This window comes from Eptesicus fuscus, chromosome 5 (genome assembly GCF_027574615.1).
Source record: "Eptesicus fuscus isolate TK198812 chromosome 5, DD_ASM_mEF_20220401, whole genome shotgun sequence".
Taxonomy (NCBI): Eukaryota; Metazoa; Chordata; class Mammalia; order Chiroptera; family Vespertilionidae; genus Eptesicus; species Eptesicus fuscus.
Window position 1 is genome coordinate 74,334,422 of NC_072477.1, and position 286,082 is coordinate 74,620,503.

At 43.9% G+C, this 286,082-nt stretch overlaps 15 protein-coding genes, 1 long non-coding RNA gene and 3 other non-coding genes across 28 annotated transcripts in view; 7 read left to right on the top strand and 12 right to left on the bottom strand.

The window, feature by feature from the left end:
- Positions 1–2,157: 2,157 nt before the first annotated feature.
- On the top strand, positions 2,158–3,126 carry LOC103303517 (olfactory receptor 11G2). The gene has a single exon (XM_028137653.2). It carries the CDS (start codon positions 2,170–2,172, stop codon positions 3,124–3,126), a length of 957 nt encoding a protein of 318 aa, XP_027993454.1. The 5' UTR covers positions 2,158–2,169.
- A 12,639-nt stretch (positions 3,127–15,765) lies between these two features.
- Positions 15,766–16,747, top strand: LOC103303496 (olfactory receptor 11H4). Its single transcript, XM_008160493.2, is given in 2 exon segments — positions 15,766–16,547; positions 16,549–16,747. Coding segments are annotated over 2 exon segments (972 nt in total). The 5' UTR covers positions 15,766–15,774.
- A 12,076-nt stretch (positions 16,748–28,823) lies between these two features.
- On the bottom strand, positions 28,824–50,447 carry TTC5 (tetratricopeptide repeat domain 5). 3 transcript variants are annotated; one of them, XM_008160494.3, is made up of 10 exons: positions 50,343–50,447; positions 48,642–48,774; positions 47,284–47,495; positions 45,325–45,475; positions 43,245–43,336; positions 41,037–41,093; positions 40,351–40,497; positions 39,958–40,172; positions 38,100–38,244; positions 28,824–29,441 (listed from the first exon to the last, which is right to left on the bottom strand). In XM_008160494.3, the coding sequence occupies exons 1-10, from the start codon at positions 50,445–50,447 to the stop codon at positions 29,322–29,324; spliced, it is 1,377 nt and encodes a 458-aa protein (XP_008158716.3). In that variant the 3' UTR covers positions 28,824–29,321. The 3 variants fall into 3 exon arrangements, with proteins under 3 accessions (XP_008158716.3, XP_054572366.1, XP_054572367.1); XM_054716391.1 differs by lacking the exon at positions 48,642–48,774 and having other exon boundaries at positions 50,343–50,399; XM_054716392.1 differs by lacking the exon at positions 38,100–38,244 and having other exon boundaries at positions 29,340–29,441; positions 50,343–50,405.
- Positions 50,448–52,974: 2,527 nt separating this feature from the next.
- On the bottom strand, positions 52,975–62,353 carry CCNB1IP1 (cyclin B1 interacting protein 1). The gene is made up of 3 exons (XM_008160495.3): positions 62,048–62,353; positions 54,037–54,370; positions 52,975–53,177 (listed from the first exon to the last, which is right to left on the bottom strand). Exons 1-3 carry the CDS (start codon positions 62,342–62,344, stop codon positions 52,975–52,977), a joined length of 834 nt encoding a protein of 277 aa, XP_008158717.2. The 5' UTR covers positions 62,345–62,353.
- Positions 62,354–70,246: 7,893 nt separating this feature from the next.
- Positions 70,247–96,533, bottom strand: LOC114229264 (uncharacterized). Of its 2 annotated transcripts, XR_008556153.1 has the most exons (7): positions 96,465–96,533; positions 84,818–84,934; positions 79,142–79,268; positions 76,165–76,335; positions 73,573–73,649; positions 72,193–72,320; positions 70,247–70,434 (listed from the first exon to the last, which is right to left on the bottom strand). It is a non-coding gene; the product is annotated as an uncharacterized LOC114229264 (long non-coding RNA). The 2 variants fall into 2 exon arrangements; XR_003615359.2 differs by lacking the exons at positions 79,142–79,268; positions 84,818–84,934 and having other exon boundaries at positions 96,465–96,528.
- LOC114229266 (small nucleolar RNA SNORA79) lies at positions 70,706–70,852 on the bottom strand. Its single transcript, XR_003615361.2, has one exon. It is a non-coding gene; the product is annotated as a small nucleolar RNA SNORA79 (small nucleolar RNA).
- LOC114229267 (small nucleolar RNA SNORD126) lies at positions 73,308–73,384 on the bottom strand. The gene has a single exon (XR_003615362.1). It is a non-coding gene; the product is annotated as a small nucleolar RNA SNORD126 (small nucleolar RNA).
- LOC129147106 (dual specificity protein phosphatase 14) lies at positions 93,488–94,913 on the bottom strand. Its single transcript, XM_054716397.1, has one exon. It carries the CDS (start codon positions 94,684–94,686, stop codon positions 94,090–94,092), a length of 597 nt encoding a protein of 198 aa, XP_054572372.1. The 5' UTR covers positions 94,687–94,913; the 3' UTR covers positions 93,488–94,089.
- Positions 96,534–96,565: 32 nt separating the features above from the next.
- On the top strand, positions 96,566–107,359 carry PARP2 (poly(ADP-ribose) polymerase 2). Its single transcript, XM_008160497.3, has 16 exons — positions 96,566–96,706; positions 98,087–98,227; positions 98,753–98,823; positions 99,591–99,641; positions 101,527–101,623; positions 102,059–102,134; positions 102,736–102,838; positions 103,576–103,738; positions 103,999–104,137; positions 104,953–105,016; positions 105,097–105,231; positions 105,507–105,634; positions 105,789–105,888; positions 106,530–106,628; positions 106,848–106,972; positions 107,091–107,359. Exons 1-16 carry the CDS (start codon positions 96,655–96,657, stop codon positions 107,248–107,250), a joined length of 1,704 nt encoding a protein of 567 aa, XP_008158719.2. The 5' UTR covers positions 96,566–96,654; the 3' UTR covers positions 107,251–107,359.
- LOC103303510 (40S ribosomal protein S20-like) lies at positions 97,398–97,779 on the bottom strand. Its single transcript, XM_008160508.3, is given in 3 exon segments — positions 97,398–97,546; positions 97,549–97,566; positions 97,569–97,779. Coding segments are annotated over 3 exon segments (378 nt in total).
- Positions 107,360–109,477: 2,118 nt separating the features above from the next.
- TEP1 (telomerase associated protein 1) lies at positions 109,478–152,320 on the bottom strand. Its single transcript, XM_054716399.1, has 55 exons — positions 152,248–152,320; positions 147,166–147,665; positions 145,227–145,409; positions 144,792–144,926; positions 143,649–143,810; positions 142,856–143,017; positions 142,472–142,546; positions 140,289–140,413; positions 139,917–140,074; positions 136,787–136,896; positions 136,005–136,095; positions 135,607–135,793; positions 131,675–131,843; positions 131,026–131,184; positions 130,764–130,841; positions 129,888–130,018; positions 129,473–129,532; positions 128,450–128,608; positions 127,349–127,525; positions 127,028–127,148; positions 126,325–126,449; positions 125,909–126,022; positions 125,698–125,815; positions 125,346–125,540; positions 125,050–125,225; positions 124,794–124,950; positions 124,506–124,685; positions 123,955–124,047; positions 123,516–123,648; positions 123,210–123,360; positions 122,866–122,999; positions 122,578–122,666; positions 122,201–122,315; positions 121,533–121,773; positions 121,211–121,334; positions 120,207–120,331; positions 119,998–120,097; positions 119,639–119,794; positions 119,285–119,497; positions 118,896–119,049; positions 118,589–118,801; positions 117,839–117,999; positions 117,531–117,644; positions 116,124–116,231; positions 115,628–115,760; positions 115,449–115,525; positions 115,212–115,344; positions 114,940–115,076; positions 114,663–114,787; positions 113,405–113,551; positions 113,158–113,254; positions 110,498–110,603; positions 110,186–110,391; positions 109,963–110,067; positions 109,478–109,740 (listed from the first exon to the last, which is right to left on the bottom strand). The coding sequence occupies exons 2-55, from the start codon at positions 147,640–147,642 to the stop codon at positions 109,618–109,620; spliced, it is 7,797 nt and encodes a 2,598-aa protein (XP_054572374.1). The 5' UTR covers positions 147,643–147,665; positions 152,248–152,320; the 3' UTR covers positions 109,478–109,617.
- Positions 152,321–152,754: 434 nt separating this feature from the next.
- On the top strand, positions 152,755–152,861 carry LOC114229265 (U6 spliceosomal RNA). Its single transcript, XR_003615360.2, has one exon. It is a non-coding gene; the product is annotated as a U6 spliceosomal RNA (small nuclear RNA).
- Positions 152,862–168,377: 15,516 nt separating this feature from the next.
- Positions 168,378–175,244, bottom strand: KLHL33 (kelch like family member 33). Its single transcript, XM_054716390.1, has 4 exons — positions 174,491–175,244; positions 169,332–170,256; positions 169,055–169,222; positions 168,378–168,937 (listed from the first exon to the last, which is right to left on the bottom strand). Exons 1-4 carry the CDS (start codon positions 175,242–175,244, stop codon positions 168,385–168,387), a joined length of 2,400 nt encoding a protein of 799 aa, XP_054572365.1. The 3' UTR covers positions 168,378–168,384.
- A 13,541-nt stretch (positions 175,245–188,785) lies between these two features.
- Positions 188,786–198,027, bottom strand: OSGEP (O-sialoglycoprotein endopeptidase). Of its 4 annotated transcripts, none has more exons than XM_054716394.1 (11): positions 197,823–198,027; positions 194,491–194,610; positions 194,149–194,324; positions 192,211–192,306; positions 192,033–192,082; positions 191,816–191,894; positions 189,787–189,852; positions 189,613–189,703; positions 189,311–189,386; positions 189,119–189,217; positions 188,786–188,970 (listed from the first exon to the last, which is right to left on the bottom strand). In XM_054716394.1, exons 1-11 carry the CDS (start codon positions 197,953–197,955, stop codon positions 188,931–188,933), a joined length of 1,026 nt encoding a protein of 341 aa, XP_054572369.1. In that variant the 5' UTR covers positions 197,956–198,027; the 3' UTR covers positions 188,786–188,930. The 4 variants fall into 4 exon arrangements, with proteins under 4 accessions (XP_054572369.1, XP_054572368.1, XP_054572370.1 ...); XM_054716393.1 differs by having other exon boundaries at positions 191,801–191,894; XM_054716395.1 differs by having other exon boundaries at positions 191,801–191,894; positions 197,512–197,896.
- A 115-nt stretch (positions 198,028–198,142) lies between these two features.
- On the top strand, positions 198,143–200,835 carry APEX1 (apurinic/apyrimidinic endodeoxyribonuclease 1). Of its 3 annotated transcripts, none has more exons than XM_028137648.2 (5): positions 198,143–198,233; positions 198,517–198,636; positions 198,847–199,040; positions 199,694–199,886; positions 200,067–200,835. In XM_028137648.2, exons 2-5 carry the CDS (start codon positions 198,579–198,581, stop codon positions 200,582–200,584), a joined length of 963 nt encoding a protein of 320 aa, XP_027993449.1. In that variant the 5' UTR covers positions 198,143–198,233; positions 198,517–198,578; the 3' UTR covers positions 200,585–200,835. The 3 variants fall into 3 exon arrangements, with proteins under 3 accessions (XP_027993449.1, XP_027993450.1, XP_054572371.1); XM_028137649.2 differs by having other exon boundaries at positions 198,215–198,299; XM_054716396.1 differs by lacking the exon at positions 198,143–198,233 and adding an exon at positions 198,347–198,390.
- Positions 200,836–200,916: 81 nt separating this feature from the next.
- Positions 200,917–205,125, bottom strand: PIP4P1 (phosphatidylinositol-4,5-bisphosphate 4-phosphatase 1). 2 transcript variants are annotated; one of them, XM_008160502.3, is made up of 7 exons: positions 204,489–205,125; positions 203,950–204,140; positions 203,424–203,530; positions 202,871–202,976; positions 202,625–202,677; positions 202,431–202,521; positions 200,917–201,753 (listed from the first exon to the last, which is right to left on the bottom strand). In XM_008160502.3, the coding sequence occupies exons 1-7, from the start codon at positions 204,628–204,630 to the stop codon at positions 201,610–201,612; spliced, it is 834 nt and encodes a 277-aa protein (XP_008158724.1). In that variant the 5' UTR covers positions 204,631–205,125; the 3' UTR covers positions 200,917–201,609. The 2 variants fall into 2 exon arrangements, with proteins under 2 accessions (XP_008158724.1, XP_008158723.1); XM_008160501.3 differs by having other exon boundaries at positions 204,468–205,125.
- A 16,430-nt stretch (positions 205,126–221,555) lies between these two features.
- PNP (purine nucleoside phosphorylase) lies at positions 221,556–228,937 on the top strand. The gene is made up of 6 exons (XM_008160517.3): positions 221,556–221,641; positions 223,385–223,554; positions 226,490–226,593; positions 227,014–227,189; positions 227,311–227,501; positions 227,937–228,937. Exons 1-6 carry the CDS (start codon positions 221,631–221,633, stop codon positions 228,152–228,154), a joined length of 870 nt encoding a protein of 289 aa, XP_008158739.2. The 5' UTR covers positions 221,556–221,630; the 3' UTR covers positions 228,155–228,937.
- A 36,750-nt stretch (positions 228,938–265,687) lies between these two features.
- RNASE10 (ribonuclease A family member 10 (inactive)) lies at positions 265,688–267,958 on the top strand. The gene is made up of 2 exons (XM_008160518.3): positions 265,688–265,778; positions 266,941–267,958. Exon 2 carries the CDS (start codon positions 266,946–266,948, stop codon positions 267,591–267,593), a length of 648 nt encoding a protein of 215 aa, XP_008158740.2. The 5' UTR covers positions 265,688–265,778; positions 266,941–266,945; the 3' UTR covers positions 267,594–267,958.
- An 8,533-nt stretch (positions 267,959–276,491) lies between these two features.
- The window catches only part of LOC129149043 (prothymosin alpha-like), a 10,245-nt gene continuing 654 nt past the window's right edge, over positions 276,492–286,082 (bottom strand). Inside the window, exon 2 of the mRNA XM_054715637.1 lies at positions 276,492–276,802. Within this exon, the coding sequence (XP_054571612.1) occupies positions 276,492–276,802 (311 nt within the window). The remainder of the gene's footprint in view (positions 276,803–286,082) is intronic.

Consider the following 286,082-nt stretch of genomic DNA (forward strand, 5'->3'; position numbering starts at 1 on the left):
GCCATTCCTGTATTCTAGAATACCTCCCTGATTTCTTAAACAGCTTTGTAAGACTTTCTGACAGAGTTGTTCTGAGAGGGAACGGCTTTACTCAAAAGTCTAACACTATCATTTGTTTGGGGTTGGTTTTGTTTTGTTTTGTTTTTTCATTTTTAAGGCACACTCTGCTGCTGTGTGGAAATGGAGGGTAGAGAGGTAAGTAGAGGCGAGGAGCTCTGTTAGGATGCTTCTGTAGAAGTCCAAGGAAGAAAGGGTGATAATTTGAACTTGGGAGATGACAGTGAAGACAAAGAGAAGAGGATTGTATGTCATATTTTTTAGAAACAAAAGCATCTTGCTGGTGAGTTGGATGTGAGGGGTAAAAGAAAGGAAGACATGTAACATTAAAATAGACTAGAGCAGGAAAATAAGTCCTTGAATATTAACTAAACTATTCAAAGTGCTAAAAAATATTTTGAGATGATGGACAAAGTGATTATCACACAAAATAACCATTTAGAAACACCCTGCAGAGCACTTTGATTAAAGATGCCCCAACCAGCCCTCACTGCTTTGGCTCAGTGAATAGAATGTCGGCCTGCAGACTGAAGGGTCCCAGAGTCAATTACAGTCAAGGGGACATGCCCAGGTTGCTGGCTTGATTCCCAGTATGGACAATGCAGGAGGCAGCTAATCAATGACTCTCTCTCATTATTGATGTTTCTATCTCTCTCTCCCTCTCCCTTCCTCTTTGAAATAAAAAATATATATATTCTTTTAAGAAAGAAAGATGCCCAACCACAATTAGTAACAAATTATTTTGACCTATTGAAGACTAAATGACTTTCATCTGAGTTGGTGGTAAACCTATAGGCCTAAAAGGGACTTTTTTTAACATTGTGGAATTTAAAGTCCATAAGTGACCATCACATGTTATAGCAAATTTTCTTTTGAGTCACTCCTACAATTCATTAGCAGTTGATGTATTCTTATGGCCCCAACATTGTTAACAGCCCCATTCAAAAAATGGGGCATTTGGTAAAATGGTTGCCTCAGAAAAGATCATATTCTGAATATTTTTGTCCAGAATGAGACTAATGTAAAATAATGGAAATATTTATTAAATATTTTATGTCTGGTTTAAGTTCACTTTCAAAAATGATGACTATTTGGTATCTGAAACTTAATCTCAGTCCATAGTCAGATATCCTTAAAATGGAAAAAAAAAAAAAAGGAAAGGGCATTTAGAAAGTGTAAATTTATGGTACAAGAACCAAAACCAGTTCATCCCACAGCTAAGCCACTAAAAGATCCAAGGCAATATAAGTTAATACATAGACTAGCAGGATCATGGTAAATTTTTTTGGCCACATGAGTCACCCATGTCATAGAAATATAAAACTAGATCTGGCTCAGAGAGGGAAGTTTTTGTACATATTTTATAAGTTCCAAAATATTATTCATTTTGCTGGTCCCCTGTCACACATTTTCTTGCTCTCCAAAAACAAACAAAAAAGTACATTATAGTCAACTAGCTCTCCCTTGGTACCTTCTGCCATTTATCCAGGGAGGTCTTACTGTTTTTGACTATTCCAAAGAGACCACTGGCAGACTCCTTGGGTAACTATGCCAACACTTGAAATTAACTTATTACTGATTAATTGATGTTATATTCGAGATAATGGAAAATAAGTTATTTTTCATGTTTCTATTTACAGATGCTATAATAGCCAAAACCAAGTCTAGATGCAGAATTATTTAACAAAGGTTGGGGTGGGGATTTTTTACTCAGAAAAACATAAAGTCATTATGCAAATGTATAACTATCCAAAGTCATTCTGCCTTGAGGTGCTCCCAAGAAGTGATTAGGAGAGAGAGCAAAAAATTTAAAATTTTCTCTTCTTTACAAGTTTCCTGCTACATGTATCTTAACATTAGATCCATAACATCAGGTTTCACAGTTTATATGGAATTTTCAGCATCATATTTCCAACCTAGATAATCAGAGACCTATTTCAGCCAGACCAGATTAGTGCTAGTCTACCCTGGATAAACCAGGACAGTATTTCAGGTTTAGAAAAAAATAGTAACTATTGACACATAAGTGTTTATCGCATTCCCCATGGTGGTGTCATGTATGTATATCCAGTCATTCAATGATTTGACGGTCTTTTCACAGCTCACAAACCCATGAAAATTTTCAACAACTCCAGCACCATCACTGGCTTCATCCTCCTGGGCTTCCCTGGCCCCAGGGAGGGGCAGGTCCTCCTCTTTGTGCTCTTCTTTGTTGTCTTCCTCCTGACTCTCATGGGCAATGGTTCGATCATCTGTGCTGTGCACTGGGACCAGAGACTCCACACCCCCATGTACATCCTGCTCGCCAACTTCTCATTCCTGGAGATCTGGTATGTCACCTCCACTGTCCCCAACATGTTGGCTAACTTCCTCTCTGACACCAAGGTCATCTCCTTCTCTGGGTGCTTTCTCCAGTTCTATTTTTTCTTCTCCTTGGGTTCTACAGAATGCTTTTTCTTGGCTGTTATGGCATTCGATCGATACCTTGCCATCTGCCAGCCTCTACGCTACCCAACCATTATGACTGGACGTCTCTGCACCAATCTTGTGGTCAGCTGCTGGGTGCTTGGCTTCCTCTGGTTCTTGGTTCCCATCACAGTTATTTCCCAAATGTCCTTCTGTGGCTCCAGGGTCATTGACCACTTCCTGTGTGACCCAGGTCCTCTGTTGGCCCTCACCTGTACCAGATACCCTGCAATAGAGTTAACTAGCTCCACCTTAAGTTCTCTGCTCTTATTTATTCCCTTTATTTGTATCATGGTGTCCTATTCTCTGGTTCTACAAGCTGTGTTGAGGGTTCCCTCAGCAGCTGGACGAAGAAAGGCTTTCTCCACCTGTGGATCCCATCTGGCTGTGGTTTCTCTTTTCTATGGCTCAGTGATGGTCATGTATATAAGCCCAACATCAGAACATAAAGCTGGAATGCAGAAGATAATGACTTTACTTTATTCTGTAGTTACTCCACTCATTAACCCTGTAATATATAGCTTGAGGAACAAAGATATGAAAAATGCGATAAAGAAATTATTTGGGATAGAAACAGAGGCATGGATACATGAAACAGTCTGACAGCTGTCAGAGGGAAGGTTGGGAGGACTGAATGAAAGAAGATGAAGGGATTAGTCAAAGAACATATATGCATAACCCATGGACACAGACAACAGTGAGGTGATGTCAAGAGGGAAGGGGGGACTAGATTGAAGGGATTAAAGGGGAGGAATGGGGACATCTGTAATAGTGTCAATAATAAAAATAAAGAAAAAGAAATTATTGGGGACATAAAAGTAAGAGTCTTGATTTAAAATATTTGGGGGGGACATAATCTGTTTTTAATTTCTTGATTAAAAAAGACTAACTGGCCCTGACTGGTTTTGCTCAGTGGATAGAGCTGTCAGCCTGCGGACTGAAGGGTCCCAGGTTTAATTCCAGTCAAGGGCATGTACCTTGGTTGCGGGCACATCCCCAGTAGGGAGTGTGCAGGAGGCAGCTGATCAATGTATCTCTCTCATTGATGTTTCTAACTCTCTATCCCTCTCCCTTCCTCTCTGTAAAAAATCAATAAAATATATTTTTAAAATAAATAAATAAAAAAGACTAACTGACATCACTCAGAAAATTGTTCATTGCTCTGGGAAATAAGCACATGATGCAGTGTGCAGATGATGTTTTGTTGAGTTATACACTTGAAACCCATATGGCTTTGTGAACTGATGTCACTCCAATAAATTCAATAAAAAGAAAGAAAAAATTTAATAAGAAACTTTTTAAAAAGAAAATTGTTCATGTTTTTTTGTGTGTGTGTTTTTTTTTTATTTCCTAGAATTTATAGGGCTATAAAGATGTACTCCATCTCCCTAATTTTACAAATGATAGAACATATATTGAAAAACTGAGTTGAGTTTGTTTGGAAAATATAATTAAAAACAAATCTCCTGCCAGCCCAGAAAAACCTCTCCACATAGATAGAAAAGAATAAAATAGTTTTATTATTAAATAAGCATGAAAGCAATGGAATATGTACATCACAGGCAATCTACTAAGAGACGGCAAAGACAGAAAGAAAGCTAATCCTTTTATATAGTCAGGCAAATACATCCATTACATACATGGTCTCAAGATAAACAATAACTGGTCCTCGAAAGACTTGACTGCATCATTTATCACACAGAGTTAATCCTAGGTTCACCGGGTAATTGGCTCATACAAAGGAAAAATAAACACATCTGAATGGACAGAAGGTAGTTTTGCAACTTGGAAGTTAGGGCACCAAAGTTAGACTCCTACCCTCCATAGAAACTGGGACACTGGGTGCTGCTACCTACCTTGATGATTACATTTCAAAGTGACTTGCCAGGTCCACCTTAACAAAGACATTCTGAAGTCATAAAGCTGGCAAGAGGTTTTTTTTTTTTAGCTTTTTCATGTATTTCAAAGATTTACATATATTTCAAAGATAGAGAAAGAACTTAATTACACGTTTTCTTGAGTATGTTCTAAAAATTAAATAAATAAATAAAAGGAGAGAAGAAAGTCTCTTCCCTTGTTTTCAACAGAGATAACTTTTTATGTGTATTTGCCCTTACAAATTACACAAGGTTACAACCCTAAGGCAAAACCTATTACTTTTTTAACAACATTAAATTGTCTTTTCTAGCTGAGCTTATAGCATTGTCCTTGAGAACATCTGGTGTCCTTGAGAACATCTGTCATGGTAGCATCAATTATAAACAAAAGATAAATATGCATAGTATGGATAAATATCTTCAGATCAATAATGAAAATAACACCCAGCCGGCATGGATCAGTGGTTGAGTGTTGACCTATGAACCAGGAGGTCACCATTCGATTCCCCGTCAGGGCACATGCCTGAATTGTGAGCTCAATTCCCAGTAGGGGGCGTGCAGAAGAAAGCCCATCCACGATTCTCTCTCATCATTGATGTTTCTATCTTTCTCTCCCTCTTCCTTCCTCTCTAAAATCAATGAAAATACATTTTTTAAATAATAATAATGAAAATAACATCAGCACAATAGGAAAGGTGCCAAATATATGAAAAAAGACATTCTATTTCATTCAGAATTAGAGAAAACAAAGAAAACTATAATACATCTACCTATTTTCCCTAAAAATTTATAAAGATCACAAATGGTGTTGTGAAAAAACAGAAATCTAATTCTTTGCTCATAGGGCATAAATTGGTACAATATTTATGGAGGACATTTTGCCTAAAACCATGAACATTTAAAGGGCATTCCCTTTGACTTAGCAATTCCACTCCTAAATATTTGTTTGAGTAATATTCTCACACATAAGAATAATGGTGTGTGTACAAGAATATTAACTACTGTTTTTAATAACAAAATATTGAAACAATCTAAATTTCCATTAATTAATAACTGATTAAGTAAATTATTGTATATCCATAGATTGGAATATACTATATCACTGTTAAAAATGAAGATCTGGTCTAGCCAGTGTGGTTCAGCAGTAGAGCATTTACCCAGGAACCAAAAGGTCGCTGGTTCGACTTGGTTTGATTCCTGGTCAGGGCATATGCCCAGGTTGTGGGCTCCATCCCCAGTAAGGGGTGTGTAGGAGGTGGCTGATCAGTGATTCTCTCTCATCATTGATGTTTCTATCTCTTTCTCCCTCTCCCTTCTCTCTTTAAGAATCAATAAAAACATTCTTTTAAAACAAAGATCTATACATGTCTGTTGATATAAAAATATCCTCGAAGTGTACTGTAAATGAAAAGCAAGATAAAAGAGATCTGGATCTTGGGCTATCATTCTTTCATGTGAAGAAAAATTAGGTAGATATGTTTATGTTTATAAATACATTGTATGCTTCTTAAATAAGAAAAAAACTAGTAACTGAATGCTTTTGAGAAAGAGAATTGGGTATCTGGAGACAGAGAGGGAAGGAGGCATTTTCATTTTATACGCCTTTATATTTTTAAAATTTCATTCTATATGCATGTATCACTATTAAACATACATTTAAACAACATGTACTATTTACATTAAAAAAATAATTTTTAAGTATTTCACTATAAAATTCGAACCAGGGAGGTATTTCTTCATAATTCTTTGATACTTTGGGAAACTAGAAAGAGGACTAATTGTTGATGGAAAATGAAAAAGAACAAAACTGATAACCTCTGGGTATCATCTCTCTAAAATTCTTTGGTTCTGTTGGAACAAAGTAGTTAATGTCTTCCTCCTATGAGAGTAAATAAAGTATAAAAATTGAAAGTAGCCTTTTCTTTTTTTAAATCTTCACCCAAGGATATTTTTCCATTGATTTTTAGAGAGAGTGGAAGAGAGAGGGAAAGACAGAGAGAAATATCTGTCATTCCCTCTCTCAAAATGAGAGAAACATATCAATTGTGTTGCTTCCCGCATGAGCCCCAACCAGAACCCGGGACTCTTCAGTTCCCAGGCTGACACTCTTATCTACTGAACCAAACCGGCTTGGGTGAAAATGGCCATTTTTTTCATAATTATTGTATCAATTTCCTCCTCTGTCATTTTTTTCATGTAAACAGTTGAACACATTTAATATGCTAGGCACTGAGCTAGAATGTAGATACATAGTAAATGCTGATTAACTAGCTGCTAATGGATTTCTGAAAGTTGCATGCTCAGTTGGGCAGAAACCACAAAAGATTTGCTGTGGTTTAAGAGCTGATTCTAAAAGTGACCTTGAGGCACTAAAAACAAAAGCTCCTAATCTGTTTTTTATGCCAAATATGTTTTTATATGATAATAAAGTGACAAACTCAGTGTTCTAACGTAGTTTTCTAAAAGTCAAATCACTCCTTCAAGAACATGTAAAAGCATCAGAATTCTACAAAAAAAAGTACATTTCTACTTTAAAAATATCTTTGACATTGGAAAATAAAACTGGCTGCTGTGCAACATAAGTGAGTTGCAGAATGGAGTAAGAAACTCTGAATCCAAACTGTCAAATATTCATCAGAGTCTACTCAAAAGTTTTTGTTTATTTGTTTGTTTTTATAAGGAAAATAAAATACTTTCAGGTATTACCCAGAACTTATTGGTGAACAATAAACTGAGTGGCTCTGCTAATTTACTTAGGATAAAGAAAAACAGAAAATTTGCCCATAATCTAATATTTTTCAGCTATCATAACCAATAGAAAGGAGATAGCAGAATTAGGTAAAGCAAAAATGTTTTTTAGTTTCTCCTAAAAAGTGTGTGTAAGGGGGGGGGGGGGAGGAGGAAATATGAAGACTATGTATAGATGACATATTTAGAGACATGCTTTTTTTTTTAATCTTTATTGTTCAGATTATTACAGATGTCCCTCTTCCTTCCCCCCCATAGCTCCCCTCCACCCAGTTCCCACTCCACCCGAGGCCCTCGACACCCCGCTGTCCCCGTCCATAGGAACTGCATACATGTATATAAGATCTTTATCTAATCTCTTCCCGCAGCACCCCATAGCCCTTTTCCCCTGAGAATTGTCAGTCTGCTCCATTTCCATGCCCCTGATTCTATTACATTCCCCAGTTTATTCTGTTCATCAGATTTTTTTATTCACTTGATTTTTAGATTCACTTGTTGATAGATATGTATTTGTTTTCACTTTGTTGTTCATAATTTTTTATCATTCCCTTTTTCCTCTTCTTAAAGAATACCCTTCAGCATTTCATATAATATTGATTTGGTTGTGATGAACTCCTTTAGCTTTTTCTTGTCTGTGAAGCTCTTTATCTGACCTTCGATTCTAAATGATAGCTTTGCTGTGTAGTGTAATCTTGGTTGTAGGTTCTTGCTATTCATCACTTTGAATATTTCTTGCCACTCCCTTCTGGCCTGCATAGTTTCTGTTGAGAAATCAGCTGACAGTCGTATGGGCATTCCCTTGTAGGTAACTAACTGTTTTTCTCTTGCTGCTTTCAAGATTCTCTCTTTGTCTTTTGCCCTTGGCATTTTAATTATGATGTGTCTTGGTGTGGTCTTCTTTGGATTCCTTTTTTTTGGGGTTCTCTGTGCTTCCTGGACTTGTAAGTCTATTTCTTTTCACCAGGTAGGGGAAGTTTTCTGTCATTGTTTCTTCAAATATCTTGCTCCCTCTCTTCTTCTGGCACCCCCATAATTCAGATGTTGGTATGCTTGAAGTTGTCCCAGAGGTTCCTTACACTATCTTCATATTTTTGGATTCTTTTTTCTTTTTGCTCTCCCAGTTGGGTGTTTTTTGCTTCTTCATATTTCAAATCTTTGACTTGACTCTTGGGATCCTCTAGTCTACTGTTGATTTTTCTGTCTGTATATTATTCTTTATTTCAGTCAGTGTATGCTTAATTTATGAATGGTCCTTTTTCACTTTTTTCTGGCATTCTCACTAAGATCCTTGAAGGTCTCACTAAGTTCCTCAGAGGTTTCTAGAAGATTCTTGAGGAACATTATAACTGTGGTTTTGAACTCTATATCCAGTAGTTTGCTTTCTTCCATTTCTTTCATTTGTGACATGTTTTTTTGTCTCCACATTTTGGCTGCTTCCCTGGGTTTGTTTCTATGTATTGGGTAGAGCTGTTAAGTCTCCTTGAGTTGATAGAGTGGCCTTATATAGTAGGTGTCCTATAGGGCCCAGTGGCTTAGCCTCCCCAATCACCTGAGGTAGACACCCTTTGTGGGCTGTGTGCACAGTCTTGTTGTAGTTGAGCCTTGATTGCTGTTGGTGTCACTGGGAGGAATTAACCTCCAGGCCAATTAGCTGTGGGGACCAACTGCAACTACTGTAGGAGAGCTGCTGTGCAGGAGACAGCCTTATGAAGCAGGACTTGCTCCAGTGGGGCTTTGGTGCTCACTGAGTCTGTCTCTTGAGTGTGTCACTTATGGATGCGAAGAGTTGTAATCTGGTATGGTTTCACACTGACCACTGGGTACACTGGCTCTTGGGTCTCCATGGAGGTGCAAAGTCAGCCACTGCCTGGGGCCACCCAGCAGGAGCTACAGAGAGAGCTGCAGATTCCTCCTCTTTGTATCAGGTTTTGAAGTGCCCAGATGAGGCCTAGCTGTGAAGCAAGGCAGGCTGATGCTGGTGCCGGTCTTGAGCCTTTTATTGATAGGTTTGGGGCTCACTGACCCAGCAGCTGCTTGTTTAACAGGTTTTTAGCCTGAGAAAGGACCGGTCATTCATATGTAAAAGCTGTTGCCCATAGCTTGGTTGGGGTTGTAAATTGGATGGGGTGGGGTCTCAGGGAATCACCAGGGTGGAGCAAACAGGTCTGCCCTGCAACCAGGGAGGTCCCAACATGAGAACAATGACCACTGCAAGCACCTCCATCCAGAAGAAAGCCACCCCTGCGTATCTGCCCCGATACCAGACAGTCCAGCTTCTCCTCTTATGTGTCTGGGTCCCCCAAAACCTTGCCCTGCACTGGAGCTCAGAGGAAGTGAGAGCTTGTAAATTCAGTTTGCAGTTCTAGCCATTTAAGAAGAGCAGCTGGGTCTCCAGCATCCTCTGTGTCACTCAGCCCCAATCCATGCTGGTTTTTACAGCCCGTAGTTCTTACTGCCCATAGAGACTTCTTTTCCCAGTTCTGAGATCCTGGGCTGGGTGTCTGGTGTGGGGCTGGTACCCCTTGCTCCTCCGGGCAGCCTCCACAGAGGTGATCTCCCTCCCAATTAAAAAAGCTGCACATGTGAGTGCTAAACCAGCCCATTCCGTGCCTCACACCTCCTACCAGTCTCAATGTGCTTTCTTCTTTACTTCTCTAGTTGTAGTACTTCCATTCAGCCAGCTTTCCAGCAGTTCTGGATGATGGTTTTTCTGTATTTTAGTTGTAATTTTGATGTGGTTGTGGGAGGCAATGAGTACAGGCATTTGCCTACACCACCATCTTGGTTCTCCTCAAGCCTTATATTTTATGGGAGGTGCTCAGCAACTGCAGATCAATAAAAATATTTACTCAGGATTTGCGTTAGTAACTTGGGCTAGTTCTCCTTAAACTCCCTCCTAGGCCTTGAATAAAAGTCCATCCTGTTATTAAAGTGTCTTTACTAATTCAACTACCTGAATCTGCAGATGAAGAAAATAAGAATTTGAAATCAGGAATGATTTGCTGAGGATAATAACTTTAATGGTAAAAATTAATAATAATTTTCTATCTACCACCCTTTTTACTAGCCCAGGAAACCTGGGGAGAAAACTCCATGACATTGGATTTGGCAATGATTTCTTGAATGTGACACAGAAAGCACAGGCAACAGCCCACCCAGTGTGCCTCAGTGGTTGAGCATTGACCAATGAACCAGGAGGTCACGGTTCAATTCTGGTCGGGACACATGCCTGGGTTTCAGTAGGAGGTGTGCAGGAGGTAGCCAATCAATGCTTCTAGTTCTCTCTCTCTCTCTCTCTCTCTCTCTCTCTCTCTCTCTCTCTCTCTCCTCTCCCTCCCTTCCTCTCTCCAAAATCAATAAAAACATATTTTTGAAAACAGAAAAAAATAGGTACATTGGAGTACACCAGAATTGAAAACGTCTGTGCATCAAAGGACATTATGAACAGAATGAAACTGTGGGAGAAAATACTTGCAAATCATATACCTGGATATTCAGAATACAGTGGTAGACAAAAGTAGGCTTATAGTTGTAATATAATAATTAATAAGTAATAATAATACAAGAATGAACTCTCTTCATTTACTCACAACTGTAAACCTATTTTTGCCTACCTCTGTATATAAAGAACTTTTATAACTCAATAAAAAAAGAACACATCTTTTTTTTTAATAAGGCAAAAAACTTCTCCAAAGATGTACAAATGGCCAATAAGCACATGAAAAGATGCTCAGCATCAATAGTCATTAGGAAAATACAAATCAAAACTATGATGAGTTACCATTTCACACCTATTAGAATAGTTATTATCAATTTTTTTTAAGTGAGAAAGAATCTAAGGCCATACCACCCTGAACATGTCCTATTTCTTCTGATCTCAGAAGCTAAGCAAGGTCTAATCGTCTTAGTACTTGGATGAGAGACCACCTGGGAATCCCGGGTACTGTAGGCTTTGCCCTAGCCAGTTTGGTTCAGTGGATAAAGCATTGGCCCATGGACTGAAGGGTTCCAGGTTCAATTTCTGTTCTTGAAAAATAATTAAACATAGGAAGAATTACCATATGATCCAGTAATTTCAGTTCTAGGTATATACTCAAACCAACTAAATGTAGGTAATCAAATAGATATTTGTACATCCATGTTCATAGCAGTGTTGTTTACAATAGCCAAAAGGTGGAAGCAACCTGTGTTGCTAATCCAATAGATAAATGGATTAAAAAATACTATATACACAAACAATAGAATATTTGTATGTTTTTTAACTTTTCTTTAATTCTTTTCATCATCATTTATCCCCCCAAACCTACTTCCACTTCCACTCACCTGCTTCCTCCCTGCAATCACCACACTGTTTGTGTCAATGAGCTCTTTCTCTTTTTTTTTTTTCCTATCTGCTCAATCCCTCCACCCTTCCTTACCCCTCCCCAGCTGTCAGCCTGCTCTCTATGAGTCTGTCTCTATTTTGCTTGTTCATTCAGTTTGATGGCCATTAGATATATGGAAAGATGCTCAATGTCAATAGTCATCACAGAAATGCAAATTAAGACCACAATAAGATATCACCTCATACCTGTCAGAATGGCTACCATCAATGAATCAATAAACAAGTGTTGACGAGGATGTGGAGAAAGGGAGCCCTCTTGCACTGTTGGTGGTAATGCAGATTGGTACAGCCACTGTGGAAAGCCATATGGAGTTACCTCAAAAAGTTAAAAATGAAACTGCCTTATGACTCAGTGATTCCACTTCTATAAATTTATCTGAAGAAACCCAAAACACTAATTTGAAAGAGTAGATGTACCCCAATGTTCATGGCAACATTATTTATAATAGCCAAGATTTGGGAGCAGCCCAAGTGTCCATCAGTAGTTGAGTGGATAAAAATGTTGTGGTACATTTACACAATATAGTACTCCTCAAGTCATAAAAGAGAAGGAAATGTTACCCTTTGTGGCAGCTTGGATGGACCTGGAGAACATGCTAAGTGAAATAAGCCAGTCAGAGAGAAAAAAAACATCTGATTTCATTCATATGTAGAATTGAATGAGCTAACAATGAATATTATTCAGCCTTTAAAAGGAAGGAAATTCTGACACATGCTACAATATCAGTGAACCTTAAAGAGATTATACTAGGTGAAATAAGCCAATTACAAAAGGACAAATTTTATGTGATTCTAGTTATATGAGGTATCTAAAGCAGTAAATTTTAGAGACAGAAAGTAGCAGTGATTGCCAAGGGTTGGGGTAGAGTGGATTTTGTTTTCTTTACTCTGGCCACCCCTAGGAACTGCATGAGCCCCAAAGATTGGAGAGAGGCTGCACTCCAGGGGACACTTAAAGAAGCCACTGAGATCACTTGGGGAGAGACATGGAGTTTTAGAAAAATCCCTGAGAGGAAACATAGATTAAACCACTGCTTCACATGTTAAATGTCTCAGCAAACTCCTAGAACACAAGCATCTGGAGCCTCCAGAAATGAAGGAAGTCCAATGAACCACAGAGAGTGCCCTCAGCTGGACTTCTCATCATTGGAGCCAGTGAAAAGGAGATGCCTTTATGTTCAGCACCTCTGCGCCCATGACTCTCTCCAAGATGGCCAACAAATCCATCACTGTATGTAGGAGAAAAAGGACTAATTGTCCACATTACAACCACTGCTGTGATACAGTGCAGAGTGCCTTTTACTTTATAAAATCTGGTTAGTCATTGTTCCTCTACAGTGGGTTAGTGTAAACGTTCCATATGTGAATACAGGACACTTAATGTTCATTGGGTGAAAAGTCATGCACCCTCTGTGAAGCCTGTCTGTAAAATGAGTAGTTAAAATAGATCATCTGCACCATTTTTCCCAACTTCTATGATTTTGTTTATTAGGGACCATCTTTCTGAAAATAATCTCACTTCCCAGGAATAATCAGGTGGTATACTCTTCTCTCAGACTACCTGAGAAGACAGTATACCAAGTGAGGGAGATTTGGAAGAAGACTATGTAATCAAGTTATTATTCTTGAGGTGGGTAGACTGGTGAATTGATTGATTGATTGATTGATTGATTTCTTTTATTGGAAAGGAGAGTATAAAAGAGCTGGTCCCCTAGGATTGTAGCTCATATGATAATTTATGAATCCCAAAAACATAAGAAACAGTATGTTTATGGCATAAAATGGTGAACATTCCATTCTAATACCCTAACTATTCCCAGCAAGTAACTTTGGAGGCTTTGGAGGGTAGAGTTGTGCTTGATAGGGTCATTTTATTCTATCAATGGTTTTATTCTAAAATGAAAATTGATTACTCTTTTCCACTAAGCTCCTCACCCTTTGAACATCTCATTACTTATCTACACTTTCACCAACGGCTACAAGAAAAATAATGTTGCTAGCAATAAACCTTATATGGACTGGTGGTAGAAAAGACAAAATGAGGTATGAAGTTGACCGTGTATAATGGAGAGTGTCCTGCACTGTTATTCACAGTAAGCAGACAAAGTCCATTTTTTCAGAAAGAAGAACAGGAAGCACAGATCTCATGAATCTGCTTCCTGGTTTAAATCTATGAGCTGGACTTAGTTCATGACTTACAGAAAAGTGGTTTGTTTATGCTTCATAAATAACAGTTTGAGAATCATATATTGAGCACCTTATTCAGTGAAGGTGGCTTTTAAAAATGTAAAAATGCCTTTGGCCCTGGCCAGTTTGGCTCAATGGGTAGAGTGTCAGCCTGCAGACTGAAGAGTCCCATTTTCAATTCTGGTCAGGGGCACGTACCTCGGTTGCAGGCTCCTCCCCAGCCCGGACCCTGGTCGGGGCTCTGCAGGAGGCAACCAATTGATGTGTCTCTCTCACATCAATATTTCTCTCTGTCTTTCCCTCTCTCTTCCACTCTCTCTAAAAAAAATCAATGGAAAAAAATATCCTCGGGTGAGGATTTTTTTTAAAATGCCTTTAAATTCAACGTTGATTGGAAAACTGTACTTTAGAATTTGGATGCTAAAATCTCCTTTTTTATTATTGTTTTTATCCTCACCCAAAGATATGTTCTTCATTGATTCTAGAGAGAGAAGAAGGGAGAGGGAGAGAGAAACATTGATGATGTGAGAGAGAAACATAGAACAGTTGCTTCTTACATGTGCCTAGACCAGGGATCAAACCTGAAATCTAGGTAAGTGCTCTGACTGGGAATGGAAACCATGACCCTTAGGTGCACAGGACTTCTCTCCAACCAACTGAGCCATACTGGCCAAGGCTCAACCCTCCCTTTTTTTTATGCTTCTTAAAAACCACCAACAGGGGACTAGTGATACTGTATTGAAGTTCAAATCTCAGTTTCTTCTCTGTTCTTTGCCTTTCAAATTTCTTTATCTTCCATTTTTGACAAAGTTATGACTGATGACCTTAAATATATAAGGCAAGAGATCTGAATTTAAAAAGAAAACTCAATATTGAAACTACTATTTTTAAGACTAATAATCAATGCCTTTTTAATATTAATCAAGTGCAAGATTACTCTGTTGATAAAACACAAAGATTTGTACTTTTTGTTTAACTCTTAAATATAAATTCTTAAATATTACAGAAAAGTATCCACCTGTCTAAATATTTGAAAATGTCCTCTCTTCCCTTTCATAGAACAAAATTAATTTTACAAGATAAAACTGCAGATAAAACCCCATTTGATCTCTGATCCTTTTGTTTTTATCACCTAAAAATACTTACAATATGAACTAAACCTTTGTATTGAAAGCACCATTTTCTTTATTTTATCTAGATAAGATCTTAAGATGAAAAGTAAGACAGTTCATTTTGTATAGTATGTGTAAAAACATGAAGATAAACATTTGCAAATAATATTCTCATTCATCCTCTAGAGCAAAGGTATTTTATATGTTGGGTCTTTAGTACATTTTTTTAGGTATCACTCAACTGGTTAGAGTGATATTTTAAAAGAAAATCTTTGAAGTAAAATTTAAGAACATCCTTGAGTCTTGAGTGTAGTGACATCTGTAACAATTAATTCAGTTGATTAGACTATTCTGAAAAGCCAGTGTCTTGGAGTAAGTTTTATATCCCTGTGCAATTCAACTAATTCTGTTTGGTTGCCAAGGATTTAATCCACAATTACACCAGCTGCCCTCAAAATATATCCCCCTTTTTTTTAACAATGTAAGCTGAATAAAAAAGTGGATGAATTTGTGCATAAAGACCTTTAATAACCTTTAGAAAAACAAACTCAAATCTGAAAATGTCTTCTTAAGGATCAAAGCAAAAATGAAATGAATTTGTCTGGTTGTACTACTGGTGTGGAAAATTACTGCTGCATTTGAATTCTAGAAAACTAATACTGATATTTAGAACCACAATCATTTCAAAATAAGGAGATTTAGTCCCATCTGGTCTCAAAATATCTCATATACAGAGTGTCCCCAAAAAATGTACATATACTCTAACAGCTGGTAGCTCAATTTTGAAAATGAAATGTATTTTAATAAACACTGCCTCAATAATTATTCAAAGTGTGTGCATACATTTTTGGGGACACCCTATATTTTTCTTGTAGAGTTTAAGTACCCTTCTCAATAAAGTCCTTGAGATGTGTAGGAAGCAAGTCAACTTGGGTTTACACTCATGTCTTTCTTCTTCATAGATTTAAGACCCATGAACAGGTCAGCATCACACCTTGTGACTGAGTTTGTTCTCCTGGGATTCCCTGGTTGCTGGGAGATACAGATTTTCCTCTTCTCACTGTTTTTGGTGATTTATGTCCTGACCTTGCTGGGGAATGGAGCCATTATCTGTGCAGTGAGATGGGACCCACGACTACACACACCCATGTACTTTCTGCTGGGAAACTTTGCCTTCCTTGAGATCTGGTATGTTTCTTCCACTGTTCCTAACCTGTTAACCAACATTCTCTCCAAAACCAAGGCCATCTCATTTTCCGGCTGCTTCCTCCAGTTCTATTTCTTCTTTTCCCTCGGCACAACAGAATGTCTTTTTCTGGCAATAATGGCTTATGATCGGTACCTGGCCATCTGCCACCCACTGCACTACCCCACCATCATGACTGGGAAATTCTGTGGAATGCTGGTGTCTCTATGCTGGATCATCGGATTCCTTGGCTACCCAATCCCCATTTTCTTCATCTCCCAACTCCCCTTCTGTGCATCCAATATCATTGATCACTTTCTGTGTGACATGGACCCACTGATGGCTCTATCCTGTGCTCCAGCTCCCATTACTGAATTTATTTTCTATACTCAGAGCTCCCTTGTCCTCTTTTTCACTATTATGTATATTCTTCGATCCTATACTCTGTTGCTCAGAGCTGTTTTTCGGGTCCCTTCCGCAGCTGGTCGGAGAAAGGCCTTTTCCACGTGTGGTTCTCATTTAGCTGTGGTGTCTTTTCTATGGGACAGTCATGGTAATGTACGTGAGCCCTACATATGGCATCCCAACTTTGATGCAGAAGATCCTCACCCTGGTGTATTCAATAATGACTCCTCTCTTTAATCCCCTGATCTATAGTCTTCGCAATAAGGACATGAAGCTTGCTCTGAGAAATCTTCTACTCAGAATGAGAATTAGTCAAAATTCATGAGCCAAAAAAATGTGCCTTACTTCCAAGTTCTAATAAGTAATAAGGTGAAGATGTATACGTTCTTTCAATGGTCTCACTCTGAGTAGTTAGAAGCCATATATTTTTTCCTGGAAGTGTACCTAATTAAATACCTATGCTGACTACAAAAGCCTGAATTCACTGGACTGCAACATACAATGAAATCTTTTAAAGGATTTCCTTAATGAAATAATAAAGTGGGAATCCTATATGAGGGAAATTAGACTTCCCTGAAAGGTTTATTATCAGTTTTAGGACAAGTATAGGTTTCCCCGCTATCCAAAAGTAGAGCATCCCCATGAACCCTTTCTTAAGACTCTGCTATAAAGTGAAGAAGCAATTACCATTCATTTAAAGTGAAAATCTTCGAATTTCTTATAGTTAGTAAAAACAGGTACTAATGTAGTTATTTCATAAAAGCAAAGTAGCATAATGCAAACTTTTGAAGCATGGGAGATACTTGTAGTTAAATGTGCAGTGACTTTTTTTAAAGTTTTATTTAGGTACTAGAGGCCGGTGCACGAAATTCGTGCACTGGGGAGGGTGTCCCTCAGCCCAGCTTGCACCCTCTCTAATATGGGACCCCTCCGGGGATGTCCAACTGCAGGATTAGGCCCTATTCCTAGAATAGGGCCTAATCCTGCAGTTGGACATCCTTCTCACAATCCGGGACTGCTGGCTCCTAACTGCTCACCTACCTGCCTGATTGCCCCCTAACTGCTTCCTTGCTGGCCTGATTGACCCTTAACTGCTCCTCTGCGGGCCTGATTGCCCCCAAATACCCTCCCCTGCTGGCCTGATCACTCCCAAGGCTTTTATTAGTATAGATATGACCCTGCACAGAAAATTTTTACTAACCCTGCTTTACAATAAGGGCTTGACGATTGAATCATTAGGACCAGACACCAAGATTTCCTTTCTTTGAATAGTGGAGGGAATACTTATCTTGTCTTTAAGTTGCCCAGAAATTAAAATGAGATAATGACTTAGAAAAGTATAAAAGCACCACATAAAGACAACTGTCTTTTTAATGAAGTGGCAAAATGAAAAACACTTTTTATTCTCCCCTTCCTTCCTTTACAGCTTTTATTTAAACTTTGAAATTTATAAAAATTTCACTCCAATTTTCATTTCTTTACATTCAAAATTATTTTGTATTGGTTTCAGGTTTTATATTAGTTACAGAATAGTGGTTAGACAATCATATACTTTACAAAGTGTTCCCCGATATTTCTAGTACCCACCTGGCATCATACCATCATTACAACACTACTGACTATATTCCCTATTTAAGTGACAATGGGTTTACAGGTTCCTTTCAGTCTTTCTTTTGTGTTTTTTTGTCCTTCCTTTTCTTTCTCACTTCTTCCCTCATTTTCTTTATATAGTATCTCAATTGGCCATCAAAGCTCAGTGAAGGCACTGGGACACGCTTCATCCATTTTACAGACCAGGAAACTGAGGCCAATTCCAGTTGGCTGTGGAACTTGACTCAGGAAGCCCTCAAAGCACACAGGAAGCCCTCAGAGCCATGCTCTTTGCGCTTCCTAAGGGGCAGCGGCCCAGCAAATAGAACAAACCTTCCAGTCAGGCTTCCGAGCCTCTTTCTCAAGCACCTCTTCATTGCGGATGCTCCACATTCTTTCCTCTCCCCCGATTCTTTACTGCCCCCCCTTCTCCGAAGCAGGTGGAAGGCTTCCCACTCACTGCCTAAGCATGCTCTGCTATGTGGCAGGGTGTAGCGAGCTTGCTTTTGAGTGAAGGCAGGAGCAGTAGTCACTGCCTCTGAAGTGTGAAGGCCGCCTGAGTGAGGCCCATTAGCACTGGGAGCTTCTCTGAATCACATCAGTCAGTCCAGTACCCTGCAGTGCAGCACCCCTCCACTGAGGTGGCTCCACCCCTCAACCCCCGCCTCAGGGGTGAGGGTCCTTGCCCCTCTGCCAGGAGTCCTTCCATGCCCCTTGATCCTGGCTGGGCCCACCCACATCTTGGGGGCACTGCAGAACCTCTGTCTCTCTGCAGATGAGGCACATCCCTGCCCTAGGTCTCCGCAAAGCTATGAATCTGTGGCCAGAGGCCTGGTCTGGGTCTCAGCAACCACATGCCTGCAATGTTCCCAGGGACCCTGGGAGGGGCTGTGCGAGTCCTGCCACGCCCCCTCCTCCCCCCCGGGTGGCGATGGCTGCCTGGATCCCCCCCGGAGCGCCTGGCTGGGCCCTGCCACGCCCCCCCGGGTGGCGATCGCCCCTGATCCCCCGGGAGTGCCTAGCTGGGCCCGGCCACGCCCCCCCAGGGTGGCGATCGCCGCCTGGGACCCCCAGAACTAAGAGGATTGGGCACCGCCATCTTGGTCTGCTCAACAGCCGGAAAGGCCACCCGGAGTCCCGCCCACAGGCTCTCACAGGCCCAATCATGGGCATAGCAGAGGTGCGGTCAATTTGCATGTTTCTCTATTATAAGGTAGGATAATTTATATACAAAACAACTGCACATGTTTAATGTATATTAAAGGTGCAGTGACTTTTAACTAGCCATGAAACCTTTCTATAATCTTTGACACTCGTTGCTAATCTAGAATCTTATTTAAACATACTTTCTCTCTATTAAGAGAGAAAAGAGAAAAAAAACTTATTTTGACCATAAGAAACTCAGTTGCCCTAGCTGCTTTGGCTCAGTGGATAGAGCATTGGCCTGAGAACTGAAGGGTCCCAGGTTCTATTCCAGTCAAGGGCACATGCCTGGGTTGTGGGCTCGATCCCCATTAGGGGGTGCATGGGAGGCAGCCAACAAATGATTCTCTCTCATCGATGTTTCTATCTCTCTCTCCCTCTCTCTTCCTCTCTGAAATCAACAAAAATATATTTTTTAAAAGAAACTCAACAAGTTTTCTTAGAGATATAGTTTCTTTGTAATAAGTTTAAAATAAAACTTGGATACATGCTAAATAATAATTTGTCGAAGTTGCTTTCAACACTTCTGTTATTACTCGTACCACAATGTAGTGTGATTTCTGTATTTACATGTACTTCCCCTGAGGGGAAATTGACCAGCACACAGAGAGGAAAGCAGCCCCTGGTGGTTGGGAACCGGCCTGGCATCATCAGTAGGCCTTGGTGCCCAGGAGCTCCTGGCACTCATAACCGGGCCGAGATGTAACACAAAAATAATATTGAATGTAAACTGTGATTGAAAAATAAAAATTTAAAAAGAATCTACAGACAAAAATAAATAAATAAATAACATCAGTGGTCGCCAGGGGCTGAAGGAAAAGGGAAGGATGAATAGGTGGAGTACAGAGGATTTTTAGGGCCATGAAACTGCCTGCACATGATAATGGTGGATACAAGTCATTATACATTTGTCAAACCCCACAGAATGTAAAACATCAAGAGTGAACCCTTATATAAACTATGGACTTTGGGTGATAATGTGTCAATGTGTGTTACTGGTTGTGACAAATGTACCACTGATGCAGGATGTTGATAATGTGAAGGCAGAGGTATATATAGGAACTCTCTATACTTCCCACTCAATTTTGCTGTGAACCTAAAACTGCTCTAAAAAATAAAGTCTATTTAAGGAATATTTTTTAATGTAACCTAATAATGATTATTGGCCAGAGCTATACAACTAGTGTTTACTTGGTCAGTGACAAACGAAAGCAGACAAAGTATGTTCTCCACAAGGCTTTCTGCTAATAGAGAAGCAATCTGTGGACCAATATATCGAGGCTCACATTACTCAAATGATAAGGTTTTCACCTTGCTTCTCCCATCATTCACTAGGTCCTTTTGGACACCTCAACCAGACATCATCTTCTCCCTCTCTGCTAACAGGAACAAAATGCGTCAGGCCAAACAGTAGTTGGCAAAGTCTAGAAGTTGGCACCATCCAGGTGCTTCTGTGAACGCAATGCCCAAAGGACCCCTATCCCCCAGGCCTAATTCGAAGACAAAGTTGTTTTAACAGATTAGAAAAGAAAGTTGAAGAAACAGAGTTGTGGCAGAAGAACCTGGGGTCCCCAGATGCCAGTTTAGGACTCTGCAGCAGCTCTGCCTTGGTTGATTAAAGCAAGTGTTTAAAGCCCCTGAGAACAAATTAGAAAAGGAAGTCAGGGTGAGGGAGGAAGAAATTATTCCAGCAACTACCAATTAAAAGTGAATGGATCCCACAGCACCAAGGGACCATGATGCAAACTGTTGCATCAGCCAAGTTCCAATACCAACTCCCTAAACATGAAGAGGGAGCAAAGAGGAGGGGTGAGGGAGGGTGGCAGAGGTGTCCCACATTCTGGCAAGCTCCCGCTTCTTATCCCAAGTGCTTACACACCTGACAATTAAAGTGCAAGTGGTATCTCTTGATTAGTCATTTAGAAAACCCAAGAACATGCCACGAGAGACAAGACCTGGGAAACACACCCAATAGAGTTAGGCTACTGACACAACAACTCTGCTACCAATTCAGAATTGCTCTTATCAAATCAGATCACGTGACTCATTGTCCTTTGCGAAGGACAATGCTACTTCCAAGGCTACCCTCCCCTCCACCCTGTACTTGTAAAATACCTGCTGATTTTCAAAGCATGTTCACAAGCACTACCTCAATGGTTGCCACAAAATCTCTGTGGGTTTTGTTGGGTATTATTATTTCCATCTAGGATTTTAAATAAGTTAATGCTGAAGTTCAAAGGATTTGCCTAAGATCACACAGGCAGTATTTTTGTATATTTTTAAGTGATATGCCACTATGCTTATATATATACACAGAATATCTCTGGAAGAAAAGAAAATGGAGTGGACACTAACTATAAGGGAATTAGGGGGTCAAAAGTTGAAATGTTCTTTTCACTGTTACTTTTTTTTTTGGTAACTTTTTTTTAAAATATATTTTTCTTGATTTCAGAGAGGAAGGGAGAGAGAGAGAGAGATAGAGAAACATCAATGATGAGAGAGAATCATTGATCAGCTGCCTCATGCAAGCCCCCTACTGGGGATCAAGCCTTCAACCCAGGCATGTTGCCCTTGACTGGAATCAATCCCAGGACCTTTCAGTCTGCAGGCCAATGCTCTACCCACTGAGCAAAACAGGCTAGGGCTTTTTTTATAACTTTTTTATTCTACACTATTGTATATACAACTTCCTGAAGTTAAATGAAAAAGGAAGTTATAATTAGGGAGCAGAAAACCACAATTCAATTCTCCTTCCTAATATAATGCTGCCTCCCATGTTGGGTAAGAGACCAGAGCAGTATTCTTTCTCCTGTATCTTCCCACTTATTCCCCATTCCATCACCTCCGCCCACATATACAAATGTTCTACGATAAATCTGAAAACCAAGTGATAGAGAAATTGAAAATGTGATTCTGATTTATGTGTTCTGATTTTTATATATTTATCTTAATAAATTTCATTTGAAATAGTGTTTTTGTTCATACACTTTAAGAGAATAGAAAAACAAGCTAACGCTACAGCATAAAGGATCAAGATTAGAAAGAAAAGGTCATAGGACCTGCCAGTACCAGAGACTGTGGTTTCCCAATGCTCACCAGGATGGCAAGCCGCTGATAGAGGGGAAAACTTCCTTTCCTGGGTATCGAGGGAGATTAATTGGCCTGATACAAAGAGACAGGTTCCCACAAGAAGAAAGGGGAGAGGATACATGACACAATGGGAAATGCAGCTGCACACATTTAGAGATAAAATATATCAAACTAGCCTGGCCGGTGTGGCTCACTGGTTGAGCATCGACCTATGAACCAGGAGGTCACGGTCGATTCCCAGTCAGGGCACATGCCTGGATTGCAGGCTCAATCCCCAGTGGCGGGGAGCTTGCAGGAGGCAACCGATCAATGATTCTCTCTCATCATTGATATTTTTGTCTCTCTCCATCTCCCTTCCTCTCTGAAATCAATAAATATATCTATAATAATAAAAGCATAATATGATAATTAGACCAGATGGCCAAACAGTGGAACGACCATCTGGACAATCTTCCAGCCGAAGCCAGGCCAAGAGCCAAGGCAGCCAGGACTGCAAGGGCCGAGCCCCTTGCACGAATTTCATGCATCAGGCCTCTAGTATGTATATAATCAATAAATATACACATCAAACCAAACTGAAGTTGCCTCTCAGGTCACTTTCAACACTTACACTCTATAGGTAGATCAGTAAATAAAGTGCTAACAGAATATAACACCAAGGGATAGTCATTAATGTGGACTAAAATGGGAGACTACCATGGGAACAGCATAAATATTCTTTTAAAGTTCATTCATTTGTTCCATATAACTTTATTGTGCACATGTGCCAGGTACCAAGCGAGGACTGAAGACCACAAAGATGAGGACCTTCAGTAAGCTCATAGCATAAGGAAACTGGCAGATATTTAAAAGACAATGTCATAGGTACTCTTAAACACAGATACGTTAAAATTTTCCTTAAGTATGCTCAGGAAGGACTTACAAAGGTGGTAACATTTGCCCAGCCAGTGTGGCTCAGTGGTTGAGCATCAACCCATGAACCAAGAGGTCCCTGGTTTGATCCCTGGTCAAGCTCCATTCCTGGTAGGGGACATGCAGGAGGCAGCCAATTGATGTCTCTCTCTTATCGATGTTTCTATCTTTCTATCCCTCTCCCTTCCTCTCTCTCTAAAATCAATAAAAAACATATCCCAAAAAAAAAGAGGTAACATTTGAGCAGATTCTCAGAGGACAATTAGGAGCTCTCCAGGAGTGAGAACATGTTTCAAGCAGAAAGAATCACATGTGCAATAGTACTGAGATATGAAAGAGCATGGAATTTTCCAGATATTAAAAATATTTTGGGGTTGTCATGCATTAGGATTATAAGGAGAAGAGGACAGAAATGAGGTCATATAGATAAGCAGATCAACACATGAAGGTCATGGCCCATGTGAAGGAGCGTCTTACTGAAATTATAGAATTGCTAAGTGTTCTTAAGGAAACAATATGTCATATCTGTGTTGGGGAGAAAAGAAAATGTTGGCAGCATTACCTACTTCTGAAACAGTGGAAAAGCACATTAGCATAATGAACAAGAGTAGAGCCTCTAGAGTTGGGATGCCTGGGTTCAAATTCCAGCTCTAATGACTCCAGCATAATTGAGTGTTGTCCTGCTTGTCTGCTTTATCTACACCCCATGTACAATATATGTTAGTTCATTTATCCTCACAACAATCCTACAAGGTAAGTAGTAATATTTACTCCATTTTAGAGATAGGGTCACAGAATCTCAGAGGTAAGGAACTTGCCCAGAGCCTTTGAATCAGAGTAACAGTTGAGATTTCAAATCCTGGCTCTGCTACTTACTAGCATATAAACTTTGACAATACTATTATTATGATCATTACTAGAGGTCCGGTGCACAAAATTCATTCACGGGTAGGGTTCCTAGGCCTTGCTGGTGATCAGGGCCAATCAGGGCCCTCCTTCCCCTGGCTGCCAGCTGGGGCCTTCCTTTGTTCCACTCCGCCCCCTGGTGGTCAGTACATGTCATAGAAAGTGGTTGAACTCCTGGTCAGTCGAACTCCCAAGGGGACAATTTGCATATTAGCCTTTTATTATATAGGATTATTAAAAGTGAAAAAATGGAGAAAAGCTGTAGGAATAGAAAAAAAATAAAAAGAATAACATTGTAACAGCCGGGCAAGAAATGCTAAACTATTGAACTAAGACAATATGAATGGAAAGAATAATAAATGAAGATCTATTTAAAAGATATGATCAACATATCCAATGACAGAGTGGATACTGAAAATGAAGAATTGTCAGAGGTGCCTTCCAAGATTTCTGGCTTGGATAACTGAATACATGTTGATGTCAGCTGCTGATATGGAGTAGTTGCTAGAGATGAATTCTATTTCAGACATGTTGGATTTACATAGTCTATGGCACATACTGCCTAGTAAGCTGGTATAAAAATAGCACTAGTGCTAAGCAAAAGATCTGAAAATATAGATTTAGGAAATTGGTACTTAGTTTGGTAATTGAACACAGAGTACGAATGAAATGGTCCAAGGAAACTATTTTGAAGAAAAAAAGCAGCAGGCCATGAGTAGAACTCCTAAGGCCACCATAATTTAAAGATAGGATGAGGAGTCTGGCCAACATGCACAGTGGTTAGGGCGTCAGCCTGCGCACCGGAGAGTCAAGTGTTCAAATCCTGGTCAAGGGCACATATCTAGGTTGCATATTTGGTCCCCATCCCTGGTCTGAGGCAACCAATTGGTGTCTCTCTCACATTAATGTTTCTCTCTTTCTCTTCCTTTCTCTTTCTCTCCCCCATCTCCCCCTCCCTTCTACTCTCTCTAAAGATCAATGGAAAAAATATGCTCACTCCTCAGGTGAGGGTTAGAAAGAAAAGATGGGATGAGGAAGAAGCGTCCATATAGGAAGCAAGATTCCAGATTCTGACTTCTTCACTAGGACTATGATCCTAACATGTCAGAAATAGTTTATGGTTTGTCATTTAGCTGAGTTCACTATGTTCATGGTACCCTCTCAGATTCAACACCCTGGCTTTCCCCACTTCAGTTCTTCCCCTAATCACTGTAACTAGACCTGTAGTCATGGAGTATTATCCTAGAACTTCGGTGTTGGATTTTTACTGTTTTGACCAGACAAACTGGAACTACATTTCCAAGAATCCTCTTCCCTGTATAGTCTAGTTAAGAGTTGGCCAAAAAGGAATGTTCACAAGACCTGGAAGGTGGAAATGAATCAGTAGCCATTAGTCTGAAGGTCATTGTGGTGAGAGGTGGTGACAGACAAGAGGTGCCAATATGGTCCAGCTTGTTCCCACTCTCCTCCACTCTGTCCTGCTCTTCTTTCCTGCTGACCTGGCTGACCAACCGTGGCTGCAGGCCCACTAGGCACTTGGCAGCAGACCCACCAAGGCACAGCCTCCCGGCCCTCCCTACAAGCTTTCCCTCTGTAGTCCCAAGCAGTGGTTGGTTTCTCATATTGACTGGCTGGTGGCTCCTGACTTCCTCCTAGACCTTCACTCCCTCAGCTCTTCTGACAATTGCATAAGGTTTAATTTGTATAATAAAGCCCTTATCCTATACTTCATAAAGATTCTGCTCCCCTGATTGAACCATGACTGATACATTCCATTCAGTTCCCTAATTCTGACCTCCATGCTTCATCCTATATAATAAAAGGCTAATATGCAAATCGACCAAACAGCAGAACGACCGGTCGCTATGGCTTGCACTGACCACCAGGGGGCAGATGCTCAACGCAGGAGCTGCCCCCTGGGGGTCAGTGCGTTCCCACTGGGGGAGTGCTGCTCAGCCAGAAGCTGGGCTCACAGCTGGCGAGCGCAGTGGCAGTGGTGGGAGCCTCTCCTGCCTCCACTGCAGCGCTAAGGATGTCTGACTGATGGCTTAATACAGTTTCTCAGTCTTGAATGTCCTCTTCTACATTTCACATCAAATTCATAAGTAACTAACAAACACTTTATTTTAAAATGTTCAACATCACAAAGGAATGCTAATTAAAAACAATGAAGTGTCAAGTTGCCTATCAGATATAAAAATAATATCCCAGCTCATGAACAGGCAATCCTTATAACAATTGGGAAGGAGAAAAAAAGGATATCATGAAGATAAAAATAAAAACTAATGAAATAGAAAAAAAAAACATACAAAAGATAAAGGTCAAAGTCAAGTTCTTTTAAGACTTTATAAGAGACAAACTGCTGAAAAGAAAAGAGATAAGGTTCAAATAAAGGGGAGCAGCCTGAGGTCCCACGGCCCAGTACCAGGGTGGATGGGGCACACCTTGAGGTCCCCTGTCAAGCCCCACGGTGGGGGGAGGGTGATCGTACAGCCTTAGGTCCCTGCTGATTGCTCGTTAAGGCTCGTTAAGGCTCGTTACAGAAACTCGGCCTCTGCTGTGGGTGCAGCCATCTTGTGTTATGGAAACCCCGTCTCTGCTGTGGGCGCCACCATCTTTGTGGCAGAGTGATGGTCAATTTGCATATTCCCTCTTTATTATTAAAACTATAAGACAATGTAGTACTGACATAGAAATAAACAGACCAGAATATATAAGGTCAGAGAACTCAGAAACAGCCCTACATATATATGGAAAGTTGGTTTAAGGCAGATTGGGCTTTAAAGATCAGTGGTTAAAGAATCAGGGATTAGAGCCTACAGATTTGCATTTCTAAGGAAGTTCCAGGTAGTGCTGATGCTCTAAGAACCATCACTATAAAAGGAACTCTTGGACTTACAAATCAGGACATGTACAGAATATTAATAACGTATTGCATTGATAGGAAAAAATATATATCATTTAACAGTAAGATGAATAAACTGGCATACAATGAGATATTATACAGCTATGAAAACAAATGAGGTCATGAAAAGGCACACAGGACTTCTAAGATACTAGTGATGTACTAGTTTTTAAGCCAGGTGGACATTTGCACAGGTATTCTAATTTCTCTTTAAACTGTACAGATGTATTTTGCATACTGATTTGTTCATATATTTCATCATAAAATCTTTCTAGTTGTGCTTCTACCATCTACTGGCCATTTTTTCTTTTGTTTGGCCCAACACAGAGTATGTCAAATCATCTCAGGACTTGAGTAGAAGGGGAACAGTTATTGAATCTCATCTCTGACTCTACTGGCATCCATCACCCCGGCAACACACCAGTTCCTTTCAACTGTTTCTCAATATATTTTACACCCCTCCTCAAGTTCCTCATCACTCTTCATGACTGTAATCCTCAAAATCAACATCCAGAACTGAACACAAGGCTCCACCTGTGGTCTGACCGTTTATTGAAAACTCTCTGGCCTGGCCGGTGTGACTCAGTGGTTGAGCATCGATCTATGAACCCAGGAGTTCAGGGTTCCATTCCATCAGGGCACATGCCCGGGTTGCGAGCTCAACCCCCAGTAGGGGGTGTGCAGGAGGCAGCCGATCAATGATTCTCTCTCATCATTGATGTTTCTCTCTCTTCCTCTCCCTTCCTTTCTGAAATTAATAAAAATTTATTTACATATATATATATATACTTATATGTGTGTGTGAAAAACAAAACAAAAAAATTCTCATTACCAGATTCATGGTGTAGTCTAAGAGTATTTTTTGTATTGATATCATACTGGTTATTCATGCTGACTTTACCTTATCTACTAAAAGTCCTAGTATTTTTTCATACATGATGTTAAAGATATACCTCTAAAATTGGCCTTTTGGACCAAAAGAATCGACTTCCAAATTTTATCCTAGATTCAGTCCTTGTATCTTCTTTAGATAGCTAGGTGCTTATTCTATCATCTATTATGAGGAGTCCTCTGTATTTTATTCTTTATAAATTGAATGAATTATTAATGATATCCAAGTCACTAATCAAAAGTTAAACAGGAATACAATAAAATTTTTTAAAAGAGTTGAAAAGGGTTGCAGGCTCGATCCCCAGTATGGGGCATGCAGGAGGCAGACAATCAATGATTCTCTCTCATCATTGATGTTTCTTTCTACCTCTCCCTTCCTCTCTGAAATCAATTAAAAAAATAAAAAAAAAGTTGAACAGGACTGGATCAAGGACAAAGACCTGAGCCATATTACTAAAAGTCTTTCTTCCAAGTTAAACTGTTTCCAGTAAAGTAACATTCAGTTGCCTATTAATCCTCCCTCACACTTTCCCATTTTTCCACAAGGATATTAAGACAAACTGTTATAAATGTATCACTGGCATATTAAAAAACTGAATACCTAGCTCTCTCTGGTCTTTCAGTCTAATAACACTATTGGAAGTGTGTGTCATCTTGGGCCATGCCAATGACCACCTCTAGGATGGCTGAATGGGGGAAACGAAGGACCTGGCTCCCAGAGACTTTGAGGAGCTGCCACTCCTGCTCTGGACTGCCTACTGTCAGAACACTTTTAACTGGAAGGGAACTAAACTCCTCTGTATACAGGGGGAAAGGGGTGAGGTGTTATTCTAATGTCCTGAAGTGAACCTAAAAACCAAGAATCCAAGCCTAGAGGGAATGAAGCAGGCCAAACAACACAGTATTATTTTTTTCCAAACAAATTTAATTCTTTTCCAGCCCCAAAGAAGGGGATAAATCTAAATTTTAAAAATAAAAATAAAAATTGCTCAAAAACCAAGCCATTACAAATTTAAGCCCCCTCCCTTAGCAATAAATACTGAAATGATATGTACACATGAGGCTCAGGAAGGAGGCAAGAACAGGAACTTTGGGGACTCTGTCCCATGGCAAGATCCCAACACTTCTACCAATTCCATGCTCTTTGCCTAAAACATAGAAGAGCAATGAAAGAGGCGGGAGAGATATACCAGGAGAAGGTGTGGCCCCAGAGAGAGCTAGAACATGATAACAGGAGAGAAAGAAAAGACACAAAGAGTCTTACAGGGCAGAGGAAGGAAAAGTTATCTAAAACATCCCCCCGTTCCGGCTGAGCCACTGGATGCGGCTGGTCCAGCTGACGAGTGCCCTTGAGCTTATCTCCGTGCCTCCGCTCCCTCTTCAGCATGCAGGGTAGGTGAGGTCATTCACACTGTGGCCGAGATGCCACTGTGGCAGCAGCTTGGCTGCTGGAGCCCTGAGGCTTCCCATTCACCACCAGCAGGAGGGGCGTCTCTACGCGGACACTGGAAAAGGAATAGTCCTAGAAAAGACAAACATACAGAGGTTCGTTATAGACCCTAAGGTGGAACAAATTCCAACACAGGGGATACACCACCTGTGACGATCTCCTCCTCTCTCCCCGCTTAGTATATGGCACCCTTTACCTCCATCTCACATTCAACAAAGCTGAGCTAACAAAGGAGATATACACTGAGTGGCCAGATTATTATGATCTTTGAATGCATAATAATCTGGCCACTCAGATTATTTATTGTATATCCTATATAATAAAAGGCTAATATGCAAATTGTCCCCTTGACCAGGAGTTCAACCAGCAGGCAGGCCGGCCAACCGCCCATGTCCCCTCCCCCTGGCCAGGCTGGCCAGACCCACCCATGCATGAATTCATGCACCGGGCCTCTAATACACACAGACACACACACACACACAAACACACACACACACACACACACACACACACACACACACACGGAGTGGCCAGTTTATTATGCATTCAGAGATCATAATAATCTGGCCACTCAGTGTAATTTTCCCAAAGTTTTTAACCTTCAGAAGGAAAACCGGGGGCAGGGAGGGTGCCAGTAGTGTCACTACAAGAATGAGACAATTCTGACTCAAAAAAAGACAGGTTCCTGGCACTGGCTAGCAAAAGGATGCCACCAGCTCTCACAGAATCTGCCCTTCCCACAGTGTTTGCTGACAATTATAACTAGATATACATAGTAGCCAGCCAGGTGGAAATGCTGCGAAACTCTCAGTTCAAGGGTTTGTAAGGCCCTAAATTAACCTGTCAGATATAAATTAAGTTACTTCTCCCTTTATATCAGGAGGAAGAGACAGAATGTGTGGTTTAGAAGTTCTCCTAATAACAGAAAAGAATCAGCTCATTTCATCAGTTCAAATGTACTTTAAAACCTGTTTTTAAAAGATCTTCATCCAAAAAAGATTGTTCCATTGTCGACGGTGAAGGAGGCTTGTTTAAGTCAAACTACAGAGGTAAATTAAAAAGTTCTCACAAATCAATTTTTAAATAATTTCCTAGCAGTACTATGGGCACATGACCAAAAAAAAGTCAATTTATAAAAGGTATATAAATAGGATAGCTCAGTTGGTTAGAGCGTCATCCCAATATGCCAAGGTTGCACATTCAATCCCTGGTCAGAGCACATACAGTATCAACCAATAAATGCATAATCAGTAGAACAACAAATCAATGTTTCTCTCTTTCTCTCTAAAAATCAATCAATAAATTTAAAAAATTTTAAATAAAAATAGTCAATAGAGGAGATGGACAAAAATGGCGACCGGCAGGAAGGTAGGGAGAGAGAGTGTGAGTGAGAAACCCATAGAGGAGAGTGTAGACGTCTGTGGTGTGTGTGTGTGTGTGTGTGTGTATGAGCTAGGGTCAGTTAGATTCTGCAGGTCTTCCAAGGGGCTGCCTAACCGGGCAGTCCTAGACGGCGGAGCCCTGCGCACAAAGCGGACACTTCTCGGCGGCTGGTGCGGACGCGGAGACCACGCCATCTTGAGAAACAGAGCTGCCTGAGACTAGGATCCTGGCTTCTGACACAAACCAGGACCCTGCAGCCACTGGGGACAGAGAACTGCTATCACAGCTTCAGACCAACAAACAACAAGAATCCAGACTTCCGGGCAGCAGATATCCGTGAGTCAAAGAGCCTATCCCCCTCCCCGCAGGCACGCGATAGCGCCATAGTAACTGAGAGACCCGCCCCTCGCCCAAGCTGCAGAGCGCCCACGCACGGACGCGCTCCCCTTTAGGGAATTTGGCGCGCGGGACAGAAGCACAGAAGCAGCTCCCCTTCGGGGAAAACTGACAGCACGCACAGAGGGCTCCCCTTCAGGGAATTTGGCTTGCGGGACACAGCTCCCCTTCGGGGAATCATAGAGCGCGCACAGAGGGGCTCCCCTTTGGGGAATTTGGCGCACAGGACGGACTCCGCCCCCCTTCGGGGAATCTGGGAGAGTGCACGGAGGCAGCTCCCCTTCAGGAATTTGAGAGTGTGCGAAGCCCTAGCTGGTTTGGCTCAGTAGAGAGAGCACACACAGGACGCAGCCCCACTTCAGGGAATTTGGCATGCTGGACATAGCTGCCTGGGATCCCTGACTCACAGCGCCTTCACACTAAGAGCCAGTGACCCCAACTGTTGGTGCATGCACACACAGGGACCCTGATTCTCAATGAGAAACTGCACGAGGCAACAGAGACTCTGACACTCAATTCTTGGTGCAGACACAGGGAAACTCTGACTCCTGGCACATGCTAAGGATCTCATTTTCGGCACATACCAACAGTGTGGTGCAGACAGGGCCCCTGATTCTAAGTGTGCACACGAGACCACACAGAACACTGGGGACACTGACCCTGGGCAAGTCTGGTTCCCACCAATCAAAGGCAGCCACACGTCCTAGTGTCAGAGCACTTCAGTGAAACTCAGGTGGAGCGAAGTCCCCACAGCACATGGCCCAGGTCCACGCAAATGGAAGCTTGAGCTTTCTGGTGATAGCCAGAATGGGGAAACGAAATAACTCACAGAGCAAAGAAAATGAGGAGTCGCCAAGAAAGGAAATTAGTGAAACTGAAGCTTGCAACATGACCGAAAAGAGTTCAGAGTAATGGTCATGGAATTTATACATCGGATGGATGAGAAAATCAACAACTTATGCAAGAATCAGGAAGAAATGAAAAGTGATATAGCTACAATCAAAAACACCATGGAAAGTTTCAACAGTAGACTAGAAGAAGCAGAGGACCGAATTACTGAGTTAGATCAGGTACAGAAACAAGCTCAATCTGAACAGCAATTGGAGAAAAAAATTAAAAAGCAGGAGGAAAGCCTAAGGGAGCTTCGGGACAACATGAAACGAAGTAACACGCGTATAATAGGGCTGCCAGAAGGACAAGAAGAGCAGCAGGGATTAGAAAATCTATTTGAAGAAATAATGACAGAAAACTTCCCAGATATTGGAAAAATAAAAGTTACACAAATACAGAGAGTCCCAAGCAGGAACAACCCCAAAAGACCCACACCAAGACATGTCATAATTTCAATGGCAAATATAAATGATAAAGAGAGAATCTTAAAGGTGGCAAGAGAGAGACAGAGAGTTACCTACAAAGGAACACCCATCAGATTGTCAAATGATTAATCAACAGAAACACAACAAGCTAGAAGAGAATGGAAGGAGGTATACAAAGTGTTGCAAAGCAAATGACTGAATCCAAGAATACTATATCCAGCAAGGCTATCAATCAAAATTGAAGGGGAAATCAGGTCATTCGAAGACAAAAAAAGGCTCAGGGAGTTTATCACCACCAAACCAGCAATGCAAGAAATGCTAAAGGGAATACTGTAAAAAGAAGAAATAAACAGGTAAGAAGGAATACAGACACAAAAATAGATATGACTACAAACAAATACCTGTCAGTAATAACTTTAAATGTAAATGGACTAAATGCTCCAATCAAAAGACATCGAGTGGCTGAATGGATAAAAAACATGACTCATATATATGCTGTCTACAAGAGACCCACCTCAGAACAAGAGACTCACACAGATTGAAAGTGAAGGGATAGAAAAATATCTTTCAGGCAAATGGAAATGAAAAAAAAGCTGGGGTAGCAATACTTATATCTGACAAAATAGACCTCAAACTAAATGCCATAACAAGAGATAAGGAAGGTCACTTCATAATACTAAAGGGAGAAATCCAACAAGAAGAAATAATTCTGGTAAACATATACGCACCCAATATAGGAGCACCCAAATACATAAAAAAACTCCTGGAGAATATCAAGGGAGAGATTAATAGCAATACAATCATAGTAGGAGACTTTAATACCCCACTATCACCATTGGACAAATCCTCTAAATAAAAAATCAGCAAAGAAACAGCAATCCTAAATGACTCACTAGACCAGATGGAATTAATTGACATCTTCAGATCATTTCACCCCAAAGCCACAGAATATACATTCTTCTCAAGTGCACATGGGTCATTTTCAAAGATAGACCATATGCTGAGTCACAGGCAAAGTCTCTTCAAATTCAAGAAGATAGAAATTATATCAAGCATCTTCTCAGATCACAGTGGCATAAAACTGGAAATCAACTACAATAAATACAATCCAAAGAAATCAAACACATGGAGACTAAACAGCATGCTATTAAACAAGGACTGGGTCACCAGAGAGATCAAGGAAGAAATAAAAAACATCATGGCAACAAATGACAATGAAAACACAACAATCCAAAATCTATGGGACACAGTGAAAGCAGTCTTGAGAGGGAAGTTCATAGCTCTACAAGCCTATTGCAAAAAACAAGAAACAATGGTAATAAATTACCTAACCCTACAACTCAAAGAGTTAGAAAAAGAGCAGCAAGAAAAGCCCAGTGTAACCAGAAGGAAGGAAGTAACAAAGATCAAAGTGGAGATAAACGACATAGAGACCAAAGAAACAATACAAAAGATCAACAAAACCAAGAGCTGGTTCTTTGAAAGGATAAACAAGATTGATGGACCTCTAGCCAGGCTCACCAAGAAGCAAAGAGAGAGGACCCAAATAAACAAAATCAGAAATGAAAGAGGTAAAATAACAACAGACCCCGCTGAGATACAAAGGAGCATTACAAAATACTATGAACAACTCTATTCCAACAAACTGGACAACCTGGAGGAAATCGACGTATTCCTAAAAAAATATAACCTTCCAAAAATCAATCAGGAAGAATCTAAACAGCTCAATAGGCCAGTAACTATAGATGAAATTGAAGCAGTCATCAAAAAGCTTCCGGCAAACAAAAGCCCGGGGCCTGACGGCTTCACAGGACAGTTTTACCAAACATTCAAGGGAGAACTAAAACCTATCCTCCTCAGACTATTCAAAAAAATTCAAGAGGAAGGAACACTTCCAAGCTCCTTCTATGAAGCCAGCATCACCTAATACCAAAACCAGATAAAGACAACACAATGAAAGACAATTACAGACCAATATCCCTCATGAACATAGATGCCAAAATCCTCAACAAAATTCTAGCAAATCGGCTCCAGCAATACATCAGAAAGATCATACACCATGACCAAGTAGGATTTATCCCAGGAATGCAAGGATGGTACAATATCCGCAAATCAATAAACGTGATACATCACATAAACAAATTGAGAGATAAAAATCACATAGTCATATCAATTGATGCAGAATAAGCATTTGACAAAATCCAACACCATTTTTTGATAAAAACTCTCAACAAGGTGGGAATAGAAGGCTCATACCTCAACATAATAAAAGCGATTTATGATAATCCCACAACAAACATCATACTCAATGGGCAAAAACTAAAAACATTTCCCCTAAGAACAGGAACAAGACAGGGATGCCCACTCTCACCACTCCTGTTTGACATAGTACTGGAAGTATTAGCCATTGCAATTAGACAAGAAGAATAAATAAAAGACATCCAAATGGGAAAAGAACAAGTAAAGCTGTCTTTATTTGCAGACAACATGATATTGTACATAAAAAATCCGAAAGACTCCGTCAAAAAACTAATAGATTTAATAAGTGAATTTGGCAATGTAGCAGGATACAAAATTAAAGCCAAGAAATCTATGGCCTTTCTATACACCAATAGTGAACTTACAGACAGAGAGACTAAAAAGGCAATCCCATTTACCATCGCACCAAAAAACTTAAGATACCTAGGAATAAACTTAACTAAGGAGGTAAAAGACCTATACGTGGAAAATTACAGGACACTGAAAAAAGAGATAGAGGAAGACGTAAACAGATGGAAAGAACATACCATGTTCATGGATTGGTAGAATCAACATCATTAAAATGTCCATACTACCCAAAGCAATCTATAGATTCAATGCACTCCCCATTAAAATACCAATGGCATATTTCACAGACCTTGAAAGAACTCTCCAAAAATTCATCTGGAATAAAAAAAGACCCCGAATAGCCACAGCAATCCTGAGAAAGAAGAATAAAGTAGGAGGGATCTCAATACCAGATTTCAAGCTGTATTACAAAGCCACTGTTCTCAAAACAGCCTGGTACTAGCACAAGAAGAGACATATAGATCAGTGGAATAGAATAGAGAATCCAGATATTGACCCAAACCACTATGCTCAATTAATATTTGACAAAGGAGGCATGAACATACAATGGAATCAAGACAGTCTCTTCAATAAATGGTGTTGGGAAAATTGGACAGATACATGCAAAAAAAATGAAGCTAGATCACCAACTTACACCATACACAAAAATAAACTCAAAATGGATACAGGACTTAAACATAAGATGGGAAACCATAAAAATACTAGAGCAATCCACAGGCAGCAAAATCTCAGACATATGCCAAAAGAACTTCTTCACCGATACTGTCCCTAGGGCAATGGAAGCTAAAGAGAAAATAAACAAATGGGACTACATCAAAATAAAAAGCTTTTTTACAGCAAAAGAAACTATCAACAAAACAACAAGAAAGCCCACTGTATGGGAGAACATATTTGCAAATGGTATCACTGATAAAGGTTTAATCTCCAACATCTACAGGCAGCTTATACAACTTAATAAAAGGAAGATAAATGATCCAATAAAAAAATGGGCAACGGACCTAAATAGAATCTTTTCAAAAGAAGACAGAAGGAAGGCCAAGAGACACATGAAAACATGCTCAACGTCACTAATTATCCGAGAGATGCAAATCAAAACAACAATACCATCTCACACCTGTCAGAATGGCTATCATCAACAAATCAACAAATGACAAGTGAGGCTTCTGAAAGGCCTGGTGCACCAGCGGACAGGTGCATTATTCAATCATGCACTGGGCCTCTAGTAATGAACATAAACTGATGAACAAAAACAGATCCAGAGAGAGAGAAGCATCGATCAGACAGTCAAACCTCAGAGGGAAGGTAGGGGAGGATGGGGGTAAGGGGGAGAGATCAACCAAAGGACTTGTATGCATGCATAGAAGCCTAACCAATGGACACAGACACCAGGGGGGTAAAGGCATGAGCAGGTGGCGGGGGGGGGGGGGGCGAAGAGGGGGGGAGGGGGGGATAAGGACACATATGTAATACCTTAATCAATAAAAAAAGAAAAAAATATTATAACAGTAAAAAAGTTGGAAATAATCTGGATCTGTGATCAGCAAATTTTTACTGTAAAGGGCCACATAATAAGTATCTTAGGCTCTGTACATTATGAGGTCTGTCACAGAACTATTCAACTCTGACACTAATGCAAAAGCAGCCACAGACAATAGTAAACAAATGAGTGTGACCTGTTTCAAAAAACTTTACTTATGAACACTGATATTTGAATTTCCTGTATCACAAATTCTTCTTCTTTTGATTTACAAATACAGAAGTTATTCTTAACTTAGAGGCCATACAAAAAACAGGCAGTGAGCCAGATATGGTCAATGGCACTGTATTAAATATTTTTATATCTGCCCATATCCATGATTAGGCCCACCCCTGACCTAAATGGTAAAAAAGTGGTTAAATACCTACTCTCAGGGAGTTTTTATGAGGATTAAATGAGCTAGTGCAGGAAATAAAACTTAGTACAGTGTCTAGCAGTCAGTTAAGTGTTCAGTAAATTTTAACTATCATCATCATCTTCATCACCATTTCTATGTGTCAATTTAGACCAATGTTGTAAAAGTTTAAAAACACAGGAAATGTTCACAAACATTTGCACATAATAGTCTATTCATGATTAAAGTTACACATATAAACATGTGTATATATATTTATCAAAAACAAAAGAACTGGAGGTATACACATCAAACTGTTAACAGTAATACCTCAGTGACAATATTTCAGTCCATTTTTTTTTAATTTGTTTTTGTTTTTTCTTTTTTTATTTTATCTTTATTGTTGAAAGTATTACAGTTGTCCCTTTTGTTTGTTTGTGTTTTTTCCCCATTAATCCCCTCCACCCCGAACCTGCCCCTTAGGCCTTCACCAGTCTATTGTCTGTGTCCATGGGTTATACATATAAGTTTCCCGATTAATCACTCCCATCCCACCCTCCCACCCCCACCTTCTAAAATTTATTTTGAGATAAGTGACTTATAACATTGTGTAAGTTTAAGGTACACAACATGTTGATTTGATAATTCATATTTTGTAGTATGATTACCATCCTGGTGTTAGCTAACACCTCTGTCAAGTCACATAATTATCATTTCTATTTTGTGGTGGGAACAATTAAGATCTAGTCTCTTAGCAACTTTAAAGTTTATACTACCATTTTTGTCAATAATCACTAGTGCTGTGCATTAGATCTCTAGGACTTATTTATCTACTATAAGTTGGTACCCTTAAACAACATCTCCCCAATTCAACTCGACAGTAACCACCGTTCTACTCTGTTTTCTACAAGTTCAGCTTTTTTAGACTCCACATATAAGTGATATCATACAGTATTTCTTTGCCTATTCAGTCCATTATTTTTCATTCTTTCTGTTTACCAGTAGTTTCCCTTTTTAGTAAAAATTACATGTATATGTTTACTAGTATATATATAATACCATACACACAAATGCATCCCTTTACATATTTTTAAGAGATAAACTTGGCCCCACTTTCAGAGCCTAGCATGTGAGAAAGAATCCTCACCATCACCCACCTTTCCCTTGTGCTGAATTCGGTGAAGCCGAAGGCTGGGCTCAGGGATGGCTACGGAGTCCCCGATGAGCACTCCCCAACTCTGCACCATGTTATACACCATCACTGCACAACAAGGGCCATCTGAATCCACCAGGCCAAATGTACTGCCCGGTTCAAATGAGTTAAGAGGAGAGGGGGGGAAAAAAAGTGGGCAAGAAAGAACAGAAACAGTGGTGTTTTTAAATACCAATAAAATAAACAAGTGATTTTTTAGTAACTTATCTAGAAAACTTATGATCGGTACCCTCATCCACTATGGACATCGGAGTCCTCATTTATCTTAGATAAATAATATCTTTAGAGAACATGCACATGACTCATCGATCTGTCACTTTGCCAAGAATTAGGACACATGCACACTGACACCATTTGACAATCCTATATAATAATCCTATATAATAAAAGACTAATATACAAATTGACCTAACGATGGAATGACTGGTCACTATGATGTGCACTGACCACCAGGGTGCAGATGCTCAACGCAGGAGCTTCCCCCTGGTGGTCAGTGCGCTCCCACAGGGGGGAGTGCTGCTCAGCCAGAAACCCTGAGCTCACGGCTGGCGAGTGCAGCAGTGGCAACGCTAAAGATGTCCGACTGCCAGTTTAGGAGCAGGCCTAAGCCGGCAGTCGGGCATACCCCGAGGGCTCCCGGACTGCAAGAGGGTGCAGGCAGGGCTGAGGGATCCCCCGAGTGTACGAATTTCATGCACCAGGCCTCTAGTTATTAATAATGAACTAGCTCAAAATGTTCATTACTAAACATTATTTCCTGGTCTATCAGTTTAACTACTACAACCTTTATCAAACTCTCTAACCATAACTGTCAATTTAGTTTAATTCCACAAACTTTTACTGAATATTATATGTCAAGCATTGTGCTTAGCAGTAAAACACCAATCCATCTATGTGAGCTAGCAGTCTAGCAGGAGTCAGACAGTTAAACCAACACCGACAGTACAACTGTGATAGGTGCTAGAGTAACTTTTCCCTTGTGACGAATTCAGTAAAGCCAATGGTTGGACATGGGAACTCAAGGAGAAATGTCGAAATCAAAAAGCAAGAAAGGTTTCCTTAAAAGGACTGAATCTTAAAGAAATGAAAAATAGCTGAGTCAAAACAGGAAAACAAATCCTCAATGATGAGGAAAAGAACAGAGACTGTTTGGGAAGGAACACAAGAGAACATCCTGGAAGTGAGTGAAGGACCAAGGAGCGAGCCCAGCCTGTGTGGCTCAGTGGTTGAGTGTCAACCTATAAACCAGGAGGTCATGGTTCCATTCCCGGTCAGGGCACATGCCCGTGTTGTGGGCTCAATTATTCCCTTGTGGGGCATGCAGGAGGCAGCTGATCAATGATTCTCTCTCATCATTGATGTTTCTATCTCTCCCTCCCTTCCTCTCTGAGATCAATAAAAGTATATTTTAAATTAAGAAAAAAAGACCAAGGAGCGATGGCACTGATAAAACCCTAATGTTTCAAGAGTTAAAAATTTTCTAAATGAACATTCTTAACTCATTTCCTCTGCTAGACTATAAGTACCCTTAGTTTGAGTCCTTTACATTTCTCTCTCTTTTTTTTTATTCTCTATAGCACATGTCAATAAACATCTGCTGAAACAGGGAAAAATGGATGGTACAGAATCTACAGAGATTGTCAGACATCGCCTAGACAATACCCGCTCGTGGGACAGCCAGAGAAGGGAAGCACAACTCACTGACCTGTGACCACTAATTGTCTTCCACTGTCAGAGAAAGGCCAGGAAGTGGCAGTACTAGTTCCGAGGATAAAGAAGAGGAAAGGCAAAGATAAACTCACAAGGGGACTTTCTCCTCTGTGGTGAGGCTGAACACCACCTTCCCCAGGACCACAGCACCACTGTTCACACCAGGCTGCAGTGCACTCAGCGGCTTGAGCTCCAGGGTCACCTTCTGCCCAGAGGCTGACTGATAGCGCCCATCACCACAAGGGCCTAGATGGGCTGGGCGCAAGCTTCCCAGCATGCTCTGCAACTTTTTGGTCTTCACCTTTCCCTACCAAGGAAGGGGAAATAGATTAGAAGCTAGGAACTAGTCACTCCCCTGGAGAGTCTAGTCCTTCCCTCCCACCTACCACTTCTATAGGATCACTACTACCAAAGCCTATTCTAGTTTTATTTTACTGACGTACAGCAGAATAAAGAAGTAGGATTCAGCCTTTAGACATCTTTACCTTGCTCTCAAGGAGGCTGGTTAATCTATTCAGGAATTCCAGGAGTTGTTGCTCTCGCTGTTGAGGTTCTGGCCAGGCAGGGTCCAGTATTGCAGCTCGAGAGAAGCCATCCAGGGCCTCCCCATAATTCTCTTCGTATTTATGTAACTGCATAAGAAGTAACCCAAAACCTCCCAATTATAAGTATTTTTAACACAAACTATGCTGGGGGGAAATAATGGCATAATGGATTAGAAACCTAATAAACTGTTTTCCTACCCAATTTTTTTTTCCTGTGCTACAATGAACATCCTGAAGAGATGGTAACACCTTAACATCCTTTTACCTGACCACGGTAATCACAACCCCAAAGATGGAGTCATTTCAAAGAACCCAACTTCCAAACTCTAAAATAGTTAGAGTTGGGTCATTCTATTTTTATAAGCATTTCAGAAGAGTCTTCTAAGCTGCCCCCTATTCCCTATGTACCCTTCCACACCCTCACCCCCTTCTCCTTTCCCCCCAGTGACGCCACCAGCTACTGAAGTTAAACGGAGCTAGTTCTTCCTAAAAATAATGTTACTGTTACTTTTCTCTTGCAGTCTGTACCCAAGCTTGTTCCTATGAATACTCAGTTATCCTCACAGGCTAAGACCTAAATTTATTTGACTTTCAGGTGACCTCCACCCCACAGCCACAGGTCTTACCGTTGCCCTGTTCAGATGGAGATCAGGATTGCTGGAGGCTGTCCTGTCAACCTTCTCCTACAGCCGGATAAAAAGATCATGAGTGGATCCTGTCTCAGTCTTACGGATGGCCATGCCCAGTATGTCCTAACCTCCTCTTCCTGAAAATATTCAAGTTTCTTCCTTGTCAAATGTTACCTATACCCACAATGATATATAGTCATTGTTTGTGTGGTACATTACACAGCCCCTGAAACCTCAGGATGCTAGGGGTTTTGCATGTGTGTGAAACTTTAAAAATGATTATAATTTATCTATACAATAGTATAAAGAGAGAAGAAATGTGTGAAAGCACTATCATAAAAAAATTTTCAATAGTGAGATGATGGTATAAATGAGGAAAGCCTACGAAAGAAATTATGTCAATTTAATGCTTTTCCTCTGCCCATAAGCCCAGCTCGAGACACAGGCAGAATCATGTTGTATGTCCCCTTAAAACACACATTGAAATTAAAATCTGATTCTCTAATATAAATAGATGGCCAGAAACCACATGACAGTGCAGACAAATGTGCTGTGAAGAAACTGCTGATGATGTTTATGGCTATGTTCATTTTGTTTTATTATTATTTTTTAATCCTCACCCAAGGATCTGTTTATTGATTTGAGAAAGAAACATAGACATGAGAGAGAAACCCTGATCAGTTGCCTTCTGTATACACTCTGACCAGGGATCAAACCTGCAATCTAGGTATGTGTCCTGACCAGGAATCGAATCTGCAACATTTTGGTGTAAGAGACAATGTTCCAACCAACTAAGCTACCCAGCCAGGGCTCATTTTATTTATTTTTATTTTTTAAACTCTATTCATTGCCTGGCACAATGCAAAAGCACAAACAGCAGGAATTAAAATTGTTTAAATGTTTGGTTCAAATATGTTTTAAAATGCAAGTTTGGGTGAAGAAATAAAGAGTTAAAAGTAACTCTTTAGCAGAAGCCAAATATAAAATTTTAAAGGAAGTACATACAACCATAAACATTATTCTTTAAAATATAAACATTAACCAAGTTAAGAAATTAGAGTGAAAAATAATTCCTCTGCCTGAAAGTTCCGATTGGAAAAAAAAAACAGTCCTTAACTTGCAAATATAAATATAAGGTAGCTGTATTCTTTACTCTGCCATACAGAGCAAAATAAGTAACGGCAAGTTAAAAAGCAATTCTGTGTCAAGAGAAACAAGAAAGCAAACGAGCCCTAGCCAGTTTGGCTCAGTGGATAGAGCGTCGGCCTTCGGATTGAAAGGCCCCGGGTTCAACTCCGGTCAAGGGCACATGCCCACATTGCAGGCTCGATCCCCATTGTGGGGCATGCAGAAAGCAGCTGATCGATGATTCTCTCATCATTGATGTTTCTATCTCTCCCAGCCTCTCTGAAAACAATAAAAATATATTAAAAAGGAAAAAAGAAAGCAAACGAAGAAAGGTGAGTATAAGGCCTAAATAAAAAGTGCTCAGAAGACCAATGTGAAGCTTTCAATAATGAGCAACCAGGCAGTCAAGGCCTGAAGAAACCCCAGTGCAGGTGGTTACTGATTAAACATGGCCTGAACGCCTAAGCAAAGCACAAGCTCTAGTGCAATAGTTCCTAGGAAGTGATGCTAAATGGGCTGTATGCTGTTTTCTATTCTAGCCTGTGGGAAATCCAAAGCCATAGTATGTAATGGTCAATGTGGGGATAGCACTTAATTTACACTTAAGATTTAGGTTTAATTTTTCTTAAAATACACACACACATTTAATAAGCATTATTTTGATACTAGAGGCCTGATGCACGAAATTCATGCAAGGGGCTCGGCCCTCGCAGCCCCGGCTTCGTCTGGAAGAACATCCAGTCTAATTAGCATATTATGCTTTTATTATTATAGATTTTTTTCCCATTTAAAAAAGATGAACATGTTGGCATGGGCTCTGTGATTTGGATACATGCCTATAAAAAGTCTAGACGGCTCAAGGAGCTATCTAGCACTAAGGCACCACACTGCAAGTGGTTACTAATACTCAGGGGATAAGCAGAAATGTCGCCTCTGCAGACACAGCTTTGCAACACCACACACGTCGGATGCCAGCAAACAGTGCCCATCCTACTTGCTAAAGAGCCACAAGGAAGACTGAACAGCACTCTTGCTTCTGTCTCTATTCATCTGGCCAGGGCGACCATAAATACTTACTGCTTGGGCATAGGCACTGAGGGCTTGCTGGGAGATCTTAGGGTTCTGGCCAGTATTGAAGTAAAGAGAAAGGTATGCATTCCCCAGAATATCTGGAAAAGAGACACAGGGTTTACATTATGCATGTGAGGAACGTGGAAGTCACCACTCCATCATAGTAAGAAAAAAGTTGAAGAAACAAAATAATCACAACTCTTCTTGGATTCACTACAGAGGGGACAACACCAGGCAAACCACTGCCCCCAAGACTGGAGCGACAGACAGGTGAATACAGGGAGCTGTGGTGTAAAGGAACAGAAGCTCACAAGCTGCCACAGGAAACAGTGCTGGAGTATGAGAACCTGAACTGATGAATTACTGGAGGCTCAGCATGCACAAGTCTGGGAGTTAAAAAATACAGGGGTCTCAGCCATAAGGGGAGCCCCACAATATTTTGAGATCCACCTCCAGGAGTTAACCAGATTCCCAGAAGTATCAGTGAAAAAAATCCCCTCATGCTTTTAGCAGAGGGATTGAAAAAGGAACATTCTGAAATATGTTAGAGCACTCTGTTCTTTTTTTTTTTTTTAATATATTTTATTGATTTTTTACAGAGAGAAAGGGAGAGGGATAGAGAGTTAGAAACATCAATGAGAGAAACATCGATCAGCTGCCTCCTGCACACTCCCAACCGGGTATGTGACCTCAACCAAGGTAAATGCCCTTGACCGGAATCGAACCTGGGACCCTTGAGTACGCAGGCCGACGCTCTATCCACTGAGCCAAACCGGTTACTAGGGCAAGCACTCTGTTCTTAACAAAAGTAAACACGGACGTCCCTCAAGAGAAACTAGTTAATCAGAATCTAACCGACCTGAAGAAGGGAAATACCCAATTCCATCCCACTCTAGCCATCCTGCCCCACCTAAGGGAAGAAAAAAAACTGAAACAGCGGTGGAGCATCTCAGAGCCAGCATTTAAGATATGATCTGTTTGCCCTAGCCAGTTTGGCTCAGTGGATAGAGTATCAGTCTGCGGACTGAAGGGTCCCAGGCTCGATTCTGGTCAAGGGTACATGCCCAGGATATGGGCTCAATCCCCAGTAGGGAGCATGCATGAGGCAGCCAATCAATGATTCTCTTTCATCATTGATGTTTCTAGCTCTCTCTCCCTCTCCCTTCCTCTCTGAAATCAATAAAAATACATTTTAAAAAAGAAAGATATGGCGCTAGCCAGTTTGGCTCAGTAGACAGAGTGCCAGCCTGCGGACCAAAGTGTCACAGGTTCAATTCCAGTCAAGGGCACGTACCTCTGATGCAGGCTGGCCCGGGTCCTGGTCAGGGCGCGTACAGGAGGCAACCAATCGATGTGTTTCTCTCACATCGATGTTTCTCTCCGTCTTCCCCTCCCTCTTTCACTCTCTCTAAAATCAATGGAAAAATATCCTCAGGTGAGGAAATAAATAAACAAACAAACAAATAAATAAAATCTCACAAAAGAAATATAATATTTAAAAAATAAAAAAGATACGACCTGTTTTGATCACCCTGAAAAGTCTATTAGAAAGCCTGGCACAGCCCTGCCAGAGTGGCTCAGTTGGTTGAGCATATCGACCTGAGCACTGAAGGGTTACCGGTTCAATTCCCAGACAGGGCACATAACCTGGGTTGTGGGTTTGATCCCCAGTTGGGGAGCATACTGAAGGCATCCGGCCGATCGATGTTTCTTTCTCTTTCTCTTTCTCTTTCTCTCTCTCTCTTCCTTTGACTCTCTAAGCATGTCAAGTGAGGATTTTTTTTAAAAAAGGCCTGACACAAACTACTGATGACACTATATTTAGTACACCCCAAATACCGCTGGGATAAAGAGGCAAACATAGACCTAAAGGAGAAAGGTGAACAGCCCTGCCTTGCTTATGTGGAAACATAAAACTCCTCTCTTGAATGAGAAGATTCAAGAGTTCGTAGAATAGTGGTTCAACAAAATACCTTTCGGGCTTCTTCAAAACAAAGATGCCCTGGCTTCACAGTTAGATGACTCTGGCTACAAGGTTGAGAACCACTGCTCTAGAAATTGGGTGGAGATATTTGAGAGCACTCACACCAGGAGCGGCCATCGTGGACATCCATCTGCACAGCCAATTTAGCCTGTCGGACACTGTCCATGACGTGGCGAGAATGCTCATCTCCAGAGTCAGTCCGCAGCTGGCGAAGCACCATGGACAGGTTTTGAAGGGAGACTTTGTTCTTGCACTGCAAATGGAGAAGACACATACTCAACCTTCCTGACTCTAGTTCCCCTTTCCAGATCTATTCTATCCCCATCTTCTTCTGAATCTGTTTTGTCATCAGGGGTTCTGGTCAAGATGGCAGCGTAAGTAAACACAGTACTCGTCGCTTCCCACCACCACATCAAAATTACAACTGCAATACAGAACTACCACCCTCCAAAACCACCTGAAATCTAGCTGAACGGAAGTCCTACAACTGGGAATCAAAGAAGAAGCACATCGAGACTTTGTAGCTCAAGCACATCATGGTAGGAGGGGCAGAAACTTGGGATGGAATCACAGAACCAGCTGTTCCACACACACATGTTGCAATTTAAAATCAGGAGAGATATCATGGCTGCGGAGGTTTCCTTGAGGAGTGAGGGGTCCCAGCCCCACACCAGCCAAGGGTTCCAGCGCTTGAAGAGAAGTCCCCACAACTTCTGGCTATAAAAAACAGTGGAGATTGTGGCTGAATGACAGGGAGGCTATAGGAGTCCCAGGCAGTTCTTCTTAAAGGGACTGCACATGGACTTACTCAGACTCACTCACTTCCTCTGAGCTCCAGCACTAGAGCAGCAGCTTGAAAGGAACCTGGGACATTTGGGGAGGGAACTAATTTGCCTAGAATCAGAGCAAGAGCTGGAGGGGCAGCTTTCTCCCAGACAGAAGTGCTGGCAGAGGCCAGTGTTCCTTTGTTGAACCCTCCCTCTGCACAGAGCCAATAGGCAGGTGCCAAATCTGAATCTCCATCAACCTGGCTCACACTTTTTGCCCTGCCATGGTGATTCCCTGGGACCCCTGCCCCTCCCTACTTGCAGGCTCATCCAAGCCATTTCCAGTGGCCTTTCATACAACTGGTCTCTCTTGCCTCATGCTTCAGTCTTTCTTGAAATCTCTCAAACAAGCAGCAGCTGGCCTCAGCATGCCCCGTACCTCTCCATAAGTGGCCCCAGGCCAAGCACTAGCGGAAGCACACTTTGGTTCACAGCTTGGCCTCTCCTGGGCACCTCCAAGCCCAACACAAGCAGCAGTCATCTGCAGATTGCTTTGTAGCTCATGCTGCGTGGCCCCAGGCAGGGCACAGGCAGTGGCTAACTTTGTACCTCCCAGGAGGCTCCAGAGCCAGTGTACCTGGTGGTCAGCTTCAACCACGCCAGATTACAACCCTACCACCTCCACGAGTGACACCCTCAAGGGGCAGACTTAGTGAGCACGAAAGCCCCACTGAAGCACGTTGGCTCCTGCACAGCAGCTCTTCCACTATAGTTGCAGCCAATCCTCGCAACTGACTGACCTGGGGTCAATCCCTCCCAGTGTCACCAACATCAATCAAGGCTCAACTACAATAGGACAGTGCACACAGCTCACACAAGGGCACACCTGGAGTGCCCAACTCAGGTGACTTGGGAGGCTGAGCCACTGGGCTCTAGAGGACACCTACCTCACAAGGCGATTCTACCAAGTCCAGGAGACATAGCAGATCTACCTAATACATAAATCTGTTTTGTCATCTTAATTCTTATTGCCATGTGTATCTTAGACCCACATCTATAAGGATCAACTTGGTTAACTTTTCATCTACCCCTGAACCTGACCCCATCATCTTCTTCCTTTTTCAGTCCCCTATCCTTGTTTTCCTCATTAAGGTCTGTTCCCCCTCCCTTCCTCCTTAATGATTCTTTTCTCCTAGTTCCAATATAGTTCTACCCTGGTATTCATATCCTAGGGAAATGCATAGAACCAAAGAAATCCCATCTGTGTTTTCTGAGTGGACAGTGGTCAGCTCACATGGGTGAGGGCTCCTGAGAAGCAGGTGTGGGCAGCTGCAACATCCCCTTTCTTCCAGTACACCTCCCCCAGCTGGTTCCAGGCTTCCACCAGCTTGGGCTCCAACTTCACAGCCTTTGACAAAAGCTCCTCAGCCTTAGGGCTATAGTCAGGAGTCACATTCAGTGCCTTCCCAGTTAGCATCAGAACCTGTGCTTTGCCCTGGACAGAACCTAGGAGAAAGAGAAAAAGATACAGGAAAGTGGAAAAACCCAGGCAGTCTTACAGATAAGGCCAGAACACTTTCTCTCAAGGAATAACCCCACATCAGATCTAGAAATAAAATATCTGAGGAAAATCTTTATGAACAAACCCCTTATTGAAAGCCTACCATAGGCAGAGAACTATGTTATATAATCAGGTAACAAAGAAAGCACTATCCCTACCTTTGAGGGGCTTATAATCTAGCGGAGAAGACAAAGCATATATGTGAAAAATTAAAAGAACAATGAAAAGGAGCATGTACTGCCTGGACGGTGTGGCTCAGAGATTGACCCATGAACCAAGGGATCACTGGTTGGATTCCCAGTCATTGCACATGCTCAGGTTGCAGGCTCCATTCCCAGTAGGGGGCATGCAGGAAGCAGCCGATTAATGATGTTTCTCTCTCTATCCCTCTCCGTTCTGTGCTCTCTCTCTCTCTAAAAAAAAAAAAAATCAGTCAAAACATGTGCATACAACCAATGAATGGGCTTTAAAAGGTAAAAAAGAAAAAAAGACCCTCCAGGTAGCCAGGTAGGAAAATGATGTAAACAAAAAAAGGCATGAAACATGTGGCATGTTCATGGGAGAATGCATGATCCAACCTGAATGAAACAAAAACTTCCTCTGTAAGTATGCAGTCAGAGATAAGGGTAGGGAAAAAATAGAGTCAGAAAATGGAGACTTAAATACCAGGTTAAGGGGTTTAGAGTTCAACCATTCAATAGTAGCAATCTTTGAAGACACTTAAGCAAAGAGGCAAACAAAAGGATAAAATTAAATGCTTTAAGTAATGCTTTAGAAAGATAATGGCCACAGTCATTAAGTAAGTTCATTTGGAAGTAAAAAAAAAAAAAAATTAGAGGCAGAAAGGTCAGTTAAGAAGATCACTGTAATAGTTCAAGCAACAATTATGTTGTTTTATTTCATGGCATTTACTATAATCAAACTTTAGGAAAATTAGAGGACTGAAAGGTTGCCATCCTGCAAGGGGTAATATTTTGTTGTGCCATGCTGTAGCAGCCACAAATAGGCTATCCCAGCGTACACAGAAAGAGAAAAACCCTATCACATGTCAGTGATGGGCAAGGGGTTGCATGCTCTTTTGGAACTCATACCCACTACTTCCTTCATCTGCTGCAGGGTTTTCTCCATCTCCTCCCGCACATCCTGTTGCTTCCTCCCAGCATCCTCAACACTGTGTGTATCGAAATAGCAGTCTCGAAATGAATAGAGTTGATCCACCAGTTCCTAGGAAGCACAAGGATGGTTCGATTATGTGGAGAGAACACCAGACAAGACTTAATTGAATGAATTAAAGAATAGTCCCTGTCGCTAACAAATAGTACTTATGTCCTATACTTAATTTAAAAGCCTACCCAGAACAAAGAGAATGGACCAGCACCCTGTGCATCCGTGCTTTTCAAATTTCATTGTGTATATTATTTCCAGGACCCGGCCTGCAGAGATTCTGATTTTAGTAATTTTAGCAAAACTCAAAATACTGCATTTTAACAAGCATTCTAGATGACTGTAATAAAAATGGTCCGTGAAACACACTTTGAAAACTACACTTTTCCCTTGTACCCTAAGATGTCTATAAGAATGAAATCAAAGCTTGCCACCATTCCCATGGATAGCAACATCACTATTCTTTTCTTCTCCTCTATTCCATATAATATATATATATATATATATATATATATATATATATACATATATATATATATATACACACACACACACACATATACACGCATACACACATACACACACACACACACACACACACACACACACACACACACTGAGTGGCCAGATTATGATCTCTGAACGCATAATAATCTGGCCACTCAGTGTGTGTGTGTGTGTGTGTGTGTGTGTGTGTGTGTGTGTGTGTGTGTAGAGAGAGAGAGAGAGAGACATCCATGCACACAAACATATACACACTAATAATATTTCAGCCAGTCATACTAGGAAATAAAGTTCAGTTAATCCGAATCGACTGGAAGTAAAGCTCACATTCTAAAAAGTGTTTATCATATAAATCTGCTCAAAAAACAACAACAAAATCTCACCAATGTTTAAATTTTTGCATGAGAGCCTTTAAGCAAGTTACAAGCCTGTCACAGGTCTAATGTTTAAATTACAAGCTGTTTTATAACACACAAAAACTGAGTTTCTGTGATTTAAGAAAAAAAATCTTGGGTCATTGAAAGAAAGATCAAGAGTCAAGTCAGCGAGTTAGCTCCTACCTACCTAGTACAAAACACAAGTCCTATTCAAAACTGCAGTCACTGTGGACTGGGTGGAGTCTGGTCCCCTCTGCATCAGATCCCAAAGAATAACAAAACCATTTAAGTACTAAAAGGAGTAACCAGGGCACTTGCGGTGCAAGCCATTACTGTGATTATTGCCAATTTCAAAGCAGAGAAGTGAGAAACGGCCTTTGTGGGGATCAAAACAGCTCCTGGAAATCTGCCATAACCATGTGTACGCTATTTGTTATGGGTGAATCGAGGAGGGGAAAAAAGCTTCATAAGAATAATGTGCAGGAATAAAATTAGGAGCAACAAATCCTCTTCCATACAGGACAGAAATTAAGTCAGGTCCGCGCCGCTGCCCTGGCCCGAGAGGCTCCCCTGGCCCGAGAGGCTCCCCTGGCCCGCGGCGACGGCACCTTGGGAAGTTGTTATAGTAACCACACCGACGCACGCGGCGTCCTGGAGGTGCCAAGCAATTCGCAGGTACTGCATCAACTGGGCTCCCTGCTTCTCCCGGATAACAAAAGCGCATTCAGGTTTTATCCTACAGCCCACCTGCAATTTCTGCAAGATCTGTTTGCCTTCTTCCTCTTCATCAGCCATCGTTTCCTGGACACTCTCGGCTACTCCGCCCCCAACTTTATAACCAGAGAGAGTCATACCTACGCTCATCATGGAGCCACAGCGACATCTAGGGCGCTGGAGGCTTGCCTGCACCTAAGTAGAGGAGCTGGTTTCCAAGGAAGGATATCTCTCCAAACCAACTTAACCCAATGCCTCAAGATCAAAGGAGATGCTCTCTAATCACGATACAGTTCATAAACTTCATTTCTAACATCCTAGAAACAATCTGTTCTCAGCTAATTGCATGTACTGTATATTTTCGTCTCATTTTTTCCTACTTATTTATGCCCAGATTATAATACCCCCAAAAAGAAGACAGGTTGAGTGTAGATGCCTGTGTTACAAATTTAAAATTTGAAGGAAATGTAGTACAACTTTACAGTGATTTTCTATGTATGAGGAATTTATCATTTTGAACATACTATCCTAATAAATCTACTACATTTGGGGTAGTATGAAAGCCATCACTAATATACTACTGCTAGAGGCCTGGTGCACAAAATTCAAGCACTCGGAGGTGGGGGGGTCCCTCAGCCAGGCCTGCGCCCTCTTACAGTTCGGGAGCCCTTGGGGGATGTCCAACTGACAGCTTAGGCCCGCTCCTTGCCAGCTGTAAGCCCTGCTCAGAGCTTCTGGCTGAGCGGCACTCCCCCTGTGGGAGCACACTGACCACCAGGAAGCAGCTCCTGCATTGAGCGTCTGCCCCCTGGTGGTCAGTGTGCATCATAGTGATTGGTCATTCCACCATTTGGTATATTTGCATATTGGCCTTTTATTATATAGGAGGATATTAGTGCACAAATAATGCTTATTGACAGACTATATATACAGGATACATAAGAAACAATGAATGTCTCTGAAGAAGGAAATAGGGGGACTGAGAATTGTTGGTAGGCAAAGAAAATTTCACTATGTACACTTTTGAATTTATTGTTATGTACATGTATTAGTTACTGAAAAATAAGCACAATCTTTCAATTAAAAAATTACTTACTTCCACATAGACTTTCTGAAAGAGACACAAGACACCTGCAACAATAACTGTTTCCAGAAAGGGGAAGCCAGTGGCTGGGAGACAGGTGCCTTTTCTGTACCTTTTGAGTTTATACCATGTGATTATATTCAACTTTTCAATAATAAGTAACTATTTTTAAAGTTGCATGTAATAGTCCTAACAAAGTTTCTCTTTACTTTTTAGTTTTAATTATAGCTTACCTGTACTCCAGATTGATTCTGTGAATCTACAGGAAGAAACAAAAGTTCAAGGCAGAGCTTGGTTGGCTTGGCTCAGTGATTGAGTGTGGACCCATGAACCAGGAGGTCATGGTTCAACTCCTGGTCAGGGCACATGCCTGGGTTGTGGACTTGATCCCTAGTGGGGGGCATGTAGGAGGCAGCTGATCAATGACTCTCTCGCATCCATGTTTCTCTCTCTCTCTCTCTTTATCTCTCTCTCTTCTCTCTTTCTCCCTCTTGCTCTTTAAAATCAATTTTAATTTTTTTAAATATTTAATTAATATAACCTCTTGAGATTAATATCATATTGTAAGTATTCTATGATAGAAGTGCATTACTAAATAAGTAAACCCAAATCCTAGCCGATTTGGCTCAGTGGATAGAATGTCAACCTCAGACTGAAGGGTCCCAGGTTTGATTCCAGTCAAGGGTACATGCCCAGGTTGCAGGCTCAATCCCCAGTAGGAGGAGTGCAAGAGGCAGCCAATCAATGATTCTCTCTCATCATTGATGTTTCTATCTTTCTCTCCCTCTCCCTTCTTCTCTGAAATCAATAAAAATATATTTAATAAAAAAATAATAAATAAACCCAAGACAACAGCTGACAAAACAGTAAAGAAGGAATAATTTTATTTTTAAATAAATGGCAAAAAACAACTTTACAAAATAACTTTAACAATGTAAATTATTTTTAAATAGAAATAAGAACTGATCATATGTACATCAAATTGTACTCTCATTCACTGAATGAGCACATACATTCCAAACAAGTTAATACAAGGGCAAATATATAAATATATAGGAATAAATGTATACACCCAAATAACAAACTACAGATATACATTACCATTTCCTGAGACATAAATCTTCTCATAAATATACTGGAAAATATAGCAAAATATCAATATAAAGGAACATACATATATGCATAAATACCAAACTCCAAAATGACATGTAGACATATAACATAGGTTCTTTTATACATATGCATAAACATATAGCTCAGTCAGAAACGCCCAGACAGAAACAAATTGTGATCTACAAAGCACCCTATAATATTATAACCTTCCTACTACTGGTAAAAACTTAACAGTTCACAATGAAATTGAGTTTAATAAAATGCTCATGCTTCAAATAATGAAAACAGAAAAAAGAACCAGACTCTAAAGCCACTCCTCATTGCTACTCAATATCTTAAAAATTGAATATGTGAAGACAACTTCAAAACTTAGTAGCAGAGGGAGGTTGGTGACTCCTATCTAGAATAAAGATTATTTGATAAAATGAAATCACTGGAAGTGAACAGAGAAACATTTTATAAAATGCATTAAATTCTTTTTACTTTAAAGGCCCTGCTAGAGACTTGCTGCTGCTCTAATTCACGACTTGGAGATGCAAAACTAAAAAAGTTGTTGCTGGGTTCAGGTGCTGTGGGAGAACCCATAAAAAATGGTCTGAACTGAAAATCTCCGTCTCCACCACCCTGGTTTTGAACTGGTGCACTGTCCAAAGGAAACTTGGATTTGTTCCCTAGGGGGGAAAGAAGGGGAAAAGTTAAGCATCTATTTACTTACAAATCTTTAAAACCAAAAAGACAAAAGTCATTCAATAAATATTTTAACAGCACTCAATTCATACAAGACAAATAAAATATAAACCTAATGTTAGATAGAAAAAGGACCATGATGGTCCCCAAGAAGGTATACTGTACCTTCTTCTGTGATGCAATTTCCAATTACAGCCATGACCTCATCACCAAAAGTAATTTGACACAATGAAATACATTTTTAGCCTTGGCTGGTGTGAGTCAGTTGGTTAAAACATTGTCCTGTGCACCAAAAGTTCATGGATTTGATTCCCGGAGGGCACATACCTAGATTGTGGGTTCAATCCCCACTCGTCAGGGCATTTATAGGAGGCAACTGATATCTCTCTCTCTCTCTCTCTCTCTCTCTCTCTCTCTCTCTCTCTCTCTCCTTCCCTCCCCCCTCCCTCTCTCTCTCTCTCTCCCTCCCTCCCCTCCCTCTCTCTCTCTCTCTCTCTAAAAATCAATTTACCAAATAATAAAAATAAATAAATAAATGGCAGCTAATATTATTATTACTGCAACTAAATAGCTTTTCATTTAAAGTAGCAATTTGTGAAATTTTATTTTGAAGAGATTTACTTTCTGTTCAAATTGAAGCTGTAACTTAAACATAAACAAATATAATAAATAAAAAATAAGAGATAAATGATATCCAGAATGAGACATGGATGAAGAATCTATAGCCTATCACCATTCTCGGCCTTTGGAGTCTCTACTGACTACTTGGAGCCATGCAGAACACAATGTGAAAAATCAGTGATTTAAAGAACAAATATTAGATAATTATATGTTCTTTCTTACCTAATGGGAAGCCAAAAATACCAGAATTGGAAATCATGGATGGTTCAAGGTTACCTTCTTGATTAGCAATAGTGATGTTTCGTAGCCTAAGGCTATCATAGAGGCCTTGGAGCTTTTGATACTGACGATTTCGCTCCATAAGTTTCTCAGAGATGTCACTGAACTTTTTCTTGTATTCTTCTAGCACTTTCTTCATTGAGGTGACCTCCCCTTTCATAGAGGTCAATTCTACATCCTTGCTCTGTATTTGCTGAGTATATATCTTCTCCATCTGCTTCAGATGGCCCTCAGCTTTGCTGAATTTGTATTCTTGATAGAGACGCTCCTGATGTACCTGTCCCAAGAGAGGAGAAAAAAAGATTTTTAAGGCAATAAATATAAAACTTACATATTGTAAAATTTTACAAATGCAAAAAGAAAAGAAAGATGCTTATCCTGGGGTATTATCAACATTTAGAACCATGTTAAAAAGTAATCAGGGTGGACAATAGGATGATTATTATAGAAAATAATATGTTATGTCACTAAATGCATAAACAAAATCTGGAGGAATACTATCACACCATTACCATTACACCAACAAAAGAAGTAACCATTTGTCTAACTTTTACAAATGACATGTAGTCCAAAACTTTTTAGGAAATATAATCCGCCCTAGCCTGTTTGACTCAGTGGATAGAGTGTTGGCCTGCAGACTGAAGGGTCCCAGGTTCGATTCAGGTCAAGGGCACATGCCTGGGTTGCAGGCTTGATCGCCAGTTGGGGGCGTGCGTACAGGAGGCAGCTGATGGGTTCTCTTTCATCACTGATGTTTCTATCTCTCTCTCTCCCTCTCCCTTCCTCTCTGAAATCAATAGAAATATATTTTTTAAAAGAAATATAATCCTATGTTTTAAGTAAATCATAGTACAAAGAACAGATTATAAGATAGCCCCGAATTATTCCTGCCTCTTGGTATTTATATTCCCTCCTTGAGTGTGTATTCGAGACCTGTGACTAAAACACAGAAAAAAATTACAAGATGTGGGGGGGGGGGATGAGGGCATGCGACAGGGGGTAGGGGAGGCTGGGAGAAGATCAATGGGGGGGAAAGGAGATATATGTACTACTATATGTAATAATTTAAACAATAAAATAAAAATAAAATTACAAGATGTCACTTCATGAGTACACTACATAAGAATATGAAATCTGTATTGTTAGCACACTCTCCCTTGTTGGCTTTGTGAAAGCATGCAGCCATGCTGGGAAGGCCAACAAGGCAAGTAACTGAGAGCAGACTCTGGCAATAGCCAGCAAAATACTTAGGTCACAATGAATCTACTCACAAAATTAAATCAAAATGGATCACAGACCTGAATGTAAAACATAAAACTATAAAATTGCTACAAGGTAACATAGGAGAAAATCTAAATGACCTTGGGTTTGGTGGTAACTTTTCATATACAACACCAAAGACAAAATGTATGAAAGAATTGATAAATTGGACTTCATTAAAATTAAAATTTTCTGCTCTGTGAAAGACAATGTCAAGAAAATAAAAGATAAGCCACGGACTAATCTATATATATAAAAGCCTAAGCGACCGAATGACTGGTTGACTGGTCACTATGAAGTGCACTGACCACCAGGGGCAGACACTCAACACAGGAGCTGCCTCCTGGTGGTCAGTGTACTCCCACAACCAACCTCTGGCAGGAGGCCAACCTCCCATGGCCCCTCACCTCCCTGGCCAGCCCAAATCAACCCTGATGGGGCAGGCCAGCCAACCTCCCATGGCCCCTTCCCCCAGCCAGGCAACCTCCCATGGCCCCACCCCCCAACAGGCCCCAATGGCCCAATTGGGACTGGGCAAGATGCCCCAATCGGCCCCAATCGCCAGCCAGGCCAAGGGATCCCACCCATGCACTAATTTGTGCACCAGGCCTTTAGTAGAAAATATTTGCAGCCAAGACCGGTTTGGCTCAGTGGATAGAGCATCGGCCTGCGGACTGAAAGGTCCCGGGTTCGATTCTGGTCAAGGGCATGTACCTTGGTTGCGGGCACATCCCCAGTGGGGGTTGTGCAGAAGGCAGCTGATCGATGTTTCTAACTCTCTGTCCCTCTCTCTTCCCCTCTGTGAAAAATCAATAAAATATATTTAAAAAAAAAAAGAAAATATTTGCAAAAGGCATATCTGGTAAAAGACTGTTATCCAAAATTGACAAAAAATTTTTAAAACTCAACAATAAGAGCACAAACAATCCAATTAAGCGGCACAGATGGCAAATAAGAAAATTAAAAGATACTACACATCATATGTCATCGGAGAAATGAAAATTAAAACAATGAGATAACACTACATACCTATTAGAATGGCCAAAATCCAGAATACTGACAACACCAAATGCTTATAAGGATATGGAGCCAAAGGAACTCTCATCCATTGCTAGTAGGAATGCAAAATGTTACAGCCACTTTGGAAGACAATTTGGCAGTTTCTTACAAAACTAAATCTACTCTTACCACACAATCCAACAATCATGTTCCTTGGTATTTATCCAAAGGAGTAGAAACTTAAGTCCTGTACAAAAATGTTTACAGGAGCTTTATTCATAATTACCAAAACTTGAAAGCAACCAAAATGTCCTTATGTAGATGAATGGATAAATAAACTATGGTGCAATGGAAAATTATTCAACACTAAAAAGAAATGAACTGTCATACTATAGCAAAGCATGGAAGAAACTTAAATGCATATTACTAAGCAAAAAAAGCTGATCTGAAAAGGCTACCAACTTCATGATTCCAGTTTTATGACAGTTTGGAAAAGGCAAAACTATGGAGACAGTAAAGAGATCAGTGGTTGAGGGTAAGAAGGGATGAACAGCCCTAGCCGATTTGGCTCAGTGGATAGACCGTCAGCCTTTGGACCAAAGGGTCCGAGGTTTGATTCTGGTCAGGGGCATGTACCTTGGTTGCAGGCTCCTCCCCAAGCCTGAGCCCTGGTCAGAGCTCATGCAGGAGGCAACCAATCCATGTGTTTCTCTCACATCCATGTTTCTCTCGGTGTTTCCCCTCTCTCTTCCACTCTCTCTAAAAACCAATGGAAAAATATCATTGGGCAAGGATTAACAACAACAAAAAAAAGAAAAGAAAAGAAGGGATGAATAGGTGGTACATGGAGGATTTTTAGGGCAGTGAATCTACTCTGTATGATACTATCATAGTGAGATACATGTCATTATATATTTGTTCTAACTCACAGAATGTATAACACAAAGAGAGAACCCTAATATAAATTATAAACTTTGGATGATAGTGATATGTCAATGTAGGCCAGGAAATATCTGAACCTTCTCTATTTCTCAATTTTGCTATGAACTGCTTAAAAAATAAAGTCCATTAAAAAAAAAAAAAAGTCCTGGCCAGGTGGCTCAGTTAATTGCAGTGTTGTCCCATACAGCAAAAAGTTGTAGGTTTGATTCCCCATCAGGTTCAGTTCCATCAAGGCACATACAGGAGGCAACCTAATGATATCTATGTCTCACAGAGATGTTTCTCTCTCTCTCTTTAATAATAATAAAAAAAAATACTTGGGTGAGGATTAAAAAAAAACAAATCTGAGACCCTCAGTCTAATAGTCCACTAGGAAATGACTATTGCCAACAACAACATGAGCTTAAAAACATCCTTCTGAATCAAGGTTCAGAGATTGCAGCCCCTTACCAACACCTTGATTGCAGCCTTGTGAAACACTGAGCAGAGTCCAAGACTGGACTCTTGATCCACAGAAACGAAGATGAGAAATGTGTGTTGTATTAATCCACTAAATTTGTTTAAGCTACTAAGTTTGTTACACAGGAAAGACAACTTACTACAACAACTTATTATACACAGAAACCAATTTTGGCTTATCTTTGGATTCACTATCCTTTAAATATTGACAGAAAGTGAAATATGAGTGCTCTTCTTTTCTTATAACCATTTTTAATTTGCCTATTCTATGTAGTTATATGTAACTCAACCAAGTCTGGGTTACTTTCCCTACTATGTGGTCTCACAGCACTCTGTACTTTTCTTATCATTGTAGGCATTAAAAATGTGTGTGTGTGTGTGTGTGTGTGTGTGTGTGTGTGTGTTTAATATATTTTTATTGGTTTCAGAGAGGAAGGGAGAGGGAGAGATAGAAACATCAATGATGAGAGAGGATCATTGATTGGTTGCCTCCTGCACACCCCCTACTAGGGATAGAGGCCGCAACCTGGGCATGTGCCCTTGACTGGAATTGAACCCAGCACCCTTCAGTCTGCAGGCCAATGCTCTATCCACTGAGCCAAACCAGCTAAGGCTAAAAATGTGTGTGTTTTTAAAGTTTAGCAACACTAAACTGTAGCATACTTGAAGCTCATATGTTTTGTTTATTATTGTCACCCAGCACCTAAAAAGGTGCATAAAATATGTTTCCTGGTATTCAAAAAATATGTTGAATGACTTAATAGGAAAAAAATTAATAAATGAAATAAAGAAAAATTCATTTCTGGCTACCTTACTAACTCATTCATTGGTTTCCTCCATATCTGAAATGATGAAAACAATATCACATGTACATGTTCAAACAATACTATCCCCAAAATAGGGATCTATTCATTCAGTCAATAATTATTTATTGAGACTTAAGACCAATAACTGTGATGGTCACTGAGGACCCAGAGATATACAGGAATCCAAACCTAACCTAAAGAACTCTCCCAACTAGAAAAGATGAACAGTATGTAACTACAATACAGTATTAATAATACAATAAAGGTAAGCATAAGATAACACAGGAGTAATCCTGGCTGGTGTGGCTCAGTTGGTTGGAGCAACTGCCAATGTTTCTCTCACATTAGTGTGTGTACGTGTGTGTGTGTGTGTCTGTGTGTGTGTGTGTGTGTGTCTCTCTCCCTTCCTCTCTCTCTAAAATCAGTAAACATATCCTCAGATTAGAATTTTTAAAAAATGATACAGGAGTACGTAAGAGGGACATCTTACCCAGAAAAATATAGCAAAAATATTTACTTGACATATGACAAATAAAAAAACCTTTGAAAAGCATTATTATAAGTGGGCTCAATCCCCAGAAGGGGGCATGCAGGAAGCAGCCGATAGATGTTTTACTCTCACATCAATGTTTGTCTCTCCCTCTGCCTTCCTCTCTCTATAAAGATCAATATTAAAAAAAATCTTTTTAAAAAAGCACATCTAATCTAATAATAGACAAATATGCAAATTGACTGCACCTTCGCTACACCTAAGCCATGCCCACCAGCCAAGCCACGCCCACCAGCCAATCAGGACGAGTATGCAAATTACCCCAACAAAGATGGCGGCTAATTTGCATATCAAGACAGCGTGGAAAGAAGCCAAGAGCTGCAGAAGGGAGTAAAGCTTCGAAGAAGCAAGCAAGCCGGGAGGGGGGGGAGGAGAAGGGAGGAGCGAAGTCAGGGCCGGGGGTGAACGGAAAAGCAGGCGGGCTGGCGGGAAGGCGGGGCGGGTGACAAGGGCGGAGCGGAGGCGGGGCCGGGGGCGAATGGAAAAGCAGGCGGGCTGGCGGGAAGGCGGGGCGGGCGACAAGGGCGGAGGGGAGGCGGTGTAGAGTGCAACAGGAAATCCTATTGCAGGATTTTTCCTGCAACGGGAACGCTAGTCCTATATAATAAAAGGCTAGTATGCAAATCGACCGAACAGCAGAACAACCAGTCGCTATGACATGCACTGACAACCAGGGAGCAGACGCTTAATGCAGGAGCTTCCCCCTGGTGGTCAGTGCGTTCCCACAGGGGGCTCACTGCTCAGCCAGAAGCCAGGCTCACGGTGGCGGGAGCCTCTCCCGCCTCCATGGCAGCGCTAAAGATTCCCAACTGACGGCTTGGGCCTGCTCCCTAAGCCATCAGTCAGACATCCCCCAAGGGCTCCTGAACTGCGAGAGGGTGCAGGCCGGGCTGAGGGCTCCCCCCCACACACGAGTGCACAGATTTTGTGCACTGCTCCTCTAGTGAAAGATATAAGAATATAAATCAAGGATATGATTGAAGTTCTCCACAGGAAGGTTTTTTTAAGAAGGCACCAAAGGCAGAAATCATAAAGGGAGTTATGGATGTGAATGTGATGACAAAAATTTGATAACCTAGAAAAATTATGACAGAATGCAATCATTATAATGATGATTACATAGCCCGGCCAGTGTGGCTCAGTGATTGAGCATCAACCTATCAACCTGGAGGTTATGTTTCAAATCCCGGTCAGGGCACATGCCTGGGTTGCAGGCTCAATCCCCACTGGGAGGCGAGCAGGAGGCAGTTGATCAATGATTCTCATCATTGATGTTTCTATCTCTCTCTCCCTCTCCCTTCCTCTCTGAAATCAATAAAAATATATTTTAAAACAAACAAAAATGATGATTACATAGAATACACAAAAATTTTCAACTTCACTATGTCAAAAAAATCAATGAAGACCCATAAAAGATAAGTGGAAAAAAACAGAAAATTTCTTGCAAGATCTGAGTTAAGTATATTCATAGAGAGAATTCTTTCAAAACAGTAGGGGGAAAATTACAGCAGCTAAAACAAACAAACTGAAAGGCAATTTACAAAAGAAAAATACATGAAAAATACAAGAAAATGTATCTATCTAAAAGTCACACAAGAAATGCATATTTAAAGATGCATGAGATTCTATTTTACCTACATCCAATTGGTAAGTCCAAAGTATGGAGAACCAAGGACCTTTATATACTTCTTAATAGAACACACTGATATAACTTAATTTGAGGGCCATTTAAAAATACTGCAATTTAGCCCAGCCGGTGTGACTCAGTGGTTGAGCATCGATCTAGGAGGTCACTGTTTGATTCCCGGTCAGGGTGCATTCCTGGGTTTCGGGCTCAACCCCCAGTGTGGGGCCCTGCAGGAGGCAGCCAATCAATGATTCTCTCTCATCATTGATGTTTCTATCTCTCTCTCCCTCTCCCTTCCTCTCTGAAATCAATAAAAATCTTTTTTAAGCCCTAGCCCATGGACTGAAGATCCCAGGTTAGATTCTGGTCAGGGGCATGTACTTTGGTTGCAGGCTCTATCCCTGGTCCTGGTTGGGGTGCATGCAGAAGGCAACCAATCGATGTGTCTCTCTGACATCGATGTTTCTCTGTTTCCCTTCCCTTCCACTCTCTCTAAAAATCAATGGAAAAATATCCTCGGGTGCCCGGCTGGTGTGGCTCAGTGGTTGAGCGTTGACCTATGAACCATGATCCCCAATGGGGAATGTGCAGGGGGCAGCCGATCAATGATTCTTTCTCATCATTAATGTTTCTAGCTCTCTCTCCCTCTCCCTACCTCTCTGAAATCAATAAAAATATTTTTTAAAAAGAAAAATATCACTGGGTGAGAATTAACAAAAAACAATATATATATATATTTTTTAAATACTGCAATTTAAAAAGCATTGAAATTGATTTATCTATCTTTAGGAATTTAATCTTAGCAAATAATTAAAGACATGAATTTGATGTTAATAATGCTCATCAAAGCATTTTTAATAGCTTGGAAATAAATTATGATACAATGTAACCATTAAAATTATAATTACATAATGCTTACTTTAAAAATATTTAATAAAATATTCATAATAGGCATAATATATCGTCGACTTTAACTGGCCACAAAAACAGTATGTGTGGCATTATCCTTTTTTTGTAAAGACAAAAACATATATTTATATATAAAATACATATTTATATACATAAAAGTAGTAATACACAAAATATCAGCAATAATTATCTCTGAGGGATGGAATTATGGTTTTTTAAATTTTTCTTTCTTTTGGATTTTCAAAAATAAACATATTACTTTTAAAGAAAAGAAATTATTAAAAAGCAAGTTTTCCATACATTCATAAAAAATAAGTACAAACACAAGTGAAGGAAAAACATTAGAAACTTCTACATATACCTCAAATCATACTCTCCAAAGAAACTAGCCTAAGCACTAACCTGGTATGTCCAGAAGGCCAGTGCTCGGGAGCTAATGTCCAACACAATCTCTGGTCGAAGTCCTGCCAGCACCATGGCTTTATATTCCTCTGATGGATTGAGTTCTGTACGGACAATATCTAGTTTTCCAGAAAGGGTACTGTTGCAAGCAGGGCAGATAGCTGGTGAACGACTAAACTCACCGCTGCCATGCTGATCACAGAAAATGTGAGAACAGGCAGTGACCCATGCATAACCAGAGAGTTTGATGCGACACTTTCGATAATTACAAAGCAGCATGTCGTCACACAAAGACATAATATATAGTGAGGTCCCAGATTCTGAAATGAATCCTAATAAGCAGTAAATAAAAAGGCCAAATAAATCAAATTGCAGTGAAAATGAAATAAATAACAAATAAAGAAACCATGTTTTAATTTTATAATAATGTACATTTATGTTTTTGCATTTATTACATTTAATAAATCGTGTTGATTTTAATCACTTAACCATATTAACTGTGCTCCTTTGTGCAAGCCATTACAAAGGCCTTGAAAAAAACATTTAATGAAAGTTAAGACACAGGTGGTTCCAAATTTTAGTAAAATAATATGTACATGGGGGGGGAAGTTTAGGAAAGTTTACTAAGTACAAATAAAAAATTAAATTAATGCTTTTTGTCATTCCTTAACACATAAACAAAAAATTCCAATTTATTACCTATTCTTAGTTTGCTAGGATATTTTAGTATCACTTCTCACACTTGGTAGATATAAAGGTCCAGGAACTGATTTCAGCCATTCTTTAGTGCAAAGTAGTTTAAGGTTTTTCATATATGCTGATTTCTCGGATTCTTTACTTACAGAGTAGTAGTAACCTGATAATATTAAATGGAAACTAACCTAATTCATCTAAATAATTGATCAATAAGAAGCAGGAAAAACTGTCTTAAGGCAGATATTTTTATCATGAGATCAACTTTCACCGGTTATTATAAATACTATTCAATGCTTTGCTTCTATTTAAAACATCTGTGAAACTAAATATACTCTTAAGTTACTTTTCAATATAGTGTTCACTCTTATTGGAATTTTGCTAACCCGCACAGGGCAGCAATCTTCTGGATATACTAAAATAGGTCATATATTGTAAAAATAATAATAATAGTGATACACCAATTAGACACCAAGAAAAAAATGTCCACATTTTCTCCAGTGACAAATTCTGTCAAGAAGGTTGCATCGGGCCCTTGCCCGTTTGGCTCAGTGGTTAGGGCGTGGCCACCCCACACCCCGCCCCCCACCCCCAAAGGTTCCCGGGTTGGATTCTGGTCCAGGGCACGTGCCTCCATTGCAGGCTCCATCCGGCCCGTCTGGGGCGTGGGGGAGGCAACCAATCTCTCTCACACCGATGTCTCTCTCCGTCTCTCCCCTCCCTTCCAGTCTCTCTAGTAATCAATGGGGAAAATATTAACAACAAAAAAGGTTGCATTGGTCACAGGGTCGACAAGGACACCCCGACACCTTTACCCTCAGGGGGAGTCTCCGGGGTTATGAGGCCTATTTTACCTCCGCGGGGTGATGGGCAGAGGGGAAGCAGAAGAGCTGGGGACAGTTTGGAAGCTGAGACCGTTCTCGAAGAGCGAGAGGTACAGGTAACACCAACTTTTCCACGAGATGGGGAAAGAGCCCATTTAGTGAGCTGTACAGTTATCAAGGGCCCAGTTTTTGAGATTTGGATTCACAGAAACATCACTCTGAAATTCTCCGCCTGCTTTCCGCGCTGCACACGGAAAATAATTCTAATTACATACCTCACCGGAGGCGACACAAGCAAAGAAAAAAGCGCGGGAAAACGCGGTTCTCTCCACCACACCAGCACAAGAAAGCATTCGTTGCGCGCGCGCGTCGCCACTACCTCTGAGAGCGCATGCGCAGCGTCGCCCGGAGCCTGCCGGGAGTTCCAGCCGCTCAGGATGCTGGGACCTGCCCGCTGTGACACCGGCTTGGGCCACGCACCCACCCGGCGTGCCTGTCTCAGGCGCTGCGGGGACGCGAATCCCACTGAGCCTGGGCTAGGTTTCCGACTTGGGAGCCCCACGTCATCCAGTGTCCTTTACTGCCCTCGACCAGCCAGGAGTCCCATCCTCGCTTACAAGGGGGTGACATTTGATGTCAGTCACCTGAGGGTAAGAGCAGAGGGGGCCAGTTGAGAAGCACGGGGCCGCCTCCGAGTACACACAGGTGTTTATCCAGGAAAAATATGGGGGGTGCCTACTGGGCAGCACAGGCTTTCTTAGTTTCAGAAAAAAATTCCCCAAAATCGTGATACCTAAAACTGGACAGCTATCATCTACGTATTGAGGTAGATTCTGCCATTTTATTTTTTTGTCCATCTTGAAATAGACGTATTTCCAGCTTTTACACATCCTCTATATACGGTAGACTTACATAGAATTTTCCTTGGTTGAGAGTCCACATTATGCAATTCATTACAACGCTTTATGAAGCAATAGGATCAGGCACCACAGGTGTTTTTTTTTTGTTTTGTTTTTTTTTAGGTGATCTGCCTGTGTACTCTCCTGGATCTGCTTGTGATTTTTAAAAAATGTATACCCGTTTGACCCTAATGTTTTTACCTATTACTTTCTTTTTCCTGCCAACTGTATGATTTTTTGCTCAATGTGTGTATTAGAATTCATATTAGAAATTAAGCTGGGGAGGGCTTGAGGGTTCCTCCTTATATAAGCCTTAACACTGTCTTTTGTAGCCACCTTTCCAGATGATGTGACTCCAGCATGAATCTGTAACACACAATCCAATGAATCAGCAACAAAATGGATACCAAGTCCTGCAAACCCTTTGTGGGTTGTGTATGTTACTAAACCTTTCTCCTTCAAACAAAAACCTATCCTAATTAAACAACTTCCTACTAGTTTTTTGTTTTGTTTTGTTTTGTTTTAAACTTGTTCACAGTAACTAGAAAGGCTCATCTTGGCCTTTGTATACATTTCCCAAAATGTCTATCTTCTGAGAATTTACAAAGGTAACTTAATACTAGTACAAACTGGATTTAAAAAAAAAAAAAATGTAGCCCTTAACTTCTATTTTGGCAATCTGAGCCTTTTGTGCATTTTCTGGATTTGACTATGCCAAATGTAGAAATAAGTACAAAAGGATAGTGTCACTTAAAGTTCTAAAACACAAAGCAATCAAATTCCACCAGCACAAGTACCTAACATTGTGATCCTAGCCATTACCTTTGTTCTACAATATCCCTTCCTACTTCATTAAGATCATCCCACAGATTTCCCAAACCTAGTGTCCCCTACACCATTTTGTTTCCAACTTCCAACCCATTTGGCTAAAAGCCTGTATGAGTTACTATATCTATTATTTCTCTCTGATACACACACACACACACACACACACACACACACACACACAGAGTGGCCATATTATTATGATCTCTGAACACATAATAATCTGGCCACTCAGTGTGTGTACATATATTTATATATTAGAGGCCTGGTGCATGAATTCGTGCATGGGTGGGGTCCGACCAGCCTGGGGAGAGGGGATATGGGCGGTTGGTTGGCCTGCCTGCTGGTCGAACTCCTGGTCAAGGGGACAATTTGCATATTAGCCTTTTATTATATAGGATATACACTGAGTGGCCAGGTTATTATGCGTTCAGAGATCATAATAATCTGGCCACTCAGTGTATATATAGTGTGGGAGCTACAAAGTCTTAATATTGCAGAAGTCGAGAACACCAAGAACTAAACTGGTTCTTGGTAGTATGTGTCCTGTTCTCACAGCATAGATAAACCCTCCCCTGGCTTATTTCTAGGATGCTCTGGAGATGAGACCACTGAAATCAAGGTTGAGATACAGAGACCCATTCACCAAGTTTTTAAAATAGTTTTTTATTATTAAATATCAAGCATATAAAAATATATGAATGACCATCACTCAGCTTTAATAAACCCAATCTTTTCTCATATTTGATATTTAAATGAACACATTATATACAATTTTCGGCACCCCTATGTACATCTCAACCCCATTTTCTTCCTACCTCTTCAGAGGTAAAACTCGATTTTGGTGTTTATCATTCTCATACATGTTTTTAGTATGTGTACACATCAGTCTTTGTTTTCATGATCTAAAATGACTATCTTATAGCACATTATCACTAGGCCATTTTAACTCGTTTTTGAAATGTAGTCAATATACAGTTTGTATTAATTTAACAGTTAAATATTACACATATACCACCATTTATCCATTTCCTAATGAACATAGGTTCCTAAGTTTTACAATAAAAAACAATATTGAAATGAACTTTCAGTACATGTCTTCTTGAGTACACAGGCCAAGAATTCCTATAGAATGTAATATGCAGAGACTGGGATAGTGTATAAGCATTTTCAAGAACTCTTGTTGTTGCCAAACCTTTCTCCAAAATATGAGTTAAATTTCTTTGCCACCAGCAAAGATGAGATCCTCTTGTTCCAGACCCATCAACAAGTGAAAGTGTCAGGCTTTTTGTTTCAATGTTTGCCCATCTGATGGCAGTGAAATGGTATCTCACTGTTTTAATTTGTAAATCTTTGATTACTAGTGAGATTAAACATCTTTTCAAGTGCCCTCATCAGTGACTTGCCCACTCATATTCTTTGATCATTTCCTTGATTTATGGTATATGGAATCCTTTGTCAGTTACATGGCACACAAAGATAAGTTTGAATTTTACTATACACAAATCAATCACTCCTTTGGTGCTTATATCTATCCCAGTGTTATATTCTTTTCTTTTCTAGAATTTTAAAGTTCGAACTTTATTCCATTTTTCCTAACATAGAGGAGTCTGGATAAACTGACAGCATAATTTGTGATTATATATCACCTATACCATTTAATTACATGTTGCTTTCACCTTTCAAAAATGCTAGTTACCATGAAATTTGATTTTGAATAGATATTCTAAGTACCTATCAGCTATATTATGATAGTACTTTTCCCTCATTATCATTGAATATTAGACTGTTAGCATCATCTACTCTATAAAGAACAGGCTTCATATTCCAACAGATTATTATAGTTGCATACCATTTATATGGTTCTAATATAAGCATGAGTATTAAATTATATTCCAAACCAGTGAAGTATAACCAAATTCCAATATTTGGATGTGCATTTTACACACTTTGCATGTACTCTACATTCTCATGGATATAAGTACAGTATATGGAGCAAAAAATTCCCTGTACTATAATTTAGCCAGTACAACTGAGAATATTTCAACATCTATATATATAAAAGGCTAAAATGCAAAGTGTCCCCTCGGGAGTTCGATCACTTGCTATGACATGTGCTGACCACCAGGGGGCAGCGCAGAACGAAGAAAGGCCCTGGCTGGCAGCCAGGGAAGGAAGGCCCCGATCAGCCCTAATCGCTGGCCAGACCTAGGGACCCTACCATGCACAAATTTCGTGCACCAGGCCTCTAGTTAAATATAAAGCAGAAATAATGACTTTTAAAAAAAACTTTATTTTTTTCCCATCATCATTTATCCTCTCTATGCCCTCTTCCACCTCCTCCCCCAAAATTAATGACTTTTTAACCATTTTTGACTGGTATGTGCAATTTAAACCAATGATAAATATCCAATAAGACTATAAAATGTTAGTAATAAAAGATTGTCTATTAAATACTAGAGGCTTGATGCACGAAATTCGTGCATGGGGGGGGGTGTCCCTCAGCCCAGCCTGCACCCTCTCCAATCTGGGTGCAGGATGCCTTGAAGGATGTCTGATTGTCCTCGGATATCCCTCACAATCCAGGACTGCTGGCTCCCAACCACTCGCCTGCCTGCCTGCCCCTAACCACTTCTGCCTGCCAACCCGATCACCCCCTAACCACTTACCTGGCAGCCTGATCGACGCCTAACTGTTCCCCTGCCAGCCCAATTGCCCCTAACTGCCCTCCCCTGCTGGCCTGGTCACCCCTAACTGTCCTACCCTGCAGGCCTGGTTGCCCCCAACTGTCCTCCCCTGCTGGCCCGTCACTTCTAACTTCCCTCCCTTGCCAGCCTGGTCTCCCCTAACTGCCCTCCCTTGCAGGCCTAGTCTCTTCCAACTGCCCTCCCCTGCAGGCCTGGTCCCCCCCTGCAAACCTGATCACCCCCAACTGCCCTCCCCTGCCAGCCATCTTGTGTCCACATGGGGATGGCCATCTTGTGTTGGAGTGATGGTCAATTTGCATATTACCTCTTTATTATATAGGATGGTGATGAAAGTGCTATACACATGGGTATAATTATTAGAATTCTCTGAGTTTTTATGTCCACAGAGTCCCTACTAATTCTATGGTCTGACTGTTATCTGGGATTTGTAATCTTATTCTGAATGTAGACATATGGGAGCAAGGCATGGGTGGCTTTCCATCCTGTTGGCACCTGAAAGGTACAGAACAGTTATGATTTTCAGATTGACAGTCTCTAGTCTTCTGGGTCAGAAGCACAGGTAGTTGGGAAGGACAAGTATTTTGCTGCCTATATTTTTAGGTAGTCCTTTTATTTCCCCATAAATTGAAGCCAGTGTATGTCATTTGCTGAAATCTGAATTGCTTTTCTAAACCTAGTCCTATCAGCCTTGCAATTGTTGTGAATCCCTACAAGATTATAGTGTTAGACTGGCTGATAGTTATATTTTTCTTTGTGGTTTGGGGTATTGGTATTTTTTCTGTCTTTGGGGATTTTAGTGAGAAGTTGAAAGGAACTGAGCCAGCTGCCAGAATGAACTGGAAATATTGCCTATTTATTGAAAAATAAATCCCGATAGTTCACCGATATGTTTTTTTTATATGTTTTAATTCATTATTAACCTTAAAAATAATAAGGCAAAATGAAAGGCCACAAGGCTTTTTAATTTGAAATCACAAAGAATATCTATTCAGGAAGATTGATTCAGGCAGAAACACAAATATTGTTCTAATTATGAGGTGAAGATAAGGAGCCTTTATGAGAAAGGGGAAAAATAATGATATGAATATAAGAAAGGAATTTCTTTAGATGCAAATATGCTGTTATTGTTTAGCTATATACGGTGGTGCTAATTCTAAAGAATGTCCTTAGTTTACAGAATATCTGCTTTCCAGTTAGCTTTGCAAGCAGTTGTTTTAAATCTAACGCTGGTTTGGCCCAGTCCAAAGTTATTTTTCCCACTTCAAACATTCCAAAGGTTCAAGGACTAAGACTTGCCAGGAGTTCCTCTGGATTGGCTGCCCTAGTTCTATTTTAAAATGGCTCCATTTGTGTCAGTTTTTCAAGATGAAACAATGTTAATTTTTGCATCAAAACTTTTATTTCTAAAAATGTTTCTATTGTTTAAAGACTAAGCACCTTTTCTTTATTACTTATCATAATTATGTTTCTTTACAGAAGCACTGCCACGGTATAATGTGAGCTGTGGTTTGAATTACTCATATACACTGAGTGGCCAGATTATTATGATCTCTGAACACATAATAATCTGGCCACTCAGTGTGTGTGTGTGTGTGTGTGTGTGTGTGTGTGTGTGTGTGTGTGTGAGGCCTGGTGCATGAATTCGTGCATGGGTGGGGTCTGGCCAGCCTGGCCAGGGGGAGGGGACATGGGCGGTTGGCTGGCCTTCCTGCTGGTCAAACTCCTGGTCAAGGGGACAATTTGCATATTAGCCTTTTATTATATAGGATCAGTAAGCTTTTGTATATCTATTCCTCACATATATAGTTTTCACAGCCATTCTTTATTGCCCCTTAAAGGATAAAAAAACATAATCAGATATTAAGTTTTAGGTCCTGGCTGGGTTAGAGGGTCATTCTGATATGCCAAGGTTATGGGTTTGTTACCCAGTCAGGGCACATACAAGAATCAACCAATGAATGCATATATAAGTGGAACAGCAAATCAATGTTTCTCTCTTTCCCCTTCCTCCCTCTCTAAAAATCACTAAGTAATTTTTATTTCAAAAAAAGAAAGATTTTTAAGTAGACTCACTGGTACCCAGAGAATTTAATGCACCTATATATACAATTTACATCAAAGTCAAAATTACGTCCCAGTTATTCTATTTAAATATCTTGCTGAAATCCCATTAAAATGGTTGCCATTTTCCAGGAATTAAAAAATAATAAAATTAATGGAAATTGATTCACTTCAAAATATTTTTTTGAGTATTTATTCTAGGCCAGGTGTTAAGGATAGGGAAGTTATCCTGCTTTCATGGAGTTTGCAATCTAGCAAAGTACCTAAGGATGATAAAAGAAATATATTACTCTTTCCTTTGTTTGCTGCCTCATGTTTTTAAGTTGATTCTATAAACCACTTTTGGTGAGAAGTCAGCTTCCATCTACACCTTCATACTGCAAAAGAAAAAATAATTTTTTATTATTTCCTTGAATATGTGAACAATCACTCAGTAGAAAACTGAGTAAACCATTTAAAAATGCATGACTACAGAATAGTATATTTCAGCAATTTACTAGAGCTCTTATATAGCCCCAGATCAGTGTCATTCAAATACTATTACAATTAAAAATTTCTCTATAGATTATATCCTCATGTTTTAAAATTAATTTAGTTTTTTTTAATCACAGGTAAATTTTTTTAATCCAACATTACCACCTGGTTTGTAATTGTTTGACTCCGCAAAAATCAGAAGGCACTAATGGACAGCCAACCCATCCCATGGTGCTCTGAGTGAAGACAAGTCAGCTTAGATATATGATGGACTAAAATCCCACTACTTAAGGCTGCAAGCAGTGAGAGGAACAGCCATCAGTTTATCTCCAACCATTTTTTATAAAATATATTTTATTGATTTTTTACAGAGAGGAAGGGAGAGGGATAGAGAGTCAGAAACATCGATGTGAGAGAAACATCGATCAGCTGCCTCCTGCACACCTCCCACTAGGGATGTGCCTGCAACCAAGGTACATGCCCTTGACCGTAATCGAACCTGGGACCCTTCAGTCTGCAAGCCAACGCTCTATCCACTGAGCCAGACCAGTTAGGGCTCTCTAACCATTTTAACAAACATTTTAATAAATGGTCTAAGAAGTATTTATTAAAAACATCAAGTGACTCTTATAGGAATCACTACCTCTAAATTTTTATAGTCAGCCAAGAACTCAACAAACCATTAAATATCAATTAGTCCAGTTAGATAGGTAAAATGAGGAACTTGATGATAAAATAAATTAGTGGCAAAAACAATTAACTAAAGAAAATGTTACTGGACCAATTATATAGGAATACACAGATTTTGCCTCTAATTCTAGAATTAAATTAGGCTTTAGGGTAAAAGATAATAAGGGATAGGCTAATTGGAAGATACAGATAAGCAGTGAACAAAGAATCTCCGACAACCTATTATGCAGATACTAGGGACCCAGTGCACGAATTTGTGCACCTTGAAAGGAACTGTGGGTCATGAGGCTGCAATGGGCACAGGAGTGAGTCTTGGCCCATCCTCTGCACTCCTGCCCAGCCCCTCTCACTGCAGCCCCAGTCCCCTGTCTCCCAGCAGCCCCGCTCCTGCCGCAGCAGCTCCCATGCAGCGCTGATGGCACCGGCCCCACTTGCACCGGCTTATGGTCAGCGCACGTCATAGCAACCGATTGTTCAGCCGTTCAGTCTACTAGTATTTGCATATTAGGGTTTTATATATATTGATAAGAAATTGCCAGGTAATGCAAAGTCTAAGATAAATGTACACATGGGCACTGAAAAAATATCTAGCATCTACTGAGCATTTATCATATGCTTAACAATGTTCTAAGCCCCATACCTATTATCTAATTTAATCTTCAAAGTCAAACACTATTCCTTTGAGACTGATACTAGGATTATCTTCTTCTAAGATATAAAGACAGACACTGAGATATTAAGAAACTTGACAAGGTTACATAGCTGGTTAAGTGATAGAGGAAGGGTCTGAACCTAGTCTGACTCCAGAACCCATATATAACTACTATACTATGCTACCTCTCAACATCTTTAATTGACTTTTTAAAAAAATTAAACTTGTAGCACCTTATCAGAACTAGCCTTGTCACGATGCTGAATTTTCAAAGATTCATATGTATGTCAAAACTTCTCAATTTCAGCATAATCCTTACCATAAAAGAAAAATGTTGTCGTCATCTATTGTATATCTAGAATTCATAGCATCCAAGAGTTTCAAGGCTGGGAAAGAAGTTTCTATAAAGAAACTCAGATCTAGTTTTGGTCTCCTGAAATTTCATTTCTGCAAAAGACATAGCCAAAAGCTAAAACAGTACTGTAAGAGCTGATGTTAGTTTGAATTATTTGTAGTTCCTATTTTTCACCCTTATGTGAACCCCCCTTTCCTTGCTGAAACATGCAGGCACAGGTAAAAAAATACAAGCCTGTCTTATATAGGTTGCTTAAAAGTAACTTTTTAAATTATATAGCACATAAATATAATAAAGTCAGAAAATACAGGTTAACAAGATCACCCATAGAACCCAATTCTAGAGACAATAATCCCTAGTATTTGAGTATATCCTTTCAGGTGATTTCTCAGTAAGTACATACAAATGTTCTAAGCAGGAAAGGATTATATGTATTGCTCTGTAACTTGTTTTTAACTTAATGTATTATAAATACCCTTCCATTTCAAGAAAGCTAAACCTGTACCATAACTTTTAAGTGACTGTATAATCTTGCATTATATGATCTTGACAAAATTGATTTAACCAACACATGGATTCTCTTAATCTTATAGACTAGTAAAATAGTGATTAGTTAAAAACTGCTAAGTGGTTGATGGAATTATATCAGTTACGAGTGCTTTTTCTCTACTGTTTGAATTTTTAGATTAAAAGTTCCTCTAAGATTTTTTTAAATTGATATTTTACAGAGAGAGGGAAGAAGAGGAAGAGAGAGAAACATCAATGTGAGAGGGAAACATTGATTGGCTGCTCCTGCACACCCCACACCTGGAATCGAGCCAGAGACCTGGGCATGTGCCCTGACCAGAATCGAACTGACAACCTTTCAGTGCAGGGGATGACATCCAACCAACTAATGAAAAATTCTTGACCTTATTTCTGTCTGTCTCAGAGAGGTTTTTTTGGTCAAAAGATCATATCACAATGAAGTATTGTAGTATCAAATTAATAAAGATTTAGGAATTACTTGGGATCATGGGATAGATCCCAGTAAGTATTCCAAGAATCAGAATTCAATTCCAGGTGTTTGCCCTAGCTTTAGTCTGCTCAGAGCATGTGTTTAATCAGGATAATCAGCTGAAACACGGACTTAACATGCATTTCATCATGGCAAACTGTAAATGACTGGTGAAGGGCAAACAAACACCAGCTCCTTGTCCCTAAACCAGGAAAACCCTGTTGAGGTTAGAACTAAGGCTTTTTCAACTACCAAATTTCAGCCACTAAGAACACTGAGCACCAAGACTTGCTGGGTGATTGGAAATCCAAATGAGGTAAAAATGAAGATTTTTCTTTCACACTTACCTCTGATGTCAGATGAATCCAGCTTCTATCTAGGATAAAGTTGAACTACAGGATCTATCAACTATCAGGCATCATCTCTAGAAAATTAAAAAATACACAAAGGTTACAATTACAAGATTTGAATGTACGCCAGCCTACTCCACTCCAAATCACACCCATACAGCATCAAGGAAAATTACATCAAGGAAAACTGCTCATTCTTTTACTCAAATCTCCATTCACTATTATAAATTGACCCATCTATTTGCAGGATGTCATCAAATGCTCAAACTCAGTATCAGATTAGGGCAAACTTCTATACCAGCTCTGCTTTTTGTATAAATTTAAAAGTTTGGGTAAAACTATACAATAAGTCTAACCATCCCCTGAAAGTTTATAACAGTCAACAGTCTCTCAATAAGAGAACAGGTATGCAAAACAAGAGCCGTGTGCTGGCTGAGAGCTTGGCAGTCATGGGAACAAATGCAGGGAGATGCAGTAAAAATGACATGGGTTACTGCCAGCTTCTCCACTCTGTGGGTGTGTGACTGCAGAACACATGTAACCAGTCATTAAATTTACAACACTCGCTTTTAAAAAAAATTTTTAAGGGAAGGAAAGCTAAGATTCAGGTAAATGAGAAGGTAATCCAAAATAGCTTTCCAAATCATGTTTCAATTTCATTTGAGCCAATATAGATTATATTTAGCCTTTACTATTGGTAAACTTTTTATCGCAGTAAACCTTCCCTTGACAAAGCAAAATTGAATTCCCATCACTTGGAGCCCAAGTTGGCCACAAGATGGCAATATAAGAAACTCATTTCCTCTTCCAGAGCTTTAGTGTAATCTGAATTTTCAGGGGAAGCATACTAGACAATAAGTTCATGGCTGCAGGCAACTTTCAGACTATTCTCTATTCTTCACATCATTTACTAACTAGAATATTTTTTCTCTTACATTTACTTTATTTAAAACTTATTAACTAAAAATATTACAAGTATATTTTTACCATGTTCCTTTTTATGCAGCAATGTAAAGATTTAAAACTTCCTAACCTCAAAGACAATCTAATTGAAGAGACAAGATTCATGAAAATTAATGTCTGTGGTAAGTACCAAATAAGTGGTAGAGACAATAAGAAATGTTAAGAATCATTGGGCAAGGAACACTTCATGAAGAAAAAGGTAGGTCTTGAATGAGCCTTAAAATTGCACTTAAAATAATACTGTATTATATATATGAGAGTTGCTGAGAGTAGTTCTCCATCACAAGAAAAAAGTTATAACTGGGTGTAGTGATGGATCCTAACCAGATTTATCGTGATGATCATTTTATTTTGCAATACATACAAATATCAAATCATGTTGTACACCTGAAACTAATGTCACTTATTCTCAATTTTTAAAAACTGCACTGTCCAGTATGTTATTCCACACAGCCATGAAAATTAAAATTAAGTTAAAAGACAAAATTCTTCAGTCAAGTCACTTTTTTTTTTTTTAGTCACTTTTTAATTGCTTAATATCCACATTTGGCTAATGGTTACCATATTGGACATTACAAATATAGAACATTTCTATCACAGAAAGTTCTGAACAGTAGTGCCTTGAAGGATCGGTATGACTAAAATAAGCTAATAAAACCATAGAAACCATTTTATCCAAACTTTACAACAACCCCATATTTATAAGAAAATTTTAGTCTCAGAGAAATTTAATAAATTTCCTAACACCACCCAGCTATTAAGAGCTAGGATTTAAATCCAGTTCTGTCAAAACTCCCTATTTTCACTTCAACATGAAATAAGCAAAGCTACAGAAGATGGTTTGCTTTAGAATGTAATCAGACATAATCAAAGTGTTATTTTACTTCTTTGTTGTCCTATAGTTAAAGACTTTATAATTATGTAAACTGTTTTCAGAACAGCAGCATTTGAGATTAGCTAAGGGAATGTAGACAGAAAGCAAGACATAAAGTCAGAGGTTTCCATAGCTTTAATGTCTACCTCAAAACTTCATGATCCAAATAGATCTTATAGGAGAATAATTATAGATTTACCGAGTATTTACTTAGTATAAAGTAAATACCCCATAAACAATCTATGACCCACTCATTTGGTTCCCTGTAAGAAGTGCTTCAAAGTACTGGAGCTCATGGCCAAAGGGTTCATTTTATATATGTGAACAGACACTTCATGAAGGCCTGATACAAACTAAAAATTGTTAATAATCAACTGATGCTTCTGTGTAATTATACTGCCACTCAATTTTACTCAGTGCCTACTGTGTGTCTAGCAATTTGGAATACTACAGTAACTCACAGAACTTCCTATCTTTTGAGGGGTTGTAAATAATTTTTGTTTTTGTATTATTGATGAGAGAAGGGAGAGAGAGAGAGAGCAAGTAACATTGATTGACTGTCTCTCACCCCGACTCGGGATGAGTTAGAAAACCTGGGCATGTGCCCTGACTGGGAATCCAACTAGAAACCTTTTGGTGTACAGGATGATACTCAACCAACTGAGCCACACCAGCCAGGGCCCTCCTATCTTTTTTTGTTAGAAAAGACATATATACATGGGACAGAGAACACTGAGAGTTGAAGTACCTACCTTTATGGTCCTATCAGCTTATAACCATTCCTGCTGAGAATGTCCAAATCCAAGTCTACTTGTTTAGGGGGTCTACAGCAGATGTAACAGGCTTTCAAATAACACTTCTGGGCTAGCACACAGAGTGCTGAAGACCCAGGTCTTTCTTCTCCAGTGGATCCCATTTTTAACCTGAAGCAAAGGAAAATAAATTGGTTGCTTGGCATAGTTCTCTTTTAGAGCTAGCTTTATAGGGCACTACTCTCAAAACAGACTCCAAAGTGTTTTGTTTTGTTTTAAATATATTTTTATTGATTTCAGAGAGGAAGGGTGAGGGAGAGAGATAAACATCAATGATAAGAATCACCAATTGGCTGATGCACGTCATACTGGGGATCTAGCCCGCAATGTCGGCATGTGCCCCCACCAGCAATCAAACCATGACCCTCCTGGTTCATAGTTCAGTGCTCAACCACTGAGCCATGCTAGCTGGGAAGACTGTTTTGTTCCCCATGCACTGTCAGCTAATTTAGCAAAGAACAGTGAATGTTATAACCTCTCAGTGCAGGAGGTATGCACTCAGAGCATATCTATATGTATAAAAGCCTAAGCGACCATCACAACCGAACAGACAACTGAACAGGCTGCGCGGGGCGACCAGGCCGGCAGGGGGGTTAGTGAGGGGTGACCAAATGACCGAGCAGCAGGCTGCGTGGGGCAATCAGGCCCATAGGGGGGACAGTTGGGGGTAACCAGGCTGGCAAAAGGGGGCAGTAAGGGGCAACCAGGCCAGCAGAGGAGGGCAGTGAGGGGTGACCAGGCCAGCGTGTGTGTGTGTGGGGGGGGGGCAGTTGAGGATGACTAGGCTGGCAGGGGGAAGTTGGGGGTGACCAGGCCAGCAGGGAGGGGGGGGGGGAGAAGTTAGCGGTGATCAGGCAGGCAGGCAGGCAGGTGAACAGTTAGAAGCCAGTGGTCCTGGATTGTGACCTAAACCAGCAGTCGGACATCCCCCAAGAGGTCCCGGATTGGAGAGATTGCAGGAAGGGCTGAGGGACCCTCCCCCAGCACAAATTTTGTGCACCGGGCCTCTAGTATGAAATAAAAGTGGTGAGATCAGAAACATCACTAACCATGCAGTTTATCCCAAGAGACCACCATTTCACCCAGTTCCATTGCTGGTGAAACAAATGAAAATATAGGACCTAGGGCTTTGGGTCAAAACAGCAAACAGGAATAATTTGAAATCAGGATGCAGGTGGAAGTAAAGACCTCCTCTGTTAACTTGCTATTTTATTTTCATCCTTTGCCTATCTTGAATATATATAAAGCACTTTTCAGATATTACCTTTTTGCAAGTACTCTGTCATCTCCATTTTACAAATAATGCAAGCAAGGTTAGACTAAATGATAGGCAACTTAGCTTAGTGGATGAGATAATGGATTTAAGTTGGACAGAACTGAATTTGAATCTTGGGTCCCCTACACATTTTCTGTGACCTTGGGCAAATCATGCAATTTCCCTAAGCCTCAGATCCGCACCCCCCGCCCTTTATTTTCTTTTTTAAATATATTTTTATTGATTTCAGAGGAGAGGGAGGGAGAGATAGAAACATCAATGATGAGAATCATCAATCGGCTGCCTCCTGCATATCCCCTACTGGAGATAGAGCCCACAACCGGGACATGTGCTCTGACCAGGAATCGAACCATAACCTCCTGGTTCATACTAGTACATTGATGCTCAACTGAGCCACACCAGCCAGGCCTCAGATTCCCTTTCTGTACAATGAGGACAACTACCACCTACCTCTTATAATTGTTGTGAAGAGTAAGTGAGGCAAAATATAATATAAAATTTTAATTTTGAATATGTTGTTTCTATTAACTGTCCAAACTCAACCACCTTAATGAATAGAAATGCAGTTATTCTGCCTAAAAATTTCACTTTTCGTAACAATCTTGAAGCCAAGAAAATCACTGATATGCTCCTAAGGTCCCTTCCAAATCCAAGATTTGGCATATTTTAAGAAAAAATTTACTTCTTCCTTTCCCTCATTCCCTACTTAACAGTGAAGATTCCGTGTAGTCTATATAAAATTACTGAACAAAAGCATACTTGAATTGGAAAGAAACTAATTTTTCTCCCAATCAGCAAAGCCTAACTGGAAAACTAGATGTTTCACAAGACATGATCTTAGCCTTCTCTCAAGACTTTAAAAATGTACTCACATTAAAACCATCAACATGGTGCTGCTTTTAATAGAAAATTCTTTATCACTCAAGATGTTTATGGTGTTGGTTTCTAGTCATTGCTATGTGCACAAAGTAAATATAACAGAAGGCATGCATGGAGTCCTTATAAACAAGTATATAGCAAAACCCAACTGAAATGTCTGATGTGACAACTGAGTTATGTATAAGGCTATTCAATTTGGAGGAAATAACATTGTAAGCTACTTAAATGTCCAATGATAAAAGATTAAATAAATGATGGTTATGCACATACATTCGATTACTCTGTAACCATTATAAAGAACGCAGTCACTCTATATTTAGTCATTTGGAAATCTTAAGTTGAAAAAGTAAGGTACATGGTGGTATATGCATACAGAAGAGGGGAGAGAAAGTACATATATCTGCATAAAATATCTCGGGAAGAAACTGCTAACACTGTTATTGGGGAGGGGAATAAACTGGCTTAGGACTGCATTGTATATACTTTGATCCTTTTGAATTTCGAACCATGTGAATGTATTACCTATTCAAAAAATAACATTAATTTAACAATGCTCGAGAATTATTAAAATTCCATACAGATGTCTTTCTTATACCTTTTGCCTGTAAGAATAACAAACACATACATTTTATTCAAAATAATGTATATTAAAGAGACAAATGGGAATCGGGTGAAATTATACTCAAAGACACTAGACAAAACATTTTATGAGAAAAAGATATACTAAAAAAAATGTATTGCTTACTTTTAAAAGTTACCTACCATTAATTATACACCAACTAATGCCTGGCCTTCATATATTTTGATCCTCAAAAGCTGAGCCTCAGACTGAGTAGTTCAGTTGGTTACATAGTGTCAGCTGGATACGTCAAGGTTGTGTGTTCAATCCCTAGTCAGGGCACATACAAGAATCAACCAATGAGTGCAACAAACAGCAACTGTGGTCTCTCTCCTTTCCTCTCTAAAATCAATTTTGAAAAATAAAATAAAATAAAAGCTGATCCTCACTGACTCACAAAGGTCACTGGAATGGTAAAGTGTGGCACGAATTTGATTTAAGCTTACATCAAGCTAGGCCCCTGATCTTTTTTAGTATATCCTAAGCTTTTTAGGGCACCCTCCCCACAGTGAGGACATTAAAATCGGGAGCTCTCTTGGAGCTCACTAAAATCATCTGACTTCAGGGTTTGCTGCTTAGTCTCACTAAAAAAACTGGAAGGCTCTGGGCAAAGACAACATCCACTGCAGCTCCCACAACCCAGTAAGGTCCTGGGCCCTGCAGACACAGAAGAATTAAAATGTACTGGTCTGAACTCCTCCCAAGATTCTACCCTCTCAGCCAGGGAGATAACATTCAAACCAGCACTAGGCTAATAGCAACACCTTTTTCTTCAAGTAAAAAGAATCCAAGTGTGTTCCAGGAACACGTGCACTGTGTGCATAAAGCCGAGTCTATTGTTCCTAGGTCACCAGTCTCGGGAAGGAAGACAGACCCAGGACTACAGAAGCCCACGTGGAAACAAGCCAGGCAGAGCATTTCACTGCCTTCCTCCCACCTCCACCAGCCCCACTGCATCGCCTTATGCCTCACACACACACTCTCCAATTCTGTCTTGAAATCAAGGCCTGCCACCGGGAAACGTGGCCCAAATGGAAGAGATATTCAAAACAATTAGGGGACAAAATTAAGAGCACACTTACCAGTCTTTCACCTACAGGAGAGAGAGAAAGTGGAGAGACAGGAAGTGGCTTTAAGAAGGGGCCTCAGAACCTGATTGGCTAATGAGTTAAAGGCAGATGCCCTCCTCTTCTACCTTAAAAGGTACTAAAATAACACAAACCCCTCCTTCACCAACTTATCTCTTAATGAACCAATAATGCTACCTTAATTGTTTTAGGGTGAACTTTTTAAACCAAGTTTCCTTTTGAGTTAATGTAGGTAGCACAAGCAAACACTGGCTAATTCAGGCTATTTATAAATATTCTTGTTTAGATGGGCCTACTGCAATCAATTTTCATTCCTTTAGAATCAGGGGTGGGGAACCTTTTTTCTGCCAAGGACCACTTGGATATTTATAACATCATTCGTGGGCCATACAAAATTATCAACTTAAAAATTAACCTGCGCCCTAACCGGTTTGGCTCAGTGGATAGAGCGTCGGCCTGCGGACTGAAGGGTCCCAGGTTCAATTCCGGTCAAGGGCATGTGCCTTGGTTGCGGGCACATCCCCAGTGGGGGGTTTGCAGGAGGCAGCTGATCGATGTTTCTGACTCTATCCCTCTCCCTTCCTCTGAGTAAAAAAAATTAATAAAAATATATTTTTATTTTTATTTATTTATTTTTTTTTAATTTCTTTATTGATTAAGGTATCACATATGTGTCCTCATCCCCCCATTCCCATCCCACCCCTAAAAATATATTTTTAAAAAATTAACCTGCTGTATTTGGCCAAACATTTCATTAACTCACCCCTTTTGGCAGGGCAGACCAAATGATTTCAGGGGGCCTTATGCGACTCAGAGGCCAGACGTTCCCCATCCCTACTTAGGATAATTTCCTATCCTTTGTGGAGTCAACATGGTTAATTTATGCATGGTTTCATTATAAACAGTCTAAGTCTGTTCACCTTAGAACTTACCTTCAGGGTAACATTTAAGTTAATAGGCTTAGTGGTTAAAACATGGGTGGTTAAAGGCCTAAGCTTTGAAATAAAATTTAGCTGTATTAGCAAACCTTGCTAAACTAACCCTTTCCGTTCTAGTTACTTTTTCATCATTTACTACCCCTAGTTCCTACACCTTAGACTTGTCAATTCTTTTTTTTAATTATTATTCTTTTAAATCCTCCTGCTAGGCTATTTTTCCATTGATTTTAGAGAGTGGAAGAGAGAGGGAAAGACAGAGAGAAACACTGATGTGAGAGAAATACATTGATTGGTTGCCTCCTGCACAAGCCCTGGCCAGGGCCCCCGGCAGGGAGGAGCCTGCAACCAAGATACGTGCCCTTGACCGGAATCAAACCCAGGACCCTTTGGTCTGCAGGCCTATACTCTATCCACTGAGCCAAATTGGCACAGGACTTGTTAATTCTTTACAAACTTATCATTGTCTAGAAGGCATAAAAGGTTCCTGTTCTAGACACTTCTTTGGATCTTCATTCTCTTGTGAAGTCTCCCACGTCCATGTAAAAATTCAATAAAATTTGCATGCTTTTCTCCTGTTAATCTGTCTTTGTCAGTTTAATTTTTAAGCCTAGCCAGGGACCCTAAAGGGGATGAGGAAAACTTTTTTCTACCTTATAGTAGCAAATGAAAACCTCTATTTCAGGGTGCTGCACACAGATATTCCAGGATACTTTCTAGCTGCACAATCTGGAATAAATTTCTTAAAATCTCTGAGACTCCATTTTCTCCTCTGTAGCATGGTGCCAGTAATAGCTATCGAGGACTTGTAAGAGCTTTAATACCAGTATCATAAATTGCGGACCAAAATTTGGATTTTTGCAGCTTGAGCTCTGAAGTTGCTTGCAGAGCATAACTTTGTCCTTTTGGGCTCCGGAACTGTCTGCAGAGCCTCCTATGCTGACTGTACTGTTTGTTAATAATACTCTCTGTACTATAATTGTGTGATCAAAGACAGCCTATTTATTCTACAGGCCTGGCTGAAACTAGGACTTGATAAATGCTTAATTATATATTGGTGCCGTTTCCCACCATTAGAAATAACGGCAGCCATTTTAATTCACATAAGGAAAACCATCTTGCAGACTCCATTTCACCACTATTACTGTTGTGCATCCTTATTAACCCCTATTTCTGCTTATTAACCCTGCCCTTTCCTAAAAGACAGTTATATGCACCATTTTGTGATTAGTTAGGCTAGTTAACCCCTAATTGCCTGCAGGCCTAACAAGCTATTTATAATTCTACCTTCTGTCACTGCCCCCCCTGATGGAGAACCCAAAAAATAAAAAAACTAAGGTTAAGTAAAGGAAGTGGTAATAGCAGTGGCCGACCCTTTCAAGAGACATGGACCGAGATGTATGGCTTTATAGAAAAAAATGGCAGATCATTTTGCGTTCTATGTACTGAAATGGTAGTAAGCAGAACGTGGAATATAAATAGACTTTTTGAAACTAATCATTCCCAGCTCTTGGAAAAAAGTGAGGATGAAAGGAAGGAATACATTTCCAGGCAGCTACACCTTTATAAGAGCCAAACTAATTCCATCCTTAAATTTATGAAAGGCTCTACAAATTTAACATCTGCAAGTTTGAGCATTGCTCACTCTATAGCTCAGCATGGAAAAGCTCTCAGTGAGGGAGAATTTATTAAAGAAACTCTCCTAAGATGTGTACCAGTTCTATTTCACGATATGCAGAATAAAGATGCAATTATTAAGAGAATATCTGAGTTACCACTCAGTAGAAATATCATAAAAGACCGAATAATGAGACTGAACACAAACGTACAACATCAATTAAAGAGAGACATAAGGAAGTGTAAATGTTTTTCGATCTCTCTTGATGAAACTACTGATGTCACATCGCATGCTCAGTTGGCCATTATTGGTCGATATTCTGATGGTCTCACAATGAGAGAAGAGTTGATAAAGTTAGTATCAGTGTCAACAAGTAAATCAGGAAGCGAAATATGTAAGGTTGTTATACAAACATTTCGTGACCTAAGCATTGATATCTCTAAAGTTGTGTCAGTGACTGCAGATGGGCACCAAATATGGTGGGGGGAAAAGTCGGATTTGTCAAATTGTTTACAGAAGCTATTGGACATCTGATTGTGCCTTTTCATTGTATTATCCATCAGGAGGCTTTATGTGCCAAGGCAGGATTCACTGACTTAAACGACTTAATGTCAGTTGTTACAAAAATAGTTAATTGAATAGCTGCTCACCCCCTTCACAAGTGAGAATTTTTGGCACTTTTACTGGAGGTTGATTCCACCTACAGTGGACTGCTGATGTACAATAATGTAAGATGGCTGAGCCGAGGCAAAGTTCTTGAGCGCTTTGTGGAGTGCTTTGAAGAAATTAAGGTATTGCTTGACAATAAGGATCTGGGAAACTTTCCTCAGCTTAATGATGATAAGTGGGTCAACACCCTGATGTTTTTTATAGATCTCTCTGTTCATATTAATGAACTGAACTTAAAGTTACAAGGATTTGGCAAAAGTATTGACGTTATGTTTGGATACATAAAAGCTTTTGAAAGTAAAGTTAAAATTTTCAAACGAGATGTAGAAACTAAAACATAAGTATTTTCCTCGAGTAACAAAGTATTTTGAGAAGGCCAGTGCAGCTGTACAAAATGAAATGGAACTCTTGCATATGAAGTACTAGCATGTTTTAGACTCATTACTTGACCAGTTTAGTGATAGATTTAGTCAATTTAGAAGTCTAGAACAGACCATGAAAATAATTAAGTATCCTGATGTAGTAGTCTACAGTAGTTTGGAATTAAATGGTTTCCAATGGATGCAAATTGATGATTTGGAGATGCAACTTGCAGAATTTCAAGACAGTATCTGGGCTCAGGTGTTTGTCGACTTGAGGTCAAAGCTTGAGAATCTGGAAAGGTGCCGCTTGGAGAATCAAGAGGAGTGCCACTACGAACAGGAAATTTGGAGTGCCTGGGACCGACTACCAGACACTTTTAGCACCCTGAAAAATATAGCAATGGCTTTACTCACAATTTTTCCCTCTACATACTTTTGTGAGGCCTTATTCTCAGTGTTAAATAATATCAAAACCAACAAAAGAAACAGATTGACAGATGAAGTTAGTAGCGCTTACTTGGGCCTGAAGTGTACAAAATACCAACCTTCAATTGAAAATTTAGCCAATGAAATTCAGCAACAAAAAAGTCACTAATAGGCAGGTTAGTTAGAGAATTCCCCCTCCCCCTCACTTATCTTAGTTCACGGCACCCAACACAAGCTAAATAATATCAAGACCAACAAAAGAAACCGACTGACAGATGAACAAAGAAGTCACTAAGCAGGTAAGTTAAATATTTAGTTTTTGGTTTATTAAATACAATTATATATAACAATTATACATTTATGTTATTTAAACTATAAATATCGCGAAATAATGTTTTTTCCTCAAAGTGACACACTACCCGAGTTATGCTCAGTTTTTTGGCGAAGTTTGACACACCAAGCTCAAAAGGTTGCCCATCACTGGTCTAGCTGCTAGCATAACGACTAATCTATAGTACATGCTCAATTCATATCCTTCTTCCTTCCTTGCTCATTACCCATTCTTGTGACTAGAGGAGATGCAAAAGTAAGTAAATGCTTGCATGAATTTACTTATACTATTCTATTTGTCTATACATCATACAATTCTTTCTGGATACAACTAAAGCAATGGAAATCAATTTTTGCTGTAAATCCCATATGGTTATAAACCTACACTTACCCATGCTGTTCTACTTTAGCACTAGCAAGGTTACTTTGCAAATTTTCTTCTCCAATGAAAGGTGCAGGGGATCATTTTGGAATTCCAGAAGGATGATTGTAGGGTTCTCTGAAATCACTGTGGGAAAACTACTTTATTTTTTTTTATTTTTTTTAAGGGAAAACTACTTTAGTTAACAGCTTTAAAATACCAAGATAACATATATAGACAGAGATTAACAGACCCTATGTGTTTTAAGGATTGAAAAGGAAGGCTGCCCAATCTCTAAAGTGGCTTCCTGGAGAGGGAAAGAAGAAAGACTGGATTGCAAATGCTGAAATTAGCTGACTCTACAAGCCTAGAGAGGGTATTAAAAACGTGGAGCCTTAAGTGGCTCTAAGTGGGACATTTTGGGCTGTGCTTAGCACTAAACAAGTGGGATCATCTGCCCTTAGAAAACCTTGCTGACCTATACATTCTACTTGAACAAGATGATCATTCCAGCACCATAAGCCAATGCAACCACACCATGTGACAGTGAGTGAAACAGACTCTGTGTTTTGAAATGTATTTGGGAGTCCATAGGCCTAAATATTCTTAGACAATTCAGGAGAAGAGAGAGGTGTGTTCTTAGTAAGGTGTTGGAAAACAACCATCTCCCCACCCTCCACACACATCCTGAATTTGTGGAAGAAATCATTTTGATTACATATTTATAGTTACCAAATGATATAACGATTATAGAGTGTCACAGATTTAGCCCATTAGCCCCAATTCTTGATGGTGCCATTATAAAGAAAAACAAAACAAAAGCAAAAGAAAGCAAAACTCCCACCTCAAAACACCATTCCAGAAACCCCTTTCATCCTCATTCTTTTTTTTTTTTTTTTTTTTTTTTTTTTTTTTTTAATTTCTTTATTGATTAAGGTGTCACATATTTGTCCTCATCCCCCCATTCCCATCCCACCCCTCTCCCCACGCATGCCCCAATCCCCTGTTGAACTTAACCGTTGGATAGGCTTATATGCATGCATACAGGTCCTTTGGTTGAACTCTCCCCCTCCCCCCACCCTCCCTCTACCCTCCCCTATCCTCCCTCTGAGGCCCGATAGTCCGATCGATGCCTCCTTGCTTCTGGTTCTGTTCTTGTTCCTCAGTCTATGTTGTTCATCATTTCCCCTAGATGAGCGAGATCATATGTCACTAGATATATACTAATAAGCACTGAATGTGAGACGAGCAATAATAGTTATGCTGACAGGCAAATGAATCAGTCTGTAGCGAGCTTCCCCCTGGACCAACAGTTCTTTTGAGACTCAATTTCAATGTCCAGTAGTTCCTTATGTGTACATGTCAGCACTGACCCCCCAGCTCTGGATGGTGGACAAATGGCGGTAACGGAGGTCCGACTCCCTCTGGTTTGGTCTCGGCCGAACCCAGGGGCACGGCGTCACCCGGACTAAGGGGCACGTGGCCTCACCCATACCCAAGGGGCGCGTGGTCTCACCCGGGCCTGGGACCCAGCCTCACCCGGATGGATCCAGGGGCACACGGCCTCACCCGGACCCAGGCTCTGGCTTCACCCGGACCCAGGGACACTTGGCCTCTCCCAGACCCAGGGCCACTTGGGCTCACCCGGGCCTAGGTGCATGAGGCCTCATCTGGTTCCAGGGACACATGGTCGCACCCGGACCCAGGGACGCTTGGCCTCTCCCAGACCCAGGGCCACTTGGGCTCACCCGGACCTAGGTGCACAAGGCCTCATCTGGATCCAGGGACACATGGTCGCACCCGGACCCAGGGACGCTTGGCCTCTCCCAGACCCAGGGCCACTTGGGCTCACCCGGGCCTAGGTGCACGAGGCCTCACCCGGATCCAGGGACACATGGTCGCACCCGGACACAGGGACGCTTGGCCTCTCCCAGACCCAGGGCCACTTGGGCTCACCCGGGCCTAGGTGCACGAGGCCTCATCTGGATCCAGGAACACATGGTCTCACCCAGACCCAGGGACGCTTGGCCTCTCCCAGACCCAGGGCCACTTGGGCTCACCCGGACCTAGGTGCACGAGGCCTCATCTGGATCCAGGGACACATGGTCGCACCCGGACCCAGGGACGCTTGGCCTCTCCCAGACCCAGGGCCACTTGGGCTCACCCGGACCTAGGTGCACGAGGCCTCATCTGGATCCAGGGACACATGGTCGCACCCGGACCCAGGGACGCTTGGCCTCTCCCAGACCCAGGGCCACTTGGGCTCACCCGGGCCTAGGTGCACGAGGCCTCACCCGGATCCAGGGACACATGGTCTCACCTGGACACAGGGACGCTTGGCCTCTCCCAGACCCAGGGCCACTTGGGCTCACCCGGACCTAGGTGCACGAGGCCTCATCTGGATCCAGGGACACATGGTCGCACCCGGACCCAGGGACGCTTGGCCTCTCCCAGACCCAGGGCCACTTGGGCTCACCCGGACCTAGGTGCACGAGGCCTCATCCGGATCCAGGGACACATGGTCGCACCCGGACCCAGGGACGCTTGGCCTCTCCCAGACCCAGGGCCACTTGGGCTCACCCGGGCCTAGGTGCACGAGGCCTCATCTGGATCCAGGGACACATGGTCTCACCCGGACCCAGGGACGCTTGGCCTCTCCCAGACCCAGGGCCACTTGGGCTCACCCGGGCCTAGGTGCACGAGGCCTCACCCGGATCCAGGGACACATGGTCTCACCCGGACACAGGGACGCTTGGCCTCTCCTAGACCCAGGGCCACTTGGGCTCACCCGGGCCTAGGTGCACGAGGCCTCACCCGGATCCAGGGACGCATGGTCTCACCCGGACCCAGGGACACTTGGCCTCTCCCAGACCCAGGGCCACTTGGGCTCACCCGGGCCTAGGTGCACGAGGCCTCATCCGGATCCAGGGACGCATGGTCTCACCCGGACCCAGGGACGCTTGGCCTCTCCCAGACCCAGGGCCACTTGGGCTCACCCGGGCCTAGGTGCACGAGGCCTCATCCGGATCCAGGGACACATGGTCGCACCCGGACCCAGGGACGCTTGGCCTCTCCCAGACCCAGGGCCACTTGGGCTCACCCGGGCCTAGGTGCACGAGGCCTCATCTGGATCCAGGGACACATGGTCTCACCCGGACCCAGGGACGCTTGGCCTCTCCCAGACCCAGGGCCACTTGGGCTCACCCGGGCCTAGGTGCACGAGGCCTCACCCGGATCCAGGGACACATGGTCTCACCCGGACACAGGGACGCTTGGCCTCTCCTAGACCCAGGGCCACTTGGGCTCACCCGGGCCTAGGTGCACGAGGCCTCACCCGGATCCAGGGACGCATGGTCTCACCCGGACCCAGGGACACTTGGCCTCTCCCAGACCCAGGGCCACTTGGGCTCACCCGGGCCTAGGTGCACGAGGCCTCATCCGGATCCAGGGACGCATGGTCTCACCCGGACCCAGGGACGCTTGGCCTCTCCCAGACCCAGGGCCACTTGGGCTCACCCGGGCCTAGGTGCACGAGGCCTCACCCGGATCCAGGGACACATGGTCTCACCCGGACCCAGGGACGCTTGGCCTCTCCCAGACCCAGGGCCACTTGGGCTCACCCGGGCCTAGGTGCACGAGGCCTCATCCGGATCCAGTGACGCATGGTCTCACCCGGACCCAGGGACGCTTGGCCTCTCCCAGACCCAGGGCCACTTGGGCTCACCCGGGCCTAGGTGCACGAGGCCTCACCCGGATCCAGGGACACATGGTCTCACCTGGACCCAGGGGCGCTTGGTCTTTTCCAGACCCAGGGGCACGTGGCCTCACCCGGGCCTAGGTGCTCGAGGCCTCACCCGGATCCAGGGACACATGGTCTCACCCGGACCCAGGGACGCTTGGCCTCTCCCAGACCCAGGGCCACTTGGGCTCACCCGGGCCTAGGTGCACGAGGCCTCATCTGGATCCAGGGACACATGGTCTCACCCGGACCCAGGGACGATTGGCCTCTCCCAGACCCAGGGCCACTTGGGCTCACCCGGGACTAGGTGCACGAGGCCTCACCCGTATCCAGGGACACATGGTCTCACCCGGACACAGGGACGCTTGGCCTCTCCCAGACCCAGGGCCACTTGGGCTCACCCGGGCCTAGGTGCACGAGGCCTCACCCGGATCCAGGGACACATGGTCTCACCCGGACCCAGGGACGCTTGGCCTCTCCCAGACCCAGGGCCACTTGGGCTCACCCGGGCCTAGGTTCACGAGGCCTCACCCGATCCAGGGACACATGGTCTCACCTGGACCCAGGGACGCTTGGCCTCTCCCAGACCCAGGGCCACTTGGGCTCACCCGGGCCTAGATGCGCGAGGCCTCAACTGGATCTATTGACCCCTGGCCTCACTCGGACCCAGGGGAGCGCGGCCTCCCCCAGACCCAGGGGCGCTTGGCACCTCCGCAAGATTCCCGCCTCTCCCCGCCGGCATCTGGGTCTCCCACGGGTCCCCAGAAGCTGGATTTCAGTGTGATGGAGAGCTAATCTCCCCTAGGTTTGGAACAAAAGCCCCTTTCCCCCGCCACCAACCAGACCCACGCGCCTCCACACCTCATCCCCTCCGATTTCGCTGGTTTCCTCTTCCCTCTTAGCTATAAATCTACCATTCAGCCATCTCTCCTGTAGTTCTGGATGGCAGAGGCTCTGTCCTCCATTCGTGCCCCTGAAATTGCTGTGCGCGGTGGAGTTCGCAGTTCCTTTGTTTAACTTAGCCGCCTTCTTGATTCTCCTCTGTCAAAATGGCTTAAAGGGCTTGAATGTAAGATGAGAACTCCTAAGAATCCTCCAAATCGGTGTTGGCGGCCTCCGGGGCCTCGAGGATCTCACTGCGCAGTTCGGCCAGGTCGGTGGCGCGGATGCGCCCCTCCTGCAGAAAGATGGTCTCTTCCTTCACAGAGAGCCGCTGCGCCGAGTCCGCGGCCGCCGCCACAGCAGCTGCTGCGGCGCCCACGAGCCCATGGCCCCGGCTGCGGTGCTGACTGAGAGGAGCAGCCGCCCGGTCTGGGGAGACGCGAGCAGCAGTCGCCACCCTCACTAGCCCATGTTCCAGTTGTATTTCCGAAACTGCCATGTGAGGCAACACATCAGCCTTTACCTCCGCCGTCATCTTTTTCGAATTCCCCAATTTGTTCTTCTTAATCCCTTGAATTCAGTCAACTCTACTGAGGTCTAGTGGCGCCGGGAGGTGCACGGAGAGGGCATCCGGGCCTCCGTCCGGTGTGTGGGGCGCGCGGCCCGCGGAACCAGGCGCGCGGGGGCCTCGCGGCGGGGATGGGCGCTGGGCGGCCGCCGGGCTCCGGGCGCCGCTGCCGCCGCGGCGTCCCCAGTGCCCCGGGCCGGGCGGCCTGCGGGGGCGGCGCAGTTGCGAAACTGAGTGAGTATCTACAGTTAAGTCTTGATTGTTGTTGGTGTCACTAGGAGGAATTGTCCTCCAGGCCAATTGTCCATGAGGACCCTCTTTGTCTATATAGGAAGAGTTGCTGTGCAGGAGACATGAGGCTCCTGTGTCTGTGTCCCTCTGTATTCCTTGCAAACACCTCTGAGAGAAACGCGCCCTGGAGTTTCGCCCGCTGCCTGGAACTGGGTTTCAATGTAGTTGGAACTGGGTCTCAGCGCAGTCTGGCGCCTTTGTCTCCTTCCCAGCAGGGCCATTCAGTGGCGCAGGCAACAGTCCCTCCTCTGCGCGCCCTCCCGTGTGCGCCTCTGGAGCCGCCGCTCCTCTGTGCCTCTGCCCCACAGGCCAAATTCATTCCCCCAGCATGTGCCTGGCTTCCCAGGGTTTCGCCCGGAACTGGGGTTCAGTGCAGTCAGAACTGGGGTTCAGCACGGTCCGGAGCCCTTGTCTCCTTCCCGCTAGGGCAGTTCAGTGGCGCAGGCAACAGTCCGTCCTTTGCGCCCTTTCCTGCGCGCGCCTCTGGAGCTCTGCCTTCCGCCGCTCCTCTGTGCCTGCGCCCCACAGCCCAGATTCATTCCCCCAGCCTGCGCCTGGCTTCCCAGGGTTTCGCCCGGAACGGGGTTCAGTGCAGTCGGAGCCGGCGCTCAGCGCAATCCGGAGCCTTTATCTCCTTCCTGCCAGTGAACGCCGGCCAGGCCGTCAGCCGCCCCTTCCTCTCCGGCTCCATCCTCCCCGCAGGCGCGCGTGCTCGTGTCTCCGTCCGTTTCTCCATACCTCAGGCTTTTGCGGCTCCCCCGACTGTCCCCGTGGCCTTCTCCTTCTCCCCAGCTGTGGGCATTTCAGTCCGCCAGCTTTCCTGTGGTTCTGGACGATGACCGTTCTGACCTCTAGTTGTATTTTTGAAATTGTTGTGCCCGGCTGCGGGTTAGGTGTTTAACCTATGGCGCCATCTTGGTTTCTCCTCATCCTCATTCTAATCACCTCCTATGACAGCTACTCTTCATCTCTGCTGGTCCTGCACTTATATATCTGTTCATCTCTTTTCCACTTCCATTCTTCCTTGGGGCTCATCTCATTGTATATAATCCCTGACCTTGAGATTCCTGGGACCAATTTTAGGCCCCTTTGCTTTAATCACAGTCCTTCTTCACCAGGCTTTTTGGCTAACTCCTTCTTTCTTCTCTGAACCTATAATTCCTTCCCCTTCCCATCTTTTCCCATCAGTACCTGTGCTGATATTTCGTTTCTTTCTTCCCCATTCATCAGGGACTGGGGATCTCCTGAAACCTGGCTACTATTTGCTTTCCTAAAGTTCAACAAATTTATGATGCCACAGCAATATGAGCAGTGCTGGTAAATCCATGGAAATGGTATCTTGTTTTAATGTGCTTTATAAATTACAAACACTCAAAAACTTTAAATACTTAATTACAATCACAAATTTAAAATATTGGATTTTTTTCTAATGATTTAAGCTCCTTAGAAAACATAGAAATATACTAATTACAAAGCTAAGCAGTAAAACTCACATTTACACTCCACAAATGGTGAATGAAAAAGGGGCTATACAATAAACCTGACAAGCTCATGGGACCACAAGGCAGGCCTGACAAGCTCAGTGACCAAAAGTAACCACACAGGATGGTCTGATTAAGTTCCTAACTGGGCAGGTCCTGGCAGGTAGTCGTCCTAGGCCTATAGCCTCCTAAACAAAGGGCACTCTTTACCTTAAGTGAGCTCTGTCCATGGTTCTTAAGCATCTAGGACAACAAACCTTTGGAATGTCACAGTACTTTTCTTTTCCTACCCGTCAAAGTCACAACCACAGGATTCAGACTCATGGCCACCAGAGCATAGGACCACAGAACTCCACACTATTATCTTGTTCCCTGCATACTCTCTCTATGTGCTTCGAATCTTAATTAACTATCCTGTACCCACCGATGTAAAAGATGTGTTTCTCCATTTTGCCTTTTATCCAGTCCTGTTATGCTTCCTCCCATCCCCTTAATCTACCACCAGTAGATTTCATGTACCTTCTCTATGTCTTATCCTTTTATTCAAATGTATAAAATAAGCTGCAAAACTGCCATTCTCCAGAGAATCTGAGATCTTGCTCCCTGGCATATGTCATCAGTTTACCTCCAATAAACGCATAAAAATTTTCTACAGGTTTCGATGTTACTCATGTCAACAAAATACTTTTGTTTAAATTTTTATTTCTTCTTTTTCCCTTTTCTTCTACCTCCTGTCTTCCTCGTGTTCCTTCTGCTCCTGCTATTTTTCCTAATTTTATTTTATGTATTATATGATTTCAGAAATTTTACTAGAAAATAGTTTTATACCTTTTGGAGACCCACATAAAAAAATAACTCATCTATTTATAGATTGCTTCAGCTGCCTGAAGTTGCATAATCTTATGTATGAACTAAATGATTATTTACCAGGACATGGGTGCTAGTTGCTTAGTCAGATATGATACAAAGCCATACAACTGGTCATTAGGAAGACTCCCTATTTTAAAGACCTATTTGTTTAATCTTGGCTTCATAAATTCCCACTTACCATAGGTTTTACTTTTTGAAACGTGAACACTTCCCCAGTAATAATGTACCTGTATTTTAGCTTAATAATCAATTTTCCTGTAATTTTAATATGTTGTTCTAGAGTACAGATAAAAGAGAAATTTAAATAAATCTTAGGAATATCACATCAAAATCAGTGATACCACTTAAAATGTTCACTTATTAGGATATGAAATCTTGATTGGCACAGTTAATTATTCTCTTTAGTTATACTTATTTTGATTAGTTTATCATTTTTGTTAATATTTTTAAATTTATTATGACTATTATAAGCATACAGAAAAACAGGAAAAAGAATATAATGAATATCTCTATGCCTATTACCTAAATCTAACAATTATTTATATTTTGCCATATTTGATTATTTTGACTGAAGTATTTTAAAGCAAATTCCATATATAATGACATTTTATCCCTAAATACTATAGCATTCATTAAAAAAAATATGTTTTTATTGATTTCAGAGAGAGGAAGGGAGAGGGAGAGATAGAAACATCAATAATGATAGAGAATAATTGATCTCAGCTGCCTCTCGAACACCCTCCACTGGGGATCAGCCCGAATCCCGGGCCTGTGCCACAGTGGGAATCGAACCATGACCTCCTGGTTCATGGGTGGATGCTCAACCACAGAGTCACACATGCATTTTTTTTTTTTTTTTTTTTTTTTTTTGTTAAGCAGACAGGTTTATTAAAAATAATATAGTCTGGGGCACATTGATTCCAAGAGGGTGTTTGCAGCAGATTTTGTTATAATTAACAGCTAAATAATAAAGGTGTTTTCTTTTTACCTTACAAAGTTACTAAATAATAAAGGGAAAAGGAAAGAGTAGGGCTAATCCAGTAGAGACTGAAGACAGGATCAATCTTCCCTAAGCACTTGTGTGGTCAGCAGTCTTAGGCAAAGCTTGTCTCTACAGGATTAGCTAGACAGGACCCAAAGTGATTTTTGCACTGAGCTTCTCTTGCACCTGTCATGCCAAAAGGCATGGGATTCAAGATAGAGCAGAACCAGCTTATTAAACTGTTCAAATTATTAAAAATGATTAAAAGCTAGTTAAAGATTTTCATAAACACTATTCCAAAATGTTAGTTTTAAAAATGTTACTAGCAATGTATGCATTCCCCTTATGTTCCTCCCCTCCTCCCTACCTCTTAAAATAAACTTGAACACTTCAGGGAGAACCAAAAAGTCAACCATTTGAAAAGAAAGGTGAAGAGGGGAGCAGATGCTGGTACTGCTTGAGGGGCTGCTGATGCAGGCTTTGCTGGCATTAAATCCCCCAGTAAGGCATCAGGTGTCGGGACTCTTTCTCATAAACATCTGGAACTATGCCATAAGGTGTCTGTACCATTTTAACTGTCGACTTCCCAAAAAGCTGGCGCTCGTAGTCTATCAGCTGCCTCCAGAAGCCTACATTGGGCCTGATCACAGGCCTCCGGGCTTTCACCCAGTTGTATGCCTCCAGCAGGCACACACTGTGGAATTTCATCAGGTAAGCAATGCAGAGAGTGGCTGAGCGGCTCACCCCTGCTGCACAGTGCACCAAGGTGGCCCCATGCTTCCTGCTTACACTATGGATCTTGTCGGCCACAGTGTCAAAGTATAGTCCAATGGGGGCATGAGGCATGTCAGCCAGAGGCACTTTAACATATTCAAATTGGGGCCAGTTGAAATTGGGTATCTCAATAGTAGCATTAACAATGCAGGTGATGCCACGAGCCTGGAGGAGATGCCGGTTGGAGGCCACACTGCCTCTGCCCAGGAAGAGAGAGGAGGTGATTTGAGCGATGCCTCCTATGTCTCCCTCAGCAATCATCCGAGGGGCCATGAGAGTCCGTGGTAGTGTGCTGTGACCTCTGGAGCTCATGAAGACACTGACAATCACACTTGCATCATTGGAAGCGAGACCAGAGCGTTTTGTTTTCCTCGACCAGGGAATCCGAAATTAGAGTCTCCTTCTTGGGAGGGGTCTGGTTACTCTGGAATCCTGGGTCTGGATCTGGCAAGTTATGAGAGAGCTGATCACAGTGGATATAAATTAGATCGGTTCCGACGGGTTCGCGGCGGACGCTCCGTCCTCCTGCGCGGCTCTCGGCTTCTCCACACATGCATTTTTAAATCTTAACTACAATGCCATTATCACATCTAATAAATAGTTCCCTAAAGTCATCTAATACTCAGTCCATACCTACATATCCTCATAGGTCTTTTATTGCTGGCTTGTTTAAACCAGCACCCAAATATCAAACGCTGTATTTGGTTGCTATGCCTCAAAAGTCTCTTTTAATCTAAAAAAGTGCCAACCTTATTATTTTTTTTCTTATAACAATAACTTATTGAGAGAGTCAGTTCTGTGGAATATGCATTTGCATTTTTATGCCACGTGAGTCTGAATATTTTTCCATGTGCTTGCTTAATATAATACAAACTGTTTATTCATACCTTTTGTCCACTTATCTACAGAGGTTTTGATTTTTCTTATGACTTTGAGACAGCTCTTTATATGTTAAGCATAGTTAATACAACTTTTAAAACACTGCAGCTTTCCTTTGGGTTTTGTCTCAAATTCTTTCATTTTCTTTTTAAAGAATAGTCAAATATGTTATTTTCCTCTGTTTTCTTGTATTGTCTAAATAAAACCTAAAAAAATTATCAATCACTTTGTTATGGCCTGAATTGTGCCCCCCCCCCGCACACACACACACACTGCATATGTTGAAGTTTTAACCCCCAGTACCTCTGAATGTAACTGTGTTTGGAGGCAATGACTTTAAAGAAGTAATTAAAGTGCAATAGGTCATGTAAGTGGGCCCTAATCCAATATCACTAGTGTCCTTACAAAAAGAGGAGACTAGGACACAGACTCACAGAAAGGGAAGAACATGCATGGGAAAATACAGGAAGAAGATAGCCATCTACCATCCAAGGAAAGAGATCTTGAAAAAAATCAACTCTGCTGACACCTTTATCTTGGATTTCTTCCTAGCCCGTAGGTAAAGGTAAGTGAGATGGCATACTTCTGTTGTTTGAGCCACCCACTTATTTATGACAGCCCTAGCAAACAAATACACTGTAACATTTAATAAGTCACTGAAATTTTTCTAAAGATCAATTTTCACAGATGTAAAATGAAGGATAATAACACCTACGCTATAGGGGTGTTGTGAGAATTAATATAGTAAGCATTAAATACTCTAGCTGTTATCCTCATGAAGATTAAATAACATTTCCCAAGCGAGCTTCCAACTGAGCACTCTGCAGCAAAAGAGGACGGGGGGAGAGTAGTCTGAATTGGGTTATGAGGCCCCCTTGCGGGGTGCCTCACCTCAGCCATTGAACTCACTTGGCTGGCCGTGAGTCTGTTCCAAGCTCCGCTTGAGGAGGCATCCGCCAGGCCCCTCCCGAGGGCGGGGTCCGTGGCATCTCCTGCCCAGTCTGTCCTCGCGCGGAGACCCGTTCTCTGGGAACTCACCTCCCCGCAGCTCAGGGAGGGCCCTGTTGGGGCCGCTCTTGGCCCTAGTCTCAGACCTTCCCAGGGGACATGGGTAGAGTGACGAGGTGCACTCAGCGCGTAGCCCCACCAATGAGCTTCCCTCCGCCCTGGGGAAAGGGGCGCCACACGGCGGATATATAAGGCCCCCTTACCTGAAGGCCTTTTACGGTTAGGGTGACTTCCCACAACACTTAGCGACATGCAAATTTAGACGGGCGTGCCTCCCCGTCCCTGTGGGCAACTTCTCTCCTGGACGCGCGCGCTCGCGCTGAGTGTTCCCGCCTTTTGACTCCAGCCGAGCGAATCCTGGGAGAGGGCAGATGACGTCAACAGTCAGGCTCCATGGCGGCGCGGCGGCGGCTGAGGGGGACTAGCGGCAGCAGTCGGGCGTCAGGTTCGGAGATCATTGTTGGGGGGCGGAATGCTGGGCGACGGGAAGTCGGGAACCGAACGGCGCCTCCTACTCTAGCCCCTCCCCCTTTCATCGCCCCTTCTCCCGCACTTGGCTGCCAAACTAGTTTTGGTAATAAACTTACAGGATTTCGGTTTTCAGAGCTTTTTTTTTATTATAGAATTGTGGACCTAACAAAGTGCCAGCTCTATTGGATATCTGTCTAATGTCATCCAACCAAAACACATTTAATTGTAAGATGCATTATTATTTTATGTAACAGTAAGAACGGAAAAACGCTTCCGGTTAAAACATGATTCATGGTTTATATGTCATCCATGATAAGATGCAAGTCTCAGAATTGATGAGATCTTTATTCTCTGTGTTACATATTCTTAAATGCATAGTCCCGTCCAGCAGGTTCGGTATTATTGTCATCCTGTGGATTTTGCATTTGGGGCAACTGATGAGATAACTTCTGCAAGGTTCCACAGCTGGGCTCAGCTCCACACAGACTCCAAAGCGCTTTACTAAACGCTATCTCATTCCACCACAGGTATTTTAATGATAGGTATTGGGGGTAACAAGTAAACAGAACCGATAAGCACGCCATGAGACGCATGCCTCAGCCTATGAACTCACAAGAGTCCCATGGCTCCCGTTTACTTTATTTATTTTTATTTTTTAACAACTGCTAGTCAATTATTAAAAAGGTTGATTTAAGCATCGGCAGTTGTGACTCAACCTTGACTCCTGGCTCATTACTGATGGCAGTAATCTGCTCAACAATCTCAGAAGGGCTGTGCAAGTCTATGAGTCCCCTGGGGATCCTCACCTGAAACCATCCCAAATCTTAGCGCCCTCCCACACGGAATTTTTCTTGTGATTCTCAAGAGTTTTGGTAGGCATCTCAACTGTCCTTTCACTTTGAGATTCTTTTCCTTTGCGCTTCTGATCAAGTCAGCACACACCTTCTCCAAAGACCTTACCTTGGGGCTGGTTAGAGTAATTCTAATTCCGTGAAGCACAGCCGCCTCTGGTTCCACGGGTGCCTTTCTGGAATCTTTAAAAGCCATGGCTGTGGTGGGGTTTCCTGACTGACTTGTTTGAGCGAATAGTGGTGAGTAAGGAGCAGGGGTGGGCAGGACGGAGCTCTCCTGCAGCTGCAAAGAGCCTTTTATTTTACTTTTTTATTTGGCCAGAAGAGCAATTTCGGAAGCGATTACTCAGACTGTTATCAACAGTTGTCATTATTTCTTTGTAACCTTACGAAACCATCCTAAACCATTTCCTTAAAAAGGCGGTGCTTTTTCAAAGTAGGATTATATTCACTGTACACTCATTCTTTGTTTTGCTTCTCTGTCTGCCCATTCTTGCCCTTAGCTTCTAAAGCATCAAATGAAACCGACAATACAGAAGACTCTCCTCCTGCCAAGAAAGCCCGAAGATGCCAGAGGCAGGAGGTGAAAAAAGAGCCTGTGCCTGGAGGAAAGGCTGATAAGGACAGAACAGAAGACAAGCAAGGTCAGCCTAGTGTGGTAGCCAGGGAGGACACGGGCCAGCAAGAGGTCTCTGGAAGGGGTAAACGGGGAGGATATTCTGTTCTTTGAACTCTCATTTCTCCAAGGCACAATAACTTTCTATCTTTTGGGTTTGCTATTTCTTAGAACCTTCAGTTTCATGATCTTTTTCTTAAAAAAATACATTTTATTGATTTTTTACATAGAAGAAGGGAGAGGGATAGAGAGTTAGAAACATCGATGAGAGAGAAACATTGATGAGCTGCCTCCTGCACACCCCCCACCGGGGATGTGCCCACAACCAGGATACATGCCCTTGACTGGCATCGAACCTGGGACCCTTCCGTCCGCAGGCCGACAATCTATCCGCTGAGCCAAACCGGTCTGGGCCAGTTTCATGATTTGAAACAGATTGAGGCTTGGGCAGATCAGGATTCCTTGGGAAGGACAAAGTTAGTTATGAAAACTTTCTTTCTAACCAGTTTGATTCCCATACAAGTAGACATAGTACATGTCCGTCTTTCCTCAGAGTCTGTGAAGACCTTGCTGTTAAAGGGCAAAGCTCCCGTGGACCCAGAGTGCACCCCGAAGGTGGGGAAGGTGAGAGACTCCTCAACCCATTGATTTCTCAGAGAGCAGTGTTCTGTTGTTTTTGGGATTCTCACTGGAACATTGCTAGTATTGATTTCACGAATCCTCACTAAAATATTACTAGTGATTCATTTTCTGCAAGGCTAAATGATGGGAATGGTGGTGTTAAGGATTAATAATCAGGTTATTAATAAGTCAACCTGGTTAACTTATGGGGCTGTCATCAGCTTTCCATACATCATTCTCTTTTTCAGTTAGAAAATTATATCATTATCAAGGGAAAAATGAGAAACTATGCCTTGGTATGGCATGAATTGCTGAGTATAGGTTTTCTTTAACTGAGAATCATTTGTATTGTATTTATGTAACTATAGAAAGGCACCATGTTTGCTTGTTTTTAAAGTATGTTTTTATTGATTTTAGAGAGGGGGAGGGAGAGGGATAGAGAGAGAGAAACATCGATCAACTGCCTCCTTCATACCCTCTACCAGGGATCTACGGGGGATCGAGCATGCAACCCCGGGCATGTGCCCTGACCGGGAATTGAATAAGTGACCTCTTGGTTCATGGGTCGATGCTCAACCACTGAGCCGCCCCGGTTTTTATTATAGGAATGACAGCTTATGTGTGAAAGAAGATACTTTTGCATTTCTTTCCCTGGAAGATGGGTGTTGGTAGTGCTGGAGAATGACCTTTTATGCCTTATGCCGTGTGCCTTATGCCTCACTTAGGATCTCATCAAGACTACAAATGTCAGTTTCTTCTTTTCTCTCTAGGCCCATATCTACTGTGAAGGGAATGATGTGTATGATGTCATGTTAAATCAGGTAAGGAGAGAAGCCATTCTATATATGGGAATTTCTTTTTGACAGTTATTGATGACAGTGTTCCAATGCCCAGATCATTAATTCTGGAGTCCCTTATGTTAGGCACATGCTCTTTAAAGTATGATAAAGTCTACCTGATAGCAGAGTCCTCAATAAGAAGCAGATTTTTAAAATATATATATTTTTATTGAATTCAGAGAAGAAGGGAGAGGGAGAGAGAAATAGAAACATCAATGGTGAGAGAGAATCATTGACCGGCTGTCTCCTGCACGCCCCCCACTGGGGACCGAGCCCACAACCCCGGCATGTGCCCTTGGCCAGAATCAAACCTGGGACCCTTCAGCCCACAGGCCGACGCTCTATCCACTGAGCCAAACCAGCTAGGGCAAGCAGATTTTTTTTGCAGATTTCTTGTCTTTTATTGAACCTATGAACTCTCTATTCATATCATTTTGCACATTTCCCGACAGGTTGATGGTCTTTTTCTTACTGGCTACAAGGAACTTTATGTAATATGAGAATAGTGTTTCAACTATAACAGCAATTTTCAACCTCTTTAACCTCCTGGCACATAAACTAATTACTAAAATTCAGTGGCACACCAAAAAATGTATTTTTGTCCACCTGACAAAAGAAATAGGTATTGATTTGATTCATTCACATTGGACAGCTATTGTGTTGGCTGTTGTCATAGTTTTATTTGGCAATCACAGGGAAAAGAAGTCAGTGCCCCTGACTGAATAGTCAAGTATTGCATGTTTTAAAAATTTGGGGGGACACATCATTTGAAAATCAGTGGTCTGTAATATAAATTGCCAATATGTTTTCCAAATTTGTCATTTGCCTTTTGATTTTCTTTCTGGTATACCTTTTGCCCTTATTGAAGTTTACATTTTTATGTTAAATTTATGAATTTTTTCTTATTAATAAATAATAAGAAAATAACTTTTCAATAATAATAATAACTTTTCCTCTTTGTTTAAATAATAACTTTTCCTCTTTGTTTATTTTTGTTGTTTTGAATAGATAATACATTTGCCTGGTTAAAATATATATCCTAATTATGTATCTTCACATTTGAACTTATACACCCATCATATATAATTTTAACGGCTACCTAGTAGTCCTTTGTTACTACTTCTTTTACATGAAATATGAGCAGATAGAAAAGATCTTACGGCTCCTTTTTGTTCTAACATCCTATGACTTGACAGTATGAATAGGTATAAAGTAGGAAGGCGCAGACACTTAACAAAGAAGAGTGCCTGGATAACCAGGACTCAACCTTATCACACAAACTACTATTCCTTATCATGGACTACTCCCGCTCTCCACTCTGAGTAAGTTACTTATTGTATACCTCTTTTAAGATTCTAGTCACAGTCTCTCTGAACATCTCCAAGTCATGCCAGGGACTGATGTGGCAGTGGTTTCTGCCTGTCCTCTACCCCTTCCTAACATTGTCCTGCTCTCAGCTCATTGTCAAATCACTGCAGTTGACGAAACAAACCTTAATTAAAGCTATTAAACAGTAAATTGTCTAAATAAGCATAATAGTTAAGGACCTTTGAGGCATCAAAATTGTCTTCATTTGAAAAACAATTATTGAGAATAGATTGGGAGCTGGAAAACACATTTGAGATTGGGTAGAAAGTTTGAGGAAGCTTCCAGGCTCCATTTTTAATTCCTAGAAATTCAAAGTTTAATGTAGAACCTAATCCTTCCTTAAATCTTCACTCTTACAGGAATCTGATTGCCTTGCCCCATGCTATTCTTTTCCTTATGGCAATTACTGGCACCTCTGTCCAAGGAAGAGTCATTGGTTTATGCTTCTTCTATTTGCAAGCCTGTTATTTTATGTTTCTATTTGCCTCACTCATCATAGACCAATCTCCAGTTCAACAACAACAAGTACTATCTGATCCAGCTGTTAGAAGATGATGCTCAGAGGAACTTCAGTGTTTGGATGAGATGGGGCCGAGGTAATGACTTAGGCATTTTCTGAATTGTCATTCAGAAAGCCAGAAGCAACTTAGTGAGTGGCCAAGGATCCTCTAAGCTTAAATTGGTGGGAGGGAGGTTCTGTAACTTGGGGCGGGGCTTAAGAGTCAGATTGTGCTTCCGGTAATTGGGCAGTGGCAGGCATTTTCAGTAGGAAGCTCTCATTGGTAAAACGGCGAGCAGCCTGTTGAGAGACAGAACTCATAGTGCTGCTCATGAACTATGGCAGTTAGTAGGAGGTAACTAATAGCAACAAGATATTTTTTCCAAAAAAAAAAGACATATTCCCTAAGCCCTTTCACTTTTTCCTGTCCATTTGTTAGAAGTTAACCAGACCCTAGAGAACTGGCTTGTTGCTATTAGAGAACTCTTCTTGGGTCAGGTTACCCATCTTCTATGTGGCATTTACTTTGCAGTTGGGAAAATGGGGCAGCACAACTTGGTGGCTTGTTCAGGGGACCTCAACAAGGCCAAGGAAATCTTCCAGAAGAAGTGAGTACTAAGAAATGAGTGTAAAAACATACCCTTCTTCTTCTTGGATGTATCTTCTTTAAGAATTTTATAAATGGGATTTGGCCTAAATGTTAATGTCTTTCCACTATAACACGCTGTGACTAGAACACCAAACTGCATCCTTAGTTAGTGATTACATCACCTGGAACCTTGAAATTGACTAAAAATAGAAGATCTAATATAACTTAGCACATGATCAACAATTTAGGAAATTTGGGAAAAGTGGTATGAGAATATACAGCTAGAGTTTAAAAAAATACTTTTCCTATGGATGGATGAAGAACTTTTCTGGAGTCTCTAGAAACGTTTCCTTCAGAGAAAGGGGTTGGATAGGGATCTTTTTGTCTTAAACTTCCAATGGCTTGTGTGGTGTTCCGGAGGCTTTGGGAAGCCCAAAGGTCCGTTTTCTCCCTTTTTATTTATTTTTTTGTTCCCTTTATAGCCAGAGCCTTACTGTTATTCAAGGCTTTAATTTAGAATCCAGATTTATGGAAAGTTGATGTGTAAAAGAGCTCTGTTGTGGGAAATAAAGTTTAGACCCTTATTTGTAAGATTTTTCTCACCATCTTGGACTCTACAGATTCCTTGACAAAACAAAAAACAATTGGGAGGATCGTGAGAAGTTTAAGAAGGTGCCTGGAAAATATGATATGGTACAAATGGACTATACCACCAATACTCAGGTAAACTGACTGCATGTTTAGGGGGAAAACTGTTTCCTCTTAACCAGGGTGAAGTCTAACAGAATGACTTAGATCAGGTCCTAGATCAGAATGGGCCAAAGTATCCTGAGTCTTGCTATTTCCTACCTAAGAAAAGATTACAGTTCCCTCATGGGTTACCTTCACTCATCTTTGTAATCTTCAAGGGACTATAGAATGAGGATAAATGTGCTTTTTTCTAGTCTCTATTATTGACTAAGTTGCTAAAAAATCTTAGGTCCTATTTCCAGAAGTTTAATGTTACGAATCAAGAGAGGAGTAATTAAAAGTCAAATGGATAAAACTACACTTAAAGTTGTATTCACTTCTGGTTTTACAGGGTGGAGCAAAAGTAGGTTTACAGTTATTTGCATGGAAAATAATACAATAATTAATAAATCAGGAACCAGGATGTTGAAAGCTGTCCTGGAGAAATCTTAGTCTTAAGATGAGAAGATTAAAGACAAAATAGGTGTCTTTACATACTGATTATATTATATTGTGTTTATTTGAGGCTTATTCTGAGTGTTTACCTATGGGAGGCAGAATAGGACTAGAAGGTGGAAGTCATATTGAGTACTCTACCTAGGTAATAATGGTATGGGCCTGTGTTCAAACAGAGGCAGATGTTCACCTGCCAGGAATATTGTACAGCCAGTCCTTGCAGAGAGCTTAAAATAGATCCTTTTAGATTTTTATTGTTTATATTTTGGCTGTAGAATGAAGAGGAAACAAAAAAGGAGGAATCTCTTAAATCCCCTTTGAAACCAGAGTCACAGCTAGATCTTCGTGTACAAGAGCTGATAAAGTTGATCTGTAATGTCCAGGCCATGGAAGAGATGATGATAGAAATGAAATATGATACCAAGAAAGCCCCACTTGGTAGGACTTCAGGTTCTATCCTACATTCTCTCTTCATATTTCCTAGTTCCTTTAATGGAATCTTTCTTTCATCACTATCATGATTGAAAACTTGCTGATATGAATGAAAAAAAAAGAGAGATTTGGGGTGAGGGGCAGTGTGGAGGGAGGAGGGTCTATTTTGAAAATTGAAAGGTGAGAGTCTGTGTTGGGCAGGGCATAAATGTAGTTTACAGGATAGGACTTTAGTTGTGGAGTCTGATCTCTTGCTGGGTCTGCAGGGAAGCTGACAGTGGCACAAATCAAGGCAGGTTACCAGTCTCTTAAGAAGATTGAGGACTGTATTCGGGCTGGCCAACAAGGACGAGCTCTCGTGGAAGCATGCAATGAATTCTACACCAGGATCCCACATGACTTTGGGTAAGGCCTGTGCTGTTACTTCACTTTGGAAGTCTTTCATTTCTAAGGACATGATCATCTTGAATAGATACAGAGCCAAAATGATTTATAGATAGCCTAACTAATCAGCTTACAAGTGTGGAATGCACTCTTCTGGCCTGATTACAACCATATTCTCTGACCAAGTGGAAGTTACCAACTCAAGCGAGAATGAGTTTAACTATCCAACCAACAAGTAACTATCCATCCACCTTCAGGCATATCACCCCCCTATTTTCTGTTCTTTAAGGCAACTATAACCACACACCATGTCTGTGAACTTAAATATTAGGTATATACATTCCTTTATCTTTGTTGATTCTATATTCTTGTGCTTATTTTATTCCTTCCATTGCTTTATTGAGCTCTGTGAGCTAGAAATAACCCTGAGTGGTCTACTGCTTCTAGACAGGACTATACCCAAAGTATTCCTTATTGATAGCCATATATCTTCTTTTTCTTTTGTTTTCTTTTCTTTTCTTTTTTTTAATATCTTTTTTTTAGAAAAGCATCCTGTAAAGAAGAATTTCAACTCTAGTCTCAAATGTCAAAATCTATATGTTTTATCCTACTCAGAGTATATACATCATATCTCTCTATATTTGGAAGTTAAAATATCTTTACGGATCTCTCTCTCTCTCTCTCTCTCTCTCTCTCTCTCTCTCTCTCTCTCCCTCCCTCAAGAGAAAAACCCCAGTTTTTTATATCTTTTTTCTAAATGGCCTATCTTTAGTCTGTTATTTTTAGTCATGTGCCACAGATCAGAGACTTATTATGGGTTATATCTCTATCCTTAGACTCCGTACTCCTCCATTAATCCGGACAGAGAAAGAACTGTCAGACAAAATACAACTACTAGAGGTGAGAGATGTGTGGATTGGCAAGTATTAAATCTCTTATCCCAGGTTCTTCCTATATTGATTCTAATCTCATCTTGTCAGGCTTTGGGAGACATTGAAATTGCCATTAAGCTGGTAAAGACCGAGCTGCAAAGCCCAGAGCATCCATTGGACCAACACTATAAAAAACTGCATTGTGCCTTGCACCCTTTAGACCATCAAAGTTATGAGTTCAAAGTAAGAAAAATGTTAATTTATGTTCATACCTTTAAAACCTACCCTTCCCCACCCCACTGTTTTCTGGCTACGTCTGGTTAAGAGCAGACTTTTGTATAGGACAGAATTTCTATTTGCTAGAAATTTGAGAAGGTAGAGCTCTTTCTCTTTCTGCCCTGTGAGACCATTTGGGAGCAGAAAGGTCTGTCAATTTATACCAGAGGCCCTGAAGTTCTCAGCTGAGTCTGGTCTATTATAGAGTCCACATTGGCCATTTCTTTCATTTTTTTTCACAGATAATTTCCCAGTACCTTCAATCTACCCATGCTCCCACACACAGTGACTATACCATGACCTTGCTGGATGTTTTTGAAGTAGAGAAGGAGGGTGAGAAAGAAGCCTTCAAAGAGGACCTTCATAACAGGTCTCAGTTTAGCTTTGGGTTTGGGAAGGTATTCCCTTGCCTGAAGTGCAGTTATGGAACTAAGGGAAGGATGGCACAGAGAGCTGTTGGCTTTATGTTTGCCTATGTTTGCAGGAGAGCACGAGAGACAACAATAATAATGGCTTTTCCTTAGGATGCTGCTATGGCATGGTTCCAGGCTGAGTAACTGGGTAGGAATCCTGAGCCATGGGCTTCAGATTGCCCCACCTGAGGCTCCCATCACAGGTTACATGGTGAGTGGAAACTGAACCTTAGAAGGAGGCACAAGGTAAAAGGATACAATAGTTTTCTCAGTCCTAGTCCTTTTTCCCCCTAGATCAGTGGTCGGCAAACTGCGGCTCGTGAGCCACGTGTGGCTCGCGAGCCGCGGTTTGCCGCTCTGTTGACTAATGAGTTTGCCGACCACTGCCCTAGATTATGATTAGTGGTGCCCTTTCCAAGCATTGAACCAGCTCACTTTTTTTTTTTTTTTTAATTTTAGAGAGAGGAAGGGAGAGAGAGACATTGATCAGTTGCCTCCCACACATGCCCCAACTGGGGATCAAACCCACAACCTGGATATGTGCCCTGACTGGGAATTGAACCCGCCACCTTTTGGTGTATGAGACAACACTCCAACTGAGCCACACAGGCCAGGGCCCAGCTCACTTTTTACTCTGTCCCTCTTTTTTTTAATTCCTAAATATATCCATCCTTTCCCCCCAGAAGCAGAGAGTCACCCATGCTAAGCTTCTCTGGAACATAACTGTGAGGGGAAATGGGAAAAGGTCTCTATTGTGTTTAAGGTTATAGAAACGCAGGGTTAGTGATGTGAGCCTCCCTTTTAACACCCTACGTTAAGCTGCTGACGTTGGCGTTTATTTATATATTTCAGTTTGGAAAAGGAATCTACTTTGCTGACATGTCTTCCAAGAGTGCCAATTACTGCTTCGCCTCTCGCCTAAAGGATGTTGGATTACTGCTCCTATCGGAGGTAGGGCAAGAACACCTCTATGATCTCTAGTGTATTATCCCTATTTTTCCAAAGAAAAATTTGACCACCGGAGAACTTGAGTGGGGAGCCAAGTACAATTTCCACTGCATTCGACTCCTCTGCTATAGGGGAAGAAAGTACTGGTGGGCTTTTCTGTTGGCTTCAGAGCCATCCAATCCTTGGTAGGAGGTGGGCGTTCAAAGATCTTTCGCTTTGTAGGTAGCTCTAGGTCAGTGTAATGAGCTACTGGAGGCCAACCCGGAAGCAGAAGGATTACTTCAAGGCAAACACAGCACCAAAGGACTGGGCAAGATGGCTCCCAGTCCTGCGAGCTTCGTCACCCTGTAAGTACTCGGAGCTTGGAGGACCAGAAAACTCCTTTTGGCTGGATAGGGCTCTACTTTCTCTGTTTCAACTTCTGAACCAGAGGCAAATGTTGACACGCTTTCCTCTATTTGGCAGGAACGGGAGTACAGTGCCCTTAGGACCAGCACATGACACAGGAATTCTGAATCCAGATGGTTATACCCTCAACTACAATGAATTTATTGTCTATAACTCCAACCAGGTCCGCATGCGATACCTTCTAAAGGTTAAATTTAATTTCCTGCAGCTGTGGTAACATTAATATTAAATAAACCAGAGAAGATATCTGCAAGCAAGGAAATAAACAATGTTGTACTTTTGAACCTTTTCTTATTTTATGGAATAAAAATAGTACAAATCTGTCACTGGCTTCTTTGGGCTTTACTTCTACAAGCACATATTTCTTCTGATGTTAGTGTGTCTTCATTTCCAGGACAGAAAGTATAATTCTTGGTATCTCACAGCTAGCTAGCTGCAGGTTACTCAGGATGATGGGGGTTGTTTTTTTCTTTTTCTTTTTTAAATTTTTTATTTAAGTATAGCTGACATACATACAACATTATATGAGTTTCAGATGTACAACATGGTTAGTCAACGTTTATATACCTTATGAAGTGATCACCATAATAAATCTAGTAACCATCTGAAACAAAATTACTATGATATTATTGACTATATTCCCTATTATATCCCTGTGGGATCCTGTTCTTACACAGCAGAATAGCTACTGTGCATTGAGGAATACTAATTGAAGCTATTACTTTTTGCCATTTAATTCAATTTTTCTGCAAACTGGAATTTGTTGGTTATTATTACAAGAAGAATAGAGGCAGCAAAGGCTGAATTGGTCCTTTTTTCCCAATCAGATCTTCTCACTTGCCTTTTCCCTGTTTATCAACTGCATACCAGGTCTCCCACCACTTTGTGTTTTAGGACTCAACAGATGTCCAGAATATAGAAACAATTCTTACAATTCAAAGATAAAGACAAATAATCCAAATAAAACCAAGGATTTGAATGGACATTTCCCCAAAGAAGAAATACAAATTCCAATAAGCATGTGAAAAGATGTTCAACATCATCGGATATTAGGGAAATGCAAATCAAAACCACAATGAGATACCACTTGACACCCACTAGAGGGCTATAATAATAAAGACTAATAACAATAACAAGTTGGTGAAGGTGTGGATGAATTGGAACCCTCATATATTACATGAGAATGTAAAATGGTGTAGCTGCTTTGAAGGATAGTTTGGCAGTGCCTCAGTTACCGCATGACATACCAATTCCACTCCTAGGTATATAACCAAGAGAATTGAAAAATGTCTACAGGGTGTTCCTTATGTCTTTATCCTCTGGGTGAGGGAGACCACGAGGCATGGGGAGAAGTAAGGTAAAGTCCCTCAGGTGATTTCTCCATGTAAAATCTGGAATTGGTGAAATAAAAACTAAATATCCCACTCAAGTCCCCAAATCTCATTTCTAGCCTAGAGTGCAGTTGTATTTCTCTGAAAGAACCATAATGGCTTATCACATACAAGTACTTGAATTCTTGGACACAGAAGACCCTTAACCCTGGTTTCACCCATAGAAAGAACAGATAACTTCTTCCATAGGACAGAATTACAGGAAAATAAGAAGGTTCTAGAACTTTTAAGAGGATCACACAGTCTCTGGTAAGTCCGTAAGTAAAAGACTACCCCTTTCAACTCATTTTAACCTTTGTGAACTTGAATTTGAAAAAGATACACTTTTGTGATCTCTTCCAAGAATGCAGATGATCCCGGCCGGTGTGGCTCAGTGGTTGAATGTCAACCTATGAACCAGGAGGTCACAGTTCGATTCCTGGTCAGGGCACATGCCCAGGTTGTGGGTTCGATCCCCAGTGTGGGGCATGCAGGAGGTGGCCAATCAATGATTCTCTCTCATCATTGATGTTTCTATCTCTCCCTCCCTCTCCCTTCCTCTCTGAAATCAATAAAAAATATATTATAATTTAAAAATAAAGAATGCAGATGATTGTACTGATTTATGCTTGCGAGCCACGTGGCTGCTACTGTTCCAGCAGAGGCTGTGAAAGCCAGAAGAATCCGTCTGCTTTCAGTGCTCATCTGGGCAGTTAGTTCTGAGTACATGGGACTGTTTCTCTAAGATGAACCTAGTGTTTTCCCACTTCTATCCCAGTTCTTTCTAAAGGCCCTTACTAGGGGCTCAATCAACTTACTCTTCCTTCCCTTGTTTTTTCTTGACCAAGTGAGAGGTCTCCAGTTCAGTGCTGGCCAACATCACTTTCATTCCTCCTCCAGGCAGGAGTGGTATCTTGGTCTCCCCAGCCCAGCAAATGACACAAGAATTTTAAAGCCTAGTTTCAAAGAATATCTACTAAAGATCTGGTTCACTTTCTTGCAGTTCTAGTAAAAATTCATCTTAAATCAGAAAAGAAACATTATAACATCCATTTTCTTCCCAGTTGGTCCAAATCCACATGAGAACTCAGGCAGGACTGCACTTGAAATTTCTTGATACTTTATTTTTATAATTTTATCAAGAAAGTTTCCACCGGTGTCTTCAGGCTTGGACCTCTAGCACAAATGGTACCTCTGCCCTGAGTAATGCATCTTCATTCCCAGGACAGAAAGTATACATTGCCCTGTGTGTCTCCCACTGCGAGCTGCAGGGTAGAGTCAGGCCCCAGCCAAGGTTCCAGGCAGCTCACTGCCCCTTCGCACCGGAACAGGCCCAGCTACAATGAGAACAAAAGAGAGGGAGATGAGAACTACAAGCCTACGGCCTCCTTATACTACATTGTTCTTCTCTCACATTAGTGCTTTTTATTTAGAACAGGTTAGCCCCATATTGCAAGAAGGGCAGAAGAAAATAGAATTTTGATCTTTTGAACTTTCTTATCCCAAGTTTGCTTCCTTGTGACATCCTTTCACCCCTCCTTGCACATACACACACTTACCAGTTGCATGCTGGGTCTCTCCCACAGCTTAACATCTCTGTCCTTCGAAGCTGTCACCAGCAACTCAGGCAGCACATGGAGGGCTGTGACAGAGCCTGAGTGAATCTTAGAGAGGAAGGGGAAATGTATAGTGAGTTCTCGTGGGCCCTCCTTAGTCGAGAAAGCATCAGGATCAGACCTAGAGCCTCATCCCCTGTATTTGTAATCCTTCCCTCAAACTCACCTTTTTACGCTGCCGTGTCTTTAGACGTGGGATTGTTGACCAGTACCCCATGTAACTATTCACAGATGAATCTGTTTCTGAAGTTTGGGTTTCAGGCATTTGTACTGTTTTCTGCCAGATGTTACCTGTGGTCCATTCTCCTTCAAAGGTGCATTTGGCTAGGTTCCACAGCATCCCATCGGAGCTGGCACACAAATATGAGGACTCTGCCATTCCAAGGGCAGCGTTAGAGGCAGGTCTCAGTCTTTGAAGGGTCCACCATCCTCCCCTAGGCCACCTCTAGATTCCTTGGGTCCTCCCCTCGCCACTCACCAGATTCAGGTTTGGCCTGAGTTACTGATATTAGGGTCCCACTGGGATTCTCTAAGTTCAGAACAAAGTCCAGGCACTCTTCAAACTCTCCAGACTCCTTTTGCCTCTGTGAAAGGACAGGTCATTTTGTTTAGCCTACTTGTGTCACTTACCCCGGCCCAGACGAAAGCAACCTTTTTCTCTTCTGGACTGGTCAGGATTTTTTATTTTTTTTAAAAAATTTATTTCAGAGAGGAAGAAAGAGGGAGAGAGAGATAGAAACATCAATGATGAGAGAGAATCATTGACTGGCTGTCTCCTGCACGCCCCCTACTGGGGATCAAGCCCACAACCCAGGCATGTGCCTTTGGCTGGAATCAAACCTGGGACCCTTCAGTCCCCAGGCCAATGCTCTATCCACTGAGTCAAACCAGCTAGGGCTGGTCAGGATTTTTTTTAAACTGTAACCCAGCTCCTGGGTCCGGCCGAGACCAAACCAGAGGGAGTCGGACCTCCGTTACCACCATTTGTCCACCATCCAGAGCTGAGGGGTCAGTGCTGACATGTACACATAAGGAACTGGTGGACATTGAAATTGGGTCTCCAAAGAACTGTTGGTCCAGAAAGAAACTCACTACAGACTGATTCATTTGCCTGTCAGCATAACCATTATTGCTCGTCTCACATTCAGTTCTTATAAGTATATATCTAGTGACATATGATCTCGCTCATCTAGGGGAAATGATGAACAACATAGACTGAGGAACAAGAATAGAACCAGGAACAAGGAGGCATCGATCGGACTATCGGGCCTCAGAGGGAGGATAGGGGAGGGTGGGAGGAGGGGGAGAGTTCAACCAAAGGACTTGTGTGCATGCATATGAGCCTATCCAATGGTTAAGTTCAACAGGGGGTTGGGGCATGCGTGGGGAGGGAGGTGGGATGGGAATGGGGGGATGAGGACAAATATGTGACACCTTAATTAATAAAGAAATTTAAAAAAAAACTGTAACCCAGATATAGTAAAATGCACAAATCTTAACTGTGCATCTCAATGAATTTTTGCACATCCATGCAATCATTGCCCAGATCAAGACATAGAACATTTCCATCACGTTGGAAAGCTGCCTTCATGCCTCTTCCCAGTCAATACCAGAGACCTCTACCCTGAGAGCTAACAATATTCTGACTTCTGTCGCTATAAATTAATTTTGCTTGTTCTTTTTAAAATATGTTTTATTGATTTTTTACAGAGAGGAAGGGAGAGGGATAGAGAGCTAGAAACATTGATTAGAGAGAAACATCGATCAGCTGCCTCCTGCACACCCCCTACTGGGGATGTGCCCACAACCAAGGTACATGCCCTTGACTGGAATCACACCTGGGACCTTTCAGTCCGCAGGCTGACGCTCTATTCACTAAGCCAAACTGGTTAGGGCAATTTTGCTTGTTCTTAAGCTTCATTTAAGTGAAATCATGTAATCCATACTCTTTTGTGTCTGGCTTCTTTCATTCAAAATAATATCTATGAGAAATGTCTGCATCATTCCAGACACTAATATAGTTGTAAGAGACAACAAATGCAATTAAGAAAACACCTAGATTTATGGTTTCCTATGATTTTCTTAAACACTAGAATTTTTTTTTGTATCAATGAAATCTTAGAGGGGAAGGAAGGCCAAGAGACACATGAAAACATGCTCAATGTCACTAATTATCCAAGAGATGCAAATCAAAACAACAATGCGGTACCATCTTACACCTGTCAGAATGGCTATCATCAACAAATCAACAAACGACAAGTGTTGGCGAGGATGCGGAGAAAAAGGAACCCTCGTGCACTGCTGTTGGGAATGCAGACTGGTGCAGCCACTGTGGAGAACAGTATGGAGTTTCCTCAAAAAACTGAAAATGGAACTCCCATTTGACCCAGTAATCCCACTCCTGGGAATATATCCGAAGAAACTAGAAACACCAATCAGAAAGGATATATGCACCCCTATGTTCATAGCAGCACAATTCACCATAGCTAAGATTTGGAAACAGCCTAGGTGCCTGTCAGCAGATGACTGGATCAGAAAACTGTGGTACATCTACACAATGGAATACTATGCTGCCATAAAAAAGAAGGAATTATCATTTGCAGCAACCTGGATGGAATTGGAGAACATTATGTTAAGTGAAATAAGCCAGTCAATGAAAGAAAAATACCACATGATCTCACTCATTTATGGATAATAAAGAACATTATAAACTTGAACAAAAAGACAGATACAGAGACAGTAAAGCATCAAACAGACTGTCAAATTACAGGGGGAAAGTTAGGGAGAGGTGGGGGAGATAAGAGATCAATCAAAGGACTTGTATGCATGCATATAAGCATAACCAATGGATGCAAAACTCTGGGGGGTGAGGGCATATATGGGAGTGGGGTGGGGGGTGGCAATGGTAAGATATGTACACATATAATACCTTCATAAAAAAATTGAAAAAAAAAAATAAATCTTAGAGGGAAAGTCAATATACAGTGTGTTTAAGTATAGCTGCTCCAGTTGAAGGAAAAGAAGGAGATTTGGAACCAACCACCTTTCCTTTTCTCTTATCCTCCATCATGCCCCAAGGTTTTAAAAGATTGATTCTGGACAAATCTTTATTTTCACACACACCCAAACAGGACTTACTAAGACAGAAAGAATTCCAGGGGCCGTTGGCTTCAGGGCAAACACACCATAGTCCTGGTGGGTGGACAACATCATAGGCTGTTCTGTGTAGTCGTGCCTGGTGTACAAGGAAGAAAGAGGCTGAGCCCAGGAACACCTGACTGTAAGACCCCAGTGCTTGTTCTCAGTCACACCCAACCTCAGGGTAACCACCAACCCCTTTTCCCTCTTTCTCCAGCCTGAGAGGAAACTACATTTTGGATCTTACCAGATTTCAGAGGGAGCATCATCCCCTGGCTTCAAGTGCAATAACTGCAAATCCGCCGTAGCCAAGATGAGGGAGTGGCCATCAGGGGCCAGGCCCACACCTGTCAGGAACCCTAAGTCCTCCTGCAGAACTCGGTTTAGGCGGAGACTGTAGCTCAAAAAGGCACATGGGAAGAGAAAGAGCCTACTTCAGTCCACTTCTCTGAGGCTCCTCAGAGAAGTAGAAAACAAAATATATTCTCTTCCCTACAAATTCTATTCCTCATTTTTATTATATCAGTATTCATCATCATCCCCTTACTTGCTCAAACTAGGAATCTCTAATATTCTTGCCTTTTCCTTCCCTCCTGACCTCCAAATGATCAGTAAGCTCTGTGGATCCTACTTGTAGCACATGCCTAAATCTGGATCTCTCCTTCTCACCCCCACTGTCCCTGGTCAGGACCCACATTATGTCTTCCCGGACTATAGCAACTGCTATAACAGTGGTCTCCCTACCTTTAGCATCTCTCTACTACTATCCATCCTCCTTACTGCCACCCAAGTTATCTTTCTAAAATCCAGATAATTATCCAGATAGGGACTTTTTTCTGCCTAACAACTAGCATCCTATTGACTTAGTTCAAAATTCTTACCACCTCTATAGCCCGGCCTGTTTATCTCCTCAATCTAAAATCCTACCCCGAACCTCCCACCAAGAACACAAAGACTTGGCTGTGCATACTCAGAACACACCATGCACTCTCATGCCTCCGTGCCACTTGTTAATGCTACTTCCTCTTCCTACAACTCCATTCCCTTCCCTTACTGGTCCAGAAAACTCCTACTCATCCTTTAAGGCCAACCTCAAATAGCAACTCTTACGTAAAATGTAAATTTCTCCAATTCTGCAGCCCCAGGACATATATAAATATCTATAAATGTATTTATATTCCCAGATATTTTAATATATTTATTGTAGCACTAATCACTCTGAATACTGTTGGCAGTTTACTTATATGCACACTCGTCTACTGTGAGCTCTCTTAATTAACAGTTAAGTTCATACTACCTGACCCAGAGCGTAGCATAAAGTAGGCTAATTATTATTTAAATTGAGATGACTGGGAGCAGAAAACCGTTTTCTAGGGACTTTTTTCTGCCTAACAACTAGCATCCTATTGACCTAGTTCAAAAGCAGAGGTGCAGTGATTTGAGTAAAATCCTGGGCGTAAGGAGACTACCGTTCCTACCACATTAACCCGGCTGCTTTGTTTCACCTGAAATTTCTGGGTGTTGAATCCCTCTGCAGTTCCACTTGCCACTCGCTGACTTTTTCATCAGCACTGACAACGACCAAGGTGTTTGCCGAGTACCAGATTAGAGCACTGATGCGGCCAGGAGCCTGGTGTGCACAACTTCATTTCAGTATTTCTGAGAAGCCAGGATTCACCCTCTTTCCTCTCCCAGGCACCTATGCAACCTCCAACCCAGGCCATTAAACACATAGCAGGGGCAGAATTCACATAGACAATGAACTCAGAGTGCCCAGCTCACCTGTACTGTGGCCACCGCCTTAGCTTCTTGCCATAAGGTTAATTCTCCAGCTTGATTCCCAAACACTGCCATAGAACCATCTGGGGCCCAGGCCACAGCTGTGATGGCTGCAGGACTCCTAGGTATATTTGCCTCATCTGGAGAAGAGAGCAGTGGGATTCATTAGGAGCTGGACCTCTGCTGGGATACAAAAGGAGATATCGGGCTACCCTTGACCTTCTTGGTCCCAGTTACACAACCCTCTTTCATACCTTGCCTCTCTCCTCACTCACCTGCTTCCTTCGGTACCTGCCAGAGCCGTATGGAACCATCCTCCGAGGAGGTCAGCAGGAGGCCTGAGGCCTCTGAAACAGCTGCTGCATTGATTGGGCCACTGTGTCCCAGTAGGGTATGTGTTTGGAACACCTAGGAAGAAAGGATGGAGATGGCACAAAAGGGGATGGGACACACAGAAGGTTATCCCGCTATACCTCCTCCACCTCCCCCACCTATCCTTTCAGGAAACTCACCAAGAGCGGATGCCACAACCGTGTGAGCCCATCCAGTCCAACAGTCACCACCAGAAGCTCTGACCCAGGCTGGCAAGCTGATAAGACACGGAGAATGAGTGAGAAGAAGAGAAAAAGAGGAGACACGGGGGAGAAGGGAAGAGGCAGCAGGGGAGGGAAGGTGGCTGACATCTCATCACCTGCGTGGGGCTCCAGAGCAGCTGCACAATGGCTGATGGGTCCTGAGTGAGCAGGGATGCTGGTGAGCTCCACTCCCTGATGGTCCCACACTTTCAAGGTTCCATCCCGGCCCACGGACACCACGTGCTCCTCCTGCCCCAGAGCAGAGTCACACTAAGCAAGACATGGGAAGTCCAACCCCACCACAGAGCTGTGGGCTGAGCACTAGGGGCTTAGAAGATTTGAATGAGTGAGGAGAACTGGGGACCTAAAGCTGGGGGGTTCAGGGCTGCAAACCTCCCACAAGGTCATAAATTTAAGATGCTATGTTTTCATGCTTGCCCTCCCGTCACACCAACTCTCAGCCTCAACACCCTAATCCTGCTCTAATCCAGGCCCAAACGCCTCATTCTTTATACCCCTTTGCCTTTGGGGTTAGATACCCAATGCATCTAGTCTCCCAAAGCACCCTTGGCCTTCCCAGAGACCCCAGGAAACTCTGTATTGCCTTCTCACCACGGCCACTACGGCGCTGACAGCACTCTGATGACCCAGGAACTGACCAAGCTGCTGTCCCAACTCTGGGTCCCACAGCCCCACAGAGCCATCACTGGAGCAGGAGATCTGCAGAGTCAGAGGAGAGGGAGAGCATCCCTCCAGCATTTTTGAATATATATAATGGAGGGCAGTACACCTTGTGACCGAGAGCATGGCTATCCTGGGTTCAAATCGTAGCTCCACCATTCATTACTTTGTGACCTGGGGCAAGTTCATCTCTCTGAGCCTTAGGTTTTTATCCAATCAGGATAATGACAACTCACCTATCTGCCTTGGTTGCTGTGGAGCTGATGCATCTATAGAGAAGGATTTAGCACAGCTGCCAGGTACACAATGAGCAATGAATACATAGTAGCTATTGTCCTTGGTATTAACATACTGGCAGTCAACAAATCTAGACAAAGGTGAAAAGTCTGCAATGCCAAGGAAAGGTGTGGCTGCCTAGAAGGCAGGAGGACAAATTATGACAAGTCTATTCATGTTACTCTCGCCTTTCTCATCTCTTTTTTGAGAACATGGGGACTCTCCTTTACTGCAGGGATGGGGCATCATAAACTATTGGGAGACAGTTTTGTGTTCTTGTCAAGAGCATGAGCTTTCTTATCAGAAAGTTTACTGGTTCAGCTTTATCACTTCCACGGCCTTGGAAATGTCCTCTAATCTATCTGAACTCAATGTTCTTCTCTGTAAAACAGATGATAGCAGTATCTACTTTACAGGGCGTTGTAAAGATTAAATGAGACAAGATGTGCAGAGAGCTTAATCCAATGCATGGCACATACTCACTGCTCAATAAATGTTAGCTATTACTACTTCTTTTTTTTTTTTTTTTTTTTATATATTTTATTGATTTTTTACAGAGAGGAAGAGAGAGGGATAGAGAGCCAGAAACATCGATGAGAGAGAAACATCGATCAGCCGCCTCTTGCACACCCCCCACTGGGGATGTGCCCGCAACCAAGGTACATGCCCTTGACCGGAATCGAACCCGGGACCCTTGAGTCCGCAGGCCAACGCTCTATCCACTGAGCCAAACCGGTTTCGGCAACTACTTCTTCAAATATATATTTTATTGATTTCAGAGAGGAAAGAAGAGGGAGAGAAATATAAACATCAATGATGACAGGATCATTGATTGGCAGCCTCCTACACGACCCCACTCTGGGGATTGAACCCGCAACCCAGGCATGTGCCCTGACTGGAAATGGAACCATGACCTCCTGGTTCATAGGTCTGCGCTCAACCACTGAGCCCCCGGTGTTAGCTATTACTATTCTAAACAGGTGTCAGGAAAGGATCAGATGGGGAGTGTTGTCCTCCCCCAGGAACCCTGCTGAGCTTTACACCCTTCTACTCCTCACTCACCAGTAGGTTGTCTTTGGTCCAGGCGCAGCCAGTGACCCAGTCACGGTGACAGGCAGAAAAAGAGTGAATCAGAACAGGGGCTGTGGGTGTCCTCACATCCCAGCAGAGGAGACTCTGGAGAGGTCCCAAAAGATGAAGAGTCAGGACCACGGGAGGGAGGGAGGAACACTAGGACCATTACAGACAAGAAGTTTCAAGGAGAGAGCAAACGTATTAATGAAGGAATGAGGGCAGATCAAGCAAAAAACCGGAGGAAGCAACAGAAATTGGGCTGTTCAGGAACCGGGGGTGGAGGGAGAGGGGCTCACCCGATCCCGGCCCCCGGTGGCCAGGCGGCACCCATCAGTGCTGAAGCAACAGCAGTTTACGGGGCCCGTATGTCCCCACAGTTCGGTGGCACAGGGTAAGTGTTCTGCCTTTTGTGGCAGTGTCAGCAACTGCCGTGGCCATAGCCGCACTGTGGAATCCTCTGCAATGAGAAGAGGGAGAGAGGAAGAGTCCCTGGAAGAGGAAGCAACACTAGCCCGGGAGCCAAAGACAAAGGCAATCACGGGGACTGAGGGCCAGGACTGAGGGCACAGCTCCAAGGGAGGGAGGAGTGATCACAGGCTATGCAGAGGCCCTGGACAAGGGTCAGCCATCACTTGAGTACACAGGATAAGATGCCAGGCTCTCCCAGCCCCGGCTCTGCAGCTGTCTCTCTCTAGCTCCCTGCCGCACCTCCAGACCCGCCCCTTCCCAGTGTCCGGTGTCACTGGGACCAAGCCTTCTACTGAGAGAGGACTGAGGCCACTCTGCATTTTCACCTCCACATTTCTCTCACCTCCTGAGGGAAACCCATCCCTTTACACAGTAAAGTCCCCACTGGGCAGGAACTCAAAGGATGATAGAAATTGCAAAGAGGTCCCAGAATCAGGGTGAAAGAACAAGAAAAACAGTCTAGACCAATTGTGCAAGATAAATGCATTTAAAAGGACTTTAAAGTTGTAAAAAAAAAAAAAAAATGTGTGTGTGTGTGTTTTCAGTGATTCACAACCCTGCCCACTGCCCAGCAGTACCTGAGGCAGAAGCCAAGAGTTCCTGGGAGGAGGCCAGGCCCAGCACAGGTTTCTGGTGTCTGGACATGAGCCAGAGGGACTGAAAGGAGCTCTCCTGGAGGGCCCAGCCCTGCAGGGATCCATCTTCTGCACCACTCACCAACACCTCAGGGCTTAGCCAGGCCAGTGCCGTCACTGCCACATCTAGTGCTTGACACTGAGCCCCCTGAGAACCTAGAGAATGAGAGAAAACAAGAGAGGAAGACACTTGGAAAGGAGGGGGTCTCATTCCAAAGGCTCAAACACCCCATCCTTTCTCCCTTTGTACCTGAAGATACTTTGTAGATCCTGATGCCATCGGCTCGGTATCCAACAGCCACCTGATGACCATCTGGGCTGAGAGCCACGGAGAGGGCCGGAGAGAGAGAAAGGGAACCCAGGCACCCACGGGGCCGACCCAGAGACCCGGACCACACCTGAACCTGAGGGCCGATAAAAGGGCTTAAAGATACCCCACTTCCACCCCAGAGTTATAGCCACCCTGTTAAAGTCCTCCTTCCAAACAGTCTTCTGAGAGCTGCCTGTACGCACACCCACACCTTCTCCCTGAAGCTCACACCAGCCACAGTCCCCTCAACAAAGGCCCACCCTCAACAAACATTCCCTGCCTTTGCCACTCCTTCCCTGGAGCCCACCCCCAGCCCTCTGACACCTGACCTTGCCATCCTCTCCGGCTGTCAGTAACTGGCACCCAGCACGCAGGAAAAGGGCAGCAGCCACAAAGCCATGGTGGGCAGGGAAGGCAGCCAGCCGCGCCCCCTCCTGCCAGGCCCACAGCTCCACCATCCTGTCCAGCCGGCCCACGGCCACAACCCGCCCAGGCACATTGAAGGCCAAGGTGCAGACAGAGGCTCCTGGAGCTCCCAGTTCCTACCCGGGGAGGTAGAAACAGAAATGTCAGGGCTGCTCTCAACACAGCCCGAAGTGACACAAAATGTGGACGTCCATCATTCCCCGCCTTCCACGCCCACCTCTGTGTTCCTCCCCCAGGGCCACACTGGACCTTCTCACCTTGGTGACTCTGAGTCCGTCCACCTGGAAGAAGCTGCAGCTGCCAGCCCAGCTGCCTATGGCTATCACCTGCCCCTCTGGGTGAAAAGCAACACAATTCACGGGCTTGGGAGAGGTGTGCTGGGAGGCCAGCTGCCCATGGACTGTGTCCCACAGCTGGAGGAGAGAGAAGGGAGGAAGACAGAGGCGTGAGCCCCTCAGTCCCTCAGCTCCAGGGACCACCCTGTCCAGTCCCCACCCTCAGCAGGAAAGGCCTCCCCAGGCCAAGCCGTCAGCAGCCCCTGCCATATGACAGAGCAACCTCCCAGGCTGAAGCAGCACTTAGGGCAACTCTGACTGCCACAGAGCCCAGGCTTTACCTTTAGGCACCCCCCTAGGCACACAGTGGCCAGCAGCCGGCGGTCTGGGCTCAGGCAACAGCTGGTGATTTGGTACTGGTGAGCCTTGGTCTGCAGCACCCTACCCCAGGGAGACAGAGTCAGGCCCCGGGGCCATCTGGCTACAGGCTTCCCCTGGGCTTCCCACCCACAGGGAAGGCCCCCACTCCGAGACATGGGAGAGCCCTTACCGACAACCGTGCTGCAGGTCCCAGAGCTCCAGGAGCCCGTCAAAGGCAGTAAGAAAGAGGGAATTGTCCGAGAGGAACGAACAAGAGGAGATCCCATCACAGCCGCTTACCAGAGACTTCTCCTCCTGTGAGAGTGAGCGGGGAAGCGCGCTCAGAACACTCCCTCGAACCCCCCCTCTCCCTCCCACCATGTCCAGCCAATCCAAGCCCCAAGCAAAAAGGATGTCATGGCAAGAAGGGCTGGCATCCCTGGCTCTCTACATTCTCTACATAAGCCTCCACATGTGGCTCTCTGGCCCCACATCTGGAATACCTGCTTAAAGTACAAAGCTTTGGGCCCCACTCCAGACCTAGGCCAAGCTCAGGTCCAGCTAGAGCCTGGTAATCCAAGTGGGGTCACACCTTGTTCCCCACTCCAAATTCCATACATATCCCTAATCAGAGAACACTTTGATGTGTCTGGGTAGGGAATGGGTGACTGTATGCAGACATATGGGAGGTGTGATATGGGCAGAAAGATGAGAGACCCACCTCTCCAGCCTTTAAGCGCCCTCTGTTGCAACTGTTCCCGAAATCCATAGGAGACCTTCTTCCCCATATCTTTGCTCAGGCTCCTCCTCAGCCAACCCGGAAGGCCTGCTCTTCTCTGTCTAATATCCTATGGCCACTGTACAACTTAGCTCTGATCTATGAGACACGGCTATGTTTTGGTTCCTCTTTACGTGCTATGTCTCATCTTTCAACCAAAGTAACCACTAGGCAGGCAAAGACAATGTCCTAGGCCCTGTGTTCCTTGCAATGCTTATAACAGTGCCTTGAACGGAAGGTATATGGCAAATATTTGCCATGTGACTGGTTTTTGCCCAAGCCCTTTTGATCTGCTGTGAGGGAAGTAAAGTTGCTAAGTCAAACAGGGTGGCAGCAGGTGGGCTTGGCCTGTTAGGGTCTCAGGGCAGTTTGTGAGGCGTCTCTGAAGGTAAACTGCCCCACCGTGCGTGTCCTACCTGCCAGGTTCTCAGGTCCAACAGGTAAACTGTCCCACTGGCAGTGCCCACGGCGGCTCTTTGCCCACTGGGGGAGAAGGCCACCGCTGTGGGGGATGAGGAAACTGCCAGGGACAGGCTGGAGCTAGAGAAAGAGCAGGAAGAAAGGGAGGAAATGAGGAATGAGGGGAAGGAAGCAGACAGGAATTCATTTCTGCATTTCTGTGCCCGGGTTCCTCTCGCCCACGGTGACTCTGGCTGATCTCTCCTTCGTTGTCCCATTTCGGAAAGGCTGCAGATGGCTCTCTGGGGGGCTTCCAGAGCCTGGGGTTAAGTTTCTTACCTTTGCTGGCCCCCCATGGTGTGGGGTTTATTAAGCCACTTTAGCATGCGCTGGAGGTGCCATCGCTGGGAGAGCTGAGGGGCCTGGCGGCAAACAGGCGAGTCCAGAGGCTGGTTGGCTGCCTGCTGAGGCAGGAGCAGCGGGTACTGACTGAGGACTGGAGCCTGCTGCTTCAGGAAGGTGTGAAATGCAGCGATGTCAGCCGCAGGAAGCTGTTGGTCCTCTTCAGGAACTGAGGAAGCTATGGAAGAGATGCAGATTGGGGAGCCAGCCTGGACCCCCATGGACCCCAGCACCAATACCTGTATCTGAAATGGTAAGTCTCAGAGTGTGGCCCTCTGGCCCCACATCAGGAACATCTGTTAAAAGTACAAATCTCTGGGCCCCACTCCAGACCTCGGCAACCAGAATCTGTGGGCCCAGAGCTCTTCATTTTGAACACGTTTCCCAGGTAACTGTAGACCCGCTAAGTAAAGTTTGAGAACCTCTCATCTAAGAGATCTAGGCAAAAGGTCTCTCGAGACTCACTTGCTCATCCTCTTGGCATTTCCCACTTGGAATGGAAATTGGACTGTTCTTTCCATGACACCTCCCTCTGAGCAGGCCCCCCAGGAACACACCCAGGAGCCCCATATCTCAAAGAAGAAGCCACTGGTGACCCATCTCACCGTAGAGGGCATGGGCTTCCAGCAGCCGAGGGAGCAGACCCAGTTCCAGGTGTGCAGCCATCACATGGAGATTGGTGAGGAACTTTGCGAGAAGGCCGCGGTTCCCGCTCTGGAGCTGAGGGGACCAGAGTGGATTCGTAGGGCTGTTTTAGGGGCTGGCGAGGGGGGTCTTGGACCTGCCTGAGCAGCTGGGACTTAGACTTGGGATCTGGGACCAACGACCCGAAAGAGGTGGGCAGGAAAAACAAAAGGAGAAAAGTAGAGGGAGTTTGAAGGGGTAATGGCAGTGGTGATAGGGGTGGTCAAAGGAGAGAGGGGTCTCAGAACTGTTAAAGTAGGTGCTTGGGAGAAGGCGCCTGTGGGATGTGGGGACTAACCAGGTGGTAAGGCAGGTCTCCCAGAGCCTCAGGGGGGCAAGTGCGGAAGGTGCCTGAGGCATCAGGGTCGCAGGTCTTCCAGAGCTGAGCTGGAGGTCAGAGGAAGGACACTGGGATGATTCAGCCCTGGCGCATCTCCAGAGATCGCATCCTTCAGGCTACAGCAGGCCATCCACCCACCGAGGTGCTGGGAAGGAGGCCAGCCCAAAGGGAGCGGCAGTGCGTGGTCCTAGCCTTGGGGCCAAGGCCCCACACTCAGTGCCCCGGGCTAATGTGAGCCGTAGTTACCTGCTATGAGGACGTGTGCTGTGCTCTCCAGCTCCAGCCTCTTCCCATATCGACCTTTAGCTGCTGTCCTCAGGGGCCCGGCAGGGAGGCAGAGCCGGGCACCAGGCCGCTCCAGGGGGCCCTCCCCTAGCAAACTGTGTGGGAGAGAAGGAAGGAGAAGAGAGGGAGGCCTGTCAGTGAGCATCCTGGCACAGCTGTGAACTCCCATTCCCACCTCAAATAGTGGGAAGTTAACCTGGGAGACAGGTGTCAGTGGCTATGCAGAGGAAGGGTAGGGTGAAGAAGAGACCACATGGGGCCCTTCTGACAGGAAGACACAGGAGGTCAGCTGGGTACACCTGTACCTGCGCAGACTCTGGACGAGGTAGGCAAATGGCCCCATAGGGTAGGGGTCCCCACTGTTCCCAGCAGCCACCGCTTCTTCCCAAGTCTTGGTCCCTCTGGGAAGAACCTTCCATGCACTCAGCACTCCGTGCAGCTGGGCCACAGTGAGACCTGAAAAGGCAAGCTCTCTGAGGCCCCCACCAAACCACAGTGTCCCCATCCCCGGGATACCTAGTCCTTCCTTGCCCTGCTTGAGAAGACCCCAGTTCAACCAAGGTCATCCAACCTCTGAGCCCTCAGCCTCCCGATCCACCCCAAACACTGACCGCTACGTGTGACCCCAAGCGTGGCCAAGGCTTGGCAAAGTATGTGAGGGTCATGCTCTTTCTCCAGGGTGCCCAGAATATACTGCAGCAGCAGGGGGACAGTGGCCGGCAGGGTCCGAAGTCTCTCAGACACCTGGGAGAGGAAGAGACAGGCCAGTCGGTGGGGGGAGAGGAGTGGCAGCTTTGGATGTAGGAAGGGGAGGGGGCAGCAGAAGAAACCATGGGAAGGGATGAAAGGGAAAGAAAAACAGGTGAGAGAAAAGCAGGGTTGGGGGAAAGGTGATAAAAAAAAAGAAAAAGCAGGGTTGGGGTTGAGCAAAGATGGCAAAAGATGAGGCTGGGCAAAGGCGAGGGATGGGAAGGAAAGAAGCTGAATGGAGACAGGGAGGTGGGATTAGGACTTAGAAGATGAGCAATGGGGGTTACATCCTCAACCAACCTGCTCATAGAGGGTGAAGAGCCTCAGGTGATCGGTGACCAAGCGCAGGTAGAGAGGCAGGGCTGACCCCCGCTTCACCAGCAGCAGCCGCATCTGGTGAGACTCAGAAGACTCAACATGGGTACCAGAGAGCCTGCCCACAGCCAGCCCTCCGCCCCCTGCTCTCCAGTCCAGCACTAAGCCCACTGCAAAGCAGCCCCTCCTCTGAGAATCCCCAGCCGTGGAAAGATCCACGGACGGCATCACCTCGGGCACAGTCATCCCTTCCCTATGCTGCTCTGCCCAAGCCAAGCCCTTTTCTGGGAATCCCCTGTCTACCCCACCCAGTAACCACAGCTTCACTCCTCCCCTCGCCGATGGGCCTGGAGAGGCCATTCGCCAGGGAGAAGGCTGAGGAATGAGTTATCTTATTAACAACTTCCCCTTACACGGGTTCCTGAGAAAATGAAGAAGCAGCTGGTCTGTGTGGGGCAGCTGGCCGCCTCAGCACCCTGGTCCTCACAGCTCCCAGCTTCACCCCACACACCCACCAGCCCTGGCCTCAATCCAACCTGGTTGTTAAAAGGCGACTCGTCCAGCCGCTTCCCGTACAGAGCCAGCTCCTCTCTCACCAGCCGGGCCCGCGCAGAGGGATCCAGAGGCCCCAGGGCCACCACATGGGCATGTTGGCTCTGCTCCAGGGTCTCCCCCAGGCTTGAGTCACTAGACACACTCAGCACCAGGTGCACCGACTGTGAAATGTGGGCAGAGAGTATGGAGGTAGAAGGGAAAGGGAACAGGGTTGGAGAGGCCCCTTTCCTCCCTGCTGCCTCCCACCCCCACCTCCTTCTCATACTCACCCGGGGAAGGGTCTTTGGGACCCAGTCGGAGATCAGCTGTCCATGCTGGTCCACCAACCTGTCAGCCCCATCGATGACCAGCACCAGGCTCTGGCCAGACTGCAGGGACTGAGCAGACTTGGGCAGCAGCCTCTGCTGCAGCTCCCACACCAGGCCCCTGAATGTGTAGGGGAAGGACCAGGGTCAGCAGGGAGGGAGAATCAGGGGTGGCAGCACGTGGCATCAGCGAGGCAGGGTTAACGGGGAAGATACACACCGGTAAGTACTGGGGAGGGCACTCGGCTCTTGCAGTTGCCTGTGCAGATAGGCACAGAGGCGTCTAAGCAGGGTGAGGGCAAGACCCTGGTCAGGGCGAGCCCCTGAGAAGTGGAAGAAGACTAAGGGGGCCACCTTGGCCCCATCAGGAACCTGCAAGGCTGACACAAGGGATGCCTGTATGAGAAGGGAACAGAAAACACGATCACATTTTACATGTAAAAGCTCCCTCCTCCCCGACCCCGCCTCAGCCCACGTGGGCCGCCCTTCCTCCTGCCCAGGCCTGAGACTCTGTACCAGGAAAGCGGTCTTGCCCTGTCCCGACTGCCCGGTCACCAGGCTCAGCCTCCCTCGGTGCAGCAGCAGCTGCTGCACTGTGTCCCGGAGAAGGCGAGGTCGGGCAGAACTCGGTGGGCACTGCAGCTGCTGAAAGGTGGCCTGGACCACGTCATCATCTGGGATGGACACCGGCTGCTCCGGCTGGGCCCCAGGCTGAGGGCACAAGGGGAAGGGGCAGTGACTATGTTTCCATGCCCTCAGGACCCCAGGCCGAAGACTCACAGAGCTCCCACAAAGTTACTTCCCACCCAGGAGTAGCTAGACCACCTCACCCCCTCTCAATTCCCCTGGCCGCAGTGCTCCTGCTGACCTGTAGGTAAAGCTTCTGGATCACGCTCCATACATCCTGCAGAACCGACTGCCCGAACTCCTCCAGCCCCCCGACATAGGGCAGGCCGGCGGCCACACCCCCCCACTCACAGGGGTATCTGTGGGCAAAGCAAGCACAAGCAGAGTTACAGAGACCTGGATCCCCTCACCACACCTCTCTGTGCGGGGATTCTCCGCCTCCCCCAGCTCACTTGTGACAGGTAACCCCTTTCTGTTTATTCAGGTAGCTCTTCAGTTCTGAGATCCGATGTACAGCCTCTTCAGACTCAGGAGTAAAGTCAGGTTTCCAGGCATCTGGCACAGAGCTGACGACCAAAGAAACCCCAAGAGTGGACTCAGACCCCAGCCTCTCTCCACATCACTCCCCTTCCCCCTCCTTCCCGCCCCCCCCATCAGACCTGGCTGTGTTTCCCTGAAACTCCTCAAGGGGAACTCTCCCTGCTTCAGCTCCGAGGCTGATCTGGTTCGGCAAAGGCAGCCCTCCAAGCTGTTTCCCTCTACTAGCTCCCCTTCCTCTACCAGTACTCTGACTATGGGGAAAAAGACATGGCCACTGAGCCTGTCTGGCCTTCTGTAAAGACCGAGGCCTGGAGGCCAGAGAAGGTACCTGAGGAAGCTGGAATCCCGGAAGTAGATAAGTGCTTGGGCGGAGGGCTGCAGACGGAGGCCCCGATCCAGGAACTGCATCACCTCCATCTCTGTCACAGAGCGACCTGAAGGGTACTGCTGGGCCTGGGGGAGAGGGCAGAGAACAGGCGGGCCCAGGTCAATATCACACTAACCCTCCCCTGCGATCTGCCAAGACCCCAGAGCTCCTTCATCTCAGGAATGTTCCTCCCCGCCTCCCTCCAGACACAAGCCAGTAAAATATAACTAACAGCTAATACTTACTGAATGCCCATCATATATTGAGTACTTTTTTATAGACTAGCTAATTCTCATATAACCCTGCAATGTGGATGCCACTGTTTTTCTTTAGCATACGGGGAAATTGAGGCCAGATTAGAATAAGCTACTTCCCACATATAATGGCTGAAGGGAGATCAGCACCCAGATCCATCTGATGGCAAAACCTAAACAGACCTACCCTCTTAATTTTGCGTCCCACAGACAACCCAGAGGTACTTCTCAAAGGAACTACCTCATCTAGGTCTTGGCAGCTCACAGAACCGTCTGCCTGTGTTCCACTTCCAGTCTCAAGGACCTGCCTGTGCATAGTCCCAGGGTTCCTGACAAGCCATGGCTTCTCCCCACCCCTGTCCCAACCTTTGCTTCCTCCCCAGGCCCTGCTCCAACCTTGTCTGCCTTACCCAGCGGAAGTGAGGATGGTCAGGAAGGTTGTAGGTGGGGGGAACGTAGCCGTAGCGGGAGCCCAGAATCCCCACAAACAGCTGCGAATTCTCCACCTCCCCGAGGCACACTTCCAGTTGTCTGCCGGCACACATATCAGGGAACACAGGCACAAACGTGGAGTCAGGGCCCTGGCTCACAACCGAGTGGTGGCGGAAGGCAGGCTGCTCGTTAGCATCCAAGGAGCCATCCACTACTCTCAGCCCTCAGGCATCCTTGCAGCCCCAAGCCTGCCCACCATATGGCCCTCACCCCGCCCCTCTTCCCTGTGGTCCCCACACCTGTTCCTACGGGTCTCCTCCTCAGTGATGCCCCAGCGCAGGTCGATGGCGTGAAGGCTAATGCGGTGGGGGGCCGCTCGGGCCTGCAATGCTGGTAGCACAGACCTCAGCAGCAGGTCCCGCTCCCCGTGCATGTCCCGGAAAGTAGAGGAAATGAAAATCCGGATGCTGTGCCATCTGGGGGTAAGCAGAGGGCATGTAAGCAGAGGGCTGGGCTTGATCTAGGGATCAGCCCCACAACCCAATTCCCCAGACACAGCTGCGATCACCCTTTGGCACAGAGCATGAGCCAGGTACAACAGAGAGTGGCGGAGGGGGGGGGGGGGGGGTCCAGCAGGCCTCCAGAAAATAAGCTGCTTGTAGCCCCAGCTGCAGAGCCCAGGAAATTAAACCCCACTTGCCATTTTTCAAGCACCCCTCTTCTGTCAAATAATAATTATTATGCATTTACTATCTGCCCAGGGAAAGCTCAGGACAGCACTTGAGATAAGCACAATCTATATCTCCAGTTTACTGATCAAGAAACAAAAGCTTAAAAATTGAAGCAACTAGCCCAAGATTCAAGCGACTATTTGGCAAAGTCAGGATGAGAAAGCCAGGGCCCGTGCTCCTAAGCCCTCTGCCTGAGCCCTGGCTGCATGCTGCCTGCCTCACATTCTTTTTTTTTTTAATGTATTTTATTGATTTTTTACAGAGAGGAAGGGAGAGGGATAGAGAGTTAGAAACATCGATGAGAGAGAAACATCGATCAGCTGCCTCCTGCACACCCCCTACTGGGAATGTGCCCGCAACCAAGGTACATGCCCTTGACCACCGGAATCGAACCTGGGACCCTTCAGTCCGCAGGCCAATGCTCTATCCACTGAGCCAAACCGGTTAGGGCCTGCCTCACATTCTGAGCCCCTTTCTCCACTAGAGAAAGGGACATGCTCACAGTCTGCCGATTCCCTGTGTGAGAGAAACCCCTGCCTGGGAAAGCAGAAGCACGCCTCAGTGAATAGAGCAAGAGCATCTCGACAGCAAGAATTTCAGTCACCTGAGATTCTTCAGGTTTTGAAGGCAGCCCCTCCCAATGCACAAAAGCATGAAACATAGACTGACCCAGGCTGGGAAATAGGAGCCAAGGGGCTTGGAGTATTCTCTTCCAGTGGCCGGATAGCGAGGGCTCCTGTCTTTCCTGGGGGAGGTGGAATCTTGAATATTTTGTCCATTTGGCCCACATGTTCTAGAAGACGGGAGGCCCCACGCTCTGCAATGAACCTGAAACAAACAGTGACCAAAAAAATGAGAGCAAAATACCACAGTCAGAATCAGCAAGGTCTTCTAAGGGGGCAAGGGACAAAGACATGGCTAGGTTAGGTCCCCCAGTTAACTGGAGCTCCTGAAGAAGAGGACCATAAGCAGGGAATTTAGGCTTAAAATAAATGAGGGTGTGGATCCACAGGAATGAAGGAAAAGAGAAAAACCTAGTTCTGGCCCCGTCATGCATAATTCTCCTAGGCTTTCTGTAGGGCCAGGGGAAACTGGGCTGGGCGAAGGTAGAAAGATGAAGGCCATCCCAGTCTGGGCTTGATCAGCTCTATCAGCCTTAAATGCTCCCTGAAAAAGGAGGAATTGCACGAGGCTTCCTAACAGGAGTTGGGGCAATGGATGGCATCCAAAGAAAAAGGCAGGGAAGTAAACATCTAAATAAGGAGGCTAAGCATGGAGGGGGAAAAAAAAAAAGTAAAAAGATATCTGTAAATTTGGCATAAATAAATAACTTTAGCATTGGCTTTCCTCTGGATCAAGAATGGAACAAATAGAAGTAATGTGACCAACTCTTGAGTTGTTCACTTAAAAGCAAACAGTATAATCCCCTATATCCCCTTTTCCTACTAGATGTAATACAAAAATGATGGCTGGAGCTGGAGCAGTCATGTTGTACCATGAGGTGGAAGCAGAGTATTTGATAATAGTGGAGCAATAAGACAGAAAGTGTTGCTGCTATGCCTAAACAGCGGTAAAAGAGGAATACACTATAATCTTCCTTGAAAAAACAAGTAAATGGAGTAGAGACCACAGAGCTCTCTGAAAAAATGCTCTAACAAACTCCCAACCCCTTTAGTGCCCACCTGTACTCACTTCAGTATCCCGTCAGTACAGCCTGAGAGCGTCACGTCATTGGGATTCAAGTCTTGTAATCTGGCAAAGGAAGAAGAAGCCACTACCTATCAGAAACAGTGCCAGAAACACAATCATACCCACCCGCCCTCCCCGCCCCCCACGACCCCCCCCCCACCCCAACATCCTAAGCTAAACACCCTGCCTCTGCACTTTTAATGGGGTAATGTGCTAGGCTGGGATTAGGGTGGCCCCTCACAAACGGGTATGAGCTAGGCTGAATACTTCAGAGAAGTTTCTTGCACATGACGTCAACAGACATAAGAGGAAGAGCTGGGGAGGGTCTGGCGAGTGGGAGGGTCCACACTTTTTACGGTAGAGATTAAATATGGATCACTGTCTTCTGACACTGGGCAATGGGAATGAGCACCCTTACGTGTCACGTGTACTTCTTAGGAGAACGCCAACAAAGAGGCACTTGGAATTCACATGCTGCCAGAAAAGCTGTTTGGCCTTGTTTATCAGTTTCTCATTCATAATTTGGCCAAAGACAATGACCCTGTCTACCTGTAAGATAAAAGGGGAAGGGCTGAGATCAAGGAACAAAGGAACAGAAGACAGGCCAAAGAGCTAAGGACATCAAGAGATCTCTGAGCACAGGGAGAATTCTGAGCACAAAAGAAAACTGCTTCTCCTGAGAGCACTGAGGACCAGGCAGCCATTACACCCCAACTTGGAGGGGCATCAAAGCGGAAGTCGGGGTAGGGGCAGTGGTGTGGGTAGCTGGCTCAGTCAGGTTCCCAAGAGCTGGTTGCCAAATATTTAGGAATTTTGTGAGCCAGCTGTGAAACATGGCCATTATTAAATATTCAACTGTATGAACTTACAATTAAGTAAATTATATTAAAAACAAAGGTAATAAATAAAAACATATCACTTCCTAATTATTTTATTACATCTTACCATTATGTAGTCTTGATCTTACTTACATGTACTTTATCTGTATTGTGGAGAATTACACAATAGTGTGATACCATCTCTTCCCAACTCTGAGTTCACTGACATCTTGAAATCAGCCATGGAAGAATTTACACCATGGAAATTAACAAATGCTACTAACCAAGACTTATTTTCCCAGATTGCTGGTTGCTATATATTACCAGCATACCACTGGTTAGGAAGTTGCAGCCAGCAGGGAGCCGATCTGGGCACTGCACTTAGTTTAAAAGGTAGCTTTGAGGAGTGAGATGCATCAGTTGTGGAGGGAAATGTGGGAGAGGAAAAGGTTTCTCAGAGACTGGGCAGTACTCACAGGAACCCTCTGTGCGGCCAGAGACAGCAGGTATTTCCCCAAAGTATGCAGGGACCATTCATATCCTCCATCTAACTCCTGAAGGAAAAAGGCTCATGTTATGTGGTTGCCTGGGAGCTGATCAGTAAGCAACAAACACCATAGTCTGCTTGGGAAATCTTCCGAACTGCATTTACTAGTACAAGCCTTTCTCAGCTTTGCAGGCTGTTCCCAGGCCTGTGACCATTCACATATTTTTGCAGGGCAGGAGTGGGTGGCTGACCTGGACTTGAGCCTGGAGTTCGAGGGCAGTCTTCAGGATCCCATCTTCCGCCTTAACCACCGCTGGCTTCAGCGCACCTCTTCCGCACAGCAAGAGATCCGCGTGCTCCGCCCGCGCAACCATCATGCCCATCAACAGCAACACATAGTTCAAGGGGGGCTGATGGGACAAGCGTCGGATGAAATAAGGCTCCCCTACTTTTAAAACTACTCTTGTCTATCCAGCCCTGAAGGCCAAACACCTCCACTGCTTGGGGAAAGAGACAAATCCCCAGGTCAGGAGGGGACCTTCCACAGTCCTCAGGAAGAGCTGCCCAGGAAGAAAGTGGAGAGAGGCCAGGACCCCTGCCCAGAATCAGTTCTCGGATGTAGGGAGGTAAAGTGAATATTTTGGTGGCAGAAATTTAGAAAAGATTATGTACCAGCTAATTGTGAAATGTTGGAATTATAATCCACGACCAGGCTTGAGATCACATTCTAGGAATTGTCCCCAGGGACCAATGTCTGACACTGGGAAGCAAATGCAAGTTATTTCTTTCAGTTGCTTGCTTGCTTATGCATGTTAGCTTGTGAGAACCAGGTCTGCACACAGGATACCTCTCGGGAGCCCCAGCATCCTAACAACCTCCTATTTTAAAATTTTTTCTTACCCCTTCTGGGTTGCTCTTGGGACAGATCTTGTCTGCATCAGCATCCGTCAGATAGACCAGCAGGGTGCGGCCTGGCAGCGGGGGCAGGCTGTGCTTCACAGAGAGGTTCACAGCTGTCTCCAGGGCCTGTCGATATCGAGCCAGCATTTCACGGTCATATTTCCACTGTCTGCAGACAGGAAAGGCACAGACACAAGGACTCAGGAGCTTCTCTGCTTGTCACTTTAAGGCAGATGGGAAGATGAGAACTGGCCACTTAAGTGTTGAGTTTCCCACCCTGCCGCCCCCTGCTCCCGCCATCTTCCAGAGCCTGCCTCCACTGCCAGGAGAGAAGACAGGGACAGAGCTTCCCGTTGCTTGAATTCTACAGGACTCTCCTAATCCATTCTCATGGCAGGAGAGAAGTCATCTGTAGGCCCATTCTCTGAACTCACTTGCCACGCTTAACACATCAATCCATACTTGCTTCAGGAGGCAAGATTTAACTGCTACATATTTTTTATTGTGTTTTAAAGAACAAATACTACTTCCTTACTCTGCAAACTGGCAGTTAAAGGGGAAAGAATTGAGCATTCATTCCATCTTTCCAATACAATCGCTATTACAGGGTAACTAAATACCTTTAGTTGATGAGGCAAATTCTTTTTAGAATTCCAACTGATAAATATGAGGAATGACAGAAAACCTCCATCTGCAACTGCTAATGAAACAATTGGTTCAGGCAAAGATCATCAATGCATGAACCATTAACTTTATAGTGGAGAGGTCAGGCTGTCATCACCTAAGAGCACTTATCAGTCTTAGCATCTTAGCATCACTATGACTGGGACCACCAGACTTTTTGTGCCTCCAGATCCTGCATCCTATTAGGAAGCAAAAAAAGTCTGATAGTCTCTTTTTTTTTTTTTTACAAAAATATGTTTTTTATTGATTTCAGAGAAACAGAAAGGGAGAGGGAGAGAAAGATTGATGTGAGAGAGAAACATTGATCAGTTGCCTCCTGCACACCCCCTACTGGGGATCGAGCCTGCAACCTGGGCATGTGCCCTGACCAGGAATCGAACCAGGGACCTCTTGGTGCATGGGATAACCCTCAACCAACTGAGCCACACTGGCCAGGACTTTTCCTTTTTAATTTTTTTTTTAAGTCTAATGGTCTTTTTATAGTGTACAAAGAATCACCTATGAAATAGTCTTATAAGAAAAAAACTTAAATCTGAATTATTCAAGCCTTTGGAGTTAATGGCCAGGGTGCATGCAATAGAGGAACAAGTTAGATGACATCACGAGGAAGTAGAAGAACCTAGAATGTGGGACATTCTGTGGGGCCCCTGAGCCTGGTTTCTACAGCAAGTCATGACATGAAAACAATTAAAAGAGATTTAAGAGAATTAATAACCAAATGTAATGTGTATGCCTTGTTTGGGTCCTGATTTGAATAAAGCTGTGAAATATTTTTGAGACAAGTTAAAATTTTTAATATTATATTAGATAATCCTATATAGTAAAAGGGTAATATGCAGATCAACCGAACAGCAGAACTACCAGTCGCTATGATGCACACTGACCACCAGGGGGCAGACGCTCAACACAGGAGCTGCACCTGGTGGTCAGTGCGCTCCCACAGGGAGAGCGCCACTCAGCCAGAAGTCCAGAAGCCAGGCTCATGGCTGGCAAGCACAGCAGTGGTGGCAGGAGCCTCTTCCGCCTCCACAGCAGTGCTAAGGATGTCCAACTGACAGCTTAGGAGCCTAAGCCATCAGTCAGACATCCCCTGAGGGCTACCAGACTGCGAGAGGGCACATGCTGGGTTTAGGAACCCCACTGAGTGCACGAATCTTGTGTACTGGGCCTCTAGTTTTATATAAAACCATATCTGTATATAATTTGCTATCTTCTTTTTAAAATTTATATTAACATCACAATCATTTTGGCATTACATTTTTTTGTGTGAAAATACAATTTTTTATTGGTCACACTATAACTCTGCCAAATGGATCTACTATCATTCATTTCATTGCTCTCCCAATGTTGGAACTTTGTATCCTATATAATAAAAGCTTCAGTGGCATCACGCCCTCATGCGACACCCTTGCATGATGCCCTTGTGCGAGGTCATCACAAGATGGCTGCGCGCACAGGGGAGGTGGGGCCTGGTGGCCGCTCTGCACAGTGAGGCCTGGGGGTCCCATGGCTCTGTGCAGCGCAGTGGAGGCTAGTCCCAGCGTCTCTGCCGCCTCACGTGGAGGAGGCGGGTCCTGGCAGAGGAGGCGGGTCATGGCAAAGGAGGGCAGTTCGGGGCCATCGGACTGGCAGGGAAGGGCACTTGGGGGCAATTGGGATGACAGGGGAGGGCAGTTGGGGGCGATTGGGCCAGTAGGGGAGGGCAGTTCAGGGCCACTGAGCCAGTGGGGGGCAGTTGTGGGTGATCAGGTCAGCAGGGAAGCAGTAAGGCATCAATCAGGCTGGCAGGAGAGCGGTTATGGGGCAATCAGGCTGGCAGGCAGGTTAGCGGTTAGGAGCCAGTGGTCCTGGATTGTGAGAGGGATGTCCGACTGCTGGTTTAGGCCCAATCCCAGGATCAAGCCTAAACTGGCAGTCAGACATCTCCCAAGGGGTCCCAGATTGGAGAGGGTGCAGGCCGGGTTGAGGGACACCCCCACTCCTGTGCATGAATTTCATGTACCGGGCCTCTAGTAAATGATAATACCAAAAAATTATTTTCAATTTTGTTAAGTATATTAATGACATTCTGATTATATAAGAAAATGTCTGCTTTAAGAGATACATGACAAGTACAGAGGGGTGAAATAAAATGCATCATAGTATTTGGCATTTGTTTTTAAAATCATCTTCAAAAATAGGAAAAAGAAAAAGAAGAGAGGGGTCAGGAAAGGGAAGTGTGGTAAAATGTAGATAATCACTGAATATGACTAACAGTTCTATAGAATCCATTATACTATTTTCATTACTTGTGTAGATGTTTAATTTTTTTCATAATAATTTTTAAATCTATAGAAGTCAGTAGTTTCTACCAGTATTATCCAATAAAATTAAATTATAGTTAATTAAATTAAAATATTTTTATTTCAACATTCAATTTGATTTCAACTGTGTTCAACCACTGGTCAATTAATACAAAAATTATCAATGAGATATTTTACATCCTTTTTTCATACTGTCCTCAAAACCCAGTACATCTCAGTTCCAACAAGCCACATTTCATTTCAAGTGCTCAAAAGCCACATGTGGCTAGTGGCTACCTTAATGGCCAGCAAAGGTATACTGTTTGGACTGTACGCTAGGCTTGATACTTAATGAACTGTGTTCAGCCACTGGTCACTGATTCAGGATATTCCTGGCCACCAAGTTCTACCAAAAAGTCAGATGATCCCTGCCTTTGCCTTGAATGAAAATGAATGAAGACACTGTTGAAGCATCTGAAAGGACAGGGTGCTGGGACTTAGGACAGATTTCATGTCTGCATTTGAGCCTGCTTGATGATAACAATATATGTGTCAAAAGAAAAAGAAAAGTGAAGTGGTCAGAAAATACAGAGAGAGAGAAAAACCAAAAGAAAAACAGATGCCACAGAGAAGAAAAAGAAAGAAACCGGAACCAGAGCAGAAGCAGAGAAGACCCTAGCACCCACAGGAGAAAGGGAGATGCTACACAGACTCACAGAATCCATAGAAACCAATGAAACAATCACAAGAATAGGTTTTGTTCCATGATATCTGTATAGGACAATGTTAAAGATATGTTTTCCTGTGCAAGAGACGATTGGAATCAGACAAGTCTAATCCATTGGGATGACTGACAAGCATGTCTTTAGAAAATAAAAGTTGGGGTTCCCAGATGACTCCCAAGCCTTGTTAAGGTACCCTTTATTGCCCATCCTTTGCTTCCACATAACACACACACACCCCTACCTGATCCTGTGTACTCGCAGCTTCTCTCGCTTGAGTTGCTCATAAAACACAGGCACCATCATTGCTGCCCGAAGTTTCTGACGATTTAGGTTTTGAAGTTGCCTTTTATAGTCCTGTCTCTGGACATTTCTTAAGTGTCTAGTCATTATCCGCCTCATCAGTTGTGTGTTGGAAGGAAATGGCAATTCTGTGTGGCAACAGGTTAGTACCTGAGTCAGGCAGTTTCTATTCTCTCACCTTGTCTTCCCATCAATATTTGTCCTGCATCCCAACCCTTGAGGCTGGCAAGCATCTGACCTCTGCCCACCCCAGACCCTGAGACTGAAAAACACCAGTGCTGCTGCTTCATCTATTCTCAGACATGAGAGACAAACAGGAGTCGGAAGAAGAGATCATACCTTTATTTTTTAGCTGAGCCTCAAGGTCATTGATGGAATCATGGGCATTAAGAAATCTGAACGGAAACTGCCGACTGTGGATCACGGACTTCTGTAAAGCAAGGGAAGGGTCTGAGTATGGGAGGCATTAGGGGCCAAGGGACCAGGACTTGAGATAACCGATCTAGATTTGTGGGAAGGTGAGGAAAGACAAGATGAATATTAGAGACGAGATGCAGAGAAAGGGGGAGAAGATTAAGGAAAAATGGAAGTCTATGTAAGAATATGAGAAGAGGGAAAGGAGAAAGGAGAGGAAGTAACAGAAGGAGCTCTGTGTTTTATATCAGACTCCTTCTGAAGTCAGTTAAATCACAGAAGTGCTTCCCCCTGGTAGATCAGAAAATAAAAAGGAAAGTTATTTTTTCTTTAATTTATTGATTGCAGAGAGAGAGGAAGTAAGAGAGAAGCATCGATTTGTTTTTCCACTTATTTATGCATTCATTGATTGCTTCTTGTATGTGCCCTGACCAGAGATTGAACCCTCAACCTTGGCACATCAGGACAATGCTCTAACCAACTGAGCTACCCAGCCAGAGCAAAAGGAAAGTTCTTATACTCTAATTTCTCAAAGGGTTGCTGAACCCCCAGACCTATCTCCCCCATCCTATCTGTATCCCCTTACCTGCCCACATGGAAATAGCTTGGCGGCCATGACCTTTCCCAGCCGCTAAGAAAATCCCAGTTCCCCAAACTGCAACAGCATCTCCACACCCACCTTCCAGCTCCCTGCCCCTCATAAATACCGCTTGCTGGAGTCTCTGCAGCACAAGCTCGTGGTGGCGGGCACTGATCCCAACCCGCAGCAGGTTGCACAGATTCCGAAGCATGGCCATGAAGGGAAGCTTCCCATTGTCTGCAGAAGGTCAGAAGGTTGGGCAGGGTGAGAAAAGGATAAGTGAGAGAGGTCAGAAATCAGAACAAGAAGCTCAGAGGATGTAGAAAATTCAGGATGGAGGGAGTGAGGTATTAACACATGACCTATCCTACTCAAAATGATTTAAAGGTCCACAAAGAAAAACACAAACACGGTTGGCCTGAAGTTTGGAGCAAAAATTATACAACACTGTTTATGGGACAGCTGTTTCAATAAACAACTTATGCTATCACTTTGTCTATTGGCTCCAGCCCTGAGACTGGGCTCAACTGGCAAAATATAGTCTCTAATCAAAAGCAGTGATTTCCCTAATGAACAAAATAAACTAATGAACAAAAAAGATCCAGAGACACGGAAGCATAGAACAGACCAATGAATCTCAGAGGGAAGGCGGGGGTGGGTGGGTGGGTGGGGAGAGATTAGCCAAAGAATTTATATGTATATATGCATAACCAATGGACACAGACAATAGTGTGGTGAAGGCCTGGAGGTGGAGTTCAGTGTGGAGGGGGTCAATGGGGAAAAAGGAGGAACATCTGTAATATTTTCAACAATAAAGATAAATTTTTAAAAAATACATTTTATTGATTTTTTTTACAGAGAGGAAGGGAGAGAGATAGAGAGTTAGAAACATCAATGAGAGAGAAACGTCGATCAGCTGCCTCCTGCCCACCCCCTACTGGGGATGTGCCCGCAACCAAGGTACATGCTCTTGACCAGAATCGAACCTAGGACCCTTCAGTCCGCAGGCCGACGCTCTGTCCACTGAGCCAAACTAGCTAGGGCTAAAGATAATTTTTTTTAAAAAAAGAGTAATGATTTACAAACTTTTTAGATGGCTATAAGAGAAATATCCTGGTGTAAGTTTGTTTATTAATAAATTATATTCATGTAGTACTATCATTAGTTAATATTTCAAGGCACAATATACACTTAAGATAAGGTTCATCATCATGATAGTGAATGCAAACCCCTATTTCAAATAGTCTTCTTGATCCTTTTAAGTTTTCTGGGAAACTTGTACAATCTGATTAAGCAGACAGAATTTCACCTCTGTCACTTCCTATTTTACCTGGGTGCCCCCACTTTAGAGACCAGGTCTGTCGGCCCCAAACCCACATCCCATGCTCTAGTCTGCATTTCTCAGCAGCTTTCATCAGGAGAATGGAAAGAGGAGGGTGTGTACACAGTATAAGTGATGTGTGATAGCTGATGAACTATTGTATCCTTTGTAAAGTCATGTTTTCTTAACTGTTGTTATGTATGAAAGGTCTTCTAGATATAAGAACTTAAGTCAATATCATATTTATGACTCTAGAAAATAAACTGAGTATTTATCCTATAAATTGGGAAATTTGCTGTTTCATTCTAAAGAAATTGTTCATAAGTTAATGAACCAGTGGTCTTCAAAGAGGGGTCTGTATATCTAATTACATTATATATATATTTTTAATATATTTTATTGATTCTCCACAGAGAGGAAGGGAGAGGGATAGAGAGTCAGAAACGTCGATGGGAGAGAAACATCGATCAGCTGCCTTCTGCACACCTTCTACTGGGGATGTGCCCACAACCAAGGTACATGCCCCTGACCAGAATCGAACCTGGGACCTCTCAGTCCGCAGGCCGACGCTCTAGCCACTGAGCCAAACCAGTTAGGGCATACATTTTATCTTATATTTTATATTTATGTTTATATATTTTAATATTTTATTTTATTTACTTATATTTACTTTCATACCTACATTAAAAATAATTATATTTTCTATATTTTTAAGTACATTAATTTATTAATATATATATAAAATTTTTATAAATACAGGGTAGGGAAAAAGTAGGTTTACAGTTGTTCATATGGAAAATAATACAATAATTAATAAATAGTAACACAAGAATAAACTTTTTCATACTTACAACTATAAACCTACTTTTTCCCACTCTGTATATATACATATTCTGCTGTATCCCAAAATTTGTTTTGCAATATATAATTAAAAAAAAGAAAGTCTGGAGTCCAGTGGATTAGACTATGGACATTTGTCTCAACCAAGAATATTGACACAGTTTTGGTTTTCAGGGGCAGAGAGGGGAAGTGGAGATGATGCATACAAGAGTCATCTACATATACTGGCTGCCATCCAACCTTCTTTATTCTACTCCACCCAAAGTTGAATCAATACTGGGGAAGAGGTTGCCAGGCAAGTGTGTGCATTTGTGTGGAACATGTGATTGTGACAACCACAAAGTGAGTGGAGTGCTAGCAGCTGAGCAGTTCGGGCTTCCCGGAGTATAATCTATAAACAGCAGCCCACAGAGAAATAAGGTAAAAGCCAACTTGGGCTCCCAAGGCTCTACAATGTGAAGTCTACAAAACTCAAGCAGATGAAAGGTCTAATTAGATATTTCTCAACAGAAGGAAGTTGACTTTAAAAAGATGAAAGAGGACATAAAAGAAACCAACATGGAATAGAAAGGTGAAAGAGGAAATAAAAGAAACCAACATGGAATAGAAAGAACCTTCTATAGTCAAAAATTTAAAAACAGAAAGAGAAGATTGAGAGTAATTTGGTCCTCCCTGAAATTTGAAGTTTTTTTTAACTCAATATGGGCAAATTACCTAAAATTCCATGTTCTAAATATGAATTCCTGTGGAGATTCTACTATGCCACGTGCCAGAAAGTTCTATCTTATTTGAATGAATTACACAGATATGGATTCAAGTGAAATCAGAGAGAAGTTACCACTTTTGTCATGTGTTGATAAAGACCTAACCACATCTGGAATAATGACCTATCTACAATTGCAATGTTACTCAAAGCAGGCAACCCCTGTCCACTTGGGTGTGGTCGATGGCAGACCTTATAAGTCCAATAATTTTTAGTGACACAACTACCAAGCAATAGAATAACTGCATCATGTCATGGAAATCCTCTAGTCTAAAATGGAGAGGCATAAACGGGCAAGAGCAGAAGAGGGTGTGATGGTCAAGGTTACTGTACCAATGAGTTCCTCCCAGACGGAAGCTTTGTTCCCCCGCAAGCTCAGCTCCCGCTCCCAGGTCTCGGGCTGAGATAGCTTCATCCGCTTCCCAGCTCTGCAAGAATCCCATGGCCCGGGGAGGCGACTTCGAGAAAAGGCCTGCAGGTTGGAGGGGTATCTGGAACCGAGGAGGAAAAGCTTATCATTTCAAAGCCAGCTGAAAATAACTCAGGAAAGGAAAGGTGAGCCAGTCAACACTAGTCAGTCATGTTTTCAGGCCACATCTGCCCAAACTAATGTTGTTGGGTCAGAAATACAGGGATTGGGGCCATGAATGTAGAAGAGTCATGGGGTTTCCCACATGGAATGTACGTTCGGATGTATCTTCCCACCTGTAGCCTAGCAAGGCATGCACGTGCTGGGCAGGCTCCTGGATGTGCAGTCGCTGTACCAACTTCTTCAGGGTGAACGTTGGTGGCTTCTTTCTTTCTGGCACTGCATTGTAAGACTTCTCAAACTGTGGAAATATCCCCAAATCCCACTGGGGTCATTTAATCTATGACCATGGTCACTTTCTTCAGAAAGCAGAACCTAAGACCCATCCTATACCTATGAGATCATTTCTTTCCCCAAAGCAGATTTGGGCAAAGAGTAGGAATAAGGGGTAAAAATCTCTATCAACAAGAACTCCTGTGGTAAGCATAATATAACAGTGTTTTGGGATCACCATGTTTTATTTACATAATATTGAACTATTAATGGTAAAATGGAGTGATTGACTTGTGAATAGCAAAATGGAGGTAGGATGAACAGAGGATACCTTGTTCTCCAAGGGAGGAAAGAGAAAAGGGGCTCTTATTTAAATCATTGAGACTTGGACCAGGAGGAGGCATCAGAATAATGCAGGCTGCGAGGAGTTAAAAAAAAAAAAAACTGAAAGAAGTTGCTTTACAGAATCTTCGATGGTGGAAGAGCTAAGTTTGGAATGTATTAATAGGATGAAGAGAAAAGATCAGCTGACCGACTGAGAATGTATTTTCTTATAATGCTTACATCTTCCTAATAATCTATTCCAAAGATGATGGTGGTGGTAGCTCACATTTATTCAGGGCCAGGTGTTGTTAGAAATACTGAAAATACAATAACTGATTTAATCCTCACAAAACCCCAATGAAATAGGTACTATTATAATCCCCATTTTATATCTGAGGAAACTGAGGCAAGAGAGGGCAAATCATTTGGCCAAAGTCAGGTAGCCAGCAGTGCTGGTGGTGGAGGGATTCACACCCAGGTCAGAATCCAGATTTTATGTTCTTAACCACTAAGTGCAATGACTTATTTGTCATTAATGCAAATTAAAAGATGGTTTGGTTTGTTTTTAAAAATTCCCATGGAAGGTAAACATTTCATATCTTTAACTCATTTATCCAGCTGGACATGCCACCAGTCATTAAAGAAATGGGGGGGAAAATTCTGTAATTTATTGCTTTACTTGTGATCAAGTATTAGTAATCAAATTTAAAAAGACTGTAATGAAACTAAACAGATATTAAATCCAAGTTTTAGAGAAAAAAAAAAAAGAAATGGGGGCAAAGCCCTAGCCGGTTTGGCTCAGTAGATAGAGCATCAAGCCTGTGGACTGAGGGGTCCCAGGTCAGATTCTGGCCAAGGGCACATACCCAGGTTGTGGGCTCGATCCCAGTAGGGGGCGTGCAGGAGGCAGCCGATCAATGATTCTCTCTCATCACCGATGTTTCTATCTCTCTCTCCCTCTCCCTTCCTCTCTGAAAGCAATAAAGATCTATATCTATAAAGAGCATTTCCCAGTGCTCTCCAAACCTGATCCCATAATCACAGCTGAGAATTCCCCAGGTAGGAAATTGGCCTGCACCTACCACACCCTCTATTCATATTTCTAAACCAAATGGAATTCCATTTCTAATTATCAGCTGAGAAGATTGTTCATCTATACTAATAAAAGCCTAGGTGGCATCTCGCCCTCGTGTCATCACAAGATGGCCACCCCCATGTCATCACAAGATGGCTGCCACAAGATGGCCGCCCTCACATCATCACAAGATGGCCACCACAAGATGGCCACCCCCATGTCATCACAAAATCAGGGTAGGGCAGTTGGGGGACATCAGGCTGACAGGGGAGGGCAGTTGGGGGTGAGATCAGGCCAGCAGGGGAGGGCAGTTGGGGGCAAGCAAGCTGGCAGGGGAGGGCAGTTGGGGACAATCAGGCCAGCAGGGAAGGGCAGTTGGGGGTGATCGGGCTGGCAGGGGAGCAGTTAGGTGTCAATCAGGCGGGCAGGGGAGTGGTTAGGGGTGATCAGGCTAGCAGGCAGAAGCGGTTAGGGACAATCAGGCAGGCAGGCAGGCAGGTAAGCGGTTGGGAGCCAGCAGTCCTGGACTGTTAGAGGGATGTCCGACTGCCGGTTTAGGCCTGATCCCGTCGGGGGATGTCCCAGATTGGAGAGGGTGCAGGCTGGGCTTAGGGACACCCCCCAGTGCACAAATTTCGTGCACCAGGCCTCTATTGCACATATAGAACCCCAGAACAAGGCACTCACCTTCTCCTGTTCATCTCTAAGAAGATTAAATATTGACAAATATTTCGGTGTCTTAGGAAATGGCCACTTCGTCTTCTGTAGGGACAGGAGAAGCGGTTTCAAAAAGGGAAATGGAGGTTGTCCCTGGAGAGATCCATTTCAATAGCCCCAAAGGCTCATCTCTATCCAAAAGGAAGCCAGCCAGGAAAGAGGCAGGCCCTGCCTTCTCTGACTCCTGAGCTCTACCCGGCTCCTCTGCATTTTTCAGACTATTTGTTCCTGATTGTAAGAACATGCCAGACACTTAGTGTGGGGTCCCCCTGGATCAGCATGTTCCTTCGTCCCTCCCTTTCCAGAGAAAAGGGACCTGGGCTGTGAATGACCAGAGCTGAGACAGGGACTGACTGGAGGCCGGGGGCGTCGGTGCGGGCGTCTCTTGGCCCGGTGCTTCCGAGGGTTGTACTTGGCCAGCTGGTACTCATCAAACTGGGTGAATTTGTCAGTCATAGCAGCACGCAGGCAGGCAGGCAGGGGCACCAGCTTGTCCTCCTCTCCTTCATCCAGGCTCTGCCAGAGAGAGGAGAGACCATCAGGAGTAAGACCCAAACAATCCCTCCAAAACAAAACAAGACCCATCACAGGGTTAAATGAGAATAGGGAGCAAGTTCTCAGCCCACGCTCTAAAGCAAGGGTGGGGAACCGTTTTTCTGCCAAGGGCCATTTGGGTATTTATAACATCATTCTCAGGCCATACAAAATTAACAATTTAAAAATTAGCTTGCTATATTTGGGTCAAATATTTAATTAACTCATCCTTAGTGCCTTGGCAGGGCCAGACCAAATGATTTCTTAGACCTTATATGGCCCGCAGGCCAGATGTTCCCTACCCCAGCTCTAAAATGACAGTTTCTATGGTACTGGGCTAGTCAACAGACTTCCACGGGTCTCATTTTCTTCATTGTAAATACAAGGTCCAGAATAAGACCAATTTTTCTTAAACTGTGGTCCAGCCCTTCTCAATCATATTCTCCCTGTTGGGCAACCCAGCCTGGTAGAGGGAGATGCTGTCCTGTCTGGGCACTAAGGTTGAGGGCAGCAGAGGAGAGGCCAAACTGTCCGAGAATTTTCTCCAGGGATGCAATCAGCAAAAGAGAGGCACCTACGTGAAGGCCAAAGTTCAGGGAAGTGAGTGCCATACCTGGTAAAACTCGGCTACCTGAATCCAATCAGAAGGCAGCTGGACAATAGCGCAGAAATATCGTCGCAGGTGGGGGCGGCAGACTGGCAAGAAGGCAGCAATGGCCAAGACTTGGTTGGCTACATCCCTGATGTTCAGCTGCTGCCTGGCATACAGAGATGCCTAGGGTGCAGGGTGGGGAGAGTTAGCATCTCGGCCACTTCTCCCAGAACTTCATGCCCTAAACTAACTTGCATATCTAATCTACCAGCATAAAACCTTTCCTGATCCCTCCAGATTGTCTATGAAATATCAAGTTCAACTTCTTAGCTTTGCATCCTAAATCCCCTGTAATTTAGTCCGTTTCTGCCTTTGCAGCATGTCTTCTCCTGGGTCTATGGATCACCTCCCACATCAACCAGGCCCTTTCCCTCTTTGGAAGACCTCCCACCTTCAACATCTATCAAAGACTTACCCTGGGTTCAAAGTGCTGATTAAACCAGACATCTTCCAAAGTCTCATCAAAAATATCCCCCCCCCCCGCCTTTTCTACTTCTGAAACAGTCACTTATCTACTGTGCCATTTGCACTTACATATTTGGGAGTGTTTTGCTGACCTAACAGTACCATAAGCTCCTTAAGAGCCAGATCATGTTTCATTCTGTTGGTATGACCCTCAAGACACTGTATACTCGCCCTAACCAGTTTGGCTCAGTGGATAGAACATCGGCCTGCAGACTGAAAGTTCCCAGGTTTGATTCTAGTCAAGGGCATGTACCTTGGTTGCGGGCACATCCCCAGTAGGAGGTGTGCAGGAGGCAGCTGATCGATGTTTCTCTCTCATCGATGTTTCTAACTCTCTATCCCTCTCCCTTCCTCTCTGTAAAATATCAATAAAATAATTTTTTTAAAAAAGAAAAGACACTGTATACTTAAGTCTGTGTACTTCCCTTCCCTAGCATACTCCTTCCCAATCCCATCTTCTCCACTCCTCAAAGAACCCTAGGGACCAGGCCACAGACTCACCCAGAGATCATATTCACTTCCTAAGTGAAGCTCCCTCCACCAACAGCACAAAGCTGGTCACCATCCCCCTCACACACCATAAGCACATTCTCTAGCTCCCAGCTTTCCACTCCTATCCACTCTCTCACACCACAATACCTTGAGGATAAACTCAGGCTCCAAGGGGGCAAGTTCACTACAGATTTCCAGGAGGGCAGTCTTGGTAGGGTTGGCTGCATCTTTCATGTTTACCTTTGATGCCACAGTGGAGCACAACAAGCTCATTAGAGCCATCTGGGAATTGAGAGAGGTAAGGAAGGAGGAAAGAGGTAATAAGGATCAACTTAAGCATCCCTCAGGCCAACCTACAAAATCATGGACAGAGAAAATGGATCCCAGATTCAGAAGATGTTTTTTCAACCAAGAGGCTGGAAAGGGGATTAGGAGGTGAGAAATAAGAGCTGGGTGATGCCCCCTCCCTCCCCTCCATCAGTGGAAGGGATCTGGTTCAGTCTTTGGGCACTACTCCTCCCACCCACCCCCACATTCTTCCCTCCACCACCATCAACCTCTTTCCCACACTGGAACTTTTACCTTCTTCTCCTGAAGGAGCTGGTCAGTGGGCTCAGACCAAGACTCAGAGTCTCCAGGGGTGAGCTTCAAGGCCAGTTCCTCCACCTCCTCCTCCTCTCCCAAGCTTAGACTGTAAAAAGGCATTTGAGCCTCTGTCCATTTCTTCTCTCCTGGCTTTTTCTCTTCTGAAGAGGACCAATGACCCTGGGGATAGAGGCAATTATTAATCACAGTCTCTCAAACATAGATACTAGCAGATTTGAAGGCAGCTCCCAGGGATAGGAAGTGTCCACATTTGTCTTCTAGCACAATGGTTCTCAACCTTTCTAATGCCGCAACCCTTTAATACAGTTCCTCATGTTGTGGTGACCCCCAACCATAAAATTATTTTCGTTGCTACTTCATAACTGTAATTTTGCTACTGTTATGAATCGTAATGTAAATATCTGTGTTTTCCTATGGTCTTAGGCTCTACAGCAGCGGAGAACCACTAGCAGGGTCGCCTAAGACCATCAGAAAACACAGATATTTACATTACGATTCATAACAGTAGCAAAATTACAGTTATGAAGTAGCAACGAAAATAATTTTATGGTTGGGGGTCACCACAACATGAGGAACTGTATTAAAGGATCGCGGCATTAGAAAGGTTGAGAACCACTGTTCTAGCACCTCAACTCCTCTCCCTTCCTCTGACATAGGGATCTCTCACTATCACACATACCATCTTTCTTGGCTCAACCTTCTGAGCATTTGCTCAGGTGCTTCGTGATCAACCTGCTTTCATCTCCTTATTGATGTCACAGCCTAGGAGCCCTCCTATGATGCTATTAAAGTATTCTGGAGTCACCCTGGCCAGTGTGGCTCAGTTGGTTGGGCATCGCCCCATGCACCAAAAGGTTGCCGGTTCGATTTCTGGTCAGAGCACATGCCTGGGGTTGTGGGCTCAATCCCCAGTAGGGGGCTTACAGGAGGCAGCTGATTGATCTTTTGCTCTTACATCAATGTTTCTCTCTCTCCTCTTCCTTCCTCCCTCTCTAAAAATCAATAAAAATCTTTTTTTAAAAAAATGCATTTTGGAGTCAGAAGAAAAAGGGCCACATCCCTGATCAATTTCCCAGCAACTTTGGGATCCCCCTTAACCTTTAAACCTCAGCTACCTCATTCCCTTCTAACAGTTCCATCAGGTAGGGTTAGGGCTACCTGATGGGGTCATTTAGATTAAATGGGATAATGCATGTATGACCCTTGGCAAATTGAAAAGCCCTAAATAAGTGTAAGATAGCAGTAGCTATAATCCTGACAATAACACTATGAGGTAGATTTTCATTGATCTTGTTTTAAAGGTGAGGAAATTATGGTGGGTGGTAATGGAGAGAAAAAGGAGGACATCTGAAATACTCTCAATAAGAAAGATAAATAAAATAGATAAATAAATGTGAGGAAATTAAAGTTTCAAAAGGCTAAGAGTCTTGCCCAAGGTTGTGCTTGTAATAGGCAGAGACAGTATAGGGCTCAGGTTAGTCTTTGCCTCAGTCCGAATCCCGAGGCTATCCAGCGGAATGTGTGTTTCTATACTGATTCTGACCTGTGCTCATATATGCAAGTATACGTGGACATGTATCTGTACATGCACCTCCAGGGAACTGGGTGAGGGTATAGCAGATGTGTCTCATGCCTGTAAAGGATCTCAAAAGCACTTGACTGACGGTGCTACTGCAACATCATGATGGCTCTCCTCCTGAGCAGAGGCTTTCTGAGGACAGGGCCTGTTTTTGCTCTACTGTCCAGAATGTCTGAACTAGATATGAAATGAGAGTAATGATGCTGATGAAGCCAGCCCTGGGGTAAAGGGCACCTCAGGAAGAGACTTCAAAGAGAGACACTGTGACATGAAAGCTAGGGACTAGAGCATCCAACAGACATGGCTGCAGTCAAGACGAGCAACTAGAGCTATTACCAAAGCTGTTTCCTGAGCTCCCCATGTGGCAGAGATGGATTTCAGGGCTCTGGGGCAGGTCAGAGGGCCTGGTCCCTCAGAGAAACACTGAGTCCTCCAGGTTGGAGGCTCAGAAAGCAGGTGGTTACTGGTATCCAGGCTGCACAGATCAGCTTGCACCAGCTGAGATGTCTGGACACATTGGAGAAAGGAGCTGGCAGACATAGTGCTCTTCCGAATAGAGTGTTTAGCCAGGCACCGGTTCTCCAAGGAGAGAATGTCTGGGTGGGCAGATACATGTCCATGTGGTTTCTCCATGACCTTCAAGTCAGGAAGTGTGGCCAGGCAACGATTTTCCAAGGAAAGGATGTCTGGGTGGGAAGACACATGTCCATGTGGTTTCTCCATGATCTTCACATCAGGAAGTGTGGCCAGGCACCGGTTCTCCAAGGAGAGGATGTCTGGGTGGGCAGACACGTGCCCATAAAGTTTCTCCATGGCTGGAGCCCAACCAGTATATCCTAGATGGAGAGAAAGATGTGATGAGCACTTGGCTGCACTGGGAGTGTTTCTTTCCTATAGCACTCCTGGGAATGCCTGTGACCTAAAGGCAGAGAACAACCAATACTTCTTTTTCCAGGACTGGGTTTATTAGAAGGACTAGAGCAGTGATGGGCAACCTTTTGAGCTTGGTGTGTCAAACTTCGCCAAAAAACTGAGCATAACTCGGGTAGTGTGTCACTTTGAGGAAAAAACTAACTCTAAGACTCTAGTCACAAATGTTTCATCCTCAGGAGAAGCAAATGTTTCATCCTCGGCATGCGGCCGCGGGTCATCAGAAATGGCTACGCGTGTCAGTGCTGACACGCGTGTCATAGGTTTGCCATCACTGGACTAGAGGCTCAGTACATGAAATTCATACACGGGGGGAAGAGGGGGTGTCCTCATCCCAGCCTGCACCCTCTCCAATCTGGGACCCCTCGGGGGATGTCCAACTGCTGGTTTAGGCCTGATTCCTGTGGGATCCCTGTGACATCCCTCTCACAATCCGGGACTGCTGGCTCCCAACCGCTCACCTGCCTGCCAGCCTGATCACCCCCTAACCATTCCCCTGCTAGCCGGATCGATGCCTAACTGCTTCCCTGCCAGCCGATTGCCCCTAACTGCCCTCCCCTGTAGGCCTGGTCCCCCCCAACTGCCCTACCCTGCAGGCCTGGTTGCTCCCAACTCCCCTCCCCTGCAGGCCTGGTTGCCCCCAACTTCCCTCCTCTGCCGACCCGGTCACCCCTAACTGCCCTCCCCTACAGGCCTGATTGCCCCCAACTGCCCTCCCTTTCAGGCCTGGTCCCTCCCAACTGCCCTCCCCTGCTGGCCTGATAACCCCCAACTGCCCTCTCTTGCAGGCCTGGTCCCTCCCAACTGCCCTCCCCTGCTGGCCATCTTGTGGCAGCCATCTTTGACCACATGGGGTGGCCATCTTGTGTGTTGGAGTGATGGTCAATTTGTATATTACCTCTTTATTATATAGGATGTATTCAGGGAGTATTCTACAGAGAGAATAGAGGGAGTATTCTAAGGGAGAAGAGTAGGGAAAGGTAAGGCAGAAGCTTAAGAGCAGGAAGTTGCTGTTTTAAGAAAACTAAAAAAAAGACATGTCTTCTTATGAAGGGGTAAAGGAACGCCCAAGGGCTGTACGTGTGATCCCAACTTAGTACAGGGGCCACACTTGTAACTTGGACTCTGGATTCTTAGCTCCAGAAACAAACATTTTGATTAAGCTATCTACATGCACCACTTCAACTTCTTTGCCTCCTACTCACTCTTCAACCAAATAAATGGGATTCTGTCCCACTATTCCTGCAAGGCTGTCCTCTTAGGTAACTAGTGGAATTCTTGTTATACAAGAACAGACACATCTGGGAACTTATTTTCCTTCAACTCTCAAGTACAATATGAGACTGTTGATCCTCTCATTGAAACTCTCTTTTCTTTTGGCTTCCATGATGCTACTGTCCTGGTTTTCCTCTTACAACTCTGACCAGACCTTCTTGGGGGTTCCTTCTCTGCCATTGCTTGAATGTTAATCCTCCTTAGAGTGCCAATCATTCTGTATACTTTCCCAACATAGTCTCACCTATTCTGTGGCTCCAAATAACATTTCTATGCTGGCAACTCACAAATTTATTCTTTGACCTAGGTCTCGTCTGAGCTTCATACTCATTTACCCACTTGCCTGTTGGACATCTCCACTTGGGTAACTCAAAGGTATGCAAAGCTCCATAGATCTCAAATGTATTGTCTTTCTCACAATCCCACCTCTTCTCCAAATCTATCCCCCCTCCTTTGCCACCTCTGCTTACAGAGGCTTGGAGTGGAACAGACTTGAGTTTAAATCCTTATGGAACCTTGAGTCTACTTGGGACCTTGGGCTTCCTTGTACTTCTGTGCCTCAGTTTCCTCATCTACAAAATTGAGATAAATGTCTCCCTCCACAGAGTTGTTAGAGGAATAAGTGAGAAAAAAAAAAAGCACTTACAGCAACACTTAGTAAGTGTTCAGTAAATAAAATCTATTGTTATTTTCATCCAATAAACTACTGAATCCTATTGATTCTACTCTATCAGTTTCTCTCAAACCTATCCAGTTCTCTTCATTCTGCCTGCCACCACCTTTGTTAAAACCCTGCAATCCATGTGGACCCCAGTATACAGATCTGTTTAAGTAAAGGAACACCGCCCCAAAAAAGGAGCACCCTCATACATACCCCAGCCACGGTTTAATACATAGCCTTATTTATTTTATCTAGAGGCCCAGTGCACGAAAACTCATGCAAGAGTAGGCCTTCCTTGCCCTGGCTGCTGGCACCGGCTTCCCTCCGGCCCTCGCCACCAGGCATCTGCACCAGGGCTTCGCTCTGGCTCCGACTTCATCTGGAAGGATGTCCATAATGATGCCCAGAAGGTCTAATTAGAATATTACCCTTTTATTATTATAGATGGTAAAATTTTACCTTGTTTGCTTATTTGCCTCCGTGTTCACTCTCTCTCCTTACAAGAATAGAACTCCCTGAGGGTTCCTTTATCTTGTTTTCCTTTATATGCCCTGCATCATACATGTAACCTGGCTTCTGATTGTTAGGTCTGGTCAAATAATTGAATCAACACCCCCTCCCCTGGGAACTGACCTGTAGGCCACTTCACAATAGACATTCCACTTAATAAGACCATTATCTCTCCGCTCTGGAGTTTCCCAGAATCCGGACCTGCACAGAGAATTCTCCGCCCAGAAAAAGCCCACCTAGAGTCCTTTAAAAACCTCTGACTCCCCACCATTGGCTGCTGGCACCATTTTGAGGCTCAGACCATCTGGTATCCAGATGACCTAATAAATTCATGATTCTTCACCTCTTTTGGCCTCATGCATTCCTCCTTCGGCAACCCTAACACTGATCATGTTTCAGCCTCATCTCTTACTGTTATTCCCATCTAACTCTAAGTTTCTACTTTATGTAATCACTCTAGATTACATAAAGGCAGGTACCTGGAGCACTCTTCCTTCTACGAAGACCACTCCTTCCCCATCCCTTCCTTTACCAGGCCTAACTGTACTTTCCTCTCACTCAGCAGGCTTCAGTTTAATAGTTCCTCCAAGGAGCCAGCCAGTCTGATATAGGTGGCCCTGTGTTCTCACAACATCGTACCTCCTCCACATCCTCTGGTTTGTGATTGCCTGTTTGTCTTTCATTCCACCAGATTATAAATTCCTGAGAACAAAAACCCTTGTAGCCTTGTTCACTATTGTTTCTACAATACCCTCATCAGTGGGATTCAGAGACTTTTGACAATCTGGTGAAAGCTATGGAGTTTTTCTTAGAAAAACATGAGTATATACTATTTTGCACTCAATTTTCAGGGTCCATCCATGGATCACTTAGAATCTCCATTAACTGCAAATTAAGAACCTCTGCTTGACAGAATGCTTGATCTTATACTATTGGAATGTATTTACTTATTTGGACAAGTGGTTATCTTCTATTTGCATTTAAGTATTTTAGGAATAAGTATGTTGTTAAATGAACCAGTTAAACCTCAAATGCAAGAGCTTATGGAGAGGAACGTAGAATACTTCCAAGAAAATCTGAATGGACGGACAGACAGTCCAGAACCAGAAAGGACACGGATAGCTCACTGGACGTCAGTTTGGGCAAACTACATCGCGAATGATGGCCTCTGTGCCCTGTACACGTCCCTCATATCTTGGTACCACATAAGCCCCAGGGAAAGGAGAGGGGAAATCTCAGAATTAACTCAAGGGTTTCTTATAATGTCTCAAAACAAAAATTAAGTTAACAGAAAAACACAGTTCAATATTTTTTGCACCCTGGAATTTGGGAAGGGAGATTCAGCTGTAAACTACAAATGAAAAGTCCCTGCCCCACACCCCCATCTCTAGATCCATTCTCCAGGGATACCACTGCTGTTTTATATGAATAGTTGCAAATATTTTCTATGTATATTTGAACATACAATGGAGTCAAGCAAAGAAAGAAAAGGGGGTGGGGGGAGGAAGCATATATATATATCCATATATATATATATATGCTTCCTCCCCCCACCCCCTTTTCTTTCTTTGCTTTACATAAAGAGGATCATACTTTAGACACCATTCTGTACTCAGTGTGTCATGGAAACCTTGTGTTAACACATTAACACCCACCTCACTTGTACAAAAGTTGGCTGTCTGGGATTCTTTCCTGTTTAAGCACCGCCCGGGTTCCTGTGATGACAAACAGCGCTCAAACTCCCTTGTTGGTGGCAGTTACTGTCTCCTTCCAAGGAGCACTGAGCAGGGAGACTCGTTCTCACTCCTACGTCCCTTCTCCGCCCTGCCCCGCCCTGGCCCGCACTCTCTCCACCGGCTTTCCGCGGGCCGTCCTCGCTGTCCCTTCCACACACGCACACACCCTCCCGGAGCTGCCGGGAGGAGCCGGCGCACGCACCCACCCGCGTCCGCCCCACCCGAGCCTGGGCCGCGCTCGGCCCTTCGCACCGGCTCTCCGTGCCGAGCCCAGTGCTCCCGACGCCGGGCCAGGGCGGCTTTTACCTGCGCTCGGACGGTCCCCGGAGCCGCTCCGGGCTGGAGAAGCCGGCTGCCTGGGACGCCGATCTCCGTTCTCCGAAGCAGGAAGCAGGAGCCGGCTCTGGGCTCCGCGGGTCAGAGGAACTGGAGCCGGAGGAGGAGCCGGGCGGCGCGGGGAGGGCACTGCCGCGGGCGGAGACGCCGCTGGGCTGGGCTGGGCGGCCGCTGGAGCTGCGAGCGGAGCGGGGCGTCGCCGGCAGGAAGAGCAGGTGCCTGGCTGGTGGTGCGAATGCCCGGATGACATTGCAGCCTTTTGGGGGGCCTGGGTTTGGTCCCCTCCCTTTTCCCCCTTTCTTGTCCTCCTTTCTCCTGCCCGTCAGGCTCCCCCTCTACCAAGGTCCCCTCTTTTGCTAAATTTTCTCTCCTTTCTTGTGACATATCTTCCAACACAATTTCTTGAAAAAGATTTTTAGCATGTCCGTTTCCTGTCTGGACACTTTTTTTCCTGGTGTCAAAGATAGCTGGACTCTTGTGCTCGCTTCGGCAGCACATATACTAAAATTGTAACGATACAGAGAAGATTAGCATGGCCCCTGCGCAAGGATGACACGCAAATTCGTGAAGCGTTCCATATTTTTTTATAGGGGTGCATTTTAGATTCAATGCACTCCCCATTAAAATACCAATGGTATATTTCACAGACCTTGAAAGAACTCTCCAAAAATTCATCTGGAATAAAAAAAGACCCCGAATAGCCACAGCAATCCTGAGAAAGAAGAATAAAGTAGGAGGGAATCTCAATACCAGATTTCAAGCTGTATTACAAAGCCACTGTTCTCAAAACAGCCTGGTACTGGCACAAGAACAGACATATAGATCAATGGAACAGAATAGAGAATCCAGATATTGACCCAAACCACTATGCTCAATTAATATTTGACAAAGGAGGCATGAACATACAATGGAGTCAAGACAGTCTCTTCAATAAATGGTGTTGGGAAAATTGGACAGATACATGCAAAAAAATGAAGCTTGATCACCAACTTACGCCATACACAAAAATAAACTCAAAATGGATACAGGACTTAAACATAAGACGGGAAACCATAAAAATACTAGAGTAATCCACAGGCAGCAAAATCTCAGACATATGCCAAAAGAAATTCTTCACTGACACTGCCCCTAGGGCAATGGAAGCTAAAGAGAAAATTAACAAATGGGACTACATCAAAATAAAAAGCTTTTTCACAGCAAAAGAAACCATCAACAAAACAACAAGAAGGCCTACTGCATGGGAGAACATATTTGCAAATGGCATCACTGATAAAGGTTTGATCTCCAACATCTACAGGCAGCTTATACAACTTAATAAAAGGAAGATAAATGATCCAATAAAAAAATGGGCAACAGACCTAAATAGAATCTTTTCAAAAGAAGACAGAAGGAAGGCCAAGAGACACATGAAAACATGCTCAACGTCACTAATTATCCGAGAGATGCAAATCAAAACAACAATGTGGTACCATCTCACACCTGTCAGAATGGCTATCATCAACAAATCAACAAACGACAAGTGTTGGTGAGGATGCGGAGAAAAAGGAACCCTCGTGCACTGCTGGTGGGAATGCAGACTGGTGCAGCCACTGTGGAGAACAGTATGGAGTTTCCTCAAAAAACTGAAAATGCAACTCCCATTTGACCCAGTAATCCCACTCCTGGGAATATATCCGAAGAAACTAGAAACACCAATCAGAAAGGATATATGCACCCCTATGTTCATAGCAGCACAATTCACCATAGCTAAGATTTGGAAACAGCCTAGGTGCCCGTCAGCAGATGACTGGATCAGAAAACTGTGGTACATCTACACAATGGAATACTATGCTGCCATAAAAAAGAAGGAATTCTCATCATTTGCAGCAACCTGGATGGAAATGGAGAACATTATGTTAAGTGAAATAAGCCAGTCAATGAAAGAAAAATACCACATGATCTCACTCATTTATGGGTAATAAAGAACATTATAAACTTGAACAAAAAGACAGATACAGAGACAGTAAAGCATCAAACAGACTGTCAAATTACAGGGGGAAAGTTAGGGAGAGGTGGGGGAGATAAGAGATCAATCAAAGGACTTGTATGCATGCATATAAGCATAACCAACGGATGCAAAACTCTGGGGGGTGAGGGCATATATGGGAGTGGGGTGGGGGGTGGCAATGGTAAGATATGTACACATATAATACCTTAATAAATTAAAAAAAAAAATTGAAAAAAAAATTGAAAAAAAAAAAAAAGATAGCTGGACTCTTAATTCACCCACAAGTCACTTTGTGGAAATAGAAATAAAAGGAGACGGAATATGGACTAATTGGGGCAGGGTGAACTGAGAGCAGCCCATGCCCATCTGGAGGAGATTGTCGATTACAAGGAATCTCTCTGGAGCCATCAATTGAATCGATACTCCCTCCCCTGGGAACTGACCTTTAGGGCACTTCACAATTGACATTCCACTTGCTGAGACCACATTCCACTGCTAAGACCATTATCTCTCTCCTCCAGAGTTTCCCGGGATGCAGACCTGCACAGAGAATTCTCCACCTAGATAAAGCCCACCTAGAGTCCTTTAAAAACCTCTGACTCCCCCTCTTTCGGTTCTGGCGCCATTTTGGGGCTCAGCCCATCTGGGTACCCAGATGACCTAATCCTATATAATAAAAGCCTAATATGCTAAGTGTCCAGTCGTCCAGTTGGCAGTTCAACCAATCAAAGCATAATATGCTAATGATATGCTAAGGCCACTGAACTGCTTGCTATGATGTGCACTGACCACCAGGGGGCAGATGCTCCGAACAGTAGGTTAGCTTGCTGCTGGGGTCCAGCCGAGTGAGATGGGCCTGACACGCCCTGGAGCCCACCCACGGTCCCTCCCTGGAGCACTCCCGTGGTCCCTCCCCTGCTGGCCAACCTCCCACGTCCCTCTCTTTGGCCCTGGTCATAAACCAGTGGGGTCCCTTGGCCTGGCCTGCACCCTCTCGCAATCTGAGAGCCCTCGGGGGATGTTGGAGAGCTGGTTTCGGCCCAACAGCGGAACAACCGGTTGCTATGACACGCACTGACTACCAGGAGGCAGATGTTCAATGCAGGAGCTGCCCCCTGGTGGTCAGTGCACTTCACAGGGGGAGCACTGCTCAGCCAGAAGCTGGGCTCACAGCTGGCGAGTGCAGAGGTGGTGGCAGGAGCCTCTCCCACCTCCGTGGCAGTGCTAAGGATGTCCGACTGACGGCTTAGGCCCGCTCCCCACAGGAGAGGGCTCCCAGACTGTGAGAGGGTGCAGGCCCGGCTGAGGGATCCTCCCTGAGTGCACGAATTTTGTGCACTGGGCCTCTAGTGTGTGTGTGTTTCTATATATATATATATATATATATATAGAGATATATATTTAGAGAGAGAGAGAGAGAGAGAGAGAGAGGTAATATGCAAATTAGGCCAGGACACTGTAACAGGTCACTACCAGACAGGAGGAGGTTGTGTGCCCAGGTGAGGCCCTGAGCGGAGACGGAGACAGAGACGGGGGCCGGCCCACAGCCTCTGTGGCAGAGCACAGGCTGGGAGAGGAGAGGCCTCCGAGGCCAATCGCAGGCCCAGAGTAAAACGTTGACAGCAAGTCCTTTCAGTATAATTGGGGCATTAGAGGCCCACAGAATGATCATTTCCTTTTCTATGAAACACATAACTCTGACACACTATTTACAATTAAATAAGTTCCATATATTTTGACATTTTACAGCCCTGGAAAGTTACATATAATGATCAACAAAGTGAAAAGATGAAAAGAATTTTTAGGAATTTCTGTCTAGAAGACAAACCAATTCAAAAAGTGATGGTTTTATTGTCCTGTAGGACATTAGCCAGATTGTATCTAATTTAGCAGTTTTACTTCAGGCTTTCATCTTTGGCAATCTCCTTTGAACAGCATTATCATCCTGCCAGTCCCTTCACTGAGTTAAACAGAACTTTTGCATCTGTTATTATGTATTTGAATAAGAATTATGTATTTAACACATGCAAAATGTTGTTTTGACACAATAAAACAAAAGATCATCTGATTCTTCCCTGGAACACAGAAAAGCACAAACTTGAATCATTGGTGTGGCTTAGGCTAATTTTCCAAATATTGTTAATAAAATTCATGTAGGGATCTTCACAGAGCCAAGAATTCTCTCTTTCAGGCCTACATATTCAGCATCTCCAAGGAGGAGGCCTGTTATTCTGTGTTTTGTTTTGTTTATTTTTTAATACTCACCAGAGGATATTTTTTCACTGCTTTTTAGAGAGAGTGGACCGGAGGGAGAGGGAGAGGGAGAAGAAGAGGGAGAGAGAGAGGGCGCACTCTTATGTGAGCTGCAGAGAAAACACCTTTTCTGACTGCTCATTGGCTAAGCTCCCTGTACGCTACTCTTGGTGTTCTTGGTAACTTGCCTAATAAGAATCCAAGAAGGTGATCTAGGGTTTTTCTACCTCACTCCTGGAGGAAAAAACGAAGGTCCACTGCTGGAGGGGCTAAGAAATGTCATATCCTGCCCTAGCTGGTTTGGCTCAGTGGATAGAGCCTCAGCCTGCCCACCACAGGGTCCGGGTTTGATTCTGGTCAAGGGCATGTACCTTGGTTGCAGGCTCCCCCCTGGCTGGGGCCCAGGTCAGGGCTCATGCAGGAGGCAACCAATCGCAGTGTCCCTCTCACATTGATGTTTCTCTCTGTCTTTTCCTCTGTCTTCCACACTCTCTAAAAATCAATGGAAAAATATCCTCAGGTGAGGATAAAAAAAAAACGAAAATGAAAGAAAGAAAGAAAGAGAGAGAAGAGAGAGAGAAAGAAAGGAAGAAAGGAAGAAAGAAAGAGACATCTTTCTATGAAAGAGACATCTAGTATATATATAATATATAGAAAGATATATATATATCTATACACACACAGACACACACACACACACATACATATACATACACACATATATATACATACATACACACACACACACACACTAGAGGCCCAGTGCCTAAAGAAAGTTGTCATTTTTTCGTGGTCAAGGGACTGGAGTCTGTGTTGATGAAAACACCTTGGCGGCTGCAGTGGCCGGCAGTGGCAGCAGCAGCGGGGTGATGGGGGCGGTGTCTTCCCCTGATCAGCCATATTGCCTCCAGCAGGGGGAGAGCCTAAGCCATCAGTAGGACATCCCCTGAGGGCTCCCAGACTGTGAGAGGGGGCAGGATGGGCTGAGGGGACCCCCCCCCCCCCCAGTGCACTAATTTCATACACTGGGCCTCTAGTAAATTCATAATTCTTCACCCCTTTTTTGGCCTCGTGCATTCCTCCTTCGGCGACCCTAACATTCCCCAGAAGGTGGACCAGGATCAGGAAAGAGACCAAGGATCTGTAGGATGTAATGCTAGTGCTATTCCTAAAGAGCAGGGCCAAACAAATAGTAGCAGGAGAAATATACTCATCTCCCGTAAAACAGATGATCTGTCATCTGGGAAATACCACTTTGCTTAGAAACATACCCTTCATTCCCACTTGAGCTCAGAAGTAGGGCCATCCTGCTTTCCCAATTTATTGAGCCAGATTCTGCCTTCCTTCCTTAGATGCCTCCCTTACTACCTACCCCATCAGTCTCAACACTTCTTTTTATAACACATATTTTATGTACCCTTTATTCTACTGAACTACAGTTCGTAAATAATATAATTTACCTATATACACAATTTTCAAAAATAATAAAATATCCTAAAGAGATAGAAAGGAATAGCAAAAGAAAAGTAATTTATTATACAATACTATATGTTTAGATATGTAAATATTTGAATATTTGGGCATGGCATTACAGAGGACACAATGTGCTACTCAGATGCATGCATTTCTGTAGAGACCTACCTTAAAAGTTACAGTTACAGCCATAGTTGGTTTGATTCAGTGGATAGAGCATAGGCCTGCGGACTGACCGGTCCTGGGTTCGATTTCTGGTCAAGGGCATATGCCCGGGTTGTGGGCTCAATCCCCTGTAGGGGGTGTGCAGGAGGCAGCTGATCAGTGGTTCTCTCTCATCATTGATGTTTCTATCTCTCTTTCCCTTCCCCTTCTTCTCTGAAAAAAAAAAGTTACAGTTATAAAGGCAGCATGATACAGGGGTACTATGATGGTGATTGAATACCATGAATAGATGTTCCTGTGGCATAATTTCATAATTTTCCAAAATGATGAATAATTTTTGGCAGATTTTCTAACAAAACATGGTAGGATCATCCCATGATATTCATGGTAGTTGCATTTCATTCATGGTAATGGTGATTCTAGTCTTTGATCCCAGGACAATTTGAAAACCACTGGTCTAGAATGATTCCCCAGACAGAGAGACAGTAACTACCCCACTGCAGTTTAATAAGGAATGCCCCTGCTACACCTCAACTTTATACATGTATCTATATAAATAATTGAGCCCAATTCCAGAGATTCTGTTCTGGTCAGAGAGCCACTGATTGATCCCTGTGGACAAAAATGGTGTAGTGTATTAAATCTAACTCAAAGTAACCTCACAGGGTGATCTGATCATAAATTCCAAACTGGCCATGGTGGGTAGTCACACTCCAACTTCTTTTTCTTAATTTAATTTTTTATTTTTAAAATGTTTTAAATTTTGTTTTTCAGTCACAGTTTACATTCAACACCATTTTGTATTAGTTTCACATGTATAGCATAGTGGCCATACAATCATATACTTTACACAGTGATCTTCTTTTATTTTAAGTACCCACCTGGCACCATACAGTTATTACAAAACTAGTGGCCCGGTGCACAAAATTTGTGCACATTAAAAGGGAATTAATTAGAAGAAATATTTTAATATTGCTATTTGCCCTTTCTCTATAATAGAAGTGTCAGAGATGAAAGAAAATTAGTAAAATATCTCTCCTGTCAGAATCTGGGGCTCACCACGGGACCTAGAGTCAAGTCCCCGCCTACCACCCGCACGCACTTCGAAAACACAGGAGACCCAGACCCTATGGCCCTACCCCCATTGGGTGAGACCCAGACCCAGCCGGCCCCACCCTTGTCAAGCCCCTCTGGGTCGGGGGGTGCAGTCTCAGGTCCCCTGGGTGGGGAGTGCGGCCTGAGGTCCCCTGTCAAGCCCTGCCAGGCGGGAATGCAGCCTGAGGTCCCCCGACCTGGCACTGGAGCGGGGCGCACAGCCTGAGGTCTCCCAGCCTGGTGCTGGGGCATGGGGATGGAGCCTGAGGTCCCCCATCAAGACCCACTGGGCAGGGAATGTGGCCTGAGGTACCCCGGCCTGGCGCTGGAGTTGGAGGTGCAGTCTGAGGTCTCCCGGCCTGGTGCTGGGGCATGGGGTGTGGCCTGAGGTCCCCTGTAAAGCCCCACCGGGCAAGGGGCGCAGCCTGAGGTCCCCCATCAAGCCCCGCTGGGTGGGGAATGTGGCCTGAGGTACCCCAGCCTGGTGCTGGGGTGGGGGGCATGGCCTGAGATCCCCTGTCAAGCCCAGCTCCCCCACGCAGCATTACATCAGCACTGAACGGGGAAGCACGCAGGCAGTGTTATGTCCCTAGTCGGGGATGCAGGCAGGCAGCTTCACCTCAGCGCTGGGCAGGGACGCACACAAGCAGGGTGATGTTAGAACTGGGGGCGGAAGTCCCTGCCCACGGATTGGTCGTGACTGGGACACTGTAATGGACAAATTAGCATATTATCTCTTTATATGTATAGACTAGAGGCCCGGTGCATGAAATTTATGCACTGGGGGAGGGGGTGTGTGTCCCTCAGCCCAGCCTGCATCCTCTCCAATCTGGGACTCCTTGAGGGATGTCCGACTGCCCATTTAGGCCTGATCCCGGTGGGACATTCCTCTCACAATCCAGGACTACTGGCTCCCAACTGCTTGCCTGCCTGCCTGCCTGATTGCCCCTAACTGCTTCTGCTTGCCAACCTGATCACCCCCTAACCACTCCCCTGCCAGCCTGATCAACGCCTAACTGGTCCCCTGCTGGCCTGATTGCCCCTAACTGCCCTCCCATGCAGGCCTGGTTTCTCCCAACTGCCCTCCCCTGCTGGTCTGGTCTCCCCTAACTGCTCTCCCCTGCCGGCCCGGTCGCCCCTAACTGCCCTCCCCTGCAGGCCTGGTTTCTCCCAACTGCCCTCCCCTGCTGGCCATCTTTGACCACATGGGGGTGGCCATCTTGTGCGTTGGAGTGATGGTCAATTTGCATATTACCTTTTTATTATATAGGATTACTGACCATACTCCCCATGTTGTACTCCACATCCCCATGACTGTTTTGTAACTACCAATTAGTGCTTTTTAATCCCTTCACCTTTTTCACCTGGCATCCAGCCATCAGTCTGTTCTCTGTAGCTATTAGTGTGTTTCTATTTTGTTTGTCTATTTTGTTTTTTAGATTCCTCATAAAGTGAAGTCATATGGTATTTGTCTTTTTCTTTGACTTATTTCACTTTACATAATGCCCTCTAGATCCATCCATGCTGTCACAAATGGTAAAGTCTCATTTTTTATGGCTGAGTAGTATTCCATTGTATATATGTACCACTACTTTTTTATCCACTTGTCTGTTGAAGGGCACTTAGATTGCTTCCTTTTTTGGCTATTGTAAATGATGCTGCAATAAACATAGGGGTGCATATATGTTTTCAAATTAAACAGTCCTCTTTTAATGACGTTGCCTTGCCATTGTCTTAAAAAATGTCCCACCTTTGGATTTGTTGGGAAACTGGAAATTAAATCCAGAAGCTGCACTCCCAACTTCTTTAGTAAAAGATTTATCTTTGCCTAAGAAATCCCTGTCCATTGTTTTTGTGCATTTAGGTTAGCACACCTTTGAGATCTCAGAGTAATCCTCTTTTTCCAGACCTCTTGAAGGTGTTACCACCCTCAAGAGAGCACATAATATTATTGACTATCCTGTACATTGCTTTTTCCCACCTTCATATAATCTTTCTTACTACCCTCCTTAATTCAGATATATAAAAGAAACTCATTCTCAGGGGCATTTGAGGTCTTGAGTCCTGGCATTGTCATCAGTTTGGCTCAAACAAAATCTTATAAAAATTCCTTACAGGTTTGGATGTTCTTATGTGGACATCCTTAAAGGATATTTCAGTTGGATTTTGAGGGAGCCAGATAAACTATCTTTGCCTTGCAACAGAAAATCTCTCAACTGGCAAGATGTTTACAAAGTCAGCTTTTCTTTCCCATGGACAGTGCTAAAAACATATTGCCAATATTTGTTCCTTTTAATCCTGCTTTTCTAAACTAGCACCTCTCTTGAGTTGAAGCAACCTTTCTTCAGATTAATGTCATTAATTCAATTGGGGGGGTTGCCAATGAAATAACTGTAGCAGAGTTGAGGAGACATTCTGTTCCCCACTGGAGTAACTCTCCTAGAATTTATTTTTCTTATTTCCAAGTTCTTAAATTCACTTTCTCCTCCATATGCAGCGTAAACCCCTAATTGTTGATCAGTGGCATTGAGCTCCAATGTCCAATTGATGAGTGTAGTATCCAGACTGGTTCCTTTCAGAGGCCAAGGAATGCCCTCAGCCCTTAGAAGCCCCTTTATGTTTTTGTTAATTCTCAGCCAAGGATATTTTTCCATTGATTTTTAGAGACAGTGGAGGGAGGGGGAGAGAGAGAGAGAAACATCTATGTGAGAGAGACACATCGATTAGTTCCCTCCTACACACACCCCAACTGGGGCCTGGGATGGAGCCTGCAATTGTGGTATGTGTCCTTGACTGAAATCGAACTTGGGACCCTTCAGTCCATGGGCCAACCCTCTATCCACTGAGCCATACCAGCTAGGGTTAGAAGCCCCTTTATTGAAGGCCCTACCGGGACTATTAAAATTGCTCACCTCTTTAGTCAGTTTAATTGCAAACTTCTTATTTCCCCCCCACTTAGATTCAACAAACATCAGTTAAGCATCTATCAAGTATGAAGAACAGTGTGAAATGTATACAACATGCCTCCTTCTAACGTCTTCATGGTCTCACGAAGGAGACAGATATATGCAGAAGTCACAAAAATATGAAGTGGAGCCCTGGCCGGGAAGCTGAATTGTTTGGAGTGTCATCCTGATACTCCATGGTTTCAAGTTTGATCCTCGGTTAGGGCACATACAAGAATCAACCAATGGCCCTAATCGGTTTGGCTCAGTTGATAGAGCATCAGCCTGCAGACTGAAAGGTCCCAGGTTCGATCCCAGTCAAGGGCATGTACCTTGGTTGTGGGCACATCCCCCAGTAGGGGGTGTGCAGGAGGCATCTGATTGTTGTTTCTCTCTCATCAATGTTTCTAACTCTCTATCCCTCTCCCTTCCTCTCTGTAAAAAAATCAATAAAATGTAAAAAAAATAAAATAAAATAACATCAACCAATGAATGCATGAATAAATGGAACAAGAAATCTCTCTCTCTCTCTCTCTCTCTCTCTCTCTCTCTCTCTCTCTCTTTCTTTCTTTCTTTTTCTTTCTTTTTCCCTTCCTCTCTCACAAGTCAATACATAAACATTTTTTAGCCGAAACCGGTTTGGCTCAGTGGATAGAGCATCAGCCTGCAGACTGAAAGGTCCCAGGTTCGATCCCGGTCAAGGGCATGTACCTTGGTTGCGGGCACATCCCCGGTAGGGAGTGTGCAGGAGGCAGCTGGTTGATGTTTTTCTCTCATTGATGTTTCTCTCTTTATCTCTCTCCCTTCCTCTCTGTAAAAAATCAATAAAATATATTTTTTAAAAATTTTTTTAAATGAGGTGGGTATTGGGAAGTACTATATTCCACTAAGGAAGAAACTACAGGGTTATGTGAAGGAGGAACCTTCAGCAATTTCCTGGAGGGGTAGACTTTGAACTGGGAAGGGAGGCTTCTGATAAGAAGTGGAGAGGAGAGTGAGAGCCTGGAGATTATAAAGGCCAGTTGGTTCCACCACAGTTTTTTCCCCTTTGTGAATAATTACCTTTAGATTCACAGCTTGTATTTCTGTTCGGTCTAATCACTGCCAACTTCAAAGCATTGCACAGGCTGTGATGGACAAGTACTTACTGCGTAGTACTTGACATCCCAGAGGAGCCCTTCGGGGCCAACTGAAAGCGCCAGAACCAGTCAGCAGGTTACATGAACTTCAAATATTAAGGCCTTCTCCATTCTGACTCCTCTGACTCAAAACAAACCTGCATTTGGTCTCTGGCCTATTGACATTTACTAACATCTCTCTTCACCTTCCTTCAAGGGCTATGTTCCCCTGTGAGCCATCCTTCCCCGACTAGTCTTCCTTACCAGATATGGTAGATTAAAGCAGGCCACAAGTTCTTTGCTTCTTTTCCCATTGGAAAGTGGAGTCTGACTGCTCATTTCTTGAAACTGGACTGACCTAGTGACTTGCTTAACCAATATTTGTAACAGAAGTGACATTCTGGCACCCCTTGGACCTTCCACCCAGGACTCTGGAATACTCCCTCTGGGAGCCCTGAACTACCAAGTAAGTCCAACTACTCTTGGATTGTCATGCTGAAGAGATCACATATAGGTGCTTCAGTTAACAATCTCAGCTGAGCTCAGCTTTCCAGCCATCCCCATCAGGGCACTAGACATGTGAACATAGCTGTCCTGGGCCCTCCAGACCAGGCCATCTACCACTTCAGTACAACCAAGTAATTCCCATCAAATGAGCATAGAACAAAAGAATTATTTAGCTGAACCCTGCCTAAATGTAAGTGAAACCAATGACACATAAGATCATGAGAAATATAGCAAAACTAGAGGCCTGGTGCACAGGTTCGTGCACATTGAAAGGAAATTAATTAGAAGAAATATTTTAGAGGCCGGGGAGGGACCGTGGAATGTTGGCTCCAGGGCATGTCTGGCCCATCTTGCCCAGCCCCAATTAGCCGGACCCCAGCAGCAAGCTAACCTACTGGTTGGAGCATCTGCCCCCTGGTGGTCAGTGCTCATCATAGCGACTGGTCAAATGGTCGAATAAAACAGACACTTAGCATATTAGGTTTTTATTATATAGAATGATTGTTATTTGAAGTCACTACATTTTGGGACAGTTTGCTATGCAGCATTAGATAATTGGCATACCACACCTGCAATACTTAACGCTAGGTTATATCCGATTACATTGTTGTCATCCTACTCTCCTTAAACCTTTTATAAAATATTTTTAAAAATATATTTTTATTGATTTCAGAGAGAGGAGAGAGAGGGAGAGAGAAATAGAAACATCAATGACAAAAGAGAACATTAATTAGCTTCCTCCTGCATGCCTCCCACTGGAGATTGAACCCACAACCCGAGCATGTGCCCTAACTGAGTATTGAACTATGACCTCCTGGTTCATAGGTCAACACTCAACCACTGAGCCACACCAGCGGGGCTCTCCTTAAACCTTTTAAATCACCTAATTCCTAACACATTGGTACTCTGCAATAGTTCCATGTAGTGAAATGCTCATTTTGGGAGGTAGGTTAGCTGAGATAGATGCCAACTTATATGGCAAATATATCTGGAAACTCACATCTATGTAATTAATTGCACTCCCTCCTACACATGCCCTGACCAGGACCCAGGCTGGAGAGGAGCCTGAAACCAATGTACGTGCCCTTGACTGGAATTGAACCTGGGACCCTTTGGTCTACAGGTCGATGCTCTATCCACTAAGCCAAACCAGTTAGGGCTGAGCCACCTTTCTTTTCTTTTTTTTAATATATATTTTTTATTGATTTTGTTTTTACAGAGAGAGGAAGGGAGAGGGATAGAGAGATAGAAACATCAATGAGAGAAACAAAACATCATCAATTGGCTGCCTCCCACACACCCCACACAGAGGATCAGGCCGCAACCTGCGCATGTGCCCTGACTGGGAATTGAACTGGTGGCCTCTTGGTTCCTGGCTCAGTGCTCAACTGCTGAGCCACACAGGTTGGGCTGAGCTACTTTTCTTATGCACATGCTGGAGGCTGCTGTGAGACCTGCTGGACCTGTGCAATCATTTAGGTGATGAAGGGGCTGGCATTGTTACTTTAGCTTTTGGCAAATTCATAAAGAGAAAGTGAAACTATCTGGTCTATAGAGGAGGGATTAGAATATGTATTACAATCAGATAATCTCTTAGTACTGCCTCTTGTGAGGGCCTGAGGAGTTCCATGCTGTGGATTGGTGGTCCTGGAGGCTCTAAACACTCACCAAACTGTAGCCTAATCCCTGGATTGCCATGATTCCCCAGTTTGTGAATGGTTTCTGTTCCAATTCCTGATTCTTACTGTACTTCCCTTCTGGGTCCAAATTACTATCCTGAATCTCAGTCCACTTGGCAAGGGACCCAACTCTTAAATGGCCTATATCAGGTGACTCTCACTCAAGCGTAGATCATTAACCAGGGTCCTTTTTCAAATCAGAGACTTCCTCCTCTCTTCTCACTCCACTCTCAATTTTAAAACTAAATAATGAAAGCCAGAGACCTCTACAACTAACTGCTCCCATCTGTATACTTTTGGATTCTTGGCTGTCAGCTTCACCTGGGATGGAGCCATGTCCTCCTGGACACTATGATTTGGCTTTCTATCACCTCTTCGGATTGAAGAAAGAAGGCTCAGGAGAGTGTGCTATAGCTGGAGCCAGGGGAGGAGAAATGTTTAGAGTAAGAGCCAGTTTTCAAGCCAGTCAATTCCTGCAGAAACATGAGTAAGAATGGGAATGGCCTTACCTGATTTGATTGGTGAGAAGTGGGTCATAATAACAATGATGGAGGATGGTTTCAGTAGTGTTTTGGAGACAGAAGTCAGATTACAGGGAATTTTAAATGCTTTTTATAATAAAGAAACCCAGACAAGAATGATTCAATCATAGGAAAACCTTTATTTAAGCCTATCTTTGCATACAAATCATAAACATATGTTCACAGTTCACCCTAGAGACTCAATTCTTGTTTTTTTTTTAAGAATAGCTTATTGATTTTTAGAGAGGAAAGGGAGGGAGAGAAATAGAAATATCATTGTGAGAGCACAATATCTATTGGCTGCCTCCTGCATGCTGCCTACCAGGAATCAAGCCCAACACCCAGACATGTATCCTTGACCAGGGAATCGAACCAACAACCTCCTGGTGCATGGAATGATGCTCAACCAACTGAGCCACACCAGCCAGGGCAAGACTCAATTCTTATAGTTTCTCGGTGCTTCCAATTTCCTTCTTTCCCTGTGTTCTTCGATCTTTCTTCTCTTTTCTCTTAAAAATCCTACTTACCCCTCCTCATTTTCAACTATGCTCCTAAACAGATATAGAAAATAACCTTAATAAAATAATAATATCTAAAACAACAAACATTTCAAGTACCCCTCGGGCCAGGATGAAGAGAGGTACAATGAGGCTCCTTCTTCTCACCCTTAGGAGTATGAGCTTCTTAATGAACAATGGCAGCAGAAGATTGATCTATTCAAAGAACTTGCCCTTTGTCCTAAGCTGCTCAGGGGTGAGAAATGGAAATATCATACAGAAAAGATTTAGGGGGGTTGTGGAGGGAGGGATATACAATCATTAAGTGAAAGCCATTGTCTTCAGAAAGGCTCCAGAGAAGAAAGATGGTTGGCCACAGCAGCAGAATTCTCTGAAGAACCGCTGGAATTCTAACTTCCCCTTTGCTATGGAGACACAGAGCACTACATTCCCCACTTGCTTCCTTTCTCTGTCAGGAATGCCTTCCTCCTTTTCCGACTGGTGAACCAGGAAGCCTTCCAGATCCAGTTCAAACTACCCATCTGATGATGCTGCCTTCTGTAACAGAAGCCTTCCCTGGGCAGAGTTCACTCTTCCATCCTCTGCGTTCTCACAGGCTAAGTGTGTATGAGAGGTTTGAGGGAAATGTCCATACTTCTAAGTCCACTGAAAAACTAGTATTTGTTTACAAATCTGTCTGCTGGTCAGGAGCTCTCTGACCTCTGTGTCCTTAGTGTCCCATATTGTTCCTGACATATAGTAAGGAATAAATAACTGTGAGGGAGAAAGGAGGAGAGAAAGAAAGAAAGAAGAAAAAGGAAGGAAGTACAGGGTGGAGAAAGTGAGAGAGAAAGCATCTGACTCAATGTTCCCTGGCCAAGAAAACGGGAAACTGATTCAAAAAAGTCTGGAGGAAAGGCACAGAACAGAGGAAAACCAATTTTCCATGTCTTCTTTGTCTCTCACTCTTCTCCCTACCACTTCCTCCCACAACCTCATTCCACACTGTCCTCCTTTCGCTCCTAATGCCTCAATTGACTCCAAAGGGAAGGGAAGAAGCCAGTTAAGCTTCTGACTTCTTCTACCCCATCCCCTCAAACCCTTTCCACCATGGTGCCTCCCACTTTGCCTCTTTCCTCCTCATCTTCCCCACATGCAGCACTCCCACCTCAGCGCCCTGGAATCTCACCCCTGTTCTGTGCCAGGTCCAGATGGGAACTTCTGCCTCAGATTAAATACCAAGAGGCTCTTAGGGGAAGCCTGTGGTGTCTGGACTGAGGAAACACTAGATTGGGCCTACAAGTCACCTGAGAAACAATATTGTCAAAGGGTTCAGGTGACCAGGGATTGGAGAGTAGAGAGGAGCAAAAACTGGACAGGGGAAGGGCTCAACAATTACAGTCCTCCCTGCCCCATGCCCCTGACTCCTCAAACTCATTCATGGATGGCCTTTAAATGATTTTCTCCTTGTTCCATGGGTCAGAATCATCGTTTTCCCAGCTGTCCTCTTATAGCCCCTATACCATGGCTGCTGGAGCTTCTTGACTATCTTCCAGCTAAATGTACTTTTCCCGCTAGAAATAGTACCAGGATCCCCAAACCTTGTACAGTTGCTTCTGGGTCTCCTCTTCTTACCTAGGTATTCAGCTGCTCCCCTTCCTCAGTGCCCTTTCCCTGACAATTTTGGAGCCACCTTTTTCTTCCATGAAGATCATATATTCAAAAGCAGTTTATGAGTTGTAAAGCACTGTACTAGAATAAAATACTATCCCAAAAAAAGACTTCTCTTTGTCCCCACTTCATCTCTGTCCTTCTCTCATGATATATCTTATCCCTTCCTCCCCCATCCACTGCTGCTGCTCCATGCTCACCTGGCAGGTTTGGTTTGGTGCCCTGTGGGACCCAAACCTATGTGCTGCACTGTGGGCCGAGTCAGGATGCAGGCAGGCATCTCAGCCCGAGGCCTTGGCAGAGTTCCCAGGCAGAGCCATCGGCCCAGGCCAGGAGAGTAAGCATGGATAAGGTGGGAGAGGGCGTAAGTAAGGTGGCTGTAGCCCCCCAGCACCAGGAACTCTCCCTGCAGCACAGCTCCTGCAGCTCCCACGTGGGGGGAGGGCAGAGGTACCAGGTGAGTCCAGCTATCAGTCTTTGGATCATAGGCTTCAAAGCTCAGCAGGTCCCCAGTCTCACCTAACCCACCTGCTACATACAACCGCCCACCCAGAGCAGCCATGACATGGCCAGCTCGAGCTACCCCCATAGGGCTCAGAAGTGTCCCTGGTTTCTTGAGTTTAGGGTCATAGTGCAGTAATGAGGTCAGGAATTGGCTAGTCCCATTGCAGCCCCCGCTGATGTACAATCGGCCCTCCAAAAGAGCAGCTGCATGGGCAAAGCGTGGTGCTGGAAGTGCAGGTGCTGGCCTAAGGGAGAACAGAGCACATGATCAGGCAACAATCATCCTTGGCTCTCCCCCTCCAAGTCTCCTAGTCTCTCTCTGATGCCTAGAAACTCAACCCTCCCCCTCTTTCCCTGCTCACCTCCAGACGTTGAGCTCGGGGTCATAGGTCTCCACAGAGTTTAGGGCAACACCATTGGCTCGTCCACCCAGGGCATAAAGTAGTCCATCCAGTACCACCAGAGGGAAAAAACTCCGAGCCTGGCACAAAGGTGCCATCTCCTTCCAGTCCTCTTGACTGGGGTCCCACCTGGACACAGTGTGACAAGAGATAGGAAGAGTGAGTCTGGGAGTCTGTGGTTGGCTGGGCCAGCAATGTCCCTCAGCTGCCCACCTTCGGGTCTTGGGGGGGTGCATACCTGAGAGTGGAAGCCAAGGTGTTGGAGTGGCTGTAGTAATCCTGTCCCCCACACACGTAGATTTCACTTCCTGCCAGGCTCACAGCCCCATGCCGGAAGCGTCCTGGGGCAGGCAGGGCCGGCAGCCGGCCCCACTCCACAGTTCGGACCAGTCCCGTGCCGCAGCGGAAGGCCCGGGCCCACCACACTCCTCGGGACGGCTCTTTTATGGCCATGTCTGATCTGAGCCCGTCCCCGCCAATCACCACCAAAGCCTGGTCAGGCTCCCTCCGCCTCTCTCGACCTGGAATCTCAGACTCCACTATCAGTTGAAGCAGCAAGTCTGGGGGCAGGGGTGGAGGCAGCCCAGCTGCCCGTACTCTCCGAAGCTCCTTGGTGGACATACGGCCAAAGCGGACACATCGAAGCAGGGCCTTGGCCTCGGACTCCTGGGTCTCAGGGTTGGCTGCAAGCCAACATCGTGCGGCTGCAAAAGCCTCAAACTCCTCCTGCATGTGTAGTTCATCGTTTTCCAGGAGTTGAGCCAGGCAGGCAGCCGGCAAAGAAGGGAAAGTAGGGCACAAGGTCACAGCGGGCAGGTGGGTGAGGAGGTAATTACGGGCTTTGCTCCAGAGCCTCTCCAACCCAGGGACTTCCGCCATGGGGAAGAGGGCCAGGCAACGGGCAGGGCTGAGGCCCCGTGCCAAGGCTGTCTCGCACAGAGCTAGGCAGGAAGAGCTCTGGTACTGCAGGGCCGCCTGGGCAGCTCTCAGCAGTCCTGGCCATCTTGCCCGCACAACCCCAGAGTAGGCAAAAGAGACGAGGAGTCGCAGGTCCTGGGCGGAGATGGTGCGCAGAGACACCTGTGTGCCCTGGGATTCCTTCATCCCACTCAGGAGCATGGCCCCAAAGAACTCGCTGCCACAGGCCAGGGCTGCTCGGTGCACTGCAAGGGGGAGAAGAAGTAGATGGGGATCTCGTTTTGCAAACTGCTAGGTACTATCCCAACTTCACAGCCTCAACTTTGAATCAACCACCCAAGGCCAACAGCCAAACTGTGATGTGTAACAGAATACCATGGGGTACTTGTTAAATGCAGCTTTCAGCCCTAACCCGTTTGGCTCAGTGGATAGACCGTCAGCCTGCGGACTGAAAGGTCCCAGGTTCAATCCTGGTCAAGGGCATGTACCTTGGTTGCGGGCACAACCCCAGTAGGAGGTGTGCAGGAGGCAGCTGATCAATGTTTCTCTTTCATTGATGTTTCTAACTCTCTATCCCTCTCCCTTCTTCTCTGTAAAAAAAAAATCAATAAAATATTGGTGGTTTTTTTGTGTTTTTTTTTAAATGCAGGTTTCAGGAACCTACTTCTGGAGATGCTGATTCAGAAGGTCTGAATGGAGTTCCTAGAATTTTTATTTTAACATTTTCAAACACCCTGCATGACTCTCAAGTTAGTGGCCTGAAGATACTTTGGTAAACATTGCTTTAGTCTTTTGATCCAGGTCAATTAGAAAAAGTCTTGATAGATCAAGTCCAGAAGATGCTTTAGACAGCATTTGCTAACAGGGGGCAGAAAATAAACGTCAAAGACCAATGTGCAACTTGTATAGGCCTCTATATTGTGTACAGAATAAAATTCTTTCCTTGACAATGGTAAGGGCCACTGACATCAGCCATTCTGTTAGTCAGGTTTTACTCAGAAAGTGGTATGACAACCTACTCAGACTACCATCTCCTCTTGCCCAAGGTTTAGTGCTTAAGATTTCCCATCTGTTCTAGCTTTCCTCTGCACACCCCCACTACACATCTCGGTATTTTTTTTAATATATATTTTTATTTATTTCAGAGAGGAAGGGAGAGAGAGAGAGATAGAAACATCAATGATGAGAGGAAATCATCGATTGGCTGCCTCCTGCACACCCCCAAGCCCGGGCATGTGCCCTTGACCGGAATCAAACCCGGGACCTTTTAGTCCACAGGCCAATGCTCTATCCACTGAGCCAAACTGGCTAGGGTTCGGTATTATTTATGGAACATAAAATTTTAAACTGGAAACCTTCAAAATCATCTCGTTAAATTGCTCCCTTTAAGGTAAGAAAATGAGCAAAAAGAAGTGATTTATTTTCTATTGCCATGCAGTGGCTTTCTGGGCAGATCTTCACCATCCACTGTCACTGATGCCAGGCTGCTTGTATCGATGCCCTGCTTATCTGCATGGGTGCCCCCACAACACTGACACTGTCCTGTTAACAGATGCTGTTAAACAACTATATCTCAAATGCTTCCTAACATAACTCAGCTTGAGGTCTTGGCATCACCTATGGAGTATTCTGACTGATATATTTAACCTGAATCTAATCAAGACTTTAGCTCTAAATCCATGTTTGTAAGAATTTGAGAGGCTAAAGGAAAATATTAAAACCATGAGAGTCCTGGTGGCTGTGGCTCAGTTGGTTGAGCATTGTCTCGTGCACCGAAAGGTCGCTGGTTTGATTCCCGGTCAGGCATATACCCAGGTTGCAGGTTCGATCTCTGGTTGGGCACGTTCAGGAGGCAGCTGATTGATGTTTCTCTCTCACATCCATGTTTCTCTCTCTCTCCCTCTCTTTCTAAAATCAATAAAAACATATTTAAAAAAACATGAGGGAAAACACATACAAACTAGAAAATGAAACATTCTATAGGATAACTAATCTTGTTTCTTCAATAAGTCAAGTCATAAAAAGGGAAGGAGGACTATGCAAGAGGAAAGGAACCTTAAGAGACATACATCTGAGTATACAGCGCAGTCCTTGATTGGCTCCTGGGTTGAGCAGACCAGTACTAAAAGACATTTTTTTGGACAAGTAGGAAAATTTCAATGTGGATTAGGTAATATTAAGGAATTGTTATTAATTTTGTTAGATTTGATAAAGGTATTGTGGTTATTTGAGAAAATGTTCTCTTTTAAAGAAAAACATACCCAAGTATTTATGAGTGAAATGTCACAGATTTATAAGTAAATTAAAATATTAATTGTTAAGTGTGGGTGATGGGTGTTCATCTTTTTTGTTTGTTTGTTTGTTTTTGTTTATTGTTAGTCCTTACCCAGGGATATTTTTCCATTGAGTTTTAGAGAGAGTGGAAGGACGGGGGAGAGACAGAGATAGAGAAACATCCATGTGACACATCGATGTGAGAGACACCACATGCCCTTGACAGGAATCGAACCTGGGACCCTTAAGTCCACGGGCCAATGCTCTATCCACTGATCCAAACCAGCTGGGGTGAATGTTCATCCTAATATTCTCCTTACTTTGCTATGTGTTTGAAATGCTTCATAATTAAAAAAAGGATGCTCCTCGAAGTCCTCTATGGCAGGTGACACAGGGCCAAGCTCCCAGTGAGGTTTATGAACCTTAGGCTGCTTTGACCAGCTTTGCCATGTTCATCTCTCTCAAAGGGGAGGTGATGCTGCTATGGCTTTCCATTGCCTTTTTAAGCAGTAGGTAGTGGCTCGGCGCTTCCCAAGTGGTAAACGTCAGTGGCAGCTTTCAAATATAGTATTGCCTGAGAAAAATCTGCCTTCCTTGAGGCAGGTAAGCCATCTCATCTTCCATATCACCATTCAACCTATAGCTCAGAGTCAACTGTGAAAGAGCTCACAACCATTTGTATTCTTCTTACTCATCATTAGTCTCTAGAATTTTAAGCGACAGGCTCCCACCATTAAGCTGGAATGTCTCTTAGAGAAATGAAAACAGTGTGTACATTCCAAACCCTAGTGGGAATTTTATAACTATGAAAATTTTAAATCCCCCCCTCCATGTATTCTATCTGATGTTATCAGAAATGATAACAAACACATTAGAAATCTGCTAAAGACAGAATGTTTGTGTCCCTGCAAAATTCATATGTTGAAGCCCTATCCCCAATATGATGATATTTGTAGGTGGGGCCTTTGGGAGGTAATTAGGGATGAGAGTGCCTCTCTACCATGTGAGCACAGTGAGAAGGTGGCTTTCTGCAAACCAGGAAAAGGGCCCTAACCAGAACCTGACCATGCTAGAACCTTGATTTTGGACTCCCAGCCTCCAGAACTGTGAGAAATAAATTTATGTTGTTAAACCACCCGGTCTCTGGTATTTTGTTGTTGTTGTTGTTTTTGTTACAGCAGCCCAAATTGACTAAGACAGGATGCTTTTCCTTCTGGGAATCCCAGAAGCACTTTGGGTCTCAGTCATTCCTCTCATGAGCAGTAGCTATGTGACTTTGGACATGTCTTCAAGTCTGATTTCTTTATCAATAAAGAATAAGAGCTGAACTAGATAATATCTAAACTAACCCCTTTTAATTTTAAACAGGTATGCATCTGCATTCCAACTCCAGTTCCGATGTGTCTTTGGTTTGGCTGCATAGGAGGCATTGCATGGCCTAATGAGAGTAGGCTGGGCTAGTGGATGTAGACTTGTATCCTGGTTCTCACCAGTTAACATGTCTTAGTTTAATGTACTTTACCTGCACCTAGGAATAATGGTACCTACCTCATTAGTTTTCAGTGAGAATTAAAAGAGAGCAAATGTAACAATTCATGGTATTCAGCACCTCACTAAATGTTAGTAGAGTCTGAACTCCACTTATTCAACCCTCCTTGGCTTTTCTGGTGATGAGCAGAGTTAACTTCAAAGTGCCGTGGTCTGAGAACCTTAAGATTCTAGCAAAACAGTACCAGACCTTGCTCATTAGCTGTAGGACCACATCAGCCATGTTGTCCAGCACACTTAGGTGAAAGGACACACTTAGGTGAAAGGACACACCATGCCCCTCTGGCTTTTCCTGTGTCCTAAATACAAGAAGGGCCTTTGGTTAATTCCTGTTTGAGGCAATCGCTTTCTGCCTGTTCTACTGGCAATGGCTGCACCTTAGCTCCAGCCAGCTGGCTGTTCATTCCCTGTTCCTGGGCCCAGGAAGCCAACGCGTGGAGAGTCGGTTTAAATTTGTCAGTGCTCTTAGGCAAACAATCCAAGTGCGCATGCTCCACTCTCAAGTGGCTCCAGAGAGGCCCCGAAGACCCCCCAGGGGAATTCTGACGGCAGCAGAGATCAAAACCACTGTGGTAAGGGACCAAGCCACCTGCTGCTTGCACACACCATTCCGGTAGCATTTGCACCTACGGTAAGGAATGCCCCACAGGCCCTCACCCCTCAGCCTGCAGCCGCCTGCCTCCAGCTCCAGGTCGCACCCGACGCCCTCTTGGTATAAGAGCTCAATGCCGCGCAGGCTCTCCCTCAGCTCCTCCGCCTGGCCGGGCGGCTTTTCTTCGTCCCGGGCGCCTCCAGCCTTCTTGGGTTGCCGCCTGGCCGCGGCCTCCACACGGGGTGCTCCCAGGGCCTTGGCTGCCGCCAGCACGTGCCCCAGCGGGGCGGGACTGAGCACCCCCTCATAGGCAAAGGTCAGCACGGCCTCCCAGGCCTTGGGGGCCACGTCGAGGCTGAAGGGGGGTCGCGGACCAAGGCCGTCCCGCAGCCTGCCTCGAAAAAGGCTGCTAACTGCGGCCAAGATCACCCGATGCGCCCCGTACACTCGCCCCTCCACGGACACCTCTTCATCCAGCAGCAGCCTCTGCTCCCGCAGCCGCTGCGCCTCCGCGAAAAACTGTCGGGGATGCTCCTCGCTGCGCAGCCCCTCGGGCTCCGCCGCGCCTTCCTCGTCGTCTTCCTCCTCCTCCTCCTCCTCCTCCAGGGACAAGGTGGGAGAGGGAAGGTCCCCCGGGGCCACGGACCTGGGGCCGGGCTCTTCCAGAGGAAAGGGGGGCAAACTGGGATCGTCGTCCGGGGTCTGGGGCCAGGACGGGTTTCTCCGGCCGGGCGAGGGGAAGCCGCGGCCATCCTTCTGGATGGGGAGGGAGACGCGCCCCCGGTCCGGGGGACGACGTTCCGAGGCCGAGACGCTCATGGCCCGAGCTCACTGGGTCGCTGCAGAGGCGCGGAGGAGGGGGAGGAGGTCAGAGTGGACCCCGGAGGTCAGGGGAACCCCTGCCTCCAGCCTGGCGACGTCAGCATCTCTCCCTGCTTCAAGCCATTCAAACCGCCGCCGACCCTCAACCCCGCACCAGTCCCTCCACCCGCCCGCACCGTCTCCCCTCCCCCGCCCCCGTTCCTCCCCCGCAACCCCACTCGCCACTCCAAGGCTCCAGCAGCCAGGCGATACCGCGCCAAGTACGGGGTTCATGAGGTGCAGCGGGGCGAGCAGGAAGCGTGAGTAAAGGCCCAGCACCCGGGCAGCATCCCAGCAGTCACCTTCCCGAGACCCCGGCGGCGTCCGCGGGCCCTCTCGCTCGAACTTGCTCTGCTCCGGGCGGCGTGGCGGCGGGGACTCGCCCGCCACCGAGCGAGCGGCCGCCTCCGCTAATTTTAGCCGGCGCTGGCAGGCGCGGGCCTGGGCTCCGGGTGTCCGAAGTCCGACACCCAATCCTCCTGGGCCCGGTCCTGAGATGACCGCCTCTCCCCGTCCGTCTGTAGGTCACGTCCTGCGGCGGAGCGAGGCACACGCGGATGCTGGAGGGCGCGGGGGTTGGGTGCAGGGAGCCGGCACGGAAAGGCAGCGCTCCTCGGGACCGCGCTGGAGCGGGTGGGCGAGGACTGGACTGCGTAGACCCGCGGAAACCGGGGGGAGAGAGGAGGGAAGCATGTTTGGGGTCATTCCTGGGTTTTGACTTGAATCTTCCCTGCACGATGAAACTGGGACCCTGGAGCGAACAGAACCGACGTGACAAGCAAACGTAACCCGGCGGGGTCCGTCGTGGGTGGGGAGGATGAAGGGGCTGGTGTTAGGGCTACCGCCCGAGGTGACCCACCCCCAGCAGGGGGTTTCCTTCAGGACCGCGGCAGGGTCCCTGGTGAGAGAGCGAAACCCCAAACCCCTGTGTCTTCATAGGTGGTTGGGGAGACGACCAGATAGTGGGGACCAGAGTCCTGGACTGGATGGGCTAGGGACACTTTAGAATTTTGTTTGGGGCGAGACACCAACAGCCACTCCCTCTGCCCGGGACAATGCCCCTTTCTCATCCCGAGACCTTTAAATCCAGTTGCAGATATCCTCAGGACAAAGAATTTAGAGAAGGGGCAGCATTCACCCTTCCCCTCCCCTCTACCAGGGAGGTAGGACAGGCCAAGGGCTGCTGGCGCTGGCTTCTCTGGCCGATAGAAAGGCTGGTCCAGGCTGAGTCGATTCACTGGACAAGCTGATTTAACCAGGGAGTCAAGCCAGGTCGTTCCTTAAGACTCAGGTGTGAGGAGTGATGTTTGCATGGGGGGAAGGCGGGGAGGGGTACGGGAAGGTGAATTGCTGGGGCACAGCAATCCCTCTGCTTTCATGGCTGCCCCTGCTCTCCACTTGAGGCTTGGGTACCCCCACTGACCAGGGGTTGCACTCCCCAAAATGGTTTGACAGAGAAAGGCAGCCAGCCAGGGGGGTGTCCTGGCCAGAGAAAGGGTCCATAGTGACCAGCCTCTGTCCCTTGTCCCCCAGTTCAGACATTTCATGGCCTCCTGCCAGGGAGAGGAGGCCAGCACCTTGAGCCCCCACCAGGAAGAAGGGGAACTATTTTCCCCCGATAAGCCAGTGGAAACATACCTGAGGTGGGTCCCTGCTCCAGCCCCACCTCCCCAAGGAGGAGGACACTGGACCCCACTCTGAGTTCTACGCCAACTCCCTGGTGCTGGGACTGAGGCAGCTGCCTGTTTGGAGACCCTGTGTGGCTCTGCCACAGTGAGACACGTACCCCACAGTGAACACTGAAGACTAGCTAAACCCTCTCTTCTGGGCCATCATCCACCCTCCATTAAAGCCTTGGGACTGACATGCCCCACCCTCACAAAACCTCCAGGTCTACTGGCCTTCCTCCTGGTTGCCCATGAGGGGTCTGGGCACCTCAGCCTCATCTTCGCTGTCTCAGTCAGGGGCTAGCCGGGCTTCCACCTCTGCAGAGGGGCCCCACACTCCTAAGATGATGGGAGAATGTGGGGGCTGGGCCTGGCAAAGCCCTAGTGCACTTCCACTGGGTTATGGGAGTCGTGGTGGCTCAGGGTTCCCAAAGGTTGAGGGTCTAGACAGGGGAGAGAGAACTTGGCTCAGAGTTCTCAGGGGGTATTTCTGTGGGAGGGAGGAGAGAGCTGAGGGTGACCTGTTTCTCCCTCTCCACCCTGCCCCACCAGGTCTGCTGCATGCTCACACCTGGGGCATCCTCCTCTACCTGCGGCGGCCTTGGATCACTGCTCAGGTGGGCATAGGCGTGAGCTCAGGGCTCTGCTGGGCAGTAGGAAGGGATTGCAGGATTCGGCCTGAGTGAATTAAAGGGGCCCACTCCTGCCCTGCCCGTTTGGCTCAGTGGATAGAGCGTCGGCCTGCGGACTGAAGGGTCCTGGGTTTGATTCCAGTCAAGGGCACATGCCCAGGTTGCAGGCGTGAACCCCAGTAGGGGGCATGCAGCAGGCAGCCAACCAATGATTCTCTCTCATCATTGATGTTTCTATCTCTTTCTCCCTCTCCCTTCCTCTCTGAAATCAATAAAAATATATTAAAAATAAATAAATAAAGGGGCCCACTCCTATCCCCACCCCAGGGCTCACATGGCTCATTATCCTGCTCTCAGCTTCCGTCACTACCATCACCAGCCTATCTTGTCATCTCCACTGTGGCAAAATCAAGGCTGATGTCTTACCACTCGGTTATCTCAGGGCCTGTAAGGAATCGCTGAGACCACAGACTGTCCTGATCAGGTGACATGTACTTTTTTATCTCATACAGATTGGGTCCCAGACTTGAAAGCTCCTTCAGGATCATTTTCACTTTTCTCAACCCAGTAGCTGTGGCTTTGCACATGGCAGGCTTCGTGGACACCCTTTTGGACCTGCTCTGAGTACTGCCCATCCCCTCCCTTGGTGCATCCTTTCTCAAGTCAGCTGACCACCAGCCTGCATTTTTTGTGACTCTAGCCTGGGCGAGTCATTTTAAGAATCAGATGGAGGCATCAAATTGGTCAGTTAAGTCTCCATGACCCCTACCTCTGTGTTCTACACTTCTAGAAGCATGGGGTGCAGCTGCGAAACATGGATCCCGAAAATGAGTTGTAGGTGGTGGGCATGGCGACTGTGACCATCTTTCTGGGCATGGGAGTCTAAGGCAGGCACTGGAATTGAAGTCGGGGAGGGGGAGAAGGCTGAGGGGATGGCTGTGAGATCTGGACAGATCTGGGAGGGGCCAAATGTGGGGAGATGTATGTTTGTATGTGTGTATGTGTGTAGCTGGCAGAGCAGATTTCCAGGGACCCAGATCTGAAACTGGACAGTTTTGCTGGAAGAAACTCCACATGTCAGTTCTTGAAAGGGAAGGTAGGACTCATTCGGAGAGTCTGTTGGGATGAGCACCAGATAAGACTACCAGATGAGAAATTCTGTTTCTTGCTCCCAGATATTTATAACCTTGAGATTCACCCCTCTGGAATGGGAAGGGACACTGCTGTTTGAGGCAAGAAGAAAAAGGACTCCCATTTAGCCACACTCATGGAAAAGACTGGTGGGAAAGGAGGGGAGAGTGAAGATGGGACAAAGAAAGGAGGTGAAGTAGATTGTTACTCCTTTCCTTCCATTCACATTTCTCCTTTTTTTTTTTTTTTCTTCACTCGTGGTATTTTAGGTCCAAATTATCTTCTTCCTGATCCTCCTCTATCAGCTACCAGCTTGCAACATTCCTCCCACAAACCCCAGCCACTGGCTTCTTTGGGTACCAAGGTGAGATAGTGGGAAGATGGCTGAGAAATGAGAAATGCACTAAAGGGAATGAATGCCTACCCTTGGAGCAGGGACCTCATTAGCCCAAACCTCTTCAGAAAAGACCCCTTGACTTTTGATTCTGTATTCAATTTGCAAACTAACCAGCAGACCACTCGAAGTCCTGTAAGTTCCTAGGCTGGCAGTTTGCAAAATTCTCTTATTCTTTCCACCATCACCTCAGTTACAGGCACTAAACTGAGTAGAGGGGTAATAATCTTGGCTGAATGAAGGGAAGCCAGAGATACTCTTTAAAACCCCATCTTTTCTCCCTGCACTTTTATGTTGGAAGCATTTTCTTGGGAAATAATGACATGGTCTGGAGGACAGTTTCTTTGGTATGTTTCCCATCTTCTCTTTAGCCATGGAGTATTCATTGGGACCAATATCTCTGGGGACCTCAAGGTGAGGAGGATGTCTAGGCATAAAGCATATTCTTCCTCTTCACTAATGGTTCAACTTTTGTTATCAGAACCCTGCGACAGCTCTCCCCAAAGGAACCCTCTGTCACACTTTCTTACCTCCATCGATAAGGCCCTCCACTCCTGCCTTCTATCCAGAATAACCTAGTGTCCTGGTTTCTGCCTCTCTGAGGTGCTAGGGTGTAAGTGATGAAAAGAGAAAGAGCACCGTCCTACTCAGTGAGCCTGACCAACATGCAGGACCATGTCAAGAACTTCCGGTGAGGGAGTCTCTAGACCAGGGTTTGAAAACTGATAGCCTCTGAATTGGATCTTGCCTTCAAATGAGTTTGGTTCATATTGCACAGCATTTACAATTTAAAAATATTAATTGGCAACATTTAACATACACCTGGTAGTCTTGGGCCTCCATCATATATGACATACTTATCTGGTGCCTGGGAGCTGCTGTCCCATGGCACAGGGCAGGTGCTCTCCAGCCCTGGTGATTTTGTGCAGGTCTTCACAAGAACATGAATCTTGTAATCTGTGGGAATGTGGTCTTGGTAAGAGAAGAAAGGACTCTCAGTGGGAAGGGACTAAGTACAGGGAAGAAAAGGGGGTGGGGAGATCAACAGCTCAGTGAGTGAGTTCAGAGAACTTAGAGAGTAGTGAGGGTTGTTGGTAGAAGGATGCTTTAAGGAAGGGACAGTCACAGCCTACATTTCTGCCTCCCCCTCTTAGGAGCCCCAAGCCATTCAAGGCTCTGAGAATTATGTCAACTGGCTAAATGTCTGGAAGATTCATTCATTCTATATAGCCATATCTAACTCCAGCCTATGTTCTAGCCTCATGCAGGTCAGCCTGCCAAACGGCATCAATGTCGCCCTGTGCCCAATGTCACCCCACCCCCTTCTTTCCTCATTGCCTCTCCTTTCACATCACAGATTTGGGCCAGCAGAAGCCCAATGTACTAGTCTTGGAATATAAGCAAAATTGGCAGGAGGTGCTGATATCAGCTGTGGAGGACTGTGTTGGCATTTTATAGCAAGTGGAGGGTGGAGGGCATAGGGAGGTGAAGATGGGCTTAGAAATGGTCAGAAACCAGGGGAAGAGGAAATGGAATCATGGTGAAACCGTTCCCTCCAGCTGCCAAGCAGTACCTGTGTCCCCAGGAAGGGGAGCTCCCCTTTCTTCAGCTCTCATTCTTAATCTCCTTTTTCCTAATAAAGGACTTGGACTACAACTATGATGTCTGCCTCTTAAGGATGCCACAGGGGTTAAGCCTGGCTATCCAACATCATCGAAGTGTGTCAAAAAGGGACGGGCCTAAGCGAAGGATAAGGTGTCAAAAGTGGTATAGAAATTGGCTGCCAAAGACAGTGTTACAGGAGGTAAGTGTACTTATTTAGTTACCAAGACTTGAGTCCTAGGTAACACAATATGAGAAAAATGAACTTTGCTTAGAAGTTCCTACCTGTTATAGTAAGTTCTCCTGAAACCTTAGGAATGGGGGAAAGCTTTAAAGTTATCTCCTAAATTCAGGTGGCAGGAATGTGGATGAAGAAATACAGTAGCAGGGTGAGGGTGAGCTGGAGTGTGGTCAGGAAGGGGTATGACCCAATACCAGAACAGGGTTTCTGAAAGTACTCCAATTCTAATAATAGCATACATCTATACTTGATCTTAGCCAAAGGCTGAGAAGCAATTAATAATAGCACACATTTAAATAGCTTACACTTGGGGTGTCCTCATTGATTGGGTGGGCTCCAGGAAGGATGCAACAAGACATTTTCTATTATACCCCTACATTTCTCAGGAAATCCAAGGTTTCTGGATACCACAGGAATGGATTCTCAGAAGGGAGAGGAGACCAATTCTAAAACAGATCCTGTTTTAGGGGGAATAGATTTGGGAAGTGAGGAAGAGAAGAGCAAGGAACCCAGTCAAGTGAACACAAAAAGGAATGTGAAAGAAACTACGTGACATTTCTCTGGCATAGCAACCGTTTTCTTCTGGGAGGGGGAAGGTCTGATATTGAGTTGGGGGCAGTTGCTAAGCTGGATAAGGAATCTGACTTGTTCTTGTCCTTCCTCTTCTTGTGTAGCATCTCTACACTGGCAGCCTCAAATCCCATTCCAGTCCAAGCAGGGCCGGTGGACATGAACTGGCTCAGTGATGATGGAGGTAGGGACTCTTGCTAAAAAGCCCAACTCTTCTGCAAGTTCCAGAGGAAAGGGAGGGTAGGGATATAAAGTTGAGGGAGGACTTGAGAACAGGCTGCATGTACAAAGCACCCAATACCCTTCTCCCACCTCCGAGGCCATCACAGCGTGCTCCCTTGTCCCTAGGAGAAGGCAGGCGGGGAGGCTACCATCTGCTCTCTTATAGTCAGAGGGCTGACTGTGCTGATCTCCTACTTACTGGCTCCCAAGAAAAAATGGGATGTCCAATAACAGTTTTTGTGAGAAGTCCCCCTGAGCAGCTGGAGGAGAAACACCAGGAGTAAGCACGACACAGAAACCCAAGGTTATGGCCTAAAATACAGAAGACAGGAAGGGGAGGAGAGGGTACTGGGCCACTGTTGCAGATGAAGGGATAGAAAAAGCTATGAAATGTAGCCAACACTGTATGGGAGAACATATTTGCAAATGTTATCACTGATAAAGATTTAATCTCGCCGAAACCGGTTTGGCTCAGTGGATAGAGCGTCGGCCTGCAGACTGAAGGGTCCCAGGTTCGATTCCGGTCAAGGGCATGTACCTTGGTTGCGGGCACATCCCCAGTAGGGGGTGTGCAGGAGGCAGCTGATCGATGTTTCTCTCTCATCGATGTTTCTAACTCTCTATCTCTCTCCCTTCCTCTCTGTAAAAAATCAATAAAATATATTAAAAAAAAAAAAAAAGATTTAATCTCCAACATCTACAGGCAACTTATACAACTTAATAAAAGGAAAATAAATGATCCAATAAAAAAATGGGCAACAGACCTAAATAGAATCTTTTCGAAAGAAGACAGAAGGAAGGCCAAGAGACACATGAAAACATGCTCAAAGTCACTAATTATCCGAGAGATGCAAATCAAAATGACAATGCGGTACCATCTCACACCTGTCAGAATGGCTATCATCAACAAATCAACAAACGACAAGTGCTGGCGAGGATGCGGAGAAAAAGGAACCCTCGTGCACTGCTGGTGGGAATGCAGACTGGTGCAACCACTATGGAGAACAGTATGGAGTTTCCTTAAAAAACTGAAAATGGAACTCCCATTTGACCCAGTAATCCCACTCCTAGGAATATGTCCTAAGAAACTAGAAACACCAACCAGAAAGGATATATGCACCCCTATGTTCATAGCAGCACAATTTACAATAGCTAACATTTGGAAACAGCCTAGGTGCCCATCAGCAGATGACTGGATCAGAAAACTATGGTACATCTACACAATGGAATACTATGCTGCCATAAAAAAGAAGGAATTCTAACCATTTGCAGCAACCTGGATGGAACTGGAGAGCATTATGCTAAGTGAAATAAGCCAGTCAATGAAAGAAGAATACCACATGATCTCACTCATTTGTGGATAATAAAGAACATTATAAACTGATGAACAAAAAGATAGATACAGAGGCAGTAAAGCATCAAACGGACTGTCCTTACAGCGGGAAGGTTAGGGAGAGGTGGGGGAGATAAGTGATCAACTGAAGGACTTGTATGCATGCATATAAGCATAATCAATGGACGCAAGACACGGGGGGGGGTGAGGGCATGTATGGGAGTGGGGTGGCGGGAGGCAATGGGAAGATATGTACACATGTAATACCTTAATAAAAAAAAATGGAAAAAAATTAAGCATAAAAAATAAACAAACAAACAAAAAACAACTGGCTTCAACACTAGTTACCTAATCCCTTTTTGTCCCCTAACAAGAAATCCCTTGGATTACCTGAAGTTAATTAGAAGCTACCAAACATTAAATATGTATTTCTTTTTGGAAAAAAAGAAATGTAGGCAAAATGTCCAGTTCCTCTCTTGTCCTGCCCTAGGATACGTTCATCATCATAAGGTTCAGGCTTGGCTTCCAACATGTGCCCACTACCTGAGCTCACAGGCAAACCACAAGAGATGTGGTCAGAACCAACCCCCCACCCCCAACACTGCTCTTCCTGTCTTCCCTCCTTCTTCATAGCTAAGTACTATAGGAGCAAGTAAGTGTCGGACAAGCTACACTTTCACTGAATATTTTGGCAAACAAAAGGAGAGAGGGGGAGGAAGAGCCGGAATCTGATGAAACAGGACTGCAGTGGGAGTACTGGCTGAGGGAAAAGAGCTGTAGAAAAGGGACTGACAATGGCATTTACCTTGTCCTCTGCTTCTTCCTAGCCATGTGATTGGAGTGGCACATGTGTCTTCATGAAGTCCTATGGCAATGTTTCCTCAGGGTGTTGCCCTCAGTCATGTGAGTCTGGGAAAATTCCAAACTGCAGGGCATAGATGCTAGGACAGGGCCAGTCCAATGGCTAAACTGAGGAACAGCACCCGAACTCCCTCAGTCAGCCTGCCCTGGGGCCCAACACCCCCTCCCTCCCCCCACCACCACCACTGCTTCGTTCCTGTTAATCAGCAGGACGCTGAGCCTGGAGGAGACTCAGGAGACTGAGCTAGGAGGAGGACCCCATAATTTAGGACTCACAAAGCCATGATTTTAGTCACTTGGCTCCACAAATGTTAAGATTATTCTTGGGAAGCCTCAAGCAAGAGCCCAGTCCAACCAGAGTGGCTCAGTGATTGAGCATCAACCTATGAACCAGGAGGTCAAGGTTCAATTACCGGGTTCAATCCCCGGTGGGTGGCATGCAGGAGGCAGCTGATCGATTCTCTCTCATCGTTGATGTTTCTATCTCTTTCTCCCTCTCTGAAATCAATAAAAATACATTTAAAAAAAAAAAGCAAGCAGCCAAAGCTTGCTAAGGTAAGAATGCCCCTACTACAGTGCCAAAGGTCCTCCCTTCAAGATCCATTCCACCCCATAATATTAATAAAAAATTACACATAAATACCCAAGGCAAATGTTAATAACTCACTTGATTCCCAATTATAAAATTAACTGCCCAAGCCTAGAGAAGCAGAGATCATTCCTGTTCTCAAATATATTCGAGGGGAATTTATCTTCTTTCTACTTGTATCCCGAACACTCTATCTTCCATGCCAAAGTTTCTGATTTTAAACTTCATTATCTTAATGCATTTTCAACCCATTTATGTGTCTCTTCTTTGTAAATAAAAGTGTTTGTCACTACTTTCTACTTAGTAAGTAATCAGAAACTTACTCTTTTCCCAAGCTCATATAATCCCAATTCTTTTTTATTTTATTTTTGCCTGTGTTACTTTACAGTCCTTTGATTATCTCTTTGCTTTACTTCCCCATCAACTTATTCATCCCTCGGCAAATACTGATTGAATGGCCATTCTAAGTACTGGAAGATAATATGGCAATGAATAAAATAAGATAATCCCCTCCTCTCATGGAGTTTCTTTTTTACAATTTATTCTTAATTATAGCTGATACACATTATATTACTTTCTGCTGTACAACATAATGATTAGACATACACCTCACGAAGTGATCATCCTGAAAGCTTATATTCTAATGGGAGGAGACAAGCAATGATCATAAAACCATTAGATTAGAAGGTGGTAAGTGCTATGAAGAGAAAGAAAACAGGGAAGAGAGCTAGGACGTGTTGGAGGAGTGCAATTTTAAGTAGGGTTGTCAGGAAGACCTCACTAAAAGAAGAAAAAGTTAAGCAAAGACTTAAAGACTCTAATGGAATAAGCTACATCTGGAGGAAGAGCTTTCCAGGCAGGAGCAAGAAATATAAAGACCTTGAGGGGTGGGCACACCTTCGGTGTTGAAGAAAAACAAACAGGCCAATATTGCTGGAGCAAAGTGAGCAAGGTGAGTAGCAGGAAGCAAGGTCCAGCAATAAGTGGGGAAGGGTGGGACCGCTCATGGAAGGCCTCACAGACCTTTAAAGGGCTCTGGTGTTTACTCTAACAGAGGAAAACACGGAGGGTTTCGAGTGTGACCGACACAATCTGCCTTCCCCATTAACACTATTCACTCTGGTTGCTGTGTTGAGAACTGACTGTAAGTGGGCAATGGTCGAAGTAGATAGACCAGCTACTGCAGTAATTCTGATTTTGTCTCGGGTTGGGGCAGGGGAAGTGAAAAGAAATGGGATTCTGGATATATTCTCAAGGTAAAGGCAACATGATTTGATAAACTGGAGAAGATGAGAGAGGTGTCAAAGATAACACCAAGGTGCTATGACACAGGAGCTGTCATTAACTGCAATAGGACACTGCAGCAGTAAGTTGGGAGAAAAAGAAGTTCAACTTCAACATGTCAAATCTGAGATGCCATCCAAATCCAGATGTCAATGGGCAGCTAGATATTCAGGACAGAAGTCCAGGTTGGAGCTAAAAAATTGGAGTCATCCACTAAAATAGTCTTGATGTAAAAGACTGAATGAGCCCTGGCTGGTTTGGCTCAGTGGATAGAGTGTTGGCCTGCAGACTGAAGGGTCCCAGGTTCGATTCTGGTCAGGGGCACATGCCTGGGTTGAGGCCTCGATCCCCAGTGGAAGGCATGCAGGAGGCAGCAGATCGATGATTTTCTCTCATCATTGATGTTTTTATCTCTCACTCCCTCTCCCTTTCTCTCTGAAATCAATAAAAAATATTTTTTAAAAAGATCAACATTTAAAAAAAGAAGGAAGGAAATCACTGCAGGTATGTGTAGAAGTGGTCCAAGGACGGAACCCTAGAGTTACTAGGTGTAGAGATCAGGAAAAACCAAAAAATGAGACTAAGAATAGTCAGTGAGCTGGGAGGCAACAAGAGCCCATGTCCTAAAGCCAAGTAAAGAAAATGTTTCAGAGGGAGTCAAATGCTGCTGACAGCTTGTGTAAGATGGGACAGAATGTGCCTTTAGGTTTGTCCAAGTCATTGGTGACCGTGATAACAGTCTTGGTGGAAAGGACTAAATAGGGAATTGGTGGAGAGGAACTGGAGACAACTTTTAAGATGTTTTACTGTAAAATGGGGCCGAAAAATGGGAAGCTATTGGAAGTGGCAATGGGGTCTAGGGGTTCATGTATTTGTAAGATGAGAAAAATGACAGGAAGATCCAGGAAAGAAAAGGAAATACTGACTAAAGAAAAGGAGGGAGAATTGTTGAGAGACATCCTTAAAAGCTAGAGTATGGAGTGTACTGCTCAAGTTTTTGGAGAGGAGCAGGGTTTCCCAACCTTGACACCAATGGCATTTTTGCCCAGATAATTCTTTGTGTGGGGAGCGGTTCTGTGCATTGTAGGATATTTTGCAGCATCCCTGGCCACTGGCCAGTAGCACTGCCTCCTAGTTGAGAACTACTGGTATACAGTAACAGGAGGAAAAGCAGAGTATATGGGGTACAAGCACTGAGATAGTTAAATGTAGTGGTGGGAGCTTATGAACATTTTCTGATCGTTTCTATTATCTCTTTAAAATAGGAACCAAAGTAAGAGTGAGAATGAGGGGAGATGTAGGGAATATTGCTAGATAGTCTAAAGGACTCACTTAAGTTTTATGGTGATGGATTTCAAGTAAGACAAATCAACCTTTTGGCCACCCCTTTCAGCTGCATGGGTCTAGGCGTAAAGTAGGTGAAGAGTTGACTATTACAAACAGAGAGAGGCAAGGGAGGTGAGGTGTTTGCAACAAAGTGCTCATAATTAAAATTTAGATGGAGGAGGGAAATGAAGACACAGAGGGGATGAGGTCAGTGGAAAGGAAGATCAATGGATTATAGGTCCTGGTGAAGGGATGAATTGTTGGATTCAGTGCACTAAAGGGGATAAACTGGAAAGATCGGAGGTAATGGTGGGAGAGTGGGATATTTGGGAATGATTTATGAAGTGGTCATAGGTCTAGAATATGACCAAGGGAATGAATGGCTGAAGCGGGGGTGGAGGACAAGATCACCAAAGGAGCAAAAAACTGAGAGCATTAGAAAGTGAATCCACATGGATACTGAAATCAAGATTAATGACGGGGGGGGGGGGGGTGGGGGAGGGCAATGGTAAGATATGTACACATATAATACCTCAATAAAAAAAATTAAAAAAAAAAAAAAGATTAATGACAGGAGTGGTATTGACATGGTATAATCAAATGACAAGCGTTTCAAAGCTGAAGAGTGTTATGGATAAGAGAGAATAGTCTAAAATGGTGTAAGGAAAAATGAGAAAAATTCACTGCCTCTAGGCCCAGTGGTACAATGGATGAGAGAGAAAACACCACCATTGGAGGTGGTAGCAGAAGCAGAGTCCTCAGGAGAAAGCAGGGCTCAGAGCAGGAATGTAAAGGGAACATTCAGAGGAGAGGCTAAGGGTGTAGGGAATTTTGTTAGTAACTGGCCATTATTTGAAAAGAGCACAAAAGAATTCCAGAAGTTAGGAGAGGAAGGTAGGTGGGGACAAAAAAGAGGGTGAATAATAATGGTTATTAGCCTAAAAGATGAGCGATGACTTGGTAGTTTGGGACCTCTGATGGTGATTGACATAAACAAGACAAAGAGCATGATGACATTCATTCTCATAAAGTTTGTGTATCTGGGGCCCCCCTTCAAGCCTGCCAATGTAAGTGCATGTAGGAGTGACAGTTTTATTCATTCTTTTATCTTCACCAGAGGATATGTTTTCACTGATTTTAGAGAGGGAGAAAGGGAAACACTGAGGTGAGAGAGAAACATTGATCGGTTGCCTCCTGTACCAGGGATCGAACCAACAACCTAGGTATGTGCCCTAACAGGGAATCGAGCCCACACGTAACCTTTGTGTACAGGATGGCACTCCAAACAACTGAGCCACCTGGCCAGGGAAGGAGTTTTATTCTTGAGTTTTAAATTAGTATGCAATTAGACCTGGCTCCAGGCTATTTTGAAGGAAGTCCTGAGCACCTATTTCAAAGAATTTAAATGAGACGATGAATGTAAAGCAGTTAGCACAAGGCCTGAAACTAAAATATTAGTTATGATACCACTATGAAGGGGATGTTAGAAGAGGGCCTAAGATATCCCCTCAATCTTCGCTTCAGAGTAGCAACCCCCAAGGCTACGCTGCTCTGACCTCTGCCTCCTTATCCACTCACACTACCACCACCAATTTATTAGTGCCATCTCTATATTGTTCCTGAAAAAATACAAGCCCATTACCAACATACAAAACCAAAAACATTTTATTGCTGAGTCATCTTGAGGTTCAAATGATGGGAAGGGGAGTCCACAGCCTGGCCAGGACTCCCATCAGGATGGAGATAATGGGCTCCACTTAGGGCACTATCTACTCTGATCCTGTCCACCTTGTCAGTCCCTCCAGGTGACTTCTACTTCATCTGTCCGATACCTGTGAAAAAACAGGAAAAACTTGGTGGATGGACTATCCTTTAACATCTTCCATTCTTCTCTGCTCTCATGATTCTGGACCCACTGATGTGCTGATTTTTGCCGACTTCCCATATAATCCTATCTACACCCTCCAAGGGGGTACCTACCTCTGCGTGACCCCAGATTCACTGAGGGGCGTCCTGTGTCCTGCCCGGAACATCTCCCAGCCAGCCTGGGCTATCATGGCTCCATTGTCAATGCAGAATCTGGGAAGGAAAAAGAGATATGAAATTTGGGGTCTGAAGGTAGAAAACTACAGTAATTGGAGAAAAAAATCAAGAAAGGACAAGGACCTTTACCTCTCATCTGTGGCAAAAAGCCGGGCTCCACGTTCCTGGCACATTGTCTCCATCATTTCCTGTAGCCTCATATTACCTGTGATGAGGTGGTGGGTAGGATTAACTTAGTTTAGCCATTTCTCCAGTCTAGCTGTATGCCGCATGTGCATTTAATTAGGAAAGTGAAGTACGGGTCCTAGGGGGCAAGGATTGGGAAGCATAGGATAAGAAATAAAACTAGTAATTTCCCCAAACCCTCAGGTTTAAACTATCAGGAGGAAGATGCACATGCCCAAGAATAGGAAGAGTCCAATGATACATACACCCCACACCTCCCACGACGAGGGCCTCCTGGGAGCCACAATGTGCCATGGCCCGCTCTGTGATCTCTACCAGCATTGCAAACACAGTTTCCTGTGGGGGACAGACAAGGAGTAAACATCAGAGGGAATCCCAACTTAGCCCCAGCTTTCTGTCCTAGCTTTTTACTCCATTACCTGCAGGGAGAAACACAGATCCTCAGGAGTACACTCGCCTGTGGCCAACATCCGCTGGGCTACATCCTATTATTAAAGGGGGAAAAAGAACTCATAAAACTCAAAACCAAACAAACAAACAACACGATCAAAAAGTTGGCGGAGGACTTGAAAATATACTTCTCCCACGATAACATACAAATAGCCAATAGGTATATGAAAAGATGTTCAACCTCACTGGCAATCAGGGAAATGCAAATCAAAACCACAATGAGGTACCACCTCACACCTGTTAGAGTGGCTATTATCAACAAGACAAGCAATAACAAGTGATGGAGAGGTTGTGGAAAAAAGGGAACCCTCATTCACTGCTAGTGGGAATGCAGACTGGTACAACAACAACGGAAAGCAGTCTGGTGATTCCTCAAAAAATTAAGGATAGAGCTACCATATGACCCAGCAATCTCTCTCCTGCGTATATACCCGAAAAACTCAAAATCATGTATTCACAAAGACATACGCACCCCTATGTTCATTGCAGCATTATTCATGGTGGCCAGGATATGGAAACAAACAAAGAGCAAAGAGGACTGGATAAAGAAGATGTGGTACATATACGCAATGGAATACTACACAGTCACAAGAAAGGATGAAATACTGCCATTTGCAACAATATAGATGGACCTTGAGAATATTATGCTGGACCTGGAAAGCATTATGCTAAGCGAACTAAGTCAGTTGGAGAAAGATAAATATCATATGATCTCACTCATTTGTGGAATATAATGAACATAAACTGATGAACAAAAACAGATCCAGAGTCAGTGAAGCATCGATCAGACCATCAAACCTCAGGCAGGGGAGGGTGGGGGTAAGGAGGAAGGAGGAGAGATCAACCAAAGGACTTGTCTGTATACATATAAGCCTAACCAATGGACACAGACACCAGGGGTGTGAGGGCATGAGTGGGGGGCGTAGGGGTGGGGGTGGGGGGGAAGCAATGGGAGGATAAGGACACAAATGTAATACCTTAATCAATAAAGAAAATAAAAAAGTAGTTTAAAAAATATAAAAAAAATAAGTCAGTCAGAAAAAGCCAATAACTATATGATTTCACTCATATGTGGGATATAAAACTGAAACTCGTGCACACAAACAGCAGTGTGGTGGTTGCCAGAGGGAAAGGGGGGGAGGGGAGAAAAGGGTCCTAATATATGGTGACAGAAGGTTTGACTTTGGGTGCTGGGCTCACAGTGCAAAATACAGATTTTGTAACATATAAAAGCCACACCTGAAACCTATTATGATCATGTTGACCAATGTCACCCCAATAAATTTAATTAGAAAAAAAAATGGTGGGGAAACAAACAGATAAAACAATGAACAGTGGTTTGGCAGATGCCATGAGAATAAAAATTCGTGCACTTGGCGGATCACCATGTTTCACAATTCAACTGACCACACACTTTGTCCTTCATGGTACCAAACTACAGAATGGGCAGCATTCATTCAAGATTCAATAATTATGAATATCCTCCCACCACTCCCCACCCCTCCCGAACCCTGCTGCATTTCTCTTCATCACTTACCACTATGCAACCCTTTATATTTTATTATTTTCCCCTCTTCCCTTTTTGTTTTGTTTCTTTTATCCATCTACTGTTAGAATACAAGCTCTGACCACCAGGGGGCAGACGCTCTAACAGGTAGGTTAGCTTGCTGCTGGGGTCTGACCAATGGGGACTGGGGTGAGAGGGCTGTACACACCCTGGAGCCCTCCCTCGGTCCCTCCCTCCCCGCCAGCCAGCCCCCATCTGCCCAATCCGATTGGGTGAGATGGCTCCGATCAACTGCCAAGCAGAGGGACCCCACCCATGCATGAATCAGTGCATGGGGCCTCTAGTTCAATAAATATTTGCTGAATGAGTTTATTCAGCATAAAAAATGGGCCAGTACTATGCTATATGCAGGAAATACAATGGTGAGCAATACAGATACGCTTCATTAAAAAGCATGCAAGTGCCCGTGTTCTCACCTCTTCCACACTCACCTCGATGAAAGACAGGATCCCTGAGAATGAGACGTCCATTCCTTTTACAGTGTATGGCAGTTCAACTAGCTTCTTGCCTCTATGTGGGAGTACATGAGGCACTAAGCCTGTAGTCAGCTGTTTGCTCACCCTCCAAAGCCCCTCCCAAACCTCATTAATGTGCACATAAGGCCAGAAGCCCCACCAGCCAGCCTCTTTCCACCTTATGGCCCCTTACCGCTTTGCCATCTGTTCAATGTTGTAGCCCGGACTTGGGTCATTGGAAATCTAGCAGGTAAAAAAAGACGATAGTCAGATATCCAGGAAGCATAAGAAGTGAATTTACTACTTTCTCCATTTCCATGGCTCCCCAAAAAGTCACCCACATCTATGTTCTCTGCAGCCCAACGGCTTACCTTCAGCACTCGAGCAAAACGATCCAGACAATTACCCACAGCAATATCGATGGTTTCCCCAAAGATGCGGTAACGATGTTCTGAATATGCAATCACCTAAGGGTGATGAGGATGTCCATGAAAACCTCAAGTCTGTAAAGAGGAGTAGTTGGCTTTGGGGAAGAATATAGCAGAGGAGGATCAACATGGCCACTAGAGCGTCCAATAAGAAATAGAAAATGCTTTGCCAAACTCTGAGTAGGTATTTTTTTTAGCTCTTATCTGAGAAGAAGCTCACATATACCTTGAATATTCTCAGAGCAGATTCCTAATCTATAAAGATGGCCAGAGTAGAAGCAAACTGTCACTTCAAATACATTTTTCTAGCTTGGAGATTCCCGACATATCCCTTAAAAGCAGTCTTGACAGGGGACAGACTAAGGAACAGGCTTTCCTGCTTAAGACAGGGAACCAGAGTCCTTTTAGAGCATCCTATCAGGGCAGTACTATTTGTAAACGTGAGAAGAGATAGTGGTAAAAACAAAACAAAACAAACAAACAAACAAAAAAACCCTCAAAAATCCCATATTGGGACAGATTGATGGCTGATCCAACTCAACCCTGGCAATCAACTTATGTCCATTCTTCCTAAGTGACCAACTTCTAGCACAGAAACATAGAACCCACTGACACATACACTTCATATTTTTGGCAGTGAGTGATCCCTAGGGACCAGAGAAGTATCTTTCCCCCTGGTGCTGCTCAGGATTTCCTTGCATTCTGATGTAGATTTTACTCTGCTGTCAAAGGGCTGGTGACAGCCTTGGCTGGGTGGCTCAGTTGGTTGGAGCATCATCCCGTGAGGCAAAAGGTTGGGGGTTCAATTCCCAGTCAAGGCACATACCTAGGTTATGGGTTCGGTCTCCAGTGGAGACAACCACTTGATGTTTCTTTCTTTCTCTCTCCTCCCACCTCCTTCCCTCTCTAAAAATCAATAAAAACATATCGTCGGGTGAAGATGAAAAAGAAAAAAAAAAGGCTAGTGACAAAAGGGTAAGGAGTTACTCCTCACCCGAGGATAGTTTTCCATTGATTTTTTTTTTTTTTTATAGAGAGTGAAAGGGAGGGGGAGAGACACACAGAGAGAGAGAGACACATCAATTAGCTGCCTCCTACACCTGCCCTGACCAGGGTCAGGGATTGAGCCTGCACAGAGGTATGTGCCTTTGACAGGAAATGAACCCTAAGCCTCTTAACTCTTGTAAGCTTCCATTGCTACTCTACCTGTTAAAGTTCCCACATTATTTTCGTGTGGGAACTATTTAATAACTATTTCACACAATGAAGTTTTAGAACATAACCCTTTCATAGGCTGGGGACGATGACTATTTCTGACAATAACTCCATCAGGCGTTCTTTGGGAAAAAAGGTTGGAGTTCTCCAATTCTAACCTAAAAAGGTCTTATAAGGCATCCCAAACAACTATGACTTCCCCTATAAACTTAAAATATCTTCAACCATTTATAAAGTGTTTTAAAAAGTGTATGTTTACACCCTTAAAATAACAACTTCTATATATTTCTACCAGTAATGCAAACAAAACATATAATTGTCATAAAGAAACAAATCGTGTAGTGCCCTTTAGTTTTAATTGCTAAGATCTGTACAAAAATTAGCTTCAGAATAATGACATTGAAAATTCTTTGAGGGCTTCAATCCTTACCCTTCTTTCATTTTCTAAGGAAATTTCTTATCTTTGTATATAAAAGTCATTTGATTCTGATTATCCTGCCCAAATCTGCACTATTACAAACTGTATTGTGGCTTTTCTAGTGTGCCACAGTTTAGGTTCAGACAAGCCCAGCTTTGTTCTTGCAGTTCCTGCCACTCAGGTAGAGCATGAAAGGTGCGGTGTAGTTCCTTAGAAATTAAGAAGAAACGGTGCAGACTGCTAAATACCTGTGTGTTTCCTCCACTGACATACAGCACAGTTGGGCTGGTGGCTCCAGTGATGAGGCGGCCCATTTCAATGTGCCCTATACAGTGGTTCACTCCTAGCAATGGCTTATTCCACAGCTGGGCCACAGTACGGGCCACAACAGCCACAGAAACCAGTGGGGCTCCCATGCCAGGGCCTAGGGAGATGGAAATGGGAGTTAGAATCCTTTAGAGATTGAGGAAGCAGGAAATACGAGCGATAGGGCTGAGGCAGTGATGGTAGCAGAGGCAAACTGCAGGCTATTTTGATACAGCCAAGTTCCAGGTATATTCTTCCATTGCCCACCACTCACCCCGCCATACCTTTGGTGTAGGCAATGCAGTCAATATCCTGGGAGGTTAAGCCAGCCTCTGTTAGTGCCTCCTGCAGCAAGTCCAGGACAACAGCTCGGTGGTGCCTGGCAGTATCACCGGGAAGAAATCCTAGGAGACGAACAGAAGTCAGAGATCAGAGGGGGTTTTGGTAGAAAAGGCAGATAGCAATCCAAGACAGGCCTTTTAGTAGTAGGAAGAGTCCCTTTCACTCTCCCCCAGCATCCTGTCTTCCAGGTGCTCAGACATACTATAGCCAGTCTGTTCAGCTAGGATGACCACCCCTCCAAAATGCCCTTCTTCATATCCAACTTCTTCTCAGCCTTTAGCACTCAATCCAAGTGACACCTACCTCATATCCTTTGGTCTTCTCTATGACCCTACAAACCCTGTGCATGACCACAATATTGTATTTAACCATGCCCAGTATTTTCATCATGAGCCTGTTTACTGTAACATCTTTGCCACAAGCATTTCCTCCACAAACATTTTCGCAGCACAACTACTTGGCCTTAAGGCAATTGCACAGTAAAAGATAAAATAATGGAAAATAACAGAGGGGCACTGAAACATGAAAAATTAATACCAAAATTAAAAACACTTTATTGTGAAAAATAAAAATATATTGTCTTCTAAGTCTTTTGTTCATAGTATTATACTTTTTTTTTATTGCTTTTTTATTTCATCTCCTTGTTTGGCATCACATTTTCCCTTTTTCGCTGTAATTCTTCCTTCATTAAGAGGTATCAGTTTCAGCTAAAGAAATCAATATTTTTTTAAAAAATATTTTTATTGCCAAAACCGGTTTGGCTCAGTGGATAGAGCATCGGCCTGCGGACTGAAGGGTCCCAGGTTCGATTCTGGTCAAGGGCATGTACCTTGGTTGCGGGCACATCCCCAGTAGGGGGCTGTGCAGGAGGCAGCTGATCGATGTTTCTCTCTCATCGATGTTTCTAAATCTCTATCCCTCTCTCTTCCTCTGTGAAAAATCAATAAAATATATTTAAAAATATATATGTATGTATATATATATATATATATACACACACACACACATATATATATATATATATATCTCCACACACCCCAGAGGCCAGCAGCCAGCCCCCCATCATGTGCGCCAGGCTGGGGGCGTGGAACCAAACTGCCTCTTGGTGCTGGAGCATTCCCAAGCGGCTGGGGGCACTATGGTGACAGGGGATGTTTCCACCCCGCCCCGCCCCCAGCCCCTTGGCTCCTGCACCTATAGGCTCAAAGTGGCCAGGGGGCGTTCTGGGAACCCTGCCACTCAGGACCTAAGCAGGGGCCTACAGGCTCGGACTGGCCTGGGTCCTGAGATGTTTGCGGGACCCAGCCCCTTGGCGCCTGCACCCTTAGGCTCCAAGTGGCCAGGGGGCATTCTGGGACCCTGCCCTTCAGGACCTAAGTGCAGGCCTACAGGCTCTGATCGGCCTGGGTCCCGAGGATGTTTATGGGACCCAGGCTGCTCAGGACCTAAGCGCAGGCCTACAGGATCTGAGAGGCTTGGGTCTGAAGGATGTTTCCCAGACCCCAGACTACTGAGAGGAAGGGAGAGGGACACAGAAATAGAAACATCAATGATGATGAGAGAGAATCATTGATCGGCTGCATGCCCCCTACTGGGGATCAAGCCCGAAACCCGTGATGTGCCTTGAGAGGAATCGAACCTGGGACCAGTCCGAAGGCCGACGCTCTATCCATTGAGCCAAACCGGCCAGGGCAAAAGAAATTGGTAACTAATGCTCTCGAAGACTGTTGTGAATTAGTAGCTGCCTCTTTTGTATTTGCTATTGTTTGGTAAACTTTTGGTTTTGATGGGTGGGAGGGAAGATTGCTCACAAAGGATTTGCAAACTGATAAATTATCATTTTCTAGTACAGTATGCAATCTGACTTTCACAGAGCTGTGCAATCTGGCTTATACATAGTTGTTATCATCCACTATTTGAAGACTACCATATCTACTCATCACTGTAGAGACCATTATGAGGACTATGATTTCTTTAATATAAAAATGGAAGTAACTGCAACAATTTCCTCAATGGAGAAATGAAACCAAACTGTCAACTCCCTGAAATACATTAAGTCTGCCAAATGTTAACCAAACTGTCAACCAGTTATTTTACCTTTTATAGTGAAATTGCCTTAAGGTCAATGGCTTGTGCAGTGAAAATGTTTGTGGCAAAAATACTTAGAACTGCATGTAACAATTATAGCATTATGATTACCGGTAGTTTCTCCAGTTCAACTGTGAGCGTCTCAAAACATTGGCCCTTTTATTCATCTTTGCATTCCTGTTGCTAAAATGCCTAGAGGAGTGAGTGCTAAACATACATGTATTTCTAATGAGTAACCTGTCACAACATCACCGGCTCAGGGAGCCTTTTCGGGTGCACACAAGTCAGTTGCCCTCTCCTACACATATACAGGTGATTTGGGAGAGGGTAGGCATGATATAACATCATAACTTACAAATAATATTTATTAAAAGTTGTAATGTGACAGGTACTTTAATTCTCAAGACCCCATGAGGCAGGTATTATTCCCATTTTAAGAGTCAAGAATTCCCAAAACACATTATTGACCATGAATATTGTAAAGCCAGCCAGTTCTGTCTGATTACCTAAACTGGGAGTCTTTACACTCATTCTGGAATTTTTTTATTACATCTATATGTTATACTATTTATCCTACTATAAAGTCCTGTTTACAGGTCGATCTCCATAGCAGGCTCATCACATCTGCTTTTGTATGCAACTATTTTTTTTACCCAACAGACACTTAGCACATAAAAGGCACTCAATAAAAGCTGAACGAACAATGAAGGTCCAGGTACAAGTGCCTGTGACTCACATCCATCAGCTCTGTGACGTTATGAGACGTCACATAACCTCAGAGCCTCGAATCAAAAACGCTGTGAGGGGACAATGGGAAGATGGGAAATGATGCCGGGCGGCCCAGCGCGCTGCCAACGTTTTAAGTCCCTACTCACCGGTGCCCGGAGGCGTGACGTAAGTGCGCCGCGGGTTGGCCAGCACCGCGCCATCCCGCACCACTCCCACGCCAATCTTGTTGGCGCTGCCTTCAAAGCCCAGCACCGTGGGCATGGCCGAAGCGGGGAGGACACACCCGCCGGGTCCTGCCTAACACGGCGGCCGCGGAATCCCCACCGCTCCTCGCGCAGGGGAAGGAGCCCGCGGCAGCTGAGTGGCGGGACGCACACTGACGGGCGCCGACCCACTCCGCACGTCGCGCCGTCCCGCCCCCGTCGTCACGGCGACCCGTCAAGGCCCCTTCCAGAACCTGTCCTCCTAACTGCCGGGGACGCGGAGCCGGCATCCGCTCCTGACACGCCTATCCGCTCCGGCGCCTCTCTCCGGCGGCCCAGCCCGGCCTTCTCCACGGGCTGTTCTTCTCGCTCGCACAGCGCCGGCATCTTCGGCCGGGGTGGCGGGCGGAGCCGTGCAGCGGGCACACGGATAAACAGTCCGGGAACGGAGGGCTGAGGGCTGGGGCCTTCCGTCGCCTGGAGACTTTGGAGAAGGGCGGGCCTCGGGTCTCCGTCACGTGGCGCCAGGCAGACGAATCGCCGGCGTCCCTGCGCTACGCGGGGAGACCCCGGGTCACGTGACCACGCCAGTTACCCACGTGGGGGCGCAGCGTGCTCCCTTCTTTGTGCTCGGGAGAGAAGGATCCCGGCGGCAACTTTGGCAGGTCAGGTACCGGGTTGCCGTTCCTTTGCCCGTCAGAAGGGCTTTTCTGGACGTCTGATCGGCTAGCGTGAGCCGGGTCCCTTGATTACGGCCCCCGATTGGCCTGAGGGAAGATCTTGTAGGAGGGCACACGGATGGCTGTGGAAGGACCTGGTGGTGTGGGTGAGGGGCTAATGAGCCCGTGGCGCAGGGAGGCGGGGAAGGGATTCGGAGATAGCGCGCCGCTCACGGGAGGAGCCTTCCCCCCAGCGCTGGCTGCCTTCACCATTTGTTTGCATCTGTAGGCAAGGCGGTGGAAACACTGCTCCGCAGGGCGACGTGGTGCAGGAGGGCGTGCGTTTCAGGGATGCCGAAGCGTGGGAAAAAGGGAGCGGTGGCTGAAGACGGGGAAGAGCCCAAGATTGGTAAGGGAGTGAAATGAACCCCTCTCCCTAGAGGCTGTGATGGTGGTGCTTCTCATTTATTCGATAAACGGGAAGTACGGGCCGACGCACCCCATTTTTGCAGTTTGAAGAACTCGCGGCAACTGCAGGCTCTCAGGGGGCCTATAGTTAACCCCGGATGAAAGTTGGTTACCGCCAACTTTTATCGCTATGTATTAACTTATTTTATAGAACCAGAGGCCAAGAAGCGTAAGGCGGGAGCAGGAGCAAAGAAAAATGAAAAAGAGGCAGCAGGAGAGGGGTCAGTCCTATATGAGGACCCCCCAGATAAGAAAACCTCGCCCAGTGGCAAATCAGCCACCCTCAAGATCTGCTCCTGGAATGTGGATGGGCTTCGAGCCTGGATTAAGAAGAAAGGATTAGATGTGAGTGGAAATCAAGGAGGGGAAAGAGATGGTCTTTAGTATTGAATGATCTTGGGGTTTAATGACCTTTTCCCATTTTAGTATCCACCACGCAGGTTTATTTTTTTATAGTTTTTTTTTTTTTGTGGGAGAGGTATAAGGAGGGGCTTCACCAAGTCATACCAACCATTTCTTGCCTATCCATTCCATTCCATTGCCTTAAATGTCTAATGTCTTCATCTCTTCCCCAGCATATTGAAAAAATCTTACTGGACTTGCTCCATTTTTATCTCCAGCGTATTTTGTTTTTTAAATAACTAGTGCTTACACAATGCAGTTCACACATGCTACATTATATAATTGTACTATTGAAACATATAATCTTATTGGCCAATATCACCCCAATAAATTTAATAAAATTTAAAAAACGAAATAAGTAACTAATGCTTTAAAAATCTTAGCTATCCACTCCCTATAGAAAAAAACACAATCTCCACAGGGTTGTAAGCAAGCCTTCTTCAATTAGTTACCAGTTATCTAACCGCTTATTGTGCTAGACTGTTAAACTCCTTATGCACAGGGACCTTGCCTCCTGTTTATCACTAGTACTTAGCACAGATTCAATAAATGTCTGCTGTATTGATACCATCTTTTACACCTTTCATTTTACTCAGTGGGTAAAGGAAGAAGCCCCAGATATCCTGTGCTTGCAAGAGACCAAATGTTCAGAGAATAAACTACCAGCTGAACTTCAAGAGCTGCCTGGACTATCCCATCAGTACTGGTCTGCTCCTTCAGACAAGGAAGGGTACAGTGGTGTGGGCCTGCTCTCTCGCCAGTGCCCACTCAAGGTCTCATATGGCATTGGTGAGAGCCTACTGATTCCTAATGCCTGCGCACTTTCAAACTAATTGCTAATACCCCACTCCAGCCCCAATTCTAGATTCCTTTATTCTCTACTTTCCCTTTGCTTATTTATACTTTTCATTTAAAAATATTTTTCCCCCTTATGCTTTTTTTGGTACTGATACTGTTTCATTTCTCCAGGTGAGGAGGAACATGATCAGGAAGGCCGAGTGATTGTGGCTGAGTATGACGCATTTGTGCTGGTAACAGCCTATGTACCGAACGCAGGCCGAGGCCTGGTGCGCCTGGAGTACCGGCAGCGCTGGGATGAAGCCTTTCGCAAGTTCCTGAAGGACTTGGCTTCCCGCAAGCCCCTTGTGCTGTGTGGGGACCTCAATGTGGCTCATGAAGAGATTGACCTTCGCAACCCCAAGGGAAACAAGAAGAATGCTGGCTTCACCCCGCAAGAGCGGCAAGGCTTTGGGGAATTGCTGCAGGCTGTGCCGCTGGCTGACAGTTTCCGGCACCTCTACCCCAACACCGCCTACGCCTATACCTTTTGGACCTACATGATGAATGCTCGATCTAAAAACGTTGGTTGGCGCCTTGATTACTTTCTGGTGTCTCATTCTCTGTTACCTGCATTGTGTGACAGCAAGATCCGTTCCAAGGCTTTGGGCAGTGACCACTGTCCCATCACCCTATACCTAGCACTGTGATACCTCCCCCACATCATTTTAAGCCTAGGAAATAAGCCCCTCAATTAGCTTTAAAACTTCTTTGCTTTCAAGAGAATTCTGCACTGTATTTCCCTTCAGCCAGGCTCCTAGTGACAGATGGGCTTCCTTTAAGCCCAAGGCTTTGTGTTTTTGGTGTGGAGGGGTTTTTGTTCCTTTTTTATTTTACATTAAACAAGCTACTGATGACTTCCTTTGAACTGTCCATGTGAAAATAAAGAGCCATAGTTTCAGCCTTGCTGTCTTTGTATTCTACTCCTACAAATTCCCCTCCTCATTTTTGTCTTACATACAGATTAACAATTGGAAAAGGGCAGAGTCATGACCTTATTTATTTACAAGCACAGGATGAGTCCTTAACCTCCCCCAACACAGCAACCCTACGTAGCCCAGTGAAATACTACTGCTGGGGGGTAAGGTTGGAAGGAGGAATTAAGGGGAACACAGGACTAGGGGAACATACCCCATATTAAATAGTTATATACACACCAGTTCCTGTGGTTCTGTACAAAGCAGCGGTTAGCCCCACCCCCACAGGACATGGAATGGGGAGAGAGGAGACTGAGGGGACTGAGGCCAGAGCCAGTCCCTGGTGAAGTGCAATAGCAGCAAGGTCCTAACGGTGCACAAGAGGGAGGGGCACCCCCAGGGCAACCCACCCCAACCCTGCCCTGGAATGTATGAGGGACAGGAATGGCTCAGGGAGCATACAGGAAGGACAAGGCTAGAACCATCTTTGTAAGATCCAGGTTTAGGAGCAACATTTCCCCTATACTTCACCCTAAGTACAGCAACCCTAGGAGGAAAGCAGATGGCCTGCAGCAGTCTTATCTACCCCTCCAAACTTAGGTGAGGGCCTGGTTCCTTCCTACTCCCCAGGGAAAAGGAAGGCAGCTGCTTGGCTCCTCTTAGAGAAGCCCAGGGAGCCTTTTGTCCTGGCTCCCTTTTGTAGTGTCACTGTCCCCACCAGGGAGGGGCCAGGCACAGTCTGTGGGTCATCCTGGGGCTCAGGAGAAGTTCTGGACAGGGTGGCTGACCTTCATACAGGCCCAATAGAGGGCCCGCCCTAAACACAGAACAGCCAACAGGATGGCAAATGCCCAGGCTGCATAGATGCCTCCATATCGCCGTGCTTGCTTCCATGTCCCAAACTGACAAAGAAAGAGAAAGAATGATGGGGTTACTGTGATCTCTCACCACCTTCTAGCAGCCCTAATAACAGTAACACAAACTTCAATCCCTGTTCCCTATCCATGTGCAGCCACCTTCAGGGACCTGAATATACTCATACAATCCCAAACATCTGTCAGTTTTTCTTAATGTCTTACAATTGCACCAGGTTTCCTAAATAGCAACTCCTAACTAGCCACTTCTCCACTGTCCTATCTTCTGCATAAAGATGGCTGGCCCAGCCAGCGTGGCTCAATGGTTGAGCACTGACCTATGAACCAGGAGGTCACTGTTCAATTCCTGGTCAGGGCACATGCCTGGGGGATTGTGGGCTCGATCCCTAGTGTGGGGTGTGCAGGAGACAGCCGATCAATGACTTTCTCTCATTAATGATGTTTCTATCTCTCCCTCTCTTTTCCTCTGAAATCAATAAAAACATATTTTTAAAAAAGATGGCTGTTCTTTACTCCTATAGTAACGAAGAAGACTATTATTCAGTCACCTCAACTTCAGCTCCTCTATACATTAAGACACGAAATAAACACAACGCCCTTGATTTCTTCCCTCCCCCCCCCCTTTTTTTAGGTTAGCCATTCCCAAATCTTAGCCTACAGAGATGAGGCTGAAGAATAAAAGGGGTTGGATCACAGTTACTCACAGCAAGGCCAGTGGCAGTGACTGCCAAGAGTAAACCAAGCAAGAAGCAGCAGACACATCTCTTTCGTGGATATCTGCGCCCAATAGATGACCTGTGGGGAGGCAAACAGAAATGGATGTTTGAAATGGTCCTGTAATTTTTACTCTAGCCCTTACCCGATTACCAGCTCAATGATGCCATTCAAAATCACTTACACTTTCCTGCAGTGAGGACAACGGGCCAAGGTTCGGTCTGTGAACTCTGTCCACTATGGAGAAAAAAGGGAGAAACCTATTAATAGTATAAGCAGGGTCATCTATATTGAGAGTCCTAGGGCAGGGGAGGGTGGGAAATGGGTTCTCATGGAACAGGCCTGTTCAGGATACATTATCATAAGTCAGAAACACATTCATGATTCCCCCTGGGGTTTTCCCCCAGGACTTCCCAGTACCCCTCCTCACCAGAAAAGTGTTCTTGCAATGTCCACAGATGACCCTGACACCCACGGGTTGAGGTTCTGGACTTAGAGGTCCTGGGTGCACAGGCCCCAGATTAATGATTCTTTTGCTGTACAAGAAAAAAAAGTGTTTGAAAAGTTTTTAATCCTAAGGACCCCTCCTTCATACCCCCCACTCCCTGCCTCACTATGTTCCTCTACTTCTCTGTACATTTCACATAATCTGCTCTTCAAGGCTACCCCAGAGAACCCTTGAGGAAGAGCATTGCTTTAACTACAGGTCTTTAATTTCCCTTTTATCTCAGGATAACTGACCCAGTCCCCCAAACTCTCCATCTTCCTAAAGTACACCATTTCATCCCAATCTTTGTATTCAGAGATGAGAAAGATGGCTACAACATTCTAGAGGCACAATAGTCCTTAGCCTTTTCTCCTTCTAAATAAACATTCTAAATAAACACCAGGCTCTCTCACCTTGACATTCTCTACAACCATTTATCCTTTTGGGGCTTTCCAGGTTTCCCCACTGATGCCCTTCCCCACCTGATGCCTCTTACCAGTAGGGTCGAGGACAGGCAATTCGCTGCGAAGTCACTTTGCAGATAAGGAGACAGTTACAGGGGCATCGAACATATTTTTTCCCCGGGGGTGCATTCTTGATTGGCTAGAGAATAATGGGAATATCAGTAAGCAAACCTCTAATCCCAATCCCTTTCATTTCCTCCAAAAACACCTTCTGAGGAGAGATCAGATAAATAAAAGTCTTAGCCAGGACAGAGAAATGAAAGAAAGGCATACAGTACGAGACTGGCAAATGGAAAACAGGCTTAAGTATCTGGGATAGGTATGAAGGTGAAGGATGGTAAGCATTAGCTTTGGTGAGTGGCTGCTGGGGAGAGGGCTGTATGAGACTCCTTGAACTGAAAGCTGGGTTTTATGAAGAGCTCTGGCTGAAGGTCAGGGTCTAGAATCAAAGAATCAGAAAAAGGATTCAGGAAACAGGATATATGTGTGTGTGTGTGTGTGTGTATGTGTGTATACATACATATAGTGTATATATGTATATATATGTGTATAACTCACGGTGGCTTCGTTGCAGACGCCACATTTGACTACATGCTGATGCATCTTGCCTTCCACGTTGATGAGAGACTGGCAGACTCGGCAGGTGATCATGGGGGCATTCCCACTGTCTGGGCTGGTCAGAGGTGAGTAGGGGGGTGGGTCATCCCCAGGCAACACGGCTGGGTGTCCCTCGGGGAACGGGGGAAATGCTGGGGAGGAAGGTAAAGAGAAGGGCTGGCATCACTTGCAGACACCACCATTGATGCTCCACGGGGTCAGGGATCGCTTTCTGGTCCTCAATCCTTCTGACCAAACTCGGCGGGCTCCTTATATAACATAGACCGTCCTGCCGTCAGCTTCCTCAGAAACCCCTTCCGTTTTCAAGATCGGGTGGCGATCGGGAAGGAAGAAAACCTCGCCCTGTCACAAGTGCAGCAGCTCCGCACCTGGCGCTGGGGCCCCGCCCTCCACCTGCGGCCCCGCCCCTCCCGCCCCTCAGGGTACCCCCGGGAGCACCTCGGACCCGCCCGGCTTACCCTGGGGTGGGACATGTTTACCGGCTCCGTAGGGTGGTGCTGAGGGGGTCAGGCCTCCCCCGGGCCCAGTCCCACTCCCGCCTGGCCCCGCTAATCCGTTGCCACCGGCGCCACCGTCGATAGGCTCGGAGAGCAGCGGGGATCGCTCTCCATCGGCCGCCATGGCCGTCACCACCGCCTTCAGCTTCGGCCAAGGGTCCGGCTCCTGTCGCCGCAGCCACAGCCACCGCCGCTACCGGGTCCCCAGGGCGCCTGCGCGCCGCGCGCCCGGCTCTCACCGCAACCAGCGGCCTGCCCCGCCCTGGTCTGTCCCGCAGCACGTGATAGGCTATCCCCGCCCCCGCCGGGTTATCATTCGTGGAAAGGATCGAATTCCCGGTCCTGTGGAGGCAGCTCTTCTCTACCATTGGGGAGCGTTGCAGAAACGTCAACTGTCACATGACCTTCCGAAAGGCCGCTGGGCCTGCCAAAGCTGCACGTGATGAGAGGAGGAGCGCGCCATTGGCAGCGTGGCCATGGCGCTACCTCCGGGCCAGCGGGTGGGGCGGGGCAGCCCCGACTCACGGGTCACGTGTCAGGAAGCCGCGAGTCCTCTGTTACGCGCCCAGAGCGGGGTATAATCATTGCTCCTCATTGGTCCAAAGACACCATTAAAAAGTTTTCTCCCTCTTTGCGGTTATGATCGGCATCCCATTGGCTGGAGGCTTCCATTCCCTCGTCCGGTGATCCTTGGGCGCAAGTTTATTGGCCCGAATTTAGCTCCAGAACCCGGAGGCGTGGCTCAAGGAATGGGCGGTGGAAGAGTGCGGAGCTTGGGATGTCTGCGCAGCTAGAGGAGGATCTGTAAGACACTGAGCTCAAAGAAAACGTGTTAAAAAGTCAGTGAAATTACCCTGGCCGGTCTGGCTCAGTGGATAGAGCGTCGGCCTGCAGACTGGAGGGTCCCGGGTTCGATTCCGGTCAAAGGCATGTACCTTGGTTGCAGGCACATCCCCGGTGGGGGTGTGCAGGAGGCAGCTGATTGATGTTTCTCTCTCATCAATGTTTTTGGCTCCCTATCCCTCTCCCTTCCGCTCTGTAAAAAAACAATAAAATAAAAAAAATAAATAAATAAAGTCGGTGAAAGGTGTACCATGAGGAAATGATTTAAAACGTTAAGAATATTACCCCAGTCTTTCTTTGGAGTCACTTCTGGAACAGGACACAAGACTGGCTTCTCCTGGACGCTGGTCTGCAGATTTCACCTTTCCCCCTATCCCTAATTGAATTGTGAGATTATCTTTTTATGAGTCTGCATCTACCACTTAAAGGAGATCTCAAAGTTTTACTCAATTTTCTGACCCCTCAATCCTAAACACATCAGCATGAAAAATATATTTTTTAATATTTTTATTGATATCAGAGAGGGGGAGAGAGAGATTGAAACATCAATGGTGAGAGAAAATCACTAATTGGCTGACTCCTGCATGTCCCCTACTGGGGATCGAGCCCGAAACCCAGGCATGTGCCCTTGATCACAATCAAACCGGGACCCTTCTGTCCACAGGCTGACACTCTATCCATTGAGCCAAACCGGATAGAGTGAAAAGTATTTTTTTTTTTATCGAGTTAACCAATCAAGCCCAAGGGTATTTTTGTCACCTTGTTTGGCAGGTGAGACAGTCTTGAGACTTTCTAAAGTCAACTTTGCCCCCAGGCACCAGACTGCAATGGAGGTTGTTCTGACAAGTATTGGAAAAGTTCATGGAAAAAAAAAAAGTTCTTAAGTAACTCAGGCATTTAAACATAAAGCCAATCCACCTACCCACTCTCCTGTTCTTCCATATTCATCTATACTCAACTTGCACAGCAGCTAAAACTTAATAGGTGCTCTATTAAATAGGTACCCAGACAAAGATAAAATGTGTGGGTTTCCTCTTCCCTGTTTAGGGGAAGGGAACTTTTTTCTTTGTTTCAATTTTATTGGGTGTTTCAGGTTAGAGCAAGGGCAGTCAGTCAAGGTGAATGGCTTTGTTATGCAAATAATAATTTAGGAGGATTTCCTTGATTACGTAAGGGTAAGGTGAGTAGGCTGTTATTCTGGAATTCAGAAGTGAGTCACTTTAGCCCTAACTGGTTTGGCTCAGTGGATAAAGCATTGTCCTACAGACTGAAAGGTCCCAGGTTTGATCCCAGTAAAAGGCCTTCCCCAGTAGGAGGTGTGCAGGAGGTGGCTGATCGATGTTTCTAACTTTCTATCCCTCTCCCTTCCTCTCTGTAAAAAAAAAATCAATGAAATATATTTTTAAAAAAAAAGTGAATCACTTTAGCGAATCTTTGTGTGTGTGTGTGTTGTTTTTTTTAATATATTTTATTGATTTTTCACAGAGAGGAAGAGAGAGGGATAGAGAGTTAGAAACATCAACCCCTACCAGGGATGTGCCCGCAACCAATGTACATGCCCTTGACCGGAATCAAACCTGGGACCTTTTAGTCCGCAGGCCGACGCTCTATCCACTGAGCCAAACCGGTTTTGGCAGAATCTTTGTTTTATGATGTTAAGTAATATCCTTTAGTTAAGCCAGTACAGGATAGGAAGGGCCATTGTCACAAGAGAAGGTAGAACCAGGAAATCAAATGGAAATGGTTCCAGCTCCTGCTCTTGGAAAATTTCTGATTGTTACGAATGGGAATACTTTAGCTCAGGTCTATTAAATGTAAGGGTTCCTTGACTTGAGAATAATGCTGGAATGGCCACTTTTCCCTGAAGGGCCCCTCAGATGAGGGTTCTATCTTAACCCTTCCAAGAAATCAAAACAGAACTCTGAGAGTCTATCAGTAACCTCTGAACTCAACCGTTGACGATAGTGCCCTGCCAGGCCCCTTCCCTAACCTTCTGAGGCCTTTGTGGAAGCTTGAACCATACCTGGTTTCCCCACCCACCACCCACCAGGTCATAGTCCAAGTTGTGACTGCCCTATACAGGAGAGGCAACAAGGAATTGAAAAAAAACAACTTGGAGGATGAAGACCAGTTTAGCTAGAAGCCTCTTCACTGAGCCAAATATTGGGGAAAATGCAGCCCTTCCCAGATATTTAATAATAAAGGTATTGTTGTTGTCCCAGCCATTATGGCTGCTATAGGTGCTGAAGACTTCACCTGGGTTCTGAGTTTTAGACACAGAGTTTTCAAGTCAGTTTCTACTTAGAAGTAAATATCCATCTAGCACTTCTGTCCCACAGACACTTAAAGAACTATAGGACCGCGATACAAAAATAGGCAAGGGGTTGTAGCTATACAAGGGGACAGGCCAGTCTGCCGCTTTTTCTGATGTTTGTGGCACACAGTTGCTCAAGTGTTCACTCTGGGGTGAACACTTCATTATCTGCACCTTGGTTACACATATTCCAAAACCTATCCTAATGTGACTCTTCCACCCTCACCAAAGCCTTACTTAAAGTTCATTTATATTTAGTATTATGTGTATCAAAATGTGGGAGAGATAGAGGATTAGACACAGTACCAAGGATCCTCTAGGAATGAGTGAGTAGAATGGAGCCTTTTGTAGTAGTAGTAGTAGTAGTAGTAGTAGTAGTAGTAGTAGTAGTAGTTTGGGCTTCTACAGGTGAAATATAGGGATGTAGCTAGAGAAGTAAATGGAGAAGTAAATATTAACAAATAGAAAGAATATTCTCTCTGACAGGTATGTGAGGCACTGAAGGAAAGGTGTAATGGAATAATCCCTGAATATGTCCTGTTATAGATCCCTTTTAATGCCAGACTAACCTCTTTTCATACAGGTGTGGGTTAAAGAAAGGACAATGGCTGTCCAGGGATGTGCCCGCAACCAATGTACATGCCCTTGACCGGAATCAAACCTGGGACCTTTTAGTCCGCAGGCCGACGCTCTATCCACTGAGCCAAACCGGTTTTGGCAGAATCTTTGTTTTATGATGTTAAGTAATATCCTTTAGTTAAGCCAGTACAGGATAGGAAGGGCCATTGTCACAAGAGAAGGTAAAACTTCTCTTGATAAAACTTCTTTTTTAAAAAAAATATATTTTATTGATTTTTTACAGAGAGGAAGGGAGAGGGATAGAGAGTTAGAAACACTGATCAGCTGCCTCCTGCACACCCCCCACTGGGGATGAGCCCGCAACCAAGGTACATGCCCTTGACCGGAATCGAACCTGGGACCTTTCTGTCTGAAGGCCGATGCTCTATCCACTGAGCCAAACCGGTTTTGGCATGAAACTTCTTTATAATAAAGAATATATTTATTTATTTATATAATATAATAAATTCCTTTGAAACTTGAGTTCCAAGGCTCCATTGGAAGGAGCCATTACTTATTCTACAAATGTACTCAACACCCACTCCCTACAGTTCTGGGCACAGTACTTTAGCAGAGATCCAAGATCAATAAATTCTGTCTCACCCCAGTGACATAACAATCTGGTAGTGGTTAGAAGACACATGCCCAGAAAGCAAGGTAAGTTGTGAAAAAGAGGTAGGAAAAAAACCCTGTCAGTATGGAAGAGAGAAATGCCTCTCTGGTCTTCAATGATCTATTCCTGTATAATGAACAACACCCAAACAAAGTACTGTTTTTTTCCTCATGATTCTGCAAGTTGGCTGCATGGTTCTATTATTGGTCTCCCTGGGCTCATTCATGATCATGCAGAGGTAACTGTAACAACCGAATGATCCAAGATGGCCTCATTCATATGTCTGGTAGTTGTATGTGTGGGCTTGGTTGGGCTTGGTTGGTGGTACTTTGAAGGATGGTCCAAGAGGGTGAAAGGAGAAGATAAAAGGCATCTTAAGTCCTTCATTCCTACCACATTCTAGTGGTCATAGCAAGTCACAAAGCCTGCACAGATTCAAGGTGTGGGGAAATGAACTTCAAATCCTGGTGAGATATTTTAGTTGTTTTTCAACCTACTATAAATGGTAGAATTTCAGCAATCAATACATCTGCAAAATATTTGTTAAATATTTTCTCTTTGTGAAAGAAGAAACTGTCCCTCTGGGTAGGGTGGCATAATAATGTAAAAATTAACAGTATACAATATAAGCACTAGTAATCTTTTATTACATGGAAAAATCAATATTAGAAAATCATGATACAACACGGGCTTCATAACAAATGAATTAAACAGTATAATATGAATTCAGAGAAAGAAATCATTTCTAGTCAGAGTAGCCAGAGAAAACTTTAAAAATATAATGAAGGGCCCTAGCCAGTTTGGCTCAATGGATAGAGTTGACCTCCGGACTGAAAGGTCCCGGGTTTGATTCCCAGTCAAGGGCACATGCCTGGGTTGTGGGCTCCATCCCCAGTAAGGGGGAATGCAGGAGGCAGCCAATCAATGATCCTCTCTCATCATTGATGTTTCTTTCTCTCTCTCCCTCTCCCTCTCTGAGATCAATAAAATTATATTTTAAAAAATAAATAAGAATATAATGAATACAATGAAGAATTATTCTATTGTTGTTCATGGATAACTTGGATTTGCGCTCTGTCTTGAGTAGGTCAATTGGCAGAGAAATGCAAAAAGTAAAGATAATATCTGTAATTTGATCATAGTTAATAAAACACTTTTATAGTCATACTTATTTCAAATCCCCTTATGATACTGCCCTTTGCTAAGCAAAATAAATCAATCAGGAAAAGCCAAGAACCATGATTTCATTTACACGTGGGATATAAAACTGAAACTCATGTGACAGGCATGGCTCAGTGGTTGAGGTCAACCTATGAACCAGGAGGTCACACGTTTGATTCCTGGTCAGGGCATATGCTTGGATTGTGCGCTTGATCCCCACAAGGGGGTGTGCAGGAGACAGCCAATCAATAATTCTCTCTCATCATTGATGTTTCTATCTCTTCCTCTCCCTCCCTCTCTGAAGTCAATAAAAATATATTAAAAAAAAATAAAATAAACTCACGGACATGGACAATAGTATGTATGGTGATTACCAGAGGGAAGGGAGTGGGGATGTAGTAAAGGGGGCCAAATATATGGTGACGGAAGATTATTTGACTTAGGGTGGTAGGTGTTGTGGAGCAGATGCGAGTGAACGACCACTGGAGCCCAGACCAAATTAAAATTTAGGGAGCCTTTATTAGCTGGGCGGCCGGACGACCCGGCGATTGCTCTGCCATTCTCCATGCAGGGAGACCAGAGAGCAGCAGCGACCCTTTGTGTAGGACCGCTTTTAAGCACATTAACCACATCCAGTTTTTGCAGAACAAGTAACCCAAGACAAAACAGTTTTTCCCAAGCAACGTCAGGATCATGCCAATGACGACCATGTTATTCACAGGGTCATCCTGTTCTCCAGAAAGCTGACAGTGTTCTATGAAAGAAGGCTACGTGCTGGGAAGGGGCCATGAGACCCTATCTCAAGGCCTGGCCTGGTGTCGGCACTGACAACTGTCTGGGGCATAGTCCACGGCCTCTCTGGAATGCTCAAAAATTCCCACTCTCCAACAGTAGGAACACAATGTAATATATATCATGTATCATAGAAATGTACATTTGAAATCTATATGATCCTATTAACCAATGTCAACCCAAGAAATTTAATAAAAAAATAATAAAGTAGGTTCAAATGCCCCTATGAGATGGACAGGGAAGGCAAGACTATTTTTATTTTACAAATGTGGAAACTGAGGCTCTGTGAGCTAGTCACTTAAGCTGAGAGAGATTGAAGTGGGACTAAAATCCTAAGTCTTATGACTATTGTTTAATACTTTTGCATTCACATCATCTGCTAAGCAGATTGAAAAGGACAGAAAAACAGAGGTGGTAGAATGTAGAGAGCACCTGGGAAGGCACATGGGCATTCTTTATTGTCAGCTGGGAACACACTTTGCCAAAAAAGCAAGGGTGTTGTCAGCTTGACCTTCATTTCAGCCCAGGTATCAGGAAGTGGGTTTTGATATCTAAATCCAGCCTAGCACCAGGAATGCTCAGGGCCTACTCAAGAATGCAAATAATCTCCTTTGTCTTGACCTTTTGGTGAAATTTCCTGGTATTTGGGGGATAAATAAACAGGCTGCATTGGCTCTGGGTCACTGTCTCTCCATCAGAGGAGGGCAGCGGTCCACCTGGTCCCATCTTTTTCCTTCTATCTGTGTGTCTTGTTTCTTTCTTTTATTTCTCAATCCCCAGCCATCCCTACTCAGGAACTGGACCCGCTCTCTAGCCGTGCTGGACACGGAAAAGAGAGAAATATTTACAGTAGAATGCATGGTATTCCCCTGAAGCCCTTTTTATGCTCAATATCTGGCACATAGAAATTGCTTGATAACTGGCTATCAATCAATTAATTAACTCAAGCTCCATCTTTTCTTAAAATATATTTTTATTGATTTTACGGAGAGGAAGGGAGAGATATAGATAGTCAGAAACATCAATGAGAGAGAAATATCCATCAGCTGCCTCTTGCACGCCCCCTACTGGGGACCCAGCTGCAACCAAGGTACATGCCCTTGACGGGAATCAAACCCAGGACCCTTCAGTCGGGGACCAATGCTCTATCCACTGAGCAAAACCGGTTAGGGCACTTGAGCTCCATCTTGAAGTCAATTTATGTACCAAGCAATATTGTGAGCTGTAGTACCAAGCAGGTTGAATATTCAGCTTGGGACTCTAGCACAGCTGACATCAGTTGTTAAAGGCTGGCATGTGGTTTTATTGGTTGGTAGTCCTGTATCATTTCAATAATACCCCTGGTACTAGATACCTTATTTATGGGGTGGGGACTTCTCACTTAGATTGAGAAAAATCAGGCTATGGAGATGTATTAGTTTGCTATGGCTGCCATTATAAAGTATCATAGACTGGGTGGCTTAAACAACAGAAATTTATTTTCTCACAGTTTTGGAGGCTTGAAATTCAAGATCAAGGTGTCAGCAGGCCTCTCTCCTAGGCATGAAGATAGCTGCTTTATCCTTTGTGGCCTCACATGGCCTTTTCTGTGCATACACATCCCTAATATCTCGTCTACTTCTTACATATCCTATATAATAAAGAGGTAATATGCAAATTGACCATCACTCCAACACACAAGATGGCTGCCCCCATGTGGACACAAGATGGCTGCCACAAGATGGCCTGCAGGGGAGGGCAGTTGGGGGGACCAGGCCTGTAGGGCAGGGCAGTTTGGGGGTACCAAGCCTGCAGGGGAGGGCAGTTGGGAGAGACCAGGCCTGCAGGGGAGGGCAGTTGGGAGTGACCAGGCCTGCAGGGGAGTGCAGTTAGGAGGGATAAGGCAGTTAGGGGCAATCGGGCCAGCAGGGGAGCAGTTAGACATAAATTAGGCTGGCAGGGGAGTGGTTAGGGGGTGATCAGGCTGGCAGGCAGAAGTAGTTAGGGGCAATCAGGGAGGCAGGTAGGCAAGCGGTTAGGAGCCAGCAGTCCTGGATTGTGATAGGGATATCTGACTGCTCATTTAGGATTGGGCCTAAATGGGCAGTCAGACATCCCTTGAGGGGTCCCAGATTGGAGAGGGTACAGGCTGGGCTGAGGGACACACACACATACACACACACACACACACACACACACACACACACACACCCATGCACAAATTTCATGCACCAGGCCTCTAGTATATATATAAAGAATGTTTTTGGTAATATGCAGAGTGAATTAACCAAGACAAGGGGTAGTATGGAAGGGTTGGATGAGGTGGGGTAGGGTGTGGTCTGGTTTTAAGGGGTCAATTACTGTTTATTACACTGGGCCTTTGCTTCCTGGTGTTCCATGCCCTTTCTGTGCCCAGTTCTTTGCCCTGTTCTTTTGGGTATAGTCTGCCTCCTTATCTGGGTGTTAAGGTTGTTGGAATTGAGGGTAAGCAGTTTTTAAAAAAATCCTCACTCAAGGACATGTTTTTATTGATTTTTAGAGAGAGAGAGGGAGGGGAAGAGAGAGAGAGAGAGAGAGAGAGAGAGAGAGAGAGAGAGAGAGACATGGATGTGAGAGAAAAACATTGACCAGTTGCCTCCCATGTGAGCCCTGATCTGGGATGAAATCCACAACCTAGGTATGTGCCCTGACCAGGAATCAAACCCTCAACCTTTTGGTATATGGGACAATGCTCCAACCACAGGCCAGGGCTTTTAAAAAAATGTGTTTTTTAAAAAATCTTCACTCTGTTTCTGCCACTGAGTGAGGCAAGATAGGAATCTCACTCTTAGAGAAGAGAAATAAAAATGATCCTTTAAGAGGAGAAAACCTCCACCTAAAATAAAATAATATTTTAATTTTAGGAATTAGATAAAATAGAGGGTTTAAGGTTGGTAGTGGTGGTGGAATAAGTGGAATAAGTATTTAAAGAGGAGAACATCTACTTCTGGTCTAGAGGGAATGAAACATCTCAGTGGAGAGAGCAGGAATAAAATAGATTTTTCACCTAAAGGATCCTCAGCGGCTGAGTCTCCTATAAATGTTGATGTCGGGAATCACTATCTGGAGACATCTTTTTATTCTGTAAGGCAATGCTAAGTCCCTTAGAACCTGTCCCTTCTGTTCTTCAGTTTCCTTGATCTTGAGTGTGGGGGATGGGCGGGTTAATGAGTACATTTGGACAAGAGAGTACCTCCGCAGTTAGAAGGCATGATAAGATAGAAGAAAGGGTAATAAGCAGTAATAGGCTATAATCACCCCTTGATGATTATTTGATTCCTGACTACAGGAACCTTAAATGTATAGAATAAAGCATAGTTCCAGCTTCTTTTATGTGGGTACAGGGCAGCGTGACCAGAAAAGATAAGAGCAGTGTTGGGCAGTAGACCTTTATGTAATGATGGAAATGTTTCTATGCTGTGCAATATGGTAGCCACTAGGCACATGTGGCTATGGAGCAGTCAAAATGTGGTTAGTATAACTAAGGAACGGAATTTTTATTTTTATTTCATCTTTATTTTATTAAGTTTAAATTGTTACATGTGGCTAGTAGGTACTGTTTTAAATAGTGCAGGATTAGAATTGCTGTTGATGGGCTGGGTGTACCTCTACCTTTTCTTCTGATCCAATTCACAGTTAAGTGGTCTAGAGAAAGAAAAAAAGAAAAAGAGACAATGGGGAATAACAATAATAGACAACGTTTACTGTGTGCGTACTGTAATTCCAGGCATTATCTAAACACTTAAGCATTTTATATAATTCTTGCAACAATAGTAAGTACTATTATTATCCCATTTTACATATGAGGAAACTGAGGCACAGTGAGAATTTTACTTGCCTTGGGTCACACAACTGCTATGTAAGGCATAGAGATAAAATTCATACACAGGTAGTTTGATTGCAAAGTCTATTCTTTTACACTACACAGATTCAAGATAACAAGGTGGCATTGAGTGATTAAGGCCATACTTCCCAAACTCTGTGCCAAGGTCAAAATTCACAGAGGCACCATGGGATATTAAAATTTTTTAAAGGCTTGGTTGGTTGGGTGTCGTCCTGTGCACCAGAAGGTTGCTGGTTCCATTCCCCTTCAAGGGCACATACCTGGGTTGTGGCTGGATCCTCGGTAGGAGGTGTGGAAGAGGTAGCCAATGGATGTTGTGCTCTCACATCGGTGTTTCTATCTCTCCCTCTCCCTCTCTCTCTCTAAATCAATAAACTATTCTTTAAAAAAAAATTAAAGGATATACAGCAATAGTCAATATTTCCTGTATACAATGCAAATTAGCAGCTGGAGGTAATTCACAATTTGAACATTAGATTCTGCTACATTCCTTCTCACATTTGCCTATCATTATTATTTCCAAAATAACTTGCAAAACCTGGTTTTCGATCCCTCTGATAAAAAAGTAAGTACTGCTGAAACCGGTTTGGCTCAGTGGATAGAGCGTCGGCCTTCGGACTGAAAGGTCCCAGGTTTGATTCTGGTCAAGGACATGTAACTTGGTTGCGGGCACATCCCCAGTAGGGGGTGTGCAGGAGGCAGCTGATCGATGTTTCTCTCTCATTGATTGATGTTTCTAACTCTCTATCCCTCTCCCTTCTTCTCTGTAAAAAATCAATAAAATATATTTAAAAAAACAAAAAACAAGTAAGTACTATGTGAAAATCACAGACCAGGAAATGGGGGTAGCAGTGTTGGATTCCAAGGTTTGAGAAGTTGTGCAGTCTTCAACAGGCACATCAATTCCTTCAGTAACTATTTGCGGCTATTTAAGAAAAAAATTAATTTTTTTCCTTCCAACTTGTGTATATTGTTTTTGTGTTTTTTTTAAAACATATTTTATTGAATTTTTTTTTTTTTTTACAGAGAGGAAGGGAGAGGGATAGAGAGTTAGAAACATCGAAGAGAGAGAAACATTGATCAGCTGCCTCCTGCACAGCCCCCTACTGGGGATGTGCCCGCAACCAAGGTACATGCCCTTGACCGGAATCGAACCTGGGACCCTTGCAGTCCACAGGCCGACGCTCTAGCCACTGAGCCAAACCGGTTAGGGCTGTATATTGTTTTTTAAAAATGGTTATTAAATTGTTATGAACCAACTACTTAAAAAGCAAAACTATTAGGTATTTCTTATGACCTAGGGTTGCTATAAAAAAAATTGTTGTGCTACTAAGCTCATTATGAACTAAGAAATTGGTAACCTCTGACTGGGGTGCAGAAAATAGATCAAAATGGTCATAAAGGAGCAGAGCAGCAATTTTCAACTGGTGTGCCGCAAAAATTTTTAAAGCATGCCATACATGCTTTGGCACTGACCTCTTTTCCCTTAGATTGTCAAATAAAAAATGACAAGGGCCAACAGAACAACCGCTGTCCGGTGTGAATGAATCAAAATTACATCTATTTTTTTAAAGTCAGATCGGTAAAAAATATATTTTTTGGTATGCCACAGAATTTTAGGGATTATTGTCCATGTGCCTTGAGATGAAAAAGGTTGAAAATCTCTGGAATAGAGAGTATGGGGCCTTCGCTTGAGATGACTATAAAAACTAATATAAACAGAGTCACTTTACATAAGAGTCAGAACTGCTTGCGCAGGGGGAGTTCCCGTGTGTGTCTTACTCCTTAAACTCCTGAAATGTTAAAACTGGCAAAATAACCGTTGGACTAAAGAAACCTTGTGTCCCAAACAACGGTTTCTGTATATAAGAAGAAAGCAGATATTATGACTACAGGCCTAAAACACATTCTTTAGAATTAACATCCCTGTATTAGCTTATCTGCACCTAAAGAAATTCCTTCTGTTTGTGCATTTGCTCCCGTTTCCCTTTCTCACAAACACCCTTTCCTTTCACCTCCTACTTGGGTTTCTGCCCGAATCAGTGCTTCCTGAAGAGCTATTCTTTGGGATCTTAAGTGCTTGTTTGCTTCTCACGTTTGCCTATTACTATTATTTCCAAATTATAAGAGGAAGTTTATTTAGAAAGTTACCGAGGTAGTAGAAGTGAGCCCACTGGGCTTTGTGGACTCAGGAAACAAGTTACAGAGGCAAAAGAAGGGCCCTTGGAGCTTAGGAGAGAGAAGGGTAGTTACCACGCCTGGGGGGAAGTAGAGGGGGAAGGGAAAGACGGCATGCTCTGAGAGGGACAGCCACTGGCCTATTGTTTTTTATTTATTTTTATTTTTTTAGAAATTGCTTCTGCATGTGGCAGCTCCTTCTTTGCTATTTTTTATTTTTTTAATCCTCGCTTGAGGATATTTTCCCACTGATTTTTAGAGAGAGTGGAAGGGAGAGGGAGAGGCACAGAGAGAGAAACATTGATGTGAGAGAGACACATGGATTGGTTGCCTCCTGCATGCACCCTGACGGGGGCTGGGAGCCTGCAACTGAGGTATGTGCCCTTGACCAATATTGAACCCGTGGCCCTTCAGTCCACAGGCTGATGCTCTATCCAACTGAACCAAACCAGCTAGGCCCTATTATATTTTTTTTAAACAATTATTTCTAATTTATTATTTTCCCCATATTTTTCTCTTTATTTATTTATTTTTTATTAATTTTATTACAGAGTGGAAGAGAGAGGGATAGAGAGTTAGAAACATCGATGATAGAGAAACATTGATTAGCTGCCTCTTGCACACCCCCTACTGGGGATGTGCCTGCAACCAAGGTACATGCCCTTGACCGGAATCGAACCTGGGACCTTTCAGTCCACAGGCCGACACTCTATCCACTGAGCCAAACTGGTTTTGGCGAGGCCCTATTATTTTTAAAATATATGTATTTTTATTGATTTCAGAGAAGAAAGGAGAGGGAAAGAGAGATAGAAACAACAATGATGAGAGAGGATCACTGATCGGCTGCCTCCTATATGCCCCCCACTGAGGATTGAGCCCTGGGCATGTACCCTGACCGAGAATGGAACCCTGACCTCCTGATTCATAGGTCAACGCTTAACCACTGAGCCAAACCGGTTGGGCTGGCCTATTATCTTGTCTTTTGTGTAAGTTGGATTGGATTTGGAGTGGTTTCTTTTTTTGTTTGTTTGTTTGTTTTTTGTTTTTTAAAAGCTTTTCAGCAATCAAATGGATAGATATTTCCTTGGGCTGAATTTTACCAGTGACTGATCTTATCCATCATTTAATATAATGCTTTTGATGTCTCAATTGGTCATAGTCTCATTACTAAGATCATTAAGATTTACTTTATTTTTTTAAATGTATTTATTGATTTCTAGACACAGAGAGGAAGGGGGAAGAGAGAGAAACACCAATGTGTTGTTTTATGCATTCATTGGTTGCTTCCTGTATGTGCCCTGCCTGGGGAACCCACAACCCTGGTGTATCAGGACAGTGTTTTAACCAACTGAACTACTGGGTTAGGCCCACTAAGATTTACTTAAAATCAGCCTGTTATCTTTGCTAAAATTACTGGATGAATAGGAATAGTAATAATAATAAAAAAAAACAATTATAACAATAATGATAGAATAAAACATTCATTTGGCACTGTTTCTGTCCTTTTATATATATACTAGAGGCCCGGTACATGAAATTCATGCACAAGGCGGGGGAGGGGGATCCCCTCAGCCCAGCCTGCACCCTCTCCAATCTGGGACCCCTCAGTGGATATCTGGGATGAGGCCTAAACCAGCAATCGGACATCCCTCTCACAATCCTGGACCACTGGCTCCTAATAGCTCACCTGCTTGCCTGCCTGATTGCTCCTAACTGCTCCCCTGCCTGCCAGGTTGCTCCCACCTGCCCCCCCACCTGCCGGCCTGGGCACCTCCAACTGCCCCCCCATCGGCCTAGTTGCCCCTCACTGCCCCCCCCGTGCCAGCCTAATCGCCCCCAACTGCCCCCCCTCCGGCCTGGTCACCCCTCACAGTCCCCCACCGGCCTGGTCATCCCACACAGCCTGCTGTTCAGTCATTTGGTTGTCCCTCACTAACCCCCCTGCTGGCCTGGTTGCCCCATGCAGCCTGCTTGTTCAGTCATTTGCTTGCCCCTTACTAACTCCCCTGCCAGCCTGGTTGTAGGCAGCCATCTTGTGAGGGTGTGAGGGTTAATTTGCATATTACCTCTTTATTATATAGGACTAGAGGCCCAGTGCACAACATTCATGCACTGGGGGGGGGGGTCCATCAGCTGGCCTGTGCCCTTTAGCAGTCCAGGAGCCCTCAGGGGATGTCTGACTGATGGCTTAGGCCCACTCCCCCCTGGACATCCTTAGCACTGCTGCGAAGGCAGGAGAGGCTCCAGTCACCTCCACTGTGCTCAGCTTGTGGCTGAGCGGTGCTCCTGGGTTGAGCATCTGTCCCCTGGTGACAGTATTTCTGCTGTCTGGTTGATTTGCATATTACCCTTTTATTATATAAGATTAGATTTTAGGTGAGTGGAAACAGATGGAAGATTCCAATAGCTAAGCAAGGGCCATTGATTTATGATTTTATGTGAGGCTGGTTAAAATTGTAAAAGTAGGGAGAGGAAATAGTTGAGTTTATATATGTACTAGCTTTCCCGTTGCAGGAAAAAATCCTGCAATAGGATTTCCTGCTGCACTCTACCCTGCCTCCGTTCCTCCCTTGTTGGCCCGCCTCACCTTCTCCTCCAGTCCGCCCGCGTTTCCCTTCTCCCCTGGCCCCACTTCCGCCCCGCCCGCCCCGCCTTCTCTTCCAGCCCGCCCTTGTTTTCCTTCACCCCCGGCCCCGCCTCCGCCCCGCCCTTCTTCCCCTGGCCCCGCCTCCACCCCGCCCTTCTCCCCCGGCCCCGCCTCCACCCCGCCCCCCCTACCCCCGCTTGCTTGCTTCTTTGAAGCTTTACTCCCTTCTGCAGCTGTTGGCTTCTTTGGACACTGTCTTGATATGCAAATTAGCCGCCATCTTTGTTGGGGCAATTTGCATACTCATCCTGATTGGTTAGTGGGCGTGGCTTGGCTGGTGGGCGTGGCTTAGGTGTAGCAAAGGTGCGGTCAATTTGCATATTTGTCTATTATTAGATTAGATATGTATATGTATATGTATGTGTATATATATATATATATATATATATATATGAAAATATCCTATCTAATAAAAGATTAACATGCAAATGGACCATCAATCCAACACACAAGATGGCTGCCCCCATGTGGTCAAAGATGGCTGCCCCCATGTGGACACAAGATGGCTGCCACAAGATGGCCAGCAGGGGAGGGCAGTTGTGAGGGACCAGGCCTGCAAGGGAGGGCAGTTGTGGGCAAACAGGCCAGCAGGGGAGGGCAGTTGGGAGAGACCAGGCCTGCAAGAGAGGGCAGTTGGGGGCGATCAAGCCTGCAGGGTGTTAGGGGTGACCAGGCCAGCAGAGGAGGGAAGTTGGGGGCCACTGGGCCTGCAGGGAAGGGCAGTTGGGGGGGGACAAGGCTGGCAGGGGGGGCAGTTACGGGTGACCAGGCCTGCAGGGGAGGGCAGTTAGGGGCAATCAGGCAGGCAGGGGAGCAGTTAGGCATCAATCAGGCTGTCAGGGGAATGGTTAGGGGGTGATCAGGCTGGCAGGCAGAAGCAGTTAGGGGCAATCAGGAAGGCAGACAGGCGAGCAGTTGGGAGCCAGCAGTCCTGGATTGTGAGAGGGATGTCTGACTGCCTGTTTAGGCCCGATCCTACCAGGCAATCGGACATCCCTCGAGGGGTCCCAGATTGAGGGTGTAGGCTGGGCTGAGGGACATACACCCTCGTGCACGAATTTTGTGCACCACGCCTCTAGTATATATATCTTTATTGATTTCAGAGAGAAAAGGAGAGAGAGAGAGAGAGAAACATCTATGATGAGAGAGAATCATTGATTGGCTGCCTCCTGCACACCCCCTACTAGGGATCAAGCCTGCAACTTGGGCATGTACCCTTAACTGGAATCGAACCCAGGACCTTTCAGTCCACAGGCCAACACTCTATCCACTGAGCCAAACCAGCTAGGGCAATAGCTATATTCTTACAAGAATGTTATATTACCGGTATGTAGTTTGTTACATGAGTCCTTCTCTAGTTATCTGTATTGCTTGGATCCAGTATTGTGTAAATCAAGGGATTGTCTGGTTTCCCATCTCATACCCCTCTTCCAGTTGAGGATCCAGGAATTCTTTCTCCTAAAAGTTTTATCTTCTCCCCATCTGGGCCTAGATTTAGACACAGATCCCGTAACCTCCAGGTCAGCAATGTTGCTAAGGTCGACCCAGTTTGCTTTGTCCAGGAAGTAACTCAGACACAGACTCACTTTAATTTTCTTCTGGGATTGCACGATCTAAGGTTTAAATTTTTCTCTTTTTAATCTCTCACGGTGTGCTGCAGACACAACCTGGCATGGGGTTACAGATTCATGGGCGGGGGGATGGGGGAGTGTTGGCAGGGAGGGGCGCTCCCCCTCCTGGCTTCTGGCCTTCTTCCCACTCCGTTTCCTTCTTGCTGGAAAACCGGGCTCTGCGGACCGGAATAGGTGCAGGGAGGAAATGCTGGAGGCGCTGGGTGAGGCGCGAGGAAGGGTCCAGCCCTGGGAAGAACTCAGGCTTACAACCCAGCCTCCAGCAATTGAAACTGGGTGTGTCACCATGGAGATGGGGCCGGCCCTCGTGCGTGGCTGCCATTGGCTGGGCACTCCCGGGCTGGGGATATAAGCCCGCGCCCGGTTTACAGCGCCGAACGGGTGGCGGCAGCCCAGCTCAGCGGAGCAGAACCCTGAGAAGAAGGGCAGGCTCATCGAGAGAGCCGGGAGAGCGTCCACGGGACCATGGAGAGCCGGTGAGGCGGGCACCAGGCCCGAGGAACCCCGAAGGCCCCTGGGGAGGGGAAATAGCTGTCACGGAGACCTGGAAACTTGGCACGCCGTGCCCTGAGCTGGCCGGGAGAGTGCCCTGGAGATGCAGAGGCCTGGCATGGAGCCGGGTGCCAAGGACAAAGCGACAGAGCAGTGCGGGGCGGCTCGGGCCGGCAGAGTCGCACGTGGGCATAGAGTTGAGGTGGCGCCACTGGAGCGGGGAGGGACCGGTGAGCCCCAGTGTAGTCTAGACCAAAAGGAAGCCGGTGTCTGGGCGCGCGCGCGCGCGCACGCCCACACGTTTGGGGTTGTAAGTGTAGAGGGAAGCATGCCCCCATCCCCATGTGCTCTTCGCCGATTCCCATTCTAGAGTCCAGGTGAAGCTGTAAGGTACTTTTTGTGCCCATATCTAGAGTTCCTCCTTCAGAGGAGATACCGCTCACGTCCCTCGCCAACACAGCCTTTCCCTCCAAATTGGAGGTTCAATTAACTTGGGGATGGAGTCTCCAAGGAGAAAAGGAAATCTTTATTTATTGAATTGAGCAACAGACCCTGCCCACTACCCCCACCTCACATCTTTGAAAACCTTTCTCTTTGCTTTGGTCCTGGAAATCTAAGTCCACGTTTCCAGCGTTAGGGATCACTGGCTTTTGGATGTCCAGGGCTCCAGGGTGTTCTTGGGGGGACTGACGGCCAATGAGGAAGTCCTGTAGTCTGTGGCTAGATATGCTAGGTGTCTAGGTCTTACTTCTTTCATTTCCTTTGCACCTCTTGGGGATGCTATCTGATGAACTTTTTACCATCTTACTGCTTCTCTTCTCCATCATCCCGTGGCCCCAGCTCCATTGTCCTCGCCCCTATCCCTTACCTAGCTACATTCCTGGTGGACTGTAGAGCCATCTTGTTTCAAAGGTTCTTCTTTTGAAGGATAGGATTTCCTCTAGAGGCTTCCTTACTTGTATTCAGCTCTGTTGCACCTCAGTTTGACTTTTTTTTCTTTTCTTCTTCTTCTTCAATCTTTGGTCTTTCCAGATGGGTGTGAGAATTGGACTGGATCTGTGAGAAAAATTCTAGGTTGATTAGGGGTGGGGGGAGAGGCAAGTGTATGGGTTCTGGGTAAGTGTGTGTCCTTAGGTCTCTGAAGGGCAAAGGACCTTGGTGCAGAGAAGGGAAAATGGGAGAAGACTGGGAGGAGAACACAGCAGGGGGGGAAGTGGGAGAAAGGTTCAAGAGCTGTGGAGCAGGAGCATGATTTATGGAGTCCTAGGTATTTGGAGCTTATTAGCAAAATTAATTAATTTTCAAACTGAGCTGTAAGATAGGAGGGTCTCTTCACCCTCCTTGATTTGATTATTTCAACTATACGTCTGTGGACTCTGGTCCCTTCTTTAAATCTTTGTCACAAGGAGAGATATTAAACCTGAAAGTGATAGCAAAACTTAAGTTGGGGCTGGTGGTGGAAACATTAACTTTTGTCAGGCTTTCGAATGAATTTCATATCATGCTTTCAGTGGGTCTGATTCAGAAAGGGGAGCGGGCAGGTGGGCGAGCTTAATGTTGCCTTTCCCGAGAGAGAGAGGAGCCTCCGATCTGGGCAGCTCTTCGGCTAGCTTCCCTGTCCCCTGCCACCTCGGTGTACCTGCCAGCCTTTCTGTAGTAAAGGTCATTAGTCTCTCATGCCCTTGGTATGGGAGCAAGACTCACCTTGACTTTTTCTTCTTTTCTAGATTCACACATGAAGATTATCAACATACTGCAGAATGGCTTCTGTCCCACACCAAACACCGACCTCAAGTGGCAGTGATCTGTGGTTCTGGCTTAGGAGGTCTGACTGACAAATTAACTCAGACCCAGATCTTTGACTACAGTGAGATACCAAACTTTCCCCAAAGTACAGGTACTGGCAAGGAGAGAGGGATGGGACTGAGGGATATTGATGGAATTCTTTTCTTTTTTTAAAAATCTTTATTGTTGAAAGTATTACATATGTCACCTTTTTTCTCCCACTGACCCTTATACCCTGCCCCTGCACCTCCACTCCTTGCTTCTACCAATCTTTTGTCTGTGTCCATGTGTTATGCATGTAAGTTCTTTGGTTGATCTCTTCCCACCCACTCCCACCTTTCCCCTGAGATTCGACATTGATGGGATTCTGATGGGAGGGCAATGCTTCTTGCCCAGACCTTTATAAGCAGGGGTGGGGAACATCAGGCCTGCGGGCCGTATAAAGCCCATGAAATCATTTGGTCTGGCCCTGCCAAGGCATTAGGGGTGAGATACTTAAATGTTTGGCCAACTATAGCAGGCTAATTTTTAAGTGGATAATTTTGTATGGCCTCAAATGATGTTCTAAATATCCCAATGGCCCTGGGCAGAAAAAGGTCCCCACCCCTGCTCTATAGCATGGGACCAAAGACAACTTGTAAGAGTAGAAAATAAACCACCATAAATCAGAATGACTTTAGAATGAAATTCCCCTAGAAGGACTGTCATAATAGGGCATGTGTGTGTCAATGGTACTAGATGATGACACATTTCCTCTGCTTTAATGACTCAGCCCTCCTTAAAGCTCTACAACACCTCCCCCATACACACTGTAGTCACCACATACATACTCACACACCTACATCATCACTGCAGCTTAAATGGGAAAAGCCTTGCCTGTAACCTCCCAGGACAAAGTCAGGCCTCCTCTGTCCTGTGTCCTCCTGCCATTTCTAATCTCCCCAGCTCTAGCTTCAGTCCTAGGATAAGGCACAGGCTAGAGCACAACAACAAATGGACACACAGACTACCATGTTCTTGAAAATAAATATATAAATAATCCATGAATACACAGAACCTAACACACTGGCCCCCCCCCCTTTTTTTTTTTAAACATATTTTATTGATATTTTACAGAGAGGAAGGGAGAGGGAGAGAGAGTTAGAAACATCAATGAGAGAGAAACATCGATCAGCTGCTCCTGCACACCCCCACTGGGGATGTGCCCGCAACCAAGGCACATGCCCTTGACAGGAATCGAACCTGGGACCCTCCAGTCCACAGGCTGATGCTCTATCCACTGAGCCAAACCGGCCAGGGCAACACACTGGCCCTTTTGAGGGGGAAAAGGGCAGATGTCCCCTATGCACATAGGGACCCGAGGATAACATACCCAGCAGCTGGAAAGCTCTACAGCGAAGGCTTACAAAAGGGCCAAGTGAAATAGAGGCAAGTTTCAAGTACAGTACAAGGGTAGCTTACTTGGTTTACTTATTAATTTTTCAGATAATTAACTTCCATTGGTTAATTTAATACTTCTTTGGATTTCTACCTTCCTCTTTTCCCTGGAGAGTTATGATTTTTAACAGATTAAAAGAATGTTTTTATTGATTTTAGAGAGAGGAGAAGGGAGAGGGATAGAAAGATAGAAACATCCGTGGGAGAGAAACATCAATCAGGAGTCAAACCAGTGACCTCTTGGTTCTGGGTCAATGCTCAGTCACTGACCACCTTGGCCAGATGACTAAACAGGTTTTTCAGTTATTTTTCAAACCCTTTGGAGCAAGACTGGGAGACCAGAGCAGGAAGGTGGGGATGGGGGTCGGAGAAGGAAATACTAAAAAGAGAGATGGAGAGCAAAATTTTGTAAGGGAGACAGCAGTGACATTGGCTCCACCTGCCACTTCTATCTGCAGTGAGAAGGGCACTGTACTAAGTAATAAGGGGATTCATTTTTTAAGCTTTATCAATTTATTATGTATATTCCACTTGAGTTTTCCTAACCTCACCTATGTTCTATTACTGGTAATTAAAAAAAATAAACTTCTCTATTTCTAAATATCTCTCAACTCTTCCCCTTGGTTTTGGTTCCTCTCCCAGACCATCCATTTTTAAAAAAATATATATATTCCATTGATTTCAGAGAGGAAGGAGGAGAGAGGAGAGAGAGAGAGAGAGAGAGAGAGAGAGAGAGAGAGAGAGAGAGAGAGAGAGAGAAACATCAATGATGAGAGAGAATCATCGATCGGTTGTCTCCTACATGCCCCCTACCGGGCATCAAGCCTGAAACCCAGGCATGTGCCCTTGGTCGGAATCGAACCTGGGACCATTCAGTCCGCAGGCCGACGCTCTATCCATTGAGTCAAACCAGCCAGGGCAGACCATCCATTTTTTAAAAGATAAGTTGGCCATGTTCATTAGAGGAGAAATGTCAGATAAAGAAAATGGTAATGATGGTTATTACATCTGTGTGGGAGTTATTTTTGCATTCCCATGCCCCATCATGGGCATGTGTTCCCATAGGACAGTTTGGGAGTCCCAATGGAGAAGACTTTGTGTGGGTCCAAACTCAGCTCCTTGCCCTTATTTAGTAGCCTCTTTAGGAAGAAGAATATACTATGAGCGTCCTTTCAGGAGTGAAGATGCATATAGTTTAGTTCGGGTAATACATAGGAATACATACTTTGAGAATTTGGGGAAAGCAGTCTATAATTATTGCATTCATTATTACCCACTAATTCTATATTTTGCTCACTTATTCTTTTACCATATGGCTTTCTCATTCTTTGGAAATTTCTTAAAAAAAATTTTTCCCCTTCCTTTGATATATGTTCACATTGAACATTCTTTCCCCCATAGTCCTAATCTTTGAATGTACTTAAGTATTTATTTGTAAGTTTATGATTAATTTCTATCACCACTGACCTAAATTTCTGAAAGTGAACATATTAACATCTTCTTTTGCTTAATTATATCCTCACATGTTGAGCACAGTGAGTTGACTCATAGCAGGTGCTCAATGTTGTATGAAAACATCATCCCATTCATTTCCTTTTCTTTGTATTCAGTGCCAGGTCATGCTGGTCGACTGGTGTTTGGGGTCCTGAATGGCAGAAATTGTGTGATGATGCAGGGCAGGTTCCACATGTATGAAGGCTACCCACGCTGGAAGGTAAATTCGGGACATAAGTCTGGGTTGGATCTGGAAGAAAGGAAGAGAGCTCTCTATCCCACTTTATTGCCTAACTAGGCAGATTTTTTTTTTTTTTTTATTTTTTTTTTTTTTTTTAGAGAGGAAGGGAGAGGGAGAGAGTGATAGAAACATCATTGAGAGAGAATCATTGATTGGCTGTCTTCTGCATGCCACACACTGGGGGATCAAGCCCACAACCGGAGCATGTGCCCTTGACCAGAATCGAACCTGGGACCCTTCAGTCCGCAGGCCGATGCTCTATCCACTGAGCCAAACTGTCCAGGGCTACTAGGCAGATTTTTGGTTCCCTCCTTTCATGATGTATAGCATGCATATTGGAATAGTGGATTGGTGAAATTTTAAAGAACACTTTCTGATCTTTTATATTTTGCTTCTAAGGTGACATTCCCAGTGAGGGTTTTCCATCTTTTGGGTGTGGACACCCTAGTGGTCACCAATGCAGCTGGAGGGCTCAATCCCAAGTTTGAGGTTGGAGATATCATGCTGATCCGTGATCACATCAACCTACCAGGTCTCTGTGGTGAGAACCCTCTCATAGGACCCAATGATGAAAGGTACTTATTTTGCTCCTTTGTTTATAGATGGGGGCGGAGGGGTGATGTAAGGATTTGTCTGGAAGTGAAGAGAGAGCTCATTGTATTCCATTAATCTGAGATAATCCAACCTGTGCCCTAGGTTTGGAGTTCGTTTTCCTGCCATGTCTGATGCCTATGACCGGGAGATGAGGCAGAAGGCTCACAGTACCTGGAAACAAATGGGAGAGCAGAGAGAGCTACAGGAAGGCACCTACGTTATGGTGACAGGCCCCAGCTTTGAGACTGTGGCAGAATCTCGTATGCTGCAGAAGCTGGGTGCTGATGCTGTTGGTGAGAAGGGATACTTGGCTAGAGGCTTGAAGAGGGAGCGATCTGGTAAACTAGAGAAGGGAAGGAGTAAAAGATTATAGACCTGATAGTGGATTGGGAGAAGATCTGACTTGAGAAAGATTGAATTTCTAGAAAGTGATTTCTAGAAAGGTATTAAGGTGGTGAAGTTTGATGTGTTACAGCATCAAACCTCCCCACTCAGCATCAGGGGCTTAAACAGCTGTACTGCTAATGACATATAGTCGATTTGATAACTGTTTGTAAAGATTATTCTAACAAATGTCATAGTCACCTTCTGTACCTCTGGCTGGAAGATGGACCTGCATCATTTGAACTGACTTCAAAATTACCACAGACTGTTATAGATTAGGTTAAACGGTGAGGAAAAGAGTCATTTAAGGATCCTGACACATGGCTTTCCTTTCTCTCCATCAGGCATGAGCACAGTACCAGAAGTTGTAGTTGCAAGGCACTGTGGACTTCGAGTCTTTGGCTTCTCCCTCATCACTAACAAGGTCATCATGGATTATGAGAGCCTGGAGAAAGCCAACCACGAGGAAGTACTAAATGCTGGGAAACAAGCCGCGCAGAAATTGGAACAATTTGTCTCCATTCTTATGGCTAGCATTCCACTGCCTGATCATGCCAGCTAACCAGCCCCGGAGTGGCCTGGCCCTCTACATTATGGGACCCAAGTAGCTGCTACCTACTTTGGACCATTGCTGAAGTGACACGCCTCTGGTGTTAGATAGTGGCAGAAAGGAAAGGAAGATTCCTATCCTTCACTTTCCCCACTTCTCCCACCAGACCCTTCTGGTGCCTAGTGCTCTTTTACTCAACTGTCTTCTCATAACAGTTTTCACTTCCATTATTTTCAAGAGCTGGAGCCCAAGCCAAATCTTACTACACATCCATGAACATTCCCAGGATTTGACTCGGGCTACTGACTTCGACACAGTAATAGTTGCTGCTAGCTTTCTGAGGTAATGCTTTCACATTCCTGGGGATTTAGGTCTACCTCCCACAAAGCTCTGGAGACCACACAGGGACCAGCTCAATACCTCTTGGACCTTAATACTATCATATTTTGAGAATAAAGAGAAAGATGAAATAATTTATTTTATTTTTTTGTGTGCAATTTGGGATAAGGCTGGGGCACAGGCCAAGATTGGCATAAATGGCTATGAGAGCACATGTCTTGTGAGACTATCTGCTTCTCAGCCCAGTAGCTAAGGACTGAGATGATGTATGTAAATTAAGGAAAGGTTGAAGAAAAGGCAAGATGATGAAAATAGAGGAAGATGTTAGAAAATGATAAGGAAGAGCCAACTTATGGTCTATAAAGGCCACTTCTCTCAGGCCAGTCTTGCCTCTGTCCCTTGCCTTCTGAATGTTTTCCTGTTTATGCTCATGAATATCTGAATCATTTTACTGGTTTCCACTTCTGTTCCATTGTTGCCAGTTCCTTGTTAAGCCCTAATTATATTTCCTCTTGATTTCCTTCTCTCCACTACTCTAACTTCTTTCATAATTAATAGCAACTGTACTCTGCTTCACTCCATTCTGACAATGCAGTGGCAAATACCCCTTTATCTGCTGCCAGCCACTTCACTGCTGATTAGTTTTGTCAGCCCCGGGTAAGTTGAGTTGGCTCTTCCTCAACTTCTATTTGAGCACTTTCTTTTCCCCTGTTGCTCTCGTTCTGGGCTCTAGTCTTTCTTTATTTCTTTTTTTTTTTTTAATATATTTTATTGATTTTTTTACAGAGAGGAAGGGAGAGGGACAGAGAGCTAGAAACATCGATGAGAGAGAAACATCGATCAGCTGCCTCCTGCACACTCCCTACTGGGGATGTGCCCACAACCAAGGTACATGCCCTTAACCAGAATTGAACCTGGGACCCTTCAGTCGGCAGGCATCGGCTCTATCCACTGAGCCAAACCGGTTAGGGCTGGGCTCTAGTCTTTCTCTTCATTTTTGCTTAGTCAGAACCTCTCTGTGACGCAGCTGCCAGACATGGCCCCTTTTTTGGCTCATTGCGCTGTTTATGCTTATCAACTTGCAGTCAGCTGGCTGGCATGTTTGACAGCCACACTACACTCCCAGCCTATTTGCCTTTTGAGAAAGGATCGGGCTGGATGAGCTTCTAATGGTGGCATGTCAATTAGTAGTATAATATGGAAGAAGCATTTTGGATGGAAAGCTTATGAAAACTCTTTCAAATAGTGTTAAATTAAGAATATAAAAATGGTCTTTTCTTAAGTGCCTATTCTTTTTTATTCTTCAATTACAGTTGACATCCAACACTATTTTGTATTAGTTTCTGGTATATAGCACAGTAGCCAGACAGCCATAGAATTTATGAAGTGGTCCCCCTGATAATTTAAGTTCTTGGCACCATAGATAGTTATTACAATATTGACTATATTCCCTGTGCTGTACTTTATATTCTCATGACTATTTTGTAACTACTAATTTCTACTTCTTATTTTTTTAAAAATACATTTTTATTGATTTCAGAGAGGAAGGGAGAGGGAGAGATATAAACATCAGTGATGAGAGAGAATCATTGATCGGCTGCCTCCTGAATGCCCCCAAGCGGGGATTGAGCCCACAACCTGGGCATGTGCTCTTGACCGGAATCGAACCTGGGACCCTTCAGTCTGCAGGCCAATGCTCTACCCACTGAGCCAGACCAGCTAGGGCCAATTTGTACTTCTTAATCCTTTCACCTTGTTCACCCAGTCCATCAAACCCCTCCCCTCTGGCAACCATCAATCTGTTCTTTGTATCTATGAGTCTGTTTCTGTTTCATTTGTTCATTTATTTTGTTCTTTAGATTCCACATAGAACTGGAATTTGTCTTCCTCTGACTTATTTCACTTAGCCTGATACACTCTAGGTCCATCCAGGTGACAAATAAGATTTCATTCGTTTTTATGAGTACCCTACAGTCTTAAGAGAGATACATTGGTGAAACTATTAACTGTTAATATAAGATGGTATAAAATAGGTATGTGATGGGAGCCCAAAGGACAGAGAGATTGTATACATTGGGCCATGAGAATTGGTTTAGCGAAAGTTTTATGGAAAACTTTGAGCTCAGTCTAGGTGGAAGGGAGGAAGAGGTTTTTGCCCCAGGGTACGAAAAGCACAGAGCTATGTAAAGTAATAGGCATGTTCGTGGGTCATTGTCACCACAGGTGTGACGAACAGAGGACAAGAGAGGCTCTAGGGAGACTTGGGCAGACAGCTATTTGGAGACCAGAGGAGGGCTGCATTTGGTGATTGGCTTAAATTTTTTAAAAATCCTCACCCAGGAATACGTTTATTTTAGAGAGAGAGGAAGGGAGTATACATCCAGACTGCGGAATCGAACCTGCAACCTAGGTATGTGCCCTGACAGGGAATGGAATTTGTAACCTTTTGGTATATGGAGCAACACTCCAACCAACTGAGCCACACTGGCTAGGGCTGGTGCTTTGCTTTCTTAGCCCTGATCTGCCTCTCGTGAGACGGATCAGGAACCAGAATGCTGCCACCTGAAGAATATCAGAGAGATAGTGGAATATTGTTTTTGTAGCTTTTTAGATTTAGTAGAGGGTGTTGTGATTTCATGATAGAATTCTTGATTCAAGAAGAAAATTATGCATTTGATGTCCTAATTCAAAAGTCTAATTTCTTAGTTCTAACTTACAGCATAAAAAGTAGGACTCACCTACTTTATGTGTGTATGCATACATCAAGTGTAAATATTATTATGTTCATGTTAGGGCATTAAATATACCCCCAAAGTGACATAAAACAAAATTGTGCATTCTTTATAATAAAAACTAGGTGGTATGGCAAGGAAAGTAGCTACAGGCAAGTGATAATTAATTATGGATAATAAGTATTAATTCAAAGTTAATTCATTCGAGTTTTTTGATTTGAGGGGTATATGGGTTGGGGAGAGAGAACATGAACACAACATGTCTTCAATTTCTATTTTAAAATAGCTTTACTCAGATATGATTCATATATAATAAAATTTACCCTTTTAAAGTATATAGATAAATGATTTTTAGTATATTCAGAGATAAGTGCAATCACCACTATAGTCAATTTTAGAACATTGTCATCTCCTCAAAAGGAACTCTTGTATCTTTTAGCTATCATTCTGCACGCCCCCCCATCTCCCCAGCCCTAAGAACCACTAATTTACTTTCTGTCCTTTTTAAAAAAATATGTATTTTTACTGATTTCAGAGAGGAAGGGAGAGGGAGATAGAAACATCAACGATGAGAGAGAATCATTGATCAGCTGCCTCCTGCACACTCCCTACTGGGAGTCGAGCCCACAACCTGGGGATGTACTCTTGACTGGAATCAAACCCAGGACCTTTCAGTTCGCAGGCTGACGCTCTAGCCACTGAACCAAACCAGGTAGGGCTACTTTCTGTCTTTATAGATTGAACTGTATGGAATCTTGGTGGATTTTTGTTGCTGGCTTCTTTCACTGAGCGTAATATTTTCAAGGTTCATCCAAGTTGTAGCATGTATCCATACTTTCTTTTTTTAAAAAAATATATATTTTATTGATTCTTTACAGAGAAGAAGGGAGAGGGACAGAGAATCAGAAACATCGATGAGAGAGAAACATCGATCAGCTGCTTCCTGCACACCTCCTACTGGGATGTGCCTACAACCAAGGTACATGCCCTTGACTGGAATTGAACCTGGGACCTTTTAGTCTGCAGGCCGATGCTCTATCCACTGAGCCAAACCAGTTAGGGCCATACTTTCTTGTTATGACCAAACTAAAGGCCCAGTGCACGAGATTCATGTACTCAGGGGGTCCCTCAGCCCGGCCTGCACCCTCTTGCAGTCCAGGAGCCCTCAGGGGATGTCTGACTGATGGCAGTCGGACATCCTTAGCCCTGCTGTGGAGGTGGGAGAAGTTCCTGCCACTGCCCGCTGCACTCGCCAGCTGTGAGCTCGGCTTCTGCTGTTCAGTTGATTTGCACATTACCCTTTTATTATATAGGATAATATTCCATTGCATGGATACACCACTTTTAAAAAAAAAATCAAATGTCTTCAATTTCGAAGTGCCAAATAATTCAGCCCAAATAGAATGTATCAGTTTAGATAACCAAGAGAATAAAGGCACAAAGTCAGGGGAGATAGATCTTGAAGGGACACCTAAAGAAGGATTGTTCTTGGGGAAAAAACTGATGATGAGACTATTCTCCAGAGGAGCCTGCAGAACGTCTGCAAAATGGACTGTTTTTCCTGAATCTCATGATAGGTGTCAAAACACATACTCTCCATCAAGTTAGGCTTTCTACCCTGACCCTATCATGGTCATCTTTATCAACATCAATAATGCTTGTTAATCATGTACTTTGAATAGAACGTTGTCCTAAAAACCCTAACATAAACTGATAAGACAAAGTGCTTGCAATCCAGATGGGAGACCAGATATATGTACACAAAAGCCTGAATTAGTTGTGTTCTCTGCCTACTTGTAGTCTTTTCTTGCGTTATCTTGTCATTGTTTAGAATTGGCTTCCCCTTATGAACTATGAGTAAGATGGACTTTTTTTTTTTTTTTTAATCCTCTCCTGAGGATATTTTTCCATTGGTATTTAGAGAGAGTGGAAGAGATAGGGAAAGACTGAGAAATATTGATGTGAGAGAAATACATGGATTGGTTGCCTCCTGCAGGAGCCCCGACCAGGGCCTGGGCCAGGGAGGAGCCTGCAACTGAGGTCCTGCAACCAAGGTACATGCCCTTGACTGGAATCAAACCAGGAACCCTTTGGTCCACCCCTTTGGTACATGCCCTTGACTGGAATCAAACCAGGAACCCTTTGGTCCACAGACCAATGCTTTATCTGAGCCAAATAGAGCAATGATGTATGAAGAGTAGCATATCCTGGCTTGTGCTATAGGATTTCAGAGGAGAGAACCAACACTGGGGATGGGGAGTGGGGAAAAGATTGCTGAGATTTGAATTAGGTCTTACAGGAAAGAGAGGTAATGCAGATTGGCAGAAGGTACTACATGCAGGTGAATTAAGGAATGTTTAATCATTTAACAGATTGAAATAGTTAAATTGAAGAACTCATTGGAGGGAGCAGTGGGAGATAAGATGGTGTTAACATAAGAAACATTCAAACCTGTGAAGAATTTTTGTGAGTTTATTTGAGCCAAATTGTTGACAAATGTCAGGAAGCAGAACTCAATGGATTGAGATAAAGCTCTGGAGAATGGCAGTTTTGTACCTTGTTCTATACATTACAATCAAAAGGGGAGACGTAAGTGGGTTACATAAAATCCATTGATGATAGATTAGGGAGGTGGGAGAAAGCAAAACAGGCAAACCTCTGGGTTGGATAAAAAAGTAAAATAATACTTTTCTTACATGGATGCAGGATAGTTAACAATCAACAACTAACTGAGTAACAATGAGGGCATTTGTGGTCTTTGCAGAGCAATGCCTGTGCCTTGAGGGGGCCAGAAAAAGGAGAATTACTTTGACATTCCAATGATATGTTATCTTAGATGCAAAAAGTCGATAGGCTCAGTTCAGTTAAAGATTGACCTTTGTCAGGGAAGACACTGGCCTAAGACATGATTAGCCACCATAAACTGCCTTTTAGTTTAAAAAGTTTTAATTTTGGACCATCCTTTGTGGTTACTTTAGGTCTCTAAGTTTGCAAGGCTGCCATGTAGGCCTTCCCTGAGTTAGTCAGGTTAGCATGTGGCCCCTTTTCGTCCACACATAGCCCTTTTGGTCACAAATCAATCCAAAGGATTCATTGATAACCAACCTTTTGGTTAGATAACGGGGTCTTATGGTGCTAGGAAGGCTCATTATTAGGAAGTCTCAATGTCAGCATTTGTCTTGCTGAATAGGGTGGACCACTGGGGATGGGCAAGACTATAACCTTAGATGGCATTCAAGGTCAAATTATTATTATCCTATCTAATAAAAGAGTAATATGCAAATTGACCATCACACCAAGACACAAGATGGCCGCCCCCATGTGGTCAAAGATGGCTGCCCCCATGTGGACACACATGGCCACCACAAGATGGCCTGCAGGGGAGAGCAGTTGTGGGAAGTTAGGGGTAACCAGGCCAGCAGAGGAGGGCAGTTGGGGGAGACCAGACCAGCAAGGGAGGGCAGTTGGGGGGGACCCAGGCCTGCAGGGGAGGGCAGTTGGGGGGTGGGGGACCCAGGCCTGCAGGGGAGGGCAGTTAGGGGGGGACCCAGGCCTGCAGGGGAGGGCAGTTGGGGGGGACCAGGTCAGCAGGGGAGGGAAGTTGGGGGGAGGGGGCAGGACTGCAGGGGAGGGCAGTTGGGGGGGGCAGGTCTGTAGGGGAGGGCAGTTGGGGGCGACCAGGTCAGCAAGGGAGGGCAGTTGAGGGGGACCAGGCCTGCAGGGGAGGGCAGTTTGGGGGGGACCAGGCTTGCAGAGGAGGGCAGTTGGGGGAGACCAGGTCAGCAGGGGAGGGCAGTTGGGGGGGGGCAGGTCTGTAAGGGAGGGCAGTTGGGGGGGACCAGGCCTGCAGGGGAGGGCAGTTTAGGGGGCAGGACTGCAGGGGAGAGCAGGGATCATCCCACTGGGATCGGGCCTAAATGGGCGGTTGGACATCCCTCAAGGGGTCCCAGATTGGAGAGGGGGTGCAGGCTGGGCTGAGGGACACCCCCCGCCCCCGTGCACGAATTTCGTGCACCGGGCCCCTAGTTTAAAATAAAAAGACAGGTGAATTGGAGGCAGTCAGATTCTATATGTCCTTGTTAAAAAATATTCTGGGTTATTTCTAATTTTTGAGTGACCATGAACTGAATCTTTTTGCTGCTTATCTTAACTTTTGTTTTTCTTTCTTTTTAATATATATTTTTATTGACTTCAGAGAGGAAGGGAGAGAGAGATAGAAACATCAATGATGACAGAATCATTGATCAGCTGCCTCCTGCACCCCCACTCCCCCCTTACAAGCCTGCAAGTCTCTGGGCCATTCTGAGTAGGTATCTGTTTAGCTATCTCTCAGGCTGTCATGGAAGTTAATAATGAAAAAAAGATGGTTAGCAGACATTCAGTCAGTCTCAAAATTTTTTCCCTCTTGGGAGGTTCCCTTTTTAAAATCATCATTTTCCCTTTTAGGTTCTGTATCTGGTTAATTTAGCTCTAAATACATATTACCCTTCTGAAAAAAGCATATGTGGATATCATGGGTTTCAAGAAAATCTCCCCCTATCAGGTGAATTGAGGTTGATCTGACCAGTAAAATACACTGAGTGGCCAGATTATTATGATTTCTGAATGCATAATAATCTGGCCACTCAGTGTGTGTGTGTGTGTGTGTGTGTGTGTGTGTGTGTGTGTATAAATTAGAGGCCTAGTGCATGAATTCGTGCATGGGTGGGGTCCAGCCAGCCTGGCCAGGGGTAGGGGACATGGGCAGTTGGCTGGCCTGCCTGCTGGTTGAACTCCTGGTCGAGGGGACAATTTGCATATTAGCCTTTTATTACATAGGATATACACTGAGTGGCCAGATTATTATGCGTTCAGAGATCATAATAATCTGGCCACTCAGTGTATATGCTGCCTCATAACATCCCCTAGGTCAGTGGTCGGCAAACTCATTAGTCAACAGAGCCAAATATCAACAGTACAACGATTGAAATTTCTTTTGAGAGTCAAATTTTTTTAACTTAAACTTTTTCTAACACCACTTCTTCAAAATAGACTCGCCTAGGCCGTGATATTTTGTGGAAGAGCCACACTCAAGGGGCCAAAGAGCCGCTTGTGGCTCGAGAGCCGCAGTTTGCTGACCACGGCCCTAGTTGAAAGGGGACAGGTTCTGATATAAAAACAGTTGGTTAGATATCCCTACCATTTGCACAGAAGCTTTACTCTGAGAGGGAAACTCAGTTGGGTAGGGTTAAGAATGGACAAAGTGGCCCCAGTATCTACAAGGGTTTTAATAACTTCCTCTTTTATGATAATTTCAATTTCTCCTAAAGTATTAGTAAGGAGAAGGGGAAATACCCTCTTATAGTCCTTAGAGCAGCCCCATATTTGCTTTCTCTTTGTAAATCCCATTTCAATTTTCTACAATCTTATGGTGACCTGCCTTTTTTTTTTTTTTTTTAAACCTGGCTTTAATAGTAAAAACAGACTCCTCTACAGTTTCACAGCAGACCTTATTTAGTAATTCTGTTGCCTTGCTCTCAGAAACCAGTAGGTGTATTAATTGGAATAGGTCAGAATAGCCAGGATTACATGTTTTAACAGTTAAATTTCTTTGTGAATCCATCAGTGTCCCAGATAAAATCGGGAACAGTTGCTGGTTCCTGTCTAGCTGAGACAAGCTTTTTTCCAAAGGGAGCTTAGAATTCCTATTCTCATTTTCCCATAAGTCAATGGTAGTAGAAGGAAGAAAGGAGGGTAAAGGACAAGAAAACTCAGAAAGAAAAGGATAACATGGGGGAGTTATAAAAAAAAAAAAAAGAATTTATCTGTGTTTCTCCTTAGAAGCTCCTAATTTCCAAAATCAAGATACTCTTTCCATTCATTCATTCAGTTTCATTTTAGAGCTGGCATTTTTTCTGATTTTTTTTTTTTTTGCATGTACCCAAAGACAATGCATTTTTAAGTTATTTTCTGGTTAAACCTTCTCATTTCTGTAAAGCACTTGCGAGTAAAGACTTCCTATCAGGAGTATTAATGAGGGTTGAGGCCTGGGAGTTTCCAAACTTGGAGGCACAATTTCCCATGTTAATTTTAGTTTTTTGTTTATTTGCCTGTCCTTGTTTTTATATTTGCAGTCTGAGCAACTCTTCTAGGGTTGTTATGTAGTGGGTCAAAGTGTGCTGCTTATGGGTTGAACTCTACGAAACTCTCATCCCTCAAGTCCCATTTAACCCTCGTATGAGCCTGTTTCTCTCCCGGCTGTCTAAAACAATTGGAAGGGCTTGGGGCACTGATCGACTAAAACTTATGGCTGCTCCACTGGAAGAGGCAATCAGTTTAATTACAGTTTAGTTGGGATTTCCACATGGGGCTCCTGCATGTTGTGAGGAATGACCTCTGACACCTCCACAAGGATTCTTTGTTGCCTAAGAACATCTGAGATTCGGGCTGGAGGGAGGATGTGCCCCTTTATCTCTGGAGTTGAATGAGTTTAGCTCTCATTTATACAGCGAAGGATTTTTGCTTAGACTCTCAGAAAGCAATTCCAACTGAAAAGCCAGAGTTAAAAACCAGCCACCCTTTTTTTTTTTTTCTCCTGTCTTGCTTTAGCCTGGGTTCTGTTAACCCTTAGCTCCACCTCGAGTATTTAAAAATACAGCTCAAATAAAGTCAGACCCTCTAACAAAAGTAAGGGAAGTTCCTGGATCCAAGAGACAACTCACCTAAGTTCACCCAATGGGTGGGGAACCGGTGGGCTCAGTGGGCCCTTTGCTGGATCCTAGGACCAGTCCGGGTCTGCAGGATGGTCCTGGGTGAGCTCCTCCTCCTCCTCCTCCTCCTCCTCCTCCTCCTCCTCTTTCTCCTCCTCCTCCTCCTCCTCCTCCTCCTCCTCCTCCTCCTCCTCCTCCTTTTTTTTTCCCCCCTGGGGGAGGGGAAGGGAAAGGATGGAGAGGGAAGGGTGTGTTTCCTGGAGTTTCTGGAGGGAGAATGTCAGGATGAGCCTCTTTAGAATCCTGCTGACTACTCCACGTAATGTTACTGTGAGAAACATTCAAGCCTGTGAAGAATTTTTTGTGAGTTTATTTGAGCCAAATTATTGACACATGCCAGGAAACAGAATCTCAAAGGATTGAGATAAAGCTCTGGAGAATGTCAGTTTTGCACCTTGTTTTAGACACTACAATCAAAAGAGGAGACGTGAGCGGGTTACGCGAAATCCACTGGTGATGGATCAGAGAGGTGGGAGAAAGCAAAGCGGGGAAACCTCTGGGCTTGGATACAAAGTAAAATGATAGACACAGTCTTCTTTTAGTTAGGTGGGTACAAGATAGTTAACAGTCAACAATTAACTCAATACCAATGAGAGGATTTGTCGTCTCTGCAGAGTGTGCATGTGCTTTGAGGAGTCCAGGAAAAGAAAAATTGGTTTGACATTCCAAAGATTTATTACTGTAGATGCAAAAAGACGATAGACAGGCTCAGTTCAGGTAAAGATTGACCTTTGTCAGGGAAGATACCGGCCTAGGATATGACTTGCCACCATAAACTGCTTTTTAGTTTAAAAAGTTTTAATTTTGGACCATCCTTTGAGGTTACTTTAGGTCTCTGAGTTTGCAAGGCTTCCATGCAAGCCTTCCCTGAGCTAGTCAGGTTAGCATGTGGCCCCTTTTTGTCCACAGTGAAGAGGGACTACATGGTTTAGGGCTCTGATGCCAGGTGAGGAGTAGGAACTTTATTCTTGAGGCAAGTTGGCAGTCATTGAAGGCTTTTAAACTTAGGGCTGACAGGTGAAAATCACACAGTAGTATTTTGATGAATTAAAGCTTAACTGAAAGCAGGAAGGCTTGTTTTGATTGGGAGAATTGCTTTCACCCCAAAATAGCTGTATAGAATAGCATAATTGGTGGTGTTAAGAATTTAATTTTTAATCAGGTTGAGGTATTTTGTACTATTTAAAAGAATTTGCTGTTGGGAGCATTTGAGATCTTGCTCCCCTGCATATGTGTCAGTTTGGCTCAAATAAACTCATAAATGTTCTCTAAAAAGTAAAATAAGAATAATAAGCTGTTATAAAATAAAATGTAAAGGCAAAGTGCAAGAATTAGAAATGAAAATATACATTTAAGTTAAATTAGTTTTCTCTTTTTTAGGTTAAAATTTTGAATAGGTGATATAATTACATAATTAAAAAATTAAGGAACTTTAAATGTATATAGTGAAAAGTTTTACCTTCATTCTGTCCTCCATCCGCCCCATCCACTGGTAACTACTTTTATTAGTTTCTTGTGTGTTCTTCCAGGATTTATAAAAACATAAACAAATAATAATACATATTCTTATTTTTTTTCTTCTCTTATTATTACACACAGAAGTTAGCATGTTATAGGTACTGTTCTGCATCTTGCTATTTTATTGTATCTTAATGTATCTTGGAGATCTTTTCACATCAATAAATCAGTGTGCTTTCTTGATGAGTTAGGTCAGTGCTGTCAAAGATGCATGTCTGTCACCTCAAACTTTTTAGAAGCAAAGGAAAAACATGGCCTTAATTGTTTTTTTAGCCATTTCCTACTTTGCTTGTTGATTACTAATAGGAATACAGACAAAGAGATAATGTTGCTTGCAGCTCCTTCAAAGCCAGAAGATGAGGAGACTGGAACCATTCATTCTGCACTGTGCCTTCTGCTTAAATTCATTTGGCTTAGATTTGCATTGCTTTTTTCTGTGTAACTAGGCCTCTGCTTTTCACAATGACTTTTATTTCTAAGGGACACCATTTGAACAAACATTGGCTACCTGCCTGCATTTTCTGTCGTTGTAAATTTGAATTTTAATAAAAATGAAAAATTCCCTGTCTTTAATCTTTATGCCAGATTTTAAATTTTGGCCTAAATTAGATTTGATGTTGTTTGGGATTACTCTGCCTTTGTTCTCTTGTATTTAGGTCAAAGGAGCCCCATTCTTCTATCAGGTTTTCACTTTCACTTCCATCTCAGTTTGTTCATTTTAGGAAGCTTACTTTATCTGACTTGTCAGTCTTTTTGTTTTCTCTTTTCTTATTTCTGTTATTCATGTTTTTTATGCCATTTTGTTTGTCAGCCTTAGTCTTTCCTTTTTCTATTTTATTTTGAACTGTTTCTGAAGCTCCTGCTATAATATATAATAATAAAAGGGTAATATGCTAATTAGACCGAATGTCCTTCCCGGCATCATTCTGGACATCCTTCTGGACAAAGCCAGGGCGAGATTGAAGCAGCCCGGGTCTGGGGTGCCAGAGGGAAGCCGGTGCCGGCAGGCAGGGGAAGGAAGGCCTACTCTTGAACGAATTTTCATGCATCGGGCCTCTAGTTTTTTTTTTTAATATATTTTATTGACTTTTCACAGAGAGGAAGAGAGAGGGATAGAGAGTTAGAAACATCAATGAGAGAAACATTGATCAGCTGCCTCTTGCACACCCCCTACTGGGGATGTGCCCGCAACCAAGGTACATGCCCTTGACCGGAATCGAACCTGGGATCTTTCAGTCCGCAGGACGACACTCTATCCACTGAGCCAAACCAGTTTTGGCAAGGGCCTCTAGTTTTATAATAAAAGACTGGTAGAAATATAATGCTACTTTATGGGTAGCCTGACCTGTTCCAGTTCTATCAGTGTTCATTTTACCATCAAAAGTTGTCTAAGGTCAATTCCAGTTAATAATATTAATCCCCACGGCTCCTCCAAATAATAATATATAGCTACCACCACTGTTAGCATCCCACCAACTCCATCAAACAAAGTATGAAAATACTTTAGTCTCCAGTAAGGGACCAAGTTGATATTTTGCACAGTGGTTGTTTTTGATATGCTTGTTTTGGAGGTGGGAAGGTTCTCACTCTGCACATCCGTAGAGAGGCTGTTAGGGATCCTGTGGAGCCCCTGAAATGCAAGATTTTGTGTGTGTCTGAATTTGGGAGGACAGGAGAAAGTTATTCGGTTTCCTTGGATGCTTACTCGGCCAGCTCTCCCTCCTTCTTCACAAAAGGACAGAAACCACTTTCCCCCTCTTCCCTCCCCGCTTTGGTCTTCTTTTTTCTAAAGTTTTCATTCCTTATGGCTACCCAGCTTCTAAAATATTTTCTATCTACTGACTCTTCACTTCAGGATAACTCAATGGCTGGTCTGAGGGCTTGTGAGCAGGACTCCCAAGGACCTAGGAAACTGGTCTTCATTATGTTTCCACAGTACAGGGTTCAGGAATGCTCTCAGACCAGAATGTACTAGCCTGGAGAGTCTGAACGAGATACTTTAGAGAAACTAACTGTACCCTGCAATAGTATTGTGCATTGTATAAATCTGACACAGGAGGGACCCAAGGAAGCGCTCTGGACATTTGCTTATGAGAACAAGTAGGCTGGACTGAGAGACTGTTATATTTCTGTAGTCTAATATGACCGTCACTTAGAGTTCTCAGTAACAATGCACTCTTCTGGTGAAGATGTTGGAGTGAAGATGTTTATACTTCTGTCTGAATTGGAAAACTTGTTCGTCTATCTGAGTCAACTGGCTATTCTGTGATTTTTTTGGATAAAGAATCCTGTTTGATTTTTTCAAGTGATGTCTGTGTCAGGTATTGCCATCAATCTGTACCTACTATTGATATTTTTCAATATAGTGGGCACTCAGATGACCATACATTTACTTGACAACCTTGTGTTGCATTTATATTTGTCCATTTTTTTCTATTTATTTTGAACTTTGTCCTTTTGGTAATTAGCTCTATTAAGCCTTATGTAGAAATGATGGTGTGTGTGTGTGTGTGTGTGTGTGTGTGTGTGTGTGTGTGTGTGTATGCATATATACAATGCAAACCCTCAAATTATCAACTTGTAAACTCTGTTTGACTGTGAAACATGGAGGAAGCTTGAAGCTTTGCAGTATCTCAAGTACAACACCTGTAAAGTGTTTCTTTTTGGGCTGCTGAGCAGAGAGAAATGAATACATATGGAGGGCATGTTTATCTCTTTATTTAACAAATGTTCTAGGGATTAGGATATAGAGAAGAAAGACAATGTTCCTGCCTTTATGGGGTTTACATTAAATTGAGGAAGTCAGGCCACAAATAAATATGAATTAAAAAAGTAAGTAATTGTAAGTGTTAAGAAAAAATAATAAAAATAAAGGGATAGAAAGTAACAGGAAGAAAAGGCAAGGTAAAACTGCAATGAAATTCACATGCACTGAAATGTCTATAATAGATAAGACAGACATTAACAGATGTTGGCAAGGACACAGCGGAACAAGAACCCTCATATAGTGCTGGTGAGGATGTAAAATGATGGAGCCACTTTGAAAAACAGTTTGGCAGTTCTCAAAAAGTTAAGCATAACCCATCAATTCTACTTCTAGGTATCTATCCAAGAGAAATGAAATCATATCCACACAAAGAACCCATCAATTCTACTTCTAGGTATCTATCCAAGAGAAATGAAATCATATCCACACAAAGAACCCATCAATTCTACTTCTAGGTATCTATCCAAGAGAAATGAAATCATATCCACACAAAGAACCCATCAATTCTACTTCTAGGTATCTATCCAAGAGAAATGAAATCATATCCACACAAAGAACCCATCAATTCTACTTCTAGGTATCTATCCAAGAGAAATGAAATCATATCCACACAAAGAACCCATCAATTCTACTTCTAGGTATCTATCCAAGAGAAATGAAATCATATCCACACAAAGAACCCATCAATTCTACTTCTAGGTATCTATCCAAGAGAAATGAAATCATATCCACACAAAGAACCCATCAATTCTACTTCTAGGTATCTATCCAAGAGAAATGAAATCATATCCACACAAAGAACCCATCAATTCTACTTCTAGGTATCTATCCAAGAGAAATGAAATCATATCCACACAAAGACTGAGACACAAATGTTCACAACAACATTACTCACAATAGCCAAAACCAGGAACAACTGCTAATGAATAGACAATGTATGTCCATTCAATGAAACACTATTTAGCAAAAAAGGGAACAAACTACTGACATGCTATGTCATGGATGAGCCTCAAAAACATGCTAAATAAAATAACCCAGATACAAGAGAACATGTATCCTATGATTCTATTTATATGAAATGTCCAGAAAATGCAAACTTCTAGAGATAGAAAGTAGATTAGTTGTTTCCTGGGGCTCAGGGTAGAGAGAGAGAGATTAATGAAAATGGGCACAAGGGATCTTATGTGAGGATGGTGGTGAAAATGTTCCCGAACTGATTTATGGTAATGGTTGCAACAGTGAGTAACGCCAGTAAAAATGATTGAATTGTACACTTGAAACAGGTAAATGTTATATGTAAAATAGACCCCAGTAAAGCTGTTAAAAAGAAAGTAATAAAGGAGTGAGCAATTTCAAACAGGCTGGCTCAGGGGAGGCTTTCCTGAGGAGCTGGCTTTTGAACAAAGGCCTGAACTAACGAGAGAGTGAGCAATTCAGTGATTAGGGAAGAGTGTTCAAGTGGAAGGTGCACTACTATAAAGGTTCAGAGGGAACTTAGCAATTTAGCAAGAGCAAGCAGACCGATATTATCAGAGCAGAGGGAACAGCAGGAGTAGTGGTGGGAGCTAAGGTTGGAGATGTAATCAGGTGTGGGTCATGGTAAAAAGGTTGGTTTTTATTTTGACCATGGAAAGAGGCTACTGAAAGGATTTTGTAAAAAATATATATTTATTGATTTCGGAGAGGAAAGGAGAGGTAGAAACATCAATGATGAGAGAGAATCATTGATGGGCTGATTGAGCCCGCAACCTGGGCTTGTACCCTTGGCTGGAATTGAACCTGTGACCTTTCAGTCCACAGGCCAACACTCTGTCCACTGAATCAAACTGGCCAGGGCCTGAAAGGACTTTTAACGGATTGATCTTTATTTTATTTTATTTTAAAATATGTTTTATTGATTTTTTTACAGAGAAGAAGGGAGAGGGATAGAGAGTTAGAAACATCGATCAGCTGCCTCCCGCACACCCCCTACTGGGGATGTGCCCACAACCAAGGTACATGCCCTTGGCCAGAATTGAACCTGGGACCATCACTCCGCAGGCCGACGCTCTATCCACTGAGCCAAACCGGTTTCGGCTCCATTGATTTTTAGAGAGAGTGGAAGAGAGATGGAAAGACAGAGAGAACTATTGATGTGAGAGAAACACATCGATTGGTTGCCTCCTGCACATGCCCTGACCAGGGCCCAGGCCAGGGAGAATGCCTGCAACCGAGGTACATGCCTTCAACCAGAATTGAACCCGGGACCCTTTGGCCCACAGGCTGATGCTCTATCCACTAAGCCAAACCAGTTAGGGCCTGATTGACCTTCTAACAAAGCCTCACTGGATACTTTGTAGAAAATCAACAGTATGAGACAAGAATGGAAGTAGGGAGATCAAATAGGAGACCACTGTAGTAGACCAGACTGAAGGTTGGTTTGGGCTTGGACCAGTGGTGGTGATGGAGGTAATAAGAAGAGATCAGATTCTGGAGATATTTTGAAGGTATAGCAGATATGACTTAGAAGTAGGAAATGAGAAAAATAGATAAATCAAGAATATCTCCTAAGTTTTCAGCATGATTCATCAGGTGAATGAAATTGCCATTTCCTGAGATGAGACCCTTAAGGAAAGAGTAATTTTGCTTTTTCAGCTGTTATGTTCGGAAAGTCTAGACCTTCAGCTGGGCATGTGGAGTGTACAGTTGAATAAATTAGTCTTGAATCAAAAATAAGAGTTTTAAGCTAGGTATATAAACTTGGAAGTCATTGTCATATAGGTGGCATTAAAGCAAGTGATCTGGATGATATCATCCAGGGACAGAAATCAGGATGAGGAGAAGGACCCAGCAAAGGGGTTTGAGAATGACCCATTAGTAGGGTAGGAGAAAAATCAGGAAGTAGGATGTCTTGGAGGGCAAGTAAAGAGAGTGGTCAAGGTCACTGCTAACTTTGACAAGTAGTCTCAGTGGAGCAACACCTTGATTGGAGTGAACACCAGAGATATGAATCATGAGGAAATAGAGACAGCATGTACAAACAACCCGGTTGAGAAATTTTGCTATATAAGGAGTTGGATGTGGAGTCAAGAGAAGGGACTTTTATTTTTATTTTTTTGATGGGAAACATTTTGAAATGGAAAGGAACCAACTAGGACTTGGGTGGGATTTGAAGGAGGAGAAAAGATGGATAGGGAGCCTTGATAGTGAAAGAAAATGAGTCCACATTGGGAGTTTAACTTTGACTTGATGCCTGTCCGTAAGAGGGCAGAGAGCTAAGAAACAGAAACTGCTCTGTAAGGTGGTCCCCGCAGGGACGAATGACTCTGTTTATACTCTTCAAAGGTATTAGAGGGAACACATTCCTTCCTTCCCAGAACCTCAGTGCTAAAATCTAGCTTTGAGACCCCAAATATAATGTCGCCAGGCTTTAAGAGCTGGAGGGAAGAAAGCAATTATAAAGTTGATTGTGTGTGGAGGAATGGCTAGTACAGAGAAAAGTTGTAGCTTTTATGTTGAAGCATTTATAAAAATGAGGCTGTATTATAAATAGGTTGATTCCCCTGGGAGTAACCACTGCCACTATGATTTCAAAAGGGCCATTGATGCTGAACCAAACGTGTGTGGCCACATTTTAACAAAATAGCCAAATAGAGAAAAATCTAATCTGTGATGAGAGGGAGGAAGACAATACACCTTTTATGTGAATAAACACAGAATGTACCATGTACATAATGCATTACAGTTTACAAATGATTTGCATTCTTTGTCCTTTTTAGTTTTTTAAAAAATATATTTTCATTTATTGCAGAGAGGAAGGGAGAGGGATAGAGGGATAGAAACATCAGTGATGAGAGTTAGAACCCTCAATCAGCTGCCTCCCGCATGCCCCCCATTGGGGATCAAGCCTGCAAACTGGGAAGGAGGAAGGGATTGAACTGTGACCTCCTGGTTCCTAGGTTGATGCTCAACCACTGAGCCAGCTGGCCAGGTTTCATTTTAGTTTTGATATTTATAGAGACTACTGAGTAAGTATCATTAATTTTATTCTAATTTTCATTTTTCAGATGAAGAAAGAGAGGCATAGAATAAGATTACTTGATTTTTCCACCATCACACAAAGCAAAGGAATGGCTAAGCTAGGACTAGGATTTAGGACTTTTGTCTTTGTATCTTTGAATCTACAGAGAGTGATGTGGCTGGATGATGTGTCAAAACACATCACATATTTAGGCTGACTATGAAAGGTCTCAGGGAAGTTAAGGTTGGTGGCACATTAAAGATGAATCAGGTAATGAGGAACTGTCCTCCATTATTTAATCAATCAATTAATTTTTGTCTTCTATTATTTTTTAAAAAATTGTGGAGCCCTGGCCCGGAGGCTCAGTTGGTTAGAGAGTCATCTCATTATGCCAAAGTTCTGGGTTTGATCTTTAGTCAGGGTACATGCAAGAATCAACCAATGAATGCATGGATGAGTGGCACAACAAATTGATCTTTTTCTCAAATCAATAAAGAAATTTAAAAAAAAGAATGATATAAAATGAGAACCAAATTTATTCTATGCAACTTTGAAGAGTTAGGACCAGAACAAGGAGACAGATTCCACTAAATATTAGGAAGAGCTCCACAAAAAAGAAATTGTTATGTTCTTGAACTGTTGAAGCTGGTGCTAGATGAATATTTAGCAAAGCTATCAAGGGAAATCTTTGACCTTACAACCTCTAAAATTGTGTTCCAATCAAGTCTCTTAAAATATTAGGACTTGTTTGCAAAAACCTAAATAACAGTGGTACAGTTTCTCAACACTCTAGTTATACTAGTACAGAAGGAAGGCAGGATGTTTTATTATACTTCCATGTTGCAATAATTACATATTCAAGCATTTCCATTTCTGCAGACCAGCTGCAGGCTGGTAGGTGAGGAGTCTGGGGTGGGAGAGGGGGATGGCAGGTGGCTAGGTTAAAAGAGTAGGGAACTGTGACTGATCCCAGGCAAAAGTAAAAGCAATTCACTGCTTTATCAGGCAGGGAAGGCAACTCTTAGTTAAGCAATTGAAAAACCAGCAGCAGCATACCAGCAGGAGTTTGCCAGGGTGGGGACCAGCGTCTCAGGGAGGATGGAAGCAGGAAGGGTTACACAGGAACTTTGGGGTGGAAGCCTTGCGCAGAGTTTCAGTCAGTTGGTGAAAGAAGCCTTTTGTTCTGAAAGGCAGTTTAGAGGGAGGGTGTTTTGTGGGCAGTAGTTTATGAGGAAAGTGTTGGTCAGGGAGAGGGTATAGGGAACTTGCTTTGCTGGGGCTGTGTCTGGTGCGGTGAGAGAGGCTTCAGGGGCAGAAGGAAGCAGCCCAGCGATGGGTTTTAAATATATGTATATAATTCAAAACTTTAATTTAAAATCTTATGGGATTATAAAAATACATATTAAAGTAGAACAGTTGGACAATAAAAAGAAGAAATAAAGAGCTCCTTTGTCCCCTCACCGTTACCAGTTCAGTGTACTTATTATGGGTTTGATATATTTTTTTGAAATTTTAAGTTTCCACTTTGTCTCAAACTTTTTATTTTGAAAATCTTCAAGCCTAGAGAAAAGTTGAAAGAATAGCATGATGAACATTAATATTCATACCTTCTACCTAAGTCATCAATTGTTAACATTTTGCCACATATACACCCTTCTGTTTTCCTGAGCCATTTGAAAGTAAGTTGTTGCAAACATCATGTCAATTCGCTTTGAAATACATTGGCATGCATCTCTAAGAATAGGGACATTCTCCTACATGGCAACATTACCGTTATCTCACTTAAGAAGATCATTATAGCCCTAGCCGGTTTTGCTCAATGGATAGAGCAGCCACCTGCGGACTGAAGGGTTCCAGGTTTGATTCCAGCCAAGGGCACATGCCTGAGTTGTGGGCTCCATCCCCAGTAGGGGACGTGCAGGAGGCAGCCCATCAATGATTTTCTCTCATCATTGATGTTTCTATCTCTCTCCCTCTCCCTTCCTCTCTGAAATCAATAAAGAAATATATATATAAAAAATTTAAAAAAGAAGATCATTATCAATTCAGTCAGATCTGCATTGCATATGTCTTATTTATCAATATGTCTTATTAACAGATTCTGCATGCTTTCCCTTTTCTTATTTCTCTTGGTCATCTTTTTTTTTTTTATAATATATTTTATTGATTTTTTACAGAGAAGAAGAGAGAGGGATAGAGAGTTAGAAACATTGATGAGAGAGAAACATCGATCAGCTGCCTCTTGCACACCCCCTACTGGGGATGTGCCCACAACCAAGGTACATGCCCTTGACCGGAATCGAACCTGGGACCCTTGAGTCCGCAGGCCGACGCTCTATCAACTGAGCCAAACTGGTTTCGGCTCTCTTGGTCATCTTTGAAGGCAGAACTTCAATCATTTACCTGGCTGGCCAGCTATACCAAAGCAACTGTATACTGGGGATGGTAAAAAAGGGACCCGCCAAGAGCATGAGAACCTGGAAGCCTGTCAAAAGGGCATCTCTCAGAGTTCAGGATTCTTTCTTTCTCCTGAGCTCATCTCAACTTCTCTCCTCCAGAATGGTGTGGGCCTCTTTGGGTTCATCTTGTTCAGGACTCTCTGTGCTTCCTGGACCTGTATGTCTATTTCTTTCACCAGGTAAAGAAAGTTTTCTGTCATTATTTTTTCCAATAGGTATTTTACTTCTTTTTGAAAAAAAATATTTTTATTGATTTCAAGAAGAAGGGGAAGGGAGAGAGAGATAGAAACATCAACGATGAGAGAGAATCATTGATTGGCTGCCTCTCACATGCCCCTGGTGGGGGATCAAGACTGCAACCTGAGCATGTGCCCTGACCAGGAATCAAACCACGACCTCCTGATTCATAGATCAGTGCTCAACCACTGAGCCATGCCAGCTAGGTGGTTTTTTATTTCTTGCTCCTTCTCTTCTCCTTCCAGCACCCCCATGATGCAAATGTTGGTACACTTGAAATGGTCCCAGGGGCTCCTTACATTATCTTCATATTTTTTATTCTTTTTGCTGTTCTAATTGGGTGCTTTTTGTTTTCTTATATTCCAACTTCTTGATTTGATTCTCAGAGTCCTCTACTCTCCTGTTGATCCTCTGTAAATTATTCTTTATTTCAGTTATTGTATGCTTAATTTTTGACTGGTCCTTTTTTGTGTTGTTAATGCTCTCATTAAGTTCCTTGAAATTCTCATTAAGTTTCTTGAGCATCCTTATAAATTGTTTTGAACTCTGTATCTCATAGTTTTCTTGCTTCCATTTCATTTAGTTCTTTTTTTCTGGAAAATTTTCCTGTGCTTTCATTTGTGACATGTTTCTTTGTCTCTGCATTTTGGCTGCTTCCCTGTGTTTGTTCTTAAGTATTAGATAGAGCTTCTATGTCTGCCAGACTTTGTATAATCATCTTGTATAGTAGGTGTCCTGTAGGGCCCAGTTGCTCAGCCTCCCCAGTCACCTGAGTTGGGCATGCCAGGTGCACTCCTGTGTTAGGTGTGCTCTGTCCTATTGTAGTTGAGCCTTGATTAATTTTGGGGTCACTGGAAGGGATTGACCTCCAGGCTAATTGGTTGTGAAGATCACCTGTGACTACAGCAGAAGAGCTGCTGTGCAGGAGGCTACCCTATGGAGCAGGACTTGCTTCAGTGGTGCTTTGGTGCTCACTGAGTACACCCCTTGAGTGTGTCACTGGTAGATATGGAAGAGTTGTAATCCAGTATGGTTAAAGTTGACCACCAGGTGTACTGGCACTGGGGCCTCCTGGGAAGTGAAAAGTCAGCCACTGCCTATGCCCTGCCTGGGGCTACCCAGTATGTGCTACAAAGCAATCTGCAGATGGCTGCTATTTGTGTTGAGCTTGGAGGTGCCTAGGAGAGGCCAAGCTGTGACCCACTAGTGCCAGGCCTGGAGCCACTTATTGAGAGGTATAGGGCATGCTGAAGCCAGCTACTGCTTGTTTGAGAGATTTTAGAAAAGTCCAAAACATGAGGCAAGAGAGGCCAGTTATATGGAAAAGCCACTGGAAATGGTTTGGATGACCCTGCAAATAGGGACAACTAGGATCTAAGGGAATTATCAGGACAGGGGGAAAAGTGTGAGCCAGATTGATGGAGATTCAGATATGGAGCAGCCTATCAGCTCTGTGGCAGGAAGGGCTCAATAAAGGAGCACTGGCTTCTGCCAACACTTCTTTTGGGAGAAAGCTCTTGTCCAGATTCCAGACAAGTTAGTTTGTCCCTGAATGTCCCAGGTTCCTTTCAAGCTGCTGCCCAGTGCTGGAGCTCAAAAGATCAAATAAGTCCATGTGCAGGCCCTTTAAGAGGAACTGCCTGGGACTCCTGCAGCCTCTGTGTCACTCAGTCACAATCCCCACTGGTTTTTATAGCCAGAAGCTGTGAAGACTTCTCTTTCCACTACTGAAACTCTGGGTTGGGGGGCCTGGTATGGGACAGGGACCCCTCTTCTAGAAACCCACACAGCCAAGATATTCTTCCCCATTTTAAACCATCACATGTGGATGTTGGACCAGCTGGTTCCAAGATTCTGCTTGGTGTCTCTGTCCTATCAGTCTCCATGTGCTTCTTTAATTACCTAGTTGTAAGACTTCCATTCAGTTAGACTCCAGGTGGTTCTGAATGATGATTGTTCTATATTTTAGTTGTAAATTTTGATGTGGTTGTGGGAGGCGGTGAGTACCAAGGTTACATAGTATGCCATCTTGACCAGAAACCTCGGCCTCTTTCTTCCTTCCTTCCTTCCTTCCTTCCTTCCTTCCTTCCTTCCTTCCTTCCTTCCTTCCTTCCTTTCTTTCAAAACTGTCAGTTATTCTGTGGTTAAGACTTCTATCTTCACCCTTGAAAAAACCCACATTTTATCACAGCAATACATGGTCAGACTTAACAGCCCCAAATTTAAACACTTGTATAAAGTCATAACCAGTTTTATTGCAAAAGGACCTTGTACATATTTACCAATTCTAGTACCTTAATAGCTACCCAACAAGTCAATATACAGAAACATGATCATGAGAAGCAAGAAGTACCACCCATCCCTTCTGTATATTAGCAACTTGTCCCTCCTGAGCAACAGTATTCACCTCACTGAGGTCTGTGAACAGTCACTTTTTGCATTCATCCTGAGTGAAAGATGGGATGACTTAAGTATAAATGCAACATATTATAAACAATTTCTTACGAAAAAAAAGTCACAAATTAAACCAAAGTATTTTAAGATTTGCCTTCACTTTAAGCTGTCTCTCCCCTTATCCTGCCAGCAAACTGGATGTCTTTGAATATGAAGGTGACTCTCTTAGCATGGGTGGCACATAGATTAGTATCTTCAAATAAACCCACCAGGTAAACTAAGTAGCCTCCTGCATCGCATGGATGGCGGTACTCTGAAACTCAGTGGATTTCTGGTAACAATGGATTTCTCCAAACCCAATGGTCCTGGGCCTGTAGTGATGAGATTTTTTTCACCCCACTGCTAGAGGGGGCACTTTTCCTGGCTGCTTTAGTGGCCAGATGTGGGGCACTTTCCCAGCCATGGATTTGTGAGCAGTCTGTTTGCTTTGGGCCATATTCTTTACCCAGCTCTGAAGTCTTAGGCCGCTTCTTCATTGGCCATGCTGCTTCTGCTGCCCAAGTTGGACCCGCAGTCAAAAGCAAAGTAAAGAAGCTGCTCTAATGAACAACCAAACTGTTAGGGGCAGAAATAGAATATTGAGGACTAGCTATTATAAGAAATAAAACAAGAAATATTAACCATGCTCTGTTAACTGTGATTGTTTTGTTCTGATTAAGGAAAGCCCATTCTAACCTGGCTGGTAGTTAACCTTGGAACTGAGAGTCAACCTTGGAATTTGGTCCATCCCCATTCAAGAACTGCCTCTCATCATGGAAAGATTAACAACTTGTTGCCCAAATAATGCGCCCCAGGCCACATTGCCTACTTCCCATGCCTGTAATTTCTACTTCTCCAAGTAATCTTTGTCCTACCCAATAGAAGCAGCTGACTTATGAGTGGTTGCAGATTTTTGTCGATGACCTGCTGCTCTCTTATATTGCCTGCATTATTGGAATAAATGCTCAGGTATGATTCAACCCTGTCTCTGCTTAATTGGCTCAAGTAGTGACAGGCAGCCTGGACCTATTAGTTGTCCAGTTACAAAACCACTTTGGGGATGGGAGTAATTTCATAAAAAACAACAACACAAAAGTCAGGGAAAGAAGATGACTGTTAAAGGAATGTATCTCAAATGGTGAAATCTTAAACAGTGAACAGCTAATAGGAAAGAATATTTTTTTGGAGTGCAATAGAAAGAACCCTCAAGAATCATGTCATTAGGCAATTTATTTTTATCCAACAAGCCTGGCCCTGTGTGAGCCATGGGGCCCTGAAGAGAATCTGAAGGCATTTTTGGAGGCTCATGAGGCAAAATGAGCAACACCCGTTCTCTCTTCTGCTTCCTCTCTCCCAGGGCCAGGCTGATTCCACTTGCTTGTGATTCCCTCCAGAGTCACTCTTGGAGGTAGAGAATGACAAATAGGGGCCACAGTGCTTCTAACCTTCCTGGTGTCTCTCCCCTGATCTCCAGCACTGATTTCCCCCACATACATTCACCCTTCTCCCGTCTCTCCCTCAGCCTTTTGAGAATTTCATTTTAATTTTGCTCATGGTAGAAAAGAATAAACAAATAAAAAGAGTCATTATTGTCAAGCTACTAACTGTGAGAAATGCTCACCTGTCTGAATTCAAATAATGGACTTGGAGGCAGAAGTATGGCGAAAATGAGACTTAATGTTTTTGAGAGTGGGTGTTTGTCTGGTTATACAGGCACACCTGGGGTAGTGAACACAGTCTATTTATTCAGTCCATCCTCCGGTTCCTCATTGGCTGAGTACTATGGGGTCACCTGTGTCCTCATATGTCCCCTAGGCCTTATTGTCTCCTATTGGGTCATTTATAAAAATTGGGCTGAGGCCTTTTCTAATTGCCTTCACCTCCCTTTGTCTAGTGGACTCTTCCTGGAAAATGCACTACCAGCTATGTGTACAGTTCTCATACCCTCTCCCCACTCACTCCCCACATTCTGTTTGCCCTGGGGAAATTCGGTAACCACTAGCCACATACTGTTTCTTTTCTATGAAGATGAATCATAGAGGCCTGTCTCCTACACTAACTAAAATCAAGTAGGCTGAAGTATAAAGAGACTATTCTATTCTTATGCTAACAAGCCTGGAAATGTAAACTTTTGAACTCTTCCTGTAGATAACCTCCTGACAACCCCCTGAAAGACTTGGGAGAGAATGTTCATATGTCCAGACCACCTGACATTCATTATCCAGACCATCAGACATCTGGAAGATTATAATCTTGGTCCAATCCAGAAGGCAGGGCTGATACTTCTCAAACATGAATGTTTAACCATAAGAACTCTTAGCTGTTTGTTCTTTTTTGGAGCACTCTTGGTTTTGCCTAGTTGTGTTTCTGGTTTGCAAGATACTTGAATAAATCTTTATCAACTATGTCTAGTCAAGTCCTCCTGATGCATATATAATTGGTGGACAGCAATAGCTGGCTGCTGCCCAGTTTCAGACCTGATATGGCTCAGCATTAGGACCAGTGTGTAAGGTGAGGCTAGCCACTACCCAGGGCTGAAATAGTGCCACTTGTATACTAGTACTTGCCTCCCTAGGCTCACTCTTCTTTGAAACCTCTGCTGTTTTGCAAAGTATCTCCCAGAACTGGGCAGTGGGAAGTGGAAAGCAGATATAGGTCAGGAAGTGGTTTGAACTACTGGGTGCAAACCCGCGCCACCCCCGCACCGCCCCCCCAAAACACACACACACACACACACACACACACACACACACACACACACAACAGCCTGAACTCACTCATCCTTCAATTCTTTTTTCACAAAGCCCACAAACTTCCTTTTTGTAATTTCCATCTCCTTCAAGGTGATTTTCTTTTTATTTTTTATTATGAAAATTTTCAAACGTACACTGAGGTAGAGAAGACTATAATTAATCCTTAAGTGCCCACCAATTTCAACAGTAATTAACATTTTGCCTATCTTATTTCATTTCTCCTCCCTATCTTAGTATTTTTATTAACATATTCATTTATTGTTAGAGTATTTTTAGAGATAATTATAAGTTTGTTTTAAAAATGAGGAGTCAGGCAGAGAAAACCAAGCTTAATGTGTTCAGCCCTCAACCCTAGCTCCCCATTGCTACCTCAGAGTCACTTCAGGTGCAAATACAATTTCATAGCCTGATATTCATTCTTCTAATAAATAATGTTGACTACATTCTTTATGCTAGGTACTGAGAAAAAGAAGAGAGCTAGGATAAGAACCTCTCAGTTCAGTGGGAAAGAAAAAAAGCAAAAGGGTAATACTGTTGGTGTGTCTTGATTATTTATATACTAGAGGCCCGATGCACAAAATTCGTGCAAGGGGCTCGGCCCTCGCAGCCCCGACTTCATCCAGAAGGAGGCCCGGAAGGACATTCAGCTGTCCGGTCTAATTAGCATATTATGCTTTTATTATTATAGATTACTAGAGGCCCAGTGCATGATTGAATCATGCACGTGTAGGGTCCCTTACATGCTTTCGCTTTTGATCACGGGGGAGCTGGGTGTCTGTCCGCTGGTGCACCAGGCCTTTCAGAAGCCTCCGCCATGCCGGAGGCTTCTGAAAGGCCTGGTGCCTGAGTGGACAGGCACCCAGCTCCCACGCTTTCCTTTCCATTGCTGGTGCACCAGGCCTTTCAGAAGCCTCTGGTGTGGCGGAGGCTTCTGAAAGGCCTGCTGCCTGAGCGGATAGGCACCCAGCTCCCCCACTTTTGATGGTCCGCGCAGCAGGAAGTGAGCTCGCTGCCCCAGAGGTCCCTTCGGTGCCGCAGCACAGCCACGGTGCAGACGCTGAGCTCGCGCTGCCACTGGCGACTCAGCCCAGCGTCCCGCCGGCCCAATCAGCTACCCCGGCCACCCCGAGTCCCGCCCCCCCGCGCCTCCTGGCCAATCGTGGGCATAGCGAAGGTACGATCAATTTGCATATTTGTCTATTATTAGGTAGGAATTATAGATTACAGCTGCAGCATGAGTGTTAATTTGCTATACAGGCCTCCTTACATCTGCTTTGTGAATCTAGAGCCATATATTATTGACAAGGCCACAGAATTAACTTCTTTCTGGAAGTTTTCAAAAGGAATCTCAAGTTGGCCTTTTATTTATTTATTTATTTATTTATTTATTGAGGTATTATATGTGTCAAGTTGGCCTTTTAAAAGCTTCTGTTTTTTGCTATCTTAAATACAGAGAAACCAAGCCAAATAAATCCTTTCCACCCAATTTCACCCATAATACAATTCTTCCCCTAACCCCCAGAATGTCTTAAAGTTCCTGGTGTGCCAGGAAGTTATCTTCTTTATTTCCTGCAAAGCTGGGGTGGTATAAGTCAGGTCCTTGGCAAGTTTTTCTGAGAGCCTTTGTAGGAGTTGGTTCATTATAATGGATTAAGTGAGCATCATTCCCAAAATAACATTCTGGCCCTGGCTGGTGTGGCCCAGTTGGCTGAACATCGCCCTGTGCACTGAAAGGTCTCTGGTTCTATTCCTGACCAGCACACATGCCCAAGTTTTGGGTTCAGTCCCCAGTCAGTGTATGGGAGGCAACCGATTGATGTTTCTCTCTCTCTCTCTCTCTCTCTCTCTCTCTCTCTCAAATCAATAAAAAAATATTAAAATAACGAAAGTAACATTCTGGACAAAACCTTGGTTACATAACTTATTTTTCCATTATATCCTGGTAAAAAGGAGGGCAAGTTCTTACTGAACCTATGCAAATAACTATGATGAAATGAGAACTAAGGAGCCTTTTTAAGAGTTTTTGAATTCTTGGCTAGGGTATGTGGGGCAATGAGAATCAGATAACATTTTAAAATGTTTATTTCACTCAGAAGGAAAGGGGGAGAAGGTTGAAGAGGGTAAAGGAGAGATAAACGGTTATGGGAGAAGATTTGACTTGATACAGTACAAAATATAGATGATGTATTATAGAATAATTTTACACCTGAAACCTATATAATCTTTTTATTTTTAAAATTTTTTCTATATAATCTTTTTAATCAATAGAATCCCAATAAATTCAATAAAAAGAAAATAGTTATTTCAGTTAAAAAACAAACAAACAGAGCCTAGTAATTTGTTATGAATTACAGAGTTTAAGAAGAAGAAAATAGCCTTTTTTATATATCCAGAATAGAGTGTTAAAACAACAATAACATTAAAGTGGAACATTTAAACAATATTCCAAATGAATAACTACAAATTTTCCTTTTATGTTCATAAAATAATTAAAAAGTCTTAACAAGTCTCCTTAGTTCTTATTTCATTTAGTCCTATATAACTAATTCTTGTTCTGCTAAATATTGAGCTAGCAATTTTGTGAAACTATCAGCTTTTTTATTAAAAAGAGTTCTGGAAATCTTGTCTTAGTCAACTGGTTTGGTGTGAAAATTATCTAAGTAATGTTAACTCAAAACCCATACTTAGGAGTCTATGCTTCAAAGCATTAATAGTGTGAAGTATCTGGTTTGGTCCTTTTTCATGCGCCCTTCTTTGTTGAAGATACAAATTCTGGCCTGTAATTTATAGGAGAACCTTCAGGCAAATATTAGAGTAAAACAAAAACTATTTGTAAGTGACAGAACCTTAAAATGCTCAGGGTTAATTTATATCTGATAAATTGCACATGTGAAAGGTTATGAAGATTCTTAAGAAGAACAATGCAACTTACAGGGAAATTTGGTTGTTTATTTGGCATGCAAAACTGTCACAGGGGATGGATATACTATACTTATATAAAGCTATCCATATAATTTTAGTAAATATTAAACCCAGTGTGTTACTCTAACTGGATTTTCTTCTCAAAACTGGAGTTTAGCCGAAGCTGGTTTGGCTCAGTGGATAGAGCGTCGGCCTGTGGACTGAAGGGTCCCAGGTTCGATTCCGGTCAAGGGCATGTACCTCGGTTGCGGGCACATCCCCAGTGGGGGGTGTGCAGGAGGCAGCTGATCGATGTTTCTCTCTCATCGATGTTACTAACTCTCTATCCCTCTCTCTTCCTCTCTATAAAAAAATCAATAAAATATATATATAAAAAAAAACAAACAAACAAAAAAAACTGGAGTTTACATGCTAAAAAAGGAAGTTTCCACCTCCTGAATTCCCACCAACTCCCTAGAGGAATCACTGGCTGGACCAGAGATTTATTTTTTTTACCAGAGATATTAAGATGGGTTTTTGAGACACAGGAGGTCCCACCCCCTGCCCCCCTCCCCCATCTTCTCAAGTTATGGACACTTGAATAAACCACTTTCCCTCTCACCAGCACCTATCTCACAAGTTTGGCTTTCTTAGTGGTAGGCAGCTGGACCTGAGGGTCATTTCCCCAGTTCCAAACCAGCTAACAAAGCTATTTCAAAAATATTTTTAGATAAAATGTCTCTAAAAATTATTAAGCTTATTTCATAGAAATCAGTGAATGTCACACCAATTCATAAAAATGGATGAACAGAACTTTTATAGAGCATGCAATCCAACTTTCCTAGCATAGGTGTAGGCTGTGAGAAGACAGAGAACTTGGCAAAGGAATTCATAAGTTAGATATGATTTTGGATAGTTCTTTCTGTAACCTTTGTTCTGAAGAGTGGGATGGCTGTGGTCTCTTTTATTGATCACATGCTATTATGAAAACTCCTCCAACTCTACAGAAGCTGCCAAAATCACTCAGAAAGAACAAGACATAGTGTGATAACTCCCCCAGAAGATCATCTAACAGATAGACTTGGGACTATGCAGGGCCTGAACAAGTGAGAGCCCAAATCAGGGGAACTGCAGTGGTTAGAGATGGGATAAGAGGATTATAACTGAAAGATCTGGCAGAGGTTGGAAGGGTTGGGTTCTGTGGATTGTAGCAGGTTTGTGTGAATTCATTTTACAAATGTGAATTTTTATGATTCCTAATAATAACTGAAAATATCCATCTTAGATATGCAAGATAGTTTTGGGCATTGATGGTAACCAATTGTTCTCTAGATCCTTGAGGAAATGACCTAAACTGAGCAGGCTATCAAGGGCAAGGCCAGAGTGTAAAAGAAGGAACAATGGGTGGGAGTTAATGGATCAGGGTTCCATTCTTGTTCTGCCTTAGGCAAGTCACTTAACATCTCAGGGCCTCAATTTTATGGTAAAACAGGAGAAATAATTCTTGCTTTTTTTACTTGGTGGAGATGTTGTGAGGGTTATATGAGGTCATTTATGTAAAAATGAAGTAAAATGTAAAGTCATCTATTTAGCTTTCTAGAAAACCGAAACAACATTTTTGTGTGGATTGGAAGAAAAGCTCCTTCTCAGAGTGAAGTCAACCCTGGGCCAGTCTGTATAACTTGGTGAGCAGAGCATGGGTTAGGTTTCAGTCTCTACTTACCCTCTTGGCTGGCCATGCTTGAATGGAGCATAATCTTCAGAATTATTTCTGCAAGAAGAATCACACTATGTAATATTTTAAGGAAGCATCACTGGCAAGATGGTTTGGTTTTTTTTTTTGAATCTTTATTGTTCCGATTATTACAGATGTGCCTCTTTTTCTCCCCCATAGCTCCCCTCCACCCAGTTCCCACCCCCTCCAGGCCCACACCCCCGCCACCACTGTCCTCATTCATAGGTGTAAGATCTTTGTCCAATCTCTTTCCACACTCCCCACACCCGTTTCCCCCTGAGAATTGTAAGTCTGCTCCCTTTCCATGCCTCTGATTCTGTTACATTCACCAGTTTATTCTGTTCATCAGATTTTTTTATTCATTTGATTTTTAAATTCACTTGATAGATATGTATTTGTTGTTACTTTGTTTTTCATAATTTTTTATCTTTACCTTTTTCTTCTTCTTCCTCTTCTTAAAGAATACCATTCAGGAGAGAAACCAAGATGGTGGCATAGGTAAACACTTGAAATTGCTGCCTCACAAAACCACTTCAAAACTACAACTAAAAGACAAAATAGACATCATTCAGAACCACAGGAAGGCTGGCTGAGTGGAAATTCTACAACTAGAAGGAAAGAGAAAAGCACACTGAGACTCAGAGGAGGTGCAGAAGTAAAGTGCAGAGGTACGGAGGCTGGCAACTGAGAACACGGTTGTCTTTTTCAATCAGGAGGGAGACACAAGCTCCCAACTGCTCTGGACCCAGACTCATATGGGGAGAAACTGGACTGTCTGGCTTTGGGTGGAACTCGAGGGAGGCTTTTTCTCAGAGGTGCTTGCAGCAATTACCGGGGAACATTGAGACCCGGGACCTCTTAGGGAAGGGCTGAGGATCAGCCATAGCTGTTTACTGAGCCCTGAGACCCTGCCTCACCCAAGCTGTGCACAGAGGCTTTTGCATATGAATGACCTGGCCCTTTGCAACCTAAAATTACCTAACAAACTGCAGCTGGGTAAGAGAGCCCCAGAGCCACCAAAAGAACGCCCAAGGCCCCACAGTAGCTTGCATTGCTTCACAGCTGGACCTCATCTGGGCACCTCCAAACCCCAATCAAAGAAGAGGAATCTGAATATCTTTCCATAGCTCCTGCTGGGTGGCCTCAGGCAAAGGCTAAATTTGTACCTCCTTGGATCTCCCAGTGGTCATAGTGGGATCATTCAGATTACAATTCCTCAGATCCATAAAGGACACACTCAGGGGGCAGACTCAGTGAGCACCAAAGTCCCACTGAAGCAAGTCTTGCCCCATAAGTGTGTTTCCAGCACAGAAGTTCTCCCATCGTAGACACAACTGATCCTCACAGCCAATTGGCCTGGAGGTCAATTCCTCCCAGTGATACCAACAACAATAAAGGCTTAACTACAACAAGACTGTGCACACAACCCACAAAGGGGTGCACCAAGAGTGTCCACCTCAGGTAATTAGGGAGGCTGAGCTACTGGACCCTATAGGACACCTAGAACACAAAGCCACTCTATCAACACGGGGAAGCAGCCAAAATGTGGAGACAATGAAACAAGTCACAAATGAAAAAAATGGAGGCAAGCAAACTACTGGATATAGAGTTCATAATCACGGTTATAAGGTTTTTCAAGAATTTTCTAGAAACCACCAATAAATTTAGTGAGACCCTCGAGGATATGAAATAGTACCAACTAGAAATTAAGCATACACTGACTGAAATAAAGAATAATATACAGAGACACAACAGCAGACTAGAAGATTGCAAGAATCAAGTCAAAGATTTGAAATACGAAGAAGCAAAAAACACCCAACTGGAAAAGCAAAAAGAAAAATGAATCCAAAAATATGAAGATAGTGTAAGAAGCCTCTGGGACAACTTCAAGTGTACCAACATCCAAATTATGGGGGTGCCAGAAGAAGAGAGAGAGAGCAAGATATTGAAAACCTATTTGAAGAAATAATGACAGAAAACTTCCCCCACCTGGTGAAGGAAATAGACTTACAAGTCCAGGAAGTGCAGAGAACCCCAAACAAGAGGAATCCAAAGAGGACCACACTAAGACACATCATAATTAAAATGCCAAGAGCAAAAGACAAAGAGAGAATATTAAAAGCAGCAAGAGAAAAACAGTTAGTTACCTACAAGGGAGTACCCATACGATTGTCAGCTGATTTCTCAACAGAAACTATGCAGGCCAGAAGGGAGTGGCAAGAAATATTCAAAGTGATGAATAGCAAGAACCTACAACCAAGATTACTCTACCCAGCAAAGCTATTATTCAGAACTGAAGGTCAGATAAAGAGCTTCACAGATAAGAAAAAGCTAAAGGAGTTCATCATCACCAAACCAGTATTATATGAAATGCTGAAAGGTATTCTTTTAGAAGAGGAAGAAGAAAAATAAAAAGATAAAAATTATGAACAATAAATACATATCTATCAACAAGTGAATCTAAAAATCAAGTAAATAAAATATCTGATGAACAGAATAAACTGGTGAATATAATAGAATCAGGGACATAGAAAGGGAGTGGACTGACAATTCTCCGGGGGAAAGGGGTGTGGGGGTGCAGGAAGAGACTGGACAAAAATCATACACCTATGGATGAGGACAATGCGGGGAGGGTAAGGACAGAGGGTGGTGTGGGAACTGGGTGGAGGGGAGCTATGGGGGGAAAAAGGGGAACAACTGTAATAATCTGAACAATAAAGATTTATTTAAAAAAGAAAGAATACCCTTCAGCATTTCATATAATACTGGTTATAGAGTTCATCTTACCTAACTATTATAACATCAAACTAGGCAATTGTGTGGGGGGGATTAGGAAGGGAACGGGGGGAGGGGGTTGATGACAAATATGTGATACCTTAATCAATAAAGTAATAATAAAAAAAACAAAACAAAACAAACTAGGCAATTGACATTAGCATAGTGTGTGTGTGTGTGTGTGTGTGTGTGTGTGTGTGTGTGTGTGTGGTTTTATGTCATTTTGTTTCATGTGTGGATTCATGTAACCACCACTGCAGTCAAGATACAGAACTATTTCATCACACCTACATCCCCATCCCCACTATCTTTTTTTTTTTTTTAATATTTCTTTATTGATTTCAGAGAGGAAGGTAGAAGGAGAGAGAGATAGAAACATCAATGATAGGAGAGAATCATTGACCGGCTGCCTCCTGCACACCCCCCACTGGGGATGGAGCCCGCAACCCAGGCATGTGCCCCTGGCCAGAATCGAACCCAGGACCCCTCAGTCTGCAGGCTGACACTCTATCCACTGAGCCAAGCTGGCCAGGGCCCCATCCCCACCATCTTAACCCTTGGCAACCACTACTATATTCTCCATGTCATATAAATGGAATCATACAGTACATGACCACTTGACTCCCCCCCTTCCCCCCATTTATCAAAATGCTTTTGGGATCCATCCAATTTGTTGTGTGTACCAATAGCTCATTCCTGTTTATTATTTATTTATTTTATTTCAGAGAGGAAGGGAGAGGGAGAGAGAGATAGAAACATCAATGATGAGAGAGAATCTTTGATCAGCTGCCTCCTACATGCCCTACACTGGATATTGAGCCCACAACCCAGGCATGTGCCCTGACTGGGAATGTACCCCTGACCTCTTGGTTCATAGGTTGATGCTCAACCATTGAGCCACTGTGGCTGCCTCATTCCTTTTTGTTCCTGAGTAGTATTCATGGTATATAAGCACCAGTGTTTGTTTAGCTCTTCTCCTATTGAAGGATATTTGGGCTGTTTCCAGTTTTGGGCTAGTACAAATGAAACTGCTATTAACATTCATGTACAGAGTTTTGTGTGGACATGTTTTCATTTCTCTGGGATAAATGCCCAGGAGTGTGATTGCTGGGTTGTAAGTATATATTCAGTATTTTAAGATTCTGCCATACTATTTTCTAGGATGACTGTATCAATTTACATTCCCAACAGTAATGTATGAGAGATCTGCGGGGTTCTTGATCCAGCATCTAAAAGGGTTCAGGAATCTGGAAAAGTGCTGTGTGTAAATTAAATAAGAGTTCAGAGACAAAACATAATTTTAAAAGGCATTTGGGGGGTCAGTGGAGCTTGGCTAAAAATATCAAGTTTTCTTTGTCTCAGGATCCCTTGCTTTTTATTAACACAAATTGTCCTAAGGCAAGGTAGATATACACTTCAAAGGCCAGGGTTTGGTACACAGAATCCATTATCAGATTGGAATAATTACCTCTGGCTGTTCAGGTGTTTGGCCAGGAGGAGGCAATAACATAAAGATTAAGATGCCCTCAGCTGTCTGGCAGCAAGCAACCCTTTATGCAAATCTTTTTGGTGTGGGGAAATGCCCTCAGCCATCTCCAGATGATTCAGCCCTGCTGACATGCTAGAATTGGCTTCTGGCAAGATCCAGTTTCCCCGTATCTTTGCCAGTGTTTGATAGTTACTATTTTTTTTATGTGAGCCATTCTGATAAATGTGGGGTGATATCTTTCCACTACAGATCTCTGGAGTTCTTCCTCTTCAGTCTTGTACCCCCTCTCATGCTCTGCCCTGTGACCTCTAATTGCATTGAACTCCTTGGACTCCCAATCTATATTCCCAACTTAGTGTGACTGATAGACTCAGCCTGGGTTCCTTTTCTCTTTGCCACATGGCCCAAAAACTCCAGGGAGTAAGCCCATCTTGTTTTCCATCTCTCAGTGATCACTATCCTGCATTGCCTGTTTGCCAATATCTTGAAAATCTGTTTTTGTTTTTTTATATAACTTGTTCATTTTTATAGGAGTTTCAGGCAAATTCCAGTTGCTATTATTCCATCTTGACTGCAAGTGAAAGTCCATACTTTAGATTAATTTGAAATGAGAAATAGTGCTTATGCTTAGAATCTAAGTCTTAAAATGCTTCATCAATTTTCTTTTTATAACTTTTCTTTTTAAAAAAAATATATTTTATTAATATTTTACAGAGAGGGATAAAGAGTTAGAAACATCAATCAGCTGCCTCTTGCACACCCCCTACTGGGGATGTGCCCGCAACCAAGGTACATGCCCTTGACCGGAATCGAACCTGGGACCTTTCAGTCCGCAGGCTGACGCTCTACCCACTGAGCCAAACCAGTTTCAGCTTCATTATCAATTTTCTAATCGGAGTATCTCTCTCTATATATATATCTCTATCATCTATCTATCTATCTATCTATCTATCTATCTATCTATCTCTCTATCTATCTATCATCTATCTATCATCTATCTATCTAGCCATCATCATAAATTTTGCTTAACTAGAAGTCAGGAGTTCTACTATAGCATCTGAGACATTAACCTCTTTGAGCCACTTCCTTATTTGTAAAATGAAGTGTCAGTCTATATAAGCCTTAATTCCTATTTTGAGATTCTAGGACATTGTTTGACTTATTCTAGAAGCAGTGAGCAGTGTTGGTAGGTACGTTACTTAGTATGTGTTATTTCTAAATAGGAAAATGGCATTGATAGAATAATGAGCATGTGTTGGTAATATGTAATAGCAATAACAGCTATAGAATACATTTATCCTTTTATATGCAGTATCTTATATAACATTTACAATATCTCTATGAAGTATTATTCAAATTTGGAAGAGGAGAAAACTCTAGTCATAAGAGGAAAAAACAAAAATAAAAACCTGTCCAGTCTAAAGGTTATATACGTAGACTGAACACAGAGGTCATTTCTTCACATTTAATTAAGGATTACTTTCAAACAATCCCTAATAGGAAGAAAACTACTGGAGTTATAAAGAGACAGGTGATACATGTAGTTAAATATGTTACCCCTGCTGACGCTAGGCAGCCACAGGTTCATCGGAGGAGTCTTTATTCCCTCTCCGTGTTGCAAATAGACCTCACCAAAATGAATGAGCAAAATGGGCACTAAAGAAGAATACCACAAACAAATTGTGAGGATGAAATGAAATAAATGCCTTACATGAAGTAAGTGCTCAATATTGATAGTTGTTTTTATTATTATTGCTGTAAATTGTCAATATCAGCACTGCAAAAGACCAACTTGGTAGACTTTGCTGATCACAGAAAAGGCTCCCAGACCACCATTTGAAAACTCTAGCTTGAATGACAAAATAAAACATTCTCCATCAAGGGGCTTGCTTATGTCTTTGAGAGGGTTTGTATGGTGCTTTATTAATTTCCAAAGTGCTTTTAAAAATATTAACTCATGATGTCACTTTTAGTTAAAGAAGTGATTGAATAAGCATTGTAAACTTCCTAGTTTTACTCATCCAGGTTTTAGGGACTGATAGTGATGGTGCAGCTTTGGATATTCTCTTTTCTAGGGCTAAATTATCAGAATTAAAAAATCTAGATATTCTTATGGGAAATTGGCAGAGGAGTGGAGAGTGGAAAACTCAGATAGGCTGCATAGGAAAGATATGTAAAAACTTATGATTGACTCATATACTCCAAATGTTCAAATGTTCTAAAATGTGAAAAGCAAAATAGCCATTTTGGTGAGATGACCCAAATAAAGGCCAAAGATTTTGACATTCCAGAAGTGACAGGAAATGATTAAAGGAAGTGCATATGGAGAATGTAAGGAAATGGCTTGGTTTAAAATCCATGGGCAAGATCAGGGTGCTATGAACCACAGAAGAGTGGGTGTAACTCAGGAATAGAACAATTTATTGACAAAATCAAACTGCAGTTTCCCAGGCTCAAGACATTTCCTGCCTTGGATGTCTGGGTCTGTCTCAATGCCAAAATAGCCTTACTTCAGAGTGCCTGTGGGAGAAGAAAGGAGAATTGGCTTAGTGTGTTTATGCTGAGTGGGGGAAGTGAGAGGGGCGTAGGCTTAGGAATAAGTCTGGGTTTAAGAGCATGTGGACCACAAGGTGGTAATCACTTTTCTGAAGACCAACATCCAATGCACTTCTCAGAGGGAAGGCAACCCTGGGAGAGAAGAACTTGTTAAACAAGAGGAAACAATTTTGGAAGCTATTTAAGTGTGCAGGTAAGTCACGGTGGTGTTGGGTGCCCCAGGGAACAACATAGACTATACTTTCTCTTTTAAAAATTAAAAAAAAATTGAAATATTTTCAATTTTAAAGAAAAATTACAATAATGATATAAGAAATCCTGAATATTTTTTATCCAGATACATTATTAAAAAAAATCTTTTTCTACTTTTTAAAAATAATTTTCTCTCTCTCTAAACACTTGTACCCATATACACATATACATATAACCTATATTGTGAACCGCATGGGGTTTGAGAATAGTTTGAATACACCGTGCCCCTTTGCTCCTTAATATTTCAGGGTTCATTTCCTAAGAACAATGATTCTCTTAAATAATGATAATACAATTTTACAAATTCAGTATATCAAGCATTGATACAATATTCCTACCTACTCAACAGATTATAGCAATTTTTTTTCTTTTAGGGAAGGCTTTTTTTTAAAAATACATTTGTGGTTCTTTCTTTCTTTCTTTCTTTCTTTCTTTCTTTCTTTCTTTCTTTCTTTCTTTGTTAGGGTTAGGATTAGGGTTAGGGTTTGGCTCAGATTAGGGTTAGGGTTAGGGTTTGGCTCAGGTTCATTTGTGGTTTTTAAAAATATATATTTATTGATTTCAGAGAGGAAGGAAGAGGGAGAGAGGGATAGAAACATTCATGATGAGAGAGAATCATTGATCCACCAGGGAGCGGGCTGAAGCTGGCAGGTGGACATCCCCTGAAGACTCCCGGACTGTGAGAGGGCACAGGCTGGGCTGAGGGACCCATCCAGTGCACACATTTTTGTGCACCGGGCCTCTAGTCTATAATAACTTCTCTCAAGGAAAGTGTGACACTGTAGTTGTTTGTCTTCTCAACCAGCTTCTTGGATTACTTGGAACTAATTTCTGCTGAGAGTCAACTTCCCTCTACTGTTGCCCCACAGATGAACCAATTTTAGAACCACTTCCCCTGGTTCTTCCTGTTCTGTAGGATCCACACGTCATTACACAACAACAGGGAATGTGGTGTGGAGGGATAGGAGGTGACTTGAGGGGCATGGGGTAAAGGGAGAGGAGATGCCAAAGGCTTTGCTGTCAGGGTTTAAGGAGCCTAGGGTCTTTAGTGGAGCCAAGTTTCATCTCAAAGTCAGTCCTTCCTTTTCCCTCCTTCCCTCCAGGAAAAATGAAGCTGACTCTGGTGCAAATCTTTTTTATGATGTTGCTGCTGTTGCTGGGCCTTGGGATGGGCCTGGGTTTGGGCCTTCGGATGGCTGCAGCGGTCCTGGAGGATAGTGATCAATCCCTGAATGAATTTTGGTCCAGTGACTCACAGGACAAGGCTGGAGCCACTAAGGAGGGAGAGGGCACCCGAACAACAGAAACCCTGCTGCTTAGCAACAAAGGAGTGGTACAACCTGGCTGGCCTGAAGAGACCATCGTCAATAAAGATGAAGTTGGAGAAAACAAGATGCTGAGAGCTGAGGCTCTTTCTCAGAGTAACAAAGACTATCCCAGGCTTGACCTGATGGCCCGGGAATGCAATTCCATGATGGCACACAAGATGAAGGAGCACAACCACACATGCATCACCCAGTACACATTCATCCACGAGGAGCTAGATACAGTCAAAGCTGTCTGTAAGAGTCCTGTCATTGCCTGTGAGCTCCAGGGAGGCAAATGTCACAAAAGCTCTCGTCCTTTTGATTTGACATTTTGCAGGTTATCCAAACCAGGCCAAGTCAATCCTCACTGCAATTACCTAACTTTCATTTTTAAAAAGTTCATTATTATATCCTGTAATGACATGAAGGTCCAGGTAATGCCTAGATAATGAAGCAACTTACTTTCTTCTTTTTCTTCACCTTCTCCTCTTCCTCTTTCCACTTCCTCTTTTCCTGCTGTTTTCCTCTTCTTAGGTATTCTGCAATAAAGGTTCTGGGAAGAAAGACTGGCCTATTTTTTTATTATCCCCTCATGAAAACACAATTCTTCTTTGCCCCAGGGTTCACATTGCTTGTATTGTGTTCCTGGGATTAGCCGTGGTAGAGTAGGTTAATGATATCTAGATAGGTTCTTCCTCTCATCCTATCTCCTGCCCTGGAAAGAGATTGGTGAAGAAATAAATGTATTCCTGTGGTCCTGGTCATTAGTCTGTTCCTGGTCTGTTTGCCTTTGGTTGTGGACTACAAGAGTTTAATTCATCCCTTACCCATGTCTTTCCCTTCTACCCACCCTGAATCTCTAGGGTGATAAACCTGGACTTTCCACACAGCACTTCTCTGCTGCAGATGCAAACTAAAGTAATTGCAACTCTGCCAAAACAGGTTTGGCTCAGTGGATAGAGTGTTGGCCTGCGGACTGAAAGGTCCCAGGTTCGATTCCGGTCAAGGGCATGTACCTTGGTTGTGGGCACATCCCCAGTGGGGGGTGTGCAGGAGGCAGCTGATCGATGATTCTCTCTCATCGATGTTTCTAACTCTCTATCCTTCTCTCTTCCTCTCTGTAAAAAATCAATAAAATATATTTAAAAAATAATAATAAAGTAATTGCAACTCTGACTGCATCTGGAGAACTATGTGGAATGGGTGTTTTTCTTTTTCTTTTTTCCTTTTTATTGGCTTTATTGGGGTAACACTGGTTAACAAACTTATCCAGGTTCAGTTGCACAATTCCACAACATATCATCTGTACACTGCATTGTGTGTTCACCACCCCAAGTGAAGGGAACGGGGTCTGAATAGGGCCTAGATTTAGGAATTTAGGGGTCGGCTGGTAAGGTGTTATGGTCTTGCAGACCAAGACAGAACTCATTCTAGTGTCTTAATAGTTCACCATACAATGAATTGTGTAGCTTTTGGTTAAGAAGAAGTCAAACTTGGGACGCTTTCACATTTCATTACCAACCCTAAATGCTTTTGGTTCCCCTACTGGACAAATTCCTAACTTGGCTAATATTCTCTGACATGAACTCTTCTTTCTTCTCCTCCCACCTCACATAGAAAGTCGCCCTCTGGGGTGAGGCCTCGTGCACCTAGGCCCGGGTGAGGCCACGTGCCCCTGGGTCTGGGAGAGGCCAATGGTCCCTGGGTCCGGGTGAGACCATGTGTCCCTGGATCCGGGTGAGGCCTCGTGCACCTAGGCCCGGGTGAGGCCACGTGCCCCTGGGTCTGGGAGAGGCCAAGCGTCCCTGGGTCCAGGTGAGACCATGTGTCCCTGGATCCGGGTGAGGCCTTGTGCACCTAGGCCCGGGTGAGGCCACGTGCCCCTGGGTCTGGGAGAGGCCAAGCGTCCCTGGGTCCGGGTGAGACCATGTGTCCCTGGATCCGGGTGAGGCCTCGTGCACCTAGGCCCGGGTGAGGCCACGTACCCCTGGGTCTGGGAGAGGCCAATGGTCCCTGGGTCCGGGTGAGACCATGTGTCCCTGGATCCGGGTGAGACCTCGTGCACCTAGGCCCGGGTGAGGCCATGTTCCCCTGGGTCTGGGAGAGGCCAAGCGTCCCTGGGTCTGGGAGAGACCATGTGTCCCTGGATCCGGGTGAGGCCTTGTGCACCTAGGCCCGGGTGAGGCCACGTGCCCCTGGGTCTGGGAGAGGCCAAACGTCCCTGGGTACGGGTGAAGCCGGATCCTGGGTCCGGGTGAGGCCGTGTGCCCCTGGATCCATCCGGGTGGGGCTGGGTCTCAGGCCCGGGTGAGGCCACGCGCCCCTTGGGTATGGGTGTGGCCACGTGCCCCTTAATCTGGGTGACGCCGTGCCCCTGGGTCCGGCCGAGACCAAACCAGAGGGAGTCGGACCTCTGTTACCACCATTTGCCCACCATCCAGAGCTGAGGGGTCAGTGCTGACATGTACACATAAGGAACTGGTGGACAGTGAAATTGGGTCTCAAAAGAACTGTTGGTCCAGAAAGAAACTCACTACAGATTGATTCATTTGCCTGTCAGCATAACTATTATTGCTTGTCTCACATTCAGTTCTTATAAGTATATATCTAGTGACATATGATCTCGCTCATCTAGGGGAAATGATGAACAACATAGACTGAGGAACAAGAACAGAACCAGAAGCAAGGAGGCATCGATCGGACTATCGGGCCTCAGAGGGAGGATAGGGGAGGGTGAGGGGAGGGGGAGAGTTCAACCAAAGGACCTGTATGCAAGCATATGAGCCTATCCAACGGTTAAGTTCAACAGGGGGTTGGGGCATGCGTGGGGAGAGGGGTGGGATAGGAATGGGGGGATGAGGACAAATATGTGACACCTTAATCAATAAAGAAATTTAAAAAAAAAAAAAAAAAGAAAGTCGCCCTCTGGTGTCTGGGACAAACAGTGACATCTAGGTAAGGTACCCTGAGCTTGGACTGACACCTGTTGCCTGGAGTCTCATTTCTTTCAATCAGCTGCCTTCAAAGCTTTCTGAAACTTGTGCCCAGGGGGTCATCATAGGCCCCTGAAGCCAGACCCCAGTTCCAGGAGGGTGGCCTGGCAAGTGGATGGTTCCTTCTAGCTGGTGTGGTATTTCTTTTGTGGGATCACCTGATAGCACGTCACCAGAATGGTGCTGACATGTTGATTTGGGGTGACTCAAACACAACCTGTACATAGGATAATTTAGGACTCTGGGTTACCAATGGTCACTACTGATCTTTGGACTTGAGCACATGTGTTGGAGGCTTTCAGCCATCTAAGTGCTACTCCTGTTCTATAGCACTTGACGGTGGCAGGGGTAGCAGTACACGTTTCTTTTCCTTTGAACCCCCCAACTGCTGGCACCAGAGTGGTTACTACACCCATTTGCAGGCTCCACACCACATGGAAGAATGGGGGGCTGCTCCTGTCTCCTGCAAGAACTTGTGAGACCATTGTTTTGCAGTGCCAATGGGGCACTTCAATCAATGTCCTCTCTTGGCTCTGATGGGTGGGTGATGGTATACTTTTTCCGAGTTGGTCTTAATCTGTGCAAGATGAAAGATAGTCATTACTTGCATAAACAGGACTGTTCGTTCACTGTGCCCAGGGGCCCCTTGCCTGTCCTTCTGGCTGGTGGCAATGTGTGGAAGGCAGGGATGTGGTGTGGTCAGTTATGTAAGAGGTCGCATCCTAGGAATGCAGTGATCATGGCCTACAGAGTTCAAGAGAAGATATAATTAGAAGATGTGTTGTTTTATGTTTACACTATATAATTCCGAAAGGCAAATTCCCCATGACCAGAAAATGAATTATTATTCTCATTCTCCTGCATACTCCAGGTGCTATGATCTGAACGTGTGTTCCCCTGTCCCCAATTCATGTTAGAATCCTAAAGCCCAATGTGATAGTGTTAGGAAGTGGGGCCTCATGGAGTCTTCATGAGCGGGATTGGTGCTTCAATAAAAAAGATCCCCCAGAGCTCTCTAGTCCCTTCTGCCATCTGAGAATTATACGAGGATCTTCCAGCCAAAAGAGGCTCCCTCCATGACCATGCTGACCCCCTGGTCTTGGACTTCTAGCTTCCAAAACTATGAGATATAAACTTCTGTTGTTTATAAGATGGCTGGTCTATGGTATTTTGTTCCAGCAAACTAATGGACTATGGTGCCAGGTAAGACTTGCATTTGTGGCCATTATCAACAATGTAACCTTTTTATAAAAAAAAAAAAAAAAAAAGTGCTGTCTTTTTCTTGTGGCGAAAGATACAAAATTATCCAAGAATGAAGAAATGGTTCCTAGATTTAACAGGGAGAGATAGTGCCTGCACACCACAAAGAATCTGCCTGTGTACTGATTGGACAATAAACAAATATGCATCTTTTCTCTACCCGTAATTCTAAATCTTCATTTAATAAGTCATTATACTTCACTTGGGCCTACAAAATTTATAACATCTAAAAATCAAATTGTTTATATACATGAGGGTCCCATGCCCCTTTCCCTTCCTCCCCCATTTGGCCAGGGCCACCCACACCCAAATCCAGGGTAATGTCTCATGTTCATGTCCATGACAGGCTCTCCTCAAATCCCTCAAGTGCTCTCATTCTTGGCAGACGATCCCAAGGTGGAAAAGCTATATTATCAGGCAGAGACTCACTCCTGGTAGGATGAAAAGGGACTCCCAAGAGGCAGTTGTTGCTATTTTTAGTAATACTTTGATTTAGCAATTGATTTCCTGCTGTTCCTGCCTCTGTGCCCTGCATCCTCCCCATAAGCCGGTCCTTTCCTCTTCACATTTGCAAACTGGGCTTCAGTTAGTCTCTAGAAAGTGATTCCAATCACAGAGATTTCACCTCCAGGAGAGTTGGGCTATTGGAATTGTGATTTAGAAACCAGGTAAAAGTTGGATTTAGGAGAAGAATAAAGGGAAGAGGAAAATGGTGGTTTTAAGGCTAAGCAGAGGGACTTTGAGTGAAATGTGTGTTCACATTGAGGCACAACAGCCTTACCTATTTATGTAGGATTTTAGGAGGCATTGGGATGCTCCACTGTTTGAAAATGTCAGCTCTCCAGCATTAGCATGAGGCTGGTGTTTGGAATTGCATCTTTATGAACTTATTGTGTATCCCTATACACAAGGATATAAAATGTTCAAAGAATGAGCAGGATTTTCAGCACTTTTATAGGTGACAACAAGAACACCAAAGAGCAAAAGAGCACTTATTCTGGGAATGCTTTTGCATGAGGTTGGCAGTGTGGTAATTACTGGGTAGCCATTCATTTAAAAAACAACATATCATCAACAAGAACAAAACTAAAACTAGGCATTGTATCTGTCCTTATAACACAGCTACAAATGAGACCTGTAGGGGATAATTAAGTTAGGAAGAGGGAAGGTGATGTAATTAGATGCAGCATTTGGCACTGCTCTAGAAAGCTGGTTTGGCTAAGTTAGGCCAACAGACAGCAAGCAACTGCGTTAGTAGCCTGGGGTCAGGATGATGTATTTCCAAGGTGAAGGAAAGGCTATCCAAAGGGTAAGCTGATAAACATAAATATTCTTTACAGGGGAGGGGGAGGTGTAGCCATCCCCCAGCTGCTGGGAGCTTGTTGAGAATTCACGGTGTGGACTGCCTCCAGCCTGAGGGGGCCTCCTCATTGGCAATGCCTAAGAGGTTTTGTTCTTCCCTCAAGGGTGGCCCACAGCCAATACAGATACAAGAACCTGGACCTCTGGTCTTAATTTTATGTTAATCGTGTTCTAGAGCTTCCACTGGGATCAGGTTTGAGGCTAGACTTGAAGCTAAAATCACATCTATGTTAAGCTTTTTCTTCTACCCCATCCTGCTTCCCTTACGTCCTTAAAGGTTTCTCCTGAGAGCATTCTTTCAATAAATCACTAGTTCAAGAATCTCCATCCTGGCTCTGCTTTTAAGCCACTTGGCCTAATACCTTTGCTAAGAGCAAGGTTATTTAAGATGTGCATCAAGCATGTCAAACTCAAAGGCTAACACAGGCCAAATAAACAAGGATTAAGTTTATTTGAGCTGCAAAAAAAACAAAAGCTTCAATTTTCATAGAAACAAAGGTTTATTTCAATAGAGACATGCTGAATATAAAGGGCTGAAATAAATGAGTAATCTTATATAATAAAAGCCTAGGTGGCGTTGCACGACACCCTCGTGCGACATCATCACAAGATGGCCACTGCGACATAGTCACAAGATGGCCACCACAAGATGGTCACCACAAGATGGCCAGCAGGGGAGGGCAGTTCTGGGTGATCAGGCCAGCAGGCGAGGGCAGTTGGGAGTGACCAGGCTGGCAGGGGAGGGCAGTTGGGGGTGACCAGGTCACCCCCAACTATGAGATTAGGCCAGCAGGGGAGGGCAGTTGAGGGTGACCAGGTCAGCAGGGAAGGACAGTTGGGGTTGACCAGCCCTACAGGGCAGGGCAGTTGGGGGCCATTAGGCCAAAAGGGGAAGGCAGTTGAGGGCAATCAGCCCAGCAGGGGAGCAGTTAGGCATCAATCAGGCTGGCGGGGGAGTGGTTAGGGGGAGATCAGGCTGGCAGGCAGAAGCGGTTAGGGGCAATCAGGCAGCCAGGCAGGCGAGCAGTTAGGAGCCAGCAGTCCCAGATTGTGAGAGGGATGTCTGACTGCCGGTTTATTCAGACATCCCCCAAGGGGTCCCGGATTGGAGAGGGTGCAGGCCAGGCTGAGGGAACACACCCCCCCCTCTCCCATGCATGAATTTTGTGCACTGGGCCTCTAGTCTATATAATAAAAGCCTAAGTGGCCATTATGGTGGAATGACCAGAACGACCAGTTGCTATGATGTGCACTGACCACCGGGGGGCAGACTCAGTGCAGGAGCTGCCCTCTAGTGGTCAGTGCACTTTCACAGGGGAATTGCCGCTCAGCCAGAAGCCGGGCTTGTGGCTGGCAAGCGCACCTGCCATGGTTTCTGGAGTCTCCCAATGCCACAGCACCAGGCATAGTGGGCCAGGATGAGCACAAGCAGCAAGTTGCCCAGCCTCAATTCGGGCTCCTCCCTGGATGCCTGCCACTTGGCCCACTGCTACATCCCCCGAGTGGTCCCAGACTTCGAGAGGGCACAGGCTTGGCTGAAGGATCACTCCCCTCCAGTGCACGAATTTCATGTACAGGACCTCTAGTCATTAACATAAAATAATAGAACATTTTAATAAAAATTAATATTTTTTTGAATATTATCAGACACTGAATAACTACACAAATTAATAAGCATAATGCAAATAAACTTATTTTTCTTGTTCTCCAAAAGCAAAATATTTCCTGTTGCGTACACCAAACAGGTCAATCCAAGACTAACGACATGGCAATCAGCTACTAAAATATTCGCTGCTAGTATTAGTGGAGAGAAATGGTGCGCCTGCGCATAAGGCACGTAAGGGAACTGAATGCAACACGATTATAGTAATGGGAACTGAATGCAACACAAGTACAGTAATCAGTCATTAATGAAAGTTGTAGTTCGTTATTAAAAATTGTGAATAACAGGATATGATAAAAATTAAGTTACAAAATTTTTATTAAAACATTTTTTATATACTGTTATATTGGCTGGGCCACAAAAATATTCATTGTGGGTCGCATGCAGCCCATGGGCAGGGAGTTTGACATGCTTGTACAGATTCTAAGGAAAGGATGGAGAATTCATTTTACTTGAAGATCTTCAAGGAGCTGAAGGCAAGGGTTCAGGTTGAAGGTCACTTCAGGTAGGCAGCCAAGGTAGACTCTAGAATGTCAGTGTCTCATAGTAGTTAAACACACAGAATCTGGAACTGCACAGCCTATGTTCAGATCCTAGTTCTATCATCTGCTATCTGATCTTGAGTAAATAAACTCTCGGTTCTTGTTCATCAGTAAGTGGGAAATATCCTGAGCAGAACTAACAGAATGTCTTGTACATTTTAGGTGCTCAATGTATATGTATTGAATAAACTCATATTTTTTTGCATGAATCATTCTCAATCATTGGCTAACATGCCCCCATCTTCCTTTTATGTATAGTTACCACCACTCACAAGAAAGATGGATTAGATCTCCTGGACCTTAAATCAATAGTGTTATAACTACACCATATTTTCAACTTTCTTGATCTGGGGACAGTCAGTTATCTCTCATCAATATCGGAAACTTACAGAAGTCGCTTGATAAGAGCTTTATGGTTTTTCATTACTGTGGTGGCATTAATGTCCACATATTCATTGATACTCTTTCCTTCAAAAGATGGGCTTAAGTCTTGGGGGGAAGGGGCAGATGTAGGGGGAGGGGGTCAACGGGGAATAAAAAGGGGACATTTGTAATACATTCAACAATAAAGATAATTTTTTTAAAAAAGTGAGCTTAATTCTCCTCTTCTTGAGTGTGGGCTCAACTTAGTGATTCAGTTCTAATCAATAGAACATGATCAAAGTGAGTGACAGCATGCTGCTTCCAAGATAGGTCAAAGAAAGCATTCGACTTCTCCTTCATCTCCTTCCCCCTTTCCCCTTCCCCCTTTCCTCTTCCCTTTCCCCTTCCCCCTTCCCCCTTCCCCCTTCCCCATCCCCTTCCCCCCTTCCCCTTCTCTTCTTTTTTTTGTTAGAACAACTCAGCAAAATAAAAGTCCTGTTTATTGTTGGACAACTTTGTTTCACATATACATCAAACAGGCTAACAACAACAACAAAAACCCCACAATAAATAGTAATATCATAGACAAAAAAAAAAAAAGGATAAAAAAGAAACCTTTTTATCTTTGGCTTTCTTAACCATCTCATACAAACCAACTACTTATAGTATAGCTAAGTACATACACAAAAAGTTCCTGGAAAACTCGGAATAAGATTTTCGTTGTTGCCTTTTAAATAAGGTTTCTTTCCTCCTTTGAGATTTTAATGAACATGGTCACATCACAAATAAAGGCAGAAGTTGGACAAAGAATGCACCAAAGCCTGGTTTGGTCATCCCAAGATCATTAAAAATGGCTGACCCCTAACAATATATACACAAATACAAAAGGTCACTACAAAATACAAACACATTTTCCTTTTTAAAGTAACTTTTTTTTTTTTTTTTAAAGCAGGGCCCTGATAGTTTTGGTTCTTTTTTTCCTCCCCTGTTGCAAATTCACGTTGCGGGTTTGGCTGGGCGGTGGCGCTGCCCGCGGAGGGTGGGCAGGCGGCAGGAGTCTCTACAGGAAGGTGACCACGTTTACATTCCGAGAGGGGAAGTGGAGGGTGAATAGGTCACGGAGGCTCAAATATTTTTTAAGTTTAACTTTTCCTTTTTTGCTGTCTAGTCATCCTGATCGGTCTTCTGCTTCTTGGTGTCAGCATCGTCACCCTCATGATCTTCAGCGGCCCTAGCTGCCTCAGCATCCTCATCTTCATCACCTCCCCCTCCCCTCCCCTCCCCTCCCCTCCCCTCCCCTCCCCTCCCCTCCCCTCCCAGGTTTTCATCTCCCTCGTTGCCAACTTCCTGCTCCCCATTTTCCTCATTGGCGGTCCCATTCGCAGGTGCAGCCCTCCCATTCTCTGCCTCCTCCTCAGCTTCCTTCTCCTTTAAGTCCTGGGTGGTAAGCTCGGAGCTGGGGTCCACGACCGTGTCTGGGGCACGCGGGTGATCCGATGCAGCGGATTTTTAAAAAATTATTATTATTATTTTTTAAGCGAGTGTTGGAGGGCTCTGGCGAAGAAGCGGAGGTGACTGCAGCGACGGAGAGGCAGCCACGGGAACAATGCAAAGATGGCTTTTCGGGGCAGCCAGTCAGCCTTGGACTTCCTGCTCTTGAATCACTTGCTCTGGGGGAAGCTGGAGCCTGACACCCAAGCAGGGAGGGAGAGCACCACGTGGTGAGGAACTGAGGTCCTGCTGCCGCCGTCAGGCAGGACCCAGGCCTCCTCCCGAAAGCCCTGCGCGTGAGCTTCTTGGAAACGGACCCTCCAGCCGGTCCTGAGGCCGCAGGACTGGCTGACAGCTGGACTACAACTTGACGAGAAACCCTGATCCAGAACCACCTGCTTCCAAACTCCTGACCCTTAGAAACTGTGACATCATAAACATTTGTTGCTTCAAGTTGCTAAGTTTTGAGGTAATTTGTTACACAGCAATAAGTAAACAGGATAGCTATGAAATGCAAGATGTCCACCCTGGCTTATTATGGGTTTTATTTTCATTTCTCCACGCATGGCCATTACTTTCTTTTCTTTATCTGGGACCTCAAGTTGATTATATTTATCTCCTACCCCAGCTAATAATTGACCTATCAACTTAGTTAAAAACCGTAGACTTATTTCCAGGACATTTATAGACTTTTGAAATGTATCAACTTGTCTCTAGAAATGTTGGATTACTACATATTCTGATCAAATTCCTCACAAAGAAAAATGATAATATTCCATCTTGTTATGGGCTAGTGTACTAGACTGTTAAGAATATAAACTAAAAAATACATATCTTTAAAAGGGTAATTTTGTAAGATGTACTAAAAGCTCCTAATATATTTTTTTCATATTATTTGACCCAGGGATTTTACATTTCACAATTTATCCTAAGAAGTTAATTTGGCAAGTACATAAAGCTGCATGAACAAGGATGTTCATAGTCACATGGTTTATAATAGTAAAAAGTGGAAAATCCTAAATGTCCAGCGATAGGGATTATTTAAATAATTAGTCTAACAGTGAAATACTACTCAGCCCTTTAAAGTAATAATAAAAATCTACATTTATTAACATGGGAGAATATAGATGTGTTCAATGAAGAAAAGTTTATAGTGTATTTGTTGTGATTCCGTTTTATGAAAATATGCGTGCATTAAAAATTTATATATATACTTGTATTTAAAAATTCCTAGAAGGATATATGTCAAAATGTCATCAATGGTTAACTTTCAGTGTTAAAATTTAGGGTAATTTTAATTAGTGTTCTTAGTTTTTCTTCTAGTAATTTAATTAATCAAGAAAAAAGCAAAATTCATTGTAGAAAATTAGAAAAATACAGAGGGTCATGATAAAATGTATTTACACTATTCAGAGTTAATCACTCTAAGTATTTTAGTGCATCTACTTTTAGCCTTTTTATGTGCAAATATAAATACAACATGAATATCCTTAAAAGCAAAATTAGAATCAAATATTATTTGCAGTTTTGTATTATACTTTAAAAATATATTTTTAAATGTCTGAAATAATACCAAAGTCACAGAAAAATTGCAAGTCCTAGACAAAGAACTCCTTTATCCCTGAATACTTTAGTGTGTCCTTCTCACAAACAAGGATATTTGCATACATAACCACCATGCAACCTTCGAAACCAGGACATTAACATTGACATTATGGTAACATCTAATGCAGACCTTATTCAGATTTTACCATCTGTCCCAATAACGTCCTTTATAGCAAAAAGACTCAATTCAGAGTCATGTGGGTTTTTTTAGTTGTCATAGTTCTCTATTCTCCTTGGGTCTGATATAGTTCCTTAGGCTTTCTTTGACTTTAACTCTTTTGAAGATCATAGGCAAGTTATTTTGTAGAATGTCTCTCAATGTTTGTCCTGATTGGATTCAGATTCTGCATCTTTAGCAGAGATGTCACAGACCAGAGGCATGTTCTGCTTTCTAGCAGTTCCCTTTCAATTCCAGTTTGATCTGTTATGATGATGTTTACCTTGTTCACTTGGCTCATGTGGAATTCCTCTATTGAAGCTACTATTATTTTTCTTTTGAAACTAATAAATATTTTATTACCAACAATGCTATTGTTGAGAAGTCTGGTGCCATTTTGAGTCTTTTTAATTTCATGAACAAGCTTTAAGGATCTTGTTACGCCTGTGTTCTCAATTTTCACATCGATGTGAGCATGTATAGGTCATATTGCACTGGAAGAGGAATGATGATGGTGATAAGGCAGGATAATAAGAAGCTAGGAAAATTCCTAGGGCCTGGCCTTGTGATTCAGTGGTTGAGAGTTGACCTATGAACCAGGAAGTCATGTATTGATTCTCAGTCAGGGCTCATTCCCAGATTGTGGGCTTGATCTCCACAGGGATCAGGCCTAAACTGGCAGACAGATATCCCTCCAACAATCCAGGACTGCTGGCTCCTAACCGCTCACCTGCCTGCCTGCCTGATCACCCCCTAACTGCTCCCCTGCCAGCCTGATTAACACCTAATTGCTCCCCTGCCAGCCCGATCACCCCCAACTACCCTCCCCTGCCAGCCTGATCTCACCCCCAACTGCCCTTCCCTGCCTGCCTGATCACCCCTAACTGCCTTCCCCTGCAGGCCTGATCTCGCCCCCAACTGCCCTCCTCTGCCGACCAATTTGGTTCTGATTGGTTGGTTTCTATGCCAGTCAGCATCAAAAGCTCTGCCTCCTAGGCAGCCATTGGCTCCTCACAGTTGACCCAGATTTGGTTCTGATTGGTCAGTTTTTATGCCAGTCAGCGTCTCTGGGCCTATCAATGGGGCCTGATCAGAAAGGTGGGGCTGATCAGCAGCCCCAGTGGAGGCCTGGAGAGAAATGGCATGGCTGCTGGCCAGGCCCCGAGAGAAAGAGAGAGGCAAGTGCTGATCAACAGTTACCACAGAGGTTAAGGATCAGACCCTGCTTCTCTCTTCAGGCATCTCTCTGGGTCTGATTTGCAGCCCCCTCAGCAGTCAGTGCTGGGTCTCCATGGCAAGCCAGCGCTGACTGCAGGGGTGACTTCTGGTTGGTCGAGCCTCCGGTCATGACGGATCCAGGATTTTTATATTATAGGATTCCCAGACCATACAAATTTATCAACTTAAAAATTAGCCTGTTATTGCCCTAATCGTTTTGGCTCAGTGGATAGAGAGTCCACCTGTAGACTGAAGGGTCCCGGGTTTGATTCCTATCAAGGGCATGTACCCTGATTGCAGGCACATCCCCAGTAGGGGGTGTGCAGGAGGCAGCTGGTCGATGTTTCTCTCTCATCGATGTTTCTGGCTCTCCATCCCTTTCTCTTCCTCTCTGTAAAAAATCAATAAAATATATATATTAAAAAAATTAGCCTGCTATATTGGTCAAACATGTAATTAACTCACTTCTAATTCCTTGGCAGGGCCAGACCAAATGTTTTCATGGGCCTGATGTGGCCACGGGCTGGATGTTTCCCACCCCTGGTTTGGATTATCATCACATCTCATGAATGTGTGTGGTATATGCATTATTCACATTTGTAGTAAAATGTTATGGCAAATGTAATGTGCTTGGTGTTTAAGTTTATACTGTGTTTATTAAAACTGGATTAAAGATTAAAAAAATATAAGAAAGTGGAATTGAATTTGTCTTGCATCATATGTTAAAAAGATTTCACATGAATTAAATATTTTAAATGTAAGACAATTAAAATCACATTATAAACACACATGCAGAAAATATAGAAAAATGTATTTATGATGTTAAAGACTATGCAAAATTTTAATTCAGTGCATACATTTTAAGACCTCTGGATGTCAAAGGATATCATACACAAATTTTAAAAGAAACATCAAAATAAAAAAAATATTTGCAGCATATACTGAAAAAAGGATTAATATTCCATGTATAAAACGTGCTCCTAAAATAAACATAACCAACCCAGTGAAAAAATATGCAGAGGATATCAATAGAAAATTCACAAAAGAAAAGAATAAGTTGACAGTAAACATTTGAGATGTTTAACCCCATTAATAACCAGACAAACAAAATCAGAATTTTTATATTAGAATGGAATCCTACCTAATAATAGACAAATATGCAAATTGACCACACCTTCGCTACGCCCCAGCCACACCCACCAGCCAATCAGGACGAGCATGCAAATTATCCCAACAAATATGGCGGCTAATTTGCATATCAAGACAGCATAGAAAGAAGCCATGAGATGCTGAAGGGAGCAAAGCTGTGGAGAAGCAAGCAAGCCGGGGGGAGGCGGGGCCGGGGGAGAAGAAAGGAGAGTGGGGTGGGCTGGTGGAGAAGGCGGGCAGGGGGACAAGGGAGGAGCGGAGGTGGGGCGGGGTAGAGTGCAGCAGGAAACCCTATTGCAGGATTTTTCCTCCAAGGGGAACGCTAGTATGATATATTTGATATTAATGTTAGGAGAATTTAGATGAACTCTTTATGCGAGTATGTATTGATATAACTTTGAGGGAGAAAACTGGTCAATGTACCTTGGGTTTTAAAATGTAATTTTGCTTTGATCCAGAAAAAATTTAAATGTATTAAAATGGAAGTATAACACAGTTACATAAAAGTACATAAAATGTAAATGCACATTTCAGTGACAATCACAAATCAAATACTCATGTAGTTCATACTCTATCCTATGGAAATATCCTAAAAGGCAAATAAAAAGGTTTATATAGTACTAGAGGCCTGGTGCACGAAATTCGTGCACAGAGGAGGGGGTGTCCCTCAGCCCAGCCTACACCCTCTCCAATCTGGGACCCCTCTAGAGATATCCAACTGCCCGTTTAGGCCCGATCCCAGTGGGCCTAAATGGGCAGTCAGACATCCCTCTCACAATCCAGGACTGCTGGCTCCCAACTGCTCGCCTGCCTGCCTTCCTGATTGCCCCTAAATCGCTTCTGCCTGCCAGCCTGATCACCCCCTAACCACTCCCATGACAGCCTGATTGATGTCTAACTGCTCCCCTGCCAGCCTGTTTGCCCCCAACTTCCTTCCTGGTCACCCCTAACTGCCCTCCCCTGCAGGGTTGATTGCCTCCAACTGCCCTCCATTGCAGGCCTGATGCCTCCCAACTGCCCTCCCCTGCTGGCCATCTTGTGGTGGCCACATAGGGGCAGGATCTTTGACCAGATGGGGGCAGCCATATTGTGTGTTGGATTGATGGTCAATCTGCATATTACTCTTTTATTAGATAGGAGGATAGAGGCCTGGTGCACTGGTGGAGGCCAGCTGGTTTGTCCTGAAGGGTGTCCTGGATCAGGGTGGGGTTCCCTTGGGGTGTGGAGAGGCCTGAGCAAGGGGCCTGTGGTGGTTTGCAGGCCAGCCAAGCCGCTGGTGACCCAAGCAGTGGCCCTGGTATCTGGAATTTATTTACCTTCTACAATTGAAACTTTGTAGTCTGGAATGGAGCCAAGCCTCCTGCTGGATCTATGGCTGCCACTTGGATTTGTTTACCTTCTATAATTGAAACTTTGTATCCTTGAGTGGAGGCCTGGGCCTGTCAGAATGTGTGGAAAGCTTAGCTTCTTCTGTTCCTGAGGAAACCCAATGGTAGCCATCTTGGCTGGGGTTAATTTGCATACTTGCCCCGATTGGCTGGTGGGCGTGGCTTGGCTGGTGGGCATGGCTTATGTAGCGGAGTGATGGTTAATTTGCATATTACCCTTTTATTAGAGAAGATAAGAATGTTAACTTCTGCATATTTTATTACTGTTTGAGTTGTTAATTCCAATTTTCTTAAAATTTAATTTAAAGATATTTCTAGCCTGCAGGTGTGGCTCAGTGGTTGAGTGTCGACTTATGAACCAGGAGGTCATGGTTAAATTCCCAGTTAGGGCACATGCCCAGGTTGTGGGCTCGATCCCCAGTGTGGGACGTGCAGGAGGCAGCCAATCAATGATTCTCTCATCATTGATATTTCTATATCTCTCTCCTCCTCCCTTCCTCTCTGAAATTAATAAAAATATTTTTCAAAAAAGATATTTCTATCTAGCTCTAGCTGGTTTACTCAGTGGTTAGAGCGTCGGCCCCTTGGACTGAAAGTTTTCGGGTTTGATTCTTGTCAAGGCACATATCTCAGTTGCAGGCTCGATCCTGGCCCAGGGTGGGATGCATGTGGGAGGCGACCAATCGATGTGTCTCTTTCACATCAATGTTTCTGTCTCTCCCCCTTCCTTCCACTCTCTCTAGAAATCAATGGGGAAAAATATCCTCAGGTGAGAATTAATAAAAAAAATAAAAATAAATTAAAGACATTTCTATCTAATTGCAGCTCTGCTCTGAATAAAGGAAAGAACAGTGTATCTTGGGATCTAAAAGTAAAGGGGAAACAGTGTACTCTCCCTAAAGCTGAGGTGATATTGGAAACAGCATTACTAGAGTGGAGACAGGCCTGTGACAGGACAATCAGTGGCTATGACCCCTGGACAGAGAGAACAATGGGAAGGATGGGAAGTACCTGTCTGCACTCCCAGTGGATTCAAAAGTTACCCATGGACATAAAAGGGAGATTATATTCCTGATTAGGGACGTGGGCATTTATAGTCTTTAAAAAAATTTTTAATGGAAGTGTAGCTTTATTTTATAGGCTACTGAAGCCCAGACTTGTTTCTTTCATGATTTTTATCATTACTCTTTGAAATAAGAAGGAAATCAGTACCTGTTCCCATTCAAGATACACAGTTGAACTTTGATATGTCCTGAATAATGAGGTCAATGTGTGCAGATACTACTCATATCAGAATGTTCCTTATTGCCTCTATTATTTTTTTAATTTGCCAACTCTGTCTTTTCATTGTGACCAAGCTGTGTCCCAGGGTCTCCCAGGAAGGTTATCATTCTACCTGTCTTAGCTCTCAGCCAGAAACCGAAGCACAAGGCAGGCTCCAAGCCATTCACCATTGGGATTTTTCTGTACTGCTAAGCACTGGGCAGAAACCAAGGGCATGGCAATGATATAAGGCTATTGAGGAGCAGAAAGTATAAGGGTTGATTCAATTTTTTTGGTGCCCTCAAAACAGTTTTCCAGAATACCTATTAAGATGTTTATTTTGGTTTTAACAATGGGAATTAATTTGGTTAAAATACAAATTTAAAGCCCATAGTTCTTCCTTTGCCTTCAAATTTAACTTGAAAATTTTATTATTAAACTAGAAGCCCGTTGCACGAAGTTTCGTGCAATAGACTTTCACCTGGCTGCCGGCACCAGTTTTCCGCCAGCAGCAGTTTTCCTCTGGCCACCCGCCGATCAGAGCGCCTCCCGCCAGCGCGATTGGCTACCCGGAGAGGAACTCCGATCGGGAGGCGCTCTGATCGGCGGGTGGCCAGAGGAAAACTGGTGCTGGCGGAAAACTGGTGCCGGCAGCCACGCAATCGGCCACCCCGAGTTCCGCCACCAGAGTCTTCTGCAGCATCGGCCGTTTAGGCCGCCGGGAGGAGTGGGGTTCAGGGACTCGTGAGTCCCCGCCCCCTGCTCCTACCGCCGGCCGATCGGCCACCCTGAGTCCCGCCCCCTGCACCTCCAGCCGGCCCAATTGTGGGCGTAGCGGAGTGATGTAATTTGCATATTACCTTTTTATTATGTAGGATTTATAAATTCAGTAGAAACCTGGTTGCACTTTGGATATCTCACAAAGCTTCTTGTGACCCGTGGTAGTAAATCATTAGGTGGATAGGAGGATGCAGAGCACTGAGAATCTCAGTTTGGGTCTTGGCTAGGGGCTTAGACGGCCAAAAGATTGACCAAAGAGGCTCATGTCTGGCTGTAATAGTCTCAAGATTAAGAAGAATTATCTGAGGCTAATGAAGCACAAAGGATTTCTGTAGTTCTCCGGGCTTATAAATAGCTCAGGGTCAGTGATGCATACCCAATTATAATTCTCAACTAAGAGTTGTTTTTACTAATCCCGATATTTGAATTTGCTTTTGTTCTCCTTTGAGATAAAGAATGGGGACTGGACAGCAGTTAGAAGAAGACTTTAGCTATTGTCTAACAGTGTCAGCTGTTGTGCTTCTGTTTTTTATAACTATACTAGTGGCCCGGTGTGTAGATTCGTGCATACTGAAAGGAAATTAATTAGAAGAAACACAATGTTGTAGAGATACAACATTTATTTTTAAATCACCAGTGGGCATTGGACTTATGGCCAGTCACTTAGCCTTTTATATATATATATAGATATATATATATATATATATATATATAGATAGATAGGGGTCCCAGAGTGCGAGAGGGCACTCTGCAAAGTTGCTGTTGTACAGGGTGTGGAACGCAAACTCAAGTGTGCAGAAACCAGATTTGAGGCCGACAGTGCCCCAGCAGCAACATAACCCATGGCTGAAGGTGGAATTGCACAGCCCCACGAGGAATCGGGCTCCCTCCTCTCTGGTTCCGGGGTGTGTCACCTGAGAACCGCCACTGCCAAGTTGTCAGGAGCCAAGAGTTGGTCAAAGGATTAACTCTGACCTTACTTCAGTAAGTTACTGAAACTAGGCCCACTTCCTCTTGCCTGAGGACAAAGCATTCCTTCTGTAGCCGCCCTTCAACCGCCACACCCTTTATCTATAGTCAGCACCCTTTACGACTTTAGCTGATTATCTAAGACAGCCCCCACCCCTCCTAGGCATCTCACATATAAGGAACACTGTAAAAAATAAAATTTCGAGGCTTGATCAGAAACCCCTTTGTCTTGCCTCCATTCTTTGCGTCCCTTGTCTGTCTCTCATTCTCTTAGGTGCGCCGCCTCGGTACCCCCATTAGAAGACCCTGCTGGCCGGGGCACCAAGTCACTGCAGCTCCTGCATTGAGCGTCTGCCTCCTGGTGGTCAATGCACATCATATGTACTGGACGGTCAGATGGTTGGATGGTCACTTAGCCTTTTATATATATGGATCATAACATGTAATTCTTAAAATTTATACCAGGCCTATGCTTGGGCAACATAAATCTCCTCAGGCTTCATCAGTCTGGGGTTACTGATAGGCTAATTTAAATGGTAACAACCTACACCTCACATAATTTTTCTCCCTCTCCCCAGTTTCTGTATATATTAATCAATTTGTTTGACAGTGACAAAAACTTCAAAAAGCAGTGGATGAAACAAGACAGGGACTTGTTTCTCTTTCATATTTCTTTTCCTAAAGTCCAGAGACAGTCTGTTCAACTCTGGTATGGTGTTCCATGGGGTTAGATAC

Bases quoted from the DNA above. Each gene is read 5' to 3' on its own strand.
- LOC103303517 (XM_028137653.2), top strand. From the start codon at position 2,170: ATGAAAATTTTCAACAACTCCAGCACCATCACTGGCTTCATCCTCCTG.
- TTC5 (XM_008160494.3), bottom strand. From the start codon at position 50,447: ATGACTCTCTCTGGTTATAAAGTTGGGGGCGGAGTAGCCGAGAGTGTC. The intron at 40,173-40,350 runs GTAAAGATGTCT...CTTCCTTGGTAG, and splicing joins CCAGCCTCCTTGAGAGCAAG to GGAAAGGTGAAGACCAAAAA. The intron at 29,442-38,099 runs GTGGGTGATGGT...TGTCTTTTCTAG, and splicing joins GAATTCAGCACAAGGGAAAG to GACTATTCCTTTTCCAGTGT.
- CCNB1IP1 (XM_008160495.3), bottom strand. From the start codon at position 62,344: ATGTCTTTGTGTGACGACATGCTGCTTTGTAATTATCGAAAGTGTCGC. The intron at 54,371-62,047 runs GTTAGTGCTTAG...CTCTTGGGACAG, and splicing joins TGGCCTTCTGGACATACCAG to GTACATCAGGAGCGTCTCTA. The intron at 53,178-54,036 runs GTAAGAAAGAAC...TTTCCCCCCTAG, and splicing joins TATTTTTGGCTTCCCATTAG to GGAACAAATCCAAGTTTCCT.
- LOC129147106 (XM_054716397.1), bottom strand. From the start codon at position 94,686: ATGAGCTCCAGAGGTCACAGCACACTACCACGGACTCTCATGGCCCCT.
- PARP2 (XM_008160497.3), top strand. From the start codon at position 96,655: ATGGCGGCGCGGCGGCGGCTGAGGGGGACTAGCGGCAGCAGTCGGGCG. The intron at 99,642-101,526 runs GTAAGGAGAGAA...CACTCATCATAG, and splicing joins ATGATGTCATGTTAAATCAG to ACCAATCTCCAGTTCAACAA. The intron at 105,232-105,506 runs GTAAGAAAAATG...TTTTTTTCACAG, and splicing joins ATCAAAGTTATGAGTTCAAA to ATAATTTCCCAGTACCTTCA.
- TEP1 (XM_054716399.1), bottom strand. From the start codon at position 147,642: ATGGAGAAACTTTATGGGCACGTGTCTGCCCACCCAGACATCCTCTCC. The intron at 140,075-140,288 runs GTGGGAAGATAC...CCTCGGTTCCAG, and splicing joins CATGCCTTGCTAGGCTACAG to ATACCCCTCCAACCTGCAGG. The intron at 116,232-117,530 runs GTGAGTGAGGAG...CTGACTCTGCAG, and splicing joins GGACCAAAGACAACCTACTG to ATCTCCTGCTCCAGTGATGG.
- KLHL33 (XM_054716390.1), bottom strand. From the start codon at position 175,244: ATGAGCGTCTCGGCCTCGGAACGTCGTCCCCCGGACCGGGGGCGCGTC. The intron at 169,223-169,331 runs GTATGCACCCCC...CACTGTGTCCAG, and splicing joins ACCTTGGCTTCCACTCTCAG to GTGGGACCCCAGTCAAGAGG. The intron at 168,938-169,054 runs GTGAGCAGGGAA...GTTCTCCCTTAG, and splicing joins CCCGAGCTCAACGTCTGGAG to GCCAGCACCTGCACTTCCAG.
- OSGEP (XM_054716393.1), bottom strand. From the start codon at position 197,955: ATGCCGGCGCTGTGCGAGCGAGAAGAACAGCCCGTGGAGAAGGCCGGG. The intron at 194,611-197,822 runs GTTCTGGAAGGG...TTCGTCTCCTAG, and splicing joins CCCGGCAGTTAGGAGGACAG to GATTTCTTCCCGGTGATACT. The intron at 194,325-194,490 runs GTATGGCGGGGT...CCATCTCCCTAG, and splicing joins CTGCATTGCCTACACCAAAG to GCCCTGGCATGGGAGCCCCA.
- APEX1 (XM_028137648.2), top strand. From the start codon at position 198,579: ATGCCGAAGCGTGGGAAAAAGGGAGCGGTGGCTGAAGACGGGGAAGAG. The intron at 198,637-198,846 runs GTAAGGGAGTGA...CTTATTTTATAG, and splicing joins CGGGGAAGAGCCCAAGATTG to AACCAGAGGCCAAGAAGCGT. The intron at 199,041-199,693 runs GTGAGTGGAAAT...CATTTTACTCAG, and splicing joins TTAAGAAGAAAGGATTAGAT to TGGGTAAAGGAAGAAGCCCC.
- PIP4P1 (XM_008160501.3), bottom strand. From the start codon at position 204,630: ATGGCGGCCGATGGAGAGCGATCCCCGCTGCTCTCCGAGCCTATCGAC. The intron at 203,531-203,949 runs GTGAGTTATACA...ATTATTCTCTAG, and splicing joins GCGTCTGCAACGAAGCCACC to CCAATCAAGAATGCACCCCC. The intron at 202,977-203,423 runs GTAAGAGGCATC...TTTCTTGTACAG, and splicing joins GCCTGTCCTCGACCCTACTG to CAAAAGAATCATTAATCTGG.
- PNP (XM_008160517.3), top strand. The intron at 223,555-226,489 runs GTACTGGCAAGG...CTTTGTATTCAG, and splicing joins AAACTTTCCCCAAAGTACAG to TGCCAGGTCATGCTGGTCGA. The intron at 226,594-227,013 runs GTAAATTCGGGA...TTTGCTTCTAAG, and splicing joins AAGGCTACCCACGCTGGAAG to GTGACATTCCCAGTGAGGGT.
- RNASE10 (XM_008160518.3), top strand. From the start codon at position 266,946: ATGAAGCTGACTCTGGTGCAAATCTTTTTTATGATGTTGCTGCTGTTG.